At 44.4% G+C, this 230,568-nt stretch overlaps 3 protein-coding genes across 9 annotated transcripts; 2 read left to right on the top strand and 1 right to left on the bottom strand.

The window, feature by feature from the left end:
* Nucleotides 1–22,022: 22,022 nt before the first annotated feature.
* On the top strand, nt 22,023–44,937 carry PSTK (phosphoseryl-tRNA kinase). Its single transcript, XM_030202570.1, has 7 exons — nt 22,023–22,051; nt 24,469–24,839; nt 28,161–28,452; nt 35,263–35,461; nt 39,576–39,651; nt 39,744–39,837; nt 42,376–44,937. Exons 2-7 carry the CDS (start codon nt 24,657–24,659, stop codon nt 42,573–42,575), a joined length of 1,044 nt encoding a protein of 347 aa, XP_030058430.1. The 5' UTR covers nt 22,023–22,051; nt 24,469–24,656; the 3' UTR covers nt 42,576–44,937.
* A 63-nt stretch (nt 44,938–45,000) lies between these two features.
* On the bottom strand, nt 45,001–85,896 carry IKZF5 (IKAROS family zinc finger 5). Of its 7 annotated transcripts, XM_030202565.1 has the most exons (5): nt 85,475–85,896; nt 73,654–73,658; nt 69,485–69,661; nt 61,931–62,113; nt 45,001–45,945 (listed from the first exon to the last, which is right to left on the bottom strand). In XM_030202565.1, the coding sequence occupies exons 3-5, from the start codon at nt 69,615–69,617 to the stop codon at nt 45,014–45,016; spliced, it is 1,248 nt and encodes a 415-aa protein (XP_030058425.1). In that variant the 5' UTR covers nt 69,618–69,661; nt 73,654–73,658; nt 85,475–85,896; the 3' UTR covers nt 45,001–45,013. The 7 variants fall into 7 exon arrangements, with proteins under 7 accessions (XP_030058425.1, XP_030058424.1, XP_030058422.1 ...); XM_030202564.1 differs by lacking the exon at nt 73,654–73,658 and having other exon boundaries at nt 85,482–85,896; XM_030202562.1 differs by lacking the exon at nt 73,654–73,658 and having other exon boundaries at nt 85,515–85,896.
* Nucleotides 85,897–86,089: 193 nt separating this feature from the next.
* ACADSB (acyl-CoA dehydrogenase short/branched chain) lies at nt 86,090–159,978 on the top strand. The gene is given in 14 exon segments (XM_030202561.1): nt 86,090–86,151; nt 105,813–105,942; nt 113,639–113,739; nt 116,063–116,269; nt 125,880–126,050; nt 134,570–134,695; nt 150,562–150,654; nt 154,795–154,828; nt 154,831–154,861; nt 154,863–154,881; nt 155,292–155,384; nt 155,386–155,430; nt 158,585–158,684; nt 159,766–159,978. Coding segments are annotated over 14 exon segments (1,254 nt in total). The 5' UTR covers nt 86,090–86,118; the 3' UTR covers nt 159,837–159,978.
* The last annotated feature ends 70,590 nt before the right edge of the window (nt 159,979–230,568 follow it).

The following is a 230,568-nucleotide window of genomic DNA, read 5'->3' as shown; positions in this document are numbered from 1 at the left end:
CCTATCCCTCCAGAGATCTTCTCACGTCTCCCTCTTCCCCCCCCCCCCTACATCCTTCCAGGCATTTTCTCACTTCTTCCTCTCTCCTTCTCTCTCCTTCTTCATCTTTCTCCCTTCAGCCAACCAGGGCCAGTGTTAAACATGGCAGGACCCAGGAGGTCCTAAAGCCCAGTAGCAAACTGTATCTCCTTCAGCCTCAGACAGGCTTTGGACCCCCTGTTTGCAATACCTAATTCTAGACCTTCATCCAAGCCCTCTCTTCCCATTCTCCCACATTTCTTTGCAAGAACATTCTCTCTCCTCTCCCCTCCCGCCAGACATTCTCTCTACACTCCATTCAGTGGACTAGCCTAGTTATTATTATTATTATTATTATTACTATTTTATTATTTGACAATTATTCTGTATTGCATCTTCGGTTCGAGGAAGAACAATGCTGTTTACAATGATATTGTCAGATGGAAACAGTTGCAATGTAAAAAGAGGATATAAAGTGAAAGATAAGGAAAACAGACTAATCTGAGCCTCCTGGTTATTGTAACCAATGTCCCCAAAGGCCTGGGAAAATAGATGTGTTTTCAAAGGGTAAACAATTCACCTCAGTAGCCTACTACTACTACTACTATTTAGCATTTCTATAGCGCTACAAGGCGTACGCAGCGCTGCACAAACACAGAAGAAAGACAGTCCCTGCTCAAAGAGCTATGTAATAAAAGTGAGCCAAGTATAGGACAATCAAGCCATTGTGACATCACTGATGAGGTTGGCTCTTATTGGTGGCCTGAGGCATTATGACATCACAATATCACCTCTGATTACAAGAGAGAACTACTACTACTACTATTTAGCATTTCTATAGCGCTACAAGGCGTACGCAGCGCTGCACAAACACAGAAGAAAGACAGTCCCTGCTCAAAGAGCTATGTAATAAAAGTGAGCCAAGTATAGGACAATCAAGCCATTGTGACATCACTGATGAGGTTGGCTCTTATTGGTGGCCTGAGGCATTATGACATCACAATATCACCTCTGATTACAAGAGACTACTACTACTACTATATAGCATTTCTATAGCGCTACAAGGCGAACGCAGCGCTGCACAAACATAGAAGAAAGACAGTCCCTGCTCAAAGAGCTATGTAATAAAAGTGAGCCAAGTATAGGACAATCAAGCCATTGTGACATCACTGATGAGGTTGGCTCTTATTGGTGGCCTGAGGCATTATGACATCACAATATCACCTCTGATTACAAGAGAGAACTACTACTACTACTATTTAGCATTTCTATAGCGCTACAAGGCGTACGCAGCGCTGCACAAACATAGAAGAAAGACAGTCCCTGCTCAAAGAGCTATGTAATAAAAGTGAGCCAAGTATAGGACAATCAAGCCATTGTGACATCACTGATGAGGTTGGCTCTTATTGGTGGCCTGAGGCATTATGACATCACAATATCACCTCTGATTACAAGAGAGAACTACTACTACTACTATTTAGCATTTCTATAGCGCTACAAGGCGTACGCAGCGCTGCACAAACATAGAAGAAAGACAGTCCCTGCTCAAAGAGCTATGTAATAAAAGTGAGCCAAGTATAGGACAATCAAGCCATTGTGACATCACTGATGAGGTTGGCTCTTATTGGTGGCCTGAGGCATTATGACATCACAATATCACCTCTGATTACAAGAGAGAACTACTACTACTACTATTTAGCATTTCTATAGCGCTACAAGGCGTACGCAGCGCTGCACAAACATAGAAGAAAGACAGTCCCTGCTCAAAGAGCTATGTAATAAAAGTGAGCCAAGTATAGGACAATCAAGCCATTGTGACATCACTGATGAGGTTGGCTCTTATTGGTGGCCTGAGGCATTATGACATCACAATATCACCTCTGATTACAAGAGAGAACTACTACTACTACTATTTAGCATTTCTATAGCGCTACAAGGCGTACGCAGCGCTGCACAAACATAGAAGAAAGACAGTCCCTGCTCAAAGAGCTATGTAATAAAAGTGAGCCAAGTATAGGACAATCAAGCCATTGTGACATCACTGATGAGGTTGGCTCTTATTGGTGGCCTGAGGCATTATGACATCACAATATCACCTCTGATTACAAGAGAGAACTACTACTACTACTATTTAGCATTTCTATAGCGCTACAAGGCGTACGCAGCGCTGCACAAACATAGAAGAAAGACAGTCCCTGCTCAAAGAGCTATGTAATAAAAGTGAGCCAAGTATAGGACAATCAAGCCATTGTGACATCACTGATGAGGTTGGCTCTTATTGGTGGCCTGAGGCATTATGACATCACAATATCACCTCTGATTACAAGAGACTACTACTACTACTATTTAGCATTTCTATAGCGCTACAAGGCGTACACAGCGCTGCACAAACATAGAAGAAAGACAGTCCCTGCTCAAAGAGCTATGTAATAAAAGAGAGCCAAGTATAGGACAATCAAGCCATTGTGACATCACTGATGAGGTTGGCTCTTATTGGTGGCCTGAGGCATTATGACATCACAATATTAGCTCTGGTTACAAGAGACTACTACTACTACTATTTAGCATTTCTATAGCGCTACAAGGCGTACGCAGCGCTGCACAAACATAGAAGAAAGACAGTCCCTGCTCAAAGAGCTTACAATCTAATAGACAAAAAATAAAGTAAGCAAATCAAATCAATTAATGTGGACAGGAAGGAGGAGAGGGTAGGTGGAGGCGAGTGGTTACAAGTGGTTACGAGTCAAAAGCAATGTTAAAGAGGTTGGCTTTCAGTCTAGATTTAAAGGTGGCCAAGGATGGGGCAAGACGTAGGGGCTCAGGAAGTTTATTCCAGGCGTAGGGTGCAGCGAGACAGAAGGCGCGAAGTCTGGAGTTGGCAGTAGTGGAGAAGGGAACAGATAAGAAGGATTTATCCATGGAGCGGAGTGCACGGGAAGGGGTGTAGGGAAGGACGAGTGTGGAGAGATACTGGGGAGCAGCAGAGTGAGTACATTTATAGGTTAGTAGAAGAAGTTTGAACAGGATGTGAAAACGGATAGGGAGCCAGTGAAGCGACTTGAGGAGAGGGGTAGTATCAGTAAATCGACCCTGGTGGAAGATGAGACGGGCAGCAGAGTTTTGAACCGACTGGAGAGGTGACTAAGTGGGAGGCCAGCAAAAAGCAGATTGCAGTAGTCTAAACGAGAGGTGACAAGGGTGTGGATGAGGGTTTTGGTAGAGTGCTCGGAAAGAAAGGGGCGGATTTTACGGATGTTGTAAAGAAACGACAGGTCTTGGCGATCTGCTGGATATGAGCAGAGAAGGAGAGAGAAGAGTCAAAGATGACCCCAAGGTTTTGAGCTGAGGAGACAGGGAGAATGAGAGAGCCATCAACAGAAATAGAAAACGGGGGGAATGGGGAGGTGGGTTTGGGGGGAAAAATGAGAAGCTTGGTTTTGGTCATGTTTTATTTCAGGTGGCGTTTCAGTAGCCAATGAAAATAAGCACATAAGCACCGCCACACTGGGAAAAGACCAAAGATCCATCAAGCCCAGCATCCTGTCTCCGACAGCGGCCAATCCAGGCTCCAAGAATGGAAGCTTAGGCTATTCCTCTAGTGCAACGCAAGAGCTAACATTACATAAGAACATAAGAACAGCCATATTGGGTCAGACCAATGGTCCATCTAGCCCAGTGTCCTGTTTCCAACAGTGGCCAACTTAGCAGTTAATAGTGAGCCCGTGGTGATCAATAAATCTAGATTCAGTGTTAATATCCGGATAGTTGCAACTGCAGAAAATCCAGAGTTTGTGGTCAGCTCTGCAGCTGTCTGGGTAGCCGATCCACATACGCTTAGGAAGCTTTTTTTCTGTCCTAAGATATGTGGACACTAGTTCGGTTAGTGTACCAGCTCTTCCCCAGCACCATCCATGGATCACCCCAATACCATATGGATAGTATTACAGTGGTCAGAGCAAACTGTTCAGTGGCACGGGCCAGATAATGCAACTAAATATTGGACTCACTGGGATTTATACAGTTAGCAGGTCCCATTTAAATATTGGCCCCTTGGATCGTAAGCTCTCTGGGGGCTGAGAATTAGCAGAATGTAACTTGCTTTGAGTTACCAATGGAAAAGGTCTGTTACATCTGTTGTGACGCTGGGGCTCCCTTTCCATCCTGCGGCTGCTTATGTACCTGGAATCAGGGTTCTGGGCAGTGGCGTAGCCAAGGGGGGGCCTGGATGGGCCCAGGCCCAACCATTTTGGGCTCAGGCCCACCCAGTAGCAGCACACCTATGATGTGGCTGGCAGGGATCCCCAAGCCCCACCAGCCGAAAACTCCCAACGACTGTCCCTCCTGCATAACTTGTAAATAGCAGATCTTCGCCTGCACTGAGCAGTGACTGATACATACTGCTCGCACCAGCCCCATAGCCTTCCCTCTGACGTATTCCCACCTATGCGGAAACAGGAAGTTGCATCAGTGGGAAGGCTGTGGGGCCAACATGAGCAGTGTGTATTAGTTGCTGCTCGCTGCCGGTGAAAATCTGCTATTTAAAAGGTATACGGGAGAGGGAGGATGTTTGAGAGACGATATGGCATGCAGGTGAGAGAAGGAGAGACTAAATCACCTGGGGGATGGGGCAGGGTTCTTCTGCCCACCCATCGGGCCCAGGCCCACCCAAAATTGAGTGTCTGGCTACGCCCCTGGTTCTGGGACTTGTGTTTGGTAGCGGGTGTACTGCGGGTAGTTCCCTGAGCGATGTGGCAACCCCAGAATTTACCGAGAACAGGCAGAGTATGCAACAACGAACAACTTTTCTAACAGATACTTGGTAACTGCCCTGTACACTGTAGCATATAAAGGTATTACATAAATATAAGAAATCAGCTGGATCAATAAACAGACATTAACCTAAAACATTAATATTAGTTTCAGCCAAATGGAACACTGGACTTGCAGTACTGGAAGGAGGTTTTGACCTCCAAAAGCCAGACAAAATGTATTAAATTAGTCCAATAAAAGGTATCACCTTATTTTCCATTATTTTGTTTTATTTTTATTCATGTTTTTATTTAATGAGCGGAATGTGTTAGTTTTTGACATTTGTATCTGCTGTCTTTATATTTTGCACCGCACAGGGGACTGTGCATCACTCTTTCTATTTCTCTGGTGTTGCACTGTTTGCAGAGTTTGGTTTCTTGGGTTTTCAGTTAAATTTTATTTTTTTTTTAGATATTTCTATTTTGTTGTTTGTGGTTACTTATTCTACATTAAAAATTAAAGAGACTAAGACCTTTCTTCCCAAGGACAGTCTTCCGCAACCTAGTGCAATCAATGGTACTCAGTCATCTAGATTACTGCAATGCACTCTACGCTGGCTGCAAAGAGCAAATAATCAAGAAACTTCAGACAGCTCAGAACACTGCAGCTAGACTCATATTCAGCAAATCAAAATATGAAAGTGCAAAACCCCTATGAGAAAAGCTGCACTGGCTCCCACTCAAGGAACGCATGATGTTCAAAATGTGCACCCTAGTTCACAAAATCATTCACGGAGACGCCCCAGCTTACATGTCAGACCTGATAGACCTACCACCCAGGAATGCAAAAAAATCATCTCACACATTCCTTGATCTTCACTTCCCCAACCTTAAAGGTCTAAAATACAAATTAACGCATGCGTCAACCTTTTCCTACCTGAGCACACAATTTTGGAACGTGCTACCGCGCAACTTAAAAATGCTCTATGAACTAACTAACTTCCGCAAACTACTGAAGACCCATCTCTTTGATAGGGCATACCACAAAGATCACCAAATGTGAATTCCTGTACTAATATCCAGAACTGACTACAATATTCGATTGTTAAATCTACTAATATGTTTTATCATTATCAAGTAACCCAAGATCCTCCTGTAATGCCAAATATATATTTTCTTATATGTTTCCACTATTTATGATGTATTGTAAACCACATTGAGCCTGCAAAGAGGTGGGAAAATGTGGGATAAAAATGCAATAAACAAATAAATACACTTGGTAAGGGTGTGTCTGTGTTCATGTGTGAAAAAAGACAGGTATTCTGTTAGCACTGAGTGTCTGTGTAGGATTGATCCATAATCTGCTTATTTAGTTTTCCCAATTAATGTATTGATGTTCTAATGCCCACTGCAATGTTTATAGTGCTGCCTTTCCTAGGTAGGTCCTTGTTCAGTGATTCCTGGATAGCACTAGCTTACTATGGTATGGTAGAATTGCTTAATAGTCTAGCTGCAGTATTCTGGGCTGTCTGGAGTTTTTTGAGTATTTGTTCTTTGCAGCCAGCATATAATGCATTGCAATAGACTAGATGACTAAGTACCAGTGATTGTACCAGGTTACGGAAGATAGTCCTTGGAAAGAATGGTCTTACTCTTTTTAATTTCCACATTGAGTGGAACATCTTTTTGGTTGTGTTCTTCGCGTTGCTTTCAAGTGTTAGGTGTCGATCAATGGTAACTCCAAGAATTTTTAAGGTGTCTGAAATTGGTAGATTCAGTTTTGATGTGCTGATGGTGGTGAATTTGCTCGTGTTGTGTTGAGAGGTGAGTATTAGGCATTGGGTTTTTTCTGCATTAAGTTTCAGATGAAATGTATCTGCCCATGAGTGCATGATTTGTAGACTTTGGTTGATGTCGTTGGAGATTTCCTTTAAGTCTTGTTTGAATGGGATGTATATCTTTACGTCATCAGCATATATGTATGGGTTGAGGTTTTGATTTGATAGTAGTTTGGCCAATGGTATCATCATTAGGTTGAATAAGGTCGGTGAGAGGGGGGATCCCTGTGGAACTCCGCATTCAGGTGCCCATAAGGCTGATGTAATCGAATTTGATGTCACTTGGTATGATCGTGTGGTGAGGAACCCCTTGAGTCTATCCCCTTCAGTCTATCCCCTTCCAGAGCTTCCTTTCCATTGAAAGAGACTCGTCTCCTGTGCATTTATGCTGTGCAGTTACTTAAATGCCTCTATCATATCTCCCCTTTCCGCTCTGATGAAAGTTTTGAATGCTCATATACCAAGATGGACATTGAGATCAGATGAGAAGCAGTTGTGGTTTGTTCTCTCTGTTACGAATTTCCATCTTGCAGTGACAAGAAAATGTACATTTTCATTTGCGAGTCCTGAGACATGGAATCACCTTCCAGAGTATTTAAGACTGTTCTTGGATACGTCGAGCTTTAAGAAACACCTTAAAGCTTTGTTGTTTATTCAAGCATATGGTGTAAGCCTCTTTGGGAAGCCTGGTGTTATAAAAATTAAAATTAAATGGAAGCAAAATTAAACTCTCTTTTAATAGGGCACGTGGAGGGGCATAATCGAATGGGGCACCCAAGTTTTCCTGAGGACGTCATCGCAGGACATCCCGCGAAAGGGCGGGGAAACCCGTATTATCGAAACAAGATAGGCACCCATCTTTCATTTTGATAATACAGTCGGGGACTCCCAAATCTCAACATTTAGGTCGACCATAGAGATGGTCGTTCTCAGAGATGGTTGTCCCCAATTTTCGGCGATAATGGAAACCGAGGATGCCCATCTCAGAAACGACCAAATCCAAGCCATTTGGTTGTAGGAGGAGCCAGCATTCATAGTACACTGGTCCCCCTGTCATGCCAGGACACCAACCGGGCACCCTAGGGGGCACTGCAGTGGACTTCAGAAAAAGCTCCCAGGTGCATAGCTCCCTTACCCTGTGTGCTGAGGCCCCCAAAACCCTTCCCCACAACTGTACACCACTACCATAGCCCTTAGGGATGAAGGGGGGCACCTAGATGTGGGTAAAGTGGGTTTGTGGCGGGTTTTGGAGGGCTCACATTTACCACCACAAGTATAACAGGTAGGGGGGATGGGCCTGGGTCCGCCTGCCTGAAGTGCACTGCAGTACCCACTAAAACTGCTCCAGGGACCTGCATACTGCTATCATGGAGCTGGGTATGATATTTGAGGCTGGCATAGAGGCTGGAAAAAAATGTTTTTAGGGTGGGAGGGGGATAGTGACCACTGGGGGAGTGAGGGGAGGTCATCCACAACAATTCCCTCTGGTGGTCATCTTGTCATTTAGAGCACATTTTTGTGGCTTGGTCATAAAAATAAAAAGGACTAAGTAAAGTCGGCCAAGTGTTCATCAGGGACACCCTTCTTTTTTCCATTATCGGCCGAGGACGCCCATGTGTTAAGCACATCCAAGTCCCGCCTTCGCTAAGCTTCAGACATGCCCCCGTGAACTTTGGTTGTCCCCACGACAGAAAGCAGTTCAGGATGCCCAAAATTGGCTTTCGATTATGCCGATTTGGGCGACCCTGGGAGAAGGACGCCCATCTCCCGATTTGTGTCGAAAGATGGGCGCCCTTCTGTTTCGAAAATAAGCCTGATAGAATCACATCTTCATCTGTTTTGTTGAAGTTTACATTTTAGATACATAAATCGATTATTCTGTCTTGAACATGTTTCAGGAACAAGTGGTTTTATAAGTCTAAATAAAAATAAATATTTTGTTTATGCAGATCTCTTTTGTTTAAACATAACTAAATGGGCTATAAGCCCCTAATGGTGTCCATTAGTTTTCTTATATTTTGTCCTTGTGATGACTTATACTGTGCCAAAATTGAAAACTCTTATCTCTTCTATCTGGTCAATAATAAACGGAGCTCATTGTGAACACTATCTACCCTCAAAGGTTGTTTTCTGGCTGTACATGAGGAATTGTGATATTGAATAAATAAGTGTATGTTTGTGTCCCTAGTCATGCATCCAAAGGTTATATAATCCTTTCAAGAAAGCCAGTTAATTATTTAACTTATTAGTGGAGCATAACCACAAAGGCATGGTATGGTTGCATTATCAATGTGGTAATACTAAGGCCCAGCTAAGGAATAGGTTATTTTGATTTAGTCTTCACTGGACCAAACTTGCTTTCCCTGTGTCGTCAGCATCCAGCTGGATAGACAGTGTCTTAAAAGGTGAAGGAAAAAGGATATTTCTTTACATTTATATCCCACATTATCTCAAGCAAACTTGGGTTCAATGTTGCTCCCATGATGTAACTGAATTCTATTATGATGAGATTACCATATATACCCAGCTGGGCATTTAAAAGTCTGTCCTTTAATGATGCTGCATGTTCAGAAATCATAGCCATAAGTATAGACAGTTATTCAAATATTATCACATGCTTACACCAGAACAGGCATCCATACACACATTGCAAAAGTAAACAACTTCTACAGAGTAGATCCAAAATTTAATTTTTATTTTCTTATTTCCATCTTCCAAAATACCAGACAGCAGATGAACAGATCTGTAGGACCCAAAGCAGTTTATACCTAATTGTTCAACCACCCTTTGGATTCACCTTTGGGCTTAAAAAGCAAAACTATGTGCATGTAAGGACTGGATAAATGAATTAAAATAAAGTTTACAGCAACAAATGTCCTTAATATGAAATATTTGGTAGCAATAATGAAACAGTGATTGAATATTCACATAGCAGACACCCTGAGCCAACAGATGTATTTTCCATTGGACATAATTAACTTTGTATGAACTTGGTTGCTAATAATGTGCTGAACTGGACAATGTTGGCACATTTAGACTGACTCTGGACAGTCATGAAGGAAGCCCCTACCTCAGTATTCAATATATATCTGTTAAGTACCTGATTCTCATAACATGATTTGTGTTTTGGTGGCCCTTCACTAACTGAAAACATCTCTGGCAAGAATACAGGGAGTCCCTATAGCCAACCCCTCCAAATGACACAATGATTTAAAATGTAGAACAAATTAGTACTCTAACTGATGAAACCAACACTTCCTAAGTTGCACATATAAGTGAGATTAAATAAATATGCCACCAATAATAAAGAACGACAACGTGGATTCAGCAGCTCACAGGTTTGCTTGACTTACCTAAGTGGCTTCAACTGTTGACGTCATCCCGCTTTCTGCTTGCTTCAATCTAACAACTTAATACAATCAATGGTACTAAGCCATGCGGACTACTGCAATGGAATTTATGCAGGATGTAAAGAACAACTCACAAAGAAACTCCAGACAGCTCAAAACACAGCAGCCAGGCTGATATTTGGTAAAACTCGATTCGAAAGCGCCAAACCCCTCCGAGAAACACTGCATTGGCTCCCAATCAAAGAACGTATTAACTTCAAAATCTGCACCCTGGTCCACAAAATTATCTACGGCGCAGCCCCAGGATACATGACAGACCTCATAGATCTGAAACAGGTGGGAAATCAGGAGACGAAAGGCAAATTTTGGTTCCAAACAAGGCAACTTTATTGCTAGCAAGTGAACAGCACCGAGTAGCCTCGGGACACTGTGTGTCATAAATCATCTGACGCTTACATTTATACTTCCCTACTGGGCCTGCGCATTTGGCCCCTTACACGTCATACCTGTCATGCGCAGTAAACATTTGTAGTTCTTACAGTACAAAATTGTAGTCCCAGTACGTACACACGTCATAACACTGAAATGATACTGGCAAGAAAAACGAAACTTAGCAGCTTATTCTGTACACACACAATGCTCCTTTCTAGCACAGGAGATAAGGTGCGGCTCAGGAATGCAGGGGGGTGTCAGCACCCTCCAAGGTCGCCTATTCAGATGGCGTTGCTACGTGCAAGCTGGTCTTGTATAGGCCTTGCAAACTACTGTTACAAGCTATATATCTAATAGCCCTGCATTCTGTCTGTACATTAGTAAACAGCAAACTTGTCTTGTTAGTAAACAGTAAAACTGGATAAGGCACAAATGTCCAGTGCAGTAATAAGGTGTGGCCAAACAGCCAAAAGCAGAGGTAGAGTGCATAAGTAAAAGTCCATCAGTAGGCACAAAACATGAGGTTGTCCTGTTGCTCAGTAGTATTCAGGTAGTACCGGCGTTCCACTCCTTCATTCCCCCCTTTTGATACTTGAACATCCATTCTGGTGGAGAGTATCACCTCCATGAACCCTGAAACGGAAAGAAAGGACAAGGATAGTTAGCGAGGGAGGCAACAAGCGAGCCCTAAGCCCTTGCGCAGCCGTTGGTTGCTTCGCCGGGGTTGAGACGGAGGGCCCCTAGTGGAATCCCCCCCCCTTTGTAGCCGGTCTTTTGCTGGCACAAGGGTGATGGCCCATTGAGTGACTCAGGGGGTTCAAAGTGCACATCAGCCACAAGGTGCTTCATCGTCAGCTTCATCAGACTGGGGAATGGGGGAGTACATCTGGAGAGCCATAAGTTGGGCAGCAGCACGGCGGTCAGCGATGCTTTCCATGGTGGAGCGGAGACACCTGAAAACTAAGGGGAGAGACAAAGGTATTATTAGGCAAGACAGCAAGAACAGGCCACCCATGACGAGGAGGCCTTGCAGGCTCCCGGAGGTTGGGAGCCAGCTGGTGAGGGAGGAAGTCCAATCCCACGCACTGTTCCAGGTCTGGACGGGGACGTGGGCTAGTTTGACCATCCGGTCAGTTATCTCCCTGATGACATGGCTCTGGTCATCAATCTGTAAGCAGCAATTACTGAGGTTAAACTTGCCACACACCCCGCCCTCCTGGGCTAAGAGGTAGTCAAGAGCCAAGCGATTTTGGTAGACGGCGGTAATGAGCTTAGTGTTCTGTCGAGCTAGGATATTGAGGGCCAGGGCAGAATCGTTAGTAAGGATTTCGAGTACGGCCTGTAGGCGAATAATGCGATTCAGCATGTAGATAGGGGTGCGGTACCCGTATGTACCATCTTCAGCCCATGTGGCCGGTCCATAGTAGTGAATGATTCGTTCAGGCGGCCACTCGTTGTCCTTCCAGTCTCCAATCTGGACTTTGGGCTTGATGATTGGGAAAGACCGTTTTCGTCGGGTAGGGTTATCAGGCCCCTTTTCCACGTATAGGGGGATTCCCAAAGTTTCGCCGACTTGTATGGGCAGAAGGAAAAAACTAGGTCGGACCGTGCCCAAGAGGCAGGTACCGTACCAGCGGGTCGGGAGTTGTTCATAGGCCCTGCGTCCGCAGATATAGTAGTAGCCCGCCGGGGCTACCCACTTGAGGGAGGCGTTCCCTCCGTATGTCCATGTCGTGTTCAAGGTGGGTTCTGTCCAGATAGGCTCCGGGGCGGGCAGGTTGTCCGTTTGCCACCAGGTCGTCCGGCTGCCATTATACTGAAGAACCCCCGTACAAGCAGAGTCTCCCACTGGTACAGAGTAACGCTTCGATGGCGCTCGACTAGCGCAGAGGGTACCTATGATATTTGTTCTCAGGGCCCATTCGTACGGCTTCGGCCGTTGGGGAAAGGTAATGTTAGTGGTGTTGAGTGCATCCCATGTGTGTTGTCGGATCTCTCTCGCTTCCCAGGGCCATTGTTCACCCATATCGGTGCCTCCACAGACGAAACAGTTGGCAATTCCGAGGGAGAGGGCGATGTTTTCAGCCAAATTGAGGAACATATTTCGGGCTTCTGGGGAAATGGGGAATTTAGTCTCGGTCTGCTCAGCACGAGCAATTTCATCAAATACGTCTTGGTAGCCGACAACAGTAGTCTGGTAGTGCGTAGGAGGCTTCGTTTCGAGACTCTGATATATGGTAATATATGTCAACGGATCCATTCCTCCGCCGTCAATGCCGAGGCCCCACGTTCCTCTCCAGGGCATGTCGTGCCCTCGGATGGGCCAGTCTAGGGACACATAGTTACCAGAACCTCGACGAAATTCGCCCAGGCCGGCGCATCCGGCATATCCTCCTCCCGTATAAGCACATACTCGGTCCCAGCCCGAGGCTCGAGTGTCGCCGGCGCATGGGAGCCACACCCACGGGGAGCAGCATCTCATGTCTGGACTGAAGGGGCAGACATACTTGTGGTCCTTAACGTATGCCTCTCGCCAACTCTGGCTACCACACTTGCGAGACCAAGGGTGCTTGTCCATGGCGGCACAGACGTCGAAGGTGAGGGTTGCTACAGTTTGGATGCCACCGACAAGGATACGAGTAGAATTAATGTAATACAGAATGCCATCTCCCTCGACTCCCGGAGGTCCGGCCACATACGCAGGGAGTCCTACGCTGAGGGTGACATTGTAGTATCTTGGTTTGGTAGGGCTGTGGCAGATAGTGAGATTTCCTTGGAGGCATCTGTGGAACTGTTGGAGGCCATTCGGAGTGATGAGGGCACAAGTCGGGAGAAACTGGCAATCGCCTTCCGGGGGCTGCGTCTGGTGAATGAGGGTAGTGACTAGGTGATATCCTCCCTCTATACGGTGGCGCACGAGGCGCAAACATTCAGTGCAATTCAGGCTCAGGGTGGCAGGATGATAGCTCGGAACTGCACACAGGAGAAGGAAGATGGTCAGCATTATATATGTGGTGGGAGGTATCCGAGCTTTTGCAGCAAGAAGATAATGAGGCCCACGATGAAGGCTGCGATAAAGAGAGAGCCAAAAACGCAGTGGGTCCAGAAACTGAGTTCCTGTTGCTGGGCAGGCATGAATCTGGTGGTTCACGTCTTTCTTAGAGTCAGCCGTAATGGAGCGTCAGGATGTTGGTGCGCAGTCCAACGCTTCAGGGTGCTGCTAGTGGGAGCAGCAGGCTTCAATCGGGTCCAATGTATCCACACTGGGCTTCCTGCAATTTTAACAGCGGTGGAGGTCGTTAGGAGAACAAGGGAGGGCCCCTTCCATTTTGGCTTTAGGCAGTCAGATTCATCCCACTCTTTTACCCAGACCTCGTCTCCCACCCTGAACCTGTGCGTAGGATTGGTGAGGACCAAGGGAGCTACTCTTTCAGTGTACTGCTGGATGTCTTGCACTACCTGGTGTAAGGCTCTCATCTGTTTCACTAAGGAACTCTCACCCTGTATCTGCAAGGAGTCGGGAAAGGAGGGTAGTGGTGGTGGCCTAGCATACATCATCTCGTAGGGAGTAAGGCCGGTAGCCTTGGGGGTACACCTAAGATGCAGCAAGGCCAGTGGAAGCAGGTCGGGCCACTTGGCTTTTGCTTCTTGGCATAGCTTGGCTAGCTGGTTCTTCAGGGATCGGTTAGCCCTCTCCACTACTCCACTGCTTTGGGGTCTCCAGGCACAATGCAACTTCCAATCGAGACCCAGCCTTGTACTGAGTTGTTGTGTTACTTCACTAGCGAAGGCGGGGCCGTTGTCAGAGTTTATTTGCTTGGGGAGGCCGTATCTGGGTAGGATTTGATGAAGCAGTAGGGAGGTAACTTCTTTAGCCATTTCCGTTCTAGTAGGCTGGGCTTCAATCCATCCGGTGTAGGTACACACGGCGACGAGGATAGCTTTGTAGCCGCGCGCCGGGGGCATGTGTGTGAAGTCAATCTGGCACACGTGGAAAGGGCTGGTGCCTCGGAGAACATGTCCTGGCATAGGGCCGGGCCCCGTTCGAGGGTTGTTCCGGGCACAAGTCGCGCATCGGCTGGAAGCGTTTTTGGTCCACAGGGATAGTTTGTTGATGTAGTAGGTCTTCTCAAGTAAGCGCCCCAGGGCGTCCCTTCCCAGGTGGGTGCGGTCGTGAGCCTCCTTGGCCACCGTCCAGGCCAAGGCTTCGGGTATCCATATGCGCCCATCCTGTAGTATCCACCAGCCATTGCGTGACTGTAGACCCTCTTGTTGGGCCCATTCCGTTTCTTGGGGGGTGTAAATAGGGGTCTCCGTAGGGAGCTGGACGACGAGTACGGGGTCAGGAGGGTGAGAGGAGTAGGGGAGCTGACTTGCCCTTTTTGCAGCGTCGTCTGCCCGCTGATTTCCCCGGGCGATAGGGTCCGTTCTTCCAGTGTGGGCCCTGCAGTGCATCACAGCCACCTTCTTCGGCTTCCATACCGACTCGAGTAATTGGCAGATCTCAGCGGCATTTGCAAGTCCTTTCCCTTCAGCTGTCAGAAATCCCCTCTCCTTGTACAAGGCTCCGTGCACCTGGAGGGTGAGGAAAGCGTATTTGGAGTCGGTGTAAATGTTGACAACTTTTCCTTCAGCCCACAGGAGGGCTCTGGTGAGGGCGATTAGCTCCGCTTTCTGGGCTGATGTTCCGGGTGTCAGAGCCATAGCCTCGATCACATGGTCCTCAGATACCACCGCATAGCCAGCTCTTCGAATTCCCTCTATCACCTGGCTGCTTCCATCGGTAAAAAGGGTGATGCCCCCTTGCCAGGGTTGATCCTTCAGGTCAGGTCTGCTCGAGTGCACAGTGGCCATTACCTCTTCACAGTCGTGGAGTGGTGGTTCAGGGGCCGGAAGGAGGGTGGCAGGATTGAGGTTGGTCGTGTCCAGGATCCGCACCTCCGGATTTTCGCACAGGAGGGCTTGGTATTTGACCAATCGGGAGTTGGTCATCCATCTGGGTCCGTGGCTCTCGAGTAGGCCGCGGATGGTGTGGGGTGTGGTCACAAAAAGTGTTTGGCCGAATGTGAGTTTATTGGCCTCGTGTATCAGGAGACAAGCAGCCGCAATGCTTCGTAGGCAGCCCGGCCATCCTCGTGCCACGTTGTCCATGCTCTTGGAGAGGTATGCTACAGGGCGTTGCCAGGTACCGACCAGTTGGGTGAGGACTCCAAGTGCCAATCCCTTCTTTTCGTCGATGAACAAGTGGAACGGCTTAGTCACATCTGGCAGTCCGAGCACTGGTGGAGCCGCAAGGGCATCCTTAAGGTCCTGAAGGGCTTTCAGTTCGCTTTTCTCCCACTGGAGATCCTGGCCCTCGAGTTCAGGCCCCTTCAGCTTGGCATACAAACTGTGGGTCAGGATAGCAAAATTGATGATCCAAATGCGGCAATATCCAGCGGCTCCGAGGAGTGCCCGTAATTCCTTCTTGTTTGCAGGAGTGGGTTGGTTGCGAATAGCTTGGGTTCGGGGGATACCGAGCCTTCGGGTTCCTTCTCGGAGGCGAAACCCCAGATACTCGACTTCGATCTCGCATATCTGTGCCTTCTTGCGACTGGCCCGGTACCCCTGGGCTTCCAGGGTCTTCAAGAGGTAGAGTGTAGCTTCAGCACATTCGGTGTACGTTTCACGGGCCACCAGCAGGTCATCCACGTATTGGACGACCGGCCCATACTCGTCCTGATACGTCTTCAGGTCCTGGCCGAGTTGGTCGCCGAAGAGGGTAGGCGAGTTCTTGAACCCCTGGGGAAGACGGGTCCATGTATATTGCTGCTTGGTTCCCGTCTGCAAGTCTTCCCACGTGAAGGCAAACAACTTTTGGCTGTCGACAGCAAGAGGGATGGAGAAGAAGGCGTCCTTCAAATCAATGACACTGTACCACTTGGTCTGAGATGGCACTTGGGCTAGGATGGAGTATGGATTTGGTACGAGGGCAACTATGTCGGCTACCTGGTTGTTGACTTTCCTCAGGTCCTGGACGGGTCTGTACTCGGATGTTCCTGGTTTCTTAACGGGCAACAATGGGGTGTTCCATGCGGATCTGATTGGTTTAAGGACTCCCTGTTGAAGGAGTTTCTGTAGATGTGTATGCATACTATGCCGGGCTGCATAGGGGATGTGGTATTGTCCTTGGTTGACAACTTGAGCATTTGGTTTGAGCTCAATCCAGATGGGGATAGCGTTAACGGCCAGTCCGCCGGGGTTCAATTCTGCCCATACATCAGGCACTTCATCCATTATGGCTCGCCTCTGCTGGGCGAAAGGGGTGTTCTGGTCGTAACGGCAGTCGCCGGGTCCTACAGTTGGGGGAACGTGTAGTCTCCATTCTTCTCTTACTGGACAGATAAGTGTCACTGGCCGATCTTCAAAGCGAGCTTCCACTTCACCCGTAGTCTTGAACTTCAAGGTGGCCTGGAGCTTACAGAGTAGGTCTCGACCAATCAAGGGGACCGGGCATCCAGGGATGTGTATGAACTGATGGGACACCATCGTCCCTCCGATCTGGACTTGGCGCTCTTTGAGGAGGGGGGCCGCAAGGGATTTCCCGGAGGCTCCCACAATTGGTATAGTTTCTTTCGTGGCTGGGGCTATGGCAGTGGTGATAACAGATCGCTGGGCCCCCGTGTCTAGTAAGGCCTTCATAGATTCTGTCCCCACCCGAATTTCCACCAGAGGGTCAGTGGGGACTCTGCCCTCCCGGTTTCCTCATGCTGTGCTGTCTCGGGTAGCGTCCACAGCCATCTGCCATTCCCTCCGGTCATCCCGTCCTCTCTCTCTTCGGCCCCTTCCACGGCCTCGCCTAGGGGCCCCCGTGCGGTCGCCGGTCTCCTCCTCTCTCTGCCGGTCCCATGATTCCTCTTCTCTCGGGTTGTCCCGTATCTCCTCTGGACAATCAGCCCACCAGTGTCCTTCTTGTCGGCAATTTGCACACTGGTTACGCCCTATGGGGGACCGCGTTCCTCTTGTTCTCCTGCCCCTCCCCTTTGGTCTAGACCTCATTCGTTCTTCCAGCACCGTGGCCAACACATCTGCCTTCTCCCGCATCCGTCTGGTCGATTCCTTCCGGGCCTCCACCTTCTCCTCCTGGTCGCGATACCCGAATACGCGATCAGCTATAGCTTTCAGTTGGCTTAGGCTCATCCCTTCGAACCCCTCCGTTCTCTGTAGCTTTCTTCGTATATCCGGTGCTGACTGGCTAACAAAACTCATAACCACGGTTGGGAGGTTCTTAGGGTCTTCGGGATTTATCGGGCTGTGCCTTCTGAATGCTTCCATAAGTCGTTCAAGGAAGTCCCCTGGACTCTCGTCCTTTTGTTGGACTACACTGTGGATTTTTCCCATGTTGGTAACCTTCTGCTTCCCCTTCTTTAAGGCGGCCAGGTACGCCTGCTGGTATCGGCGGATAAAGGTTTGGCCTTCGGCGGTTCGGTAGTCCCACGTAGGGGCAGCGATGGGCGCCTCCGTTTCTATTAGGTTCTGTAAATTGGCATGGGCCGGATTCGCATCCCGGATGGCTTGCTCCATATTTTGTTGTAAAAGGCGGCGTTCTTCAGAGGTCAGGATGTGGGCGCTCAACTGCCTAAGGTCTGCCCAAGTTGGATTATAGCTGTATATAATGCCTTCCACCAGCTCTATCAGCTGCTCGGGTTTCTGGTCGTAGGACGGCCCATGGAATTTCCAGTTATACAAATCGGCACTTGAGAAGGGAACGTGGCTATAAACTGTTGATTCGATGGGCTGGCCCCCCCCTTCTGCCGGGTTAGGGGTATAGGTGGTGGACTGTCGAACTGGGAATAAGTGGGAGGTTCCCCCTTTTCGGTTGGACGGAAGGGCCTGGGCCTGTTGCGGACTCGATTGGGGGAACCGAGTAATGTTCTTCACAACCCGTTTACTCTTCCGTGTGGTTGCGAGGCCAGGTGACTCAGGTGAGGCTGGGCGGGACGTCTCCCCGGCATCCGACTCTGACCCGGAAGTCTCGGCGTCAGCGGGGCCTTCTGCTAGGCCCGTAAGGTCAGGGTACATAGGAGCATAGGGCGGCGGCGCAATGTCGTCTTCGTATGCCTCCGCCGTAGCAAGTATCGGGGCTTTTGGAGGCTTCTTCTCGGCCGAACCCTGAACTTTCCCTGCGGTTTTCTTTGGGGGTTTTTTCCTAGAAAGTGTGTTGGTGGTACTGGGCGTAGTTCCTGCCTTGACTCTGGTAGCAGGGGGCGTGGTCTCAGTGGCTTCAGTGCTAGGGGCGGTAGGCCGTATGGGGGCGGTCCCTGCGGCCTTCGGGACGGCAGCGGTTGCCGAGCTTTGGAGAGCGAAGGCATGGGTCGGCAGGGTTCTAAGTTTGGTTTTCCGGCCTTTTCTCTGCTTTACCAACATAAGGGCGGCCTTTTCTACCTTCCGTTGGGCCCAAGCCGGCGGATCCCGGACTACATCCAACCACGCTTCTATGTATGGAATGTCCTCGGGACAGCCTGGGTTTCCCTCAATTATAACAATATTCATGACCGCCGCCACTTTTTCATACTCGAATGACCCTTCCGGGGGCCATCCAGCAATTCCTAGCCCTGGCCACATAAATTGACATCTCTGTATCATCCCGGCCCTGCTACATTTATCTAGGTCGAACACTTCGCTAAAGTGTTCCGTCATTAAATCTAACGGTGAGGACCCACCCCCGCCCATCCTAACCTGAGTGCCAAAGGACAGGTGACGGACAAAAGGGGGAAAGGGGAGGTGGAGGAGTAAGGGGTCTCGTTCCACCAGACACAGAAGGGTCAACACTCGGCCTGACCAGGACGCGGTCGCCCGGCCTGGAACTGCAAGCCCATTCACACACTTTCATACGCCACAAGAAACCCTCCCGTTCGCCGCTCGGTTTCGTCGTCGGAGCCTAGTGAGTTTCGGGACCTAGTCGGATACCAATAGTCCGTATTAGTCACTGGCTAAAAGAGGGTGATCACGCCTCTTCTTCGGTCCTTACTGGGCCGGTCACTACGCTGAGTATACTCGCCTGTCCGCCGGGGTCGCAGGCTGCGCCGTCGTATGCTTCTCTCTGAAATGGAAAAAGGTGCCTTGTCGGAACCACACAGCCCCCTCTACAGTCAGGCGGAGTGGATCGGCCCTCCTCCGGGAGATGGACGCTGAAATCAGCGGTGGCCACTCACCACCTTCTCAGGTGGGGGTCGATGACCCGATCCGACCGCAGTGGGGGAGGGGAAGAATATAATCCGATTCCCCTTTCTACTTCTGTCCCATCTGGGTCGCCAATGAAACAGGTGGGAAATCAGGAGACGAAAGGCAAATTTTGGTTCCAAACAAGGCAACTTTATTGCTAGCAAGTGAACAGCACCGAGTAGCCTCGGGACACTGTGTGTCATAAATCATCTGACGCTTACATTTATACTTCCCTACTGGGCCTGCGCATTTGGCCCCTTACACGTCATACCTGTCATGCGCAGTAAACATTTGTAGTTCTTACAGTACAAAATTGTAGTCCCAGTACGTACACACGTCATAACACTGAAATGATACTGGCAAGAAAAACGAAACTTAGCAGCTTATTCTGTACACACACAATGCTCCTTTCTAGCACAGGAGATAAGGTGCGGCTCAGGAATGCAGGGGGGTGTCAGCACCCTCCAAGGTCGCCTATTCAGATGGCGTTGCTACGTGCAAGCTGGTCTTGTATAGGCCTTGCAAACTACTGTTACAAGCTATATATCTAATAGCCCTGCATTCTGTCTGTACATTAGTAAACAGCAAACTTGTCTTGTTAGTAAACAGTAAAACTGGATAAGGCACAAATGTCCAGTGCAGTAATAAGGTGTGGCCAAACAGCCAAAAGCAGAGGTAGAGTGCATAAGTAAAAGTCCATCAGTAGGCACAAAACATGAGGTTGTCCTGTTGCTCAGTAGTATTCAGGTAGTACCGGCGTTCCACTCCTTCAGATCTACCAATTAGAAACATAATCAGATCATCACGAACATATCTCAATCTCCACTACCCAAATTGCAAAGGACTCAAGTACAAATCAACCTGTGCATCCAGCTTCTCCTAAATATGCACACAATTATGGAATGCACTACCAAAAGCTGTGAAAACAATCTATGACCATCTAAACTTCAGGAAATCACTAAAAACCAACCTGTTCAAAAAGGCATACCCTACCGACCCAACATAAATACCTACACTCTGCAACACAGCAAAACCAAAGCTCGTAATGGACACTACATAACCTCTCCTTTCTTTGAACCCCATTGTGTCTGAAACGCATGATCCTTATTCGACCATAACATCACCTTGTATTTGTTTCTCTACCGGACTAGGCGAACACCACAACAGTACTATGTAAGCCACATTGAGCCTGGAAATAGGTGGGAAAATGTGGGATACAAATGCAATAAACAAACAAACAAACATCCTTGGATCTAATCAAGGAGATTTAATAGACAGGAGTGGAAGTGAGGCTGTCTAGTCCACTGTAAGCAAGGAAGCCAATTTGGTTAATCTCTGTTTCTACTACCCCTAAGCAGCCGTCATCTAGTACACTAAAAACAAAGCAAGCAAGCCTATGAGCCGCTGCACAGAGGTTTATAGACAGGAGTGGATGTGAGCCTATGTAGTCCACTGTAAGCAAAGAAGCCAATTTGGGTAATCTTTGTTTCCACTCCCGCGCGTAGCCGTCATCTCTAGTACACTCAAAACAAAGCAAGCAAACCTATGAGTTGCTGCATCCAGGTTGTCGACGTTCTTTATTGTGGGTCCATCAGTAGCTGTTTCAATTGGATAGGCAGTGCCTTAAAAGGTGGAGGACAAAAGGGAAGTCCTGTTTCCTGATGGATTCATCTAAATGTTGTTGTTATCTGCCTTGGGAAGCCTGGTCTTATAAAGATGATGGAATATATAGAAATTAAATGGAAGTAGAATTAAATTCTCCTTTCATTGGGGCACACATAGAATCACATCTTGATCTGTTTGAGATACATAAATGGATTGTTCTGTTTGAATATTTAGTTATTTATTGGGTTGCCATCTGTATTGTACACAGTGTATGTATTTAGTTTTTAGTGTAGAAAAATGAGCACAAAATACAGAGTTTAAAATTGCTGTTTCTACCAGCTATAATAATTTTATGAGCTGTTTTAGTGATATTCAATTGTTATTTCATGATAGTTATATCTACATATGGGACGCTTTCAAATAAATTAAAAAGCTGTCCAATAAGTAAAAAAAAAGTTTTGTTCTGCACCTTTTAAGGCACTGCCTATCCAATTGAAACAGCTTTAGACTTGCTAAAGGTGGACCAACAATTAAAAAACAAAACAAAACCCTACAATGTGGATGCAGCAGCTCATTGGTTTGTTTGCTTTGTTTTGAGTGAACGGGGATGACGGCTGCGATGGGAAGGGGAAACATATCGTCCTAACTGGCTTCCTTTCTTACAATGGACTAGATGGACGCACTTCCACTCCCGTCTATTAACCTCGTCGCTTGGATCTGATGCAATTCCTTGTTTTTCCGTCTCCGGCGTCCCGCCCTCCTCCGATGCAACTTCCTGTTTCCGGCGAGGGAGAGGGCGGGATCTTGCGGTCCGGTCGGGTGGTGCTAGAGAGAGGGCTCGTGACAGCGCGTGGCCGTCAGTTTGTATATATTTAATGGCTGGGGTTGGAGTCTCTTGTCTTGTCCCTTCCTCAAACCTTTACTTTACTTCTAGTTAAAACGTTGCAAAGCTGCAGCATCACCTGCCTCCTTCCCTCCACCATTAACAACAAGACCCCCCTGTAAAGTCAGGGCTCCTGGAGGTCATTGATTTCCACCCCAGGGACTACAAAAGGGCCACTTTGGGCAAATAAGGACCAGCAACCTGGATGACCTGAATGATCAAAGCCCCGAAGCAGCTCATGAAAATAATGTCACCAAATGCAGACAGAGGCCATAAATCCATTTCAGGAAACAGCTTCTTTGTCTCTGGCTCTTCTGCTGGCTTTTTCCACCAGGCACTACTTACTACTACTATTTCTATAGTGCTACTAGACATAGGCAGTGCTGTACACTTGAACATGAAGAGACAGTCCCTGCTCCACAGAGCTTACAATCTAATTAGGACAGACAAACAGGACAAATAAGGGATAAGGACAAAGGGTAGCAAGATTCTAGAATCCCAAAGAGTAGCAGGATTCCATGCGGAATCCCAAAGAGTAGCAAGATTCCGTGTGGAATTCCAAAGAGTACCAAGATTCTGGAATCCCAAAGACAACTACTACTTATCATTTCTATAGTGCTACTAGACATAGGCAGCGCTGTACACTTGAACATGAAGAGACAGTCCCTGCTCCACAGAGCTTACAATCTAATTAGGACAGACAAGGGATAAGGACAAAGAGTAGCAAGATTCTGTGTGGAACCCCAAAGAGTATCAAGATTCTGGAATCTCAAGCACTACTACTACTACTTATCATTTCTATAGCACTACTAGACGTACGCAGCGCTGTACACTTGAACATGAAGAGACAGTCCCTGCTTGACAGAGCTTACAATCTAATTAGGACAGACAAACAAGAGATAAGGGAATTACTAAGGTGGGGATGATAAAATAAGGGTGAATAAGTGTTAGGAGTTAAAAGCAGCAGCAAAAAGGTGGGCTTTTAGCATAGATTTGAAGATGGCCAGAGATGGAGCTTGACATACCGACACATTACTATTACTACTTATCATTCCTATAGCGCTACTAGACGTATGCAGCGCTGTACACTTGAACATGAAGAGACAGTCCCTGCTCAATAGAGCTTACAATCTAATTAGGACAGACAGGCAGGGGTGTGCTGGTAAATTTTTAACAACAGGCTCTTTCTCCAGACGTAGCCAGCTCTGCAGTTGGAAGGGCCAGGGGGGGAGGGGGGAGCAACAACACTTGCCTCTCTCTCCTCCCTCCCTTCATGCGGGCACGCTAGGCACATACCTTTGCTGGCAGCCAATAAATGGACTGCCACCAATTCCAACGTCTTGCTCTGAGCAGTATGCTGGAACTTCTCTCACATGCTCGAGAAGTCCCAGCCTGCTGCCCAGAGCTGGAAACAAGGAGCTGGGAGCAGCAGCAGTCTATTTACTTGGCTGGCAGGGCTCAGCATCCCCACCAGCAAAGTAAAAGATAATTCAGCAGGGGGCCCAAGCCCACATTTTGGGAGCCAGTTGTTAAAGTAGCCATGGAGGGCCCTACTTTAACAACCGGCTCCCAAAATTCTTAAAAACTTAACAACCGGCTCTTGCGAGCCTGAGAGAGCCTGCTCCAGCACACCACTGCAGACAGGACAACTAAGGGATAGGGGAAAACTGAAGGTTTAGGAGTTAAAAGCAAGTGAGGCTTCCCACACCGGAGACCCAGTTGCAGGCACCCTTTACGCTTGGCCAAGGATCTTGGCCACCAGTCTCCTCAAAATTCACCCACTTCGCTCCGAGATGTCTCCTTTGCTGCTCAGGGTCTCAGTAGGGGTGGGCTACCAAAGACCCTGCTTCAACAACCCTACCCACTAGGGCCAGGATTCCCTATATCCACCCACCGGCTCCATCTCCCATCGTCATAGTGACCCCCAGAAGATCCTCCCACTTTCAGCTTTGAGCCAAGGCAATTCTTTGAGGGGGGGGATGTCACACATACATGTATAATTTTTTATTTTTTAAACTATATTATGCCTTTTTTTATTCGTTAGATGTCAGAAGCGCAGTGTTTGTGGAAACATTAAGTTTCTTCATATAGAAACTTGGCTGATATTTATGTGATTGCTTTTATTCTTTATCATATATATAGGTACAATGAAGTTTTTCTATGTATGGTCACCTTATATATGTACTGTACATGGTTTAGAATAATGTTTACATATGTTTTTCAAAGTGATCATGTATGTCTAGTTTTGAAGGTTATACTAATGAATAATACTTTTATGCTTCATATTTTTAATTTATGAATATTTTTTTGATTTTAGGATCTTAGCAATTATTTACATGTAACATTTTTGTAAAGATATATTTATCTGATATTTCTTATTTTAATACTAGGACCCCCAACGCAGACACTTACAAAAACATGATCATTTACTCGTGTGGCTCCAGTAACATCGTTATATTCTCTTGGCCATCTCCACTTTGACTCCTCATCAGCAGCTCAATGACGCTTCCTTCATTTGTCTTCTGATTGGCTGAGTAGCTGTCCTTGGATGATGTGATAGTGTCAGCAACCTCACACCATGGCAGGGCCTAGCACTGGTCCATCCAGTGCCAGATTTCTTGGCCTCTGTGTGCTCTGTGGTCTTCCAGCTGCCGGAAAATCCACGCTTGCCCAAGCTCTAAGCCGTGGCACTGCCTGGGACTGCGCACTCATCTCCTATGATGACATCATCCTAGAAGAGACTTTTATGTCACCACTAGTGGTAAGTAGGGGAGGTGGGGGTCACAAGGAGGCTCCACCCTGGGGCAGAGTATGCGAGAGAGTCATAGAGAGAAAGATAGTGAAAGAATCTTCTGGTGTAAAACTGAGACCTCCACTACAGAGAAGCACAGAGAGCCAGTCCCTCCCCTGGGTGATCTGTGTGTGACGGAGAGATAGAGGATGAACTTGAGAGAGTCAGTTTGCTAGGAGAGGGGACAAAGAGCCCCATCCTCAGGGGAAAAGGTCTGAGAGAGAGATGCCATCATAAGGAAGAGGGTACAGGCAGCAAAATGGGATGGGCCAACTAATATTTTGCCCAATAAATTGTTAATTAGAGAGAAGGGGGGTGGGGATGGCTATTGGGTTTGTTTGGCCCTTCCAACCAAATTGAAGTAGTTCTGTCCCTGAGAGTGACTCCGTTCCAGGAGAGGTGAGAGCAATAAGCCACAGTCTGCTGGATAAGATAGATGGACTCTAGGGAAGGGGTTTGGTGGTTTGCATGTGAGCTGTGCATGCAGAAGACAGAGATGGCAGTTTTTACTGGGTTCAGTTTCACTGCACTTTCAGAGACATATTCATTAGGGATATCCTGAAAACTCGACAGGCCGGTGGTCCCCCAGGATGGCTTTGAGGACCACTGTTAGACAGCTACTGTAGTTACTAAAGTTAGGGTGAAGATCAGTTTAAGTCCGTGGTTCTTAACCATGTCCTTGAGGACACATCCAGCCAGTCAGGTTTTCAGGATACCCACAATAAATATAGACGTGATGAATTTGCATGCACTGCCTCCTTTTTATGCAAATTGATCTCATTGAGGCTATCTTGAAAACTAGCCTGGCTTGGTGTGTCCTGAGGACTGGCTTGAGAAGCACTGGTTTAAACTGATGTGAATCATTTGAAAAGATCCTGGAATTTATGGGTGAAATTTGGTTTAAACTGAAAATGAAGGGCTGTAATGGTATTGGGTAAAAATGCACCAAATAAATAAATAAAATAAATATGTCGACAGAGATCTCAGAAAAAGAAAAGGGATGTTGACGTTGACCAGTAGGTTCCCGTCCCTTAGTCTCTCTCTCGGCGTCTGCCTATCCTGTCCCACATTTAACTCAAACTGCGGACTTCTCCCTCTCTCTGCCATTAAAGTGGCTTTGGGCTAATTTATTAGGGCACTGGCACATGCTAAAGTAGGGCTTTTATAGGATTGCTCGGGGGAGGGTGATAAACACACTTGAACAGTAGCTGCAGAGACTTGAAATGTGTATAGATATTCCCAGGGCAGAGGGGGGAGGTGAGATTGGCAGTATAAATGCCTCATCTTCCAGCACATACACACAGCACATAATTCGACCTGTTTCAGATCAGGTATAAATGTGGGTTTCTAAAGTTAGTTCAGTGGGCTTAATCCTGGTGACCTGGGTTCGATTCCCACTGCAGCTCCTTGTAACCCTCTACTGCCCCAGGTACAAAAACTTAGATTGTGAGCCCTCTAGGGACAGAGAAAGTATCTGCATATAATGTGTACGTCTAGTAGCACTATAGAAATGATTAGTAGTAGTATAAGACAGACACAAGATATGCACCTAGGTTCCCTGGTACAAAATGACCCTCAGCAGGGGAAATGAGAGAGTAGGAGGTTGGGTGAGAGCAGGGTGCAGTGGAATGAAAGGGTGGTGGCCAGTGTCACGTCATGCTGCTGACCGTGTGCCCAGTACAGGTTGAACAGAAAGGGCTGCTGGTACTTTGCAGTGTCACGTGTAGGGTCTCTCTTTTCCAGTAATAGTTTAAAAGACTTGATATACCACCCTTTTTGTATAGAGTCAGAGTGGTTTACAAATAAATTAAAAAGTAAGAAAAGAACGCCATAACTGTCAGGAAAGAATAATCAATAAAACAATCAAACCATATAAAAACAGCATATAAAACAAACATTCCATCAGCCAATGTTACCCCCAGTCGACCCCTTTTGGGGAAAAAAAAGTTTTCAATTTTACTTTAAACTGTTTCAAAGAAATTTCTTCTCTTAACCCCAACGGAAGCTGATTCCATAAAATTGGCGCCCGCCAAAAGAAAACACTTCCCCGGGTTACTGTTAAACTTGGCCGCAGAGTATTGGGGAGAGTCAGCAAAAAAGCATCAGCAGACCTCAAGGATTGGGCAGGAGCATAAAAACTCATTTTTGAAGCTAGATAAGAGGGTAAACAGAGAATGAGAAATCCTCTGGGCAAATCAGGTCCTAATGGGGAGGGGGGTTATTATTATTTGTTGCATTTGTATCCCACATTTTCCCACCTATTTGCAGGCTCAATGTGGCTTACATTATGCTGTAATGGCGATCGCCATTTCCGGAATGAGAAATACAAAGTGGTATTGCATTAATTGAGGAATCTCAGTCTGGCCCCTAGACCGAAAGACAGTTTGCGGAGACCCCATCCCACAGTTCCACCAGTGTGGCCTTATCCTATTCATAGACTTCTTAGGCCAGCCATTCACCTAACCAATGGATGGTCTATTTTGCTGCTTAGGTTTTTTTTTTATATATATATACTACTGTTTAAACTTATTTTATTATTTTTAGTGTTATTTTTTGTTACATTTGTACCCCACACTTTCCCACTCATGGCAGGCTCAATGCGGCAGGCTCCCTATCCGTTTTCGCATCCTGTTCAAACTTCTTCTATAAATGTACTCGCTCTGCTGCTCCCCAGTATCTCTCCACACTCGTCCTTCCCTACACCCCTTCCCGTGCACTCCGCTCCATGGATAAATCCTTCTTATCTGTTCCCTTCTCCACTACTGCCAACTCCAGACTTCGCGCCTTCTGTCTCGCTGCACCCTACGCCTGGAATAAACTTCCTGAGCCCCTACGTCTTGCCCCATCCTTGACCACCTTTAAATCTAGACTGAAAGCCCACCTCTTTAACATTGCTTTTGACTCGTAACCACTCGCCTCCACCTACCCTCCTCTCCTCCTTCCTGTACACATTAATTGATTTGCTTTATTTTTTGTGTATTAGATTGTAAGCTCTTTGAGCAGGGACTGTCTTTCTTCTATGTTTGTGCAGCGCTGCTTAAGCCTTGTAGTGCTATAGAAATGCTAAATAGTAGTAGTAGTAGTACATGGGGCAATGGAGGGTTAAGTGACTTGCCCAGAGTCACAAGGAGCTGCCTGTGCCTGAAGTGGGAATCCAACTCAGTTCCCCAGGACCAAAGTCTACCACCCTAACCACTAGGCCACGTTTCCATTTGTTTATTTAGAATTTGATGTGCTCTGCTGTGATTGAATGAATAAATAAAAATCTAAACTTTCTGGATTCTTTCCTAGATGCCCTCCTGGAAATGGTATAGGCAGCAGCTGTTAACATACATCGAGCATTTCTTAGTGGCTCTTAAAACTGGTTCTTCACTGTCTGCTCCAGCAGAAAGAAAAAACACTGTGTGGCAAAACTTTGTTCGTATCCTGAAGGAGCAGGGCTTCATTTCTTCAGACACACCGGGCTCGGAAGCCTGTCACCTCCAGCTAAAGCCCAAGGCCTGCAGCCCCCTCTATGTCGTACTGGATGATAACTTCTATTATCAGAGCATGAGATATGAAGTTTACCAGCTGGCTCGGAAATGTAATTTCCTTCCTTAACTACTCTTTCTTCAGTTTCTCTGCCTCTTCGAGGATGCTCTGTGCGGACTTAGGTGGAGCAAGCTGGGTAATGACCTGTGACCAGCAGCAGATGCTTTTCGAGCAGTGACGAGGAGGGGTATGGGTCCACCGTTAGCCATTGAGCCAGTGTGAGTTTGCTTTAGTACAAACTTACACTCGTATAATGACAAATGCATGTGCAATTGCCATTATAGAATCCACGCTTAACACGCATCATCCCAGCACCTAAGTTTAGGCTATGTGGTGGGTGGTGGTGGATATCTGTGCAGTTAGCCGTGCCTCTTACTTTAGGGGAAGAACACTGACTTTACTGGAATCCTAAAATTGACACAGGGCTTGTTCCATTAAGGTCAGAATGGGAGGTCACTGCAGTGAAGGTCCTAGTCAGGAAAGGGCAGTACTTCTTGTTGTCCTGAATTAATCTATATCGCTATATGAACAGTGCCTGAGTATTGCCAGCTGTTGACTTAGATGGATCAGAAAAAAAGCTCTTATTTATTTATTGCATTTGTATCCCACATTTCCCCACCTTTTTGCGGGTTCAGTGTGGCTTACATTACGTTATGAAGGTGGAAATACAGTTTGTTACAACTCAGTTATGGATTACATTGTGGGGAGTTATGCGAGACAAAGTCAAGTATCATTAAAGGAATATAACAATGGAAAAGATCATTGAAACATTGGAGAGGAAACAACGGGAAACTATAAGGGGCAATATATAATAACAGGAAAGCATTTGGTATACATTTTCTGTGAGTAAAGGTATGAGTGTGGTGAGATTACGGGGGATGAGAAGGTGAGATTAGGGGGGATGAGAATTCAGAATGGCTGTAATGATGCATTATAGAACAGTGAGTGTGGGCTTTATGTGTTTTGGTTCTTTCCGTAAATTTTCTCAAAAAGATGGGTCCTCAGTAGTTTGCGGAAGGTGGTTTGCTCGTAGCAAGCAAAAGCCAAAAAAGAAGGGGTGGAAGCCACTGATACCAGAAATCCAAAGATAGACCCCCATTATCTACCTCAGCACTATCTGGATAGTGCTCCTGAAAATTCAGAGATAAGGAGGTTATAGATTGTAGCCAGTGCTGCCCACATATAAACCCTTTGGAATATCTGCCCTGTCGTGGGTATAATCCTTGGTCTTCCTGAGTTTCTGTACATCTGGTTTGTAGTGTAGAGGGTCGAGTATTACACCTTTATAGCTGGGACCTGTATTTTGGTTTTCCCAAGTGGTTGCTGCATTTCTGCAGCCTTCATCTTGCTTCTGGGGTACAGTGGCCACAGTATTATCCTAACCTTGTTGCTATAGAAAAATGTATAGATTGCCTGGAATAGAGAAATTGTGGAGTGGAGGAGTGGCCTAGTGGTTAGGGTGGTGGACTTTGGTCCTGGGGAACTGAGGAACTGAGTTCGATTCCCGGCCCAGGCAGCTCCTTGTGACTTTGGGCAAGTCACTTAACCCTCCATTGCCTGCCGCATTGAGCCTGCCATGAGTGGGAAAAAGTGCGGGGTACAAATAAAAAAAAATATCGATCCTCATCAATTTGCAGAAAAAAAAAATGGATACTGTTACTGGATGTAGACACAGCAGTGTACCGTATGCCCTCGCCCCATGAGCTTACAGTCTGAAGTGGGCAGGGAGGCAGTGTGAGATGAAATGACTTGTCCAACGTCACAAAGAGGAGCATTTTCGAACGGGGATGCTCATCTCTAAGGACATCCCTGCGAAGGGGCTGGGCATCCCGTATTATCAAAACAAGATGGGCGTCCATCTTTCGTTTCGATAATACAGTCGGGGATGCCCAAATCTCAACATTTAGGTTGACCTAAGAGATGGTCAACCTAAATGTTGAGATGGTTGACCTTAGAGATGGATGACCTTGGTTTTCGCCGATAAGGGAAACTGAGAACGCCCATCTCAAAAACGACCAAATGCAAGCCCTTTGGTCATGGGAGGAGCCAGCATTCCTAGTGCACTGGTCCCCCTCACATGCCAGGACACCAACCGGGCACCCTAGCGGGCACTGCAGTGGACTTCACAAATTGCTCCCAGGTGCTCAGCTCCCTTACCTTCGCTGCTGAGCCCCCAACCCCCCCCCCCAAAAAAAAAAACCCACTCCCAGCAACTATACACCACTACTATAGCCCTTAGGGATGAAGGGGGGCACCTACATGTGGGTACAGTGGGTTTGTGGTGGGTTTTGGAGGGCTCACATTTACCACCACAAGTTTATTGGGGGGGGGGGGGGGGGTGGGCCTGGGTCCGCCTGCCTGAAGTGCACTGTACCCACTAAAACTGCTCCAGGGACCTGCATAGTGCTGTGATGGAGCTGGGTATGACATCTGAGGCTAGCATAGAGGCTGGAAAAAAATGTTTTTTAATTTTTTTTTTTTAGGGTGGGAGGGGGTTGGTGACCACTGGGAGAGTAAGGGGAGGTCATCCCCGATTCCGTCCAGTGGTCATCTGGTCAGTTTGGGCACCTTTTTGAGACTTGGTTGTGAAAAAAAATGAACCAAGTAAAGTCGGCCAAATGCTCGTCAGGGACGCCCTTCTTTTTTCCATTATTGGCTGAGGACGCCCATATCTTAACCACGCCCCCGTGCTGCCTTCGGTACACTGCCAACACGCCCCCGTGAACTTTGGTAGTCCCCGCGACGGAAAGCAGTTGAGGACGCCCAAAATCGGCTTTCGATTATGCCGATTTGGGCGACCCTGAGAGAAGGACGCCCATCTCCCGATTTGTGTCAGAAGATGGGCATCCTTCTCTTTCTATTATGCCGCTGAAAGGGAGTCAGTGGCAGAAGCAGGATTAGAACATTGCATTAAGTTTAGATGTTATAGCCCGCTAAAACCAACAAGTTCTAAGCGGATAACATCAAGAAAAGGAGCGTACTCCAGATAATTATACAAAATAGTTAGAAAATTTAAGAGCCAAGATATTACATCTATAAATGATGGAACATATTTTCTGAAAAGAAAAGTCTTTAGTAATTTTCGAAACTCAGAACAATGTTCCTTATGTTTTAAGAAAGATGGAAGAGAATTCCAGCTAGAAGCCGCTTGGTAAGTTAGAGAAGATTTTAAATATTGCAAGCTTTTACTTTACAAACCATGGGAAAATCTAGCAAAAAAAGATTTATGGTTCCTCTCCCATAGTTCCTGTTAAAGAAGACATTGAGGCATATTTTCAAAGCACTTTGGGAGGCTAAGTTCCATAGGTTTCTATGGAACTTTGGGAGGCTAAGTGCTTTGAAAATGAGCCTCAAAATGATCAAGCAGATGCATCACTATGAAAAACCATGAAAGTCAAGACTAGTACTTTAAATTGCAATCTAGCCTCCACTGGCAACCAATGTAGCTGCGACAAATATATAGTCGTCTTTCCCTGCAAAACTCAGACTTCAGTTCTCAGCTGAGTTCTCAAACCAAGGGGTTCTTTACCCAGTCCTCGGGACACACTAAGCCAGTCAGCTTTTCAGGATATCTATAATGAATATGTATTATAGATTTGTGTACAGTGGAGGTAATGCATTAAAATGTATGTAATGCCCATGCTTGGCCACTATTAGAAACAGGATACTGGGCTAAATGGACCATTGGTCTGATTCAGTATAGCTAGTCTTATGTCCTTATGACTGTGTGAGGGACATACCAGTGTCGCTATGCTCATACTCAGGTCACTTCATTGGCTCCCTATCCGTTTCCACGTACAGTTCAAACTCCTTTTATTGGCTTGCAAGTGCATTCACTCTGCAGCTCCTCAGTACCTCTCCACTCTTCTCTCTCCCTACATTCCTACCCAGGAACTCCATCGGGTAAATCTCTCTTTATTTGAAAAATCTTTTATTGAAGCTTGCAAAGAAAAAAAAAAGACATACATAAATTGCCCCACCCCACCACCAACTCCCTAGATGATATATAACATAGAAAACCAATATCAAGCAATACAAAGAGGAAAGTTTACAAAACAGCAGCTGAGGCTTGGAGTCTGATGCCACAGACCATGCTGTCAGCAGGTTCCCCCCCAAAATCAAGGAAACTCCTGAGAAATACTAAATTGTTTTTGTGCTAAAATGATTTAAGACCTGACTAGGTGCTGTGGGAGACAATTGTTGTATATAAAGACCCCAGACTACCAAAACTTTCTTTCACTGTTTTGGGGAAAGGTGGGCCCCTGGGATTTCCATCGCATTAGCTCATGCATTTTATTCCTCCAGTACTAGAAGGATGGGGGAGAATCTGACAACCAATGATTGAGAATACATTTTTCCCCAAAATGTATGCTTTCCCTAGAAAGAGCTTTGCACCTAAATTCCTCCCTCCCCAACATAGGAGAGCCGAATAAAGCTCCTTCCAATATAAACCTGGGAGAGTAGCCAAGAATCGTTTGGAGATAACTAGATACTGCCTCCCAAAAGGTTTTAATTTCAGTACACTTCCAAAGGCAATGCAAGAATGTATTATCTGCTTGGGTACATTTCAGATACACAGTAGAAGTTGCACAACCAGCATGATAGGCTTGGACCTGAGAAAAAAAGCTCTATGAAATGCAGTGGTATATTATTTAAAAAATGCACTTAATATTGTTTATTGCTGCTGTTTAAAAGAGAGGTATTCAATAATGAGGGCAGAGCCTACCTTCATACAAAAGTCCAGAGAGAGTCTAAATGTGCCAACATTTTCCAGTTCTGTGATATATAATTATTTCTTATTATTTGTAATATTTGTCTCCCGGCTGTGTGTTTGTATATAGATGAGTCCCAGGAATAATGATGGCTAAGGGAAAGCGGCAGTAGAACAGTTACAGCTGAATGACATGTTTTCCAAATGGTGATGCATAGCTTGATGGGATGTCCTTGTTATAAGACCAGAGTAAATCATTTCTTAGCTTCTTGTTTAAAATTAACCGAGGAACAAATCTGGTGGAGGGGAAATGAGTCAGAATGAGTTCAGCAAACAAAATCTAGCCTTAAAACTATTAGCTGCTTTGATATTCAGCAGACGTTAACCAAGTAGACGTCAAGCTTCCTAATATCATTTGATAACAGCAGTTTCTCAGTTATTACCCAAAAGCAAACACAATTATAATGCTAATAAGTTTTGGATGTTACTGAATTCTATTATTCTGTCTTGCTGTATTTCCAGTTTTGGCACACTATAAGTCACTACAAGGACAAAATATAAGAAAACCAGTGGACTGCATTAGGGGCTTTTATCCCATTTAAACAAATGAGAGATCTGCATGAAAGAAAATATTTATTTTTATTATTTTCTCTTATGAAAACCACCTGTCCCTGAAACATGCCCAAAATGGAATAATCCATTTGTACAAAAGAGACGAGGTGAAGATGTGATTCCATGTGCCTCAATAAAAGGAGAGCTCAATTTTACTTACAATCTTTATAACACCAGGCTTCCCAAGGTAGATTACAACAGTTAAGATGACCTGTCAGTAAACAGGATATCCTCACTGAAATTTAATCGTGTATTACTGTATTGTACAGAACAGTGTAGAAAAATAAGCACAAAATACAGCCTTTATTAGTGTTGTTTCCACCAGCTACAGTAAGTTTACCTTCCTCTTAGATTCCTAATGGGAACCTTGTGGGGATGTAGCACTACCTTCAGTGCGTACATTTGCTTCTTGCTGGTTCCCACCTCTGCCTCTGGCTGCACATTTGCTTACTGCTGGTCCCTTACCTCTGCTGCTCTTGTCTGTACTCCTGTCCTCGATGGAAATACATGGTTACAGTAGGTGCTGTTGCTGGGGATTTTATTTTAAATTTGGGATATTTGGTAATCTTACCCCCTCCCTTCCCGGAACACAACGCCCACTGTTATCCCCCCTCCCCATGTCCAGCCCCCATAAAGACAACGGAATGAAAAACGAGCAGCTGTGTGTCCGGCAGTAGGCCTCTTCTGCCGTTTGAACTGCCTCTGTACAGTTAAGCGTGCAGACATAGTCACTGTCGGGATCCCTTTGACTGTATTGGGCATTTGTAGATTTATTTCTGAGACTTCTCGATACATAGGTTTCAATTAGTTTGTTATTTATATTATCGGACAGCATGGTGCTTGCATAGAATGGCCTCCTGGGAGACATGGTGAAGGCTGAAAGTTATGAAAGGCAGCCGGCAATAAGTCCATGTCTTTAGCAAAGGATTATTTGCTGGTGGCTCTGATTTATAAATGTAATATATGTATATTCTACCTATCTTCCTGGAGTACACCCCCGAGATTTTTGTGCCAGAATATGTCCCCTTGGAGCCTCTGTCTAGGACCTCTTGTTCTCAGCCTCCTCCCCTTTTTTAAAAAGTGTTATTTCTACCTTTGCTGTACATGGATGACTCTCGTGTGCTCATTTCTCCTCTTTTCCTAGTGCTGGACATATTTCAGTCTTTGTCTCCTTTCATATGGTGATTACTGTACACCCTGGCTGTTCTGTCTAAAGCCTCAGAACAGGACACACTGGTACAGCTAACATCACACAAGTGCCCTGTACTCAGGCACTATCACCTTTTTCTCTTGGTTAATCTTTGTTTGGTGGGTTATAAATGTATTTTAGTTTTGGGTTGAGGTAACTAAAACGTACACAGTTGAGACTGTTCTGCCTGTGCACACCAGCCTGTACCAGCTCTGTACTCTCTTCTGCTTCTATGTTAATTTCTCAGCCCCCATCGGCTCATGAAACACGTTGTGTATTAACTGTGGTATTTCTGTCGCATAGTGCCCAGTTTAACGTTGAACTATCCCTTTCCTTTGAAAACCTTTCAGACTCCTTGGGCTTTTGCCAGTTGTTTGTGGACAGTTCGCTGGACTCCTGCCTGCAGAGAAATCGTCACAGAGACAGACCTGTAGCAGAGGGAACAATCCTGCTGATGGCTGAGAAAATAGAAATCCCAAATCCAGAAAAAAACTTCTGGGAAAAGAACAGCATCGTTGTGAGGAGTGAAGGTCCCGCTTGGGAGGATAAGTAAGAACAGAATTGCGTTTGTATGAATGATGAAGCGTCAGTTTGGGGGCTCACAGTGCTCGATAGGCAATCTTTCCCTTTTGACGCTGATTCACTAAACCCAGGAAAGCCACGCTGTTATTCACATGGGTTAATTTAAAACAAATTGGAGAAAGTACGTTTTCACTCAACATGTAAATAAACTCTGGAATTCGTTGCCAGAGAATATGGTAAAAGCAGTTAGGTTAGCAGGGTTTAAAAAAGGTTTGGATAACTTCCTAAAAGAAAAGTCTAAGCCATTATTAAGATGGACTTGGGGAAAATCCACTGCTTATATCTAGGATAAGCAACATAAAACGTATTGTACTGTTTTGGAATCTTGCCAGGTACTCAAGACTTGAATTGGCCTCTGCTGGAAATAGGATGCTGGGCTTGAAGGACCTTCGGTCTGTCCCAGTATGGCAACACTTATGTTGTTACATTAAACTCCAAGAAATCCCTCTGAGCTCTTTCAGTATCCTGGGATGTATCCCATCTGGCCCCATAGCTTTGTCCACTTTCAGATTTTCAAGCTGTTTAGAAACGCTTTCTTCCGTGAATGGCGTAGTATCCACTCCATTTCCAGATATTCCCTCGTCAACTGTGGTCCTTCTCCAGGATTTTTTTCCGTGAACACCAAAGAGAAGTATTTGTTTAGCACGTTCGCTTTATCCTCATCGGTCTCCACATAGCTATTCTCAGTATCTTTCAGTCTTGCAATTTTATTCCTATTTTTTCTTTCTCCAATATACCTAAAAGAGGTATGACTGTTTACATCCTTAGCCATGTTTTCTTCCACCCGTGCTTTCGCTAGCCATATTTCCCTCTTTGCTTCTTTGAGCATAATCCAGCAATCTTTTCCATTACCCTCTCATTGGCATTATTCTGTATTTCTTGAAGCCTCTTTTGCCCTTATTTTTTCAGTCACTTGTTTGGAAAACCATATAGGCTTCCCGTTTCTCTCTTTTTGTTTTTGTTTAGTTTCCTTGCATAAAGATTGGTTGCCATATTTATAGCAGTTTTCAGCTTGGACCACTGCACTTCGACTTCTGCAATTCCTACCCCTGCCGTCAACGCTTTCAAGTATTCCCCCATTTTACTAGAATCAGTATGTTTGAAATTGAATTTTGTGCGTCCGCACTCCACTTTTGCTCTTACATGAAACCATATCATATGATGATCACTATTACCTAGGTGGGCACCCACACGGACACTGGAAACACTTCCTCCATTTGTGAAAGACGCATTGAACCTGCTATGAGTGGGAAAGCGCGGGGTACAAATGTAACAAAAATAAAAATAAAAAATCCAACGTTGACCCTTCCCTTGTGGGTTCCGTCACCAGTTGTCTGAGCAAGGCACTTTGACAGGCATCCACAATCTCTTTACTTTCTGATTCTGCCGACAGGAGGTTCAAATCCATATCGGGCAAGTTGAAATCTCCCAACAGTAGCGCCTCCTCTTTCATACCAAGCTTATGAATATCTTCTATCAGGTCCTTGTCCAGCTTCTCCAGTTGTGCCGGAGGTCTGTAGATAACATGTGGAAACAGGTCCCTTCTTCATTTTGATTGTACCACTGAATTATCTTAGCTGAATAGAAGCACTTGTTATGTGAACGAGTGCTGCTAAGTGCTTTTGAATACTGTTCATTTTCAAATGCTCAGAGAGCTACTAGAAGCCCATGGTTGTTGAAAGATTTTATATGTGCGTGGTGGGTCCTGTATGCTCAAGGTAAAGAGAAGAAACTGTCCATAGAATGAGCTAACACTTTACTCCTCCTTCTCAGGGCTTGTGTTCCTAGTATAAGAGAACCCTGTGCTTAGCCTTCGGGTATTCAGTGCACTTTTTGTGCTGAATACTTAATATCTTCATGGGTTTCAGCCAGACTCATTTTCGGAAAGACAAAATATGAAATCGCCAAACCTCTTAGAGAAAAATTACATTGGCTCCCATTAAAAGATCGAATTGCATTCAAAATCTGCACCTTAACTCATAAAATCATTCATGGAGAGGCCCCATCATATATGTCAGACCTAATTGACTTACCAACGTACTTTCCTAAACCTCCACTACCCCAATTGCAGAGGACTTGAATACAAATCAATACATGCATCTAGCTTCGCCTACCTCTGCACACAATTATGGAATAAACTACCGAATACTATAAAAACTATGCACGACTTGACAACCTTCCGGAAGTTACTGAAGACGTACCTGTTCAAAGAGACTTACAAAAAGAATCCTCCTTAATGACTTGTTTCCTAATCTATAACAGAACCAACTAATATTGATCCCTTCTGATTTGATTATTTTATCATATTATCATTATTGAACATTTTCCTACTCTCACTTATATGTTATGTATTATCATTTTATTTACCCTACTTACCTGTTATTCTTGTACATTAATTGTAACAATATGCTGAACCTCTTACTCTGTTATTGGTGATGCCATTGCAATATAATGTAAGCCACATTGAGCCTGCAAATAGGTGGGAAAATGTGGGATATAAATGCAGCAAAATAAATAAATAAATAAATGTGCATTTAAAACCCATGGAAATGATGATTAAAACCCTGGGGCTTTGTGCACGGTTAGCTCATTTGCAAAACTCCTTTTTCCATTGTGCGCACAATAGGAAATAACGACTGTACCACTAGTGAAAACAGTGCGAGCTGTGTTAAAATCAGTAAATAAAAAAGTAATTATGTATTAAAAATAAAGATGACATATTATTTGTTTATACAGAAGTTGTTGACTTCATTTCGCTTTGGGATTCACTGAAACATAGTTTCACCAAAAGTGAATAAACTTTTGCACGCAACTGTAAATATGTAGATTTATGGATTTTTTTTTTTTAAGTAATAGAATATTTCTCTAACCTCCCTCCAGTCCGTTCTCTCTGGAAATCCTTCTCCAGGTCATCCCTTCTGTGAAAACCTTCTCTTAGCTCCCCCACTTAATTCGTTCACTGGAACCCCAATGCCAGATGATCTGCCGGTTCATATATCAGCCCATTGATTTGAGAAGCAGAGGAAATGGGGTTAAACACCTCTGCTTTCCTCCTCCCGGGTGACTGGTGGCAGGGGAGGGAAAAGGGGGTAAGCTGGTGAGAGTAGAAGCATTTTTGTCTGAACCTGGGACAGTGGAAGGATGAGGGGGAAAGGTTAAGAGCAGGGGTGGGCAGTGCCTGAGGGCCTACAGCAGTAGGGGGCCCACTGTCCCCTAGCCTCCATTTAATTTAGTCACTTTTAATAGGTGGTTAGGGGCCCATATCCCTGTCAGTCTGCTTCTGGTTAAGAGGGAAGAATGGGCAGTGGCATCATTTTCCTCTGGTTCTGAGAGAATAGTAGGTAAAGGCGGAGGATGGGAAAACAGTGCAGACACTAACTGCATTTCTCCCTGGACCTGGGTTGGTGGTGGGAGAAGGAAGAGGATGGCAGAGACAAGGTAGGCGGATGACAATAACTACTACTACTACTACTTAACATTTCTAGAGCGCTACTAGGGTTACGCAGCGCTGTACAAAATAAACAAAAAAGGACAGTCCCTGCTCAAAGGAGCTTACAATCTAAAGAACGAAATGTCAAGGTGGGGCAGTCTAGATTTCTTGGGTAGAGGTGTAGAGGTTAGGTGCCGAAGGCGACCTTGAAGAGGTGGGCTTTAAACAGAGATTTGAAGATGGGCAGGGAGGGGGTAGTATTTTTCTCTTGGCAGGACGGTCAGAGATACCTGCTTCTCTTGTAGTGTGGCGCAGCTAAACTGTTGAGAAAAGTGTAGACAGACTGTCAGAGTGGTGGATGTGGTTGTGTTGTCTGTGTTTAGCCTTGAGCACTCTTTTACTAACGCGTCAAACAAGAGTAAAGTTTCTACTGTTTTACTGCTGCATTTGGGGTTGTGAGTCACAACTTGTGATCCACCCTCCCCCTCAAGTATGATGAGATTTTTTTTTCTTTCTTTTAAAATCCATTTAGGTGTGCTGGTTTCCTCTGATTCCTAGATTGTGATACCGTACCTTGGGGATGATTGAGAGACCTGAATATTCATTCAAAGGTTTATGGTTTTCCTCTAAATCTGTGATCTCGTTTTACAGCCTAAAGGTGAATTGTTTGTTACGTATGGCCTTGGAAAATCCCGTGAAAGAATTTCAGGACAATGCCGAGGAAAAGGTGAGGTCTTTGGGTGGACTGGGGATAGGGTTCCTGTTTCATGGCTGTTGAAGCTAGCTGTAATCCTTTCCTTTTTTTGGGATCACTTCCAGGAAGCCGATCGTTTGGTGACTGCAGCCAGTGTTCTTCATCAGACCGACCAGGCTTTGCGGAAAATTATCTCTGAAACCATGAGGATGGCAAAAGGTACCTTTATAACTACAGAATGCATCTACCCCTAGCAAGATTCATCAGGTTTTAGCTGGGTGAATCTACCCGTTTAAAAATGTGGTTAATATAAGCTGCACAAATTTAACTGGATCCAAAGAGGCTGCGATAGGTCAGTTCCTGGAACACAGCTGCATAGCATAATATTCAGTGCGAACACAGGTTAACCATTTTTTTTAAATACTTAGCAAACCCCCCCCCCCCCCCTCCTTATAGGAGCCTTGAATGTAGGTGGAACCTGAGGCAGTGGGGAGATATGACCTGGCATCTGAATCTTGTTTCCCTGTCTCGCATTCAGCTAAAATTTGCATGTTGACCCCTTTTGTATTTTGAGGTTTCTTTCCTCCTACACTGTTTATTTATTTGTTACATTTGTATCCCACATTTTCCCACCTATTTGCAGGCTCAATGTGGCTTACATAGTACCGTAAAGGCGTTCGCCAATTCCGGTATGAACAAATACAGTAATGTGGTGGTAGAATAAGGTTCATGTGTGCAGACACATTAGGGAATCGTAGAGAGGAAGAGTTATTATATGTCCATTACGAGCTTTGGTTTTGTTGTGTTGCAGTGTACAGGCATTTAAGTTGGGTCGGTAGGGTATGCCTTTTTGAAAAGGTTAGTTTTTAATGATTTCTGGAAGTTTAGGTGATCATAAGTTGTTTTTACGGCTTTTGGTAATGCGTTCCTTAGTTGTGTGCTTATCTAGGAAAAGCTGGATGTATAGGTTGATTTGTATTGAGTCCTTTGCAGCTTGGGTAGTGGAGATTTAGGTATGTTTGTGTTGATTCTGTTGTTTCTAATTAGTAGGTCTATGAGGTCTGTCATGTATCCTGGGGCTTCGCCGTAGATAATTTTATGAACCATGGTGCAGATTTTGAAAGCAATATGTTCTTTGATTGGGAGCCAGTGCAGTTTTTCTCGGAGGGGTTTGGCGCTTTTGAATCGCGTTTTTCCAAATATAAGCCTGGCTGCCGTGTTTTGAGCGGTCTGAAGTTTCTTTATAATTTCTTCTTTGCATCCCGCATAAATTCCATTGCAGTAGTCTACATGGCTTAGAACCATTGATTGTATCAAGTTGCGAAATGTTTCCCTCGGGAAGAATGGTTTTGCGCGTTTGGGTTTCCACATTCAGTGGAACATTTACTTTGTTGTAGATTTCACTTGGTTCTCTAGTGAGGTTACGGTTAATTGTAACACTGAGAATTTTCAGACTGTCTGAGATAGGGAGGCTATAATCTGGGGTGTTTATGTTTGTGGGTTTGTTCGTATTGTATTGGGATGAGAGAGTGTGTTTTTTCTGTGTTGAGTTTTAGTTGAAATGCGTTTGCCCATGAGTCCATGATATTCAAGCTGAGCTTGATTTCGTTGGTGATTTCTGTCAGATCATGTTTGTAAGGAATGTATATTGTGACATCGTCTGCATAGATGAAAGGGTTAAGGCCTTGGTTGGATAAGGATTTGGCTAGTGGGGTCATCATTATGTTGAAAAGGATCGGTGATAGTGGTGATCCTTGAGGTACTCTGCATTCTGCTTTCCATGGTGGTGATATGTTTGAACTTGATTTCATTTGATATGTTCTAGTGGTTAGGAAACCCTTGATCCAACTAAGTATGTGTCCGGCAATCCCGAAGTAATCTAGGAGTCTTAGTAGTATTTTATGGATTACCATGTCGAACGCACTGGACATGTCGAATTGGAGAAGTATGCTTTTGCCTGATGCTATTTCCTGCTTGAATTTGGCTAGGAGGGTAATTAGTACTGTTTCAGTGCTATGGAGGGGGCGAAATCCTGATTGTGATTTATGTAATATTGTGAATTTGTTTATATAATCAGTAAGTTGTTTGGTTACCATGCTTTCCATCAGTTTGACCACCAGTGGGATTGATGCTACTGGGCGGTAGTTAGTGATTTCGTTTGATTTTTTCTTGGGATCTTTTGGTATTGGGGTGAGTAGGATGTTGCCATTTTCCTTAGGGAAGAGACCTTGTTGAAGCATGTAGTTTAAGTGGGATGTAAGGTCTGCTATGAAGGGATGGGGGGCGGATTTTATTAGGTAGCTGGGGCAGGTATCCAATTTACAGTGAGAGTTGGGTTTTCATTATTGCATTCTGTCACTGAGGGAATAAGTTGCATTCTCCAGAGTACATGCTTTCCCCTGTGTTGTGAACAGTAGCTTTGATTATTCAGACTGATGGGTGTTATTGGAGATGAAAAAATCATCCACACAAAAAGTGAGCTGCTAATTTCTGAGGGACAATAAGCAAAGCACAACCACCTTAGTGCAAATCTGGTGGGTAAAACCTATGTGTGGCATTTGCACCACTCCAGGGCCTCTGCTTGTTGCTCCTCCTGTGTTGAAATTTGGCCTTGACTCATGGGACTCCTGCCATATTCCTAAATTTCTGCTTGGGATTAACTACACCCCTAATGTTACGTTTCTCAGTGTGTTATAATTGATCAGGTACTAGAGTATTACTGAAAGGTCATCCCAGGGTTTCTGTGATTTCTTATAGACAGTGTCCCGACCAGAGAAATGAAAGCTTTGGCACAAGAACTGAGCAAGCTCAAATCTCAGCTTTTGGAAGACTTACGATATGGAAACATTCTGGACCAGATGTCCCTACAAAGAGGCACTGAAGTACAGGACATTGTGGCATTGTTTCATCAGAAGAAAGATGGAATGATACTGGAATATCTTGCACACCAGTGTTGAAAGAGGCTGTGGAACTGTTGGACAACTGATGAAGAGACAGAGCAAGATGAGGAAGGTTCAGCAGATTGGAGGTAGCTGGACATTAGCCGATGCTGCCTGTTTCCCACCCTGTGCCTAGTACAAGTGCCGGCCTTGCCTGTCACCCAAGACAGGAGCCATCTCTGCTCTACCAGTGCTAAAACCTTAGCCATCTCCAGGTTACGGAGTCACCAGTCATGGCCTTGTGTGCAGGGTTGTAGGCTGAAGAAAACGTACAGCCACTTGAGCCAGGCTTAAATGTTAAGCTGGGTAGTGTAGTGTTGTTATACAACGAGGAGAAAAAGAGAGAGAAAATTTGCGCAGACTTTGTTTCCTGATCCGTAAGAGCCCTGCCTGCTCCAACTAAGTGTAACAAGAGCATGAGAGCTGTTCCACTGTGTTAGCCACAAGGTGGGTCTGATTCTTTCATAAAAACTACATTAGATGATGTGGATGAATCAAAACGAGGCCTTTCATGGCAACAAGAACTGCTCTCATGACATCACAAATGTGAATTATGTAAAATTAAGATGTGTTTATTCATAAATAAATTCCACTCCCACAAGCACATCACCTCAACCTATGAGTTATGCATATGTCAAAGAAATGATAAGCCACAGTGTGTGGTTGCATCATTTCATCCTCCACTCTCACATCTCTATCCTTACATGTTTATCCTACAACTTTTGACACTCACTGACCCTCCTCAAACTTCACTTGTTGATCATATATCAAAACCCGGCTGTGCACTCTCTTTATCTATTTTTCTTTCCTGCGGGCTAGTTCTGCTTTTTCTCCTCAGATGCTAATGATGTCTTCCTCATGTAGAGGGCTGCAGAGTTGAGTGTAACAACCATCACTTAGAAATTCCTGGCGTTCTCTTAAATGCCACAATGTTCTCCTGATTGTGGAGAAGAATCTAGAAATGATGCTTATCATAAAGTGTATTTTTGTACTCTGCAACTAGGAGCTGAAGGCGTACGTAAGACCTTTCTCCAAATTTTCCTCCTACCTTGCTTACCCACTCATGAGATTGAGTGGAACAGACTGTTTCTGAGATGTCATGGCTGGGCAAAGGCAGCCAGTGTTTGATAACACAAGTTAATAACTGGCTGTGGATAAGCAGAGAAACTTCTTCAGGAAAATATATGCCACTTCCTTAAACTGCTGCTGTGCTGTCTGAGATGTACCTCTTTGCTACTTCTGATCTGTAAACTACTTTTTGGCTTTGAGATTTTTGCAGGACTTCTGGCTGCTGTGCTGTTGCTGGAGGCCAACCGAATTTTGATTTTGGCACCAAAAGTGGCCTGAAATTTGGATTTGTCCACGTTTCAGTTTTCAGGTTAACAGAAAACTCCACCGACCAAAAGCACTGCCACCCACCTGCCATGGGCCCCCGGGCCTATCTTCGAAGCTTTGGTGGTTCAGTGACCTAGTCGGGGCAGAAGCAATCCCCAGTCACTCCTACTGCTAAGACCTTCAGTAGTATTCTCAGCAGCCATTTTGACGGTAGAGGTGACAGGGCAGGAGTGACTGGGGATTCCTTTGGTCCCAATAAGACCATTGGACCACCAGCGTTTAAAGTAGTCCTGTGGGGGGAGGGGGGCAGTTTCGGCCAAACCTGAGAAGCAAATTTCAGCCAGAGATTTGGTTTCAAAGTCAGCCTCTAGCGCCTGGCCTTAACAGTGACACAGGGATGGGGAGCTGAAATAGTATAAAGGCCAGCTGGAGGCTCCCAGGTCCAGGGGCCTTAAGGGGAGCTAACAGGTTGCAGGCATTACTGCCAAAACCTTTATTACAAGTTCTTTCACCCACCTTCACTGGCTCACTTCAGTGCTAATGTTGAAATTTTTGACTAAAGGGCCTTGCTCTGGCCTGAGCAGGGTATCTAGATGTGTCCGTTCACAGAACGAACAGGAACTGTACCATGCTGCTGATATATGAAATGGTTTTGCAAAACCCTGGTACACCCAATGCCAGACAGCAAAAAGCTGCGTTTATAAACACCCTCAGCATAGCAGAGACTGCCTCAAGTTCCCTGGTACTGTAAATTCAAGAGTGAGCACACTTTGCATTACCACATGCACATCCTACAGTAGATTAAAAATAAAAGCAAAATGTAATTAGACAGTGAGCTGGCCAGGGAGTGGTGACAGTGGTCATTTGTGGGCAGGTGGGGGATCACAGGGTTCGTAATGGCCGCTATTAAAGAATACTTTTGAAGCTATAACGGCATATGGCTAAGGTACAGACCAGAAGTGAAAGACCAGAGAGCAATGAGTGATCCTTCGTGGTCTGGCAAGGGAAGGACAACAAGGATCCATCACGGGCAGCCTGGAGAGCTGTGCTGGCTAGGCTAAGGATCAGCAGTGGGGAGGGGGGGGGGGCCTTTGCGGGCTTGCTGGGTTCAGGTGTAGTAATCAGTGATGGCTGTGTTGGCCCCTGGCAAAATGACAAGCAAAGTCATACTTGTTTTTACATTTGCATCCACAGATATTACACTGAAAAGGGTTTTCAAAGCCATGGCAGCCCATGTGGATGGTGTAGAGAATGTTATCTGCAAAGTACATGTCACAGTGCTGGCAGTGGTGGAGGAGCTGTGGGTCCTGCACATGTAGGGTGGGAGCTGGAGTGCTGGGTTGGCTATTGCTGATACTAGGAGTACTTGTGTGAGCACTGCGTTCACTGCTCGGCCCTGCCACTGGGCTGTAGTTCCTGTGGCCGTGCAGGGCTCGTGGCTCAGGGCTGGTGGGTGACGAGTTCTGGGCTAAGCTGCTGGAGGCTGCTGCTGGAGCAGATGGCTGCTGAATCATAAAAGGCTTTTCATCCTGACATGGCATCTCCTCAGGTGATGCTGGGTTGGCATTGTCTGGTGGTAAACTGGACAACTGTCCTGCCAGAGTGGACAGCTGGTTCAAAGGGTTATCAACCATAAGGTCCTGGGGGTCGCGAGGCAGTCCAGCAGCCTGCACCGCTTTGGTCATGCTCTCATACGCTTCAGGCTGGATGTTGGGAATTTCATGACTGAAGTCATTTAAGTAGTCTGGCTTCTGTACCACCATCGAGGGTGGGCTCAGGTTAATGAGAGCTCGCCGGTAGCCCAAGCTGCTGCTCTTCTTCTGCAAGACCCCCCACATTTTCTTATTGCTGAGGGAGGACCGGCTGCCTTTCATTGGTACAATCTTGTGCTTGCGCCGGCGGTGGTGGGACAGATTACTCCGGTCACTGCAGCGGAAGGAGCACAGTTCACACTTGTAGGGTTTCTCACCAGTGTGTGAGCGCATATGCGCCTCCAGGTGGCGCTCATAAGCAGAAGCAAATGGACAGAGGTGGCACCTGTGCGGTTTCTCACCTGCGGAGAAATAACAGAACAAGGTCAGTAGAACTTATGAACAGAAATTAAATTCAGTCAAAAAGAGAACAGTGTTAGGGGTGTGGAACAAGTCAACAGACCACAGTAGGAAGTTGGAGAAGGCTTGGGAAAGACCGGGGAAATGAAAGAGTCGTCAATGATATAGACAATTTATTGTTGGTACTTGCAACCATGCATTAAGTGCCTGCTTCAGGGGTCATGAAGTACTGTGATGTCCAAAACGATGTATAAATCGAACACTAAAGATCCACTTAAGTGAATATGCGTCTGGTCTTGAAAAAGACCTTCGGAATCATGATGTGCTTGTGGCTCAACGCTGTATAAACACTATGTGCAAAGGGGTGTGGAACAAGGCATCTACCCCTGGTTCTGTACCCTCAAGGGGCCTCACACTTTTTGGTGCAGCTTGCATCCCACTCCCCACTCAGGAACTGCCTACTACCCCCTTAACAAACTTGTCCTAAATCCAAGCCTTACACAGGACACAAGCTATCTGTTTTAGAGGGAACAGAAGTTGAGTACTTTAGCACATTCTATAGTTTGTGGATATAACTTCAATTTGAATGTAGGTTTATTACAAAGGGACCCTGGACACCAGCTTAAAGAAGGCTCAATTTTAACATGTTTGGATGTAAACAGAAACTGTGGCCTGCCAGGTCTTTCCAAACCTATAACGTACACAAGGAACACCATGGAGCAGACAGTATGGCCATACACCCAGAAGAGGGAGAAGGAGCATCAAATATGGTGTACTTAGATTTAGCATAGATTCCGCACAGATGACTAAGAAATAAACAGAGTGCTCTGGCTGTGAACCCTAAACTAACTGACTGGGTTTAATGGGACACAGTCACCATGGGTTCAGCCAAGGGAAGTCTTGCCTCACCAATTTCATTTCTTTCTTTGAAGGAGTGAATTAAACGTAGATAATGGTGAGCTGGTTAATGTATCTATAATTTCAGAAATCTTTTGACAAAATTCCTCATGAGAGACTCCTGAGAAAATGAAAAAGTCATGGGATAGGAGACAATGTTCTGTTGTGGTTTAAGAATTGGTTATTGCACAGAAAACAGAGGGTAGGGTTAAATGGCCATTTTTCTCGATGGAGGAGGGTGAATAATAGAGTGCCGCAGGGATCTGTACTGGGACTGGTGCTTTTTAACATATTTATAAATGATCTGAAAATCAGAACGACGAGTGAGGTGATTAAATTTGCAGATGACATGAAACTATTCAAAGTTGTTAAAATGCACGCGGATTGCATGTTTGCAAATGAAATTTAATGTAGACAAATGCAAAGTGATACACATCGGGAAGAATAATCTGAATCATAGTTATCTGATGTCAGGGTCCACCTAAGGAGTCAGCATTCAAGAAAAAGACCTAGGTGTCATTGTAGACAATATGCTCAAATCTTCTGCTCAATCTACGGTGGCAACAGCCAAAAAAAAAAGCAAACAGGATGCTAGGAATTATTAGGAGAGGGATGCAAAATAAGTCCAAAAATATTATAATATCTCTGTATCGCTCAATGATGCGACCTCACCTTGAGTACTGTGTTCAATTCTGGTCGCCATATCTCAAAAAAGGTATAGCAGCATTAGAAAAGGTTCAAAGAAGTGGCCAAAATGAAAAAAGGTATGGAACTCCTCCCATATGAGGAAAGGCTAAAGAGGTTAGGGCTCCTCAGATTGGAAAAGAGACGGATGAGGAGGGGGGGGGGGGGGATATGATTGAGGGCTACAAAATCCTGAGAATTATGGAGCAGATGGAGGTGAATCGATTTTTCACTCATTCAAAAAGTATGAACACTAGGGGACGCTCAATGAAATTGCATGGAAATACTCAACAAATAGTTAAGCTCTGGAACTCATTGCCGGAGGTTGTGTTAACGGCAGTTAGTGTATCTGGGTTTAAAAAAAGGTGTGTACAAGTTACTGGAGGAAAAGTCCATAGTCTGTTATTGAGATTGACACGGGGAAGCCACTGCTTGCCTGGGATTGGTAACATGGAATGGTGCTACATTTTCGGGTTTTGCCAGGTACTTGTGTCTTGGATTGGCCACTGCTGGAAGCAGGATACTGGGCTAGATGGACCATTGGTCTGACCCAGTATTGCTATTCTTATGTTCTTATAGAGGGAGCATCATGAAGAAATCACTGATCCAAAACCACCTCGAGAGGGAATGTCATATGGATATCACTGATGGGACGCCATGGTGCATCATGAGGAAATCACTGATCCAAAACCACCTCGAGAGGGAATGTCATATGGATATCACTGATGGGACGCCATGGTGCATCATGAGGAAATCACTGATCCAAAACCACCTCGAGAGGGAATGTCATATGGATATCACTGATGGGACGCCATGGTGCATCATGAGGAAATCACTGATCCAAAACCACCTCGAGAGGGAATGTCATATGGATATCACTGATGGGACGCCATGGTGCATCATGAGGAAATCACTGATCCAAAACCACCTCGAGAGGGAATGTCATATGGATATCACTGATGGGACGCCATGGTGCATCATGAGGAAATCACTGATCCAAAACCACCTCGAGAGGGAATGTCATATGGATATCACTGATGGGACGCCATGGTGCATCATGAGGAAATCACTGATCCAAAACCACCTCGAGAGGGAATGTCATATGGATATCACTGATGGGACGCCATGGTGCATCATGAGGAAATCACTGATCCAAAACCACCTCGAGAGGGAATGTCATATGGATATCACTGATGGGACGCCATGGTGCATCATGAGGAAATCACTGATCCAAAACCACCTCGAGAGGGAATGTCATATGGATATCACTGATGGGACGCCATGGTGCATCATGAGGAAATCACTGATCCAAAACCACCTCGAGAGGGAATGTCATATGGATATCACTGATGGGACGCCATGGTGCATCATGAGGAAATCACTGATCCAAAACCACCTCGAGAGGGAATGTCATATGGATATCACTGATGGGACGCCATGGTGCATCATGAGGAAATCACTGATCCAAAACCACCTCGAGAGGGAATGTCATATGGATATCACTGATGGGACGCCATGGTGCATCATGAGGAAATCACTGATCCAAAACCACCTCGAGAGGGAATGTCATATGGATATCACTGATGGGACGCCATGGTGCATCATGAGGAAATCACTGATCCAAAACCACCTCGAGAGGGAATGTCATATGGATATCACTGATGGGACGCCATGGTGCATCATGAGGAAATCACTGATCCAAAACCACCTCGAGAGGGAATGTCATATGGATATCACTGATGGGACGCCATGGTGCATCATGAGGAAATCACTGATCCAAAACCACCTCGAGAGGGAATGTCATATGGATATCACTGATGGGACGCCATGGTGCATCATGAGGAAATCACTGATCCAAAACCACCTCGAGAGGGAATGTCATATGGATATCACTGATGGGACGCCATGGTGCATCATGAGGAAATCACTGATCCAAAACCACCTCGAGAGGGAATGTCATATGGATATCACTGATGGGACGCCATGGTGCATCATGAGGAAATCACTGATCCAAAACCACCTCGAGAGGGAATGTCATATGGATATCACTGATGGGACGCCATGGTGCATCATGAGGAAATCACTGATCCAAAACCACCTCGAGAGGGAATGTCATATGGATATCACTGATGGGACGCCATGGTGCATCATGAGGAAATCACTGATCCAAAACCACCTCGAGAGGGAATGTCATATGGATATCACTGATGGGACGCCATGGTGCATCATGAGGAAATCACTGATCCAAAACCACCTCGAGAGGGAATGTCATATGGATATCACTGATGGGACGCCATGGTGCATCATGAGGAAATCACTGATCCAAAACCACCTCGAGAGGGAATGTCATATGGATATCACTGATGGGACGCCATGGTGCATCATGAGGAAATCACTGATCCAAAACCACCTCGAGAGGGAATGTCATATGGATATCACTGATGGGACGCCATGGTGCATCATGAGGAAATCACTGATCCAAAACCACCTCGAGAGGGAATGTCATATGGATATCACTGATGGGACGCCATGGTGCATCATGAGGAAATCACTGATCCAAACCACCTCGAGAGGGAATGTCATATGGATATCACTGATGGGACGCCATGGTGCATCATGAGGAAATCATTGATCCAAAACCACCTCGAGAGGGAATGTCATATGGATATCACTGATGGGACGCCATGGTGCATCATGAGGAAATCACTGATCCAAAACCACCTCGAGAGGGAATGTCATATGGATATCACTGATGGGACGCCATGGTGCATCATGAGGAAATCACTGATCCAAAACCACCTCGAGAGGGAATGTCATATGGATATCACTGATGGGACGCCATGGTGCATCATGAGGAAATCACTGATCCAAAACCACCTCGAGAGGGAATGTCATATGGATATCACTGATGGGACGCCATGGTGCATCATGAGGAAATCACTGATCCAAAACCACCTCGAGAGGGAATGTCATATGGATATCACTGATGGGACGCCATGGTGCATCATGAGGAAATCATTGATCCAAAACCACCTCGAGAGGGAATGTCATATGGATATCACTGATGGGACGCCATGGTGCATCATGAGGAAATCACTGATCCAAAACCACCTCGAGGGAATGTCATATGGATATCACTGATGGGACGCCATGGTGCATCATGAGGAAATCACTGATCCAAAACCACCTCGAGAGGGAATGTCATATGGATATCACTGATGGGACGCCATGGTGCATCATGAGGAAATCACTGATCCAAAACCACCTCGAGAGGGAATGTCATATGGATATCACTGATGGGACGCCATGGTGCATCATGAGGAAATCACTGATCCAAAACCACCTCGAGAGGGAATGTCATATGGATATCACTGATGGGACGCCATGGTGCATCATGAGGAAATCACTGATCCAAAACCACCTCGAGAGGGAATGTCATATGGATATCACTGATGGGACGCCATGGTGCATCATGAGGAAATCACTGATCCAAAACCACCTCGAGAGGGAATGTCATATGGATATCACTGATGGGACGCCATGGTGCATCATGAGGAAATCATTGATCCAAAACCACCTCGAGAGGGAATGTCATATGGATATCACTGATGGGACGCCATGGTGCATCATGAGGAAATCACTGATCCAAAACCACCTCGAGAGGGAATGTCATATGGATATCACTGATGGGACGCCATGGTGCATCATGAGGAAATCACTGATCCAAAACCACCTCGAGAGGGAATGTCATATGGATATCACTGATGGGACGCCATGGTGCATCATGAGGAAATCACTGATCCAAAACCACCTCGAGAGGGAATGTCATATGGATATCACTGATGGGACGCCATGGTGCATCATGAGGAAATCACTGATCCAAAACCACCTCGAGAGGGAATGTCAAATGGATATCACTGATGGGACGCCATAGAGGGAGCATCATGAGGAAATCACTGATCCAAACTTACCTAGAGGACATTGCTGCACTGAGTCTAAACACGGCGGGAACAGCCTATGAGATGTTTCTAATCCATTTTCAAAGATCTACCAGTAACCAATAGTTGCTGTCCATTATCTGTCTAAAGTGTTCTTTCCCTTTGGACATTGATTGGCCCTGTACTGCAGGAGCAAGGAGTTCTAGTGACTTTGTGAAATTTTCTTACTGCATGTGGATTACATAACTGCCGCCCTGGTCATGGCCCAGTCCCTGTGCTGCCCTGTTACTGTAGTTTGAATCCTGCTGACACTGCCATTTATTTGAATGGAAACCTGTTGCATTATTTTCTTAGCTACAAACTGAATCTGAGGCCTTTAAGACAGTATTAGCCAACCACTGTATCATAGAAAAGTCACCACTCCTCAGGTGCAATTACCGTCTGGCTTCTAACAGCTAGGAGCTGCTTTTTTACAACACAGGCCTTTCCACTGTATGATGGATTTCTAACTTCTCCAAACCCTCAGCAAACATCAGCTGCTTTCCCCTAAACAGAAGTCTGCTGAGGCAGGTTTTAGAGGCCAAATCCACCTACCAATTCCAGAGCTACAACAGCTGCTGGAATGAAACATCCTATTTGGCCTTGTTAGCAAATACCTTATATCCCTAATAGAGTACTGAGGTCACTTTCGGATCACAGGATGACTATTTTTACTCCAGCTAGAGCTCAACGGGCGACAACTCAAGACAGTGCATTTTTTTTTTTTTTTTTGCTAGTACCCTCATTATGGAATAGCCTTTCTATTTCATTTCACGAATATGTTTTTTTTCAAAATAAGGCCTTATTGAAGACCTATCTTTTTGATTTGTGCAATTGGAATATAAGATCTAGGGGGATAGGGCGTCATGCTATGATGTACGTATAAGATTGCTTGTCCAGTTCTTTTGTATGTATATGTTAGTCCCTTTCCTATCATGTTTAATTGGCTGGTAGTATAGCAAGTTTTAATAAACATAAACAAGCTGTCATGCCCCTGGTCGAGGTCCTAATTGGTCATATAAAACATTGGCTTCCAGAACTTCAATCCTCATCCTCCTGTGAATCACCCAGAATCTGTTGCAGCCAATGAAGACAGGCCATGGCTACAAAAACCACTGCATACTGCTGCCATCTCACGAGAAAGGACACATGTTGGCTATTCTTTTTGCTAATGACTCCTCGTTATTAACTTTTTGTGCTTCAGTACTAGTAACATAGTAGATGACGGCAGAAAAAGACCTGCACGGTCCATCTAGTCTGCCCAAAAAGATAAACTCATATGTGCTACTTCTTGTGTATACCTTACCTTGATTTGTATCTGCCATTTTCAGGGCACAGACCTTAGAAGTCTTCCCAGCACTATCCCTGCCTCCCAATCTCGGCTAAGCTTCTGAATAGGATTCCTTTATGTTTATCCCACACATGCTTGAATTCCGCTACTGTTTTTCATCTCCACCACCTCCCGCCATACTGGGTCAGACCAATGGTCCATCTAGCCCAGTATCCTGTTCCCAACTGTGGCCAAGACAGGTCACAAGTACCTGGCAGAAACCCAAATCATGGCAACATTTCATGCTACCAATCCCAGGGCAAGCAGTTGCTTCCCGTGTCTGAATAGCAGACTCCGGACTTTTCCTCCAGGAGCTTGTCCAAAACCTTTTTTAAATCCAGATACGCTAACCGCTGTTACTACATCCTCCGGCAAAGAGTTCCAGAGCTTAACTATTTGTTCAGTGAAAAAATATTTCCTTCTATTTGTTTTAAAAGTATTTCCATGTAATTTCCTTGAGTGTCCCCTAGTCTTTGTACTTTTGAAATCAGAAAAAAATATCGATTTACATCTAATAATTCTACATCACTCAGGATTTGAGGCACAGATGCCCTATCTCCCCCTTGTTTGCTCTACCCATTGAATATCTGGCTGTGAAAATAAGATCTAATAAAAATATTAGGATAAGCTAGATGTGGCCAGACTGTCAGTACAGAATAGAGGGGAGCAAGGGTGTTCCAGAATTCTGTAAATATTACTTTTACAGCTCACCTTTGAGCTATCTTTAATTGGCAAAGATGCTCTCCAAAATCTCAGGCTGGGACTGAATAAGTTTGGATTGTGAAGGTCCTGCCCACTGGAGATGGGGGGGGGTGGGGTGGTAGAGACTCTGTGGGAGAAAAGTTTAAAGCCTTAACCCTCACCCAGGAATAATTGTGGAAGAAATCAAGGTTGAATTTACAGATTAATGCCAATTTACTTCCCCCAAATCCCAGTGGGGAAGGCTTCTTTAAATTTTATGAGATGAGAAGTGATCTGGTCAGATCATTACTGCTGCAATTTTACCCTGAATCTTAACATGTTTGTGGACAGGAAAAATCCTTTTAGAAGTACAAGGCTGGGAAGAGGTAAAATTGGTGCAAATAATTTCTGGTCCCAGGTTATACCTTTATTAGATACTACTGATGCCCGTCCAGAATTTTTATTATCTAACAAAATCTTCTACATTTCAAATTTTAAACGAAATTGCTCCAGAATGTACTATTAAATCTTCTAAAAGACTGAATTCCCCTTGGTTTTCAGCACAGTTATTAGAATTAAAGAAAGAATGTCAAATTGAACAAAGTTGGCAAAAATCTAAAGATGAATTCATGAGTCAGCTGGAAACAATCTTTGAAATCTTACAACACTAAACTGAATTCAGCTAGGAGAACTTATTATTCAACCTTAGTGCGCACTGAACGTCCTAAATTTGTGGAAACGTTTTGGCATATTACATTGTAATTTGAAAAGTTCTGCTGTAACTAATTTAACTCGGCCGTCTGCAGACTCACTGGCTGAATATTTTGCCTCTAAGGTAAATAATATTTATTTTTCTTTTCAGACTTCTGTGAAGTTTAGTTACTTTTGTGCTGATTTATTATCTATAATACCGTTCTAGAAAATGTTCCAGCTGACAGGGTTTGGTCTAGATTTGAATCAGTTTCTCCATCAACCTTGAGTCCTTTCGTAAACAGATCTAGATCTGGATGTCCGCTGGACAGTATGTTCTCTTGTTTGTTAAAAACATCCCTCATCTGATTTGATAAATTGGCTTGCTTTTTGTTAATACACTTTATGTTTGGGTTGGTTCTCTGAAGAAATGGGAAGTACTGTTTTAACTCCAATCCCTAAACAGCCTGATGGCGATCTGTCCCAAACTTCTCATTTCAGGCCAGTTGCAAACATTCCTTTCCTTACTAAGTTGGTTGAGTTTGTGGTTGGACTTCAACTTTCCTCGAACTGTTTGGATAAACGTGCATTATTACTCCGTTCTCAGTATGGGTTTTGTTCTTTTTCATAGTACCGAAACTTTGTTGTTTTCACTAACCACTGAGGTAAAGCGGATGTTGTACAGAGTTGGTGAGGCAATTTTGTTACAGTTTGATATCTCTGCCGTTTTCGATACAGTCAATCATGAGATTCTATCTATTAAGTTTACTTTCTGGAGTTGGGTTAGCAGACCCAGTTTTTAGTTGGTTTGCATCTTTCCTTAAAAATAGACAGTATTTGGTGTTGAAAGATGGTACTTATTCATCATGGAAGCCCCCTTGTGGGGTACCGCAGGGCTCTCCTATCGCCCCTCTCCCCTCTTTTATATAATTTATACATGAACTTGCTTGGACTTATTTCTTGGAATTTGGGCAAGTTTATGTTATTATATGCTGTTGATCTTTTTGTGTTGATTCCTATTAATCGTGATGCAGGTTTTGTTCTGCTATTCATGATTTTATTAGGAGGATCAGAGACTGGTCCACCTCTGTAAACCTCAAATTAAATGCTGACAAGTCTAGAATTCTATGGTTTACTCTTAACTTGGCAAACATTCCGCAGTCTATTCAACTCAGTGATGGAATTCAAATAATATTGAAAGGGTCAAAGGTTTTAGGGATATTTTGGATTCCTTTTTAACTGTGCAATCTCAGATTAATAGTTTGGTTAAGAAAGCCTATTTTAAGATGAACCAGCTTCGCTTACTCTGTTCCTATTTTTCGAGGGATCATTTTAGAATCATTATGCAACTTTCAATTTTAGTTGTACTTGACTATTGCAATTCTTTATATTTAGGTATAACTTCTAGATTGATTCATAAAATTCTATTGATCCAAAATTCAGCCGGAAGACTTATTTTTTGCAAGTTTCATGATGACCATGTGACTCCTCTGTTGGGGGAGTTGCATTGGCTACTGGTACATGCTAGGATCCATTTTAAGGTGTTACGCCCAGCTTTTAAAATTTTGGAAAGCAACTGCCAAAGGGTTTGTCCCATTTATTGAAAATTCTAAGTTTTACTGTGACTCCTAGGAGTTGTAATCAACTGTCTTTGGTTTTTCCAACGATTAGATTTGTTAGATTCAAGGCTTTATTTTCTCATTCTTTTTCATTTTGATACTTCGTTTATGGATTAATGTTCCTGTAAAATTACATTTGGTAAAATGTTATTCTTTTCATAAAGCTTTAAAAACGTATTTGTTTCAGTTTAATAAAATCTGATTAAATTTATTAGTGATGTAGTTTTTATTTTACTTGATTTTTTTGTAATTTCCTGATGTTTTGTTTTGTTATCAGTTTCTTTATTGTATCTCACCTTGAATCTCAAATTGAGGGAGTTGGCAGGTGAAAAGTCTGCTATAACATAACAAGAAAACAGGAATATGCAGATACACCTCCGTAAGATCTAAGGCTGTGTTAAACTACCCACGCTGAACTGCCACTGTAACTGACTGGGATGTCTACATTTGGAAGCAAGGAACTTTTAAGGCTCTGTTTACCGCTTCAGGTCCGGAACTGGCTGAAAGGAATCCTTCTTGGGAACTACAAAATAGACTGAGTAAGAACCTGACCCATGCTCCTGAAAAGGAACTGGAACTACCAGTTCTAGAAGGAGGAGCCTTCTCAAGGTGTCCCTGACAGCACTTATCTTCGAAACGAGACTGACATGGGGATTCTAGAAACAGATCAGGCAGAGGATGCACAAACTCCAGAGCACAGCCTTCGTGGACAACCTCAAGCACCCACTTGTCAGATGTAATGTGGACCCACCTCTGATAAAACTGTTCTGTGTGCCCATGGTTACCAGAGGAGGGTCCATGACACCTTCATTGGGAAGAATGGGACTGGTTGGAACCAGTGCAGCCTGAATCTCTCCCCCCACCCCCCCGGTGACCACCATGAAAGGACTGGATCCGTTGAAAGAAACACCCACGACCCCCACCAAGACCTATCCAGGTGATAGTACCTAGTATCTCGAATGTGCCCTTGAGCCACAGAGCCAGGCCCAAACCTCTAGGTTTATCCTCTGGCAAGCAGGGAACCTTAGTTTCACCTAACCCTTTCACCAGCTTATCCAGCTCCTCTTCAAAGAGCGTAGAGCCACGAAAGGGCAAGGAACAGAGCTTAGCCTTAGAGGCTGCATCTGCCACCCAACCTCAAAGCCAAAGAGCCTAGCAAGTTGATACCATGACAGTCATATTCTTCACCAAGGCAAAATCATAAAAGGGCATCTGCCAAGAACTATGAACTCACCTCTGACTTAGCCAATGCCTGATCCAGTGAATGACAATCTGCAGCAGGCTCATCCAAGACTTTCTGCACCCAACGGAAACAGGCTCTTGCCACCAGCTCCCCCATGAATGTTTGAAGGGCCAGGTAAGACAGGTGAAAACTCTGCTTCAGAGTCTGCACCTTACAATGCTGGGGGTCCTTAAGAGCTGCACCACCATCCACCAGAATAGTGGTCTTTGTAACTGCAGGCACCAGCGCATCCATAGTTGGAGGCCTAAGGGAATACCTATCCACAGGAGGAATACAGTACAACTTAGTCCTGGCAGGGGCCACCTTACACACTGTGTCCAGGGAGTCCTCATTCTGTATACACTATCTTCATTACATTCTGATTCATAAGAAATGTCTTGGGCGGCTTTCTAATTCCCTTGACCAGGAGATCAACCTTCCGTAGATTACCTTCCACCAGTGCCTCATCTTCACACTTAAGGTGACCTGAGAGATGAGTTCCGCCAACTCCTCCCTGTGGAAGATGCAGTCAACAGAAAGGTCTTCTCCAGGAGGGACAGCCTCAGCCCCTGCCTCCGGAACAACCAGGACCTCATCATCCTGGTCATTAAACTCCTCCTCAGCTAAGCGGAAGACCAACTTTTCAAAATCCTCCTCCCAATCCAGTCAGGACCATTTTGGAGGGTCTGGGGCAGAATGCACAAGCAAGGAAGCCCTTGGGGAACCCCCTCCCCCCCCCCTCCCCCCCGACTTTCAAGCCCGGTAAAGAACTCAAGAGGAAACCCTGTGCCTCCCCCCTGCTTTGCCCCCCGCAGCCACTGAGGAGTCGAACAGGGTTTTCTGGACTCTGGAGTGGGGGCTGCTCCGAGCCTGGGGAAGGCTCTGCAGTGGCAGCAATTCCTGCCAAAACAGAAACTGCTGCTGCACTTTGAGAATTCTTCAGCGCCTTGCTGCGCTGGAACAGCATCTGAGGGAGTCTTCAAAGGGCCCTCTGACAGATGGCAATGGTGGTTTGGTCTCCCGACCCCAGCGCCCATACGCCCAACTCGCAGGCCACCCCGAGATGAAGGAGTGAATGGAGGACCAACTGAAGCGATGAACTAGCACAGCAAACTGCCCAAGGACTGCAGCTAGTAAACTTCAACTGGAAGGGGTTTTTTTGTTTGTTTTTTATTTTAAGAGCTGCTGCTAGCTGTGGCACTGGCATTCAAGGCATCCCACACAACTCTAGGTCCTCCTGGCAACCGGGGGAACAGGTAGAGCGACTCGGCCAGGAAGGTGTAATAGCCCAAGGAGTAACATTGGCCCCCAAGGACCAACAACCTCAGGAGAACAGCACTTTTTTTTTTTAAATGAATCAAGAAACTAACAAAAATGCAAAAGTACCATCAAAACGTAGGATTCAAGGGTTTTCCTTTCCAACCCCCTTCAGTCCTGCCAGACCAGCAAAGGCTGTTTGTCTAACATCTGATGAACACTGAGAACATATTGGCTAGGTGGAGGTTGCACAGTGCTTTTACGCAGTTCTCAGAGTTAGTGTTCTCAGTCTTTATCTGCTGGTAGGGAAGCATAACCCAAGCGGCAACGTCTGGACCGGTCCGGAGAGCTGCTAAGAAATTATCATTTTATACTTAGAGAAACATATATAATAAAAAAAAAAAAACCCCAAAACAATCACAACATACCACATATCACAAAACCAACCATAAACTAAAAGTACTGTTCTTTCTCTCTATCTATCTTTGTCCTGGATCTAAAGTACTGGTAAATATAAGTTATATTTTCTGTTACTTTAGGACAAAGATATATATACATCAGCAGGAGTCAGGTTTGGAAAGTAGAAAAATAGAGGAGTCGAAGGTTTGGTGTACCAACTCCACAGCCCTGCAGCCAGTAGTAAATTTGAGAGGTTGACATTATGCTCAAGATATCTTGAACAGAGTGAAGTTAATTACTGTCATGATATGTATAAAACTAGCCCCTTTGGAGGTGTTGCCCCCCGAGGAATAAAAATCAAACAGCACAATCCAGGCCATACATATTCCGCGAATTAGAAAAGAAAGACGGAAGTCCAAAAGACACCCGGCCTGGTTGAAAAGTGAGGTGAAGGAAGCTATTAGGGCTAAAAGAAACGCCTTCAGAAAATGGAAGAAGGAACCGTCTGAAAATAACAAGAAACAGCATAAGGAGTGTCAAAGCAAATGCAAGGCGCAGATTAAGAAGGCCAAGAGGGAGTATGAAAAAAAGATAGCATTAGAGGCAAAAAAACATAGTAAAAAATTTTTTCGGTATATTAAAAGCAGGAAGCCGGCAAAAGAATCGGTTGAGCCGCTGGATGACCGAGGGGTAAAAGGGACGATCAAGGAAGACAAAGACGTAGCGGAGAGACTGAATGAATTCTTTGCTTCGGTCTTCACCGAGGAAGATTTGGGTGGGATACCGGTGTCGGAAATGGTATTTCAAGCGGACGAGTCGGAGAAACTTACTGACTTCACGGTAAACCTGGAGGACGTAAATGGGCAGTTCGGCAAACTGAAGAGTAGCAAATCTCCTGGACCGGATGGTATTCATCCTAGAGTACTGATAGAACTGAAAAACGAGCTTGCGGAGCTACTGCTAGTGATATGCAACTTATCCTTAAAATCGAGCGTGGTACCGGAAGATTGGAGGGTGGCCAATGTAACGCCCATTTTTAAAAAAGGCTCCAGGGGAGATCCGGGAAATTATAGACCGGTGAGTCTGACGTCGGTGCCGGGGAAAATGGTAGAGGCTATTATCAAAAACAAAATTACAGAGCACATCAGAGGACATGGATTACTGAGACCAAGTCAGCATGGCTTTTGTGTGGGGAAATCTTGCCTGACCAATTTACTTCAATTCTTTGAAGGAGTGAACAAACATGTGGACAAAGGGGAGTCGGTTGATATTGTGTATCTGGATTTTCAAAAGGCGTTTGACAAGGTACCTCATGAAAGGCTACAGAGGAAATTGGAGGGTCATGGGATAGGAGGAAATGTCCTATTGTGGATTAAAAACTGGTTGAAGGATAGGAAACAGAGAGTGGGGTTAAATGGGCAGTATTCACAATGGAGAAGGGTAGTTAGTGGGGTTCCTCAGGGGTCCGTGCTAGGACCGCTGCTTTTTAATATATTTATAAATGATTTAGAGATGGGAGTAACTAGCGAGGTAATTAAATTTGCTGATGACACAAAGTTATTCAAAGTCGTTAAATCGCGACAGGATTGTGAAAAATTACAAGAGGACCTTATGAGACTGGGAGACTGGGCGGCTAAATGGCAGATGATGTTTAATGTGAGCAAGTGCAAGGTGATGCATGTGGGAAAAAAGAACCCGAATTATAGCTACGTCATGCAAGGTTCCACGTTAGGAGTTACAGACCAAGAAAGGGATCTGGGTGTCGTCGTCGATAACACACTGAAACCTTCTGCTCAGTGTGCTGCTGCGGCTAAGAAAGCGAATAGAATGTTGGGTATTATCAGGAAAGGTATGGAAAACAGGTGTGAGGATGTTATAATGCCGTTGTATCGCTCCATGGTGCGACCGCACCTTGAGTATTGTGTTCAATTCTGGTCGCCGCATCTCAAGAAAGATATAGTAGAATTGGAAAAGGTGCAGCGAAGGGCGACTAAAATGATAGCGGGGATGGGACGACTTCCCTATGAAGAAAGACTAAGGAGGCTAGGGCTATACAGCTTGGAGAAGAGACGGCTGAGGGGAGACATGATAGAGGTATATAAAATAATGAGTGGAGTGGAACAGGTGGATGTGAAGCGTCTGTTCATGCTTTCCAAAAATACTAGGACTAGGGGGCATGCGATGAAACTACAGTGTAGTAAATTTAAAACAAATCGGAGAAAATTTTTCTTCACCCAACGTGTAATTAAACTCTGAAATTCGTTGCCGGAGAAAGTGGTGAAGGCGGTTAGCTTAGCAGAGTTTAAAAAGGGGTTGGACGGTTTCCTAAAGGACAAGTCCATAAACCGCTACTAAACGGACTTAGAAAACTCCAAAATTCCAGGAATAACATGTATAGAATGTTTGTACGTTTGGGAAGCTTGCCAGGTGCCCTTGGCCTGGATTGGCCGCTGTCGTGGACAGGATGCTGGGCTCGATGGACCCTTGGTCTTTTCCCAGTATGGCATTACTTATGTACTTATGTACAATCCGACATCCCAATCTAGCAAGAGACTTGAGTCAAATTCTTTCCAGTAGATGCTCTAAGAAGAGAAAAAGAGAGAGAAAGTGCCATGGAGAAAGCAAGGGATTGAGCTATCAGAGCAGGTAGAAGGAGAGACTTTAGACCATGGACAAAGTAGACTTGAGAGGAAACAGAAGACAATGCAGGCAGAGGAACCAGAGAGGGAAAATAAAGAAAAGCAACTCTTTGAGGCAAGGCAGAATGGGCTGTGACTACAAATATGATTCAGTCCACAGTCTAGACTACAGGAAGTTTGGACAGCAAAACATCTTCGTGGGAGTCGCAAAGTTCTCAATCTTTAGGCAATAAGACAAACAGTGGCCTGAGGTAAGAGGAAAATGATCTAATCAAATGCCACAGTTAGCCTCAGGATAGAGGGAAAAAGTATAACACCGCTACTTGGTGTAGTAGACCAAAACATAATCCCAACAAACCCATTCCCCGATTATATATCTGTGATATGCCAAGGGGCCTTCTCTACTTGCATGGATTTAAATTAATGATGTGTAAGGGAACCATCTATGCCGGCATGTATTCAGATCAGTCATAATTCCACTAACTGAACAGACTGGAATGAGGAACACTCCCATATAACTGTCCCCTCCTGCACAGGCCCGGTTTGTTTATACCATATAGAATGTTCCTTACTTGGAATAATGTCTCCTTACCTGTGTGGATTCGGATGTGCTCAATGAGACGAGCTGTTCCTTTGCTGGCATAGCTGCAATAGCGACATTTTAACTTTCCATCAAATGTCCTCTCAAAACCATCCACTAACATTCCAGCGGTCTCATCCAGGGAAACCTCAACAGAAGGATGATCCAGCCCATTCTGAGCAGTATCTGTGCCAGCTATTAGAATGGAGACACATTTTACATTATCTAGGAGTTACACGGCAATAACACGATATAAGCAAGGTTACTGGCAGGCTGTCCTCCAGGTTCTCTGAATCAGCAGTTTGATATGATAAATACTATCCCCACAGCTCCCAATATGGAGGCAGTGAAATATAAAGCGTAGCTGCTTCTCAGTTATGGAGGTTCTCCACAGAAAACAATTGAGGCAGACCAACTCAGTTTCAACACAAGGGTACTTTTTATTTACATGTAAACAAAAACAACATGCAACAGGCTCAACACAGTCCTGTGTTTTGGCTCAACTGGAGCCTGCCTGAGGAGCCAAAGCAATTCAGATGTATTGACATTCTACTGCGAACCTGTCACAGGAAAATTACTGCGACACGCTCAGAGTAATGAGCATTCTAAACTAATGCTGCATTAAAATTGCATAAACAAAAATTGGCAATGTAGAACTCTGGTCTGAGGGAAAAATTAAGGAGCTTATGACAATTCAGTATAGGCTGCACCTGCAGTAGAGCTTCAATCTTAATGAAAAAAGCTGAAAATGGCTCACATGACCGCTTATACATCACAAGTCTCTTAAAGTTTACTCCAATGATGTTATTTTTTTTTTTTGTATCTGTTTTATATATCCCTCTAAATCAATAGTGAACTTTTCCTCATACAAGAGTCTGTACTGAACTAAGAAGACTTTGTATAATAAATGAAAAAATATATAATATGGGGGATCCAAGATGGCGCCGCTCTGCTAGGACGCTCTGAACCTCTCTCTGAAGATGCCGAAGCGTAGGGGGAGAATAGCGGGCAGAGCTTCCCCGCTGCAACCTCCTTTACCTGGTCCAATTGACCAATTTCTGAGGCCACGAGCAGCTGTACTGGAATGCGGAACGCTACCGGTTAAGAATGTCGGCGAAAGGGAGATTTCGGCTTCCTCCGGTCTAGAAACAACATTGAGCCCCGCAGCGCAAACTCCGCCTCCCCAACCCCTCTGTGCAAGTTCCTTCCTCTCTGACCCGACAGGGTCCCCCTTGGAAGTAGGTACGGACCCAGGAGAACGCCGGGGAGAAGCGACGAATCTATCTGAGGAGGGAATGGAGGGCAGTTTGCCCATGGAGCCGGCGGGGAATGAAGGGAGAGAAACTGAGAGCCGAAGTGAGGTTCATGAGCAGCTTCCAGTAAGGTTTGAACTGCCTAAAGAGTTAGCGGTAAAACCAAAAGAAGTGACTCTAGATGTTTTGTGGGATTTAATGTCTAACCTGGGACAGCTTTTCCTTAAACAAGTTTAACGAGGTTTTACCAAAAGTAAAGCATATTGAAACTGAATTACAAAAAAAGGAAGAAGAGACTAATGCTTTGAATGAAAAAGTAGAAAAAATTGACCAAAGGATTGTGAAACTGGAAACAGTACAAACTACGATGTTAAAAGATTTGACGAATATTAGGCAAAAAATGGAAACATTTGATAATTATACTAAAAATCATAACCTGAGATTTGTCAACTTTCCCAGATTATCAAATGTTCTTCCTTTGGATATGTTGAAGCGTTATTTTTCTGAAGTTTTGAATATTATGGAAAAGGACTTTCCACCCTTTTCACAAGTATACTATGTCCCGGGGAAGAATTTGAATCAAGAAATTGAACAACCGATTGACGTCTCTCTTTTGCTTGAGACCTCTGACTCTGACTTGGTGACGGCCTCTACTTTGGTGGCGACTGTCGCCTTAATGCCCGATAAGAATTGGATTTTCCATCTTTTCTTTCGAAATAAAGAGAAACCCTTTTTGGGTTTTAGAATAATGTTATTTCCTGATGTCTCTAAGGAGACAAGACGACGGAGGAAACAATTTTTGCTCACTAAGCCGGAGGTGCTGCACTTGGGGGGGTACCTTCTTTTTAAGGTACCCCTGCAAGTGCATAATAAGGCTTGGGGGTAAAAAATATATTTTTACTGAACCTGTTCATGTTTCAACATTGATAGCCTCAGTTAAAATTGAGAAGCAGTAGAAGAAGTTGATGTACAACTTTCTAGCAGAGTATAATTGTTGGTTAAATTAATTCCTATGTTATATTTCTCCCTTAGATTATTTAATCTTGGATCTCCGTTTATGGACTTGAGAGTCAATAGATTCAGAAAAGTGAAGATGTATTCACATTTTCTTTTCCTTTTTGTTTTTTCTTTTCCTTTATTTACTGGTGTAAAACTTTTACTCTATCCTACTCAAGAAGTTTTCTTGTAACATATTGTTAAATGAATAAATAATAAATTAAAAAAATATATATAATATGAATGTAGTCTTAACCAAGCACTACCAAAATGAAAACTAAACAGCAACCACATATCTTGGCTTAACGCTGCATCACACATCCAACTGAGATCCCCGTTTCGAAACATCTGCAATCAAGAAATCACAAGGTTGTCTTCATTTCAAGTAATCCGTGTCTTTGGCAGCGATTCTGAAATAGGCAAACTTCCGTCAATGTAATGATGTAATCAAAGAAACTTTATCAAACCCCTCTAAACAGTAGCATTCCATTCACTAAAGTCATTTAAACCGAAAGGTGCAACCACGTTAATACTGTTCTCTCGATAAAACTGCTACTCTGTCACCCTGAAACTCTGATGATACTTGTTCAATAATAAACCATCTGAGTAAAAATATGGTTAAATTCTAAACAACGAGCTACTAATGGAGCCGTAAGGGTTTGAGTGTTAAGTCTACTCTGGTGTTCATTGAGATGCTGACTGGTGATTCTTGTAGTATGACCAACACAAAGTTTCAAACAGGGACATATTAACACACAAATTGGTTGTAGCATGTAGTGTATATTGCTTCATAGTTAAAGGATGTTGCCATACTAAACATTGGAAGGACATAGGACATGCTCTACACCTCCCACAAGGGATGTGTCCTAGGGTTACCATATCTGCAGAGACAAAAAAGAGGACAGAAATAATAAAAATGGTTGCTTCCTTTGCTAAAGAACTATTTAATTGTAGCCTGTAGTTAATGAACACACATCAACCAGTGACTGACTTACAGTACAGAAGTAGACAATCAACTTTTCAAGAACTTCTGGATTTGAGTTTGACTAAGTCTGTGCCCAAGCGTACGTATCAGAAGAGTGCATATCCCTCAACAACTCTGCCTGGCTTCTGAGATACAAGTGAAGGTCGTTGCATGACATATGCTTAAAGCCCATCATGTGACTGATTCAACCAGTAGGAGAACAAAGAGGGGCTAAGCAACACCTTTCTCTCTCTTTAGCACCCCCGTTGACTAATAGGCCGGAAACGGTTTCTCTCATATGGGTAGGTGTGTTGGTCATAGGCACATAAAAGAAAAAAAAGGACATTTCTCTAAAAATTAAAAATCCTCGAGGACATATCTGAAGAAGTCCAAAAAGAGGGCATGTCCTCTTAAAAGAAGACATATGGTAACCCTACTGTGTCCTCTAGAGTCTGTAATGTATTCACTAATAGAGTGGTGAAAGTAGAGGACACCAAATGATTGACCAAATTTTTGCCACAAGAATAAGTGGTCCATTTTGAAACACCTCATGTAGTTTCAAGATGTGCCAATGAGAGTAAATGCTTTGTGCAACTGCTTTATCCAAATGAGAAATCACACAAATGTGTTTGTCCATGAAATCCTTCTGAGTATAAGATAATAACAAATCAGGATTAGCACGACAATAAGCTTGTTAGATGACCCGAGGTGGATAACCTCTTTCTAAGTGTTGTCCAATGTTTGTGCTTGACAATTAAAGTCTTTCAAAGTACTGCATGTTCTTCTGATGTGCAGAAATTGATCAATGGGAACCGCGTTCTGAAGTTGACATGGATGACAACTCGTGTACCAGATGAGGCATGCGATCCAACAGACGGAAAGCCAGGCACAGATATTGGTCAGATGACCGGGAACGTCCTCGCACTCGATCCAGAAGTCTAAAGACTCAAAAGTAGTGAATATATTAGGGGTGGCTTTATCTCCTGAACAACTAACTGTGTTGAACAAAGGCTTATCTCTCGTTTCTTCTGTGAAACATGATTCTTTTACAGCTAGATGTGTTACTGTCTGCTTTATCAGATCTTTGCAAGTGAAGTTATTTTTTCCACCCTTCCGACTCCTGCCGATCATTCCGTCTTTTGTACTCGGTCTTCTTGGATACCACTGGATATTATGGATCCAGCTATTGCAACCTTTAGAGATCTTGTCCTTAAGGACATTCAAGGCTTGGAGAACCAAACCAATCAGGATTTTCAAAAATCTTACCTGACAAGAGATGAAAGCTTTGATGGAATTAAAATTGGACGCTCGCTTAGTCATTAAACCTGCGGATAAAGACAGTGCCGTAGTAGTATGGCACCACGATGATTATCAACATGAGGTATTGCAACATTTGGGCAATAAGGAATGGTACACTCCTGTTTTGGAAGATCCTACGTTAAGGTTGATGGAAGAAATTGCCAATGCGGTTGATTCAGCGTATTCCCAGGAACAGCTAAGTAACATATCTAAACACTCCTAAATTCTATATGGTCCTGAAGATACATAAAGCGACCAAGACTCCACGAGGGAGACTGATTGTCTGTCTTAGAGGTACAGTCTTGGAGCCGCTGTCCAAATTTGTGGACCACTTTTTAAAGCCTTTTGTGGTCCAAACGAGATCTTACATTCAAGACACTGCACAATTTGTGAAGCCCATTAGAGAGAGTGGAGGAGTGGCCTAGTGGTTAGGGTGGTGGACTTTGGTCCTGGGGAACTGAGTTTGATTTCCACCTCAGGCACAGGCAGCTCCTTGTGACTCTGGGCAAGTCACTTAACCCTCCATTGCCCCATGTAAGCCGCATTGAGCATGCCATGAGTGGGAAAGCGCGGGGTACAAATGTAACAAAAATAAAAAAATAAATTCAAAGCTTGCAATCTTCTGATCTCCTGGTTACTTTGCATACCAAAACATTAGTATTCCTCAGCAGGCTGCAATCAACACAGTTCAGCAAACTTTGGGATCTACTGTATTCCGAGGAAGAGTTTCATCTCAATTTTTGATATCTGTTACTCAGTTGATTTTGGCTCGAATTATTTTAAATTTGATTGATCAGCTTTTTTACTTTCAAAAGCAGGGAGTAGCTATGGGCACTGCAGCTGCGCCCAGTATAGCAAACATATGTAGCTGATTTTGAGCAGATTTCTCTTTCCATCTGAACAATTTACTCCTGCTATATTTAGCTTTGAAAATACGCCTCAAAGTCTTCTTAATTCAGTAGAGACTCTTGTACTAGGAAAAGTTTACTATTGGTATATTGATTTAGAAGGATATATAAAACAGATACAAAAATAAAAAGACATCATTGGAGTAACCTTTAAGAGACTTGTGATGTATAGAGCTGTCATGTGAGCCATTTGTAGCTTGGCTCATTGAGACTGAAGCTCTACTGCAGTTGTAGCCTATACTGAATTCTCATATACTCTAATTTTTCCCTCAGATTTTTAGTACCAGGGTTCTTCATTGACAATTCTGGGATTGGTTCTTTTTTGTTTGTTATTAATATTTATCTTTCCTTATTGCGGTTCCTTCTTGTGTTCAAGCATTACAATTGCTGCTCAGAACTCTGTGCATAGGAAAGTTGACAAGTGTTGACAGCAAAACCTCCCTCCAAAAAGCCATGGCAATCCCCAACCCAACCATACACCTGTCTTCCCCCCCCCCCCCCTCACATATTCCTGGTGGTGTAATGGATCGCCTGAGCCCCCCCTTCCCCCACAAAACTTGAAAAACAAAAAGCATAGTGCTCCCCCCCCCCCCAACAAATAAAAAATGCCCTGAGAATCCAGTGGGACTCCCCAAGTTAGCTCTCGTGGCCTATAAAATGCCCCCCCAGTACCCTTGTACCTGATACACTGGAAGCAGGAGCGATGCCCACTCGCTCCTGCTTCTCCAGGCCACCATCTACAAAAAAGTGGTGCCCTACCCAGTGCAGGGGCTCCTTGTGATCTTCGGCAAGTCACTTAACCCTCTATTGCCTCAAGTACAAACTTAGATTGTGAGCCCTCCCGTAACAGAGAAATACCCAGTATACCTAAGTGTAATTCACCTTGAGCTACTACTGAAAAAAGGTATAAGCAAAATCCAAATAAATAAACCATACACGTGGGGAATTCCATAACTGAAAGCTTCTCTTTTCGCATTTGATGTTTGGATTCTTGCAGCAACCTGGACTGAATATGATCAGGGAAGCTGATTATCAATTAGATTTTCAAATCAAAATGTTCTCTATTCTAGAGGCCAACCAAAACTGGTGGTCTTGGTTCTGGTTGAAACCGAATCCATGGCTGAAAGGTCGTGCCTGCCCCCAACCCCGACGGAGAACGGATCCCTATGGGCCTCTGCTGCCACCCCGAGTCCTCCATGCTTTAGAAGCCCCCCCCCCCCCCCAGGCCAACCTTAACAAGCCCTAGTGGTTTAGTGGCTTTTTCGGGGGCAGGTAACAACTCCACTCTTTCCTGCCTGCTGCTCTGTCTGTTGTCACTACTGCTTTAAAATGGCTGCCAAGACTGCTATGGAAGGTCCTGGCAGCCATATTGAGATTGGCACCGGCATAATAAGCAAGGCAATCTCAATATGGCTGCTGGGTCCTTATGTAGCAGTCTTGGAGGCTGCTGCAGGAAGTCTCAGCGGCAATGGGCAGAGTAGTGGACAGAAAAGAGTGGTGTTCTTTCCTGTGTCCAAAAAGGCCACTCAATGACCAGCGCTTGTTAAGGTAAGCCTGGGGAGGGCCTACTGAGGCTTGGGGGGAGGGAGGGTGTTTGGCTTCTGTTGAAAATGCCCTGGCATTTTCGGCTGAAATTCCGAACCAGGATTTCTGGTTGGTCTTGGTGCCATATCCCAAACTATTTCACTCAGCCTCTACTCCAATGAATTAGGCCAAAAAATATTTTTTTGAAAGTACATTTGGGATAAAGTAGTTTGGTTGCTGTGTTAGTCCACACAGCCACTTTAAATGTAATAAACAGCTTTCCTAGATCATGCGTCATTTCTCTGCTCAGAGTGTTCACCTTGTCAAAGATCTTAGTAGCATCAGCAAAAGAACCCTGGACCCTTTCCCTCAGTTCATTCAATAACGTTTTTAGTGATACAGAGCCCGGATGCACTGCACTTATAATCCCGTTTTGTCTTGAATAAACTCCAATCATCACTAGCTTCTCATCTATCATTATTGAAGAACTCATTCCCAAGCTTCTCACCCCCAACCCTCACATAAACTGAACAGATTTTACACAATTTGCAGTCTTGGATTCTAGAAGCTGCTGGTTCAAGATGTTGCATAGTCCTTAGATTAGACAAGTAGGTGGGCATACCTCCGTGAAGTACCTCTCCTTCTTTATCCCCACTCACGGAGCCGGAAATCATGTTCACGTGATGGGTTTGCTGGGTGAGATATTCCTGAAAGTCCTTCACAAAGTCCAGAGGTTCCGGTTTCTTCTCTCCCATATTCAGCCGTAGGGTTTATGAGCAATATCCTGTGCCTGCATAGGCTAAAGAAGAGAAGACTTGGTCATCTACAAAGTCGCTAAACAAACACACAACACGAACAAGCCATAATGATGACATGCCCCGCTCCCGTTGGGGCTTACTTGCCAGGATTGTATACTCTGCTGTTACTGGCTGTTATTTATTTATTTTTTGTTACATTTGTACCCCGCGCTTTCCCACTCATGGCAGGCTCAATGCGGCTTACATGGGGCAATGGAGGGTTAAGTGACTTGCCCAGAGTCACAAGGAGCTGCCTGTGCCTGAAGTGGGAATCCAACTCAGTTCCTCAGGACCAAAGTCCACCACCTTGACCACTAGGCCACTCCTCCACTGTTGCTACTATTTGAGATTCTACATGGAATGCTGCTATTCCACTGGCCCATGTAGAAGTCGGCCCTTGCAGATCACCAATGTGGCCGCGCAGGCTTCTGCTTCTGTGAGTCTGACATCCTGCACGTACGTCAGACTCACAGAAACAGAAGCCTGCGCAGCCTTCTAAATGGAATGTTGCTTGCTAGTGCAACATTCCATGTATAATCTCCAATAGTATCTATTTTATTTTTGTTACATTTGTACCCTGCACTTTCCCACTCATGGCAGGCTCAATGCGGCTTACATGGGGCAATGGAGGGTTAAGTGACTTGCCCAGAGTCACAAGGAGCTGCCTGTGCCTGAAGTGGGAATCCAACTCAGTTCCTCAGGACAAAGTCCACCACCCTAACCACTAGGCCACTCCTCCACTGTTGCTACTATTTGAGATTCTACATGGAATGTTGCAATTCCACTAGCAACATTCCATGTAGAAGTCGGCCCTTGCAGATCACCAATGTGGCTGCGCAGGCTTCTGCTTCTGTGAGTCTGACGTCCTGCATAGATAAACATAGATAAACCGAGAATCATGACGCACATACGCCGGAGGCGTTTTGCTTAAATACAGGCGCCATTTTTGATTCAGCGTTGAAGCCTGCAAACAAAATTGGACAGGCTCAAGACAAGGTAGGTCCTAACTTTAGTGACTGAAAGAAGTAATCCTAGAGCAATTTCCTTAGATCTACTCTCATACGCTGTACAATTTGTTTGTCACAGGAGATTCCAGTAGCCAAGAGGTCAGCTCCTTATGAAGCGGAGGTGAAACAGGAGCTCTCTGTAGAGCGTACCCAGAGAATATAGCTACAACCCAGATAAGATAAGTGGTGATCGGACTTAAAAATATATCAGTTAGACAGACACTAGATCAGGGAGGAAGCGATATTAGTCCGCCCAGGAGGTTTTTGACTAATGACGAGCTCAAGAGTGTATTTGAGAATTACAATGAAGTAATCGAGACTAGATACACAGTAACCTGCATCTTCTGTACGCACATAGTGCATTGAGAGGGCAGAGCTTCTGAAGTCTTTTCCTCCATTAAGAACATAACCGTATACTGCTTTTAACTCCTAACCCTTATTCACTTGTTCAGGACCTTTATTTTATCATCCTCACTTTAATATTCCCTTATCTCTTGTTTGTCCTGTTTGTCTGTCCTAATTAGATTGTAAGCTCTGCCGAGCAGGGACTGTCTCTTCATGTTCAAGTGTACAGCGCTGCGTACATCTAGTAGCGCTTTAGAAATGATACTGTAAATAGTACTAGTAATAGTAATGTGTCGGTATGTCAAGCTCCATCTCTGGCCGTCTTCAAATCTAAGCTAAAAGCCCACCTTTTTGATGCTGCTTTTGACTCCTAACCCTTATTCACTTGTTCAGAACCCTTATTTTATCATCCTCACTTTAATATTCCCTTATCTCTTGTTTGTCCTGTTTGTCTGTCCTAATTAGATTGTAAGCTCTGTCGAGCAGAGACTGTCTCTTCATGTTCAAGTGTACAGTGCTGTGTACGTCTAGTAGCACTACAGAAATGATTAGTAGTAGTAGAATTTCTTGTTATCTTGTGTATTAGAATAACCATTCATTTACAAGAACCATAATAGATACTAAAGGAGTATAGATAAGCAATAATGACACAAAACTAAAACAAAAACTTAAATCTGAACTCTGCATTTGCTAAATGCTCAACTAAATCCTGAAACTGCTTGTGTAAACAAACACGCTTGAAGCTTTCTCGGAAAGGACAGCACACCAGAAAAGGGAGTGCATGCCACAACACAGGGCCTGGCACAGTATCCGGTATCAGATCTCTGTACTGCTCCAGTGATTGCGGCTGGCAAAGGCTGCTTTGAAAAATCAAAGCACAAGGAGGCCAGAGTAAGTGGCCACAGACATCTTGGTCATACAATTCAGAGTCTTTAACACCAAGACTTCAATTTCAAATTTTCCACAACCAGTAACAGTGCAAAATGTAGACATGTGCCTTATGTACAGTTTTAATTATCTGCTCAGCTAACCCTCCCTCCATCTTTGAAAGTGAAGCGCTGTGCATGTCCGAGAGCAGTACAAAAATGAAGGTGGTATGTAAGTAGTTGCACAGTGCTATAGAAATGGAGACCCTTTACTAGGTTTACAAGCCCCTTCGTTAACTGGCCCTTATTAATTCTATATCAGCTTCTAAGGAGTCGAGGTTCAGAAGAGTTCACCCGCTGGTTAGTGCTACTGAATATGTCCACTAACCAGTCATCCCTTATCCGGGTGTGTTAGGAGTGGGCCAGGGGCGGAGTTAGGGCAGAGTGTCAATTCAGCCAGTTAGCGGTGATTTTCAGTCCACTAACCGGCTAAATAACTGAATGAACTTTCACTATTTTCTCACTGACACCGGTGGAGTGGAACCGTATCCTGAACTGGTAGGTCTTTGCTGTGTGTAAATGGGAGAGGGAGGGGAAGAAAGGAGGGAGGGAGGGAGAAGGTAGGGAGGGTTAGGAGGAGTTAGATAGGATGTTGGTGAGAAGAGACGGCTGAGGGGAGACATGATAGAGGTATATAAAATAATGAGTGGAATGGAACAGGTGGATGTGAAGCGTCTGTTCACGCTTTCCAAAAATACTAGGATTAGGGGGCATGCGATGAAACTACAGTGTAGTAAATTTAAAACAAATTGTAGAAAATTTTTCTTCACCCAACGCATAATTAAACTCTGGAATTCGTTGCCGGAGAACATGGTGAAGGCGGTTAGCTTAGCAGAGTTTAAAGAGGGGTTAGACGGTTTCCTAAAGGACAAGTTCATAAACCACTACTAAATGGACTTGGGAAAAATCCACAATTCCAGGAATAACATGTATAGAATGTTTGTATGTTTGGGAAGCTTGCCAGGTGCCCTTGGCCTGGATTGGCCGCTGTCGTGGACAGGATGCTGGGCTCGATGGACCCTTGGTCTTTCCCCAGTGTGACATTACTTATGTACATATGTATTGCATTTGGTTGTCATCAATAAAAAAGATTTCAACAGTATTTCCTCACTTCCTGAGCTCGGTCTTATCCAATTTATGAAATCTACTACAGCTCCCCATGACCTTCTCACCTTGTTAAGCCATTTATGTCTGCATTTGTTCCATCTGTCCATGGGGGTGGTTCCTGCTAGTTGGAAGAGCGCCTATATATGTCCTAAGATCAAAGACTTCTACGCAACCCATTACAGACCCTGCAGACTATCGTCCGAAAGCGAATCTTTCTTTCCTGGCCAAACTCACTGAATCTGTAGTCCACCAACAAATTTCTGAGCTGCTTTTTACAAATCACATGTTACACCCACATCAAACTGGTTATCACTTGAATTATAGTATGGAGTCTACTGGGTATAACGACTTACATTTATCATCACCTTGATAAGTACCGATCTATTCTCCTGCTCTCCCTCGATTTTACAGCTGCTTTCGACTTAATTGATCGTTCACTTCTGCTTTCCCGCCTCCAATTGATGGAGCTTCGAGCTACAGTATACAGTTGGTTCGGTTTGCAACTAGACCAACGTACCTACATAGCATGGCCTGCCCACTCTGATTCTCTCTTTTTCTCTTCCCTCTAGTGTGCCACAGGGCTCAATCTTGACCCCTCTCTTGTTTAACATCATCTTAGCACCATTTCTTACTTTGCTGCATTCCCTCGGGTTCATATTCTATGGAGACAATATGCAGTTACTCTGTACCCTTGACCCAACCAACTAACAGGAAATTTCTGCCCTCAGCTCCAAGCTTAGGCACTTAATCGATTGGCTCTGGTCCAATACGCTAGCTTTGAACCCCTAAAATACAATATTCTTTTTACTGTTGAAAAAGAACTTGTGCTTGGCTCTCCACTGTTGCTTTGTCACATCCCTGTTCCTCTAGTACAAGGTACATGAATTCTTAGCTTCATTCTGGATAACAAACTCTCTTACCAATTGCAGCTCTCATCTGTCATCTGCTGCTCCTTTTATAAATTAAAGCTCATCCATTCTATCCGTGTACTCCTACGCCCATCAGCCCTCAATAGTGCATTCTCTTGTCATTAGCTAGCTTGATTACTGCAATTCCCTCTATAAGTCGCTTGGATTGAAGGATATTCACCATTTGCAGTTGCTCCAGAATACTGCAGTTAAACTTATCCACGGTGCTCGCAAATACAAACACGTCACCCCACTACTACATGGTTCTCACTGACTTCCTCTCTCTTTTCATATTGTCTACAAAATTTTCCTTTTGGTCTTCAAGATACATTCCACTGGAGATCCCTTGTTCCTCACTTGTCTACTATCTCAATATGCTCCAACTCGATCCCTCCATTTCTCCACTCAGCATCGCTCAATTGTCCCTTCCTTTCGAGAAGTTGCTCACTTTAAAATCAGGAACTCTGTCTTCTGTGCAGGGCCTAGAGCTCTGAAATCAGCTCCCAGAACATCTTAGCTCACTCACCTCCTTGGAACGATTTAACTCTGAACTCAAAACCTATCTTTTCACGGAAGCATTCTACTGACCTCTGCTGCCTTATACGATGGTCAGGCACCAGCTGACTCTGAGAACATTCTCCTTCCTACTGTGTTTCCCTGTCCCTCTTTCCTATCTTGATTATTATAGTTCTTCCCGCTCTCTCTCTCTTGGTTGCTCTTCTCATATTTTTCCCTTTTCTTTATTAACCTGTAAGCCGCTTTGTTGGTAACCCTGATAGGCAGGATAGTAAGCTGAAAATAAACTTAAAGTTTTTCATGGTGAGTTAACTGGACACCATCTGAATACTGGCCGGTGCCTGATTAATTTCCAGGTCGGCGGACATACTTGAATATTCAATGCTGGGAGGTGAGCATGGGTTAATTCAGTCTGTGGCTGGAAGTGGCTGCCACTGGCTGAATATTGTTGTAAAAAGCACTTTTCTTCCCCTTATCCCTCATTCTTCTCTACTCTGCAAATGCCCTGGATATATTTAGATCTCCTAATGCAGTGCTGTATAGACATAGTCTAGTTCTCCAGTTCCTTTTATCAGCACTAACTCTTGTTACTGCGCATCCAGTGTTGCCAGGGACTTTTTTGATTTCGGTATATTCACTTAATAGACCAACCACTAAACATCAAAGCAGTTTACAACCTCATTTAAATACATAATAATATTGGCAACAAGAACAAATGAAAGTACAAAGTGAGCAGGTAAAATAAATAAACAGAATAAAGTGCTCAACGTGCAACATAAATCTCGTTATACTAGCTGGAAAACACTGGTAAGATTTGCCTCTTTGCAGATGATACCAAAATCTGCAATACAGTAGACACCCCTAATGGTGTGGATTACATGAGGACGGACTTAGCGAAGCATAGATTTAATGCTATAAAATACAGGGTTATGCATTTGGGCTGCAAAACAGAGAGTTGCACGTGGACAGAAATTCAACCAGTCCCTGCCGCAAGTAATCTCCTCCATCCCAGCTCCTGGCCTGCCAAGTCCTTAACGTGCTGCAATCACCTTAACCCCCCCCCCCCCCCCCCCCCCCAAGAAAGCCAGATTCTATAAGCAGTAAAAATACTAGTAAAAATAACATAAATCATTTTCTTCCATACTCTGCTAAGACAGCAGATGTACAGATTAGCACAGGATCCAAAGCAGTCCAAATTCCAAAACAGTTTATACCACCCTTAGGATTCACCTTTGGGATTAAAAATCAAAACCATGTACGTGTAAGGACCGGATAAGGACTAGATAAAAGTTTAAAGCAAATGCTCTCAATAAGTGACACTTGATGCAATATTCACATAACAAGCAGACTGAGGCAACAGATTATTTTCTACTGAACATAATTAACTTTGTATGACCTTGGCAGCTAGTAGTGGACAATATTGGCACATTTAGACTGATGCTGGACAAAACCTCTGCATGAAGGAAGCCCTTCTATAATTATTCAACACCTTTCTGTGAAACGTAGTAATAAAAAAGGCAAGTGCATTTTTATAATATAATGCTGCAATTCACAAAACAAAAGGAGCAAGTTCCCACATGCCATCTTTTTATTTAGATGTAGGCACAGGGAAAAAAAAAAAAAGATTTAAAATGCTCCCAGGTTTCAACTTAATTCAAGTTTAATGTGGGATAGAAATGTCATAAATAAGTAAATAGATAGAAACTCTGAATGTTGAACACCTGATTCTGATAACATGTTGTCTGTTTGTGGCCCTTTACCAGGAGAAAAAAAATCTCTGCACGAATATAACACATGCTAGGGTGTCCCTATAACCAGCCCCTCCAAATAACTACTACTTATCATTTCTATAGTGCTACTAGATGTACGCAGCGCTGTACTCTTGAACATGAAAAGACAGTCCCTGCTCCACAGAGCTTACAATCTAATTAGGACAGACAAACAGGACAAATAAGAGATAAGGGAATTACTAAGGTGGGGATGATAAAATAACACACAGATTACAATTTATAACAAATTACTACTCTACCTATGAAAAGTTATTCCGTCATTACACTTCCTCTGTGTACATCCGTATGCTGCACAAGCCAGCATGTTTGAAAATATAAGGGAGATTAAATAAAAATGCCACCAACAGTAAAGAACAACGTGGATGCAGCATCTCATAGGTTCACTAGGAATGATTCTAGTTTAAAGCTCTGTTCAGTAGGTTAACCCAGTGGCGTAGCTAGGGTAGTTGACACCTGGGGCCAGTCATTTTTTAACACCCGCCCCCCAAATCCAGTACTAGGCATACCGAGAATATAAAACACTCAGGACCTATAGCGCAATTCTACCATACCATAAGCAGTCATTTCTACAAGTCACACAAGCATCTTAAACGCTACAGTGAGCACTAGAACATCAATTCACCTATTGTAAAACGAAAACAGATTAGTACAGATCGTCGATCCTGCACAGTCAATGCCAACTAAAGCCCTGTCTTTTTCACAAACACAGATGCACCCTAATCCACTATAGAATAAGTAATCATAAACTTTCTATTTACACAAAAATTAAACTGAACCCCCGATGCCAGACTCTGCATACAATGCAACACCACAGAAACAGAAAATGTCCCCTAGTACTGTGCAAAATATAAAGACAGCAGATGTAAATTTGAAAAAGCTAACAAATACCAATCACCACTTTACAAATTAACAAATAAAAATAAAACAAATACAGAAAATAAAATAATACCATTTTATTGGACTAATACATTTAGCTTCCAGAGGCCAAAATCTCCTTCCTCAGGTCAATACAGTATAGTGCTGTTACAGTATCCTATCCTGACCTGAGGAAGGGGGTTTTGTTCTCTGAAAGTTAAGTAAAAATGTATTAAAATTAGTCCAATAAAAAGATTACCTTATTTACATGTTCTATTTATAAACATTTATTAACACAGCTACAATACTATATCCTACAGCAAAAAATTAAAATATATATTTTATTTACAGTTTGTTGTCTCTGGTTTCTGCTTTCCTCATCTTCTTTTCACTGTCTTCCTTCCATCCAGCATCTGTCTTCGCTCTCTCTCTGCCATCCAATGTCTGCCCTCTCTAATGTCCCTTCCATCCACTCTCTGCCCCTTCCATCCACTGTCTGCCCTCTCTCTCCCTTCCATCCACATCTGCCCTCTATCTCTGTCCCTTCCATCCACCATTGCCCCAGTCTGCCATCTCTCTCTCTCCCCCTTCCCTCAACATCTACTACTACTACTTAACATTTCTAGAGCGCTACTAGGGTTACGCAGCGCTGTACAATTTAACAAAGAGAGACAGTCCCTGCTCAAAGAGCTTACAATCTAATAGACAAGTGAACGGTTGGTCCGATAGGGGCAGTCAAATTGGGGCAGTCTGGATTCACTGAACGGTAAGGGTTAGGTGCCGAACGCAGCATTGAAGAGGTGGGCTTTAAGCAAAGACTTGAAGACGGGCAGGGAGGGGGCTTGACGTAAGGGCTCAGGAAGGTTGTTCCAAGCATAGGGTGAGGCGAGGCAGAATGAGCGGAGCCTGGAGTTGGCGGTGGTGGAGAAGGGTACTGAGAGGAGGGATTTATCCTGTGAACGGAGGTTACGGGCGGGAACGTAAGGGGAGATGAGGGTAGAAAGATAGTGAGGGGCAGCAGACTGAGTGCATTTGTAGGTAAGAAGGAGAAGCTTGAATTCAATGCGGTATCTGATCGGAAGCCAGTGAAGTGACCTGAGGAGAGGGGTGATATGAGTATATCGGTTCTGGCGGAATATGAGACGTGCAGCAGAGTTCTGAACGGATTGAAGGGGGGATAGGGGGATAGATGGCTAAGTGGGAGGCCGGTAAGGAGTAAGTTGCAGTAGTCCAGGCGAGAGGTAATGAGAGCGTGGACGAGAGTTCGGGTGGTGTGTTCAGAGAGGAAAGGGCGAATTTTACTGATGTTAAAGAGGAAGAAGCGACAGGTCTCCCTCTCCCATCCATCCATCCATCCAGGGTCAGCCCTCCCTCATGCTCCTCCCTTCCATCCAGGGTCCCTCAAGCTCCTCCCTTCCATCCAGGGTCTGTCCCCTCTCTCTCTGCCCCCTCTTTTCAGCCCCCAGTTCCAGCCCCCTTATTCCACCTGCCCCTAGTTCCAGCCCCAGCCCACATCTCCCACCTGCCCCCCTTTTTAGCCCCACTATCCCACCAGTCCCCACCCCTTTTCTTCCATTAGTCCCGAGCTTCAGCCCCCAGCCACTTCTCCCTATCCCCTGAGGAAATAGGAAGTTACCTCAGAAGGGGGCGGGACACAGCGAGGGAAGGCCCGACGCCAGCGAAGCGATTTTCCCTTTGACAGCACACGCAGGGCAGATGCGAGGCGCTGCCTGCGTCGCTGCATGGAGTTTTTTTTAAAAAGGCAGGGTGTTGGCAGAAGACGAGAGCTGTCGGCTCTCGATGGAGCACCCCCCACCCGCTGGCACCCGGGGTGGACCACCCCCACCGCCCCGCCCTTGCTACGCCACTGGGTTAACCAGCCTGCTACTAAAGACACTTCCCTTAAGAACAGACTGAAGGTTCATCAAGTCCGGTATTACTGTTTCTTATAGTGGCCAATCCTTCGTTGATAGATGGAAACCATCTCTGCTCAGCTTCTCTTGGAAAAGCATTCCATGGCCCAGGAAGCCAAAATGAATATGTGGCTGCAAAGATGGTGTGGTCAAGAGCATCTCCAGGTTGTGAGCTTCTCTGCCCTCGGCCTTTACCTTCAACAGGGATGACTGACGAGAGCACCCCCTGTGAACCTGTCTGCTTCACCCTCTCTCCCAGAGCCATGAAGTCACTTTTGGTCAAATCAGATGGCTGCAGTTAATACAAAATATTGCTGTTAACTGCTTTATAAAGCCAAAATGTTTGATCATGTGACTCCACTGTTGCAATGTGAACACTGGCTTCCGGTGGAACATCGAATCATATATAAGATCTTGCATTTGGGTTCTCCTTCATTTTTGTTTTCTTACCTTTTACCCTGTGCTCCATCAAGGGCCTTGAGCTCCAGCCAACACCACCTGCTGACTATACCCTTTGAGAAAAGCTAAGCGGCTTGGAGAAATGACGGCTGCGGGGAGATATGATAGAGGTCTAGAAAATAATGACTGGAATGGAATAGATAGACACGAATCGGTTGTTTCCTCTTTCCAAAAACACTAGGACTAGGGGGGCACGCAATGAAGCTATCAAAGCAGTACATTTAAAATGAATGTTCAGTGTAGTGGGGTCTTCCTATTTCATTACATACAGAAGGTATTCTTTCTAGATTTAAAGCTATGTTGAAGTCTCATCTATTTTGCTCAGATTTTACTATATAATCCAGGCCTACCTAGGGAAGTGGATTGCTTTGGATCCCGGGGTCTATTGGAATGCAGCAGTTCAGTGGTGTTTTATGTTGTTATATATTTCTGTTACCTCTATTAGCTTGTAACTTTCTCTTTTCCATATAATAATATTGTATAATCGCTTTGATGGTGTGACCTTAAACAGACAAATACATGAAATGTTGGAGGGGTACCTAGCAGTATCGTTTGTGCTAACACTCATTAGGCTTGACGAGTCTTGTGAAGCTCTCTGTAACATCTTGAATTTTGGCAGACAGCACACATCCTCCCCAAGACCCAGAAGTCGTCTTCCTTAACAGGGCCATCCCAGGAATAACTAAATCACAGGTATCTGCTTAGGCACTGCTTACATACTGCTAAGCCGACATTGGTAGCAGCCTGGAAAGATGTTGGAATTCCCTCCATTCCTAGGTGGAAGATTAAATTGGAGAAATTAAAGGCTATTAGGAACAAAGTCCTAGTGAAGTGGGAGATCCAGAGAGACATCAATGACACATGCTATTATTACATGTGCTCCATGTATGTATAATACCCCACACATGCACACCAGCTGTCATTTTGTGTGCACGGTGTACATAGAATACTTATTTTTTATTTTATTTTTGTTACATTTGTACCCTGCGCTTTCCCACTCATGGCAGGCTCAATGCGGCTTACATGGGGCAATGGAGGGTTAAGTGACTTGCCCAGAGTCACAAGGAGCTGCCTCTGCCTGAAGTGGGAATTGAACTCAGTTCCCCAGGACCAAAGTCCACCATCCTAACCACTAGGCCACTCCTCCACTGTTGCTACTATTTGAGATTCTACATGGAATGTTGCTATTCCACTAGAAGTCGGCCCTTGCAGATCACCAATGTGGCCGCGCAGGCTTCTGCTTCTGTGAGTCTGACGTCAGACTCACAGGAACAGAAGCCTACGCAGCCTTCTACATGGAATGTTGCTAGTGGAATAGCAACATTCCATGTAGAATCTCCAATAGTAGCAACATTCCATGTAGAATCTCCAATAGTATCTATTTTTTTTTTTGTTACATTTGTACCCTGCGCTTTCCCACTCATGGCAGGCTCAATGCGGCTTACATGGGGCAATGAAGGGTTAAGTGACTTGCCCAGAGTCACAAGGAGCTGCCTGTGTCGGGAACTGAACTCAGTTCCTCAGTTCTCCAGGACCAAAGTCCACCACCCTCACCACTAGGCCACTCCTCCACACCAGTTGTCATTATTTTGTATTTATTATGACATTTCTACCCCGCATTTTCCCAAGGAAGCTCAGGTTCAATGCGGCTTAAATAACAAAGAAGCATTACAAGGCAATTAATATTAATACAAGAATACAACTATATATATATATATATAAAATCTTTTCATATTAGCGGAACACAGTTCTAAAGAAGAGGGCTTTAAGTAAACTTCTAAACGACACATAATCAACAGAGTGTCTGATATACTTGGGTAATGAGTTCCAGAGTTTGGTATTTTGATAAGAAAAATTAGCATTAAGTTTTTACAACTTGGGAAATGTAATATGAGATATTCTCTAGATGATGAGGTGGCATTTTCTGGTGATAACTTAATGAGATCTATCATATAAGATGGTAAGAAACCATAAAGAATCTGATGAACAAGAACACAGAGCTTAAACGAAATTCTTCCACTGATAGGTAACCAATGTAGATCCTTAACAAAAGGAGATGCTTTAAAGTAACACAGCGATCAATAAATAAATCTATAAGGCGGGCAGCCATGTTTTGTGCAGTCTGTAGTTTTCTTAGGAGACTCTGCTTAATACCTGCATAAATTAAATTGCAATAGTCAAATTCAGTTAAGACTAATGACTGCATGTACCTACAATACCCTACACCTGGACTCCAGCTGTCATTAAGCGTGCACCGTGTACCCATAATACCCTACATCTGCAATCCAGCTGTCATGCATGCACCGTGTCCCTATAATAACCCACACCTGCAATCCAGCTGTCATGCATGCACCGTGTCCCTATAATACCCTACACCTGCAATCCAGCTGTCATGCATGCACCGTCCCTATAATAACTCACACCTGCAATCCAGCTGTCATGCATGCACCGTGTCTCTATAGTACCCCACACCTGCAATCCAGCTGTCATGCATGCACCGTGTCCCTATAATAACCCACACCTGCAATCCAGCTGTCATGTATGCACCGTGTCTCTATAGTACCCCACACCTGCAATCCAGCTGTCATGCATGCACCGTGTCCCTATAATAACCCACACCTGCAATCCAGCTGTCATGCATGCACCTTGTCCCTATAATAACCCACACCCGTAATCCAGCTGTCATGCATGCACCGTGTCCCTATAATAACCGACACCTGCAATCCAGCTGTCATGTATGCACCGTGTCTCTATAGTACCCCACACCTGCAATCCAGCTGTCATGCATGCACCGTGTCCCTATAATAACCCACACCTGCAATCCAGCTGTCATGCATGCACCGTGTTCCTATAATAACCCACACCTGCAATCCAGCTGTCATGCATGCACCGTCCCTATAATAACTCACACCTGCAATCCAGCTGTCATGCATGCACCGTGTCCCTATAATACCCTACACCTGCAATCCAGCTGTCATGCATGCACCGTCCCTATAATAACTCACACCTGCAATCCAGCTGTCATGCATGCACCGTGTCCCTATAATACCCTACACCTGCAATCCAGCTGTCATGCATGCACCGTGTCCCTATAATACCCCACACCTGCAATCCAGCTGTCATGCATGCACCATGTCTCTATAGTACCCCACACCTGCAATCCAGCTGTCATGCATGCACCGTGTCTCTATAGTACCCCACACCTGCAATCCAGCTGTCATGCATGCACCGTGTCTCTATAGTACCCCACACCTGCAATCCAGCTGTCATGCATGCACCGTGTCCCTGTAAGAACCCACACCTGCAATCCAGCTGTCATGCATGCACCGTGTCTCTATAGTACCCCACACCTGCAATCCAGCTGTCATGCATGCACCGTGTCCCTATAATAACCCACACCTGCAATCCAGCTGTCATGCATGCACCGTGTCTCTATAGTGCCCCACACCTGCAATCCAGCTGTCAAGCATGCACCGTGTCTCTATAGTACCCCACACCTGCAATCCAGCTGTCATGCATGCACCGTGTCCCTATAGTACCCCACACCTGCAATCCAGCTGTCATGCATGCACCGTGTACCTATAATAACCCACACCTGCAATCCAGCTGTCAAGCATGCACCGTGTCTCTATAGTACCCCACACCTGCAATCCAGCTGTCATGCATGCACCGTGTCTCTATAATAACCCACACCTGCAATCCAGCTGTCATGCATGCACCGTGTCTCTATAGTACCCCAAACCTGCAATCCAGCTGTCATGCATGCACCGTGTACCTATAATAACCCACACCTGCAATCCAGCTGTCATGCATGCACCGTGTCTCTATAGTACCCCACACCTGCAATCCAGCTGTCATGCATGCACCGTGTCCCTGTAATAACCCACACCTGCAATCCAGCTGTCATGCATGCACCGTGTCTCTATAGTACCCCACACCTGCAATCCAGCTGTCAAGCATGCACCGTGTCTCTATAGTACCCCACACCTGCAATCCAGCTGTCAAGCATGCACCGTGTCTCTATAGTACCCCACACCTGCAATCCAGCTGTCATGCATGCACCGTGTCCCTATAATAACCCACACCTGCAATCCAGCTGTCATGCATGCATCATGTCTCTATAGTACCCCACACCTGCAATCCAGCTGTCATGCATGCACCGTGTCCCTATAATAACCCACACCTGCAATCCAGCTGTCATGCATGCACCGTGTCCCTGTAATAACCCACACCTGCAATCCAGCTGTCATGCATGCACCGTGTCTCTATAGTACCCCACACCTGCAATCCAGCTGTCAAGCATGCACCGTGTCTCTATAGTACCCCACACCTGCAATCCAGCTGTCATGCATGCACCGTGTCCCTATAATAACCCACACCTGCAATCCAGCTGTCATGCATGCATCATGTCTCTATAGTACCCCACACCTGCAATCCAGCTGTCATGCATGCACCGTGTCCCTATAATAACCCACACCTGCAATCCAGCTGTCATGCATGCACCGTGTCCCTGTAATAACCCACACCTGCAATCCAGCTGTCAAGCATGCACCGTGTCTCTATAGTACCCCACACCTGCAATCCAGCTGTCATGCACGCACCGTGTCCCTATAATACCCCAGACCTGCAATCCAGCTGTCATGCATGCACCGTGTCCCTATAATACCCCAGACCTGCAATCCAGCTGTCATGCATGCACCGTGTCCCTATAATACCCCAGACCTGCAATCCAGCTGTCATGCATGCACCGTGTCCCTATAATAACCCAGACCTGCAATCCAGCTGTCATGCATGCACCGTGTCCCTATAATAACCCACACCTGCAATCCAGCTGTCATGCATGCACCGTGTCCCTATAATAACCCACACCTGCAATCCAGCTGTCATGCATGCACCGTGTCCCTATAATAACCCACACCTGCAATCCAGCTGTCATGCATGCACCGTGTCCCTGTAATAACCCACACCTGCAATCCAGCTGTCAAGCATGCACCGTGTCTCTATAGTACCCCACACCTGCAATCCAGCTGTCATGCATGCACCGTGTCCCTATAATACCCCAGACCTGCAATCCAGCTGTCATGCATGCACCGTGTCCCTATAATACCCCAGACCTGCAATCCAGCTGTCATGCATGCACCGTGTCCCTATAATAACCCACACCTGCAATCCAGCTGTCATGCATGCACCGTGTCCCTATAATAACCCACACCTGCAATCCAGCTGTCATGCATGCACCGTGTCCCTGTAATAACCCACACCTGCAATTCAGCTGTCAAGCATGCACCGTGTCTCTATAGTACCCCACACCTGCAATCCAGCTGTCATGCATGCACCGTGTCCCTATAATACCCCACACCTGCAATCCAGCTGTCATGCATGCACCGTGTCCCTATAATAACCCACACCTGCAATCCAGCTGTCATGCATGCACCGTGTCCCTGTAATAACCCACACCTGCAATCCAGCTGTCAAGCATGCACCGTGTCTCTATAGTACCCCACACCTGCAATCCAGCTGTCATGCATGCACCGTGTCCCTATAATACCCCAGACCTGCAATCCAGCTGTCATGCATGCACCGTGTCCCTATAATACCCCAGACCTGCAATCCAGCTGTCATGCATGCACCGTGTCCCTATAATAACCCACACCTGCAATCCAGCTGTCATGCATGCACCGTGTCCCTATAATAACCCACACCTGCAATCCAGCTGTCATGCATGCACCGTGTCCCTGTAATAACCCACACCTGCAATTCAGCTGTCAAGCATGCACCGTGTCCCTATAATAACCCACACCTGCAATCCAGCTGTCATGCATGCACCGTGTCCCTATAATAACCCACACCTGCAATCCAGCTGTCATGCATGCACCGTGTCCCTGTAATAACCCACACCTGCAATTCAGCTGTCAAGCATGCACCGTGTCTCTATAGTACCCCACACCTGCAATCCAGCTGTCATGCATGCACCGTGTCCCTATAATACCCCACACCTGCAATCCAGCTGTCATGCGTGCACCGTGTACCTATAATAGCCGAACCTGCAACGCAGCTGTCATTATGCGCGCACGGGCGGTCCGGTCCAGTAGAAGTCTGCTCTTGCTGTTTAGTTTGTGCTCACTCAGTCCTTGGCTGCGGGGAATGATCGGTGCAGTGGCTGGGGGCTGATTTATTTTCCTCTGATGGTTCTTATGATCATTGTTATTCTTCTTCTCGCGCCTCCCCCTCCCCCTGCCGTGACGTAACAGAGTACGTCGGTCGTCCTGGTCTGTCTGTCCTACCGTTACCGATTCCTTGCTCTCCTGCGAGGCCTCATCCCGCTCCTTCAATGCCTTCGCCGCTCTGAAGGCTCCGCCACCGCCGGCCCCGGCATCTCCTACAACTGCCGCCACAGCCGCCGCCAGGCCTAGGCCGAGCACTCACTGAGCATGCGCGCAGACTCAGCCGGGGGAGGCGCCCTCTGCTCTCTGCCAATCCTATAGGTTGAGAGAAGAATGACGCCTTGTTGACGCGACCGACGGGGCGTCGTTTGAGGGGGAGGCTCGGAACGCACAGCGCCAGGTCTTTAAACTCTCCTGGTCCTGTTTTTTCTCGCGAGAGTTGGGGGAAGGTACTTGGAAGGTGTTAAAGATGGTGGCAGCTGTGATGGCTCGTCGTGTGCAGGTGAGGAAAAGGGGGCAGACTGGGTGGAGGAGTGACTGACAGCCCGTTATTGGCAGGTGTTTCCAATTACATGCTGGGATTTGTAGTTCTAGGTTTTTACTCGGGCACTTTGCTCTTGCACTCTCTTGGCTCACTTAGGGGACCTCATCTGTAGGATTACCATATGGCAACAGAAAAAGGAGGACGGATTGAGCCGTCCTCCTTTTTCTGGAGCCATATGGCCATTGAAAGCAATGGAAGTAAAACCCGGCTGGCTCAATCCGTCCTCCTTCCGCGTTAGGAGTTACGGATCAAGAAAGGGATCTGGGTGTCGTCGTCGATGATACGCTGAAACCTTCTGCTCAGTGTGCTGCTGCGGCTAGGAAAGCGAATAGAATGTTGGGTGTTATTAGGAAGGGTATGGAGTCCAGGTGTGCGGATGTTATAATGCCGTTGTATCGCTCCATGGTGCGACCGCACCTGGAGTATTGTGTTCAGTACTGGTCTCCGTATCTCAAAAAAGATATAGTAGAATTGGAAAAGGTACAGCGAAGGGCGACGAAAATGATAGTGGGGATGGGACGACTTTCCTATGAAGAGAGGCTGAGAAGGCTAGGGCTTTTCAGCTTGGAGAAGAGACGGCTGAGGGGAGATATGATAGAAGTGTATAAAATAATGAGTGGAATGGATCGGGTGGATGTGAAGCGACTGTTCACGCTATCCAAAAATACTAGGACTAGAGGGCATGAGTTGAAGCTACAGTGTGGTAAATTTAAAACGAATCGGAGAAAATTTTTCTTCACCCAACGTGTAATTAGACTCTGGAATTCGTTGCCGGAGAACGTGGTACGGGCGGTTAGCTTGACGGAGTTTAAAAAGGGGTTAGATAGATTCCTAAAGGACAAGTCCATAGACCGCTATTAAATGGACTTGGAAAAATTCCGCATTTTTAGGTATAACTTGTCTGGAATGTTTTTACGTTTGGGGAGCGTGCCAGGTGCCCTTGACCTGGATTGGCCACTGTCGGTGACAGGATGCTGGGCTAGATGGACCTTTGGTCTTTCCCAGTATGGCACTACTTATGTACTTATGTACTCATCTGCAGCTGGGCCCAATGCTTTGTCTACTTTTATTTTGGCAAGCTCCTCATGAACACAGTCTTCTGAGAATCAATCGGTCCCGGCTACCGTACTTCAAATTTACTGCTGAACTCTTCACGCAAGTGATCCGTTCCACAATTCAATACAAAGGTCTTTTTTAAGACCATTTATACACTATTCGCCAGTATTTCTTATTCTGGATCATCATTAGCTGTCTACCTTAGTATTTAGACTCCTGATGCAGGCCCTTTGGCCGAAACACAACGGTTGTGTCGAGTCAAATATACTAATTAATAAAATTTGGTTTTAGCTTTACTGTGATCCAGCCTCTGGGACTCCTGGTTTTGTGCCCACTTTTTTTGTTTGTTTTACAAAGTATCCGTGGGTCTTCTTTGAGTTCTCCACGCTTTGTGGATTCTCTATTTACCGTACATCCATGAACACTTCTGAACAGAAATCATTGTTAAGCAGTTCAGCTTTATCCTTATCAGCTTCTACATATTACTGCTACTACTACTACTTGACATTTCTAAAGCGCTACTAGGGTTACGCAGCGCTGTACAGTTTAACATAGAAGGACAGTCCCTGCTCAAAGGAGCTTACAATCTAAAGGACATATTCCTCCTCTTCAGCTTTCAGCCTCATAATCCTATTATGCAGTGTATTTTTTCTAGCAAAAAAGGTGCTACTTACTCAAATGCCAGGCCACCCTTCGGGATGGGATGATCACTGAGGAACCCACCCCACAATAGCCAGGCCCCGTGCAACCAGTCATAGAATCAATGACTAGACAGAATTGGTGCGTAGAGCCCCAGCTCCATCATTAAAACTTGGGGGTCCACCATGGGTCAATTTTAGCAGACAATGGAAAAGGAGCCAGTACTCAGTAGCCCCTCAAAAAAAGCCCTGCTATTATGGCACTTCCTCCTGTCATTACATACCTGAAAAATGTCTTGTTCCCCCCCCCCCCCCCCCCCCCCCCCCCCCCCAGCTTTACCAAGTCAGCTATCTTTTCTTCCGTTTGCCTCTTTGTTTTCCTGACAGCTTTTCCAGCTTCTCATAGCTTTTCCAGATATTTTTGCCTGTCTTCCTCTTTCTGAGTCTTATTGTATTGTATGAAGGATAATCTTCTTTACCTTACCTTTTTATTTATTTATTTGTTACATTTATATCCCACATTTTCCCACCTATTTGTAGGCTCAATGTGGCTTACATAGTACCGGAGAGGCGTTTGCAGACTCCGGTGTAAACAAATATAAAGTGATGTTGCGGTAAAATAAAGTTCATGTGGCACAGCCACACTAGGGAATCGTACAACGGAAGAGTTGTGTTATGTCCATTACGTTCTTTAGTTTTGTTGTGTTGCAGAGATCAGGCATTTATGTTGGATCAGTAGGGTATGCCTTTTTAAACAGGTTAGTTTTTAGTGTTTTCCGGAAGTTTAGGTGGTCGTTTGTAGTTTTCAGGGCTTTTGGTAATGCGTTCCACAGTTGTGTGCTTATGTTGGAAAAACTGGAAGCGTAAGTTGATTTGTATTTGAGTCTTTTGCAGCTTGGGTAGTACAGATTTAGGTACATTCATGTTGATTCAGATGTGTTTCTAGTTGGTAGGTCGATCAAGTCTGTCATGTATCCCGGAGCTTCACCGTAGATAATTTTGTGAACCAGAGTGCAGATTTTGAAAGCCATGCGTTCTTTGATTGGGAGCCAGTGTAGTTTTTCGTGAAGGGGTTTTGCGCTTTCAAATCGCATTTTTCCAAAGATAAGCCTAGCTGCCGTGTTTTGAGCAGTCTGAAGTTTCTTTAAGGTTTTCAGCTACTACGTTTGAGAACCAGAGCAGTCTTCTTTTTCCTCTTACTTTTATGTAATTTTCTAACTTAAAGGTTTGTTGCCGTTAAAATGGCTCCTTTCAGTTTCACCCACTGCTGTTAAACTTCCTTCAGCTGTTCCCATCCAACTAACTTCCTTGAGAAATTTTTCCATCTCAGATAAGTTATTTCTTTTGAAATGTAGGACCGTCAATCTTGAATAATTCAAGTCAATTTAGGTTTTATATACTTCTAATATCCTCTGTTTAGGTTTTGGTATGGTTTACATCATTAATAGCAAGATATTTGCAATTATATAATTAGGACATTTGGTGATACATTCTAATTGGTTACACATAAGCCCTCTCCTACTTTGTCTTAATATTGAACCACACCATTCGGTGATCAATAGATGCCAAATGATCTCCCACCGTAACATCAGAAACATTGTCCCCATTTGTAAGCAGTAGGTCAAGAATAGCTCCATCCCGCGTCGGATGGATTCCTGTAGAGAATCCAAGATCCCTTTGCATCTAGACTATCCCACAGCAGGGATGCTCCAATCAATGTCTGGCATATTAAAATCGCCTAATAGTATTACGTCCCCTTTCCTAGCTAACTTGTGGATATCTTCAATTAAGTCTCTGTCCATTTCTTCTGCTTTCGACTCCTAACCATGATTCTCTTACTCAGTACCCTCACTTATTGCCCTATCCTTTATCCTCACTTCTTTATTCCCCTACCCTTAATTGTTCTGTCTGTCTCATGTCTTATCTAGATTGTAAGCTCTTTGAGCAGGGACTGTCTTTTTTTGTGTATGGTGTGCAGCGCTGTGTATGCCTTGTAGCGCTATAGAAATGATAAGTAGTAGTAGTAGTGTGGTGACCTGTATATTACACCAATGTAAATATATTTCCCTTTCCCTTTTACCAGTTTAACCCACAGTGCTTCTTCCTTACCCCATATTTCCTGCAGTTCTGTCACTTTAATATTATTCTTAACATATTATGGGGCTCATTTTCAAAGTACTTAGACTTACAAATTTACATAGTTACAATGGAACTTTGTAAGTCTAAGTGCTTTGAAAATATGTCTCAATGCCTGTCTTTCCTGAACAGATTATATAGTCAGGTATAACTATATCCCAGTTATGGTTCTCCGTGAACACCACTAAATCCAAGTCTGCTATCATTGCATATGATGAGCATATCTTGCTCTAGTATACGCTTTTTTAATAGCAGAGGGTGGGTAGCCCCAGGACCGAATTAAAATCAAAGCTAGTACAGATCATTAAAGCCAGCGTTTTTTCAATAACTTAAATACCCTCTAGATCTAGACATTTGTTAACCATATTACGGGCATTGGTATACAAGGCTCTCCAGATGTTACCCATCCCCAGCAAATTTAGTTTAAAGCCCCCTTTTTTACTTTAGCCAGTCTGGTACTGAAGACACTCTGTCATTTTTTTTGAAAGATGAACACCATCACTGCTCAGTAGCTTTTGGAAAATCATCCCATTGTCCATGAAACCAAAGCGCTCGTGTTGGCACCATCCACGCAGCCACACATTTAGCCTCGCAAAGGGGTTCCTTTTGGTCCATTTTCGATCTCCGCAAAGAAAGCCAGTTCTTGAGAGTTCGGCGTTTTCGCATGGAAATGTTGTGGTCTGTCAGGGCAGCAGTTCAACCGGGAGAATTCCTCATGGCATTGGATCTCAAGGAGGCATATCTTCACTTCCCCATTTGACCTCCACATTAGCGTTTTCTGTGTTTTGCCATTCTGGGCCATCATTTCCAGTTCGGGCGATGCCTTTTGGCCTCTCTACTGCTCCACAGATGTTCTCCAAGGTCATGGTGGTAGCAGCATTCCTGCGGAAGGAATGAATCAGAGTCCATCCCTATCTGGACGACTGGTTGATTCGAGCAGACTTGGCACAGAAGTGTCGCAGGGCAACCTACCAAATCATTGTTCTGCTGCAGTCTCTGGGATGGGTTATCAATCTCCCCAAGAGTCATCTCTTTCCCTCTTAACAGTTCGACTACTTGGGGGCTCATTTCGATACGGAACTGGGATGTGTCTTCCTACCAGAGGAGCGGATGGTCAAGCTCCATTCTCAGATTTCCAGTCTGCTGCGGATGTCAAATCCTTGGGCCTGGGACTACATGCAGGTTTTGGGGTCCATGGCAGTGACCCTGGACGTAGTACCGTGGGCCAGGGCTCACATGCAACCTCTTCAATCCTCTCTTCTCCGCAGATGGTCACCAGTCTCTCAGGATTATCTTCGAAGGCTGCCATGGCTTCCCTGAGTGTGACGCAGTATAACCTGCTGCCTTCAAGGTCCACACTTGTGGAAGGGCATGTCTCTGGCGGCTCTGCAGTAGGTAGTCATAGTTACGGATGCCAGTCTCTCCAGTTGGGGAGCTCATTGTCTTTGCTGTTGTGCCCAGAGAACTTGGTCGGTGATGGAAGCAGCTTGGCTGATCAATCATTTGGAACTTCGGGCAGTCTTGAACGCCCTGCAGGCATTTCAGTCCCTGTTGTTGGGCAAGGAGGTTTATGTGTTTTTGGACAACACAACAGTGGTAGCTTATATCAATCGGCAGGGTGGTACTCGGGAGTCCAGCTCTAGTGACCAAAGCGGATCGCCTCCTCCGGTGGTGGAGGCTCACCTTCTATGCCTGTTAGCAGCACACAATGTGCAGGCGGATTTTCTCAGTTGTCATTCCCTGGAACCAGCAGAATGGGAACTGTCTGCGGAGGCGTTTTGGTTGATTTGTTGGAAATGGGTTACACCGTCGATGGACCTCATGACAACTCAGGTGAATGCCAAGGTGCCCATCTTCTTCAATAGACTAAAGAAGCCCGGGTCTGAAGGACTAGATGCCCTTCTTCAGCCTTGGCCAAGGGAAACTCTTCTCTATGTGTTTGCCCCGTGGCCCTTGATCGGGTGGGTGCTGCTGTGCATTGGACGACACCCAGGGTGGGTCATTCTGGTGGCTCCGGATTGGCTCCGGTGCCCTTGGTATGCGGACTTGGTGCGGCTTCTCGTGGAACCGCCCTTTCGGCTCCTGGATTTTCCTGGCCTCCTCCTGCAGGGACCGGTGCAGATAGAGGATCCCTGCTGCTTTGGTCTTTCAGCCTGGCTCTTGAGCGGATGCGTTTGAGGAAGAAGGGCTGTTCAGAGGTGGTGATAAGTACCTTGTTGCATGCTCACTAGCAGTCTACCTCGATGACATATGCTCGTGTTTGGCACACCTTTGTGGTGTGGTGTGAAGCACGCCCTTGGTCTCCTTTTCAGGCAATGGTTGCTCAACTCTTGGCCTTTTTGCAGGACGGCTTACAGAAAAGGTTAGCCTACAATTTGCTTTACGTCCAAGTTGCGTCGCTTGCATGCTTTCGGGGCAGAGTGGCGGGTTCTTCCCTGGCTGCTTATCCAGATGTAGTGCGGTTCTTGCACAGGGTGCTTCATCTGCACCCTCCCTTGCGTCGGCCCTGTCCATCCCGGAACCTTAATTTAGTTCTCGTGGCATTGCAGGTACCACTTTTTGAGCCTTTACATAAGGCTTCAGATAAAGCCATTACTTTGAAGGCGGTATTTTTGGTAACTATGGTTTCGTCTCGGAGAGTCTCTGAGATTTATGCTGTCTCATGTCGTGATCCTTTTTTTGCAGTTTTTGGAAGCAGGGGTGAACTTGCGGCCTGTGCCCTCCTTTTTGCCGAAGGTCATCTTGGCTTTTCATTTTAATCAGCCTCTTTTCTTCCTTCCTTTTGGGAGGAGGATTATCCCTCGGATTTCTACACGCTTCATTTTTTGGATGTACATCAGGTCCTTCGCTACTTGCAGATGCCTAATGACTTTCGACGGACTGACCATCTGTTTGTGCTTCTTTCGGGTTCCCACTGCGGTGATTCGGCTTCTAAACCTACTATTGCTCGATGGATTAAGGAAGTGATTTCCTCTGCGTAACTGTTGTGTGGTTAGGTAGCGCCAGAGGCATTGCGAGCCCATTCTACTCTGGATGAGATCTGTCGGGCAGCTACTTGGGCCTCATTGCACACTTTCTTGAAGCATTATAGAGTAGATGTTGCTTCCAGATCGAATGCTTCCTTTGGGGCCGCGGTTTTGGCTCGGGGTGGCAACGGGTTTCCTCCCTAGCTAGAGACTGCTTTGTTACATCCCACCAGTTCATGGATTCATCTGCTGCCTCTGCTAAGGAAGGAAAAATTATGTCTTACCTTGTAATTTTCTTTCCTTTAGCTACAGCAGATGAATCCAGGATCCCTTCCATTGCGATTCTTTCGTTACTGTGTGTTTGTTATTCCATTCTGTCTAGATATTCAACATGCACATGAAGAAATGAGTGCAGAATTCAGAATCAAACAAGGAGTTGGAGATCCAAGTTACGATAAATCTTTGTTCTGTTCAGACTGTTATGTTTTTTTTCTTCTGGTTGGTGAGGAAGGTTCTTTCCGGTTGGGTGGTGGGTTTCTGCTTTGTGATGAGACATATACTAGCTTAAGGAGGAGCTGGTTGTCCAGTGTCACTCACAAAAGTTAGTTATCTCTTATCTCCACCTGCTGATAGAGAGACACAACCCACCAGTTCGTGGTTTCATCTGCCGCAGCTCAAGGAAAGAAAATTATCAGGTAAGGCATAATTTTTCAGTACCAATCCAATCTACCCCTCAGGTGAAGAGGACTTGTATTTAAAAAATGTATAAAGTGCACAATGGACTATTCCTTGTCATCAAGCAGATGAAGCCATTACGTATGGGTTGTGTCCATCAACCAGCAGGGGGAGATAGAGAGCACTCAACTTTTCACAGTGCCTCATGGCCAGCTAGCTCCACTGCCTCTTCAGTATTCTCTAGCTCCCCAAGAAGGGTGGCTGCAGCTTCTTCGAGCTCCATCAAAAATCTGCCTGGGGGTGGCTCCTGGCTTGCCAGTTGTTAGCCGGGGTGTTAGAGGCTATAGCAACTTCACTTTGAAGGCACATAGGTCAGCCGTTTCCCTGCCTTACCCATGCCCCTGTGGATGTGGACATACTAGCTTGCTTTTCCCTGTCCTTTCCCTCTCAGTGGATGCAGGCACATTGGTTCACCTTTCCCTGCCTTTCCCACTTATCTGAGCCTCCGGAGTGTTTTTATTTACCTCTTTTGCCTCTGCTTTCCTCACAGCGTTAAAAAAATAAATAAATAAATAAAGTCGTGTCGCGCTTTAGCGCAGCGATCTTGGAAAATAGGTCTTTTTTCTTGAGATTCTTCTGCAGGACCAGAGCTGTGATACTCGGTCTAGTGAGGTAAGAGTGTTTTCTGACTCCTCTGGGGTGGGCCCGCGATCGGGAAGTTTTGGCGCGGACCGCCATTTTTGAATTTTACCGCCGTTTTCGGCGATGGCTGCGGAGACTGTAAAGCGCTGTTCTAAATGTGGGAAGCGCAAATCAGCAGCGGGGCTCTGTAATTCGTGCTGTACAGACGGTAGAGCCGGCCCGAGCATGGCGAGCGGCGATCTTTCGCGCTCTGAGCTGGCAGCGGACGCCATTTTGGATTTTCCACATGGCGCGGCCTCCGTTGCGACGGAGAGCCCTGAATCCGGGGGGGGGTCCTCTGAGTGAGGCTAATAATAGAGCTGATAGCCCTGGGCAGGATCCGGGCGGTCAGGGAGCGGTTTTCTCCCCTGATTTTGTTTTAATGCTGCTTAGGGCATACATGCTTAAAAGAGCTCTTCCACAGGGATCTTCGGACCCTCTGCCTACCCCCCCCCCCCCCCCCCCCCGGTGGATCCTGGCCTTTTGGAGTTGGCTTTGCCTGTTTCTTATCCTCCTGATAAACGCAGAAGGGCTAATTCCCCTTCTGAGTGTGGCGCACCCCCCTTTTCCCCCCCGTGGTCGGGCTATGAGGATTCTGAGGGGTCTGGCAGAACTTCTTGGGCTGAGGAGCCAGTCGGGTACAGAATTGCCACAGGAGCTTGATGATCCGTCTGTGGTGAGGATTTTCCATCGCGAGGAGCTGCCAGCGCTTATTTCAGATGCTTTACAAGCCTTCTCGATTGAAGATCCTGGGAGGGGCACAGCCTCCTCTGTTAATCCAAGGATGGCTAGTTCCAGAAAGCCTGCTCGAGCCTTTCCTTTGCATGACTCCATCCAAGAGCTTATTTCGGCTCAATGGGCTGACCCCGAGGGACCTTTGAAGGTTGCCAGGGCTATGGGGCAATTATACCCTCTGAGTGAGGAACATTTGGCTCGCTTTGCAATGCCTAAAGTGAATGCCCTGGTCACGGCTGTGACAAAGAGAACTACCCTCCCTGTTGAAGGAGGTGTTGCCCTGAAGGATATTCAAGACCGCAGGCTTGATTGAGCTCTGAAGCGGTCCTTTGATTTGGCAGGTCTCACTGTTCGGGCGTCTGCATGCAGTTGTTATGCTGCTAGAGCCTGCCTGGCTTGGTTACAGCAGGCAGTGGAACTCTCAGAGTCAGGGGTCACGGTTCGGCCCATGCCTTCCTTCATGCCTAAGGTGGTTTCAGTGTTTCACCTAAACCAGCCTGTTTTTCTTCCCTCCTTTGTTGAGGAGGAGTTTCCAGATTTATTTGGGCAGTTGCACCTTTTGGATGTGCGCAGGACTCTGTTGCAGTATCTGCGAATTACAAATTCTTTCAGGACCTCTGATCATCTTTTTGTGCTGTTTGCAGGTCCTCGCAGAGGGTCTTCAGCGTCTAAAGCCACTATTGCCCGTTGGCTCAAAGAAGCTATCTTTTCAGCATATCTGCTGTCTGGCCGGGCTCCGCCTAAAGCTTTTAAGGCACATTCCACAAGAGCGATTTCCTCTTCCTGGGTGGAAACTGGAGCACTATCTCTTCATGAGATTTGCAGTGCTGCAACATGGGCTTCTAAGCTCTCTTTTGCTCGACATTACAGGCTGGATGTGGCTGCCAGGAGGGATGCGCGTTTTGGAGCACAGGTGCTAGCGCGTGGTGTGGCTTGTTCCCACCCTATTTAGGGATTGCTTTGTTACATCCCATACGTAATGGCTTCATCTGCTTGATGACAAGGAAGGGAAAATTAGGTTCTTACCTTGGTAATTTTCTTTCCTTTAGTCATAGCAGATGAAGCCATGAGCCCTCCCTGTATGATTGTCTGTATTGCAGTGATTCTGATTTCAGGTGCTGTTCTTGTTTCCTGAAGTTATATTCCTTCCTTGGGGAGTCAGAAAACAGTCTTCAGGATTCTTGTTACAGTTATAGGAGGATGAGTTCATTCCCTCCAGTTCATGTTTTGGGAGGACGAGTTTATTCCCTCCAGGAGGATGAGTTCATTCCCTCCTTTTTTGAGTTCATGCCCTTGTTAAGGGGCCATCGTTCGCTGTGAGGAAAGTTCATGTTATTCCCATTGTGGTTTGCCATACTGTTTTGGAAGCTTCAAATACTGAAGAGGCAATGGAGCTAGCTGGCCATGAGGCACTGTGAAAAGTTGAGTGCTCTCTATCTTCCCCTGCTGGTTGGTGGACACAACCCATACGTAATGGCTTCATCTGCTATGACTAAAGGAAAGAAAATTATCATGGTAAGAACCTAATTTTCCCTTCTTAGAGATGTACAACATAATATAAAACATTAAAATGAAATACAAACTATAAAAAGATGTTACAACTCTGAGAATGTCTAATTTGAAAATGAATGGCATCAAAAAACGAAACTTGAATGGTTGTATGTGTGTTTGCTTCTTGAGTGGTGCTTAGATGGCGACTCCGGCTGTGAAGATCTACAGCTGGTTCTGGGCAGACTTTTACGATCTGGGTCCTCTATATGGCATTGTGGTTTAGGATGGGCTGGAGAGGGCTTTGATGGAAACTCCAATAATTTGGAACATGAGGATAGTGCCTGGCAGACACCGGAGAACGTGGTGAAGGCGGTTAGCTTGGCAGAGTTTAAAAAGGGGTTAGACGGTTTCCTAGAGGACAAGTCCATAAACCACTACTAAATGGACTTGGGAAAAATCCACAATTCCGAGAATAACATGTATAGAATGTTTGTACGTTTGGGAAGCTTGCCAGGTGCCCTTGGCCTGGATTGGCCGCTGTCGTGGACAGGATGCTGGGCTCGATGGACCCTTGGTCTTTTCCCAGTGTGGCATTACTTATGTACTTATGAGGATAGTGCCTGGCAGACACGGTCTGTGTCCCGCAATTGACAAGACAAATTCGGATAGGCTGGAGTGGGCTTTGACAGCAAATTCAGTCGTTGGAAATTAAGGACAGTTCTGGGCAGACTTGAACGGTTTATGGCCCAGAAATGCCAAAGGAAAACCACAACCATCTATTTCATATCACATTCATCGTTGGTTTAATCATGACTTGAAAATGAGTGTGACTGTTCAGGTCTTTATCTGCTGTCACTTCATATGTTACAGCAAAAATGACATCCAAAATAAATATGTACAGTCTGAGTCACATCATCATACCAGAATTTGCAACTGGGGAATCATCCCACATCATGTTCCACTAGGTCTCCCCCCAAATGCCTGCTTGATCAAATATGTTTTCAATATTTAAAAAAATTATTTATTTAGGGGCCCTTTTTACTAAGCTACTGTAAAAAGTGGCCTGGGCTAGTTTGGACGTGTGAAATTGGCGTGCGCTTGGCCATTTTGTTTTACCGTGGCTGGGGAAAAAAGGGCCTTTTTTAACGGAGCAGTGCTAATCTTAGAAGTAGTGTGTAGCTACTTACCACCTTAGCGCTTACTGCCAGCCACTGACTTAGCGGAAAGGGCTGACGCGCTGCTCGTGTGGTAATCAGGCAGTGTGTATCAATGTGGCTATACTGCCAGTTACTGCCAGGAACACCCCCGCGGGAAATAGAGCACACCAACTTCAGAATTAGCACTGGATGCCTGTGCTACCCTGGCGGTAGTGTCGATTTGGGACACACTACCCGCATGTAAGCCCTACTGCTGCTTAGTAAAGGGTCCTTTACTGCCTTTTTGAAACAAAATCACCCAAGGAGGTGTACAGCAAGCGTAAGTCAAACATGGGCAGCAGTAAAATATTTAAATAACAATACAAGGTATGGCACAATTTACTACTTAACAACGTCAACACAAAAATAGAGGACGGAAGAGACTCTAATATTCTTGCAAACACTTTTCTTAATCACCAGCTTTTATCACCTAAGCTTAAATTATTGTGATACATTAAACAATGAGATATGCTCAGCACTTAATATATCACTATAATTTAAGCTAAGGTGATAAAAGCTGGTGATTAAGAAGAATGTTTGCAAGAAGACATTACAATGCCAACACAATATGTAATAAAACATTTTAATAGACAGCAAAGGGTGTAAGTAAAAGTAAACATATACACAGCTAAGTTACAGTGACAGGAGTTAGAAAATAAGGGCACGTAAAGGCATGATTATAATCTCAGCTAGGGAAGGAAAGGATAAGCAAGTCCTGCTACAGTGTGTGCAGCCGATGTTTGTCCTTGGGTGTGTGTAACCAGCAATTGACTTGCTGCTTCTGTTAAAGGCCTGGTTTAAGAGCCTAAGCTGTCACCTGCTTCCTGAAGTACAGATAGTCTTAAGTGAAGCTTTTCCGGTAGAGCATTCCAGTGTGTGGGGGTTATTCCGGAGAAGGCTCGTTTGTGCGTATCACATCATTTGAGTCCTTTGCTCGGAGGTACTCTTGATTGCTCTCATATCTGATGGCTGAGCATTCCACAATTTAGGGCCAGCAATATAAAATATGAAGAACCTATATTCATCAGGTTTCAGCAAATAAAATGATGATCTGGTTGGTTGGAAGCTAATTCTCATTATAGTGCCCAACTTTTATGGTTGGATATGTTTATATTTACATCAGATGGTTCTTTTAGATGACTTAGGCTTACCCAAAGCTCTCCATTTACAATTTGAACCTGTGGACTGTTTCTTTGGAGTCTGCCTGGATGTAAGGGAAATGGGACTTGATATACCGCCTTTCTGAGGTTTTTTGCAACTACATTCAAAGCGGTTTCCATATATTCAGGTACTTATTTTGTACCTGGGGCAATGGAGGGTTAAGTGACTTGCCCAGAGTCACAAGGAGCTGCAGTGGGAATCGAACTCAGTTCCCCAGGATCAAAGTCTACTGCACTAACCACTAGGCTACTCCTCCACTCATTCCACCAATAAGAACCAACCTCATCAGTGATGTCACAATGGCTTGATTGCCCAATACTTGGCTCACTTCTAATACTGTGATGTCATAAGGGAAAGGGAAATGGGACTTGATATACCGCCTTTCTGAGGTTTTTTGCAACTACATTCAAAGCGGTTTACATATATTCAGGTACTTATTTGTACCAGGGGCAATGGAGGGTCAAGTGACTTGCCCAGAGTCACAAGGAGCTGCAGTGGGAATCGAACTCAGTTCCCCAGGATCAAAGTCCACTGCACTAACCACTAGGCCTACTCCTCCACTGAGATAGCTGAATGTTTGTTTCTTAAGCAGGCCACCGAGGGTGGGGAACAAGATTCCCTGGGCCCAACATTCAAGGGGGGGCTCGGTGCCAGCAAGGTTTCTGAGGAGCAGAAGCTTCTTCCTGCCTGCCTGCTTCTGGGTCTGCCTCTCTCCTACTCCTAATCCCACACTGCTCTGAACACTAGTATTAAACAGCTTTTCCCGTTGTATGTGGCTTTCTTTTTCATGAATTGGTTAGCCCTCTGCAGAACAGGCACAAAGTACTGTCTGAAGAAAGGCACAAAACTGCTTTTGTTAGGATGATCATAAAGAGAATCTACTCATCGGCTGCCCACGGTGGCCATCAATGCAGTGTGTGGACTTTCGAAAATACCGTCAGGGACGTCCAAATCCTTAAATTTCGCCGTCCCTAGATTTGGACGTCCCTAGACATGGACGTTTCTGATTTTCGGTGATTTTCGAAACCAGGGACGTCCAAGTCAAAAACGATCAAATGTAAGCCATTTGGTCATGAGAGGAGCCAGCATTTGTAGTGCACTGGTCTCCCTCACATGCCAGGACACCAACCGGCACCCTAGGGGGCATTGCAGTGGACTTCATAAATTGCTCCCAGGTACTCCCTTACCTTGTGTGCTGAGCCCCCCAAAACTCACTACCCACAACTGTACACCACTACCATAGCCCTTACGGGTGAAGGGGGGGCACCTAGATGTGTGTACAGTGGGTTTTGGAGGGCTCGCTGTTTCCTCCACAAATGTAACAGGTAGGGGGGATGGGCCTGGGTCCTCCTTCCTGAAGTGCACTGCAGTACCCACTAAAACTGCTCCAGGGACCTGCATACTGCTGTCACGGACCTGAGTATGACATCAGAGGCTGGCACGACATATTTTTAAAGATGTTTTTTGAGGGTGGGAGGGGGTTAGTGACCACTGAAGAAGTAACGGGAGGTCATCCCCGATTCTCTGTGGTGGTCATCTGGTCATTTCGGGCACCTTTTTGTGCCTTAGTCGTAATAAAAACAGGTCCAGGTGAAAACGTAAAAAGTTCATCAGGGACGTCCAAGTGGGTCAAGGACGTCCAAGTGTTAGGCATGCCCAAGTCCCGCCTTCACTACGCCTCCGACACGCCCCCTTGAACTTTGGCTGTCCTTGTGACGGAGTGCTGTTGGGGACGTCCTAAATCAGGTTTCGATAATACCGATTTGGGCGTCCCTGGGAGAAGGACATCCATCTTCCGATTTATGTCGAAAGACGCCCTTCTCTTTCGAAAATGAGCCCAATTATGATAGACAGCATATGGTGTAAGCAAAGATGGAACATATGGATAGATAAGATAGAGTAACAGGAGTAAAAACAAGAAGGTACCAGTTTAAAGAAAATTGCAAATGAGGTCAGGAAGGTGCTTGAACATTATCTTAGACTTATGGAAACGTCCTGCTGTACTATTTATGTATTAATTAAGATTTATTTACCACCTTTTTCGGGGAATTCACTCAAGGCAGTGTACAGCAATAGACAATTATAAAATATTCAAATAACAATTCAAAGTATAGCAAACACAATACATAATAAAACATTTTAATAGCATAGGGCATCAGGAAAGATGGAGCATATAGAGGGCATCTAAATCATGCATTATTATTGCTGATGACTAGTCATCAGACAGAAACAGAAATTGATAACACTGACCTGGTAGAATCCCAGCACTGGCTTTCAATGTCATTGCCATCTTTTGGCCTCCTTTGCCGAAGCGCATTCATGTTGAGTCCCAACTTTCATTTTAATCCTTTTATGACGATTTTAACATCTCCACAGCTTCTTCAGCTCCGTATCCAGAAATGCATTCAAATGACATCCCAGTGTTTCTAAGTAATAAGAACATAAGAATAGCCATACTGGGTCAGACCAGTGGTCCAACTAGCCCAGTATCCTGTTTCCAACAGTGGCCAATCCAGTATGTAGACAGCAGGAGTGTTGTGCCTGGGCTGCTGAGTTTCTTATTTAGGTTCTTGGTGGTGGCCCTGTGACCTCGACCTGCCTTTAGATGTGAAGGAGGTGGAGGAAGGAGATGAAAAGTAAAGGGGACTGAGATGCAGGAGGACAATAATGGAGAAGGAAGATGATGGGAAGGAGAGGGAAAATAGAGAAGAGACATTACAGGGAAGTGTGTGAAGAATTCTGTTGGAATCCTCATTAATTCCCTTGGTCTGAGTCGCTGTTTTTTTGCAGATGATGGCCAAGGGGTCGATTTTCAAAGTGATTTAACTGGCCAGAAATGACTCCTAGATGGTTAAATGACTTGTCCAGGGCTAACCAGTCATTTTCAGTGGCAGTTAACTGGTTAGTGCCTAATGCAAAACTGGTTATTTTAGGGGTAGAGTCAGCACTTGGGGGCTGATTAAGTGCCGATATTTAGCACAAGGTCACCACTCAGATAAGACCACAGCCAAGGGCAGGCAGGTCCTGAATTACCCTACCCAGAGTTCTCCAGGAGGCCTAAAGGAAAGGACAGACAGGCAAACACGGTAGGGATTCCCGAAAATAACTGGAAGGGATGCAGCTCAGGAAAATGGATGCCATTTAAGTCAGTCACCAGCAGGGGGCCAGGGAGAGATGAAGCCCAATTTCAGTACCAGATACCTCCCAGCTGTGAAAGGGGGGAGGGAACTGATTCCCTGAGAACAGTGAGCAGAGAAGAGGAGCGTGAAGGTTGGAAGGAGGTGGCAGATCCCATGGAAGGTATGGAAGAAGGAAGGGAGGCACCTTCTGAATTGCCCTACTCAGAGGATCTAGCACATATGGACTGGGAGGAAAACACCTAAAAGGTAGCCTTTCTAGCACTGAGGAGCAGAGTTGTGGGTGGTCATCACAGATGTGAATACTGAGAAGAGGGTGGTGCTCTGCTAGTCCTGCAGTGTGCAGGACCATTATAGTGCTCTGGTGAAAGACTGAGAGACTTTAAACTTTTGCATTAGTGTTTGAGGAAGTAAGTGCACTGAACTCTTTGGCCTATTTTTCTTCCTTTTTGGAGGTTTGTGGATTGCACTTCAGCTGACTGGTAGAACCAGGGGTGTGCTGGTAAATTGTTAACAGGGAGCTCTCTCTCGCCAGCAAAGTAAAAGAGAATTCAGGAGGGGCCCAAGCCCACATTTTGGGATCCATTTGTTAAAGTAGCCATGGAGAACCGGCTCCCAAAATTCTTAAAAACTTAACAAACGGCTCTCGAGAGCCTGTGAGAGCCTGCTCCAGCACACCACTGGGTAGAACTGTGCTGAGCTGAAGTGATAGCCTGAGTGGGTTTTTTTTCCTGTTGGAACCAAGCAGGCCAGCACCTGGCTTAGGAGGAGCTGGTAACCAAGTGAGTTGGAGTTTTTTTTTCTTTTATGTTTCGCTTGAAAACCAAGTTGGATTACAGTGTGGTGTTTAACATGAACCGGGAGTGAGAACTGTGGTGCTCAACCCGATCCGGAGGTGAACAAGGGACTGCAGGAGCCCATTCCCTGACCTGTGAGCGAAGGAGACTTTTACAATGTAAACCGCTTTGAATGCAGTTGCAGAAACCTCAGAAAGGCGGTATATCCAGTCCCATTTCCCTTTCAAGGTGTCTATGGTTGCTTTCCCACAAAGTGGTCCTAAATCCTGCTGTATGTCCAGCTCTTTGGTTGATTGATTCTTCTTCTGCTCCTACACTTTCTCTAGTCTTCATGGGACAAGAGGTAACCCTTTACTACACGTCTTACGAAACGTTTGGTCTTACCCTGAACTCTCATTCGGGACTCAAAATGCATCTGTTTTTTCCTTTGCTCACAAAAGACACCATCCCTACGCTAATAGATTCGCTCCTCACTAGCAGGCTGGATTACTACAGTTCATTACTCAGTAGGGTGTGTACAGAAGGATTTAGAATGCCTTCAGCTGGTTCAGAAAATAGCTATTTCCTTTCTCCATCATGTTCATTTGTGTGACCGCTTTACCCCTTTATTCCTGCAATATCGCTGGCTTCCAATAAGTTACAGGATTAAGTTTAAGGTCATTGAGTTCAAGACTCTGAAAGTAGGACTGCCAGCACCTCTTTTGAGTCCCTAATTTGAATGGTTCCAACATGCCAGCTTCATCCTTGTAATGATAATTTCTTAACTACTCCTCCACCCTCCCAAGGTCCACCAGAAACTCTGCTCTTTATACTGTATTCTTACCTCACTTCTGTGGAACTTGCTTGAGCCCATCTTAAAGAAATTCAAGGCTGCTCCGAAGATCTGCTTTTTCTAACAAACATTTAGTGAGGTCTGACTCAAACTTGACGTATGGAAGAAGACTAGCAAATACTCTTTCCCACTACTGGTTTACCATTATTTTTGTGGTTATTTTATCTGGTATATAGTAAACTGTTTTGACATGTATATGATTGAGGTATATCAAGTCTGTGAATAAGTAGGAGGAAGAAGAGGAGGCTGTGTGTGTGTGTGTGTGTGTGTGTGTGTGTGTGTGTGTGTGAGAGGTGGAGGCTGTTGTTGTACAGACTATATATGTATGTGTGTCTTTGTGTTAGTACATAAGTATGGCCATACTGGGTCAGACCAAAGGTCTATCAAGCCCAGCATCCTGTTTCCAACAGTGGCCAATCCAGGTCACAAATACCTGGCAAGATCCCCCAAAAAAGTACAAAACCTTTTATACTGCTTAACCCAAAAATAGTGGATTTTCCCCTAGTCCATTTAATAATGGTCTATGGACATTTCCTTTAGGAAGCCGGCCAAACCTTTTTTAAACTCCGCTAAGCTAACCACCTTTACTATATTCTCTGGCAACAAATTCCAGAGTTTAATTACACGTTGAGTGAAGAAATATTTTCTCCGATTCGTTTTAAATTTACTACATTGTAGCTTCATCGCATGCCCCCTAGTCCTAGTATTTTTGGAAAGCGTGAACAGATGCTTCACATCTACCCATTCAACTCCACTCATTATTTTATAGACCTCTATCATATCTCCCCTCAGCTGCCTTTTCTCCAAGTTGAAGATCCCTAGCCACTTTAGCCTTTCCTCATAGGGAAGTCGTCCCATCCCCTTTATCATTTTCGTCGCCCTTCTCTGCACCTTTTCTGAAGGGTGTGTGTGTGGGGGGGGGGGGAGGGGTTGCTGTTTTCCATCTGTAGCTGTCTCCATATAGACAATGAGAAGAAAGCTTTTCAGAAGAAATATTGAGTCTTTGCTGCTCAAGGTTTCCTGGTAGGGCCTAGGACTTCCAGGAGGAGAGATGGACCAGTCCATCCGCATGTTGCACGATTTCTGACGGTCCAGTGCAGTTAGTGCATTGTCTGCTCACAGGTTTCTGATGCACAATGACGTTAACCCTGCAGCACACAGAATATTAAAATGAATGGTAATAAAGTTACCGCTACCGCCCCCATGCACAGTTGTGCAGAGAAGATTTTAAGAACTTGAACACCAGCTCTGCGAAGGTGTAGAAGGGTTAGCTCATTTTACTCCACACCGCTGTTTCTTCATTTTGCTGCGAGCACAACAGTACACTCAGTTTTTAAAGAAAGGATGAGAATTGATGTCTCTGCAGAGAGGTCCGAGCAGAAAAGAAATGGTCTGCATGTGCTTCGGATTATTGTTCTGCACATTAATATTGACATTGCATAATTTACACACAAAAATGTTTGTGATGTAACATTGATCTACAGAGTAACATCCGAGCATGTGAGCAGATGTGTGCCGACAGTTTTGCTCAGATGTGCACACGGAACTTTCTGCACATGTAGCCGCTCACCCTGATTAGCCTCCTTCAGATCTGCGTCTGATTACCTTACTGCGTCAGTGAACAAAACTTTACTCCTGGGACTGAGGATCTCTCCAGTACTGTGGGAACAGCACTGAGGTAGAGCTCAGGTATGTTCCTGACTCACCACTAATTCTGCTCTGTGCTCGCATGCTGTGTCTTCCCACTGATGGATGAATACAAGGATTAGGTTTTAGGTTTCCCACCCCCCACCCCCCAACTTGATGAAACATACAAATATTCTCCCTAAGGAGGTGGTAAATTAATAAAACCAAATAATCAAATGATATTTCTCCGTGGCTGCATAAAAATATGAAAGAATAAGGAAGCCATGGAGGCTCCTGGTACACACCACAGCCGATTCCTTTTGGCACCTTCTGACTGAACCCCAGTCCCTCACCTGTAATCCGGTAAGGTAACAGATTTTCTGCTGAGAATTTGTCTCCCTTAGGCTAAGCGCTCAGCCTTTGAATATGTTGTCTGTGGTGTCCCGTTTAGGAAAATCTTCTCTTAATAATCATCTCTGTTTCTTCCTCTAGATGCTGGGGAGGCTGATCCCACGCTTTCTGGTCTCCAGGATGAGTTCTAAAGCACAGGCCGCCATTACCAGCAGAATTCCTTCGCCGCTCAGCAACCTCACAGAGGAGGAAGCTATGATGAAGACCACGGGTAATGTCTGCAGGAAAAGTTTCTTCAACTCAAAGAGTTTTAATAATTTCTACTGTGTGTATTCCTTGTTGTGCTAAATATCTACAGCTTGTCCATGCGTAATGGACAAGAATGTTAATTAAAATCAGCTATAATATGGAATGATCTAATTTTCTCTGATAATCCTATACAGTAAAATTTATTTAGCAGATCGCTGATGGGGCCTCGCCTAGAATATTAAGTCCAGTTGTGGAGGCTGCATCTGTGAAAGGATATATATGTAGAGGCAGTACTGAAAAGGGCTGCCAGAATGATATAAAATCTGCAGTATAAGCTGTATGAAATGAGACCCAAGATGAGAGGTGATGCAAAGAGGCATTAATTTACCATTCAAATAGGTTTACTACCTGTGTTTTATAACTCAGTTGCAACATCAAGAGCTATTTCTTCATGATATGTGGGGTGGACTGTCAGGGGAGGTGTAGGTGTCTAGATTTTCAGAAAGCTTTTGATAAAGTTCCTCATGAGAGACTCCTGAGAAAATTAAAAAGCCATGGGATAGGAGACAATGTTGTGTTGTGGATTAGAAACTGGTTAATGGAGGGTGAATAGTAGAGTGGCGTAGGGATCGGTACTAGGACCGGTGCTATTTAACATATTTATAGATGATCTGGAAATCAGAACGACAAGTGAGGTGATTTAAATTTGCAGATGACACAAAACTATTCAAAGTTGTTAAAACACATGCGGATTGTGAAAAATTGCAAGAAGACCATAGAAAATTGGAAGACTGAGCATCCAAATGGCAGATGAAATTTAATGTGGACAAATGCAAAGTGATGCACATTGGGAAGAATAATCCGAATCTTAGTTACCTGATTCTAGGGTCCACCTTAGAAGTCAGCACTCAAGAAAATGATCTTGGTGTCATTGTAGGCAATACACTGAAATCTTCTGCCCAGTGTGCAGCGGCAGCCAAAAAAGCAAACAGGATGCTAGGAATTATTAGGAAAGGAATGGAAAATAAGACAGAGAATACTATAATGGCTTTGTATTGCTCCATGGTGTGACTTCACCATGAGTATTGCATGTGTTTGCCCTAGTCGCCGTATCTCAAAAACAATATAGTGGAATTAGAAAAGGTTTAAAGAAGAGCAACCAAAATGATAAAGGGGATGAAGCTGTTTCCATATGAGGAAAGGCTAAAGGTTAGGTCTCTTAAGCTTGGAAAAGAGATGGCTGAGGGGGAATATGATTGAGGTCTATAAAATCCTAAGTGGTGTAGAACGGGTAAAACTGAATCACTTTCATGCTTTCAAAAAGTACAAGGACTAGAGGACATTCAATGAAATTACATGGAAATACTTTTAAAACAAAAAGGAATATTTTTTCACTCAAAGAACAATTAAGCCCTGGAACTCGTTGCCAGAGGATATGGTAACAACAGCATATCTGGGTTTAAAAAAGGTTTGGACAAATTCCTGGAGGAAAAGTCCATAGTCTGCTTTCAAGATAGACATGGGGGAAGCCACTGCTTATCCCTGGGATTGATAGCATGGAGTGTTGCTACTATTTGGTTTCTGCCAGTTACTTGTGACCTGGATTAGCTACTATTGTTGAAGACAGGGATACTGGGCTAGATGGACCATCAATCTGACCCAGTATGGCTATTCTTATAGTAACATACGTAGAGGTGCATTTTTGAAAGGGACGTCCATGTTTTGATATGGACGTCCTCGCAAAATGTCCCGACCCAGGGGCAGGGAAACCCGTATTTTCGAAACAAGATAGACGTCCATCTTTTGTTTTGAAAATACCGTCAGAGACGTCCAAATCCTGAAATTTGGTCGTCCCTAGACTTGGTCGTTTCTGATTTTCGGCGATAATGGAAACCAAGGACGTCCATCTCAGAAACGACCAAATGCAAGCCATTTGGTCGTGGGAGGAGCCAGCATTTGTAGTGCACTGGTCTCCCTCACATGCCAGGACACCAACCGGGCACCCTAGGGGGCACTGCAGTGGACTTTATAAATTGCTCCCAGGTACATAGCTCCCTTACTTTGTGTGCTGAGCCCCCCAAAACCCACTCCCCACAACTGTACACCACTACCATAGCCCTTACAGGTGAAGGGGGGCACCTAGATGTGGGTACAGTGGGTTTTGGAGGGCTCACATTTACCACCACACGTGCAACAGGTAGGGGGGGATGAGCCTGGGTCCGCCTGCCTGAAGTGCACTGCAGTACCCACTAAAACTGCTCCAGCGACCTGCATACTGCTGTCATGGACCTGAGTATGACATCTGAGGCTGGCACAAAATATTTTTAAAGATGTTTTTTTTTTGGGTGGGAGGGGGTTAGTGACCACTGGGGGAGTACAGCGCTGCGTATGCCTTGTAGCGCTATAGAAGTGATAAGTAGTAGTAGTAGTAGGTCATCCTCGATTCACTCCAGTGGTCATCTGGTCATTTCGGGCAACTTTTGTGCCTTGGTCGTAAGAAGAACACGACCAGGTAAAGTCATCCATGTGTTCATCAGGGACGTCCTTGTTTCTTTTGATTATGGGTCAAGGATGTCCAAGTGTTAGGCATGCTCAAGTCCCGCCTTCGCTACACCTCCGATACGCCCCCTTGAACTTTGGCTGTCCCTGTGACAGCAGTTGGGGACATCCGAAAACGCCTTTTGATTATACCGATTTGGACGACCCTGGGAGAAGGACGTCCATCTTCCGATTTATGTCGAAAGATAGACACCCTTCTCTTTTGAAAATGAGCCCGATGGTAGTAGATGATGGCAGATAAAGACCTGTACACTTCATCCAGTCTGCCCAACAAGATAAACTCACTGTATGTTCTACTTTATATGTATACCTGACTTTGATTTGTCCTTGCCATTATTGGGGCACAATCATAGAAGTCTGCCCAACACTAGCTTTGCTTCCCAATTACTGATGTTGCCACCCAATCTCCGCTAAGTTCTGTGGAATCATTCTTTCTGAACAGGATTTATTTGTGTTTATCCCACGCATTTTTGAATTCTGTTACTGTTTACGTCTCTACCACCTCCTGCAGGAGGGCATTTCAAGTATCCACCACCCTCTCGTTGAAAAAATACCTCCTGAAATTTTTCCTGAGTCTGCCCCCCTTCTACCTCAGTTCATGTCCTACTGCCTTCCCATCTCCAGAAAAGGTTTGTTTGTGGATTAATACCATTCAAATATTTGAACGTCTGTATCATATCACCCCTGTTTCTCCTTTTCTCTAGGGTATACGTGTTTTTGTAGATTTTCTTTGCACCTCTTCAAGTCTTTTTACATCTTTAGCAAGATACAGCCTCCAAAACTCCAGTTGGGGCATCAATACCTCATTTCTTCTGCTGCTTATAACTCTCTATACAGCCTGGCATCCTTCTGGCTATGGCCACTGCCTTGTCACACTGTTTTGTTGCCTTCATATCCTCAGATACTCTCCCTCCAAAATCCCTCTCCCTGTCTGTGCATATCAGACTCTCACTTCCTAACATATACATCTCCCATGGATTTCTACTCTCTAAGTGCATCACTTTGCACTTCTTTGCATTGAATTTTAATAGCCAAATGCTAGACCATTCTTCTAGCTTCTGCAGATCCTTTTTTCATGTTTTCCACTCTGTTACAAATATTGGTATCATCCGCAAAAAGGCAAAATTTACCTTCTAACCCTTCGGCAATGTCACTCACAAATATATTGAACAGAATCGGCCCCAGCACCGATCCCTGAGGCACTCCACTGCTCACCTTTCCCTCATCCGAGTGAATTCCATTAACCACCACCCTCTGGCACCTGTCAGTCAACCAGTTCCTAATCCACTTCACCACTTTGGGTCCTATCTTCAACCTGTCAAGTTTATTCAAGGGTCTCCTTTGAGGAACCGTGTCAAAGGCTTTGCTGAAATCTAAGTAGATTACATCTATCGCACATCCTCGATCCAGTTCTCTTTTCACCCAGTCAAATAATTCAATGAGATTCGTTTGGAACGGTTTACCTTTGTTAAAACCACGTTGTCTTGGATCTTGCAACTTACTGGATTCCAGGAAATTCACATCCTTCCTTTAGCATTGCTTCCATTAGTTTTCCAATAACCCAAGTGTAGTTTCCAGCTTCTTCTCTGTCACTACTTTTGTGAAGAAGGACCACATCCGCTCTTCTCCAATCCCATGGAACTTCCCCTATCTGCAAGGATTTATTAAACAAATCTTTAAGAGGACCCGCCAGAACCTCTCTGAGCACCCTCAATATCCTGGGATGGATCTCATCCGGTCCCATGGCTTTGTCCACCTTTAGATTTTCAAGTTGTTCATAAACACTCTTTTCCGTGAACGGTGCTATATCCACTCCATTCTCATATGTACTTTTGCCAGTCAATCGTGGTCCTTCTCCAGGATTTTCTTCCTTGAAAGCAGAGGAGAAGTATTTGTTTAGCACATTTGCTTTTTCTTCATCATTCTCTACATAGCGGTTCACAGCATCTTTCAGTCTCACAATTCCATTTTTAGTCTTCCTTCTTTCACTAATGTCACTCCTTGTTACACTTCTAGCCATTTGTTCTTCCACTTGTGCTTTCTCCAGACGTGGCTTCTTTCAGTTTCATCCGGTATTCCTCTCTTATGTTTTCTGTATTTCACGAACGCCTTTATTTTCTCAGCCACTTTCCTTATTCTCTCGCTTTTATTTACTCTCCTTACGTAAAGATTTGTGGCCATATTTATAGCTTCTTTCAGCCTGGACAACTGCCTTTCCACTTCTTGTACGTCCTCCCAGCCCATCAGCTCCTTCCTCAGGTATTCCCCCTTTTTACTAAAGTCAACATATTTGAAATCCAGGACTTTTGAGTTTTGAGTGACTGCCCTCTACTTCAGCTGATATATCAAACCAAACTGTTTGATGGTCACTGCTGCCCAGGTGGGCTCCTGCTTAGACATTAGACACACTTTTCCCATTTGTCAGCACCAGATCCAGCATCGCTTCCTCTCTCGTGGGTTCTGTCACCATTTGTCTGAGCACAACACTTTGAAAAACATCCACAATCTCTCTACTTCTTTCCAATTCCGCAGATTGAACTTTCCAATCTGCATCCGGCAGGTTGGAATCTCCCAGCAACAGCACCTCTCTTTTCTTTCCCAAATTTTGGATATTGTTCTTATAACATACATATAGTAACATAGTAAATGACGGCAGAAAAAGACCTGCATGGTCCATCCAGTCTAAACTGAGGGGTAATGCCTGGGATAAGCACAGGAGATCATTAGCTGTGTAGGGAAGTGTGAGAGGTAAAGTCTGGGAAAAGCACAGAGGATTCTTAGCTGTGTATGGGGGTGGAGGGTGGGGTTAAGACTGTACACAAAAATATAAATATGCAGCTTATATAAGAGAGAGAAATTTATGCTTCAGAAAATCTGTTTTTCATATTTAATAGCAAGGACACCCAATTCCAAGAAATTTATATTCGATCCTAAGTGTCTTAAGAGCTGCATCAGCTACATCAGTAGATTCTCCTGCTGTCGCCCCCACAGCGGATGGTTTAGCTACTCGATTCTCAGAGAAGATTCATACATTGCACCAGGTTCTGTCTGCCACTAATTGTACATCTATTTTGACCTCCCCAGAAAGCTCTTTGTTGCAGTATAGTACATTGTCCTCGTTTGCATTACCCTCGATTCAGAGTCTCAAAAGTACTGCAAATGTTAATGCCCTCTCCTGCCCTTCTTCATCCATTTCAATCAACTATAGTGAAGCTTTGTCATGATCTCTTCCTTCCGTGTATTCATGCGTTGATTTAAGAAATTTGAATCTCACTTATGTCTGAAACATTTGGAAGACGGCAATTATTTGATGACTGCAAAACCACCCCCATCTTAATCAAGATCTCATATCCAATTACTGTCCCATTGCCAACCTTCCGTTTCTCTCCAGAATCACAGAACACTTTGTTGCTGATCATTTGACTACCTTCATTGAGACCACTAACGTACTACACCCCAATCGGATTGGCTTCCATCCCCACCACAGTACCAAAACAACTCTTGTAGGCCTGCTTACGACAATTCAGGCTACACTGGATCACAATTAGACTGTACTCCTTCCATCATCAGATTTATCAGCCGCTTTTAAGTTAGTGGATCATTATCTGCTTCTGAAATGGCCAGAGGAAATTGGAATAACTGGTTTGACTTTGCAGTTGTTTCAGTCCTGTCTGATAGAACTTACCAAATATATTGGCAAACACTACCTCTGGTTCTTTTTCCTTATTGTGTGGAGTACTGCAGGGCTCGCTCCTTGCTCCAGCTTTATCTAATATCTACTTGATTCTGATGGCTGCACTAATATAGACTCTCAAATTAATCAGATATATGTATCAGACAACATACAAATCTTACCTATCGTAGGTATTTCCAGTTCACAGGCATTTACGCTGCTAAACTGAAAGCTGACTACTATTGCTAATTGGCAATTGCTAATTGCTAATTGGCCAGAGTGGTCCAGCTACTGACGCATGGGTTATACTCGCCAAACAGCAGATGGAGACTAAGAACACAGTTTCTAAGAGGACCCCTAGCTATGGGAGATGTGAGGGGTAAAGTTTAGGATAAGCACAGAGGATCCTTAGCTGTGGGGGGTGGGGGGTGAAGCCTGGGATAAGCACAGAGGATCCTTAGTTGTGGGGGTGGTGAGGGGTAAGAATTAGTAGTAGTTTAGATGGGGTGTGTCCCTGCCTCAGAGACCAGGGTAAGATGAAGTGGCAGCTAGAGAAGTGAGATTTGAAGCCTGGTGTCCTTGGATTTAAATCGTTTGCTATAACCACTAGGATCATTTCTTCTCTCCTGCAGTTATCCGCTAGGATTTGGAAAAGATGTGATTTAAATCTAAAATCCAAATTAAGGGACAAAACCTTCTAATCTTGACCATGTTTTGGCAATGATTATTGCTTTGGAGGCTTTTTATGGAAAAGCAGGTTATTAATATTTTAAGACCCAAAAAAATAACATAGTAGATGATGGCAGATAAAGACCTATATGGTCCATCCAGTCTGCCCAACAAGATAAGTGATATAAAATAGAGAAATGGTTTAGGATTTCTGAGTCTGTTCCATGAGAAACTGTCCTGTGCTCATTTTCTCAGTGGTTGTGGTGACCATGTCCCTCATTTCTAAGACAAGTTTGTTAGATAAAAGCTGCTGGTTCATCCCAGTATGGCCCGATGTCCCTGTGACTCAGGGCAGTGCAGTGGTCAGGTGTCAGTGACAGACTATGAGCACAGCTGTCATAGTTCCACTACAAACAGATGAAGTGTCCCTCTGCTGACCTATGTCTCTCTTTTATTAATGTCCATGTGTCTGTTAAATGAGCCCCTTGCAAAATGATGCCACAGTTCGGGGTTTTGTTTTCAGTTTTTATCTGGTGTGTCTCTATGTAGTTATTTATGACTTGGGCTGTAGAGGGGAGTTATGCATGGTTTGGTTACACTGTGAGAGAGGATGGTTCATGGGTAGACTCTGGGTGTAGTGGTGTGGAAGACCCCACACTCTGTGCTGTCCATGGGAAGTATCACACATAGATCCACAGTCTTTGCACTGTTAATGTCTGCATGTTCTGCTGTCATCTCTTTCCTAATTATTCCGCTGCGTATGTATGGAAGGATTTTGTCACCTGTGCTGATAGCTTCCTTTCTTGTTTCTTTGCAGTCCAGAAATTTGCACAGGAACGGGTTGCACCTTTGGTAAAAACGATGGATGAAAATGCGAAAATGGACAGCTCCATCATCCAAGGACTGTTTGAACAAGGGGTCCGCATAACTCTGCTTACATGTTCTTAGACTGTGTCTGTGTTACAAAACTTCAGTTTTGAATAATGTTCCAGTCTGGCTTTTGCGAAAGTGTAGTGATCTTCTCTGACCAAAGCCAAAGGTCTTTACTCTGTCTTTACCCTCCTTGATCTATCCGCTGCTAAAGCAGAACTTTCACCAAAAATCCTGTCCCAGATCTCAGACTTCTTATCTGACATTGCCACCAACATGTTCTGAACTGATGCGATATCCAGTCTGGTCAGACAGTTCTGCAGTTCACAGTTCAACTTTATTTAATATACCACAAATAAAAAAAAAAATGTATCTAAGCGGTTCACTCTTTAAAATATTAGGGTTGAAAGGGAGGATAGAAACAAGAGGTGATTACGTGGGAGATTTAAATAAATTCAAAAAGAGAAGTAATAGTTAGATTATCACTTGAAGCTATGGGCTAGGAGATCGTTATTGTACCTGGATTCAAAAGCATTTATGAGTCTCTCACAGCTCACATAAGACTGAACGGGGGTATACAAGTTCCTTTTTTTTTTTATTAGGAAAAGCACAAGCACTTTAGATTCAGAACAGAAAATGTAAAACCTAATATCAGTAGGAGTCAGAATTGAAGCTTTGGTGTAGCAAAGTCTGCAGCCCTGGTAAGAGGGCAGCCTATGTAAATCTTTTCAAACTTCTGACTGTGGCTTTCAGAAATTAATCTTCCTACTCCGTGTTCTCTTACCCAAGCCTTTGAGCACTTCTCAGTTTGTAGAGTCTGGTAAAACAAAGCAAGACCTTCCCATCTTTCTACCCTCTTGCTTCAAAATCTCTAACTGTTCAGATTTTCATTTCTTCCTTGCCACACCTATTTTAATTCGTCTGGGACTTCACATTCTCACTTCTGAAGGCCTAACCTTGCATTCCTGACTCCACTCCTTTAATTCAGGACTTTCTCAGCCCTGCACATATAATAGTTCATTTATTTAGTAGGATTTAAGTCACAGCATTTCAGTAGTAGCTCAGGGTGATCTACATTCGGGTGCTTTGGGTTCGCATGTGCAGTGACAGATGGGGTAAATGTTAATGAGTGTGATTCCCAAAGCATAGCGAATACTTACCAGGCTCTCTGTGTATATCAGATCCTGGACTATCTTTTTCATCTGACTGGCTATTTAATGACTTGAATTGTTCCCCCACTCCCAAATGTAAACATTACTTGATGTATCGACGAAATAACCAACTTTCGCGAATCTCTGAAGACATATCTATTCAACAAGGCCTACAAAGAGAACCCATAACCTCACTAAATCACTTCGCTAACACTCCCCTGTAGAAAAGTCTTTCATCTATCCTCATCTAACCCAATTTTCTCTTTTTCCCATACCCAACCTTCTAGATCACCAATTGTATCTGATATCCTGGGATGACAATGCCATAACAGGATTCTGTAAGCCACATTGAGCCTGCAAATAGGTGGGAAAATGTGGGATACAAATGCAAATAAATAAAATAAATGTGTGGTTAGTGTTTAAATGATCTTTCAGGCTTGAACTAGTGCTTTGATGAACGCTCTATATAAATGTTAAGAAGAAACTCTGCTGGGGTTAGGATGTAGTAGGAAGCCAAAGAATGCAAAAGAAATTCTCTTTTATTTAAAGATCTTTGTTTCTCCTAATGCAGGAGTTCTGAACCCGGTCCTCGGAACACACTTGGCCTATCAGGTTTTCAGGATACCTACAGTCAATATCTTGAAAGCCAGACTGGCCTGTGTGTCTCAGGTTGAGAACCCCTGTCCTAAGGGTACGTAGTGTTTTATTTCTGCCTCCTGTCCATGCAGGATCTGAAGTATTCTGGTGGAGATGGAATGTGAACTCTCTCTGGGAGGGAGTCAGGCAGGCAGTCAGTTATGCAAGGGCGACACCTGTAAATTAATTTTCCAGGTTAGTAGAAAGCCCATGCAGCTGCTGCCCAAAGGCAGATCTAATTAATTTACACACCTCATGTCCAGATTTAGAATCCATGATAGCTGGGTTTCAGAAGGAGCCACTCAAATATCGCTGCGGCTATAGGAAGGGATATAACATGAGACAAAAAATTATCCAGCTAGTTGCAAGTGAAGATTTATGGTGCCTGTTTTGACTGAGCTGGAGGACACTGGAATAAGATACAGGGAGGTAGAATAACTTTCATATGGGGTTAGTGATGGGAGGTATCATTATATAACGGTACAAGCTGTATTTCCCCAGCTCCCACTTTCTGAACATTACAATAAGTGAAACCAAGAAATCCTTCCCTGTATAATGGGTCTCTCTCTCTCTTACGTTTTCAGCTGATGGGTGTGGAGACTGAGGAAGAGTATGGTGGAACTGGGGCTTCCTTCTTCTCCGTAGTCCTCGTGATCGAAGAACTGGCGAAAGTGGACCCGTCTGTATCGCTTGTGTGTGATGTCCAGAATACAGTAATTAACACTTTGTTTAGGAAGTTAGGGACGGAAGAGCAGAAGACAACGTACTTGCCTCGACTTGCAAAGGATATGGTGAGTTAATTCTGTGCTCTCTTGCTTTTATTAAAAATGTGTTCACTGGGGAAACACATTAAGTCATATGTTTTATATTTTACACTCATGTCACAGAGTCAGTGACAGAACTGAAATGCAGGGAGATATGACGACTCGCCTGAGGTCACACAGTAACAGCGGCAAATGGGAGCCTTGAGCTGAAATTCTAGGATGTCTGAAGGTTTTACCCTCTAGGACCAATGTGCATTAATCCTGACCTGCAGATTTGTTTGTATTGCAACAAATAAAAGTTTAAACTATTCAAAATATACTCTTTATACAGCATCGGGTTGATATTCAAAGCAATTTCGGCAGCTAGAAACAGCCCCTGGCCAGTTAAATAATGTGTTTGGGGCTGTCCACTTATATACAACGGCCAGTGCGTTTTTTCTAGTGAAAAAGGTGCCAGTACTCAAATTGCCAGGTCACCCTTCAGGGATGGGGTGATCACTGAGGGACCCACCCCACAATAGCCAGGCCCCCTGCAACCAGTCACAGGATCTATGATCAGGCAAAATTGGTGTGTAGAGCCTGAGCTCTTTCATTAAAACTTGGGGACTATGGGTCAATTTTAGCAGAAAATGGAAAAGGTGCCAGTACTCAGTACCCCCAAGTACCCCCTCAAAAAAAAAAGCCCTGGCAATAGCACAGCTACTAAAAATAACCAGTTAGTACCAAAATGCAAACTGGCTAATTTGGGGGAGGAGTCGGCACTTGGCCATTTAAGTGCTGATATCAACACTCAGAACAGCCTTTGATGCGCTGGTTATCTTTATGCGGTATCCCATAGCTGGTTAAGGACTGAATACTGGGTAAATGTGGAGATTCAGTGCCAAAGCCTGGACAGAGCCTGGCATTGAATATCTGAGAATAACACTGGTGGCAGTCTGCAAAATGGTGTGCACTGCTGGCTGAATATCAATCCTTATATAAATTGGGTGCTGTACATAGACTGTTGATCCCAGCTGGTTTTCAGACACAAGTTACCAAAGCTTCCCTCCAGACCGGCATAGACACCAGCAGATGGAGACTTAGAGCCAGTGACTTCTAACTAGACCTATCAGTGAGCTATGCAGTCCCCTTAGAGTTCGTTCTCAGTCTGCAGCAGATGGTGGACATGGTAAACCCATGCAGTCCCGGTTCAAGGTTAGGCTTCTTTGCCTAATTTAGTACTTGAGATAAAATAGTAGAGATTTTAAGGTGATAGTCTTCCCTCTGAGTGCTGCCTTGCCTTCCTTTCTGCTGAACTAGAGCAGAGGCCTGCGAGGGTCTCCTTTCCCTCAGAATTGTCACACCTGGGTGGCCAGGTCCCACCTCCCTAGTTGCTTTATGCTGCCAAGTAGTAGACGGGCAGCACTGAGAGCCTGTGGGGGTAAATATTCAGCCAATTAAATTCCCCCATCTCGGAAAAGTTAGTTCTTTTGAAATCCTGGACCTTCAATCTCGGATGAGCCCTCTCCCCTATCTTAATATTGAACCCCACCATTCGGTGATCACTAGATGCCAAATGGTCTTCCATCTTGATGTCGGAAACATTCTCTCCATTTGCAAGCACCAGGTCCAGAATGGCTCCATCCTGCGTCAGTTCTGTTACCCACTGCTCAAACAATACTTCCTGCAAGTGCAAAGTGATGTATGTAGGAAAGAGGAACACGAACTATAGCTATGTGATGCATGGTTCCACATTAGGAGTCACCGACCAGGAAAAGGATCTAGGAGTCATCGTTGATGATATGTTGAAACCTGCTCAGTGTGCTGCGGCGGCTAAGAAAACAAATAGAATGTTAGGTATTATTAGGAAAGGAATGGAAAACAAAAATGAGGATATATTGCTCCATGGTGCGACCGCATCTTGAATACTGGTCACTATATCTCAAAAAAGATATAGTAGAATTAGAAAAGGTACAGAAAAAGGTGACGGAAATGATAAAGGGGATGGGACGACTTCACTATGAGGAAAGACTAAGGAAGCTAGGGCTCTTCAGCTTGGAGAAAAGACGGCTGAGGGGAGATATGATAGAGGTCTATAAAATATTGAGTTAATTATTTTGAATATTGACCAGCATAAAACAGTCTTCTTGTCACAGCACTGTCCAGCTTTCCGTTCTCTGGGTCAGTAATCCTTTTGTCAGAGCATCATAAGTGCATAAGTATTGCCATACTGGAACAGACCAAAGGTCCATCAAGCCCAGCATCCTGTTTCCAACAGTGGCTAATCCAGGTCACACACACCTGTTAAGATTCCAAAAAGTACAAAACCTTTTATGCTGCTTATCCCAGAAATAGTGGATTTTCCCCAAGTCCATTTTAATAATGGTATATGGACTTTTTCTTTAGGAAGCTTGTCCAAACCTTTTTTAAACTCCGCTAAGCTAACCGCCTTTACCACATTCTCTGGCAACGAATTCCAGAATTTAATTACACGTTGAGTGAAGAAAAAGTTTCTCTGATTCGTTTTAAATTTACTACATTGTAGCTTCATCGCATGCCCCCTAATCCTAGTATTTTGGAAAGCGTGAACAGACACTTCACATCTACCCGTTCAACTCCACTCATTATTTTATAGACCTCTATCATATTTCCCCTCAGCCGCCTTTTCTCCAAGCTGAAGAGCCCTAGCCGCTTTAGCCTTTCCTCATAGACAAGTCGTCCCATCCTCAGGATGGTCCCTTGGGTCGTGCAAGTACAGCCGCAATGATCACAGAGAAGTTGAAACAGTGTTCCGTTCTCAGAGAGGGTTAGATCTGGCTGGGCTATGTAAGTTCTGTGCGGGCCACAGAGGGACCGAGTGGTTGAATGCAGCTGCTCCAGTTGTGTCTAAAGAGGCTTCCTACCATGGGAACTTGGCTGACGCAGGCGGTTCCAAAGAAGGAAGATTGTGTTCGACACACCAAGGGAGAAGATCTTCCTCATGGAACGCAGGAGGTTGAAGCAGGTTCAAAAGATTTGTCTTCTCCTCAGTCAAAGCAGGCCCAGGTTCTGGTACTGTGTCCGGGTTCTGGGGTCAGTGACAGCAGCGCTGGAAGTGGTACCACGGGCAAGGGCTCATACGCAGCCATCACAGGAGTCTATTTGCGGCCGCTGGTCTCCGGTGTCACAGAAGTACGACCTTCATCTTCCTTAGACGCTGGTTGCCAGATAAAGTATGCAGTGGTGGTTGTCGCCCAAGAATTTGACCGTCTCATCTTCCTTTCCAATAACACAGTGGGAGGTGGTGACAGCTAAAGCTCGTAAGTCAGTTTGGGGAGCTCATTACAAGTTCCCCCTGACAGAGTTTTTGTTTTTGAGGAGTTTAGATTGCTAGTTCAGGCACTAGTTCTCAGTATAGATTATAGTATTTGTAGTTTGTCTAAGAATGTTAATAGAATACAGATGGTGCAGATTACGGCAGCGCGTTTGATATTTTCAGCTTCTAGGTTTGAATCAGTTCTCTTGGAGAAGCTACATTGGCTTCCAGTTGAAGCAAGGGCTCAATTTAAGCTCTGTTCTTTTGTTAACAAGATATTAAAGGGGTTAAACTCTGCTTATAAAATGTGCAACTTATTGTTGTTAGTTTCCTTCTATCAGACAACTTTAAAAACCTGTTTGCTAAATTTTATGGAGTTTAAATTTGCTCTTCTTCATTTTGAAAACTAAATGTATTTTCCTGGAAGATATGATTCAGTTTCTCTTTATGTAATCTGCAACGAATTGGTCAGGTATTTGCGGACTAAAAGCACTGTATAGTATAGTACAGAGCACTTGGATGGAACAGGAGTCTCAGTGGTCAATAAATTGCTTGGAGCACAGGGCAGTGCGGAATGCCTTATGCAACTTTACTCACTTTCTGGGGGTCCCGGTCCAACGACAATGCGATGGCTAAAATCAACAAGCCAGGCGGGACTTGCAGCCGTCCGATGACAGTGGAGGTGGCCTTCCTCATGAGATGGATGGAGAAAAATCTTCTCTGCTTGTTGGCAGCTCACATCTCTGGGTCCCTGAATGTGGAGGCAGACTTTCTCAGGCACTCCTTGGACCTTGGAGAATGGGAACTATCCAGCCAGGGGTTTTAGCTGATAGTGGACTGATGTGGTTCTCCTCTTTTGAACCTGATGGTGACAAAAAGAAATGCCCAAGTTCTTCAGCCATTGGAAAGAACTGGGCTTGATAAGGATCGATAACCTACTGCAGCCCTGGCAGGAGACACATCTATTGTATGTCTTCCTTTCTTGCCCATGATAGGCTGTGTGTTGAAAAGGATAATTCTTGTAGCTCCAGAATGGCTGCGAAGGCCATGATATGCGGACCTGATTCAGTTGCTGGATGGGGATCCTCTCCATCTTCCGCAGGTACATGGCCTACTGAAGGAAGGTCCGGTATTCATGAAGGATCCATACACCTTTGGTCTTACGGCTTGACCATTGAAAGGGCTCGGTTAAGACGAAAAGTTATTCTGATTTGGTCATTGCTACCTTGCTTCAGGCTCGGAAATTCTCTATATCCATGCGGTATGCAAGAGTGAGGAGGACATTTGAGGGCTGGTGTTCTGATCTTGGACTTTCTCCCTTCTCTGCTCAGATTGCGCACATCCTAGCGTTTCTCCAGGTAAGTTGCCTGTTTCAGGGGCTGACTATAGATGTCGTCTCTTGTAGCTCACCCAGATATCGTTCAGTTCTTGTGGGGAGTGGGTTGCTTGCGGTCTCCCTTTTCTAAGCCATGTCTAGAGTGGAGCCTTAATTTAGTCCTTTGGGCTTTTCAGAATCCTCCTTTTGAGCCACTCTGGAAGGCTTCCTTGAAAGATCTTATACTAAAGATAGCGTTCTTGGTGGCAGTTGCGTCAGCACTTAGGGTTTCAGAGCTTCAGGCTCTCTCTTGTTGGGATCCTTTTCTCCACTTTTCAGAGGTGGGGCTCTCCCTGTGTATGGTTCCTTCCTTTCTTCCAAAAGTGGTATCAGCATTTCATTTCAACCAGTCTGTGGAGCTTCCGTCCTTTCACAGAAAGGACAAAGAGGCTTAGTATTCTTCCTTGAAGCTTCTCGATGTGCGTAGAGTCCTCGTTAGATATCTTGATGTCACAAATGAGTTTTGCAAATTGGACATACTGTGGTAAGCAGATGCTTGCCCTCATGGCTTCCAAGCGCACATTTGCTAGGTGGCTGAAGGAGACTATCATGTCAGCTTATTTGCTTGCGGGGAAGCAGGTTTTTCAGGCCTTGGAGGCTCATTTTACAAGGCGTGCAGCAAAATCCTGGGTGGAGACTACCCTACCGTCTCTGGAGAATATTTGCAAGGTGGCAACGTGGTCAACGCTGCATACCTTTGCCAAGCACTACAGGATGAATGTTGCGGCACGTTTGGAAGCCAGTTTTGGGGCTTTGGTCCTCGGGGTAGAAGTGCCAGGATCCCACCCACTATAGAGATTGCTTTTGAACATTCCACAGGTTCTGAAATAGTGGGAAGCTACCTAATCATTTCTTTCCATTAGGCCTTCCAACTATTCCAGAGGCCCAGTCGAGGTCAGATATCAACCGTCACCTTGCATGGTGCTTCCTGCTTACTTTTTGTTCTCTACAAGTTGTCCAGAGATGAGAGAGGTCGACACATGTTTGCTCATCTGGTTAGTATTACGTTAGGTTGTTTAGGGTTGTTGTGTTTATTCTGAGTTTATCCTTACTGCTCGTCTACATAAATACTCAGGAGCTGGACTGGATAGCAAGAGACATATGTCTTAGCTCAGTTTTCAGTTCTCTATCTCTACCAGCTAGATGATGGACACAACTATTTCACAGGTTCTGGGATAGTGGGAAGGAGTAATTGAAAGAAAATTATCAGGTAAGAGCTAATTTCTCCATCTCTAACATAATCAAACAAAATTGAAAACTTGTGTCTAATTATTCATGCATTAATCAAAACACAGTTCGCCGTTTTAGGAACTTCCATTGTTTGATATCAAAGGAATTTTCTGCAAACATTTACTACGGCTGAATTTCCTAGTATGATAAACCAATTCACCATACTGACCTTGCCCTGTAATAACAGTGATAGCTGAGGATTCCATCATAAAACTAATTCTCAACAAACAGTTCAATCTCTTACGCTCAATAATCCTGATTCCACCCAAACCACACAAAGTCTGTTCTCCTTTGTCATGCTCCTTTGCATGACAAGGAGGTGCGCAGTGCCTCCAACGTTGGACTTGGCATTAAATGTTCCTCACACCCCTCTAGGATATCAGAGGAGGCGGAGTCAGCAGTCACCAGTTTGCACCAGGTCAGAGTTTTGTTTCCTCGGGGGAGCTGTTTTTGTTTTTCTGCAGTTGAATCCAATTTTCACAGCAGGGGAAAGACAGGAGGAAGTTGAATTTTCCTTCTGCTCCAACCTAGCTGGTCGTCAAATCTAGGGACATCCCTAGAGATCAAGGAGCTGTTTCTAACGTTGACTGCAATTTCCAGCCCGTGGTGATACTTCTTCAGTGAGGAGGCAACGGGGCAGTTGTTTTCGCAGCCAGTTTGTCAGTTGTGGCTGTTTTTTCTGTCATTTTTGGCCAAACTTTGGGCACCTGCTCTTATTCTCTTGAGGAGACAATACTATAACAATACTAATAAATCAAAACATAAAAATCAATATAGCTGTAATCAAATGACAGCAAATATGTATATATTGTTTTGTGCTCAGAAAAAACAGTGGCAATGTGAACAGAAGGAGCTGACGATAGACAACTAATCAACCATCACTGCACAAAACAAGATAGATGTCCAGCCAAATTTCTCATTCTGCTTTACAGTGATATTAAAAATAGTCCACTAATTCAAAAGAACTTGTAAGAGATGAGGTCCATCATCTTCTAGTGATTGAAAAGAGATCACTGTCTAAACCCATGTGTCATCAGCTCCTATATAATTCATTTACTAATGAAACAACTGTCAACTACGGCAGCTCTTTCAGATGAAACATTTCCGTTTGTCTGCCACTTAGATCCCTGGGAGCAAGCATTCTTCCAGATATGTTATATATGAATGAATTTATGTATCTTGTTCTTCGACGCTCCCTGCCTTCTAGATAACAATGACTTTTCTGTAACTGAATTGATTGCTATTTCACACTTTAATGTGGAAGCCCCCTCCCCCCTTGTGAGAAGTTGGTAGTTGCAGTTCCACGTTCGTTTTACTGACTCAGCCCACATGGGGTCTGTAGGTATAGCGCAGGGCTAGCCAGATTGTGGGTTGCGATCCCCAAGCTGGGTCATGCTCGCTGCTCAGCCAGAGGTATACAGGTGCATCATTTTGGTGAGGTCGCTGGCATCGCTGATACTGCGACCATGGCTTCTTTGTGGCTCAAAAAATGTGATAAGCTCTGGTGTAGCGAAACCCTCTCGCCTGAAAGCCTTAAAATAATTGTCATAATAAAAATACTTAAAAATAGAAGTAAAAGAGGATCCCCATTCCTGAGAGGAGCACCTTAACATTTTTGGCTGTTTAGAATAAATGGTCTGATGATTCTCTCTGGTTCTTTTAGATCTTTGGTTCTGCTTAATTAATCTGTACAGCGCTGCGTAACCCTAGTAGCGCTCTAGAAATGTTAAGTAGTAGTAGTAAAATTCTGCCAAATGAGTCTGATTTCTTTGACTGGGTGGCCAAAGAACTAGATAAAGGACCTGTGCTAGATGTAATCTACTTGAATTTCAGCAAAACCTTTGATATGGTTTCTCACAGAAGACTCTTGAATAAACTGAGAGAGCTGAACTTATAACTCAAAGTGGTGAACTGACTTGGAAACTGATTGATCGACAAGTGACAGAGGGTGGTGGTAAATGGAATCCGCTTGGAGGAAAGGAAGGTGAGTAGTGCAGTGCCTCAGGGGTCCGTACTGGGGCTGATTTTGGTTTAATACATTTGTGAGAGACCTTGCTGAAGGGTTAGAAGGAAATGTTTGCCTTTTTGCGGATGACATGAAGATAGCCAATAGAGTGGATACCTTGGAGGGGTAGAAACCATGAGAAGAGATCTTCAAAAATTAAAAGAATGGTCAAAGGTCTGGCAGTTAAAAATTTAATGCGAAGAAGTGCAGAATGATGCACTTGGGGTGCAGAAATCCAAAGGAGATATACAAGATAGGACAGCCAGAAGGATGCTAGGCTGCATAGAGAGAGGTATAACCAACAGAAGGAAGGCGATGTTGATGCCCCTTGTAAAAGTCATTGGTGAGGCTCCATTTGGAGTATTGTGTTCAGTTTTGGAGGCCGCATCTTGCTAAGGACATAAAAAGACTTGAAGCAGTTCAGAAAAAGCAACTGAAATGGTATAGGGTTTGCGCCACAAGATGTATGAGGGAGAGACATGATGATCTGGAAGAAAGGAGAGACAGAAGTAATATGATATAGACATATTTGAAAGGTTTTAATATAGAAACAAACCTTTTCCAGAGGAGGGAAGGTGATAGAACTAGAGGACATGAATTTAGATTGCAGGGGGGTGGCTCGGGAATAACGTCAAAAGACTTTCTTAGTGAGTTCTATTACTGTTCCAAACAGTAGAGCGGCTTATCTGAGAATAACCACACCTTTTAAGCAAAAAAAAATATATATATACCTTAAGCCAAACCTTGGAATGAATATTCTTTGCCCCAGGGACATAACTACTTTCAAACTGAACTGCAGTGTATTCCTTGTTAGTTCTCTGCATTCTCAGCTTAGGATCCTTTGTAAGCAGAAATTCATCATTGAGAATCAGACAAAGTTACTTAGGTCCCACTGTCATACTGCAGCCTTCTCAAACTGGCAAAGGCATAAGGAGCAAAATCTTGTTGATGGGCAGCGGAAGTCCAGCATCTACTCTATGTTCCTATCTCTAAGGTTGACGGTTTTTCTAGAAATGGTTCAGTCAACAAGTATTCTGCCACTTTACTACATCTCACAGGTTCTGGGGTGGTCTCACCAGACCAGTCCAGATTCCCTCTATGGTGTAGCACAGGTTGTAGATTACAGGTCCTGGTTTCAATGGGCCAAATGGGCTCCTAAACCATAGGGCTATTTAAAGCAGATCAAATGTTCCTCTCAATATCGAAGACAACAGCTACAAGAAAGAAAAAGGATATAGGAAAATACTTGAATGAATTGAGGTCCCTTCCTCTTACTCCCCTTTTTCCCCTTGGGAGGATTTCTAGTTATTAGTTCAGCAATTCACTACAAACAAGAAGTCATCTGGTCCGCTACTTTGTCATTCTAAATACTTGACCTCATGCTGTACAGTTCCATTATAGGGAAAAGCATGCAGGACTTTTTCTCCATCTGCTAGTCGCCGGACACAACCCACAGGTTCTGAACTGGTATGGTGAGACTAAAGGAAAGAAAATTAGTAGGTAAGGTCTAATTTCTCCTTCTTCTGTGGTTGGTATAGGTGTTGCCCAGCTGCTATTTTTCTTCTCTGTGTGGTGTCTATGTCAACCTGATGCATTCTTCATTTTGGTTAGACTTGTTATTATTCTGAGGCTGGTGAGGGGGGGTGGGATTGATGGGATAGGGGCAGGGATTTATCTTGAGCATAAAATCAGAAAAATCTCACTCTATGGGTGGAATTGCTGCTGCTATGATATTGTTTCTCTCTGTTGTCAGATTGGAAGTTTCTGCCTTTCGGAGCCTGAGTCGGGCAGTGATGCATTTTCCCTGAAAACTGTCGCAGAGAAGAAGAAGGATTATTACGTCATCACCGGTTCCAAGATGTGGATCACCAGTGCGGAGCAGGCTGAAGTGTTTCTGGTGATGGCTAATGCAGCACCCTCCTCTGTGAGTTTTGCAGAATGCACAGGGATCACTCTCAAATTGTTGTGATTCAAGGGAACTGTCACTATTCAGCTGTAATTGTAGTGCAAATGGCAAAAGCAAAATCCTATTCTCCAAGATTTATAAACCATTATAACCCAAAATGCTCATTTTATTTATTTTTGTTACATTTGTACCCCGCGCTTTTCCCACTCATAACAGGCTCAATGCAGCTTACATGGGGCAATGGAGGGTTAAGTGACTTGCCCAGTCACAAGGAGCTGCAGTGGGAATGGAACTCAGTTCCCCAGGATCAAAGTCCACTGCACTAACCACTAGGCTACTCCTCCACTCATTCCACCAATAAGAACCAACCTCATCAGTGATGTCACAATGGCTTGATTGCCCGATACTTGGCTCACTTCTAATACTGTGATGTCATAAGGGAAAGGGGGAAAGGGAAATGGGACTTGATATACCGCCTTTCTGAGGTTTTGCAACTACATTCAAAGCGGTTTACATATATTCAGGTACTTATTTTGTACCAGGGGCAATGGAGGGTTAAGTGACTTGCCCAGAGTCACAAGGAGCTGCAGTGGGAATCGAACTCAGTTCCCCAGGATCAAAGTCCGCTACACTAACCACTAGGCTACTCCTCCACTCATTCCACCAATAAGAGCCAACCTCATCAGTGATGTCACAATGGCTTGATTGTCCGATACTTGGCTCACTTCTGATATTGTGATGTCATAAGGGAAATGGGACTTGATATACCGCTTTTCTGAGGTTTTTTTGCAACTACATTCAAGGCGGTTTACATATATTCAGGTACTTATTTTGTACCAGGGGCAATGGAGGGTTAAGTGACTTGCCCAGAGTCACAAGGAGCTGCAGTGGGAATCGAACTCAGTTCCCAGGATCAAAGTCCGCTACACTAACCACTAGGCTACTCCTCCACTCATTCCACCAATAAGAGCCAACCTCATCAGTGATGTCACAATGGCTTGATTGTCCGATACTTGGCTCACTTCTGATATTGTGATGTCATAAGGGAAATGGGACTTGATATACCGCTTTTCTGAGGTTTTTTTGCAACTACATTCAAGGCGGTTTACATATATTCAGGTACTTATTTTGTACCAGGGGCAATGGAGGGTTAAGTGACTTGCCCAGAGTCACAAGGAGCTGCAGTGGGAATCGAACTCAGTTCCCCAGGATCAAAGTCCACTGCACTAACCACTAGGCCACTCCTCCACTCATTCCACCAATAAGAGCCAACCTCATCAGTGATGTCACAATGGCTTGATTGTCCAATACAGTTCCCCAGGATCAAAGTCCACTGCACTAACACTGGGCTACTCCTCCACTCATTCCACCAATAAGAACCAACCTCATCAGTGATGTCACAATGGCTTGATTGTCCAATACAGTTCCCCAGGATCAAAGTCCACTGCACTAACACTAGGCTACTCCTCCACTCATTCCACCAATAAGAACCAACCTCATCAGTGATGTCACAATGGCTTGATTGTCCGATACTTGGCTCACTTCTGATATTGTGATGTCATAAGGGAAAGGGAAATGGGACTTGATATACCGCCTTTCTGAGGTTTTTGCAACTACATTCAAAGCGGTTTACATATATTCAGGTACTTATTTTGTACCAGGGGCAATGGAGGGTTAAGTGACTTGTCCAGAGTCACAAGGAGCTGCAGTGGGAATGGAACTCGGTTCCCCAGGATCAAAGTCCACTGCACTAACCACTAGGCTACTCCTCCACTCATTCCACCAATAAGAGCCAACCTCATCAGTGATGTCACAATGGCTTGATTGCCTGATACTTGGCTCACTTCTGATATTGTGATGTCATAAGGGAAAGGAGGAAAGGGAACTGGGACTTGATATACCGCCTTTCTGAGGTTTTTGCAACTACATTCAAAGCGGTTTACATATATTCAGGTACTTATTTTGTACCAGGGGCAATGGAGGGTTAAGTGACTTGCCCAGAGTCACAAGGAGCTGCAATGGGAATGGAACTCAGTTCCCCAGGATCAAAGTCCACTGCACTAACACTAGGCTACTCCTCCACAACACTTAAGATGTAACACATTTCTAAAAGCCCAATGTTTTATCTTGCTGACACAACTTCTTATGTTAGTAAAGATTGATTCCCTATCAGAAAGGACAGGTTCTAAAAGAAAATGTCATCTGCATAAGAGAATTCTCAAAGAGCCCTGTTTTACTAAGCCAAGCTATTTATTTTATTCATTTATTTGTTACATTTGTATCCCACATTTTCCCACCTATTTGCAGGCTCAGTGTGTCTTACATAGTACCGGAGAGGCTTTGAAGTCTCCGGTGAACAAATACAAGGTAATGTTGTGATAGGATAGAGTTCATGTAGCACTGTCATATTAGGGAGTCGTATAACGGAAGAGTTGAGTAATGTCCATTACGTACTTGAGTTTTGTTGTGCTATAGGCGCGCTAATGTTAGAGACAGCCATAGGAATACATGGGTTCGCTAAAACCACTCGTGCACCTTAGTAAACTGTCCCCTAATTGAATTGCATCCATGAAGTCATGAAAGCAACAAAACCGGTGAAAATGGGGACCCCTGAGAGACCCTGCACGGTGATTGCCAGGAAAAGGACCTTTCACCATTCTTCTTGACACTATCCCTTGGATTCTATATATCGCACTGAGATTTCCACGCAGAAATCGAAGCGTATCCATAACAATGCGCATAACCTAATTGATTAACAAGCCAATCAGTGCTGATTATTGTCAGTTAAGCAATTATGGACACTAATTGGCATTAATTTGAATTTACGTGCTGAACTGTCTAAGCGTATGCTAAAATGTGCACCACGTAAATTCTAAGTCGCATAATTGGAAAGTGGGTGTGGAATGGGCGGGTGTTTGTAGACCAATGAATACAGGACAAGGTTTTAACACTTATCCACCAAACCTTATATGCAGTTGCTCCTGCCTATGTTCAAGAAGTTTTGAAGATAGACCATCCTAAGAGATCGAATAAAACTATGCAGCTGACATTGGACCCACTAATGAAATCACACAACAAGGACGTCATCATTCACAATGACTGGTGAACCACTATGGAATGCGCTTAAAGGAGCTTAGTCGAGATCGGGAGGCGGGGCTGGTGGTTGGGAGGCGGGGATAGTGCTGGGCAGACTTGTACGGTCTGTGCCAGAGCTGGTGGTTGGGAGGCGGGGATAGTGCTGGGCAGACTTGTACGGTCTGTGCCAGAGCCGGTGGTTGGGAGGAGGGGCTGGTGGTTGGGAGGCGGGGATAGTGCTGGGCAGACTTGTACGGTCTGTGCCCTGAAGAGCACAGGTACAAATCAAAGTAGGGTATACACAAAAAGCAGCAAATATGAGTTATCTTGTTGGGCAGACTGGATGGACCGTGCAGGTCTTTTTCTGCCGTCATCTACTATGTTACTATGTTACTATTCACGTCTGTGCAGTGATCTTTTCAATTTAAGAAGCAGCTTAGAAAACTGCTCTTTGTAGCAGCGTTTTATTGAACAGTGGTTACTGTTTATTTGGTAAACCCAGTTGGTAATGTTAGGATTGTTTCTGTTTTATGTTGTTTGATTTTTATTATGTATGTATTAGTGAAAACCTCCTAGATTCTAAGCTGGTATATAAATTGTAAAATAAATAAATAAAAATATGTTCGTTATCGAATACACCCGGTCCACTCCTGATTTAGTCGTTGGCATTTACACCAGGTTTTAATTGCGCGTACTGGTGGCTGGCATATTCTAAAAGCTGCGTGAAAAGTAAAGCTTATTCTATAAAGTACACCTAAATTAAGGTATACTTTATAGAATGCGCTTAGGCAAATTTCATTTCCACACTCAGTTTTTAGGCGTTGTATATATAATGTAGTCCAATATGCTCTATTAGACAAGAATTTACTAAACCAACCAAAAAGAACTCTTCTTATACTCATATCCCCTAATTTAGACAGCAGTAAAGTATGATCTACAGTATCAGAAGCGCAGGAAATGTCTAACGGTAACAAAATAATTTGATTTCCAAAACTTAATACTTTCTTTACTTCACATGCCAAAGTGACTAAAAGAGTTTCTGGGCTATTCAGAGTCCTAAAACAAAATTGTACAGGAAGTAAAATATCAAAATCGTCCCAAAATTTTGAAAGCTGAACAGAAACAAGAGATTCAGTATCTGTGGAGTGCAACTGAAATATTGCCTGATTTCTAGATTTTCTGAATGCTGTGGGAGGTTATTTTGTAACAGGTGCTTAAGTTGTGTTAGGTCTGATCTTCAAAGGGAGCTGCTCTCCTAAAATAACCCTTGGAATGCAGGCGCCTATCCTCACGCTCGCTTCCCGGCTTGCACAGATGTCCCAGTTTATTTTGTGCACATTTTCACATATATGAATGTGTACCTACCCCTGCCCCGGGGACCGCCTACTCTTATTGTGGGTAAAAGCATGCACGGGTAGGCTGTTGGCACAACTTCTAGACACACACCCTTGGATAGTTTTGCTACCTGCAAAGATTCCTTATAAAGATACTCCCTAAGGGGAAATTGTATAAAGCTTTTTCCTTAGTGTCCCTCCAGATCAGCCCAGAATGTGACTGATGGGTTGTGCACACCTTCCAGCAGGTGGAGACTGAGAACTCTGACTCTGGAGAGAGCCAATAAGAGTCCTGACCAGCTAGCCCCAGTTCCAGTATTCTCAGTCTCCAGCAAATGGAAGGTGGTGAGCCCTTCAGTCTCTCTAATTTTCTTCTATTTCCTTGTCTGTGAATTTGGTGTTCTGGGGTTTTTTGAATAGTTTGTTTCCCTTCTGTGCACCTGGGGTTTCTCTGAACCTGTTCTGTGGAAGCTGAGGTCCACGAGGTTCTATTCCAGCCTCGGGGGTGTTACACCCGGGTGGCTGAGTCTCTCACCCCCCCCCCCCCCCCCATGCCTTCCTCCCTTATATAGCATCTCCTGCTGCTGTTGTGTGTTTTGCCTCAGACTCTTCAAGGGAAGAGTGTCTAGGCAGGAAGAAGCAGCCGTTTCTAAAAAAAAAAACAAAGTGACAAAGTGAGGAGATTAGTTGCCTTGTGTTAGAGGGTAAACGTCCATACCGGCTCTCGTGTTTTGTTATTGGCTGTCCTCTCCCTGTCTCTCTGGCGCACCGAGTTAATTAAAAATTTAAAAAAGAGCAGAACCATGCTGCCATTTGTTTCCATGGCTAAGAAACTTCGCTGCTGCACTGTCTGTCAGCATTGCGGTTTAGGTGATAGCAGCTACTGCAAGTACTGCACAGCCATTGATAACTCCTCTGAGGCAGGTCCTTCAGCGTCGATTTCACTGGCTCCGTCAGCGGGGGGCAAAGACTCGGCAGCAGTGAAAGAGAACTTGGCAGTCCCAATTTTGGCGGATGCCACCGCCATTTTGTCTGCTCCTGCCAGTCAGGCGGAGCAGCCTGTGTCTCTGCTGGTTCTTTCAGACCAGGCACATGCAGAGCGTCTTTCCCTCTTCCCTGCAGGGTCGGAGGGGGGGGGGGGGGGGTTTCCATCTAGAATTTGTGCTGCAGATGTATAAAGCTTTTATGCTGCACCACTCTAATCCTTCTCCTGTGGTTTTGGGAAAAAGACCTTCAGAAGGTCAGTTAGTGGCTGCTAAGAGGTCCAGGAAATCCTGGGCTCTGGATGAAGACCTTCGGTCTGACCCGGATCAGGGGATGCCAGCCTTGGAGGAACAGGAGTTTTCTCAGGTTGGCAATTTAGAGGAGGATTCAGAAGCTGATCCCTTCATTCCTGGGGAGGACCCTTAGGATTTTTTTTTACAGGAGTTAATTTCTTTAGTTTCCTCCACCTTACATTTTGAGGAAGAGGAATCTCCTGCTGCAGTGTCTCGTAAGGTGACTCTTTTAATAAAAGGGGTCCGTAAACCAGGCAAGACCTTTCCTATGCATCAGGATATCAGAGACATTATTCAGGCACAGTGGGATGTCCCCGACTCATCCTTCAGACTGGCTAAATCAATGGTACGTCTGTATCCTGTCCCTGAGGGCCCTCTTGATGCCTCCTGTGGTGGATGCGGTGGTCTCGGCGGTTACTAAGCGGAATACAGTGCCCGTGGATGGGTGGTGCAGTGCTTAAGGATGTGCAGGACCAAACTTATAGAGGCATTGTTGAAGATTAGCTTTGAGCCTCCTCTCAGGTTTCTGGAGGATCCCAGTCTGCTGGTCTAGGGTCCTGTGGTTCATCCAGACCCGGATCGATTTTGTCTTACAGCTCTTGAGCGGGTGCAGTTGACTAGGAGGGGTTATTCTGTGGATGTTGTTTCCACCATGCTGCGGTCCTGACATCGCTCCACTTTTAACAATATGAGGACCAAGAGGACTGTTTGAGGTGTGATGTGACGAGTTGAGTGTATCTTCCTTTTGTGCCTCAGTGGCGCAGATTTTGGATTTTTTGCAACAGAGGTTTGGGAAAAGGTTTAGCACTTTTCTTCGCTGAAAGTTCAGGTGACGGCCTTATCCTGTTTCAGGGGGCGCATTCAGGGAAAGTCCCGGGCTTCTCATCCAGATGTGGTTCGGTTTTTAAGGGGGGCAGGTCTGGTGCGGCCTCCCTTGCGGTCAATCTTTTCCTTGTGGGACCTTAATCTGCTTCTCTCGGTTCTGTCTCGATCTCCTTTTTGAGCCTTTAGCGTCTGTACTTTGAAGAATTTGACTCTCAAAGTGGTTTTTTCTGGTGACCATTGCCTCAACTTGGAGAGTGTCACAGTTGCAGGCACTTTCTTGCCGTTCTCCATTTTTGGAATTTGCTAAAGACTGGGTAGTATTGCAGCCAGTTCCTTCCTTTCTACCTAAGGTCTTGTCATGTTTTCATGTGTCTCAATCCGTGATTTTGCTTGTCTTTGGCTCTTCTTCTGGGTCAGAGGAACAGCGTCGTCTGAAGTGTCTCAGTGTCAAGAGGGTTCTCAAGCATTATTTGAAGGTTGCAGAAGAGAAGAGTTCCAGCAGACAGATCACCTGTTTGTGTTGACTGGAGGACCTTGATAGACAAACTGGTACCCGAAGGAGTGAAAGCTCACTCTAGTAGAGGGCAGGCGGCTTCGGGCTGAGCGTTTTTTAGTCCCGTCCTTGGAGATCTGCAGGGCGGCGACTTGGTCCTCTTTGCATTCTTCTTTGAAGCATTACAGGTTGGATGTGCAGAGTCATCAGGATGTAGTTTTTTGAGGCGTATGTTCTCACAGTAGGTTTGCTGGGGTATTGCTTTGTTACTTCCCATCAGTCACAGTCTGGGCCGGTCCAGAGGGATGCTAAGGAAGGAGAAATTAGGTCTTGCCTGCTAATTTGCTTTCCTTTAGTCCCTCCAGACTGGCCTAGAATCCTCCTGTGAATTATTCGGTCTGTTGGTTCTGTTCCAGCAAGTTAATGTTGGTCATGGAGAGCTGGGTTGTCCGTTTGCTGTTCCGTTGTGGTTGTTTAAAAAAACAAAACAAAAAGAAGAATCTGACATGTTCATTCTGCCATCAGTTGTGCAGTACTCTTTGTACCTATGCTGAGGAAGGCACATAAATCATGACACATGGATTCTGTGTTAATCTGGTACTGGCAGCTGCTCAGGTTCCCCGGCACACAGAATGTAGTCTTCTCTTTCTTCTCCTGCTTTGATATGATATACTGGATCTTTCTCTACCTAGCAAGGGCTCTTATTGGTTCTTTCAAAGGTCAGAGTTCTCAGTCTCCACCTGCTGGAAGGCCTGCACAACCCATCAGTCACGTTCTGGGCCAGTCCAGAGGGACTGGGTAGACTGGATGGACTATTTTACTCTGATTAAAGGAAAGCAAATTAGCAGGTAAGACCTAATTTCTCCTTGGGGTCCTCATCCCTACATGCATACTTCTTCGTGGAAAGGGCAGTGGATTTGTGGAATGCTCTCCTGGTGAAGGTGGTGGAGATGAAAACTGTATCTGAATTCAAGAAAGCTACATAGGGTCTCTAAGGGAGAAGAAAGGATAGTAGATGGCATGGATGGACAGACTGGATAGGCCATATGGGTTTTATTTGCCTTCATGTTTCTATGTCATGTTGCATTGCATTAACTGTTAGCCCATGTTAATTCCTATGTTAACAGCTAATGCAGTTCTGTACATAAGCCCATTATTGTTTTCTTCCTGTGGTATCTGCTTCATGCTTACAGTTAGAAGGCAGTAGGAATGAGAAATAATTTTAACTTACCTAGAGGCGTTCAACCCATCATAGCTCACTGGGAAATATGCTCTTGACTGCACAGTCAGAGGCTACTTGAACGCTTCAGACTATTAAGTAAGCGTGGGTGCCTCACTCATGACAGGGTCTTACAGTGCCTGCTATTATTACTAGGTGGGTGTTTTACTGCGCAGGCAGTTGTGGTAGCAATGAGTTTTGTTATATCTTGCCTTTGTGATTTTGCCAGGCCTTCCTGTGCAGTGCCTTCTATTGGGAATGTGTCTTTCTCTACCTGGACAATGGGTCTCACTGTATTTTGCTTTCTCTGTCAGGGTTACAAAGGCATTACATGCTTCATCGTTCCTAGAGAAACTGAGGGCCTGCACATCGGGAAGAAAGAGGATAAGCTGGGACTCCGAGCATCATCCACCTGCACACTCTCCTTTGACAGTGTTAAGGTTAGTTTGCTGTAGCCTGAGGAATAGTCTCAACATTCCTGTGGTGGGAGAACATGAGGTTCAGTGTACAAATTGTATGTCTTTGTATCGGGATTCCAGCACAAGATTTAAGGCCTCCTAGGATGAAAGAAATTTGTTATTTATTGAGGAGCAGTAGTAGACTGTATAATAATCAGTGCTGAAGGGGTATCTTTCCATAGTGAGGAATATCCACACTGTATCTCCCTAGGCAATATAAGAGTCAGAAATAGAGATGGTGTCTCTCTAGAAGGAAGAATTAGAACACAGTGCACCCGTATCGCTCAGTATTAGAATAAAGTAGTAAATAAGGATACTCAAGCCAGTTATAACTCATATAGGGAAAGGGAAATGGGACTTGATATACTGCCTTTCTGTGGTTTTTGCAACTACATTCAAAATGGTTTACATAAGATCAAAGTCCGCTGCACTAACCACTAGGCTAATCCTCCACTAGCAACATTCCATGTAGAATCTCAAATAGTAGCAACATTCCATGTAGAATCTCAATAGTAGCAACAAAATCTCAATAGTAGCAACATTCCATGTAGAATCTCAAATAGTAACAACAGAATCTCAATAGTAGCAACATTCCATGTAGAATCTCAAATAGTAACAACAGAATCTCAATAGTAGCAACATTCCATGTAGAATCTCCAATAGTAGCAACAGAATCTCAATAGTAGCAACATTCCATATAGAATCTCCAATAGTAGCAACATTCCATGTAGAATCTCCAATAGTAGCAACAGATTCTCAATAGTAGCAACATTCCGTATAGAATCTCCAATAGTAGCAACATTCCATGTAGAATCTCCAATAGTAGCAACAGATTCTCAATAGTAGCAACATTCCATATAGAATCTCCAATAGTAGCAACATTCCATGTAGAATCTCAAATAGTAGCAACAGAATCTCAATAGTAGCAACATTCCATATAGAATCTCCAATAGTAGCAACATTCCATGTAGAATCTCAAATAGTAGCAACAGAATCTCAATAGTAGCAACATTCCATATAGAATCTCCAATAGTAGCAACATTCCATGTAGAATCTCAAATAGTAACAACAGAATCTCAATAGTAGCAACATTCCATGTAGAATCTCAAATAGTAACAACAGAATCTCAATAGTAGCAACATTCCATGTAGAATCTCAAATAGTAACAACAGAATCTCAATAGTAGCAACATTCCATGTAGAATCTCCAATAGTAGCAACAGAATCTCAATAGTAGCAACATTCCATGTAGAATCTCCAATAGTAGCAACAGATTCTCAATAGTAGCAACATTCCATGTAGAATCTCCAATAGTAGCAACAGATTCTCAATAGTAGCAACATTCCATATAGAATCTCCAATAGTAGCAACATTCCATGTAGAATCTCCAATAGTAGCAACAGAATCTCAATAGTAGCAACATTCCATGTAGAATCTCCAATAGTAGCAACAGAATCTCAATAGTAGCAACATTCCATGTAGAATCTCCAATAGTAGCAACAGATTCTCAATAGTAGCAACATTCCATATAGAATCTCCAATAGTAGCAACATTCCATATAGAATCTCCAATAGTAGCAACATTCCATGTAGAATCTCAAATAGTAGCAACAAAATCTCAATAGTAGCAACATTCCATGTAGAATCTCCAATAGTAGCAACATTCCATCTAGAATCTCCAATAGTAAGTACTTTAGTTTCATCTACTAGGATAATGAAAATTTTTAGAAAATTACAAAATATGGGGTGTTAGTTGGACAGTTGTCCATCTTTTTATTTAGAGAAAATCCATTTGCGCATTTTACATTGGTTAACCAACTTTGTTAATGCTTCCATAACAGAGGGTGTTTATGCTAGGGAGGTAGCGGGAATAGCCTTCACCCCATTACCAAAGAAACTGGCAGGAGATTTGACAATGCTAGATAATTTGAGACCAGCTGCGAGTATTCCCTGGATGGCAAAACTCCTGGAATTTATTATTAACATCCAATTCTATGAGTATCTTACGTCCTCAACATCCTATATAATAAAAAGCACCTCCAACGTTCTGAAGCTGACGCCGTAGCAGTGAAGCTTTGAAGAGTTCGTGCTCCTGCTGTATCCATCTCCTGTACTGATGTCACGAACTTCCGGGTTCGTCAGAAACAGCACTGACCAACCACAGGATAGCAGCAGGAGGCACAACCTCAACGTCTATAGCCTTCCCTTCCAGTTCGTTCCCTCAGTGTCCTGCCCTCACGGAAAGAGGAAATGACATCAGAAGGCGGGACTCTGAGGGAACGAAGTCGAAGGGAAGGCTACAAACGGGCAGGGCTTTCAAAGACACGGCCGCTTCGACGGAGGTAAACAGGGGAGCAAGGAGACTCGATGGGTGGCTGGAGGGGGGCAGGGGAGCGAGGAGAATCTCTGGGTGGCTGGAGGGGGAGCAGGGGAGAGAGGACAATCGCTGGGTGCCTGGAGGGGGGGCAGGGGAGAGAGGAGAATTGCAGGGTGGCTGGAGGGGGGGCAGGGGAGAGAGGAGAATTGCAGGGTGGCTGGAGGGGGGGCAGGGGAGAGAGTACAATTGCTGGTGGCTGGAGGGGGGACAGGGGACAGAAGAATCGCTGGGTGGCTGGAGGGGGAGCAGGGGACAGGGAGAATCGCGGGGTGGCTGGAGGGGGGGCAGGGGATAGAGGAGAATCACTGGGTGGCTGGAGGGGGAGCAGGGGAGAGAGGACAATCGCTGGGTGCCTGGAGGGGGGCAGGGGAGAGAGGAGAATTGCAGGGTGGCTGGAGGGGGGGCAGGGGAGAGAGGAGAATTGCAGGGTGGCTGGAGGGGGGGCAGGGGAGAGAGGACAATTGCTGGGTGGCTGGAGGGGGGGCAGGGGACAGAAGAATCGCTGGGTGGCTGGAGGGGGAGCAGGGGACAGGAGAATCGCGGGGTGGCTGGAGGGGGGGCAGGGGACAGAGGAGAATCACTGGGTGGCTGGAGGGGGGGCAGGCGACAGAGGAGACACACTCACACCCAGCAGTCTCACTCTCTCTCTGTCACACACACACACTCGCACATTCACTCTCTCACACAGTCAATCTCACACACACTCTCTCAAACATACACACTCCGAGAAAAACCTTGCTAGCGCCCGTTTCATTTATGTCAGAAACGGGCCTGTTTTACTAGTATTTACATAATTCCCAACATAGTTTATGGTTCCTACACAGTTCTGAGACCCCTTTTGATCACTCTTGTTTCAGAGATAAGAAAACATCTTACAATTGGTAGAAATGTAGTATTGTTACAATTTGATATCTCCACTTCATTCCATGCAGTGGATCATGATTTGTTGCTGCATAGATTGAGTGAGTTGGTATTAGCAGGGTCTGTTCTCAGTCGGTTCAATGGTCTTTTGAGTTACAGAAAGTACACTATAGTTAAAAATGGACAAAAATCATCAAGCTGGTTATCAAAGTGGAGTACCTCAAGGGTCACCTTTAGGTCCTCAACTGTTCAATGTATTTTAAGCTCTGTAGAAAGATAGCTTAGGCATTTTTTTTCATTGTCTTATACAAACGACATTTTTTGCAGTTCGGTTTTATCCATTGTAGATGATACTATCTTACATGTGAAATATGTTATCTCTGTAATAGAAGATTGGGCCAAATCCAATCTTATTGAAAATACACAAAAGACCACATTCTTATGATTTGAGGATTACCAACAAATCTCAACAGTGAATATAGTTTTATCTTCAGGGGCCATTCTTAAATTTGAAGAAAAATCGAGGGTATTGGGTATAATATTGGACTCTTATCATTCAAACATCAGATGAGCGAGTTGGTGAGAAACTTTTTCTTTACATTGCGTTGATTAAATCTATTAGATTGAGTTTAAGTCCTGTATACTTTAGACCTATTGCTTAAGTTATTCTGTTACCACATTTAGGGCCTTGTTTATTAAGTTGCGCTGTAGGTTTGCCATTATATTCCTATGGTTGTGTCTATCTATAAATCATTTCTATAGCGCTACCAGTCGTACGCAGCGCTTTACAATTGAACATGAAGAAAAGACAGTCCCTGCTCAAAAGAGCTTACAATCTAAATCAGGACAGACAGATAGGACCAATAAGGGATAAGGGTAGGACAGACAGAAGGATACATAGGGAAGAGACTATTGAAGAGAGGAAGACAAGATATAGGTTACAAGCAAGTGACAAGTTAGGAGTCAAAAGCAGCATCAAACAGGTAGGCCTTTAGCCCGGTTTTGAAGGCGGCCAGGGATGGAGCTAGACGTAACGGCTCAGGAAGCCTATTCCAGGCATAAGGTGCGGCGAGATAAAGGAACGGAGTCCAGGAGTTAGTGATGGTGGCGAAGGGTGCAATTAAGAGAGGTTTGCCTAGTGAACGGAGTTCGTGGGAAGGAGTGTAGGGAGAGATGAGGGTGGAGAGATAGTGAGGGTGTCCCGTTCCGGGCCCTTACCTGGCGGTCCGCGGACAGGAGCGGGAGCCGGGGCGCCCATGGGACCCGGGAGGGCGGTGATAGTCTGCCTGGGGGATTGGGCGCTGCCGCCGGCCGCTCCGAGGCCGGCGATCCACAGAGGCAAGCGCCGGTCTCGAAGAAGGAGAACCGCCGGCCAAGATGGCGGCGCCGGCGTGTTCGTTCTCCTCGCTGGAGCGGGGCCGGCGAGGTAGCTCCGCCTACTTGCGCCGGATTGGCGCACCCCCCCTGAGAGGCTCCGCCCGCTGGGCGGGAGAGCCAATCCAGGCCCTTAGGTCTGCCTGGGCGAAAGGGATTGGTCCCAGCTGGCACTAGCGAAGGAACGAGCGGGGGATTTAAACGGAGCCACGGAAGGAGTCCAGTGCTTCCGTTTCGTGTTTCAGAAGCCATCTCCTTTGAAGACTGTGTTTGTTCCTCGTGTCAGCTAGCCGTCCTGCTAGCTATCTCCTTTGAAGACTGTGTTTGTTCCTCGTGTCAGCTAGCCGTCCTGCTAGCCATCTCCTTTGAAGACTGTGTTTGTTCCTCGTGTCAGCTAGCCGTCCTGCTAGCCATCTCCTTTGAAGACTGTGTTTGTTCCTCGTGTCCGCTAGCCGTCCTGCTAGCTATCTCCTTTGAAGACTGTGTTTGTTCCTCGTGGCAGCTAGCCGTCCTGCTAGCTATCTCCATTGAAGACTGCGTTTGTTCCTCGTATCAGCTAGCCGTCCTGCTAGCTACCTCCTGTGAAGACTGTGTTGTTTCCTAGTGCTCAGCTGGCCGTGGCTAAGCCACCTCCCTCAGACTGTGTTTGTTCCCAGCGCTCAGCCAGCCGCCCGGCTAAGCCCTTCACCAAGAACTGTGTACTCACATCCAGCCAGGCCAGCCGTCACCCCGCGGTCCCAGCAGTCCTGCTGGCCCGCCCGCAGCTGAGGGCTCAACCCTCGGTGAACGGCGGTCGCCGCGGGTGAAGATTCGGGGTGCTCGGCTGTTTCCTGGGGCCTTGTGGGGCTCGGGGAGACTTGAGAGCTCACCAACACCAGAGCGACAACAGAACCGCGACAGAAAACGGAAGCCATGAGCTCGCCGACGCAACCTGATCTACGGGACCTGGCCAAGGTTCTCCAGCAGCAACAGGAACAGCTTAATGCCCTGTCTGGGGCGCTCCAGAACGTATGCTCTCAACTTTCCACGCTTCAGGTACAGAACCAGGCCGCTGCGGCCCAGGGGGCCGCAGCGGCTCCCCATGTGGGAGGGTTCCGCATGCGACCTCGGTTCCCTGAACCAGCACGATACGATGGGACCCCTGGAGGTTGTCGGGGGTTCCTTAACCAGTGTAACCTGGCCTTCCGGATGCAACCGGAGGCATTTGCTTCGGACCAAAGTAAGGTGGGCTACATTATGGGCCTTTGCGTAGGGAGGGCCCAGGACTGGGTGGCCCCCCTGAACGAACAACAGGACCCTATTTTGGATGATTATAGTGAATTTCAGCGCCGGTTCCGGATGGTGTTCGACCTTCCGGGGAGACCCTCCTCCGTGGCGTCGGAGCTGCTCCGGATTCATCAGGGAGAGGGCACGGTGGCCGACTATGCCATCCGGTTTCGAACCTTAGCCACGGAGCTGCGTTGGAATCCGGAGTCCTTGATGGCCATTTTTATGGAAGGCTTACAAGAACGAATCAAGGACGAATTGGCGGGACGGGAGATTCCCGGACAATTGGATGCCCTCATCTCGCTCTGTATACGAGTAGACACCCGATTCCAGGAGCGAGCCAGAGCCCGGGCGGAGCGACAGAAGGGGGCACGAGGGACCCCCCGGACGGGCAAAGGGCCGTCCCCTCGCCAGGGGAACCGGGACTCCACGGAGCCCGGGGAAGAGCCGATGGTGATGGGCCGTCAACGGTTGACACCCTCCGAAAGACAGCAACGACAGTCGAACGGGCTGTGCTTCTATTGTGGCAAGGCTGGACATTTCCTCCGGACTTGTTCCGTCCGGCCGGGAAATGCGCTCCCCAAGGCACCCTGAGGGGAGGGTTCTTGGGGCACTCCGCTCCCCTACCGGACTCCCTGATCATCCTACCAGTAACATTATGGTGGCAGGAGGCCACGATCCAGACCCGGGCCCTGGTGGACTCGGGGTCAGGGGGCAACTTTATTGGACTCGAACTGCTGCAGAAAATGGGCTGGCCCACGCTCCCGCGGAGGCCGGTGCTGCGAATAACCTCCATCCAAGGGACTACCCTTCCCCAGCCGGTTACGGAGATCACCCCCGTGTTGGGATTGCAGGTGGGGGAGGATCATCGGGAGGAGGCCGAATTCTTAGTATTATCCCGGACCATTCACCCAGTGGTCCTGGGATTACCGTGGTTACGGTACCACAACCCGGTTATCGACTGGGCCGGGGGAAGAATTCAAGCCTGGGGTAATTCCTGTCAGGAGACCTGTTGTAAAGGTCGGGCTGGCAGCTGTCCGGCCTTAAATATGTTGCCCAACGAGGGACAGGTGGAACTGGGCTCGCTGCCTATGGATTATAGAGACTTTGCAGACGTGTTTAATCCCAAGGAAGCGGAGGTGCTACCGCCTCATAGGTCTTTTGACTGTGCCATTAATCTGAAGACGGATGCGGTACCCCCACGGGGCCGACTGTACAAACTGTCCCGAGGAGAATCCAAGGCGATGCAAGAATACATCCGTGAGAACCTGCGAAAAGGGTTCATTCAGCCTTCTACATCCCCAGCCGGGGCAGGGTTCTTTTTCGTTACCAAGAAGGATGGGTCCCTGAGACCTTGTATTGACTATCGGGGATTAAATGCCATCACCGTGAAAGATCGGTTTCCGCTACCGCTCATTCCCGAGCTCTTTGACAGGCTGCAAGGAGCTCAGATGTTCACTAAATTGGATTTGCGGGGGGCCTACAATTTAGTGCGAATCCGGTCAGGGGACGAATGGAAAACGGCCTTCAACACCCACGAGGGACATTTCGAATATCGGGTGATGCCGTTCGGCCTCTGCAATGCCCCTGCGGTGTTTCAACGTCTTATCAACGACGTGCTAGAGGATTTGCTAAACTCCACGGTGATTGTATATCTGGACGACATCCTGGTTTATTCTAAGGACCCCATGGAGCATCCGGGCCATGTTCGCGCGGTGCTGCACCGCTTACGACAAGCCCATCTATTTGCTAAGCTCAGTAAATGCGCCTTCCATCAGCGGTCCTTACCCTTTTTAGGGTATATCCTGCTTCCAGGGGGGTTACAGATGGAGCCAGACAAACTCCGGGCCATTCGAGAGTGGCCGCAACCGATGGGACTGAAGGCCCTACAACGATTCCTGGGCTTCGCTAATTACTATCGCCAGTTTATTCCCCAGTACTCTCGATTGACAGCACCGTTGACGGCGCTCACTCAAAAGAACGCGAGGGTCAGGGATTGGCCGCCAGAGGCGCAAGCGGCCTTTCGTCAGGTAAAAGAGGCTTTTGAATCAGCGTCAATTCTGCTGGCCCCCGATCCTGAGAAACCTTTTATTGTAGAGGTGGACGCGTCCGCCCTAGGGGCCGGGGCGGTCATTTCTCAAATCAACCCTGAGGGTCGGCGTCAGCCGTGCTCCTTCTTCTCACGTAAATTCTCCCCAGCCGAACGGAATTATACGGTAGGGGATAGAGAACTCCTGGCCCTGAAATTGGCATTGCAGGAGTGGAGACACTTGCTGGAGGGAGCGGAACACCGGTTTACGGTCATCACTGACCATAAGAATCTCCTATACCTCCAAGAGGCCCAGCGGCTGAATCCCCGACAGGCTCGGTGGTCATTATTCTTTGCCAGATTTCATTTTCAATTAGTGTTCCGGGCGGCGTCCCAGAATACTCCGGCAGACTCACTCTCTCGGGCATTTGAGGTCCCGGAAGAGACCAAGGAGACTCATCCCATGTTAGATCCCGCTTGTCTCAGTGCGGCTACAGGGGACATCGCACCGATCCAGAAGTTCGTGGCGGCCGCCGATCGGGGAAAGGTCATGCACTGGGGACACTCGTCTAGATGGGCCGGGCACTTCGGGTATCAAAAGACTCTCCGATTCATCACGAGACATTATCAATGGCCACAGATGAGACGAGATATTCTCCAGTTTGTTACCTCGTGCCCGGTGTGTGCACGGACCAAGCCAGTAGGAGGACCCCCCGTGGGAGACCTACAACCACTACCCGTACCGACCAATCCCTGGTCGGAGGTATCCATGGATTTCATCACTGATTTACCTCGTTCCCAGGGTCATACCGTGATCTGGGTTGTGGTAGACCGGTTCTCAAAGATGGCTCACTTTGTCCCATTCTCGAGCCTTCCTTCGGCAGCCTCTCTAGCCCAGGCCTTCATTCATCACATTTTTCGACTACATGGGCTGCCCAGCCGGATCATCAGTGATCGAGGACCCCAATTTACCTCACGCTTCTGGAGAGCCTTGTGCACGGCCTTGGGAGTAGAGACCCATTTTTCATCCGCCTACCATCCTCAAACCAACGGCATGGTTGAGAGGATTAACCAGACACTGAAGGGGTTCTTGCGAGCTTTTGTTAACCAACGACAAGATAACTGGGTTTCTCTACTTCCCTGGGCCGAGTTCGCTTATAACCAAAGTGACCACTCATCCTCAGGACAGTCCCCGTTCTTCCTGGTATACGGACGACATCCTCGGCTTCCAGGGCCGTTCCCTTCTACCGCAGTAACACCGGCGGGGGACCAAGTCGTGGCCGACCTACAGAAGGTTTGGGAGATGGCCAGGGAACAATTACAGAAGACCGTGACCAGGGATAAGATCTTTGCCGACCGCCATCGGCGGGCCGCCCCGGTGCTCCAACCAGGACAGAAGGTATGGTTGAGCACGAAGCATCTGAGGTTCCGAGTGCCTTCCCGAAAACTGGGACCTCGATATGCGGGACCATTTGCGATTCAAGAACGAGTTGGGCCAGTAACGTATCGGTTGCGGTTACCCAGTACCCTACGAGTGCACAACGCCTTCCATGTCTCGTTGTTGAAGAGGTTCCGGGGGTCCGGGTGGCACCCGCACCCATCCCAAGAGGAAGATCTCCAGGTGGCCCCGGATCCGGAGTATGAGGTAGGAGAGATTCTTGATTCAAAGTGGCGGCGGGGAAGACTGTATTATTTGCTATCATGGAAATCGTTTGGTCCCGAAGACAACTCCTGGGAACCCGTAGCTAATGTACATGCTCCAGAATTGGTCAAAGCCTTCCACGCCCGGTATCCGTCCAAGCCCGGGCCCCGGGAAAAGGGGTCATCCGGGGAGGATACTGTCCCGTTCCGGGCCCTTACCTGGCGGTCCGCGGACAGGAGCGGGAGCCGGGGCGCCCATGGGACCCGGGAGGGCGGTGATAGTCTGCCTGGGGGATCGGGCGCTGCCGCCGGCCGCTCCGAGGCCGGCGATCCACAGAGGCAAGCGCCGGTCTCGAAGAAGGAGAACCGCCGGCCAAGATGGCGGCGCCGGCGTGTTCGTTCTCCTCGCTGGAGCGGGGCCGGCGAGGTAGCTCCGCCTACTTGCGCCGGATTGGCGCACCCCCCCTGAGAGGCTCCGCCCGCTGGGCGGGAGAGCCAATCCAGGCCCTTAGGTCTGCCTGGGCGAAAGGGATTGGTCCCAGCTGGCACTAGCGAAGGAACGAGCGGGGGATTTAAACGGAGCCACGGAAGGAGTCCAGTGCTTCCGTTTCGTGTTTCAGAAGCCATCTCCTTTGAAGACTGTGTTTGTTCCTCGTGTCAGCTAGCCGTCCTGCTAGCCATCTCCTTTGAAGACTGTGTTTGTTCCTCGTGTCAGCTAGCCGTCCTGCTAGCCATCTCCTTTGAAGACTGTGTTTGTTCCTCGTGTCCGCTAGCCGTCCTGCTAGCTATCTCCTTTGAAGACTGTGTTTGTTCCTCGTGGCAGCTAGCCGTCCTGCTAGCTATCTCCTTTGAAGACTGCGTTTGTTCCTCGTATCAGCTAGCCGTCCTGCTAGCTACCTCCTGTGAAGACTGTGTTGTTTCCTAGTGCTCAGCTGGCCGTGGCTAAGCCACCTCCCTCAGACTGTGTTTGTTCCCAGCGCTCAGCCAGCCGCCCGGCTAAGCCCTTCACCAAGAACTGTGTACTCACATCCAGACAGGCCAGCCGTCACCCCGCGGTTCCAGCAGTCCTGCTGGCCGCCCGCAGCTGAGGGCTCAACCCTCGGTGAACGGCGGTCGCCGCGGGTGAAGATTCGGGGTGCTCGGCTGTTTCCTGGGGCCTTGTGGGGCTCGGGGAGACTTGAGAGCTCACCAACACCAGAGCGACAACAGAACCGCGACAGAGGGGCTGCAGAGTGAATGCACTTATAAGTCTATGTGTCTATCGTTAGCACCTGCTAAAAAATTAGCACGCCTACAGCGCGGCTTAATAAACAGGGCCCTTAGACTGTTGTAATTCTCTCTAATTTTTCTTCACTCAACATCTCAGAAGGAAACTTCAATTATTACAAAATACTTCTGCTGGACTGATATATGGTGCAGGGAGATATTCTGAAGTCTGTCCATTATTGAATGAATTACATTGGTTGATGGTTGTATCTATTTTAAACTGGCATATATGGTTTATGATAGTGTTTATAGGCTTAATGCAGAGTCAGTAGCTCGACTTCCAATTTTTTCTAACAGCAGACCTTATTTAAGAAGTGGGAAAAGATTATTACTAGATTTACCAGCAGTGAAGAATGTTAATTGAAAGTCAAAAGAATGCTCCCTAAATGATTTACAAAGTATTAAGTTTTGGAATAGCATTCCAACCCAAATTCGTCAAATTACTCCATATATTTTATTTAGAAAAGCTATTAAAACCTATCTTTTTTTTCCGGAGAGACAGTGATTTTATGTTTTGATAGGAAAATTTTCTTAAATGTTTAAGGAGTTTTGCAATTTCCTTCAAATGTTGAAGTTTCTTATTTCTAATCCACTTTGTAGCATTTGTGAAAGGCAGAATAGAAATCTGTAAATACAATACAACACTATTAGAGGACTGAATAATCACAGGGTGTCCCCCCATATAGGCTAGTATTAGAGGACTGAATACTCATGTCCTTCCATATAGGGTAGTATTAGAGGACTGAATACTCACGGGATGTCCTGCCATATTGGGTAGTATTAGAGGACTGAATACAGGGCAGCGTTGGTGGCAGAATACTCACAGGGTGTCTATCCATACAGGGAGTACTAGAGGAAGGAATAATTATAAGGTGTCTGTCACGAAACGCCTAGCTACCCACCTGAGACTACCCAGCGACCACTTAGAGGGTCTATCTCCAGCACAGCTCACCTGCCACTTGTTCTCTATACTAGCACCCTCCTTCCACCAACTGGGTCACAACTGCCTCTGGGTGAGTGTCACGGTTGTGGCCATGCCCTTATGTTCAGACCTACTGTTTCTCTATATCTAGCTCTGTGACCTCCCCAGTCTGCCTTTTTTCCTGTTGTTCTTCTTTCTGTTAGCCAAGCCTCACTTTGGTATCCCTGAAGCCAAGCCTCGCTTTGGTCTCCCTGCTTCATTTCCTGTTGTTCTTCCTGTTAGCCAAGCCTCGCTTTGGTGTCCCTGAAGCCAAGCCTCGCTTTGGTCTCCCTGCTTCATTTCCTGTTGTTGTTCTTCCTGTTAGCCAAGCCTCGCTTTGGTGTCCCTGAAGCCAAGCCTCGCTTTGGTCTCCCTGCTTCTGCTTCATTTCCTACTAGTGACATCAGCCTACTCCTTTATAAGCACATTGCTTCATTGTTTGTTTGTCCTCCCATAGTCTGCTTAATCCTTTGCCTGCTATGTTGCTTCCTGGATCTTGAGCTCTGTTTCTGCTAAGTTCTGTTCCTGTTGTGTGTTTGAGCCAGGTTCTGCTCCTGCTCTATGTTTGACCTAGTTCTGTCCCAGTTCCTGTTATTCTTGTTGCCTAGCTCCTGCTTTGTCTTGTCTCTTTCAGTCTAGTCCTGTCCGGATCCAGTCCTTGCCTTGTCCTTGTCTTGCCCTTTTCTGGACCCAGTTTTAATCTACTTCCGTGTTTTGCCTTGTCTTGCACTTCTGGGTCCCAGTCCCAATTTTAATCCAGTTCCGAGACTTGCCTTGTCCTGTCTGGGTTCCAGTTCTGGCCCTTTGCCTTCTTTTCCTTGGCTCGTCTGGATCTGGTTCTTGTGTTGTCCATTGTGTTTAGTTACCTCTGTCCTGCCTTGTTGAGTGTGTTAGTTTATCCTAGTCCAGTCTGTTCTGATTCCTGCCTGTGCCAGCCCAGGTGATTTGTCTGCCATTGCTCTGGCTTTGGTCCAAGGGCTCACTATTCCTGACAGTTGTGACAGTGAGTTTCCTGCTCTCAGATTATCCCCAGTGATTTCTAGGTTACTGGAACCACACTTCCAGTGGTCCCACAGTTCCCAGAAAGCACTCACAGACCCAACACACAAAGCACCAGGATTCTTTATCAGTCCAGACAGAGAGGCAATAAACTAAATTGTTTATTGTCTTAAAAACTGAGCAATGAACAAAAATATGCAATCAGCAGAACAATAACAGGTAACTGAAATATGGATCAATTATAACATTAACTAAACATTTGTATACTAGCTAAACAGTACCTGGGAAGATCAGGACATTTAATTCACTGAGCCTCAGCAAAGAGATTTGTCTCTCTTTTCTCTTGGGCTAAGACTGAAGCAACAACCAGCAACAACTACTGGGTAATTTCAAACTCCAGGCCAATCAGAGCCCAGTCAAGTTTTAAAAGTATACTGCTCACAGTACTATAGATTCACTTCTTCACTAAGTGAAACTAAAAGAGGGCATGCACTTTTCTATAACAGCTTTATCATAAAACATGCACCACCTGCTGGCCAAACTAGAGTTTATCGCCTGGACCGATATACTCATATCACCCCTCTCCTCAAGTCACTTCACTGGCTTCCGATTAGGTACCGCATACAGTTCAAGCTTCTCCTACTAACCTACAAATGCACTTGATCTGCAGCTCCTCCTTACCTCTCTACCCTCATCTCCCCCTACGTTCCTACCCGTAACCTCCGCTCTCAAGACAAATCCCTCCTTTCAATACCCTTCTCCACCACTGCCAACTCCAGGCTCCGCCCTTTCTGCCTCGCCTCACCTCACCCCATGCTTGGAATAAACTCCCTGAGCCCATTCACCAGGCCCCCCTCCCTGCCCATCTTCAAATCCTTGCTCAAAGCCCACCTTTTCAATGTCACCTTCAGCACCTAACCATTATACCTCTATTCAGGAAATCTAGACTGCCCCAACTTGACATTTTGTCCTTTAGATTGTAAGCTCCTTTGAGCAGGGACTGTCCTTCTTTGCTAAATTGTACAGCGCTGCGTAACCTTAGTAGCGCTCTAGAAATGTTAATTAGTAGTAGTAGAAATGCACTTCAAGAGTTAATAAGGGCAGTTTTACAGCTTTAAAACACACTGTTCTGTCATAGTGTCACTCCATATAGGGCAGTATTAGAGGAATACTCACAAGGTATCCCTTCATACAGGGCAGCATTAGAGAAGGAATATTCATAGGGTGGCCTTCCATATAGCTCAGTATTAAAAGGAGGAATCCTCGCAAGGTGGCCCTCCATATAGGGACTATTAGAGGAAGGAATAGTTATAAGGTTTTCCTCCATATAGGACAGTATTAGAAGAATATTCACAGGGTATCTCTTCATATAGGAGTGGAGGAGTGGCCTAGTGGTTAGGGTGGTGGACTTTGGTCCTGGGGAAATGAGGAACTGAGTTCAATTCCCACTTCAGGCACAGGCAGCTCCTTGTGACTCTGGGCAAGTCACTTAACCCTCCATTGCCCCATGTAAGCCGCATTGAGCCTGTCATGAGTGGGAAAGCGCAGGGTACAAATGTAACAAAAATAAAATAGATACTATTGGAGATTCTACATGGAATGTTGCTACTATTGGAGATTCTACATGGAATGTTGCTATTCCACTAGCAACATTCCATGTAGAAGGCTGCGCAGGCTTCTGTTTCTGTGAGTCTGACGTCCTGCACATACGTACGTGCAGGACGTCAGACTCACAGAAGCCTGCGCGGCCACATTGGTGATCTGCAAGGGCCGACTTCTACATGGAATGTTGCTAGTGGAATAGCAACATTCCATGTAGAATCTCCAATAGTACCAACAGTGGAGGAGTGGCCTAGGGTTAGGGTGGTGGACTTTGGTCCTGGGGAACTGAGGAACTGAGTTGGATTCTCACTTCAGGCACAGGCAGCTCCTTGTGACTCTGGGCAAGTCACTTAACCCTCCATTGCCCCATGTAAGCTGCGTTGAGCCTGCCATGAGTGGGAAAGCGCAGGGTACAAATGTAACAAAAACAAATATAGGGTAGCATTAGACAAAGGAATACTCATAGGGTGTTCCTTCATATTAGGCAGTATTATAGGGAGGAATACTGACGGGGTATCCCTCCATACAGGGCAGTATTAGAAAGCAATAGTCACACAATGTCCCTCCACATGGGGCAGCAGTAGAGGAAGGAGTAATCACTGGGTGTCCCTTCATATAGACAGCATTAGAAGAAGGAATACTCACTGGGTATCCCTCCATACAGGAGTACTAGAGGGAGGAAACATCATGTGGTGTGCTTCTCTAAAGGATATTTGAAGAAAGAATACTCGCATGAGCGGTATTGGAGGAATACTCCCAAGGGTACCCCTCCATATAGGGCAGTATTACATGCCAAAATCAAAATATGATGGAACCATTATAAAAATTAGTCCAAGGAATGTCAGTTCATTATTCTATTGTGGGGTTTTTTCTCAAATTCTAATAAGAAATAAGTTATAAAAAAAATATGATGGAACAAAGACTCCACTAGTAAATTCATACACATCAAACCAAACGTTAAGTCAAAATCTTCACCTTCGGTATTCATCCATTATCATTTATAGGGAGGAAAAGGACCTCAGTGGCCGTATATCAGCCAGATACCGGAAATAAAGCAGACCTTAGATAGAATCAATCGTTGTTGAAAAATCCTTCCCAAATTTATGTATGTTTTAAGTTGTTTATTTAATTTCTTCTTATTGTGATATTTTTAGAAACTAGCTATGGCAGATGCAGCATTTAACAACAACGGGAAACTTCGCTTAGTTTGCTCAACTAAGCTAACTAACATAAGTTTTGTAAGGTCTGTTCTATTTCTGATATTTGGATAATATATAGCCATATAGCCACTGAGGTCTTTTCCCTCCCTATTAATGATAAAGGTGAAGATCTCAACACATTTGGTTTGATTTGTATTAGAAGATACCCACAAGGTGTCCCCCATATAAGTTAGTAGTAGAGAAAAGTTTATACTCAACATTTCTATATTTAATTGTTTTGGGATTGTCAGACTTCTGTATTTTTCATATTTAAGGTCCCTGAGAAGAATATCCTGGGAGAACTGGGAAAGGGCTATAAACATGCTATTGAATCACTGAATGGAGGACGAATAGGTATTGCTGCACAGGTGAGTCTGTATTAGCCAGAGCTGCTCTCAGTCCATACTGGAATCAGAAAGGCTCTGGTGACCCTCCACAACTCTCTCACACTATACCTGCAAGGGTGGCTGGACAGGCGACAAGGGCCAAGCTCTACCTTTGAGCTCCTATAGTTGCTGTGCATGTACCCTGCAAGGAGCTCACAGCTTCATCCCATGACTCTGCTTCCTCCTCCCCCCTTCACACCATATTTGTTCCAGTTGGTCATGTGACTGCAGATGAAACCTACCCAACTTTCTGGTCCCAGTTTTTAGAGCCTAATCGTAATATTCCAGTTGGTCACATGACCACAGATGAATCCTACCCACGTTTCTGGTGCCCCATCGTTGCTTTCCAGTTGGTCACATGACTGCAAACTTTAGCCTGAACCCTGAAGCGCTAATATAAATTCTAGTTGCTAGTAGCATTCACAGAGTGGGTGCTGGCTAGGAGTGTGCACATGGAACAGATTTTAGGGCATTTTGGTCCGGCTCTCTGTGTCTCATTGTATAACTGTCTCGTTGAAACATTCCGGAAGTCTACTCATGTTGATCCAGATAGCTTATCGGACTCTCTGGTCTCCTTTCCTCCCGACTTTCAATCTTTAAGTCTTGATGAACAAATGACTGTCTTCCATTTGTCTTTCTCCAACATAGTCTATCACCTCTTCATCCGTCTGTTATTTCTCCTTCTTGCCAGAAGGATACTTGGTTCCATTCTGAACTCCTTAAAAGCCAGTTGCGGAGGGCTGAGCGCTTCTGGTGGAGATCCAAAGCCCCTGTTGATCTTGCTCAGTACAGATCGAGGCTCAGAGATAATTTTCTATTCAAAATTGTTAAATGCTGTTTTTTTCATGGGCCATATCACTAAGGCCCCAAATTCTACTAAAGAGCTCTATTCAGTCTTCTGTAATTTGACCACACAAATCATGAGGCTTCATCCCAGTTTATTCCCTAAGCTGAGTCCTTTTCCCGTTTTTTTTTTTTACCACAAAATGACGGATCCTTTAGCTTCTCTCCCTTCTCCTTCCCTAATTGGTCCACTTTTTCTCAGATACCTTCTAATCTTTCCCCCTCTTGGGACTCAGTTCTCAAACCTCCTATGGTTGCCCCATTTCTATCTCACGGCCCTTGTCTTTCTCTCAGTGCGTCTAACTGGTCATCTTTTCAACTTCAGACTTCTTTCTCTCTTGCTAAGATCCTAGCATTCATGGAAACAAATTCCTGTTCTGTGGATCCCATCCCATCTGCGTGGTTGAAATCCTCTCATCTTGGCTCCCTTCCTCAGTCTCTCCATCTTTTGAATTCTAGTTTATCTTCTGGTAAATTTCCATCTCGCTGGAAAACCGCTCCTCAGGAAACCCTCCTTAGATCCTCAAATTCTGGCACACGACTGTCCAGTGTCAAATCTCAGTTTTCTATCTAAAATTTTATTTCTTTTAATTTATTTATTTCTGCATTTGTACCCCACATTTTCCCACCTATTGGTAGCTTCAGTGTGGCTTATAGGAATTTAGAGTAAGTTTTAAATAGAATGTTACAATTTATATAAAACATTGAGGTTTACAGTTGTCTTGTAATTGGCAGGCTGTATGTGCTTTATACATGCCTTAACTGGATATGTGTTGTGTTTGGGGTATTTGGAGTGTCGGAAGCCTATTTCAGTTCTATCTCGTATTCTTGTAGGGGCCCTTTCACAAAGGCGCGCCAAAAAGTGACCTTCGGTACTGTGGGTGCATATATTGGACGTGCGTTGAACTATTTCTTCACTGCATCTGGGGAAAAAAAGGGGGGGTTGGGCCGGGAAATGGACATTCGGCAAAATGAAAACCGACACGCGTTTATTTATGGCCTGAGCCCTTAACGCCACCCATTGACTTAGCGGTAAGGGCTCACGTGTTACCCCCGTGGTAACTGTCCAGAGCGCTCCAACTACAAATTACGACCGGGAATGCCACCGCGGTAGACAATAGAAAATTATTTTCTGTTGTGATTTTGTCCAAGCTACTACTTTGTTGAGAACTCTCTTGTCCTTCACCCACGCCAATCTGGTTTCCGACCTCACTTTAGCACAGAAACAGTCCTTACAGCCCTTCTTAGTGAAATTTACTCTTATCCTGAGAAGTCCCTTATAGTCCTCGCTATTTCACTAGACCTCTCTGTTGCTTTTGATCTTGGGAATCATGATCTACTTCTTTCCCACCTCTTTTCCTTAGGCATGTCTGGTTCTATCTTAGCTTAGTTCTCTTCTTTTCTCTTGGGTTGCTCGTTTCAGGTCATCACTGCTTCTTCCACATCTTCATCTCAACCTTTGACTTGTGGCATCCCTCAAGGGATGCCTATTTTGCCCCCGCTTTTGTTTAATCTCATCCTCAACCTTCTTGCTATACTTATACAGTCTTTGATGTCTCATGCCATTTTTATGCTGACGATATTCTGTTGATCTGACCCACAAATCCTTTCTCTCTTTCTATCACCCCCCCCCAACCAGCAATATGTTAAAAAGCAGCGGTCCCAGCACAGATCCCTGGGGAAACCCACTGTCTACCCTTCTCCATTGAGAATACTGACCATTTAACCCTACTCTCTGTTTTCTATCTTTTAACCAGTTTTTAATCCACAATAAAACACTACCTACTATTCCATGGCTCTCCAATTTCTTCTGTAATCTTTCTTGAGGTACTTTATCAAATGCCTCTAAATCATATCTAGGTGATTCGTGAGGTCCGCCATCTTTGCACCAGGCAGGCAGGTGACCAGGCGATCTCATGTCCACCATCCACCCTGCTATCTATATGCCTAATAATCAAATCAACTACAATTGCAGTCCTAACCCTTCCCTCCTGGGCATAAGCTCCTGAAGGACACATCCTCGGTGGAAGAGGATATTGCATCCCTTGGTGGTCTGGTCCTGGCTGCAGGATTACTTCAGCTGCACCATGATGATGCTGTCCTTTCAGAAGACCTCCTTCCTCCAAGGCAGCAAAGAGGCTGCCAGACTGGAGGTGGGACTTCTCTACAACATCCCTGTAGGCCTCCTTTATGTACCTCTCTGTCTCCCTCAACTCCACTAAGTCTGCTGCTCAGAAAACAGACTCGTTATCTGAGATGTAGGAGCTCTTTGCATCAAGCACACATATAACCTCTCACCAACTGGGAGATAATCATACACGCGGTATAATCCACAAACAAATCTTTTCCGGAGATGGGAAGGCGGTAGAACGAGGAGGACATGAAATGAGGTTGAAGGGGGGCAGACTCAGGAAAGATGTCTGGAAGTATTTTTTCACAGAGAGGGTGGTGGACGCTTGAATGCCCTCCCGCGGGAGGTGGTGGAGATGAAAACGGTAACGGAATTCAAACATGCGTGGGATATGCATAAAGGAATCCTGTGCAGAAGGAATGGATCCTCAGAAGCTAGCCGAAATTGGGGGGGCGGAGCAGGTGGGGGAAGAGGGGTTGGTGGTTGGGAGGCGAGGATAGTGGAGGGCAGACTTATACGGTCTGTGCCAGAGCCGGTGATGGGAGGCCGGACTGGTGGTTGGGAGGCAGGAAATACTGCTGGGCAGACTTATATGGTCTGTGCCCTGAAAAGGACAGGTACAAATTCAAGGTAAGGTATACACATATGAGTTTGTCTTGTTGGGCAGACTGGGTGGACCGTGCAGGTCTTTTTCTGCCGTCATCTACTATGTTACTATATGGTACTCAGTTCAAAAGACTGGATTGCACCCCTGTCGCAGCTTGATTTCTGTCTGCATCTTAGTATTATTGAGTTGCATGTAGATCACAGCTTCATCCCCTCATTCACTTCAGAGCTGCTCTTATTAAACCATGCTGGTGGTCACAACTCATCACCCCCTGTCCGTCAAGCTGCTCTTACACTGTACTCTGCAGGTCATCACAGCTTTATTTGATGACACACACACACATCCTAGCAAAGCTGTACTTAACCTGCCTCAAGGGGTTCAAAGCTCCATAGCTTCAGCCTTCAGAGTTGCTTGTACCCTGCTAGAATGTGGGGTGGGGTGGGGGGGGGGGGGAATACGAGCCTCAGTTGCCAAATAAATAGGAGACAGTTGTTTTCAACAGGCTGAGTTGCCAGTATAACTCTGTTTTCTTGCTTTGCAGATGTTAGGATTGGCACAAGGATGCTTTGACCATACGTCCCATACACAAAACAGCGAGTCCAGTTTGGAAAGAATATTTGATTTTCAGGTGCTGTATTTTTTATGTGGAAATTGATGATTTACCTCTGGTAAATTGTTATAGTGTTTATAAGAAGACTCAGGAATATCTATCACTGTCGCTTTTTCATTTTGTTTCATAAACTCACTTCAAGTCTTACTGTTCCCTGATCCCATTCTCTGGTGCAGTAGGTCCTTTATCAGTCTGTCTCTCAGGCATTTTGTCCTTTAAAGAGTCCATCCCTGCTCATGTCCATCCTGCATTACAGCATTACAATCCACCCTGATCTTTCTATTCCAGATAGACGGTCTGTGGGGGTTAAAATTTAGGCTCTAAATATCTTTGCTGTTGGAAAGAGGAAGACAGGTGCTGGGTCTAGGCTTGGTAGTCTGAAGGTATGTGACATGGACAGCTGATCTATTCTTTCTGTCTTTCTGCAGGGCATGCAGCATCAAATTGCACATGTGGCCACACAGCTGGAGGCAGCCAGGCTACTAACATACAATGTGGCTAGGTTGCTGGAGGCTGGGGTTTCCCTTCATTAAAGAGGCATCCATGGCCAAGTATTACTGCTCTGAGGTAAGATCCAGGTCCATCCCATCAAGAATCAGTGTGAGCGTATCGGCTTCTGCACCTCCCCGGCAAGCACAGTTTATGTAATGGTCATTTGTGGACCTTTTCTTTGATTGACCTATGTGGAGAGATCCAGTAAAGTCGGACCTGTCTTCCCTTCAGTCTTCTAGTAACGCTAGAGTAAAAGCACACCTTGAGGATCATGTGAAGTTCTGGTTGCTCCATCTCAAAAATGATTTAGTGGAACAGAGAATGACAACCAGAATGATGATAAAGGAAATGCAACAGTTGACCTGGGAAAGAAAGCTGAAGAATTAGGACTCCTGCTTGGAGAACAGGTGATTGATAGGAGATAAGATGGAGATCTATAAAATCACAAGTAAATAGGAACAGTTGTTTACCTTTCAAAAAGTACTTGACCTAGGAGACTTTCCATGAAAATAACAGGTAGCAGATTTTTAAAAAAAACAAACATTTTTTTTCACTCGACTTGTAATTAAGCTGTGAAATTCTATTTCGGGAAGATGTGGTCAGGGCATGTAGCATAGCATGGCTTAAAAGAGATTTGTACCCCTGGAGGAAAAGTAGCATAAAGCATTATTTCCCAACTAGGTGAGGAAGGACACTGATTATCTCTGCTTATGAGCAAAAAGGAATGAATTCTACTCCTTAGCATTAGCTGGGTACCTGCGACCTAGATGGAGAGCAGTTGGAGACATGATGTTGGGCTCAGTGAACTTTTAGTTTTACCCAACATGGCGCATCTTAATTTTTGATAACAGAAACTGCATTTGCTTGTGTGTGAAGACTGAAAAAGGAAAAAAAGCTTATATTTGTCTTAAGCTGCAAAAGCATTGGTTTACTGAGGTTGTGAGCATAGGTTTTGCTAGGGAAAGTGAGTTTTTGAAGGCTCAGTGGAATAACAGTCCAGTCAATATTCAGTTTTTTAAAATGCGAATTGGCCCGGATAGTCAGTGATTGGGAAAAGGAAAGGGAAGGGGATGGGATTGATTTACTGCCTTTCTACTACTACTACTACTTAGCATTTCTATAGCGCTACTAGGGTTACGCAGCGCTGTACAAGTTAAAACATGGGGAAGGACAGTCCCTGCTCAAGACAGCTTACTGTGGTTACAGAGTGGTTTAGATATTATATACTGGTACTTACTTTGCACCTGGTGCATTGGAGGGTTAAAAGACTTGCCCAGAGACAAAGGAGCTGGTTTTCAGGCCACTGCACTAACCATTAGGCTACTCCTCCACTCCTTGGCCATGTCCGAGCACTGGCAATTGATTATCTAAGGCCATGCCGGCTGTCCTGGTTGCTATAGATTATGTGACATTTAGCTGGGATCCACATAAGATACCCCCCTCCCCTCCTAAAGACAAGTCAAGCTTCTTGAACAGGTCCGCACTCTCCACATCTTATAGTCCCCGTCCCCCCCCCTCGGGTGTACAGAGATGGAGCTTGACGTACCAGCTCAGGAAGTCTATTCAAGGCATATGGTGCAGCAAGATAAAGGAACGGAGGCTGGAGTTAGCAGTGGAGGAGAAGGGTGCAGATAAGAGAGATTTACCCAGTGAACGGAGTTCCTGAGGAGGAATGTAGGGAGAGATGAGAGTGGAGAGGTACTGAGGAGCTGCAGAGTGAATGCACTTATAGGTCAAGGTCGATAAGAGGAGTTTGAACTGTGACGTCACTTCCTCTCCATTATATGGGTAATTGGATTTTATATACCGCCTTTCTTTGGTACAATCAAAGTGGTTTACACTTTTTAGGCAGGTACTTTCTCTGTCCCTAGTGGGCTCATGAGGTAAGTTTGGGGACAGCAAGATGCTGCTACTTTTTGTAACACTATGGGGCTCATTTTCAAAAGAGAAAAATGTCCTTTTCTCACAAAAGCACCCAAATTGGTATTTTCAAAACCAATTTTTAGACATTTTTCTATGAAGTCCATCAGAAGTGCATTCGAATCACAAAGGGGCATGCTAGGAGCGTGTTTAAGTGCAGGATCTGGGCAGTCCTAACATTTTTCTGCCATAATGGAACAAAACAAAAGCATCCAGGGCTATAAATTGGACTTTTTGGTCTAGGCCTGTTTTATTAACAAATAAGCCACAAAAAAGTGCCCTAAATGACCAGATGACCACTGCAGGAATAAAGGAATGACACCCCCTTATTCCTTCAGTGATCACTGACTCCCTTCCACCCTGCAAAGGTGTAAATGAAACAGTACATTCCAGCCTCAGATGTCTCCACCACCGCCAACTCCAGGCTCCGCCCTTTTTGCCTCACGTCCAAAGTCGGATTTAGGCATGATATCAAACATTGCCCCTCTTTATGTCCTTTTCTGAAGGTACCTTTTCAGGTTCAAATCTTAGTTGTTGCCACTGTGATCTGCCTGTTTAACTCAACGTGCCCAAGGTGACATTACTTCTTCTCCACTGTATCACTTTAGGGACAGCAAAGTGCTTGCACCATGGTCTCGCACATTCCTGCTCCTTAGGTGTAGCATGGAATGTAGGTACTAATTGGGTTTCTGCCAGGTACTTGTGACCTGGATTGGCCACTGTTGGAAACAGGACGCTGGGCTAGATGGACCATCGGTCTGACCCAGTATGGCTATTCTTATGTAGCGTATGTCTAGTAGCACTATAAAAATGATAAGTACTCAGTAGTCCTCCCCGACTGGCACTACCCAGAGAGTTCTGAATGTCATCACCCAGTTGTGTGGACTTGCATTCTGCGGTCCACAGAGAATACATGCTACAGGTAAGTAACTTGGCTAACTGTATTTCTCTGATGAAGAGAGAATAATCCTTGAAACCTAGTCACAGATGTAGGTCAAGTCTTTTTATTTAAGTAATTCAACAGAACTTGTTTACCCTGATAACCTGGAAGAAAAGTCTCTGGTAGACTTATCTCTGCGTATCAGCATTAAGGAATGGATCTACACTTTGGGCTCATGACCCATATTCTGCACTGTTAGAGAGAGGATGCTGGGCTCAGTGGACCTTGGTCTAAATGGCACCTGCTTTGTTACGGGAGTGGGTGGCAGCAGCGAAGAAAGGGAAGAGCAGTAGCAATTGACAAGATGTGTCCTCTGCACGGCATTCAGTAGAGACTGTGCATTGATCAGCAACATTTTTTATCCCTCAGGTTGCAACACTCACTACCAGTAAATGCATTGAATGGATGGGTGGCGTTGGATTTACTAAAGATTATCCAATCGAGAAATACTACCGAGACTGCAAGATAGGTAAGAGCAGTGACGGAGGCTGCAGCTCACCACCTGTCATTTTCTGGGGAGGGGGGAGTGACTGCTTCATGTTAGTAGGAACTCTTCTGTATGAGTCCCAGGCTCTTTCCTACCATATCCCTCCATCTCACCCCCCCCCCCCCCCCCCCCACACACACACAGGCTTTGACCCGTCTCTATGGGTCATACACCTCCACCTCACAGCCTGATTCCCATCTACTGTGCCCCTCTGCCTTCAGATGCTTCTAGATTAGTGGAGGAGTGGCCTAGTGGTTAGGGTGGTGGACTTTGGTCCTGGGAAACTGAGGAACTGAGTTCAATTCCCGGCACAGGCAGCTCCTTGTGACTCTGGGCAAGGTCACTTACCCTCCATTGCCCACCGCATAGAGCCTGCCATGAGTGGGAAAGCGCGGGTACAAATGTAATAAATAACCCAGCTTGGAGAAAAGATGACTGAGGGGAGATGTGATTGAGATCTGTAAACTAATGAGTGGAGTGGAAACACATAGACATGAATTGCTTGTTTACTCTTTCCAAAATACTAGGACTAGGGGGCATGCAATGAAGCTACAAAGTAGTGGATTAAAAACAAATTGGAGAAAATAATTCTTCACTCAACGTGTAATTAAACTCTGGAATTTGTTGCCAGAGAATGTAGTAAAATCAGTTAGCTTAGCGGGGTTTAAAAAGGTTTGGATAGCTTCCTAAAAGAAAGTCCACAAGCCATTATTAAAATGGACTTGGGGAAATCCATTGCTTATTTCTAGGATAAGCGGCATGAAATGTATTGTATTGTTTTGGGGATGTTATTGGCCACTGTTGGAAACAGGATGCTGGCAACACTTATGTTCTCTTATGTGAGCCTCAACCAGTCAAATGTTAAGGATGTGTGCAGTGAATATGCATGAGAGAGATTTGCATGCAAGGAAGGCAGCAACATAACTCTGTGTCATACATGTTTTGTGATATTTGCCTAGCTGGAGGTGTCCTTAAGACTGGCTTCTCAAAAGGTTTGAATGCTGAATCCAAGTGAATAGGCAAGGTTTCCTTTACCCTTCTGGTTTTTTTTCCTGTGTTTCAGGCACAATATATGAAGGATCATCCAACATCCAATTGAACACTATGGCAAAATGCCTAGATGCAGAGTACTGAGTGTGAAAGGAAATCTCCAGTTCAGAGTATTTTCACTGCTACTGTGTGAATCCCAGGGACGGCTGGGAGCTATGCCAAGAACTCAGAAATCCAGGCTTTCTTATCAGCTCGTCTGGTAGTTTCAAATGGTGCATAATATTTTAAATGCACCAGCAGAATAAATCAATAATTATGAAGGACTCCAGAGCACTTACCACTTTTATTCTGAGAAGTGGCACCAGGAATTAGGTACCTGCAGATGGCTCCCTTTAAAAAAGGTGGTGAACCTGCCATCTAATATGGCTAAGTTTACACCCAGTCAGACGTAGCTGTTGGTCCCGGAGCTACCTTACAGTCAAACAGAACCAGCATTAGTAGGGATTAATTTTATGTCTTCTAAACAAAATGCCGTTTATCTGTGCAACACACAGAAGGCAAAAGCTATTCTCACTGGAGGTAAGTGTTTTAGAGAGGGGAGGGTAAGCATAATTGATTATTGATCACAGTACACATAAGTAATAGGATGAGAGGCAGCTCATTCTTACACTGATTCACTGTGCAATACTTCTGCCAAGCTTTACTGTTTAGTTTCATAGAAGTGGTAATTAAGTTCATGGATATGGTGCAGGTCATTCTTCTCTCATGCTGTTCATAATCGTTCCTAGGCCCTCAGTGGGCAGTAAATTTAAATAAAATACATTCTGTGTATGTGCTGGCATTGGTGAAAGCATATTCCTGTCTTCTACAGCTATGGCATTGCTATATATCCGTTGACTTACACCTTCTAAAGCACTTCCACCTTGTAGCGGGAACCTTTCCCGTGAACCTGGCAAATGTGACACCCAGCTTGAAAAAGGGTTAAAGGAGGTTGTTGCATTATCCACCCTCTCTGGGTCAAAGCTGGAGCCCCCTGGTTCTGTTTTTAGAGACCTCCCAAGACACCAGGGAACTTCAGACCATTGAACTCTGTTGGGGGAAGTAATGGTTCATTCCTCATTGTCCCTCCAGACCATTCCAGAATAATGGATTATGCGCTCCTACCAGAAGCTGGAGGCTGAGAAGCTCTGATGTGACATCATTCCATAACTATCCTGTGCAGCTCTCTGCCAGCCAGTATTTCTCAGTATCCAGCAAGTGATAGAACATGCTATCCTATGCAACCTGTTCTGTTCTGAAATGCCTAAATTTCTGAGGACACTTTAGGTAGTGATTTTTCCCCCTCAGTCAGTGCCAAACAAAAAAAAAATTATATACATGTATCTTAATTCTTCAAGGAAGGGGCTGGGTAGGCTGCAGTTACCCTTTGAGCCCTGAGGTGTTATACCCAGGTGTTCCGTTTCCCTTCCCCATCTTTACCCCTTGCATAGTGGTGGGGTTTGTCTTATTGTGCCTTGCTCCCCCCCTTCCCTTCTCTTGAGAGGGGGTTCTTGAGAGCCTGTGACTAGGGAACTGGTACCTGAAAGACAAAGAGCTCCTGTTTGTGGGGAAGGGGGGGAAAGAAATACTTTTAGAGAGCTTGCTCATCGGAGTTCCTCTATTTCTTTGGCAGCCAGAGTTCCTGTTTCTCTTGGGGTGGGGGTGGATTGCTGTGTGTGGAGGAGCAGCATAAGTTCCCTGGGGTAGTCGGCTTGTTTGAGGGAGGGGACTGCAGTGTGGTGTTACTATGTTACAGTCATACATGCTGGGAAGTCACATGGTGAAGCAGGAGAAAGCCCAATGCTGCCTGCTGTGCAGCTCGTGCCGGTTAGTTGGCGCTGTCAGCAGCCATTGCCATGCCTGTGAGGAGCACTCCAGAGGGTCTCTGAGAAGCAGGGAGGTGATCAGAGCACCTTGGCAGGCCGCAAGGGTGTTGAGCAGCAGAATACGGCGATGATGGCAGAGCAGAAGGAATCACTGCCATTTATCTTTCTATAACCAGGCTCTACCTGATCCCAGTGGAAGAGAAGGGAGCCTTCTGTCTTCCCAATGTACATGCCCTGGTTTCTGCTAAAATCCCTGTTTAGAGCAAAGGAACCCTAGAATTCAGCAGCCCAAGTTTTTTCTGGATCTTCCTCCTAGTGGAAGGAAGCACTGCCTTGAAAGATTTGCAAGATAGTAGGATGGAGTTACTATTGAAGCAAGGCTTTGAAGTAACAGAACTAAGGCTGCAAGCTGTAGTCCGCAGTGGTTTTGTGGCTAGAGCATGCTTTCATTGGGCAGAACAGATGCCAGAGGAATGTTTGAGGAATTCCATCAGGTCCTTCCAGATGCAGACCTTGGAGGTAGGTCTAGCTGATGCCACTCATGACTTTATTAGGGCCTCAGCCAAGGAGATGGCCCTTTTAGTGGTAACATGGCATTGGAACGGGTAGAAGTGAATCGCTTGTTTACTCTTTCCAAAAATACTAGGACTAGGCGGCATGCAATGAAGCTACAAAGTAGTAAATTTAAAACAAATCTGGCAGCCTAGTCGTTAGTGCAGTGGACTTTGATCCTGGGGAACTGAGTTCAATTCCCACTGCAGCTGCTTGTGACTCTGGGCAAGTCACTTAACCCTCCATTGCCCCTGGTACAAAATAAGTACCTGAATATATGTAAACCACTTTGAATGTAGTTGCAAAAAACTTCAGAAAGGCGGTATATGAAGTCCCATTTCCCTTTACTCAAAGTGTAATTAAACTATGGAATTCTTTGCCAGAGAATGTGGTAAAAGCAGTTAGCGGGGTTTAAAAAAGGTTTGGATAGCTTTCTAAAAGAAAAGTCCATAAGCCATTATTAAAGTGGGTAAATCCACCGCTTATTTTTGGGATAAGCAGCATAAAATGTATTGTACTGTTTTGGGATCTTGCCAGGTACTTCTGACCTGGATTGGTCACAGGATACTAGGCTTGATGGACCTTCGGTCTGGCCCAGTGTGTCCGCTCAGAGAATCTTGTTCAGAGTCTACCTCGATCACAGACCTTGAAGGTATCATTGTTTCTTCCTTGGAGGGTCAGGTGTAGCCTGAATTGGTGGCTACAAAGAAACCAATCTCAGACAAGACATGAACTCCATGTCTTGTCTGAGATGGAGTGGAGGAGTGGCCTAGTGGTTAGGGTGGTGGACTTTGGTCCTGGGGAACTGAGGAACTGAGTTTGATTCCCGGCACAGGTAGCTCCTTGTGACTCTGGGCAAGCCACTTAACCCTCCATTGCCTGCCACATTGAGCCTGCCATGAGTGGGAAAGCGCGGGGTACAAATGTAATAAAAATAAAATAAAAAAAACTCTGAAATGCCAGAATGGATAGTGGAAAACAGATGCCAGTCTCCGCAGCTGGGGAGCTCACGTTCAGGGACACTTGGCTCTGGGGTTGTGGTTGGCCAAGGAAGTAAAATAGATAATCAGTCATTTAGAAGCCAGGGCCATTTGACTAGTGCTGCAGGCATTTGTTATCCTGATACAGCACCAAGTGGTACAGGTCATGTTGGACAATGCGACAGCTGTGGTGTATATGAATTGTCAAGGAGTGGCAAAGATTCTGGCTCTGATGAGCTGGGCAGAGAGACACCTTGCGGACTTTTTGGCCTGTCACATGACTGGAGTGAACAACATTCAAACTGATTTTCTCAGCAAAATCAATCTGGATCCTGGGAAATGGAGACTGTCCAATCAGGCCTTCAATCACATAGTGCAGCTTTGGGGGGAGGCTGGTCATGGATCTCATGGCTACAGCCAGGAACTCGAAGACAATCAGGTTCTTCAGTCATCAGAGAGAGCAAATGTCCAAACGAATTGATGCGTTAGTTCAGACTTGGCCATGGGATGAGCTGCTATATATGTGTTCCCCCTGTGGCCCTTGTTAGGCAGAGTCTTTCAGAGGATAGAAGGGTCTCATGATCCTATTGGCTCCAGATTGGCTGAGAAGATTCTGGTATGGAGATCTCATGAGGTTGAGAGTGGAGGAGCCTGTATTGCTGAGTCACCTAGAAGGACTTCCGGTGTAGGGTCCATTGACAATACAGGACATGGATCAGTTCTGTTTTATAGCCTGGCTCTTGAGAGGACCAGATTTTGAAGAGAAGGTACTGTACTTAAGTGCTTGGGACTGTTCTGCACACCAGGAAAGTCTCAATGTTTGTGTTATGATTTGGCACATATTTGAGGCCTGGTATGGTAACAGGGAGTGTAATCCTCTTAAGGTGTCCATTTTGAAGATTCTGAAGTTCCTGCAGAATAGTTTGGATGAGGTTTTATCTTAGGTTCCCTGAAGGTCAAGGTAGTAGTATTGGCTTATTAAAGAAGTTGGGTGCGAGATGTGGCCTTGAGTTCTCATTCCAACGGAGGCAACGTTCTAAATTGGTTTAAGGGCTTCCTAACCACTTGCTCATATCAAGTGACATCAAACTCTATTACATCAGCTACATGGACACCTGAATGCGGAGTTCCACAGGGATCCCCCCTCTCACCAACCATATTCAACCTAATGATGACACCCCTGGCTAAACTACTATCGAACCAGAATCTAAACGCTTACATATACGCTGATGATGTACAGCCCATTCAAACAAGATCTAAGAGAAATCTCCCATGAAATCAACCAAAGCCTACATATTATGAACACCACCATCAACACACCTAAATCTCGGGTACCCTCAAAATTCTTGGAGTCACCATTGACCGACACCTAACACTTGAGAATCACGCAAAAAACATAACTAAAAAGATGTTTCATTCAATGTGGAAATTTAAAAAGAATCAGACCATTTTTTCCACGGAATGTCTTCCGCAACCTGGTACAATCATTGGTACTTAGTCATCTGGACTATTGCAACTCACTTTACGCTGGCTGCAAAGAGCAAATACTTAAAAACTCCAGACAACCCAGAACACGGCAGCCAGACTAATATTCGGCAAACCAAAATATGAAAGCACTAAACCCGTACGTGAAAAACTGCACTGGCTCCCACTCAAAGAACGCATCACATTCAAACTCTGTACCCTAGTCCACAAAATCATCCATGGTGACGCCCCAGCATATATGGCAGATCTAATAGAACTACCAGCCAGAAACGCAAAAAAATCTTCTCGCACATTCCTCAACCTTCATCCTCCCAAGTGCAAAGGCTTGAAATACAAATCAATGCATGCATCAACCTTTTCGTACACAAGCACACAACTCTGGAATGCGCTGCCACGCAACCTGAAAACGGTCTATGAATTTACCAACTTCCACAAACTACTGAAAACTTACCTCTTTGACAACATATATCATAAAGATCAACACATATAACTGCACTAGCTCTAATTTATCCAGAAATGTTCTCTTTAAAACTATTATGTATTTCACGTATCTCTAATATATCCAGAAATGCTCTTTAATGTCTTTTGCTCTAAAAATCATCATGTATTTCACCACCATGTAACCCCAAACCCTCTGTTAAACCAATTGTTTGTTCTCTTCTACCTCCATCACCCTTGAAGAATTGTAAGCCACATTGAGCCTGCAAAGAGGTGGGATAAATGTGGGATACAAATGAACATAGTTCTGTTCCTTTGAGGTGTAAAGCTGTTGAGACCCCCAAGGCATCCATTGATTTCTTCCTAGAATTTGAACTTGGTCAGCTTTGCTGCATTCTCTCATTGAACCTCTCAGGAGCGCCTCCTTGAAGGATTTGACCCTGAAGGCAGTTTTCCTGGTGACCCTCTGTTCAGCGAGGTGTATTTTGGAGCTACAGGTGTTGTCTGGTCACCTAACATTCTTGGTATTTCCTCATGAGAGGGTGGTTCTCTGACTGATCCCTTCCTCTCTCCAAAAAGTAGTCTTCCCCTTTCATATCCAAGTCATTTCTTTTCCAGTGTTTCAGGAGGCAGAAGATGGAGTTTTATTTGATTTATTAATGGCCAAGGTTTTTTAAAGACAGATGATGGATATTACCATAAGTTAGATGTGAGTAGAGTGTTACACTACTGTTTTGACAGGATGGAAGAGATTAGATTTAATTTTACGTAAATGGTCTGGAGTTCTTCAAGAGTCTTAGGGCCCTTTTTACTAAGCCACGTAGGCAGCTCCGTGCGCCCAACGTGCCCGACTACCACGTGGCTCTTGCGGTAATTCTATTTTTGGCGCATGTAGCGGACCCGCTCAGGTCATTACTGCCCAAATTCTTTACTGCTTGGTCTATGACTGGTGGTAAGGGCTCAGACTCAAAATGGATGTGCGACAATTTTGATTTTGCTGCAAGTCCAAAAAAAAGGCCTTTTTTACAGGTGCACTGAAAAGTGATTCCGCATGCGCCTAAAACCCGCGCCTACACTGCCGCAGGCCATGTTTCAGTGTGCCTTTGTAAAAGGACCCCTTAGTGAGCAGTTGCATAAAGAACAACCAAGTCATATCGCCGCCTGAAAGCAAAAGTGTGAAATTTTGCATGTAATGAGGCAGAAGTGTATTACAGGACACTGCGGTAAGATCTTCATGAATGTCAAACTGTTTTTCGTTACTTGACTACATTACTGTAAAAAAATTACATTTTGATATATTGTTGGTCATTTAGAATTAAACATATTTCACTTCTCATTTTCTTTATTTCACATCAAGCACAGTCACATACAACACTTTTGTTTGTAGGTGATGATATGAAACTGTTACTTCAGCTCCTTGGTTGACGCTTCTTAGTTTGGAGCCAGAGGTTGAAGGACTTAATCCAGAGAGAGGCTGGTACATGGGGGGGGGGGGGGGGGGGGAATATACAACTTTCACCAAACGAAGCTCTGCTGTCCTGCAAGAAACATGGTTTCCACATGTGTTTGTACTGGGTCAAGGGCTGTTCATTAGTTTAATCCAGCTAATAAAAATCGAATGGGGGGGGGGGGGTGGTCATATTCCTGAACCGAATGAATGAGTATAAGTGCCAGAACTGGTGGTCTCCAGAGACCATAAAAATATGCTTTTCTACAAATAATGGTTTTCCTTATTATTAGGGACTTGTTACAGTAAATATTTGCAAACATAAAGGTGAGGTGGCAGAGGGTCAGCTTTAAGTTGGCACAGCACTGCCTCCCTCAGAGTGGCTTCATAGCATGCATGCTTTTGGTCAGATTGTACATTAGTGGTCCTGGGACATGTTTAGATCATGTAGGCGTCAAGGGTGGGAGAGGCTCCTGCCTGCTTAAATCATGCTAAGTGGACTGGCCAGTGAAACACAGCAGCACTTCACTAGCACTGCCCAGTTAATATCAGCTAAGAACGCACAAAGCAAATCCAGACACTGGAGGGGCTTTCCAGATGCAGATTCAGCAAAGAGCCCTGGGTAGCTAAACAACCAAAGTTAGAACAGCCTTTTGTGCAGTCCTTACTGGTTGCTTAGCTATTCTATTGTATTCCCTTCATTTATAGCTCGCTAATATCCTTTTGGAATCTAAGTGGGTTACAGAATTGTCACATTTCAAATTCAAACACTGAATGATTGTTCAAATAATTCTGTTTTCAAAGCCTTCCATTATTGCACGATGTTGTAAGGAAAGTGAATTCCACAGTTTAGTTGACAAATAACCAAATGTAGAATCAAAATAGCATTTAAATCAAATCTTACTAACTGCTGGAAATGCTAAATCTAATACATAATATTTATATTTAGATCATAATTAAATTTGGATAAGAAATCAAGTGAATATGATCTAACAGACATCTGCCATAGAAAATTTTGTAAACCAGACAAATCAGCTTAAAATCTATTTTGGCAATCACTGGCAACTAGTTCAACTCCCTAAATAAAGGTGTCACATGATTATTTTGTGGGTTTTTTTACTAAAAATTAATTGCGCTGCACAGTTCTGCAACATTTGGAGTCTCTTCAGATAAATCTGAATTATCCCTGCGTACAGTGAATTGCAGTAATCCAACGGTGGCAGAATCACTGCCTGCATCAAAATTCTGTACTGAGTTGGGGAAAAATGAAGAGTGTATTGCACTTAATTGTCTAAATTAAAAAAAAATATTTTTACTTAAATAATTTACAATTTTTTTATGTTAATTGTGTAGCCAAGATAAAACCCAACACTCTAGACAATTTCTCAAAGGCCAGGTTCTCCCCCATACTAAAAACCAAATTTTGTGGAATTGTAGCCAAAGAATTATAAAAATATAGTAACTTAGTTTTAGATGTGTTTAACTTCATTAAATTTAATGTTGCCCATTTCTCAGTCCTAAAAATACAGTCAGAGAAAAGTTTCTATGTTAAAAATTTCAGTAGATAAAGGTATCAATATAAAAATATCACCTGTATAAGAGACTAAGAGGGGCATTTTCAAAAGAAACGTCTGTGTCAGAATTTGGACATTTTACAAAGACGTCCAAATTCCAAACCGGGAAGAAGATCATTTTCGAAAAAGATGGACGTCCATCTTTTGTGTTCGAAAATACCATGAACGTCCTGTGATTTGGACATTTTGCAATTTGGCCGTCTCTGATTTTCGGCCATTTTTGAAAAAAAACGTCCAAGTGTAAAATGTCCAAAGTCAAGCCATTGGGACATAGGAGGAGCCAGCATTTTTAGTAGACTGGTTCTCCTGACATCCCAGGACAGCAATTGGGCACCCTAGGGGGCTCCTAGGTACACATCTGACCATTGCTCTCTTACCTTGTGTGCTAAGCTCCCCCAAAACCCCCCACCCCCAACTGTACACCCTTACCATAGCCCTTACGGGTGAAGAGGGCACCTATATGTGGGTACAGTGGGTTTCTGGTGAGTTTTGAAGGGCTTACAGTTTCCTCCACAGTTGTAACAGGTAGTGGGGGTATGGGCCTGGGTCCACCTGTCTGAAGTGCACTGCACCTACTACTAAACTATTCCAGGGACCTGCATGCTGTTGTCATGGAACTGAGTATGACATCTGAGGTTGGCAAGTAATGGTCTCCACACTTTTTGGGGGTAGGAGGGGGTTAGTGACCACTGGGGGAGTAAGGGGAGGTCATCCCTTATTCTCTCCTGTGGTCATTTGGGGCACCTTTTTGTGCCTTATTTGTAATAAAAAACAGGTCTAGCTCAAAATGTCAAAGTTTTAGTGCTGGACATTTTTGCTTTTTTCCATTATGGCTGAAAGATGTCCAAATCTTAGGAACGTTCAAGTCCTTCCTTGAACACAGCCCTAGCATGCCCCCTTGAGATTTGGATGTCCTTCTGACGGACTTTGGAGAAAGACGTCCAAAATGAGGTTTCGATTATACCGATTTGGACATCTCTGTGAAATGGACGTCCAAATGCTGATTTATGTCACTTTTTGGACATCCATCACTTTCGAAAATGAGCCCATAAGTGAAACAATGTAGAACTTAAAAATTACCCAAAGAACTCATAAAAATATTGAACAATAGGGGTGAAATGGGAGATCCCTGAGGCTCCAAACCCTGTACTCCAAGAAATTGAAAAAATGCCATTTTTTTTCTAACTCTATATTCTCTATTTCCAAGGAAGTTCTCAAATACTACAGCAGTAAAACCCAGGTTTCTCAGTCTGCTCAACAGCAACAAATGGTCAACTGTATCGAATGCGCCTGAGACATCAAATTGTAGTAACATTGAAGGAATATTTTGACTAAGCAGATTTTTAATCCTGGTCACTAGTGAGACAAGTAACATCTATTCGGGCATCGGCACTGAATCTCATTGGTAACCCATATACCTCCCGGCTGTTTGCTGAACCTGCATCTGGAAAGTCCCTCCAGTGTCTGGATTTGCTTTGTGCGCTTTTAGCTGATATTAACTGAGCAGTGCTGCTGAAGTGACGCTGTGTATCAGTGGCCAGTCTACTCAGCATGATTTAATTGGGCAGGAGCCTCTCCCACCCATGATGCTTGGTTCCAATTCCCCCCGCCCCCCAAGTATGCCTGTTCCAGTCCACCATTTCCAGCCCTCTACCAGGTCAGCACCCCCCACAATGCTTCTCCTTCCCGACACACACTTCCTGATGTTCCTTAAAGCCGTGACCCTCCCAATGCTTCTGCCACCAATTTGCCCCTGTGTTCCTCAAAGCTGTGATCCCCAGTGCTTCAACCACTTACCCTCCCCTAATGTTCCTCTAACCTATGGCCTTCCCCCTGATGTTTCTCCCGCCTACCCCCAACGTTCCTCAAAGATATGACCCCTCCCCAGCTGAATATCGGCTGGGACCCACTTTAGTGAGGGAACTAAGATGTGTCCAATCATACCCGAATATTCAATGCTGGGGCCCGGACATAGCCAGCATTGAATATCCAGGTGTAATTAATCCTGCACTGGTCAGCACTTAAACTACTGACTGATGACCACTGCCAGCTGATTAGTGACTGGTTAGATTTTATTTTTCAGTTTATAAATGATGTCTTACCCCTATTCTGTCACCCACAGAAATAATAAAACCATATCTGCATGGGTCATTTTTAGGCAATTTTAAAGAGAAGAAAAGCCCTACATAGAACAGCAGTTATATCCCTAATAGCTTATGTGCCCAAGAAGGCATTGGGGTAACCTGCACGCATTGGCAGTTATGACCCTAATAGCAGTATTGTGGCTACACTGGGGTAACCTGCACATATTGGTAATTACAACACAAACAGTAGTATGGTGGCTACACTGGAGTAACTTGCGCGTAGTGGTAGTTACAACACAAACAGTGGTATTGTGGCTACACTGGAGTAACCTGCATGTAGTGGTAGTTACAACACAAACAGGTATTGTGGCTACACTTGGGTAATCTCGTAGTGGTAGTTACAACACAAACGGTATTGTGGCTATACTGGGATAATTTGCACATAGTGGTAGTTACAACGTAAACAGAGGTATTGCGATTACACTGGGGAAACCTGCTTGTAGTGGTAGTTACAATATAAACAGTGGTATTGTGGCTACTACTATTTAGCATTTCTATAGCGCTACAAAGCGTACACAGCGCTGCACAAACATAGTTTGCTCGTAGTTGTAGTTACAACACAAAGTGGTATTGTGGTTACACTGGGGTAATTTGCACATAGGGGTAGTTACAACATAAACAGAGGTATTGTGGTTACACTAGGGTAACCTGCTTTTAGTGGTACTTACAACACAAACCGGCTTTGTGGCTACACTGGAGTAACCTGCACGTAGTGGTAGTTACAACACTAACAGTGGTATTGTGGCTACACTTGGGTAAGCTGAATGTTGTGGTAGTTACAACACATACAGCAGTATTGTGGCTACACTGGGGTAACCTGCATGTAGTGGTAGTTACGACACAGTTTGTGTAATCTCATAGTGGTAGTAACAACACAAACAGTAGTATTGTGACTACACTGGAGTAACCTGCTTGTAGTGGTCGTTACAATACAAACAGTAGTATTGTGGCTGCACTGGGGTAAGTATGCTTAAATTTTATAGACTACTAGACTTAAATTTCCATGCGGTATATAGAATTTAGGCCACTCTTTGCTTGGTGTAAAACCCGATGCCTAAATTGGGAGCAGAATGGGTGTATACTGTAGCAACATGCAGAGATTTTAGAAATGCCCGCACCCCACCCGTGGCCATGCCCTCTTCATGGTGAAGGCGGTTACCTTGGCAGAGTTTAAAAAGGGGTTAGATGGTTTCCTAAAAGACAAGTCCATAAACCACTACTAAATGGACTTGGGAAAAATCCACAATTCCAGGAATAACATGTATAGAATGTTTGTACGTTTGGGAAGCTTGCCAGGTGCCCTTGGCCTGGATTGGCCGCTGTCGTGGACAGGATGCTGGGCTCGATGGACCCTTGGTCTTTTCCCAGTGTGGCATTACTTATGTACTTGCCTCCAACGCAATCTTTTTTTAGAAGTCCCTCTTAGCCTTCCTTATCAGCGCTTTGCATTTGACTTGACATTCCTTATGCTGTTTCTTATTATTTTCAGTCGGTTCCTTCTTCCATTTTCTGAAGGATTTTCTTTTAGCTCTAATAGCTTCCTTCACCTCACTTTTTAACCATGCTGGCTGTCATTTGGTCTTCCGTCCTTTTTTAATACGCGGAATATATTTGGCCTGGACTTCCAGGGTGGTGTTTTTGAACAGCATCCACGCCTGATGTAAATTTTTGATCCTCGAAGCTGCACCTCTAAGGTTTTTTTTTTCACTGTTCTTCTCATTTTATCATAGTCTCCTTTTTGAAAATTGGATTTCTTCTGTATACTTGCTTCAAAGCTAATATCAAATCCGATCATATTATGATCACTGTTATCAAGCGGCGCCATCACCATTACCTCCCGCACCAGATCATGCGCTCCACTAAGGACTAGGTCTAGAATTTTTCCTTTTCTCGTCGGCTCCTCTACCAGCTGCTCCATAAAGCAGTCCTTGATTTCGTCAAGGAATTTTACCTCCCTAGCATGCCCCGATGTTACATTTACCCAGTCAATATCAGGGTAATTGAAATCACCCATTATTATTGTGTTCCCCAGTTTCTTAGCCTCCCTAATTTCCTTTAACATTTCTACATCCGTCTGTTCATTCTGGCCAGATCCTGAATCTCCATATTATACAGGGGATGGAATGGCTTCCTTTTGAAAGAAAGCCTGAAACTCAGAGTGGAATGTGTAAATGGGAAATGAACTTAGCTCACATCTTTTCAGTAATAGGTGTCCCCAGAGAGCTCACAGTCTAAAGTTTGTATCTAATGCAGTGGAGAGTTAAGTGACTTGCTCAATATTAGGAGGGACCAGCAGAAGCGGGATTTGAACCCTGGCTTCCCTGGTGCTATGAAAGTAAGAGGGGCTGCTGGTAAGATGTATTATTTTATTGTTAACTCCTGTTATTAGTGACTAGGTCTCTTTGCATGAAATGGGACCTGAGGTAAAACAACCCATCTTAACAGTAGCCCATGTAAATAAATACACATCTAATATGAAGCACATTTAAATCAATGTGGAATTTGTTGCTGCACAATGTGGTGAAAGGTAATGGCATAGTTGAGTTAAAAGGGTTTGGACAGATTTCTGGAGCACTTCTTCTCAACCTCCTTCTGGAAAGACAGCCTAACCAGTCGAATTTTCAGGATTAACACAATGAATATGCATGAGATAGATTTGTATATATTGGAGACCTAAACAATGCTTATATTCACATATAGATACATCCAAGTCACAGGAAGTGTCTGAGATTCGTAGCAGGGAAACACCACTTCCGGTGTTGGGTGTTGCCAAGAGTATTTACAAAGGGGTCCTTTTACAAAGGCGCACTAAACACTAGAGACACTCATAAATATATGGATGTCTCTAATGTTTAATGTGTGCATATTTTTAGCGTAAACTAAAAGGATCCCAAAACATCTAGCAGTTGTCACAGCATCTCTACACAGACTGGAGGTGCACAGGTTTACCTACTTAGGGGCCCTTTTACTAAGCCACGTGGAGGAGCATAATTCAGCGGGATCCCCAACTTTTCCTGAGGACGTCCTCGCAGGACGTCCCGGCGAAGGGGTGGGAAAACCTGCATTATCGAAACAAGATGGGCGTCCATCTTTTGTTTTGATAATACGGTCGGGGATGCCCAAATCTTGACATTTAGGTCATCCCTACAGATGGTTGTCCTTAGACTTGGTCATTTCTGATTTTCGGCAATAATGGAAACTAAGGACGCCCATCTCAGAAATGGCCAAATCCAAGCCCTTTGGTCTTGGGAGAAGCCAGCATTTGTAGTGCACTGGTCCCCCTAACATGCCAGGACACCAACCCGGCACACTAGGGGGCACTGCAGTGGACTTCAGAAAAAGCTCCCAGGTACATAGCTCCCTTACCTTGTGTGCTGAGCCCCCCACACCCCACAACTGTACACCACTACCATAGTCCTTAGCCATGAAGGAGGGCACCTACATGTGGGTACAGTGGGTTTGTGGTGGGTTTTGGAGGGCTCACATTTACCACCACAAGTGTAACAGGTAGGGGGGATGGGCCTGGGTCTGCCTGCCTGAAGTGCACTGCACCCACTAAAACTGCTCCAGGGACCTGCATACTGCTGTCATGGAGCTGGGTATGACATTTGAGACAGGCATAGAGGCTGGCACAAAAGTTTTTTAAAGTTGTTTTTTAGGGTGGGAGGGGGTTGGTGACCACTGGGGGAGTAAAGGGAGGTGATCCCCGATTCCCTTCGATGGTCATGTGGTCAGTTCGGGCACCTTTTCACGGCTTGGTCGCAAGAAAAAATGGACCAAATAAAGTCGGCCAAATGCTCGTCAGGGACACCCTTCTTTTTTCCATTATCGGCCGAGGACGCCCATCTCTTAATCACACCCCAGTCCAACCTTTGCTACGGTGCCGACAAGCCCCCGTGAATTTTGGTCGTCTCCGCGACGGAAAGCAGTTGAGGATGTGTGTTTGGCGATTGGTTCAACATTGAGCCTGCAAATAGGTGGGAAAATGTGGGATACAAATGCAATAAATAAAAATAAATATACTGCGAAGGAGGATTTGTATGTTAGTATGATTCTGCCTCCTTTTTTTTTTTTTTTTTTGCTTCTATTGATTTGTATCATTTTGTATCCTGGTGGACAAATGTTGAGAAATACTAGGTCGTCCTTAAGATGTAGCCATGCTTCTGTCATGCACAGTAGTCCTAGTTGTTCTGTTCCTATTCAGTCTCTTATTATTTGTTTTGTTTACCCCCGATCTTGCATTTATGTATCCTGTGGTTATTGGATCATAGGTGTCATGCTTGATGTTGATACATTTAACTTTTGAATTTGTTCCTGTTGTTTATCTTGTTTGAGGTTGTAGTTGTTTTTATTGTTGTTCAGGCTTGCCTTTTTGTTGGTTGTTGTGTTGGTTACTGGTTTGTTCTGATGGTTGTAGTTAGGTTGTTCCAGTTGGTGATGGAAGATTTGTCTGGCTGAGATGCATACAGGGATTTTGGCCCATTTGTTGGGGGTGGTGGCCTTTAACCCTGCTATCAATATTGTTATTGTGTAGTAGAGGACCAATATCTTTATGTTGGCCATTTTGAGGTTGATCTTGGTTTTATGTTTTATCCTCCTAGGTCTTTTCACCGGTGGGATTTTTGTATGTAGTGTGCTTGTGTTTGTGTGTGAGTGTCAGAAGTTGTTGTTCATGTCTTTCTTGGTATTGCTTCCTGTAGTCCTGAAATCCACGGGTTCTTCTCTTTTCTCCGTTGGTCCTGTTTGTGTCTCTCATGGCACGTTGCTGGGATTCTGATGTTCCGAATGATGTTTATTTGTATTTTCGTCTTTGTGGTTGCGTTTTCCCCATTTTCCTAATTGTACTCATGGGATATGGACTTGTGGACCACCATCGGCAGTCGTCGAGGCATCTTCATTGGTTGTGTTGTGCCTCCTGTCTCCTCATTTCCTGATGTGGATCGGTGTTTTTTCCTCCGTGTGTCCTCGTGCATGGTGTTCTTGGTATATCATGGTGTTGAAATCCCGTGGAGATTTTTTTCTGGGTGAGCCAGCATACGTCCAGAGGCACCACGTGTTGCTGGCATGCAAAAGTACAAAGACTAGGGGACACGCGAGGAAGTTACATGGAAATACTTTTAAAACAATAGGAGGAAATATTTTTTTCACTCAACGAATAGTTAAGCTCTGGAACTCTGCACCAGAGGATGTGGTAACAGCGGTTAGCATATCTGGATTTAAAAAAGGTTTGGACAAATTCCTGGAGGAAAAGTCCATAGTCTGCTATTGAGACAGACATGGGAAGCAACTGGGTTTCTACCATGTACTTGTGACCTGGCTTGGCCACTGTTTGGAAAACAAGATACTGGGCTAGATGGACCACTGGTTTGACCCAGTATGGCTACTCTTATGTTATGTTCTTATTACTTTTAATTAAAGCAAGAAATGTTCTTGAGCCATACTCATGATAATTTTGCAAAATTGCAAAGGTAATGTTAAAAAATAATTTACTACTCCTTGTATTATAAAAGACGAATCAGTATCATCATAAATTGTATGAGTTGCATGTCAATGACATCACATAAGAACATAACATAAGAATAGCCGTACTGGGTCAGACCAGTGGTCCATCTAGCCCAGTATCCTGTTTTCCAAATAGTGACCAAGCCAGGTCACAAGTACCTGGCAGAAAGCCAAATCGTGGCAACACTCCATACTACAAATCCAGGGCAAGCAATTCCTTCCCATGTTTGTCTCAATAGCAGACTATGGATTTTTCCTCCAGGAATTTGTCCAAACCTATTTTAAACCCAGATATGCTAACTGCTGTTACCACATCCTCCAGGAAAGAGTTCCAGATCTTAACTATTCATTGAATGAAAAACTATTTCCTTTTATTTGTTTTAAACATATTTTCATGTAACTTCCCCCGAGTGTCCCCTAGTCTTTGTACTCTTGGAACAAGTAAAACACCGATTTACTTCTACTCATTTTACACCACTCAGGATTTTGTAAACCTCAATCATATCTCCCCTCATCCGTCTGTTTTCCAAGCTAAAGAACCCTAACCTCTTTAGCCTTTCCTCATACGAGAGGAGTTCCATCTCCTTTATCATTTTGGTATCTCTTCTTTGAACCTTTTCTAATTCCACTTTGTCTTGCTATACAGCAACCAAAACTGAACGCAATACTCAAGATGTGGACGCACCATAGAGCGATACAAAGGCATTTTAGTGTTTTTGGTCTCATTCACCATCCCTTTTCTAATAATTCCTAGCATCCTGATAACATGCAGTGTGTGTCAACATTAGATCAATATATCCTGTTATCACCTTGCATCTTACAGTCTCAATTGACATTGCTTACGCTTAAATCAGTACAAATAATTAATTTACTTACACACTCGCATATCACATTTCCCCCTCGCATATCACATTTCCCCCTATTTGCCTTTCCAGTCAAAAAAATTATTATATTGCTACATCGCAGGGACAAGTTGTATACAATGAAATGCAATGTCAACATTTCCTGTTACCAATAGCACATTTAAGGTTTTTATTGTCAATGCTGACTTTTAGATTATCACAAATGGTTGCTCTATTCATGCCACCACATACCAAACATTTCTTCCATATTCTGCTTCATTATGAACTATATCGCTTCATCGTGGAAACAAAACGTATAAGTACTAAAACGCATTTTTTACTTGAAGAATTTCTCACAACGTCACTATTAATCGAACAAACCAACACAAATATATCCTGCTAGTGATAACACTTTAAGAACAATATTACCAATACCGACCTTTTTGTACTCATTAATATTGTTTCTACGTAATTCAGCATAGTTTACTCTATTTATCACTCCATTCTAAAATTATATGTCTTCATTGATGGAGCAAAATATGTATACATTTTTGGATGATAAAACGTTATTACAGTGATAAAAATACATCACTCCTCCATGTAAGAACGTTAGCTGTATGATATTCCTTCACATCTTACTCAACATAAGAATACATTTACAATCATCATTAATAAATTATATTGGAATCCAAATCCATAAAGATAAATAAAACTTCCACACATTAAAAAACTTCTTTTCTTATAGGTGTTTCATAATAAAAAGTAAAATAATAATAAAAGATACAAAATAAGAAGGAACATCCTTTCAAAGGTTCCATTATTTTCTAAATCAAGTCCTCCTGGTGACAGAGTTCCGAAGTCAAAAATAAACATCCACCGTTCCATTCTTAACAACTACTTATTCTTTGATCCATCTCTTCAGGATTTATTAAAAAATGCATATACCTGGAACAAAATATATATTTATACATTTTGATGCTGATAAATGTTATCAACTTAATAAAAATACAAATACATCATTACATCATGTGAGAAAGTCAGCAATATGATGGTCCTTCATATCCTACTTATCATGAGATTAACCATTGCCATCATCATTAATAAATCTTTTTAGTATCCAAACTCATAAAAAAATTAAAAATTGCCACACATTAAGAATTATTAATTATTAGCATCTCTTTCCCCATAGATGTTACATTACATTCTTCATGATACAAAGTGAGATTTGTGATACTTTGAATTATTACAAAAACACAGACCAATCCATTTCCATATTAAGTCCAGCTGGTGACAGAGTTCATAATTCAAAAATGAACCTCTGTTCTATTCTTAACAACTGCTTATCTATTGATCCACCTCTCCAGGATTTCTTAAACACTGTAAGAACACAAAATCTATATCAACCAAACACATGGCCTTTAATAATAGAGTGTTCAATGGTTTATCTTTTACAGACCTCTTTTGTACACTTCTCTGTTCAATAATTCTTATATTGAACCTGCGTTTTGTTTTCCATACATATGCTAACCCACATAGTAGATGATGGCAGAAAAAGACCTGCATTGTCCATCCAGTCTGCCCAACAAGATAACTCATATTTGCTTCTTTTTGTGTATACCCTACTTTGATTTGTACCTGTGCTCTTCAGGGCACAGACCGTATAAGTCTGCCCAGCACTATCCCCTCCTCCCAACCACCAGCCCCTCCTCCCAACCACCGGCTCTGGCACAGACCGTACAAGTCTGTCCAGCACTATCCCTGCCTCCCAACCACCAGTCCCGCTTTCCACCACCGGCTCTGGCACAGACCGTATACAGATTGTCGCATAAATTGCATTCTCTGTTTTGCAATTTGAAAATTGTTTCAAAAAAAGCTTTTTTACCAGAGGATGCTATGACAAAATGTCAGTTTTCATATTTACATGACAGACAGAACATGATCCACATCGAAAACAACCCAATGGAAGTTTCTTATTACTTGGCATTGCCATAGGCCAATGGTTCCCAAACCTGATCCTGGAGGCACCCTAGCCAGTCCGGTTTTTAGGATATCCACAATGAATATTCATGAGAGATATTTGCATGCACTACCTCCACTGCATGCAAATCTGTCTCATAGTAACATAGTAAATGACGGCAGATAAAGACCTGAATGGTGTATCCAGTCCGCCCAACAAGATAAACTCATTTTACATGATATGTAATACTTTACATGTATATCTGAGTTTGATTTGTCCCTCCCATTCTCAGGGCACAGACTATACAAGTCTGCCCAGCACTGTTCCTGTACTAAAATTTCTGAAGATTCTGGAATCCTAAAGAGTTACAAGATTCCGGAATCCCAATTAGTAGTAACATTCCATGTAGAACCCCCAAAGAGTAACATAGTAAATGACGGCAGATAGAGACCTTTACAGTCCACCCAGTCTGCCTAACAAGATAAACTCATTTACATGGTATGTAATACTTTATATGTATATCTGAGTTTGATTTGTCCCTGCCATTTTCAGGGCACACACTGTAGAAGTCCGCCCTGCACCAGTTTTATTCTCCAAATACTGGCGTTGCCACCCAATCTCCGCTAAGATTCCACGGAACCATTCCTTCTAAACAGGATTCCTTTGTGTTTATCCCACACATGTTTGAATTCCATTACCGTTTTCATCTCCACCACCTCCCGCGGGAGGACATTCCACATATCCACCACCCTCTCCGTGAAAAAATACTTCCTGACATTAGTCCTGAGTCTGCCCCCCCCCCCCTTCGACCTCAATTCATGCCCTCTAGTTCTACCGCCTTCCCATCTCCAGAAAAGGTTCATTGTGGATATCTCAAAAACCTGACTGGCTGGGATGTCTCCAGGATCAGGTTTGGGAACCAACTGCCATAGACAATGTTCACGGTTCCAACATATCCCTCAAATTTCTTTCCCTCTTATACACCACCATAACTTCCTTATTTTGAAACCCTGTATGCCTCTGCACTATATGCCATTTTTTTTTAAATAATTTGCACTAATTGTCTAGACAGCGAAGTAAAGGGAAATGTAACGCTATCCTGTTTGTCTTCCTAGTCATTCATTGGTTTAAGTAAATCTGCTCTTTCTTTCAGTACCTTGTGATAACTCTTCTCAATACATTTCTTGGGACAACCTTTCTCAATAAACTTTTGTTTCATTTCGTGTGATCTTTTATTGAATGTGTTTGGATCTGATTTTATTTTGGGGGGGGGGGGGGGTTTTTTGTTTGGTCTGCATGATTTGTACCACCCTTTCAACTTCAATTCATGCCCTCTAGTTCTACCACCTTCCCATCTCCAGAAAAGGTTTGTTTGCAAATTAATACCTTTCAAATATTTGAACGTCTGTATCATGTCACCCCTGTTTCTCCTTTCCTCCAGGGTATACATGTTCAGGTCGGCAAGTCTGTCCACGTATGTCTTGCTACGTAAACCCCTTATCATTTTTGCCGCTTTTCTATGAACCACTTCTGTACCTATATATTTAGGTACAAGAGGTATTTCTATGTTCCAGGAGGGTTTAAATATTTATACTAAAATGAAAGAATTACAGTGGGAATTGAACTTGGATTCCTTTGTTCACTGTCCACTACACTGACCACTAGTCTACTCCATCCATTTGCTTGCTGCTTTCTTAGGAATGGCCATAATATCTGTAGCTATTATAGAGTCTGGTATCTACTGTCACATCTTTGGGGGGGAGGGAGTAAGTGACCACTGGCTTATTAAGGGGGGGGGGTCATGCCTTCAACCATCCAGTGGTCAGTTAAAGTACCTTTTTCTGACTTTTGTGACTGAAACAGGTCTAGATTTTAAAAAAAAAGTACTTAATTTCTACCCTGGACCTTTTTTTGTTTGTTCCATTATCGCAGAAAAATGTCCAGATTGGAAGCCCGCCCAAAACACGCCTCCAATATGCTCTCTTGCTATTTGGACAAACTCAGTGAAAATGCCCCAATTCTGCCTTTTCAAAAAAAATTGTGATTTAGTCGTTTTAGCGAGAAAAACATCCATCTGGCACTTTGTGCCACTTTTGAAACTGTGAGGGAGTTTGTAGAACACTGCCCCTCACCCTTAGGAAAAGTCCCTCCGATAGCCTGGGCCATCTTAAGAACAGTCCCTCCAATAGCCTGGACCACCTTAAGAGCACTGGTCCCGACTCGGGAGGGCCGGAGCCCATACCTGGGAGTAGAAAAGACAGGGCCAGGCTGAGGTTAGGGAGGCCCAGAAAGGAAAGAACTGAAGCCCCAGTCTGTGCCCTGACTGAATAAGCCTAGCTGCTGTGAGCTGACTAAGGTATCCCAACCTTGTGCTTTTATTAAGACTTGCAAGCTGAAGCCAGATCTGGACCTCTGAGGGAAACCAAGAATTATAGGCTATGTTTGAGGTGGGGAGGGGGAGGAGAGGCAGCTATGTTGGATGGAGGGGGAGGGAGTTCAACTTGGAAGATGATATCCTGGTCCCAGGTTTTTTTTTTTTTGGGGGGGGGGGGGAGATGGAGATATGCTGGACCCAGTTTTGGGGGGAGAGAGATGGAGATACGCTGGATTAGATTTGGAGGGGAGAGTTGGAGATATGCAGGACCTGGGATGAGGGGGGGAGGAGATGGAGATGTGCTTGATCCGCTTGGAAGAGGGGGGGAGAGAGACCGGGTTACCACTACTACTACTACTTATCATTTCTATAGCGCTACTAGATGTACGCAGCGCTGTACACTTGAACATGAAGAGACAGTCCCTGCTCCACAGAGCTTACAATCTAATTAGGACAGACAAACAGGACAAATAAGGGATAAGGAGAAAGAGTAGCAACATTCCGGAATCCCAAGCACTACTACTACTGCTTATCATTTCTGTAGCACTACTAGACGTATGCAGTGCTGTACACTTGAACATGAAGAGACAGTCCCTGCTCCACAGAGCTTACAATCTAATTAGGACAGACAAACAGGACAAATAAGGGATAAGGACAAAGAGTGGCAATATTCCGGAATCCCAAAGAGTGGCAAGATTCTGGAATCCCAAGCACTACTACTACTACTTATCATTTCTGTAGCACTACTAGACGTATGCAGCACTGTACACTTGAACATGAAGAGACAGTCCCTGCTCGACAGAGCTTACAATGTAATTAGGACAGACAAACAGGAAAAATAAGAGATAAGGGTATATTAAAGTGAGGATGATAAAATAAGGGTTCTGAACAAGTGAATAAGGGTTAGGAGTTAAAAGCAGCATCAAAAAGGTGGGCTTTTGTTACACTAGTGTAGAGATAGGGACATAGAGGGGACAGTTGAATATAAGAGAAGGATAGGGGCACAAGGGAGGATAGGAACAGGGATACAGAGGAGAGATGCTGGACAGGACAAATAAGGACATAGTAACATAGTAACATAGTAGATGACGGCAGAAAAAGACCTGCACGGTCCATCCAGTCTGCCCAACAAGATAACTCATATTTGCTGCTTTTATGTATACCCTACTTTGATTTGTACCTGTGCTCTTCAGGGCACAGACCGTATAAGTCTGCCCAGCACTATCCCCTCCTCCCAACCACCAGCCTCGCCTCCCGATCTCGACTAAGCTCCTTTAAGAGCATTCCATAGCAGTTCACCAGTCATTGTGAATGATGACGTCCTTGTTGTGTGATTTCATTAGTGGGTCCAATGTCAGCTGCATAGTTTTATTCGATCTCTTAGGATGGTCTATCTTCAAAACTTCTTGAACATAGGCAGGAGCAACTGCATATAAGGTTTGGTGGATAAGTGTTAAAACCTTGTCCTGTATTCATTGGTCTACAAACGCCCGCCCATTCCACACCCACTTTCCAATTATGCGACTTAGAATTTACGTGGTGCACATTTTAGCATACGCTTAGACAGTTCAGCACGTAAATTCAAATTAATGCCAATTAGTGTCCATAATTGCTTAACTGACAATAATCAGCACTGATTGGCTTGTTAATCAATTAGGTTATGCGCATTGTTATGGATACGCTTCGATTTCTGCGTGGAAATCTCAGTGCGATATATAGAATCCAAGGGATAGTGTCAAGAAGAATGGTGAAAGGTCCTTTTCCTGGCAATCACCGTGCAGGGTCTCTCAGGGGTCCCCATTTTCACCGGTTTTGTTGCTTTCATGACTTCATGGATGCAATTCAATTAGGGGACAGTTTACTAAGGTGCACGAGTGGTTTTAGCGAACCCATGTATTCCTATGGCTGTCTCTAACATTAGCGCGCCTATAGCACAACAAAACTCAAGTACGTAATGGACATTACTCAACTCTTCCGTTATACGACTCCCTAATATGACAGTGCTACATGAACTCTATCCTATCACAACATTACCTTGTATTTGTTCACCGGAGACTTCAAAGCCTCTCCGGTACTATGTAAGACACACTGAGCCTGCAAATAGGTGGGAAAATGTGGGATACAAATGTAACAAATAAATGAATAAAATAAATAGCTTGGCTTAGTAAAACAGGGCTCTTTGAGAATTCTCTTATGCAGATGACATTTTCTTTTAGAACCTGTCCTTTCTGATAGGGAATCAATCTTTACTAACATAAGAAGTTGTGTCAGCAAGATAAAACATTGGGCTTTTAGAAATGTGTTACATCTTAAGTGTTGTGGAGGAGTAGCCTAGTGGTTAGTGCAGTGGACTTTGATCCTGGGGAACTGGGTTCAATTCCCACTGCAACTCCTTGTGACTCTGTGCAAGTCACTTAACCCTCCATTGCCCCTGGTACAAAATAAGTACCTGAATATATGTAAACCGCTTTGAATGTAGTTGTATATCAAGTCCCATTTCCCTTTCCCCCTTTCCCTTATGACATCACAATATCAGAAGTGAGCCAAGTATAGGGCAATCAAGCCATTGTGACATCACTGATGAGGTTGGCTCTTATTGGTGGAATGAGTGGAGGAGTAGCCTAGTGGTTAGTGTAGCGGACTTTGATCCTGGGGAACTGAGTTCGATTCCCACTGCAGCTCCTTGTGACTCTGGGCAAGTCACTTAACCCTCCATTGCCCCATGTAAGCTGCATTGAGCCTGTTATGAGTGGGAAAAGCACGGGGTACAAATGTAACAAAAATAAAATAAAATGAACATTTTGGGTTATAATGGTTTATAAATCTTGGAGAATAGGATTTTGCTATTGCCATTTGCACTACAATTACAGCTGAATAGTGACAGTTCCCTTGAATCACAACAATTTGAGAGTGATCCCTGTGCATTCTGCAAAACTCACAGAGGAGGGTGCTGCATTAGCCATCACCAGAAACACTTCAGCCTGCTCCGCACTGGTGATCCACATCTTGGAACCGGTGATGACGTAATAATCCTTCTTCTTCTCTGCGACAGTTTTCAGGGAAAATGCATCACTGCCCGACTCAGGCTCCGAAAGGCAGAAACTTCCAATCATATCTGGATGGTGGACAGGAGAGAGAAGAAAAGTCACGTGGACAGGACACCCTGGAAAGACAGGAAAAACAGAGAAAAGCACAAGAGACACTTAAGCCAAATCATATGGAAAAGCAAAATGCTCAGACTACGAAGGTAGAAAAAAGTATTTTATTTTGTATTTATTAATTGGAATGTGTCACCTTTGGGAAATGTGCATCTCGGACACCTTCTACTTCAATTTCTATGTCTCTAGTGTTGCTGATTTTTTGAGGTGTACATTTTTTTTTTGCCTTCATATCTCTATTACTAATGTGTAGTTCCGTGTTTCATATTTGCTGAAGGTCTGTCTGTGCTTTGCATGTATGATCAAGGTGCAGTATTCTGCTAGCATGCAGTTTCTATGCAGAGACCTGTAGCTCTCCTGTTTGTTCTGTTTTCTCACTAGGGGCTGTATTGGTGTTTTAGGGCCTGGTGTAATATTTATAGTGCTGCCTTTTCATGGATAAAGTTGTTGCTTTTTGAGTCCTGGAGTGCTATTATGGTATGACAAGGTGTTTCTACATAGTGTTTTTCAGTGGAGGGATCGTCTTTTTCTAGCCATTGTTCGTTCACTATTGTATTCACTTTCACTTTTTTTACACATTCTAAGAATATGCAAATGCAGAGAAGTCTTCTTAGAGCACAACAGGGTCCACACTCAACAAATCATCACCTATATCTTACACTGATTGTATTTTTCTGTTCAAAGATATATGGATATACAAATAAATGTTTTTGTTACCTTTTGCTGTTTATCAATGGTGATAGTATTAATTGCTATATGTTTCTCTAGACCATTTATCCAATACCTTTTGGTATTTTGACCTATTGGCATATTGATCCATTGGATGGTTCCTCTCTTCAAAAACAGCATCAAGGTTGTTTCTGTTCACAAGATTGTTTTTCACGTACTCTCTATGGCATATGTATATGTATCTATTTGTGGGCTTGCTACTATTAATTTTTGGATAATGTTTTTATTGTTTTACTTTAATCATTTGGTATAGTTTTTATTAAGGGGTCCTTTTACTAAGGTGCGCTGAAAAATGGCCTGCGGTAGTGTAGGCACGGGTTTTGGGCGTGCGCAGATCCATTTTTCAGCATGCCTAGTGGAGGAGTAGCCTAGTGGTTAGTGCAGTGGACTTTGATCCTGGGGAACTGAGTTCAATTTCCACTGCAGCTCCTTCCTTGTGACTCTGGGCAAGTCACTTAACCCTCCATTGCCCCAGGTACAAATAAGTACCTGAATATATGTAAACCGCTTTGAATGTAGTTGCAAAAACCTCAGAAAGGTGGTATATCAAGTCCCATTTCCCTTTCCCCCTTTCCCTTATGACATCACAATATCAGAAGTGAGCCAAGTATTGGGCAATTAAGCCATTGTGACATCACTGATGAGGTTGGCTCTTATTGGTGGAATGAGTGGAGGAGTAGCCTAGTGGTTAGTGCAGCGGACTCTGATTCTGGGGAACTGGGTTTGATTCCCACTGCACTCCTTTTGACTCTGGGCAAGTCACTTAACCCTCCATCGCCCCGGGTACAAATAAGTACCTGAATATATGTAAATTTGAATGTACTTGCAAAATATCACAGAAAGGCAGTATATCAAGTCCCATTTCCCTTTCCCTATTTGAGATTCTGTTGCTACTATTGGAGATTCTACATGGAATGTTGCTACTATTGAGGTTCTGTTGCTCCTATTTGAGATTCTGCATGGGATGTTGCTATTCCACTAGCAACATTCCATGTAGAAGCCTGCCCTTGCAGGTCAGCAACGCGGCTGCGCAGGCTTCAGACTCACAGAAACAGAAGCCTGCGCGGCCGCATTGGTGATCTGCAAGGGCAGGTTTCTACATGGAATGTTGCTAGTGGAGGAGTAGCCTAGTGGTTAGTACAGTAGACTTTGATCCTGGGGAACTGAGTTTGATTCCCACTGTACTTCTTTGTGACTCAGGGCAAGTCACTTAACTCTCCATTGCCCCTGGTACAAAATAAGTACCTGAATATATGTAAACCGCTTTGAATGTAGTTGCAAAATACCACAGAAAGGCGGTATATGAAGTCCCATTTCCTTTTCCCTATAAAAAAGGCCTTTTAAAATTTTTGCCGAAAATGGACGTACAGCAAAATCAAAATTGGCACACATCCATTTTGGGTCTGAGACCTTACCGCCAGCCATTGACTTAGCAGTAAGGTCTCACATGTTAACCGGTTGGTAATGACCTACGTGCATCAAACGCAAGTCAGAAGATAAAAATTATTTTTCAGACGCGCGTAGCGGACACTTGCCAAAAATGAAAATACCGCAAGAAACAAGCAGTAGCCGGGTGGTAACTTCAAATTGGCCCGTGTTGGGCGCTCATAGGCTTACATTTCTAATGTACTTGTAAATCTTTTATTTATTTGTAGCATTTGTATCCCACATTTTCCCACCTATTTGCAGGCTCAATGTGGCTTACATTGTACTGTAATGGCGATTGCCAGTTCCGGATCAAGAAATACATAGTGGTATTGTAGTAAAGTTCGTACAAGACAAAGTAAATTAAGCAGCAAGTGTTAAAGATTTTTTACCGGGTAAGAAATCAAGTGGTATTGCATTAAAGTTCAGTAATTGGCAGTGTAGGTGAAGTAAGTTCATTTTTGTCTATTTCTAATATTGGTTTCGTTGTCTGGTATTTAGGATGGATCAATTGTGGTATGCCTTTTTGAACAGGTTGGTTTTTAGTAATTTTCGGAAGTTTGTTAGGTCATGCATTGATTCTATGGCGTTTGGTACTGCATTTTATAATTGCGTGCTTATGTATGAGAAGCTGGATGAATATTTGTTATTTTTATTGCAATGTATAAATTGTTTTTAAAGTACACTCTACACTTGTTTTCTATATTATTTTAGACTCCTGAGGCAGGTCTCTGGCCAAAACACATTGCCGTGTTGAGTCTTTCATCAACAATGAACATTGTTTCATTGAATCCTTGAAGTTTCTCCCATTTGTTCCTGGAGAGCCTGAATCCATTTCCCATTTCCCATTCTTCCTGTAACTTTGTGTCTTTTGTCGGATTGTTTTGGCTTTCCTAAGGGCACCAAAACTGTAACATAATTCTAGTTTGTGAAATAATCAGAGAATATATGTTTGTGTCATTTTCTTCTGAGATGGTAACCCTAGTGCAGATGGTTGGTGTGGGGGTGGGGGCGGGATAAGGCGCAATGGTAGGTGAGGGAAGGGACTTGGGACGGGACAAGGGAGGGGCATGGAGCACGGCAGGTGTCGGGTTTTTCTCTGTCAAAAAGTTGGCAACCCTACTCCAAATAAATGCTTCTGATATAAAAGTTTGGCAGGAATTCAAGTCTGTAAATTTGGGATGATAAGTTCCTTAGAAATGTGCCCTCTCTATAGCCGCCGAGGGGGGGGGGGCGGGGGGGGCAAAATTCCCCAGGCCCGGGCCTCCAAGGGGGGCCTGGCGCCGCAGTCGCAACCCCCCTCCGTCGTCGACTGTCTGACCCCTGCGTTGAAATCGCAGTCTCACCTCCGTGAAAGCAGCGCTGCAGGCAGCAGAACGCCTCCCTTGGGCTCTCCTTCCCTCCCTGTGTCCTGCCCTCGTCTGACGTAATTTCCGCGAGGGCGGGACACAAGGAGGGAAGGAGGGCTGAAGGGAGGCGTTCTGCTGCCTGCAGCACTGCTTTCACGGAGGTGAGACTGCGATTTCAATGCAGGGGGCCTGGCCCGGTGGCGAATGGAGGGGGGGAGCGGTGGCGACCTTGGTGGGGGGTGGAGGGGGAAGTAGCAACCTCGGGGGTGGAGAGGGGAGCGGCAGCCACATCATGCTGCCACATGTGACCTGCAGTTCAGGGGAACGCATGTCCCCTAACATCATGTTGGGACCTGTCAGCTACAGTTCAGAGGACATTCTGAATTGTGCATTATAGACCAGTGTCTGGACTCGTTTCCCCTATTTTAGTAAGAATCTGTATCACACTTGTTCTTAGTTTTATAACTAAATAGAAAATGGGAAACATCTCAGTGCTACTTTCTCTTGTTATTTATGCACCGTTTGGTTAAGAAGAAAAAGCTGCTAATCGTGACTTTTTTTTACACATTCTCACAAAGGTCCTGACTCAGCGGATATTTAACTACATCCGAATTGACTTGGGACCCTACCTAAACATGCCAGACTTGTTGAGAAATGCTTTTCCCAGTTGTCAGCCTGACAATCCCCAGTGGCCTCATTGGTTCACGTTTTCGGTTTCAGCCCAGTGCTAAGTTTCGGCTGCAGTTTCGGCCGGCTTCTATTTCACCGGCAGGCTCAACTTCTTCCAATCTCATTAGCTGACCCCATTGCCCTGGGATAGTTTCTTGTTTATCGCACGGTAAAAGCTACGGGGCTTTTTTTGCATCAAGCCCTCTCCAAGTCTTATTCCCTTCTCACATTTGGATGCTCCACTGCGCCTCTCTGTCGCAGCCTCTCTCCCTGTTGAGTTGTTGGCGGGGGGGGGGGGGGGGGGGGGGTTCTGCAAAGGTTAAGGAGGGCTTTCAGTCTCTTCTCTTCATGTCTTACACTTGCTCTTTCTTCGCCAGTCGCAGCTCCCCGTGCTGCATCGCACCTTGTAAAGAGAAACATAATAAAAGGGAAAAGGGGTAGGGGCTGGGGGGGGGGCTTTTAATTCACCTTCCACTTAATTTCCTCCATGGCAGGCCAGTTCTGGCTTAATGAATGTAATTGCTACCTTTGATGAAAACACTATTATCAAGATGGCACATTAGCGAGGGAATCGCTTTGCCTGTAATTAAGCTGCGGAGCAAGTGGCGCGCGGACAAAAGAGGCTCCTTGTTTGCAATTGGCAGGAAGTGGAGCCGAGGCGACCGTGCACAAAGCCCAGATTACAGAGCCTGCACACAGCACAAAAGCTGCCGCCCCTCATTAATTTCCTGCACAAATAAAAGAAATAAACCCAAACAATTTTCTGCAACCCTCCGCATGATAATGGCCCCGATTTCAGGCAGCTTTTTATAAACTTCTCCTTTCATATGGAAATGGAGCTGCGACGGGCTGGAAGGAAGTGGAGAGAGACAATGATCGCAGATGAACATAACTGCACTGGCTCTGTCTGCTCTTCTTCAGCAGCGGTGCAGCCACCTCTGGGATGCAGGGACCTCCGGGCTACAATGATGGAAAAGGTTTCAAGCTGATAGAAAATATGGCCCTTTCAGCTGCTTTCATTTTTAGACAAGAACAGAACACGCTGCAAACTCAGCAGGAGCTACAAACATTCCCAGATATATAATACCTTGTAAAACACTAAAACACACATAACCTGTAGCCATGGGCCCAGGCTGCTTTGTGACAGAAGCCATGCAGCCAGAAAGTTTCATGAGCAATGGAAGGAGCAGGATATCCTGGGGACACTGAGGTGCTCATTTTGAAAGCATGTGTAATTTTGGATGTGCTTTGAAAATGAGCATCTAAGATTACTGCTTTAGGTGAGACTGGAAATATATCAGATTTCTCCAGCCTCACACTGAGTGACTCATGAAACAGTCATGCTGGGATGTGTGTCCCCCAAAATCATGACGGGACCTGTCAGCTGCAGTTCAGGGGTACACGTGTCCCCTAACATCATGCTGGGACATGTGAGCTGGAGTTCAGGGGGACTCATGTCCACCATCATCATGCTGGGACACGTGAGCTGCAGTTCAGGGGGACACCTGTACCCTTACATCATACTGGGACATGTGACCTGCAGTTCAGGGGAATGCATGTCCCCTAATATGGTGCTGGGACTTGTGACCTGTAGTTCAGGGGGACGCATGTCCCGTAATATGGTGCTGGGACATGTGACCTGCAGTTTAGGGGAATGCATGTCTCCTAACATCATGCTGAGACATGTGAGCTGCAGTTCACGGGGACATGTGTCCCCTTACATCATGCTGGCACAGGTGAGCTGCTGTTCAGGAGGATGCATGTCCCCTAACCGTGGTGGGACATGTGAGCTGCATCTCAGAAGGATGCATGTCCACCAACATCATGCTGGGACACGTGAGCTGCAGTTCAGGGGGACACGTGTCCCCTAACATCATGCTGGGACATGTGACCTGCAGTTCAGGGGAATGCATGTCCCCTAACATGGTGCTGGCACATGTGAGCTCCATTTCAGAAGAACGCATGTCCCCTAACGTCATGCTGGCACATGTGACCTAAGTTCAGGGGACGCGTGTCCCCTAACATCATGCTGGGACATGTGACCTACAGTTCAGGGGGACACATACTACTACTTATTACTTCTATAGCGCTACAAGGCATATGCAGCGCTGTACACCATTCATGAAAAGACAGTCCCTGCTCAAAGAGCTCACAATCTAAATAGTACAGGCAAAACAGACAGAACAACTAAGAAGTAAGGAAATTAAAAAGGAGGGGAAAAAAGGGTACAGGGCAAGTGAGTAGTGGTTAGGAATCAGAGGTGGGCTTTTAGCCTGGATTTGAAAACGGCCAAAGACGTGGCTAGATGTACATCCTTGGGAAGTCTATTCCAGGCGTGAGGTGCAGTGAGATAAAAGGAACGGAGTCTAGAATTAGCAGTAGAGGAGAAGGGGACAGACAAGAGAGATTTATCCACAGAACGGAGTACCCGAGAGGGGGTGTAGGGAGAGACAAGAGTGGAGAGGTACTGGGGAGCGGTAGAGTGAATGCATTTATAGGTGAGTAAGAGAAGTTTGAATTGAATGCGGAAATGGATATGGAGCCAGTGAAGTGACTTAAGGAGAGGGCTAAGTGGGAGGCCAGTGAGAAGCAGGTTGCAATAATCAAGGTGAGAGGTGATAAGAGTGTGGATAAGGGTTCTGGCAGAGTGCTCAGAGAGTAAGGGATGGATTTTGCTGATGTTATAGAGAAAGAAAGGACAGGTTTTGGGAATCTGCTGAATGTGAGCAGAGAACGAGAGAGAAGAGTCAAAGATGACCCCAAGGTTACAAGCTGATGAGACAGGGAGAATGAGAGTGGCATCCACAGAAATAGAGAAAGGGGGGAGAGGAGAGGTGGGTTTAGGGGTAAAGATGAGAAGCTCGGTTTTGGCCATGTTACGTTTCAGATGACGTTGAGACATCCAGGCGGCGATATCAGATAGGCAGGCTGATACATTGGTCTGGATGCTGGTTGAGATTTCGGGGGTAGAGAGGTAGATCTGGGAGTCGTCAGCGTAGAGATGGTATTGAAAGCCATGGGATGATATCAGAGGGCAAAGGGAAGAAGTGTAGATGGAGAACAGGAGAGGACCGAGAACAGAACCCTGAGGTACACCGATTGGTAGTAGTAGTAGTAGTAGGAAGAGGATCCACCAGAGTGTACACTAAAGGTGCGAAGCGAGAGATAGGAGGAGAACCAGGAAAGAACAGAGCCCTGGAATCCAAGTGAAGACAATGTATCAAGGAGTAAGCTGTGATCAACAGTGTCAAAAGCCACGGATAGATCGAGAAGGATGAGGATAGAATAGAGACCTTTGGATTTGGCGAGTAACAGGTCGTTGGAAACTTTTGTAAGTGCAGTTTCAGTTGAATGAAGAGGACGAAAGCCAGATTGGAGTGGGTCAAGAACAGCTTGAGATGAAAGACAGTCAAGACAGCGGCGGTGAACGGCACGGCACTTTCAAGTATCTTGGAGAGGAAGAGGAGGGGGAGATGGGTCGATAGTTGGAAGTAATGTAACAGAGAGAGGGAGCAAAGCACAAAAATCCAAGAGACAAAATAAAAAGCACCAAGGGCCTTCAAGAAAAGGGGAATTGAAGTCTTTAATCATATATGTTGATGAAACACTGCTTGAATGGACCTGACACGGTCCGTGTTTCGGCGCACAGCGCCTGCGTCAGGGGTCTATATTAAATATAAAAACAATAATTTTTAAAAAAAATTTACACATGCATATACATACATAGTGGAACCATAATCATTGAGGTGTATATATATATATATATATATAACAAAATAATAACATACATATTTATATACTCATATATAAGGAACCATAAAAATTATAGTACATATATATGACATATCCGATAGTAATTAAAATATATGTAATATGAAACCATAATTTAAATTGGTATCAGCTTGCTGGTTTAAATCAAGATACATAAAATCAATATCAATATCACAAAGTGTATATAATGAAAAATTACTGACATTATGCCTATCCAGCTTATAATCGAAAGAGAAAAACTCCTATATTTCGACCCAAATCGGGAGATGGGCGTTTTTCTTGCAAAGGCGCCCAAATCGGTATAATCAAAAGCCGATTTTGGGCGTTTCCAACTGCAGTCCGTCGCGGAAACGAATAAAGTTGACGGGGGGGGGGGGGGTGTTGGAGGCGTGTTGGAGGCGGGACTGGGGCATGGTTATCAGCCAAAGAGAGATGGGCGTCTGTAGCTGATAATCGAAAAAAAGGCGTTTTTACCGCAATTTTGGGTCACTTTTTTTGGACCCTTTTTTGTCACGAACAAGTCCCAAAAAAGTGCCCCAACTGCCCAGATGACCACTGGAGGGAATCAGGGATGATGTCCCCAGACTCCCCCAGTGGTCACTAACCCCCTCCCACCAAAAACCCCCCCCACTTTAAAAACTTTTTTCCAAGCCTGTATGCCAGCCTCAAATGCCGTACCCACCTCCATGACAGCAGGATGTGTTTGATCCTCTCACAGCCTTTCCCTGGGTCAGATGTGGCTCTCGGGTGCACTACAGGGTCACATCAGCATTGCATTGTGGTGGGTGTAGGGTATTGGGCTCCGTGATTTCATTAGCTTGTGTTACAGTCTCACGATGTTGGTAGTTGGTAGGCTCTTCTCCCATGGTGCTTTTCCCCCTGCCTACTGGGTCAGAGTGTGCCCTGTTGTGTTTCCTGTTGTAGTCCATGCGGTAGTGGCCATTTTTGTAAGCCAGTTTTAGTTCCCTTTCCTGTGTTAGCCATGTTAGACAACTTAGTTCTTACCTTGAATGTGGCTGAAAGAGGGCATTGTACAGCATTCTGCCAGCTCTGACCTACTGCTAATCTCAGTACCAGGGAGACTCGTTGCCAGTGGGACGCAACCTCTGCAGTTAACTGTGAGTAAACGTGCTTATTCCAATAAAGGACGTTTTCGGAGATATTAGTCTTCAGGTGTCAACTGGTGTGCCATTGTTACACAGCAGCAACAAGTCCTAGAGGCCTGCGTGTATGCAGGTCCCTGGAGCACTTTTAGTAGGTACCGCAGTGCACTTCAGGCAGGTGGACCCAGGCCCATCCCCCCCCCTGCAACACTTGTGCTGGTAAATGGGAGGCCTCCAAAACCCACTGTACCCACATGTAGGTGCCCCCTTCATCCCTAAGAGCTATGGTAGTGTTGTACATTTGTAGGTAGTTGGTTTTGGGGGAGGGGGGATGGGAGCTCAGCACCCGTGGTAAGGGAGCTATGCATGTGGGAGCTTTTTCTGAAGTCCACCGCACTGACCTAGGGTGCCCAGTTGGTGTCCTGGCATATCAGGGGGGCCAGTGTACTACCAATCCTGGCCCCTCCCACGACCAAATGGCTCAGATTAGGATGTTTTTGAGCTGGGCGTTTTTAGTTTCCATTATCGCTAAAAAAAAACAAACGCCCAGCTCAAAAACGTCCATTTTTTAGAAAATACGGTTCGGCCCACCCCTTCACGGACCCGTTCTCGGAGATAAACGCCCATGGAGATAGGTGTGTGCGTTCGAATATGCCCCTCCACGTGACTTACTCCAATAACTTAAATAATATGAAATGAATTTTTAGAAAAAATAGGAAAATTAAAAACAAAAACCTAAAAAAGGAATAATAAAAAATGTTGCGATCGCACTATGATATTCATACAAATATATAAAAAATGAACAATTGTGAATATATGAAAAATGAATAAATTAAAAAATGTATATAACACAAATGAAATAGCGGACATGTACCATTCAGATGAGTAAATGAAACCATGACAAAATATGTGCTCAACAGACCAATATCAATATGAACAGCCTTTGTTAAAATAAATATTTTTATCTTGGAATTTACTCATATAATTAGAAATTGAAAAAAGTGTTAACTAAAAATATGAACATCAAGAAAAACCATTTACAAAAAATATTTAAAAAAATGAGAAAAATAAAAATTAAAAAATTATTAAAAATTAAAAGTAATAAATAATAAATGATAATGATTAAAGTCCAAATTCAAACACTGAATTTTTGAATTGATATATTGGACGAGCTCAAGAGAGTACGTATTCAGTTTATTGCAATTCCTATGTATACAGTTAGCTGCCATTTTTTCTATATGCGGAAGCAAGTATTCAGATGCGAACCTCTTCCCTGATGAAGAAATTCGAAACCTGGCCATGTTGGCAGGGGTTTGACTTGGGTGAAAAAATCGCTGCTTACAGCTTTTGAAAGTTAAGTGTTTTGCTTAAAAGACAATACAGTATAATATAAGTTGATGTTAAAATTTGAGGAAGAAGTATGGAAATATGATGTTTTATGAAGAGAGGATTTTGATAAATTTAAAAATACATTTTTTTAAAATGAAAAAGTTAGAAAACCTGGAAAAAGGAGACGGTTGGATCGATGACGATGTGAACAACACCTGTCGTGAATTGAGGGGTCCCGAGCCCCCCAAGAAGGCTGGAGTGACCTTAAATCTGACTCCATCTCTAAATAGCACCTTGGAGAGAGAAGGGTTGGCACTCTCTCTCTCCAAGGGAAACCAATGTGACCAGCAGAATTGACAAATTACCTAATTGCTTTCCCTTGTAAAACCTTTAATTGGTAAAAGAAATTATAAAAGATTAGGAATTAACACCTGTTTGCAGCTGGATTATTATATTCCTATAACTAATTGATTGTACGTGCCTGTTGTCAATCACTGATTTGACTTGTACCTTGGCAAATAAACTCCTCATTCCAAATGATGATTTGTGGGCTTCACTTAATTATGAAAGGCTGTAAGTATAAATGCTTTTGCTGTATCAGGCTATCTTTCACTGCATTGTATAACCTGTGACATAAATCCAGTTTGTCATAAGGCTGGTATCGTTTCCTTAGACCTAACGTCTCCCTTAGTGGCAATTCCTTTTAGAACTTCACAACTCCTTGATTACCTCAGTACTAGTACTATTTAGAGATGGAGTCAGATTTAAGGTCACTCCAGCCTTCTTAGGGGGCTCTGGACCCCTAAATTTACAACACACCACTAGAAATATAGGAACGAGTTTCCTGAAAGGTGCAAGTTGTCAAAGACAATTCTGAGGATCCCCACTCATTAAAAAATATTGAAGTATGAATGAATATATAAACTTGTGATATTTATGATAGTTTTGAACATCTGTGCATATCAGATGATCGAGTGTCTGAGATAGAATTATAATAGAGGATAAATATGTCTGCACGAGTGACGTCAGTATTAACCGTTTGTTAAAAAATTGTAAAATGTAACAAACTCAGCATAACTGTGTATAAAATATCTGTTATATGTATTAACTGAATATTGTTGATAAATAAAATGATGTTTGAATTTAATGAATAAAATCGTGTGTGATGACGTGCCCTCATAAATGTGTATGAGTAAGGCTGTAGTATTGGAAATGCTGGCCAATCTTCCTTGTGATGTATGTGTATTTGAGATACAAATTGAATTCATGATAGCAAAATACTATGTCTAGATGTGGATGATACTCGGGACTTCTTCTCTAAAAAAAAATTTTTAAATGGTGTCCATTTTGTGATCAATTCAAATGAAAAAATAATAAAAAATGAAAAATAAAAAAAACAAAATAAAAAACTGAGCAAAATAAAAATGTTGAGTATTAAAAAAAGGTTGTTGAGTGGTATATATCCTAAACATCATAACCTAGGCACTATGTCAGTATAATGCAAAAATTAAAAAAATTAAATCTCAAAATGATGATCATTCAAAAACTACAATGTATAATTACAATGCGACATTTTCATGCAATATAATATAAACCATTATTGATAACTTATATATTCAAAAAATGGATTTTAATTATAGGATATATATATATATATATATATATATATATATATATATATATATATATATATATATATGACATGTATCATATTCATGACTCTATACAGTAAGATACAGTAAACTAATGGACATGCAAATATAGCAAAACACATATTTAGTAATATGAATGACATGAAAACTTCGTGAATAAGATACTAAAAAAAACAAATATAAATATACAGAAAAATGTAAAAAATAAATATGTACTTAAAAAATTGAATATATGAACGATTACAAATGTTGATTCAACGTGAAACAAACAGATTAAAAAAAGATTAAAAAGTCAAATGGCAATCATTGATTAGGTAAATCAAAAAACCAGACAGATCAATCTCAAGGTTAAGGCCAGAAGGGGTGACCGTGTCCATTTCAAAAGTATATCTCTGTTCTTTCTGTAAGAGTAACTGGTCAAGATTACCACCACGCCATGACATATGTACAACCTCATATATAAAGAACCAAAGATCAGAGGGAGAATGTGAATGATCTATGAAGTGTTGTACAAGAGGTGTAGTGAGAATATCACGTCTGATGTTGCTCCTGTGTTCAATCATGCGTGTCTTGATCTTCCTTGTGGTCTTACCTACATACAACAATGAACAAGGGCGTGTAATGACATAAACCACTTGTGCTGTATTGTAATCAGTGCTATTGCATAATGGGTAAGTTATACCAGTCCGTGGATGAATAAAAGTATTGATGGTCAATGATAATGAACAGACTAAACAGTTGCCATATGAGCAATGTCCGGTGATATAGAGGGGCATAATCGAACACGAACGCCCATCTCCATGGGCGTCTATCTCCGAGGACGGGTACGTGAAGGGGCAGGACAAACCGTATTTTGGAAAAAAATGGGCATCCATCTTTTTTCTGATAATACGGTTTGTGCCAGCCAAATGCATCGGATTTGTGCGGATTTGAGCTGGGCGGTATCGTTTTTCAGCGATAATGGAAACCGAAGGCGCCCAGCTCAAAAATGAACAAATCCAAGGCATTGGGTCTTGGGAGGGGCCAGGATTCGTAGTGTACTGGTCCCCCTCACATGCCAGGACACCAACCGGGCACCCTAGGGGGCACTTGTAACAATTAAAAAAAAAGTTAACTACCTCTGAAGTCCATAGCTCCCTTCCCTTAGGTGCTGAGCCCCCCAAATCCCCCCCAAGACCCACTGCCCACAACTCTACACCATTACCATAGCACTTATGACTGAAGGGGGGCACCTAGATGTGGATACAGTGGGTTTTGGGGGCGGTTTGGAGGGCTCTCACTTACCACCACAAGTGTAACAGATAAGGGGGATGGGCCTGGGTCCACCTGGCTGAAGTCCACTGCACCCACTAACAACTGCTCCAGGGACCTGCCTACTGCTGTGATGGAGCTCAAAACATCTTAGTTTTAGTCCTGGGCGGTTTTGTTTTGTTCCATTATGGCAGAAAAATGTCCAAGTGTTAGGAATACCCAGATCCCACCCTTAACACGCCTCTGACATGCCCCCCTTGTGATTTGAACGCACTTCCGATAGACTTCATAGAAACATGTCTAAAAATTGGTTTTGAAAATACCAATTTGGATATTTTTGTGAGAAAAATGTCCAAATGCTGCTTTATGCCACTTTTTAGACATTTTTCTTTTTCAAAAATGTGCCCAATAGTAACCTTTACTTTACTTTACCAGGGACTTATATTCCGCTCACACCCCGAAAGGCTCTAAGTGGATTACAGTACAAAGAAATCAGTGACAATACATTGGGCAGACAGTTACATAGTAAGATACAGTAGTCAATACAATATTACAAAGTATGGGTCTTCAAATTAACATATCTAACATGTCATGTATGTATATCATTTTTAAGGATATTATGACTGCTGTTCTAGGCAAACTATAGAGTAGCTTCAACAGTCAGCTTGAACCATCCCCAAGTAGAAGCTTCACCAGTAGACTCTCAGTTCTTCAGCAAATCTTCTTTATTGTAGTGCTCAGAATAAACATAGAAAATCCAACTTACAGGTCAGTTGCTTACACAGAATTGTTGCCTTTTGCACATAGAGTCTGTATCTAGCCACTCCAGAGGCAAGGAGTTGGCCAGAACCCCAGCCCAGCTGAGAGGAAAAACTGTAACTCTCAAAGGAAATAAAGGGGAGAAACTCGGGGTAAATAAAAGGGGAATGAGTTGGGGTAATGTCTTGGAGAATGACTTGGGAAGATGGTGAAAAATCCTATTTGTTTTAAAAGTATTTATGTATAACTTCCTTGAATGTCCCCTGGTCTTTGTACTTTTGGAACGAGTAAAAAATTGATTTACTTCTATTTGTTCTACACCACTTAGGATTTTGTAGACCTCAATCATATCTCCCCTCATCTATCTCTTTTCCAAGCTCAAGAGCCCTAACCTCTTTAGCTTTTCCTCATACGAGAGGAGTTCCATCCCCTTTATCATTTTGGTCTCTCTTCATTGAATCTTTTCCAATTCCGCTATATCTTTTTTGTGATATGGTGAGCAGAACTGAACGCAATACTCAAGGTGCGGTCACACCATGGAGCGATAGAGGCATTCTAGTATTTTTGGTCTTATTCATCATCCCTTTCCTAATAATTCCTAGCATCCTGTTTGCTTTTTTGGCTGCTGCCATACATGGAGCAGAAGATTTCAGAGTATTATCTACAATGACACCCAGATCTTTTTCCTGAGTGCTGACCCAGGCTTACCAGTCTGTAATTTCCCGGATCACCCTTGGAACTCTTTTTAAAAATTGGCGTCACATTGGCCACCCTTCAACCGTCAGGTACTACAGTTAATTTTAATGACAGGTTACATATTACTAACAGCAGATCAGTAATTTCATGCTTGAGTTCTTTCAGTACCCTTGAAAATATGCCATCCAGTCCAGGTGATTTACTACTCTTTAATTTGTCAATTTGGCTCAGTACATCTTCCAGGTTCACTGAGATTTCTTTCAATTCCTCTGCATCATCACCCCTGAAAACCATTTCCGGTACAGGCGGATCTCTTACATCTTCTTCCGTAAAGGCAGAAGCAAAGAATTAATTCAGTTTCTCCACTATGGCCTTGTCCTCCCTGATCGCCCCTTTTGCTCCTTTGTGATCTAAAGGTCCCACGGATTCCCTCACAGGCTTTTTGCTTCTGATGTACCTGAAAAAGTTGTTACTGTGAGTTTTAGTCTCTGCGGTAAGTTTCTTTTCATATTCTCTTTTAGCCTTCTTTATTAATGCTTTGCATCTGATTTGCCAGTGCTTACGTTGCTTCTTATTTTCTTCATTTGGATCCTTTTTCCATTCTTTGAAGGACAAACTTTTGGCTGTGATAGCCTCTTTTACTTCACCTTTTAACCACGGTGGCTGACGTTTTCTTTTCTTTCCACCTTTGCAAATACATGGAATGCATCTGGACTGAGCTTCCAAGATGGCATTTTTGAATACCGTCCATGCCTGATTTAGTGTCCTAACCTTAGTAGCTGATCCTTTTAGTTTCTTTTTAACCATTTTCCTCATTTTATTATAGTCGCCCTTTCGAGAATTAAATGCAGCTACAGTAGATTTTCTTTGCGAGTTCATCCTAGATAGTAACTCAAACTTGATCATGTTATGATCACTGTTCCCCAGTTGACTCAAAACTGCCACCTCTTGCACTATGCTCTGCACACCACCAAGAAACAGATCCAAAATAGCTCTCTCTCTCATCAGTTGCTGGACCAGTTGCTCCAAGAAGCAGTCATTTATTACATCTAGAAATTTTATCTCCATGACACTCCCTGATGTAACATTTTGTTATGACCCGGTAGTAGTGAGCCCCTGTGCCCCGACTGAGCATGGCAGAGATGGAGTGACGCCGCACTCGGTCAGGCAGCCAGACAACCCTAGCTTCACCTGGGAAGCGACCACCGTTCACCAAGAGTTTGTTGGATTATTTGTAGTAAATAATTAGCAGATTTTAGTACACACAGCTTCAGCTTTAGAAATGTTAATTTCTTTCTTCATCTCTCTCTCATTCACCCCTGAATAATTCACTGCTGAGTCACTTTAAAGTTGAAGTAACAAAACATCTGTTTACTCACAGTTTGTAGTTAGATTATAATCAGACAGGCTTTTATATACATATTACTATACATTTGTATTATCAGCTCCTTCCATGTGCTTAGATGGTAATGGATGCTCACACCACCATAGATCCTCTCAGGTTAGGAGAGATCATGAGCTCCATGTGCTCCATGTGCTGCATGTGCTGCATCTAACCCCCACAGGAAGTTGCATAGCTATGTGACCTCTCTAAGTAATTCACATCAGAGGTCACAGAGTAATCACAGAGAAATAATAGGTGACAGGCAATGCATGTAAAAATACAATACATTCCAACAAACCCCTTCTCATGCATAACTGTCATGCAATTATTTATTCATACAAAGTCCAAGCTTTATACGCAGATTCACAAAATGTTCTCTGGGTAACGGTTTGGTCATGATGTCAGCTGTCATCTCACTGGTGTGACAATAGTGTAGACTGATGACCCCTTCTTTTGCCAACTCTCGCACGTTGTGGTATTTCGTTGCGATGTGCTTGGTGCGTGACTGAACCTTGTCATTCTGTGACAGTCGGATGCAGCTCTGATTATCTTCCATTATCTGGATTGGTCTCTTTTCAGCTATACCAAAATCCAGCAAAAGTTTTTCAATCCACATCAGTTCTCTGCACGCTTCCGATACAGCCACATATTCAGCTTCTGTAGAAGACAAACTCACAATACTTTGTTTATGACTGGCCCATGAAATTTGTACATTTCCATACATAAACACATATCCACTTGTGGATTTATAATTAGAATGATCCCCTGCCCAATCTGAATCACAGTAACATATTAGTTTTGGATTACTATTGGCTGAAATCTTTAATTTACAATCAATGGTACCCTTTAAATACCTTACCATCCTTGTAACTGCAGTCCAATCTGATTTGGTAGGTGAGCTGACCCTTCTGCTCAAAATTCCTACTGCATTTGCTATATCAGCCCTGTATGTGGTAGCTAGATATAAAAGCTTACCTATGGCTGATCTATATTGGATGTTATCTGGTAAAGGTTCTCTTACTGTTTCATCCTTCAGAAAATCAGTGATCATGGGAGTGCTTACAACTTGGGCATCTTGCATACCTAAACTTTCAATAAGCTCATTTATTTTCTGCTTCTGGCTTAGAAGATAAGAACCATCATTTTGTTTCTCAATTTCTATACCAAGATAGTATGACACATTACCAAGTTCTTTTATCTCAACATTGAGGTTTAAACACTTTACAATGCCCTTGTACTCTTGCTCACTTTCGCTTGCAATGAGCAGATCATCAACAAAAGCTAAAATGTATGCATATTGTCCATTTCTGCACCTAGTGTACAAGCATTTATCTGCTTCACCTTGCTTAAATCCTAAATTTGTCAATATTTCATGCAATTTATCATTCCAACATTTTGCACTTTGCTTTAATCCATAAAGACCTTTGTTTAATTTACACACTAGCTGTCTTTGTTTTGTATTTATGAAACCTGTTGGTTGTTCCATGTACAAGTCTTCAGTTATATCTCCGTGAAGAAATGCTGTTTTCACATCAATGTGTTTGACTTGCATGCCTTTTGAGACTGCAATGCTCAGAAGTGTTCTGATTGTCGTGTGTTTCACTGCAGGTGCAAACACTTCATCAAAATCTTCTCCATATTTTTGAAGATATCCCTTTGCCACTAATCTGGCTTTATACCTTTCCACTTTCCTTGTGCATTCCTTTTTAACTTGAATACCCATTTGCATCCTATAGCTTTCTTGCCAGGAGGTAATTTTGTAAGAATCCAAGTATTATTTTTATCCAATGCATCAATTTCTTCTTGTGCAGCTTTACGCCATTCAGCAGCTTCTTCTGCTGACATTTTCTCAATCTCATCCCATGTTAAGGGCTCTTGAGCTTCTGCTGACTTTGTTAGGTAAGACAGTCTTGGGGGTGGAACACCTTTGTTTTCCCTGGATGAGCGTCTGACAACAGGTTGGTCTGACCTTTCCGCATCCTCTAAATCTGAGAGTCCTTCTCCAATTGATTCCCCTTCTCCAACTGTACTGTCTTCTTCAATGATCCTTTCTTTGTCTGCTTCCTCTGCCTGTTCCTCGTTAGATACAGGTGAGTTGCTTTCAGACATCTGCCTTGGTATGGCATTTATATACACTGGCATGTCTATTATGGTTCTAGTTTCATATTCTGGATGATAAGGCTCATCTGGGATAATCCAGCCTTTATCAACCCTTTTGTTTTCATCAAAATATGTAACATGTCTTATGCCAACAATGCCAGTTTTCAGATTCAAAATTCTATATCCTTTGTGTCCTGGAGCATAGCCAACTAAAATGCCCCTTTCTGTTGTGGAATCCAGCTTATGCCTTCTTTGCTTTGGTACATGAGCATATGCTGTACTTCCAAATGTTCTTATGTGTGACAGGTTTGGCTTCCTACCATGCCATGTCTCATGTGGTGTGCGCTCAGCGCCTTTAGTTGGCATTCTGTTTTGTAGGTACACTGCTGTGAGAATGGCTTCCCCCCATAGTCTTTTAGGGAGATTGCTATCTGACAGCATACATCTGGTCATTTCCACAAGTGACCTAAATTTTCTCTCTGCAACAGAATTTTGCTCTGGTGTATAAGCTACTGTTGTGATATGTTGAATGCCTTCTTGTTCTAGAAATGTGCGCATGCTTTGTGAAATGAACTCACCACCATTGTCGGTCTGAAGAACCTTTGGTTTTCTTTCAAATTTATTGCTCACCATGGCTACGTATTTCTTCAGCATGTCTGTGACTTGACTTTTCTCTTTCAGCAAATAGGCCACACAGTATCTAGAGAAATCATCCAAGAATATTAGCACAAATCTGTTATTTCCCAATGATGGGATATTAAACGGTCCACATAAGTCACTGTGTATTAAGTCCAGCACTTTATTACTCCTATTTCCTGTGTATGCAGGAAATGAGGGTCTCACACCCTTTTGAGTAACACAGTCTATGCATTTCTCCATTTTACCAGCATCTGCACTTATCTGAATGCCGGTGGCTAGTTGCTTACTGTAAAGATCCTGGATCACCTTAAAATCACGATGTCCCAGGCGGCGGTGCCAGATTTCCAGACTACATTTACCATCATTCTTCCTTACTTGCGCCATATGTGAGGCTTCACCTGAAATGCTCAGTTTATAAACATCATTATGCATAAAAGCTTCAGCATACACTTCATCATTTTTAGAGATTGTGCACTTACTATTTTCAAAATGAATCACAAATCCCTTCTTATCTAATGTAGATACACTAAGCATATTGCAAACTGCTTGGGGAATATACAAGACATCACTTACAGGAATTTCTTTAACTTCATTAGACACTTTGCATTTTAAGAATCCAATACCTTTTGCTTGGATCTTAGCAGTCCCTGCGTTTGCAGTTTTAAGAATACCTTCCTCTGGACACATTTCCTGAAAGAAATCCTTACAATTTGTTAAATGGCATGTGCTCCCTGAATCCAAAATCCAAGTACTTTCATTTGAATTATTATTTACCATAGTCAAAGATTTTTCTGCCATTAGAAAGCCCTTGTGTTTATCTTTGTCCTTCATACATTTCCTGGTTTGAAAATTCTTTAGTTCCATTGGCTTAGGTGAGCTAGAGGGAGTGTTTTGTGTTTCCTTACACCATTTAGATACATGTCCCTCCTTTCCACATGAGTAGCAAATCAGCTTGCCCTTGGGTGGAGTTTTCCCATAGCTCCGCCTTCCTCTGTTCTTTGCCAAGAAATTTGTTTCATTTCTCTCTGACTGACTTTGAGAACACATCTCCTCAGAATCATTTATTATGCATTCCTGCCTTAGTTTTGATGTTGCCTGTTCAAAAGATTGCCCTTCAATGGCCTCATTTACAGACCTAAAAACATCAAACTTCTTTGATAGTGAGGTAAAAAGAAATGCTCTTTTCAATGCATCACACATGGGAATTCCAGAAAGTTCTAGCTTTTGAAATGAAGACATAAGATGCATAATGTGATCATTACATTTACTTTTATCCCTTAATTTGGTTTCATTCAACTCTGCTAACCAAATTGGTTGCTGCTTTGCATATGTAGTTGCATACATAGTTCTCAGTTTATATAAAATGTCCTTTGGTGTATCTTTTCCCTCCACTAATATGGCTTGTTTCTCTGAGAGAGCTTCCAAAAGCATGCACTTCACATAATAGTTTGCATTGTCCCATTCAGCCATATTTTCAGCTGTTCTGTCTTGGTCTAAGCATATATCTAATCTTTTTGCTCGAAGGAGACATATGAATCTTAATTCCCACTGCCGATAATTAAACTCAGTTAATTTAGGCACCTTGAGAGAATAGAAAAATGGTGAATTTCTTCCCTCAGCCATTTTCTTAGCCTTCTGTCTGCTGTGTGGGGGGAGAGAGAGACAGACTGAATCTTTCCTTTAAAACTTAAGAGAAAAATGTGGCCTTTTTTTCTGCCTGGTAATATTTCTCTTCTTTTCAATTCCTGGACCCTGGGCCCATAACCCTTTTGTTGGATTATTTGTAGTAAATAATTAGCAGATTTTAGTACACACAGCTTCAGCTTTAGAAATGTTAATTTCTTTCTTCATCTCTCTCTCATTCACCCCTGAATAATTCACTGCTGAGTCACTTTAAAGTTGAAGTAACAAAACATCTGTTTACTCACAGTTTGTAGTTAGATTATAATCAGACAGGCTTTTATATACATATTACTATACATTTGTATTATCAGCTCCTTCCATGTGCTTAGATGGTAATGGATGCTCACACCACCATAGATCCTCTCAGGTTAGGAGAGATCATGAGCTCCATGTGCTCCATGTGCTGCATGTGCTGCATCTAACCCCCACAGGAAGTTGCATAGCTATGTGACCTCTCTAAGTAATTCACATCAGAGGTCACAGAGTAATCACAGAGAAATAATAGGTGACAGGCAATGCATGTAAAAATACAATACATTCCAACAGAGTTGAGCTCCCAGCTGCAGGTGGCCACCAGGACTTCTGGAAACCGGCGGGGTTGCACAGCCGCTGACGGGCAAGCAGACACAGTCCATTAGGCAAGTAATCCATAGGGCAAAGAATAGTCAAACCAGTCCAAGGTCTAGGCAGGCAGCAAACAATCGTGGTCAGGAAAACAAGCCGAGGTCTGGTACACAGGAATACAGGAACTGAGGCAAGCCGGTAAACGGAACTCCGGCATGGACCTGTGAGACAATTGAGGTCGAAGCAACGAAGGACTGAAGGCAGGGCCTTAAGTAGTGGAGGAATTAGGCTCAAGCATGTGCAGCTGATTCAAGATGGCTGCCCCCATCAGCAGAGGTGCCTATGTCCAAATATGGGCTTCCTTCCTGACCTCGTTACTCCAAGATGGCTTCCCAGGACCTGATCTATCCAAGATGGTTGCGGCCATTGATCCAACCCAGATGACGGTTGCCAGAAATAGGAAACAGAAACAGACCCTCCTTCCTTCCTGAAGCTAACCAAGATGGCCGGCTATCTTCGCCGGGGCACGACTCGCTGGCAAATCGGCCGCGCAGGCCTGGCACCAGGTGAGGGACGTAACACATTTATCCAGTCAATATTGTGGTAATTGAAATCACCCATTATTACAGCATTGCCCAATTTGCCAGCTTTCTTAATCTCTGTAAACATTTCTTCATCTGTCTGTTTGTTCTGTCCCAGTGGATGCTTGTGCAGCCATACAAAGATACTCCTTCCCTTCACGCATGGAATTTCTATCCATAATGATTCCATGCTGCTAGCTGTGTCATGTGAAATGTTTATTTTATTTGACTCAATTCCCTCTTTAACCTATAGCGCAAGCCCCCCTCCAATTTGATCCTCTCTATCATTGTGATACAATTTGCACCCTGTTAACACAGTGTCCCATTGATTGTCATCTTTCTACCAAGTCTCTGAGATGCTTATATATTGTTTGTAGTTTGCATAGCAGGTTCCCAGGACAGCTTAGGTAGATTATATTGCAGTAGTCCATCTTGGTTAGGATTAAAGCCTGTACTATGAGTCTGAAGTGTTCTTGTGTAAATCGGAGAAAATTTTTCTTCACCCAACGTGTAATTAGACTCTGGAATTCATTGCCGGAGAACGTGGTACGGGCGGTTAGCTTGACGGAGTTTAAAAAGGGGTTAGATAGATTCCTAAAGGACAAGTCCATAGACCGCTATTAAATGGACTTGGAAAAATTCCGCATTTTTAGGTATAACTTGTCTGGAATGTTTTTACGTTTGGGGAGCGTGCCAGGTGCCCTTGACCTGGATTGGCCACTGTCGGTGACAGGATGCTGGGCTAGATGGACCTTTGGTCTTTCCCAGTATGGCACTACTTATGTACTTATGTACTTATTTCCGTATTCGTCTGAGGTTATGTATTTGAGTGAAGCATTTCCTGACAGTCCCATTTACCTGTGTTTCCCAGGATTTTCAGGGAGGATTCTAGTTTGTAAGATAGACCGTTCACTACAAAGGAGCTGTTCTGCCCGATGGTTGTAGTGTGGCCTGCCAGGAGGAATTTTCTTTTTTTGCAGTTCAGTTTTTCGTGATTATTGGCCATCCAGACGGTAATTAGAGAGATACAACCCTCTATGTGTTGTTTTATTACGTGAATGCCATCAGTTGTTGGGATTAGTACACTGATATCGTCCATGTATATAAATATGCAGAATCCCACGGCTTCAAAGACATATCTCAATGAAGCCATGAGAACATGGAATAGGATGGGAGAAAGTGGCGTGCCTTGAGGAACTCCACTATCAGCAGACCATATCTCAGAGTATGTTCCATTCATTCTAACCAGATAGGATCTATTTGTAAGAAAACCGCAGAACCAGTTTAGTGCATGACTTGTTAGACCAATGTTGTTCATGATTGTTACCACATCGAAAGCACTCGAGAAATCAAATTGTATGATGAGTGTTTTTTCCCCCTTGGCCCACAGAGTTGTATCAGGGCACATAAAGTGGTTCTGGTACTGAAACTGGCTCAAAATCCTGATTAGGAACTGTGTAGAATATCAAATCTCTCCAAATATTCAGTTAGTTGTTTGGTGACTATTCCTTCTATTAGCTTTGTTGGGAACGGTATAGATGCTACAGGTCGGTAGTTGCTCACATTTTTTAGTATAGAGGTAAGGATAATGTTCCCTAGTGATGATGGAAAGAGACCTCTAGATAGGAAGTTGGTTAACCTGTCATAAAACATGGATTTAAATTTAGGAGAGACACAATTCATGAGACTGGTTGCACAAATGTCCAGATGAGAATGAGATTTGAAGAATTTCCCAATTGATCAATCTAATTCAGCCTGTTTAATATTATGAAAGCTGTCCCATACCATATCAGTAGGTATTGCAGTATCAGCTCATCTAGTCGTTATGTATCAACAGTATCAATAAGGAATATATTTTAGCAATTTTCTCCTGAAGTAGAGGGCCAGTTGTTCTGCTGTTGGAGTGGATTCCCAAGTAGGGATAATAATCCCATCAACATTTGTTAGATTGTTAACCATTATTTACTGACTGTTGAAATTCAGGTCCAGGGTCATGATCTAATGGATAGTAAAACTTCCTGTCTGATAACTGACGATATGCTTCAATACAGTAATCTTCAGTATTTTGAACAACCACCCCTTCTCCTTTATCAGTCCGCAGTATCATAATACTTGCATCTGATTTCAAACTCCTTATGGCTTCTCTTTGAGATGTCGTCGTTGGGGGGTACATATTCAAGTTTACGCTCCATTGTGTCAAGATCCCGAAGAACCAAATGTTGAAAGGCCTCCAGCAGTGCATCAGATGGTCCAGGAGGCATCCACGATGATGGCAGACGATGGGATGACATAAATGTCTGAAATTCTTCTTCAGTATTAATCAGTTCTTGTTGATTGAAATATACTTTTAATTTTTGGAAGAACCTATACAGTTGTTTGACACATATCAAATTTGAGTCACTTGTTGGAGGCCAATCCATTAATTTCCTGGATATCGCCATCCAGATACAGGAAGGGAGGTTCACTACAGAAGTATATCGTAAAACAACTGATTCTAACACACTATTGCACTATCATAGTTTTCATCCGATGGCCTCTAAAAATGGAATGCCAGTGGGCCAATTTTTGCGTATTAAGAAATTGTCAGCTTCAAAGGAATGCTTCAGGAATTCGGCTATAGATCTGTGCAATAGATCATGCGTGGGATATAAATAAAGGAATCCTGTGCAGAAGGAATGGATCCTCAGAAGCTTAGCCGAAATTGGGTGGCGGAGCCGGTGGGGGGAAGAGGGGTTGGTGGTTGGGAGCGAAGATAGTGGTGGGCAGACTTATACGGTCTGTGCCAGAGCCGGTGGTGGGAGGCGGGGCTGGTGGTTGGGAGGAGGGGATAGTGCTGGGCAGACTTATACGGTCTGTGCCCTGAAAAAGACAGGTACAAATCAAGGTAAGGTATACACATGAGTTCATCTTGTTGGGCAGACTGGATGGACCGTGCAGGTCTTTTTCTGCCGTCATCTACTATGTTACTATCCACCTTATAATTGAAAGAGAAAAACGCCTAGATTTCGACCCAAATCGGGAGATAGACGTTTATCTCACAAAAACAAATAAATTGGTATAATGGAAAGCCGATTTTGGACGTTTTCAACTGCACTCCATCGCGGAAGCGTACAAAGTTGACGGGGGCGTGTCGGAGGCGTGGCGAAGGTGGAACTGGGGCGTGGTTATCGGCCGAGGAGAGATGGCCGCCTTTCGCCGATAATGGAAAAAAAGTATGCGTTTGAAGCTAGAATTTAGGGCACTTTTCCTGGACCCTGTTTTTTTCACGAATAAGGCCCCAAAACGTGCCCTAAATGACCAGATTACCACCAGAGGGAATCGGGGATGACCTCTCCTGACTCCCCCAGTGGTCACTAACCCCCTCCCACCACAAAAAATGATGTTTCACAACTTTTTATTTTCACCCTCAAATGTCATACCCACCTCCCTGGCAGCAGTATGCAGGTCCCTGGAGCAGTTGTTAGGGGGTGCAGTGGACTTCAGGCAGGTGGACCCAGGCCCATCCCCCCCCTACCTGTTACAATTGTGCTGCTTAATGCTTAGTTGTCCAACACCCCGAAACCCACTGTACCCACATGTAGGTGCCCCCCTTCACCCCTTAGGGCTATAGTAATGGTGTAGACTTGTGGGCGGTGGGTTTTGAGGGGGATTTGGGGGGCTCAACACACAAGGGAAGGGTGCTATGCACCTGGGAGCTCTTTTACCTTTTTTTTTTTTTTGTAAAAGTGCCCCCTAGGGTGCCCGGTTGGTGTCCTGGCATGTGAGGGGGACCAGTGCACTATGACTCCTGGCCCCTCCCACGAACAAATGCCTTGGATTTATTCATTTTTGAGCTGGGCGCTTTCATTTTCCATTATTGCTGAAAAACAAAAACGCCCAGCTCACAAATTGTCGAATAAAACATGGACGTCTATTTTTTTCGAAAATACGGTTCGGTCCGCCCCTTCACGGACCCGTTCTCGGAGATAAACGCCCATGGAGATAGACGTTTTCGTTCAATTATGCCCCTCTATGTAATAGATTCAGAACCTGAGCGTACCCCAATATGATCATTAAAAAAACCTTTAAAAGAGATTTGAATGCTGACCGTCACTGGCTATTGCATCCACCCCCTAAACCATTACATAGAGATGAGAGACTGGTATGTGTGCTGCCCTACTCCCATCAGACAACTGCTATTAAGGAAATCATTCATAAACGCTGGTCCATGTTAACTCCCCTTGGTTTTGACCAAGCACCAACATTTGCTTTTACGCGTGACTGTAATCTGGGGGAGATTTTTTTCATCTGCTAATCCATCTCCCCGAATTCCTACTATATCTGAGACAAGAGGTCAGAAAAGTTGTGGTAGGTGTGTTTATTGCCAATACACCTGGCAAACCACAAGGGTTATTAACCCCAGCACAAGTAAACCTTTTTTTCTAAACAGTTCTACGGACTGCAACTCTTCACAAGTTGTTTATGGTATAGTGTGCCCTTGTACCAAATGGTAGACGCATTAAACAAAGGATTGGGGAGCATTTAAGCAATCTGAGAAATAGCAAACGTGAGGCACCGCTTGTAGACCATTGCCTGCAATCTCAGCATGATATTAAAGACTTAAAATTTGTTGTTTGCCTACCATTGGGGGGGGGGGGGGTGATGTTTCCCGAATTCTTCTTAGAAAAGAACAGGGACGTAGCCAGACAACAGATTTTGGGTGGGTCTTGGAAAGAAATGGGTGGGCACCAAATGTTCTTCTTCCCCCCCACCCCCACCCCCACCACAAAAATATCTCAGCTGGCAGGAAAATGCTTCTTTCCACCTTGGCAGTCTGCAGCAGGCATGCGCTGAAAACTGAGCATACGCAGGTGCCAGTATTGTGGAGAGTAGAATTTTGTTTCTATCAGGGGAAAGTCTTCAGCTGGCAGAGCTTGGGATCTCCACCAGCTACCGCTGGGAACAGAAAAGTCTTAACAAGGATCTGGGGTTCCTAGCCCATTATAAACCATAAAGCTCTATTTCTCTGTTGATCACCCCACCCCTCACCTATCCACACCCATCCTGTTAGAATATCAATGATATGCGTTGATGTCCCCATGCATACCTCCGACCCACCCCCATCCTCCCACCCTGTCAGACTGTCATAGTAATGCTTGAATGTTTTCACTTATATACACTGTCAGCTAGCACATTTGCTTATTTCCGATCTGACGAAGAAGGGCAACCTTCGAAAGCTAATCAAGAAATGTATTAAGTTATGTCCAATAAAAAAGGTATCATCTTATTTTCTTTTCCATGTTTTATTTTGTTTGATTTCTATTGATAACCACAAACTCTTATAATTTCTTAGGTTCAAACAAATAAGTAATAAGGAAATAAAACACTTACAAGGGAATCGCGCTAGGAAGGTCCCACCTAGGGCAATGATTCCTGGCTTAGAAGCCAAGACTTCACACCTCCCAGTCTGCGATTCCCTTGATGTGTCAGGAAATATATTCACCTTTGAACCCAAAAAACTATCAACCATGAATCAGAAATACAATTTCAAAACATAGTTCCTATCTAAATCAAAGACGAAAGTCACTAATAATATAACTCTATCTATAACTTCTGAATTTTCCAAAATGTCGGTTAAACTTACATCTCTTTTCTCTGATAAAGAAGATTTATAATGGAAATATAATTTTAGTCACCAAAAGGTGGCTATCAGAAGGTATTAGCAAAGTATCAGAGAAGTATTTCTTCAAGAATTCAGTAGCTGATATATAGGATATTATAGGTAAATTTATCATTCTCAAGTTTTTTTCCCTTAATTGGTTCTCCAGAAATTCCAATTTTTACAAGAAAGATAACTATTCTTCATTACCAAATTGTCTGATTTTCATAGAGAAGCCATTTCCGTAATCAAAGTCTCTATTTTATATCTTGGACTTCCACTTTGTTAGATAAGTATTAATATAAATTCTTTAACTCACATAGTGAAAAATTTTAAACATCTGAAGAAGAGAGTTATTCACATTCTGCTGCAGTTCCTATAGTACGTCCATTATGACATTATTGGCTTCACCAAGTCCAATTTCTCCACAGAAACCGCTCCAGATATCTTTGGGGGGAAGAGCTCACTCTCCAATCCCCCAATTGGTTTATTATCCGAGTTGATGCTGCGCCAGGACCTCCTCAGGTCACGTGAAAATCCTAACCCACTTCGGGCGTTTCCATTATTGACCTCCATAGCGAAGCAATACTGTTTCCGGGTCTTGGAGGGGTCGTGCCAACAGGGGGACTCAAAGTCACTCCCTCTCCACTGAGATTCGGCAATAAAGCCTTGCTGTTCCCCGAAGCAGGAACCGATATCCCCGATGTTATGACCCCGAATCTCTCCAAAATAGACTGAGAAGTGGTGGGAACCCCAGCCATGTTCGAGGAGGACAACACCATGGCTTTGCCTTTTCTCTTCCCCATTCTCTGGGGAGCGCGCCTTCTTCTTCAGACATTCTGGTGTAAAACGGGAACTCAACTAGCGTACGTCCTCCCTCAACGCCATCTTGGATCCTCCAGGTTGGGACACTCTTTGTCTGGTTTCTCCTCAGAGGCCTGTCTGATATGGACAGCATAGCCCTCTGAGTCATTGAAACATGGAAGCCCCTCCACCACTTACAAGGTGGTGTCCCTTTGGAGGGGCAGTTCCTCAGTACCTCTCCACTCTATCTCTTCCTACACTCCTCCCCGGGAACTACATTCACTGGGTAAATCTCTCTTATCTGCACCCTTCTCCTCCACTGCTAACTCCAGACTCCGTTCCTTTTATCTTGCTGCACCATATGCCTGGAATAGACTTCCTGAGCCGGTACGTCAAGCTCAATCTCTGGCCATCTTCAAATCTAAGCTAAAAGCCCACCTTTTTGATGCTGCTTTTAACTCCTAACCCTTATTCATTTGTTCAGAACCCTTATTTTATCATCCTCACTTTAATATTCCCTTATCTCTTGTTTGTCCTGTTTGTCTGTCCTAATTAGATTGTAAGCTCTGTCGAGCAGGGACTGTCTCTTCATGTTCAAGTGTACAGCACTGTGTACGTCTAGTAGTGCTATAGAAATGATAAGTAGTAGTAGTAGTAATCTTTGGATTATTTTATTATTTATGGGATACAAATGCAATAAATAATAAATAATAAAATAATAAATAATTCATTCTTTGGGACTTTGCAAAGAACAGAAGGGGGAGATGAATTGCTTTGGTGGCACCAGTAGGTGGCAGCACCTCAAAGCATATAAAAAGGTAATGAATTCTTGAAGGAGGTCATTTCTGTTCGGTTTTGCACCCAATATTTTAAAAAGTTGGTTTCTATGTCCCTCCTGTTACTCTTGTAGGGGAGTAGAAGGGGAAGACCTAGAGGTCTGAAAGGAAAATCCCTGAAAGGTTGGAGGAGACATGTGTGGGGTACCTGAAATATTTATCTGATGTGCCAGAGTAGAGAGTTGCACGTGGACAGAAATCTTACCCATCCCCGCCCGTCCCCGCTGGAATCTTACCCGTCCCCACCCATCCCCACTGGAATCTTACCCATCCCCACCCATCCCCGCAAAAATTTAAACCATCCCAACCCGTCCCCACCCGTCCCCGCAAGAATTTAACCCATCCCCACCCATCCCCGTAAGAATTTAATAGTACATAAAAGAAAGTTCCAGTCAGCTCCCTCAGTCTGTCTCTGGATTTGAGCCACAGCACTGTAGGCAAGGAAGGAACGGAAGTTGGAACTTGGAACACTCTGGTGCGCACATGTAAGATTTGTCTCTGATTCACTGGCAGTGTGTGCTGAGAGGTCGCCACATGCACGCGCCAGTAGGTCAAGTGACATCTGATTCTCGTGCCTGTGTCAGAGCTGAGGTCTGTGCACCAGCCTGGGAGCAAAGAGGATTAATAGTAACATAGTAAGTGACAGCAAATAGACCATCCACTCTGCCCAATAGTCACACTCATGATCAATTCATCATTAAATCAACGAGTGTGATATTATATACTTGATTATGGTCTTTCTTTCGTGTTTCTGGAACAAAGACCACAGAAGTCTATCTGGCCCCATCCTTATGTTCCAACTGCTGGAGTTGCCATCGAAGCCCACTCCAGCCTATTCATATTCTCATTTGTGGGACACAGACCATAAAAGTCTGTCCAGCACTGTCCTCATGTTCCAGCCACTGAAGTTGCTGTCTAAGCCCTTTCCAGCCCATCCTACTACAGATTGCCATGTATGAGACACAGACCATACAAGTCTGCCAGGTATCAGCTCTAGTTCATCACAGCCAGAGTCCCCATCTAAGCGTCACTTGACACATCCACACACATGCAGCCATTTAAGGTTAGGTTCATCCCATGCCTTTTTGAATTCCGTCATCATTTGTGACTCTCCCACCTCCTTAATGGAAGACTTTCCACATTTATGCTGTTAAAGCAAGGAGGAAGAGGAGGAGGAGGAGGAGGAGACAGCACTCAAAGAAATTGGTATTTGGTAGATGAGAGGCTGGTGCAGGTGGAGCTTACAATTCCACGGGAAGCCCACAGAACTGGTTCCATCCCCGCGGGAACCCCGCAGAACAACTTCCATCCCCGCGGGAACCCCGCAGGAACTGCCTCTGTCCCTGCGGGAATCCCGCGGGTTCCGCGGGATTCCCGCGGGGACGGAAGCCGTGCAGCTCTCTATGCCAGAGTAAAGGAGGGGGACAGTAGCTGTACCTGACTGGAGAGAGAAAGAAACATTAATAACAGTTTTCCCAGTAAGAAGAGTCTGGAACCTTGTTGTAATTTCCATACTCAGCTGTATTGCTTCTTTCCTAGGGAAAATGAAAGATTTGGGAGGGGAATGTTTAGACTGTAAAGTTTGTTATGAACAGTTCAAACTTCAAGTGACGCTTTTGCATTTTGTTTGGCAGCCACACGACTGGTGATTCAAGAGAATCGCATCACAGCAAAATTAGCAGCCCCCTCTCCCACGTTTTCATGGCCTGAATGTATAAATGATGTGAAAATAAAGAACATTTGAGGTGATCATAGAAATTGTTCAAAATTGTTGAATCGCAAACACTGTCCCTAGTAAAGTGCATGAGTGCAAGCCACCAAGTTCCTGGTACAGGCTGCAAATGCCACACCTTTGGTAATGCAGAACCCGATCCCAGAAAGAGGGGGAGCCCAGTCCCCACCATTCCCGTCCTATATGTGAGATCAGCTACAGGAAGGGCTGCCTGCCGGCTCTTAACCTGTTCCCACCTCTGGCATAAACATGAACCTCTGCGTGTACATCACTACAGCTTCCAGATACATTAACTGCTGTTACCACATCCTCTGGCAAAGCGTTCCAGAGCTTAACTATTCATGGAGTGAGAAAATATTTCCTCCTATTTTTTTTAAAAGTATTTCCATGTACCTTCATCGAGTGCCCCCTGGTCTATGTACTTTTTAAAAAAGTACATAATGGATTCACTTCTACTCATTCTACACCATTCAGGATTTTGTAGACCTCAATCATATCCCCCCTCAGCCATCTCTTTTCCAAGTATGGAATCTTAACACAGTCCTACGCTGTTGGTTATCACATACTAAAAGTCATGTTAATTGTTTAACACACTTTACTAAGACATGCTAATGGATATTGTGTACTAACAAATGCATTGGGCTGAGCGGCATTAAGCGTTCACTAAATCCATTTGTACACCTTAGTAAAAGGACCTGTTAGTAAACATGCCTAAAGAAACTTACAGTACAATCTTGATTATCCGACCTTCGCTAATCTGACCATCTGGCATATCCAACGGACCCCTCCCCCCCCCCCCCCCCCCCCCCCCGGTGATGTCATTGCGTTGCTGTTAAGAAACACGTGGTTTCTTTTCCTATTTTCCAGATTCACACGCTGCAAGGAAGCCTGTTTGAGCTACTGTTCTTCTCTGCAAGAGAACCATTCTTTGCGACTGATACTCCTTCATCCACCCCTCATCCAAGGGTTTTCTTCCTGTTTGTGATTTGAGTCCATGCGTCTATGCATTGATTTTTGCATCTGGGACCCTGCTTTTGCAGTGAGGGAACCATTTTTTTTTAAATTTGAGACCATGCTTTCATGCATAAATGTTTTGTATTTTGAGGCCAGAACCATAATTTTTGTATTTGGGATCTCACTTGTGCAACGAGGGAACTCTTAAAAAGGTTTTGAGCTGAGACCTTGCTTTTACAGTATGGCAGTAATTTTTGGCCAGTCAAAAGAGGAAAAAAGTTGTTTTATCTATAGGGCAGAAACTTTTGCAGAAAGAAAGTAAACATTAAAGATGTTTTGAGCTGAGACCTTGCTTTTCTGCCAGGGATTCATTTTTGATCTGAGGCCGTGCTTTTGCTGAATCAGAACCATGATAAGATTCTTGTGCTCAATGAGTTTTATGCAGTACCATGTGTTTTCCTGTTTGTTCATTTACATTTACAGCACTTCCTTTATTCTTACTCTCAATCTTAGATCCCATGAGTTTCCAGTTTCAGTTCTGCTATCCAGGGCTGCCAAGAGACTAGGCCGGGCCCAGGGCAAGGCTGGACCCGCCCACCCGCCGCTGCCACCCCCCGTCGCTCCCCCTGCCGCTGCAGTCCGCAGCATCACCTGCCTGCCTCCACGGCTCCGAGCCCCCTTCATTCAAAGCGGCAGTCGCAGATGGCGTCTCTTCTGGCCTTCCCTCCCTGTGTCCTGCCCTCGCGGAAACCAGAAGTTACATCAGACGAGGGCGGGACACAGGGAGGGAAGGCCAGAAGAGACGCCTTCTGCGACTTCCGCTTTGAATGAAGGGGGCCCGGAGCCGTGGAGGCAAGCAAGTGAGACCGCGGACTGCAGTGCCGGCGGCCTGACCCCAGCGCCGGGCCCCCCTTGGAGGCTCGGGCCCGGGGAATTTTGCCCCCCCCCCCTCTCGGCAGCCCTACTGCTATCTCTGCTTTCTTCTGCTAGTTTGATTTCTGCTTTATATGTTACCGTTATTGACTGGGGAAGCTGAACATGCAGTGATCTTGAGAAATGGGGCTGTGCTTGGTACTTTATTTCTGTATATGCAGTTGATAAATATGGTTTCCCTCGCTCGGTTCTGTACATTATTTCTGTTCACATTGCCTGCTGTCCAATTGCTGTGCTCTGTATACCTGTTGTACAATTGTTCTTTTTTATGGTGCTGATTAGGGTTAACAAACAATAGTTTAATTAAAGATACCATTCGCCTGTTCTTCGTGCATAAAGTGTGTTTTCCATACACTGAGGTGTTACCATTGTTTTCCATATTATCCGAGTTTTCACTTATCTGTCCACGAGTTGGCTCCATTTATGTTGGATACTTGAGACTGTTCTGCATTTATTCAAGGTTTAACGAGCAGCTTAACATAACTCTCTTCTCATTGGATGAAATTAATGGCCATTTTAGCAACAATTTAAGTTTTAACTCTAGAATAATAAATTGCAACTTATTTGCAAAACCATTTCTTCCATTTGTTTAATTGCTAGACACTGCTGGGAGCTCATTGGTTTTTATTTAAAAAATAAAAAATCTTTATGTGGACACCTGTTCTCAGAAGGACAATCTGAGGTAAAAACTGGCAGACTGTGACAAGCAAATTGGCAGCCTATTTGAGTAAGATTGCATTTCCTGGAAGAATAACTTTATCTTTTCCTTGTGTAAAAAGAGCCAATGTCTGCTAGACTGTTAGACGGATATAATGTAAATGGGAACAAACTTAAAGATCTGAATAACAGGAAGGGACAGGCTTACTGTTTCTTTTACTCTCATCACCCACGCAGGCCCAGAGGGATGTGGCGGCTACAGCAGGAGGGAAGGAAGGTTGAGGATTGGAAGTGAGAACAATGGCAGGAGTGAAGGAGTTTAAAAGGACAAAGCTGGACTAGTAACATAGTAGCATAGTAGATGACGGCAGAAAAAGACCTGCACGGTCCATCCAGTCTGCCCAACAAGATAACTCATATTTGCTGCTTTTGTGTATACCCTACTTTGATGTGTACCTGTGCTCTTCAGGGCACAGACCGTATAAGTCTGCCCAGCACTATCCCCGCCTCCCAACCACCAGCCCCGCCTCCCAACACCAGCTCTGGCACAGACCGTATAAGTCTGCCCAGCACTATCCCCGCCTCCCAACTACCAGCCCCGCCTCCCACCACCGGCTCTGGCACAGACCGTATAAGTCTGCCCAGCACTATCCCCGCCTCCCAACCACCAGCCCCGCCTCCCAACCACCGGCTCTGGCACAGGCACAGACCGTATAAGTTTGCCCAGCCCTATCCCCGCCTCCCAACCACCAGCCCCGCCTCCCGATCTTGGGAGCTAATGAGGAGGTTGTGGCAGAGATGCTATTGATTCTGGATGAGTCCCAGCAGCTAGTCAGAGCTACCTGAGGCTGGTGCTGCAGGGGTGCTTTGGGGACATTTGTTGTCATCAGTCAAAAAGACCACCTCACCCTTCCCCCTCACACTATTATCCCTGAAGGAGTGCTGAAAGGGGACCTGCATGTTTACTTGCTCAGAAACTATGTCTTGGGGAAAAGTGAGATTCTGGCTATAAGTACATAAGTAATGCCACACTGGGAAAAGACCAAGGGTCCATCGAGCCCAGCATCCTGTCCACGACAGCGGCCAATCCAGGCCAAGGGCACCTGGCAAGCTTCCCAAACGTACAAACATTCTATACATGTTATACCTGGAATTGTGGATTTTTCCCAAGTCCATTTAGTAGTGGTTTATGGACTTGTCCTTTAGGAAACCGTCTAACCCCTTTTTAAACTCTGCTAAGCTAACCGCCTTCACCATGTTCTCCGGCAACGAATTCCAGAGTTTAATTATGCTGATAAATACCTTTTTTTTTTAATTAAGTAGTAGGCTAGGTGAAAGCTTTCTGTTTTCTACTAAAGGAACAAAGCTAAGCAGTAGGCTTAACCCATTCCCTTTCTCACTCCCAGTCACCCAGGGCTCAATCGTAAGACCCTAAGACCCCAAAGCACAAAGCTTACTATGCTAGGAACATTTACTTTTCACCGGTTGTAGCCAGTCTAAAGCAAACATTTTTAAGTGAGTAATGCACAGAGGGATTCTCCTTGTCTCTAATCTGTGCCGTTAACAGCTACCGAAAATCCTATACAAATGGAATGAGCTGATTAGTATTATAATGAGCATTGCGTGCGATGAACAGAAAGAGCCTCTAGTTTTAACGAGCTAGACTGTACGGAGGTTCTGGACCACTGTGACGGCATAACACCATATAAGGAAAAACATATTCATGATTAGCCCCTCCCACTGCAGCCCAGGATGTACTGGGCAGAGGCTGGGCATTGTCATTTTGAGAGGGCTGGGCCAAGAGGCAGGAGGGAAGAGGTGTTGCTCCTGCCCTCTTGCCTCCAGCGTGTTTAAGGTATGTTGGGGGGGGGGGCACTATTGGGCTCATTTTCGAAAGAGAAGGACGCCCATCTTTTGACACAAATCGGAAGATGGGCGTCCTTCTCACAGGGTCGTCCAAATCGGTATAATCGAAAGCCGATTTTGGACATCCCCAATTGCTTTCCGTCACAGGGACGGCCAAAGTTCAAGGGGGCATATCGGAGGCGTAGTGAAGGCGGGACTTGGGCGTGCCTAACATTTGGACGTCCTTGACCCATAATCAAAAAAACAAGGACATCCCTGACGAACACATGGACGACTTTACCTGGTCATGTTTTTCTTACGACCAAGGCACAAAAAGGTGCCCAAAATAACCAGATGACCACCGGAAGGAATTGGGGATGACCTCCCCTTACTCCCCCAGTGGTCACTAACTCTCTCCCACCCTCAAAAAATATCTTTCAAAATATTTTTTGCCAGCCTCTATGCCAGCCTCAGATGTCATACTCAGGTCCCTGGAGCAGTTTTAGTAGGTACAGTGCACTTCAGGCAGGCAGACCCAGTTCCATCCCCCCCTACTTGTTACATTTGTGGAGGAAACAGCGAGCCCTCCAAAACCTACCAGAAACCCACTGTACCGACATGTAGGTGCCCCCCTTCACCCGTAAGGGCTATGGTAGTGGTGTACAGTTGTGGGTAGTGGGTTTTGGGGGGCTCAGCACACAAGGTAAATGAGCTATGTACCTGGGAGCAATTTATGAAGTCCACTGCAGTGCCCCTAGAGTGCCCGGTTGGTGTCCTAGCATGTCAGGGGGATTAGTGCACTACAAATGCTGGCTCCTCCCACGACCAAAGGGCTTGCATTTGGTCGTTTCTGAGATGGATGTTCTTGGTTTCCATTATCGCCGAAAATCAGAAACAAGTCTAAGGACGACCATCTCTAGGGATGACCTAAATTTCAAGATTTGGACATCCCTGACCGTATTATCGAAACAAAAGATGGACATCAATCTTGTTTCGATAATACGGGTTTCCCCACCCCTCCATCAGGACGTTTTGCGAGGACATCGTCAACAAAACGTGGACGTCCCTTTCGATTATGCCCCTCCACATGATAGAGGTCTATAAATGAGTGGAGTGGAATGGGTAGACGTGAATCATTTGTTTACTCTTTCCAAATATACTAGGACTAGGGGGCATTCAATGAAGCTACAAAGTAGTAAATTTAAAACAAATCGGAGAAAATTTTTTCTTCACTCAACGTGTAATTAAACTTTAGAATTTGTTGCCAGAGAATGTGGTAAAGGCGGTTAGCTTAGCGGGGTTTAAAAAAAAGGTTTTGGCGGCTTCCTAAAGGATAACTCCATAGGCCATTATTAAAATGGACTAGGGAAAACTCCACTGCTTATTTCTGGGATAAGCAGCATAAAACGTTTGTACTTTTTTGGGATCTTGCAGGTATTTGTGACCTGGATTGGCCACTGTTGGAAACAGGATGCTGGGCTTGATGGACCTTTGGTCTGTTCCAGTATGGCAATATTTATATGGCTGACCACTTGATTTGCCTTAACTGATGTAAATTTGTGTTATCCGGGATGTTGCAGATTAGCGTCTCATTGCATTTAGCTGCTCTTCTTGAATCAATGGATTTTCCAGCTCTCCTTTCTCGCAGGTCTCCATTGCTGTCTCCATTGCTGTCTCCATCCTCGTCTCCTCTGCACAGCAGCTCCTCAGAGCCGTGCTGCAACAGCACTGGAGCCCCATGCCCTTTTGCTGCTGGGACCCCGATTGCCAGGTGAGTGCCACCCGCGTTCGGCTTGCATCTCTTGGCATGCTGCTTTATGACCGGGTGCTGCGGCGCTATGACGTGGAAGCTTTTTGTTCCTGTAAAGTCTTTCGGCTGCCTAACACTGTTTCTCCTCCAGTCGCTGTCAGAGCTAGACGGCAAGTCTAGATCTAGCTTGGAACCGACCAGGCGGCTTTCGTACATGCAGCTCTTTTGTTTTGCTGTTCACGTTTGTGTGAGGCACTTTTCCTCCTTTTTTCTTCTTTGCATATATGAAAGTCAAGAAGCGCTATAGAGGGCTGTTCTGGGTGTGCTTAGCTTTGCGAGTGGATGCTCTGCGCTTGCCCTGATAGCCTTCTGTGCAGCTCATTTGCACGCCATTTCCATCTGGGTAATTTTTAGCAAGCGGTTCTTTCTGGGGACTTTTGTGCATCAGCCCCAGAGTCATCACTTGGCCAGTTAAGTGTCAATATTCAGCAACTTAACTGGCCAATGTCGCAACATCAACAGGACTGCATAAAAGTCGGTCCGACCTTTATGCGGTGTCCTATAGCCGGTTACGTGCTGAATATTGCAATTAACCGGCTATGGTTTAGGGGAAATTCAATGCCGGAGCCCCGATATGGCCTGGCATTGAATTTCTGGGCATAACCCGGCGGCAGTCACCAAAACACTAAGTGCTGTCGGTTGACTATCAACCCCAAAATATGTACCTCAGGAGTGTGTAGGAGTTAAAAATATTGCTTGGGATTGATTATGATGACCAGCACTAAATCCCCGGAGTGGAGGAGTGGCCTAGTGGTTAGGGTGGTGGACTTTGGTCCTGGGGAACTGAGGAACTGAGTTTGATTTCCGGCACAGGCAGCTCCTTGTGACTCTGGGCAAGTCACTTAACCCTCCATTGCCCACCGCATTGAGCCTGCCATGAGTGGGAAAGCGCGGGGTACAAATGTAACAAAAAAAAAAAAACCTCAGCCTCTTCTATCATGGCCTCATTTTCCATTTATGAGCATTAGTATATTCTGCTTTCTAGATGTTACATAGTAATATAGCAAATGACGGCAGATAAAGACCTGAATAGTCCATCCAGTCTGCCCAACAATGTAAACTCATTATATATGGTATGAAGTGATACGTTATATGTATACCTGTTCTTGATTTATCCTTGTCATTTTTAGGACATAGACTGTAGAAGTCTGCCAGGCACTGCCTTGTTCTAAAATTTCTGAAGTTGTTGCCAAAGCACCCAAAAAGCTCTGCTCCAACCCATCCAAATCTATTCAGCCTCCATCAGGGCAGAGACCATAGAAGTCAGCCCAGCACTGACTTTCCTACCTAATTTCCGTTAAGCTTCTTTGGATCCCTTCCTTCTAAACAGGATTCCTTTATGTTTGTCCCATGCATTTTTGAATTCCGTTACTGTTTTCATCTCCACCACCTCCTGCGGGAGGGCATTCCATGTATCCACCACCCTCTCCGTGAAAAAATACTTCCTGACATTTTTCCTGAATCTGCCCCCCTTCAATCTCATTTCATGTCCTCTAGTTCTACTGCCTTCCCGTCTCCGGAAAAGGTTTGTTTGTGGATTAATACCTTTCAAATATTTGAACATCTGTATCATATCACCCTGTTTCTCTTTTCCTCCAGGGTATACATGTTTAGGTCAGTAATGTCTCTCCTCATATGTCTTGCTAAATAAACCCACTACCATTTTAGTCACTTTTCTCTGAACCGCTTCAAGTCTTTTTACATTCTTAGCGAGATAAGGCCTCCAAAACTGAACATAATACTCCAAGTGGGGCCTCACCAACAACTTGTACAGGGGCATCAACACCTCTTTTGTTCCGCTGGTTTTACCCCTCTCTATGCAGCCTATCGTCCTTCTGACCATGGCCACTGCCTTGTCACACTGTTTCGTCTCCTTGAGACCTTCAGACACCATCACCCCAAGGCCCCTCTCCTGAGCTGAGCTTACCAATCTCTCCCCTAGAGGTATTTAGTGGTTCGCTTACCTGGGGGCTTTGAACAATCAACCCCAGAAAGATACAATAAGGCACATGTGACTCACCCCCTGGACACCATGTAAAGTGGTGAAACAATGTGACAAGGTGGATGTTAGGCTGCATAGAGAGAGGCATAATCTGCAGACGAATGGAAGTGTTGATGCTTTACAGGCCTTTGGCGAGTATTGTGTTCAGTTTTGGAGGCCGTAACTGACTAAGGACTTGAAGTAGTTCAGATGAAGGTGATAAAAATGGAGTGAGGTTTGCACCAAAAAATATATGAGAAGCATAGAAACAGAGAAAAATGGAGGCAGATAAAGACCATGTAATATTTTGATCAACTAAATTCAGTCAGTTTGTGAAGTCAAAAAAAGTGGTCCACTGTACCCGACCAAAGATACCAAAAATATCATCAATATAACGATGCCATTGAAAAAGCTTATCAAAATGTGGAGTTTTGCTCAACTGTCTCGCTTCAAAATTAATCATATAGAGGCATGCGACAGATGGAGCAAATGTAGCCCCATGGCTACACCTGACAGTTGTAGATACAGTTGGTACGTGAATAAGACGAAATGTTCTCTCAATGCCAACCATGCCAAAGACATCAGAAAAGCAATAGGCACCAAATGTGGTTTTGGTTGAGAATCTAAAACTTGGGTCAAAATGTCCAAAACTGCTTGTTGAGGAATATATGTCTATAATGACATAATATCCAGAGATTCCATCAAAAAATAGAAACATAGAAACATGACGGCAGATAAGGGCCGTATGGCCCATCCAGTCCTCAATAACCACAAACTCCTTTTCCTAAGGGATCCCATGTGTCTGTCCATATGTCTGTCCTCTGGAACCTCCTGTAGAATACAGAAGAAATGGGTTGTATCTCTCACATAGGACTTGCTTTCAACCACAATAAGTTTGACAATGTCCAATCCACAAGGACCGAAAGTGGCCTCCAAGAACAAATTACAAGAAGAAATAATTGGGCGACCAGGAGGGTTATCCAAACGTTTATGAAACGTTTGTTTTGATACACATTTTTTGATGAGTGATGTTTTCATCTAGTGTACTGTGTAGATTTAATTAATGACATTTTTTAAAATGACTCTTCCTTTTTGAGGCTTGTACTAGTCAGCCCTGTCAAGGTGGACAGTCTAGATGGCTCCTTATGGGCAATTTTGGTGGATTATAAAATACAGTATTTTGCCTATGCTTTGATAAGATTCTGTAATACTTTATTTATTAGGATTTATTTACCACCTTTTTGAAGGAATTCACTCAAGGCGGTGTACAGTGAGAATAAATCAAACATGAGCAATAGGCAATTACAGCAGTAAAAATATTCAAGTAACAATATAAAGTATGGCGTAATATTCTACTTACAATGTCAACCCAATACGTAACAGAACATTTACTTGATAGTGGAGAGTATAAGAAGAGTTAGAAAGTAAAGTGACTAATTTAAGGAGACTTGCATATGAGGTTAGAAAGATGGTTAAATTTTATATCAGCTAGGGTAGGAGTGGATAAACATACTATTTTTTAATGTTCATACAGGGCATTAGTGACATGAAATCGATAAAGAAGATTCCCTTGTAAAAGGTGGTTCTGAATTTCTTTAGTAATGCTCTTCAAAGGTAATTAAGTCTTATTGTCTGTAGTCCGTATTACTGTTCACAGGTGAATTTCACACGTCAATTCCCCTTTTCTGTCTGTCTGTCTGTCTTTCTTCTTCTTTTCTCTTTCTTTTTGTTTTCCTTTTAAGTTTCTATTTTTATACCCTAAGGTTGACTCCTTGCTCTCATGTCTCTTCCCGAATAGGTGGGGAGAAAATGATTCTGTAGAATTATGTAGGTGACCCTGATGCAGGCGTTTACGCCAAAACATGTTGGACCGGGACTGAAATTGTCACCTTCCTGTTTATTTTGGTAACACGTCCTCCTATTCTAAACTGCTTTTAGAGTTATCTGATGTGAATAAAGTTTGGAAGCTCCTACTAGTTCTGATCTCCACTGTTTTGCTTTTTGGGGGGTTTCACTTGTCTCTTTTTTTGTTTGTTTTTGTATAAATCATTTTTATTGACTCAACACGTGTGCTTTCAGAAGGAAAACAACATCAGACCAAACCAGGCTTTAGTACGATACTCTAGTGTTTCTCCCATATACTCCCTCCCCACCCCACCCCACCCCACCCATTCCACCCAAGGCTGCCTGTTGGTCATATGGAAAAAGAAACAGTTCAAAATTCGGCTGCTGGCTGCAATGTAGCCCAAAACCGCTCCCAGAAGCACTGAAAGGCTTTCCCTTTTGTGGAGGCTATGTCTTGAACTTCCATTCTCTCCATGGAAAGCAATGAGATCATTTGTGAGCGCCAACTAGAATATTGAGAGGGGGTGGACACCTGCCAGCATTGTAGAATCACACACTTGGCAACCAGAACTGATTGCTGGAGAAATGCCTTCAAACCAGAAGTTCTGGGAGCCGTGATTGTATTCCTAAAACAAGAGTGCCGGGACCAAGCGCACTGATCTACTCCACTGCACCATCATCACCTGCAGTATTTCAGCCCAAATGCAGCTCCAAAACATGTGGCCCAGCATAGCTGAGGTGTGATTGCATTTTGGACACTCTGATGATGCTGCGAATGCTGCCCACTGTGGAGAAATGTAAGCTCGGAGAACAAACTTATATTGCATCTCCCAAAACTTTACATTGGACGTACAGCAATGGACTGTTAACAAGATGTCTTCTAATGGGAACATTTAAAGTACATAAGTATTGCCATACTGGGAACGACCAAAGGTCCATCAAGCCCAGCATCCTGTTTCCAACAGTGACCAATCCAGGTCACAAATACCTGGCAAAATCCCAAAAAAGTACAAAACATTTTATACTGCTTATCCCAGGAATAGTGGATTTTCCCCAAGTCCATTTAATAATGTTCTATGGACTTTTCCTTTAGGAAGCCATCCAAACCTTTCCGCTAAGCTAACCGCCTTTACTACATTATCTGGCAACGAATTCCAGAGTTTAATTACACGTTGAGTGAAGAAAACCTTTCTCCAATTCATTTTAAATTTACTACATTGTAGCTTCATCGCATGCCCCTTAGTCCTAGTATTTTTTGAAAGCGTAAACAGACGCTTCACATCTACCCGTTCAACTCCACTCATTATTTTATAGACCTCTATCATATCTCCCCTCAGCCGCCTTTTCTCCAAGCTGAAGAGCCCTAGCCACTTTAGCCTTTCCTCATAGGGAAGTTGTCCCATCCCCTTTATCATTTTCGTCACCCTTCTCTGCACCTTTTCTAATTCCACTGTATCTTTTTTGAGATACGGCGACCAGAATTGAACACAATATTCAAGGTGCGGTCACACCATGGAGCGATACAAAGACATTATAACATCCTCATTTTTGTTTTCCATTCCTTTCCTAATAATACCTAACATTCTATTTGCTTTCTTAGCCTCAGCAGCACACTGAGCAGAAGGTTTCAACATATCATCAACGATGACACCTAGATCCCTTTCTTGGTCTGTGACTCTCCTGTCCATTGAGCGGCTAGGTCATTCTAGTTTAATCCTCTGTCGTTTCTTCAAAATATTTATGGTGATATGCCAGGGGAACTCAGTTCTGAGAGTTTAAAGTGAAGGCCTCATTTAACGTATCTTGAATGTCTTCACAGGGGTCTGTCCAAGGGAGGCTCCATGTTGATGCCCCTCTACAAGTCGTTGGTGATGCCTCACTTGGAGTGTTGTGTTCAGTTTTGGAGGCCGTATCTTGCTAAAGATGTAAAAAGACTGGAAGCAGTGCAAGGAAAAGCTACAAAAATGGTATGGGATTTGCATTGCAAACCGTACGAGGAGAGACTTGGTGACCTGAACATGTATACCTTAGAGGAAAGGAGAAACAGGGGTGACATGATAGAGATGTTCAAATATTTGAAAGGTATTAATCCACAAACAAACCTTTTCCGGAGACGGGAAGGTGGTAGAACTAGAGGATGTGAATTGAGGTTGAAGGGGGGCAGACTTGTGAGTAATGTCAGGAAGTATTTTTTCACAGAAAGGGTGGAAGATACATAGAATTCCCTCCCATGGGAGGTGGTGACGATGAAAATGGTAATGGAATTCAAACATGCATGGGATAAACACAAAGGAATCCTGTTTAGAAGGAATGGATCTATGGAATCTTGGGTGGCAACGCCAGTAATTGGGAAGCAAAATCAATGCTGGGCAGACTTCTACGGTCTGCGCACTAATCGTAACTGAATAGATATGGATGGGATGGAGTGTAAATTTTAAGTGGCTTCAACATTAGCTTCAGAAATTTTAGTACAAGAACAGTGGGCAGACTTCTGCGGTCTGTGCCCTGAGAATGGCAACAACAAATCAAACTCGGGTATAAAGTATTGCATACCATGTAAAATGAGTTTATATTGTTGGGCAGACTGGATGGACCGTAAGGTCTTTATCTGCCATCATTTACTATGTTACTCTTTGGGGTTCTACATGGAATGTTGCTACTAATTGGGATTCCGGAATCTTGTAACTCTTTAGGATTCCAGAATCTTCAGAACTTTTAGTACAGGAAGAGTGCTGGGCAGACGTCTACAGTCTGTGCCCTGAGAATGGCAAGGACAAATCAAACTCAGGTATAAAGAATCACATACCATGTAAAATGAGTTTATCTTGCTGGGCATACTGGATGGACCGTTCAGGTCTTTATCTGCCGTCATTTACTATGAGGTAAGCGAAATGGTCCATTGGCGGGAGGTTATACTCTGCTCTCAAACTGTCAAAGGATTTGAGGGATCCATCGTCCAAAAGTAGTTGCGATAAATAATGTATTCCTTTTGATCTCCATCTGGTAAAGACCGGTGAGTTTGTGCCCGGGGGAAAATCTGGATTATGCTGAATAACCAGATAGGCAGTGACTGTTGCAGAGACCCTATGCCTTCTGCAGATCCAGCGCCAAGCAGTCCGTGCTGTTTGTATGAATGGATTCCAATGTAGGTGTTCAGGAGTACGACCCGGCATTGCATGAATTTGCCAGCTGAAATGCACATTAGTAAACAAAACCGGTTCTAAATGAGCCATGAAAAAATCCTCAGTGCCTCGGTACCAGTCATTAACATGGTACATTATACAACCCCCCATGAGATCTAGGCTTTTGCAGTACAGGAAGTAACAAACGGTCTCGCTTCCCCTGCCAGAAGTACCCCCTGCAACATTCTGTTCAACATTCGCTCATCTTTCAACCTCAGATATATCGGGAGCATCTGAACTGGGTAGAGCCACCGAGGAACCATAATGATGTTATAGAATGTTATGTACCTTATCAGTGATAAAGGGAGTCATTGCCACATCTCCAAAGTCTGCCTTGTGGTGGATAATAAAGTTGGATGTTCCTTATGTAGAGCTCCGAAAGCTCAGTTGGGATCTGCACCCCCAAATACTTGATAAACCACTCAGACCAACTAAGTCGAAATTACCCAGGCCAGGACAGTTTAATCTGTGGCATAGATGTCATTCCTGTGATTTCATTTTATGAAGCTTAAAACCAGATAAAGCTCCATACTCCTGCAGAAGTGCTAACAACCTTGCGAGGTAAGTGTGAGGATTCGTGAGCAATAAGAGTAAATCATAAGCAAAAGCTAATACCTTATAAGTCTGCCTACCAGTAGCGTAGCCAGCGATTAATTTTTGGGTGGGCCTGGAGGCTGGCTATGATCGCCGGTGCTGGATTGGAGGCAGAACGCGCTTCAGGTCAGTGCAGGGGGCTGTCGCGGGTGGGGCGGGCCTGTAGCAAACGTGGGTGGGCCTGGGCCCATCCAGGCCACCCGTGGCTACGCCCCTGCTGCCTACAGACCGTAACTCCCCTCAAGTTCTCTGTCCTCCGCATATTACAGAGAAGGGGTTCTAACGTGATAATAAAGAGCAGGGGGGACAAAGGACATCCCTGTCGAGTGCCACAGCAAATAGGAAAGGTCTCCGTCCGGACCATGTTAACTAAAAGGGCTGCTCAAGTGTCTCTGTACAGAGCCAGCACTGCCTGAGCAAACCACCCCTCCATGCCAATATCCTTGAGTGGATCAAATAAAAAGGACGAAGGCTGAATAATAAATTCAACAACAAAAACCAAAATAATAAAGGAATAATATCAATAGAAAATATCCCACAAGCAAAATAGGGATGAAAAAGTACAACGAATCAAAAATTAAATTAATGGGAAGCTTGCCAGGTGCCCTTGGCCTGGATTGGCCGCTGTTGTGGACAGGATGCTGGGCTCGATGGACCCTTGGTCTTTTCCCAGTGTGGCATTACTTATGTACTTATGTGAAGAAAATGGTGACTCAGTTATTATCTAAGGAAGTTTACTGAGGCAACTCTGAGCCGTCTGTTTCAGGTCCAGATATATCCTTGACTTCACCATTTCCATGTGTGTAAAAATGTGAAATCAGCAAAAACATCCCAAAACTGAAAATGTCTCCAAAAGAGAAGACTATTTAAAAAAAACTCCAAAAATAATACAAAGCTGGTCACTTTTGACCGTAGGGCGTCATTAAAAGTAATTTGCAGATGTTTAAGACCGAACAAAATTATTTGAGGTTTTGAAAACATCTATTTTTTTGATCAGTCATTATAGTTATTGTTCTGCTAAAATTGTATCTCACTTTATACTTTCTTATTGTTGTAATTCTGAACTGAATGTATTTGTTACTTGTTTCCGTAAACCGCTATGAACCCTACTTAGGGGAACACTGGCGAACAAATACCACGTTGACATTAGACTCCACGGTTATTTGGGAGACCAGAACATTGGAGGTCATCGTGGGGAGTAGAGATGATTCCTAATTTCTGTACCTCATGTACTGCGTATTTTTGCAGTGAGCTCTGCACCATTTTGTCTGCCTCATGTGGCGGTGATTGGCTACTGCACCTCAGCCATAAATATTTTCAGCAATCTTGCGTTAGAAGCTGTGTTTGGTTTTCTGCGTCGACTCCTGAGCACAGTGATACTGATTCTGGGGGTCATTTATTTATTTATAGCATTTCCCCACCAATTTGCAGGCTCAATGTGGCTTACATTTGCCGTAATGGCGGTTGCCATTTCCGGTTAACAGAAATACAAATGGTATTGCGCATGGTAGCATACATGGAACATCACATATATGGAATATATCATGGTATATATATATCATGTGTGTACATTCATGGTCAAGAAGAATACATTATGTTTTGGGTTTTTTTTACATTTGTACCCCACGCTTTCCCACTCATGGCAGCCTCAATGCAGCAGGCAATGGAGGATTAAGTGACTTGCCCAGAGTCACAAGGAGCTGCCTGTGGCGGGAATTGAACTCAGTTCCCCAGGACCAAAGTCCACCACTCTAACCACTAGGCCACTCCTCCATGCCATTTGCATGAAGGGTCCTGAATAATAACTTGGATTATGATCTATATTAGGTCATTATTTTACATAAGGTTTAGGGTGGTAGTGTTTGTCATGTGATAAGATTTCGGTTTTGTATAGATCGTGTGTAGTGTTATTATTTAAGATGGATGTTTATGGTATGCCTTCTTGAAAAGATCTGTTTTCAGTAGCCTTCTGAAGTTGGTTAGGAGTTGGTTAGGTCTTGCGTTGTTTTTATGGCCTTCGGTAGTGCATTCCATAGCTGCGTGCAGATGTATGAGAAGCTGGT

This window comes from Microcaecilia unicolor, chromosome 5 (genome assembly GCF_901765095.1).
Source record: "Microcaecilia unicolor chromosome 5, aMicUni1.1, whole genome shotgun sequence".
Lineage (NCBI taxonomy): Eukaryota > Metazoa > Chordata > Amphibia > Gymnophiona > Siphonopidae > Microcaecilia > Microcaecilia unicolor.
This window is presented reverse-complemented; position numbering and strand designations above follow the sequence as displayed.

Coding starts and splice junctions, on each gene's coding strand:
- PSTK (XM_030202570.1), top strand. CDS start 24,657: ATGGCAGGGCCTAGCACTGGTCCATCCAGTGCCAGATTTCTTGGCCTC. Junction 24,840..28,160: donor CTTTTATGTCACCACTAGTG/GTAAGTAGGGGA, acceptor ATTCTTTCCTAG/ATGCCCTCCTGGAAATGGTA. Junction 39,838..42,375: donor AACCATGAGGATGGCAAAAG/GTACCTTTATAA, acceptor GATTTCTTATAG/ACAGTGTCCCGACCAGAGAA.
- IKZF5 (XM_030202565.1), bottom strand. CDS start 69,617: ATGGGAGAGAAGAAACCGGAACCTCTGGACTTTGTGAAGGACTTTCAG. Junction 62,114..69,484: donor AGGAGAGGTACTTCACGGAG/GTATGCCCACCT, acceptor CCATTCTAATAG/CTGGCACAGATACTGCTCAG. Junction 45,946..61,930: donor GCACATCCGAATCCACACAG/GTAAGGAGACAT, acceptor ATTTCTCCGCAG/GTGAGAAACCGCACAGGTGC.